Consider the following 285726-nt stretch of genomic DNA (forward strand, 5'->3'; position numbering starts at 1 on the left):
TTAATAAGATTTAATATGTGCATGGAAACTAAGGCTAAAGTACTCAAAATTACCCTGAACTTTGGGTCAAGCTACACTTAGCTCCTGAACTTTTTTTTTTTAAGAGCAGTGAATTATTATTTGATAAAATCTCCAGCCATACACGGCATCCTTCCACAAAATTATCCCATTTCTTATGACTGATTTTGAAATTCTATGAATTTGTTTACCATTTAAACCTAATTTTCCTCAGTAAGATCTATATTGACCGTGGAATGGGAGGACGAGTTTAGTCTATGACAGATAATGATAGAGCATCAATGGAAAGGTTAAATCAGGCCTTTCTAATTCATCTATACTACTCCTACATCTTTTCTTTTGATACAATGATAGGACTCAAGCCCCAAACTCTTCCCTTTTAAAATAGATTCCATTACAAGCATATGATAAATAGATGAAAATCATTGGCAACTAATATCTATGATCACTTAGTTCATACATTTGTAGCACTTGGGATTCAATTATCTAGAGAAAGACACCACAATATGCTAAATGAAATTCCAGTAAAACAACATTTTATGAAGTCAATCATCCCATTAAGGGGAACACAAAGGAGTGAACAAAGATTATTGCTTGCAAAGGAAGAACATATGCACAGCAAAAGGGATGTAGTAAAAGTTACCTAGATTGGACATCCTCCTTGCCGCGCAATCTCTTCATGATACAAGCTATGCCGGCATTGGTTCCAGTCATTACAGCAAAATTGCGTGCTTGTATTAAGGGTCCACCAGCTAAAGCCTGTACATGAAGCATATCGTTTGTTAAACATTAGCAACATCTCTTAATGGATCCAGCAGCCACAATTAATTCAGGCCATTGTGTAGGGTTCAGAATCAATCTAGTTCTGTACATTGACTCCAAACACAAATCCAATGATAAACCAATTCTGAAGGATTTTTTTTTCCTCTCCACTACATTCTCCCCTGGAATACTCAACCGCGTTTCAAGAAAAAGGCATGTGAGACATAGAACTCATCTGGATCAAGCAAAGATTCACCCTTTTTCGATATTAGGAGCAAAAACTACTTGGTAGATTATGCAAAAGGGATCCTCGTCAACCTAATATTCCAATTTCCAAGCTCATACAACATTATAACAAATAGAGGGGGGGGGGGGGGGGGGGGGCATAAAGCAAATATTATAAGCTGCTCTGCAATCATGTTGAGGAGAGCGTTCGGACAATTTAAGTCTGATACAGCTAGGAGTAAAACTCTATTTTATATAACTCATAAACTTTCATAGTAATCTCCTTGTAACTAGATGATGAAACTAGCTAGTTCTATGTTATCTGAGGAAAAAAGATTATCAGTTAGGCAAATCAAAATCTCTTTACGTTATTCATTTCGGGTAATTGATCTTCTCCAATTTCAAAGCAGAGCCATTCAAATGTAAAACAAAAATAAAAAGTTGAACCCTCTTTTTGCAGTAATACTAACAGAAAGAGATTACTTGGGCTTGCTTGAGAGAGGCCATGGCTTGAGGGTTGAGAGAGGCCTGAGGAGGGGGAGTTGGCATAGAGGAAGAGATGTCAGGGGTGAGGGTACCCATGATGGCTCCGATGGCAGCGCCCTGAACACCGCCGGTGGCAGTGACAACGGCGGCCTCGACAGGCAAAGATTGCTTGGACAACCAAGACTTGAAGCCATCCTCCAATTCCTTGAACTTAAACTGAACGAACTTCATTGGGTCTTGATTGGGAAACAGTTTGGCCACCGTCACTCCTTGTTTACCCTGCTGCTGCTCCATTTCTTTTCTTTTCCGTTTCGCTTTCCCCTGTTTGCTGCCGCCCCGCCGTTGCTGCTGCTGCTTCGAGCTACTATGTGGATAGAGATATATAGGAGAGGAGAGATCCTTCCTTTTTATTCCCTTCATTTGAATTCTATTTTGAGGGGTTTTTTTTTTCAATTTTTTTTTGTATTACCGCTTAGATATTATCGATTTCCTCTCCTTTTTCTTTTGATAGTAACTTAATAAAATAAATTAAATAATTAATTGCTTGTAATTTTTTTTCATTTTAACATACTTTTCTGTTTTAGGTATTTCTATGAAAATAAACAAATTCTTTCTATAAAAAAATCACAAGTTATATTTTAATGAGTCGAACCTAAACAAATTTTTTTCATATCAAAACACCCCAAAATGTCAAATAGGCTGCTTAAATTGTTTGAATATCCCAAATCACTCTTCAAAGGTAAGTTTGTTTGGAGAGACAGGATTGGAAGTAGAAATCATGTGTTCTCTTTGTTTAGCACCATGGATGTAGAACTAAGTCCCATTTGTAAAAGTGTTTTAAAAAAAATTATTATTTTTATTTTAAATTAATTTTTTTGGGTGTTTTCATATCATTTTAATATGCTAATATCAAAAATAATTTTTTAAAATTAAATTAAAATATTATTTTAATAAATTTTCAAATAAAAAATATTTTGAAAATCAACGGTTACAACACTCTTAAATCCTATGTAAAAAGAGAAGTGAAATATCTCTAAGTATCTTTTATCATTTTCGATTTATAATCTTTCCTGATTTGTTTTTTTTTCATTGTTTCTTAACTAAATGATTTGATTGTTGGATTAAATTCTTCAATCATGGATGCATAATTTCAATTGAGTTGATGAATAAATATTGTAACAATCTCCTCTACTCTTACCAGTTAAAATATCTTCTAATTAACATGTCTCTAATTTAACATCTCAAATTTTAAATTTTAAGATATTCATTGGGGCTAATTAAGGATGTAAGTCTCAATTCTATGCGAAAATGGATATGATCGATTTAGATAATATTTAATTATTATTTAAAATATATATATATATATAAATATTTGAGAAGGAGAATAGAAAATGGCTGGAGTTATGTTTAAAAGTGATTTACAATATAAAATGATCGATTTTATATTTTATTGGATTGCTAGTAAATAAAATATAATAAGTTACTCACCTTAATCTTTATTACCATTAACTTAATATATTTGAAATAATATGTTAGATATTTTTTATTTAATTAATATTGTGTATTGGGATTTTATGTTAACTAATTTAAAATATTAACTTCTTAACTTGTATATATATTTTAAAAAACAAATAGACAGAGACTTGTTGTGATATCAATTATTCATCTCCTCCACACGGAAGACCTAATGTTTTAGCTCCTGAAGAGCTGGCCGCACAAAAGCCTCCGTCTTTGGTAGTGTTATCCCTATCAAAACAAACATGAATGGGCATACATCTTTTTCTGGAATGTAAGTAGCTCCTTGATAAACTAGCATCATAGTTTATTTCGACTTATAAGCAGGTGTTTATTGTGGTTACTTCCTATAGTTCCTCATGCTACCATGGTCGAATAATAAGAAAGCTTGATGCTCTAGGTGTCTCGTTGAAGATTGTTCAAAGCACTTTCCATTGGAGGGGCAAATGCCTTGAAGTTGTATTTTAAAGCGAGAAATTGTCTCATTTGTTTTCATTCCTTTTAATCCCATATGATATTTGCAAATATGACCAAGTAACAAATTTGCCACGGTACATGGAAAATAACACAAAGGTTAGTGGTAATGATGTACAAAAATATATCTTTGAAGTAACTTGCAGAATAAGAATATCCTATACTCAGTTCTCTGATAAGTTTCTTGCTGAACGAGGATGTTCTATCCTTGATCAAGAGGGTAAAAATAATTATAAGAAGAGAGTTATCTTAGTGTTGGAATCCCTTTTTAGCGAGCTTTAAAAGGGTATTTATATGCTCCAGATCATGTGAATGTGTTCTTAAGCTTGCATCATATAATTTTGGAAGGAGCTTTTCGATGACCAGTGGTAATAGAAGAGAGGTAGATGGGCTATCTCATGCCTGCAAATCTATGAATTTGTAACGATTCTTCTGTTATGGTTGTAATAATGGTATAACCTAACACTAAATAAATGATTAAAATTGGGTATGGTTCATACTTTAAGTAAGGTGATTTAGTCTATCGAGGTGTCATGGACCCTGAATGAACTCTTCTTTTCAAGAGATGGATAACCTTTGTTATTTTAAAGGCGAATGGCTTCTGGGATGACCGATGGATGATGGCCTTTGAATTGATTGATTGATAGATGGTCTTTTAGGCCAACTGAAAGTTTGGTCATGATCAAACTTAGGTGTTCTCCACTCTCAAGCATAGAAGAAAGGCCAAACCCCTTTGTAATCGCTCTTTGCTTGTGTCTGGCTTATGGGTTTGATTAAAGATAGATGATATCTAAGATCAATAATTAATAGCAGGCCAAATATTTTTTTCCAACAAAAAAAAATTGAACATGTAGGCTTTTTTGACATGTTTTTTTACATAAAAAATATTAAGTGTAAATCAAAAAACTATACATGCATATATATATAATTGAAATAAAAAGGAGAAACTAAAACCTAAAATGGGATATACCCATCATATCAGTCTGGAGCAAATTCTCCATCTCAGAAAGCGAACTTTTTCAAATCTGAAAATGTTTCTCTCCCTTAGTAGTCAGTTTAGCTAAGTAATTTGCATATGAGTTATCTTCCTTTAAAGTATGTTGGACACTTGTCTCTCAAAATCTTGACAAAAAGCCTTTGATCTCTGTAATGATAGCACTAAATTTATGGAAGCCTATGGAATCCTCCTGTATGAGTCTGAGAGAGCCCATAGAATCCAAATCACAAATGACCTTAGTCAGACCCCTATCCCAAGCAAGCTACAATCCAAACTTAATAGTTAGTAGCTTAAGAAGGAGATTAGATCCCACACCAGCATAACCAAATAAACCAACTAGCCAAGAACCATTATTATTTCTAATCAGGCCACCAAAATTTATACATCCTGGGTTGCCAAAAAAGCTCTCATTAACATTAAGTTTGATGAAGCCCTTATTAGGTTGCTACCAAGATACCATCCTTGGAGCTCTAGGACCCTTGTCATTACAAAAAAAAACTTATTACAATCCACCTTAAGATCACAGATCTTCCTTATCAGTCAAACTTCTCCCAAGTAGTGATCATTATAAGCTATATTGTTGTAATGGCCCATAGCCACCAAATAATAGCTAAGAATAATGAGGATCTCCTAGTTGTGGCAAAGAAAGTGTAATAGCCCGGCCTAACACGCCATATATTATCCGCTTTGGGCATTACCGCCCTCACGGTTTTGTTCTTGGTGACATGAGCCCACTTCTAAGCCTGACGCCTCAAAACATGTACGACATATTAGTAACCAGCACTACTAATAAGGCCATGGCTCTATACACTCGCTTCTGATATGGGATATCACAGAAAGTCAACCAATGTTTTGCATCACTAACCTAAAAACCATTTACAATATTAAAACCAGGTTTAATCTAGACCCCCTAGTAACACAACAATCATAAGGGCAATGTAGTATGTCCTTCACATCATGATTGCAGCGTCAACATTCTGTAGTATTAAAAAATTTCACATGAAATCTAGAAAGATTAATAGGGAGAGAATCATGAAGAATGAGCTAAATATAAAATTTTACTTTCTCAGGGCAAGGTAGCTTCCACACCCATTGTCAACCGTGACCATTTACGAACCCCCTGAGATGTTAAAGCAACCATAAATAAGCTAATTTAAAACTATAACATCTCGTGGGACTAGTATCCCATGTTACATAGTCATCAAAATGAGAAATAATAGAGAAGAGAACAACTATAATCATAGATTTTAAAACATCAGAAATCACAGTAGCCATTCTAGAAAAATTCTAGTCACCATTTATCCACAAGTCTCTAACCTGTAAGTCCACATCAATAATATTAATAACATCCACGAGAGAGTATAAAGGCCCCTTCACCAACCAAAGGTCAAACTATAAAGACAGGTCTCATTTCCCAAGTCTAAATATGAACCCCTTATTCAATTGAAAAAAAGTTTTAACGATGGCACACCAAGTTGGTGAAGTTGACACTAGAGCCCTAGTCACACTAAACAGATCTTTATTAAAAGATATTTGTGCTTTAAGAGACCAACCTAAAACTTATTTGGACTGTTAAACATGTGTCATGCTTATTTATCCAAAAGATCTATGTTAGAGGATCTCATCTCCCTAACCCCAAACCTTTTAAGGCAAGCAATAAAGTCCCACTTTACCAGGTGAAAGCCATTATTAAGACTTTTATTCTGCCAAATGAGGCTCCTTAACAATCTGTCAACATTTGAGCAAATATATTTTGGAAGCCAGAAACATTACATGGGATAAATAAGTATAACAAACATCACTGAGTTGGCTAGAGTTAATCTCCCCACCTTGTTCACGAGCCTGCTCTTCTAAGAAGAAAAACTCTTGCTAATTTTCTCCCAAACAAAATTAAAATGGTCATTCTTAACTCTTCTTTTAATTAAAGGGAAACCTCAGTACTGACCCAAGTCACTCACAAAACAAATAATAGATAATTGATTAAATATGTTCTTCCTTGTTCTGCATATAAATTTAGAATACATAATTCTAGACTTCTCAAAGTTCACCTTTAGTCCAGATGCTTTGCAAAAATTAGATAAGATATTAGATATGAGACTAATATGAGAATTTTTTGCCTTTATGAAAAACAAATTATTGTCAGCAAAGAAAAGATACAAGATACCCAGGCCACCACAAAATAGTTGCACTGGCTTCCATGTTTTATCTGCAACTTTATGAAAAAATTAAACTGGAAAGCTTCTTCATGTATAAAACAAAGAGATAAAGAGAGAGAAGGCCTCCTTGTCACAGGTCCCTGTTAGGTATAAAAAGGAGGAATATTCATAAAACAATATGAGTTAAATAGTCTTGTTAGGGAAGCTAAAATTTTCCAAAGTAGCCTACAAGAAATCCTAACTGACTATATCATAAGCCTTCTCAAGGTCTATTTTAGTTACTAAGAACCCCTGTTTACTCTTAGACTTGTGCATATGTTACATAACTTCTTGGGCCACCATAACATTGTTTGTGGTGCATCTATTTGGGACATATTGCTTTGAAGAGGACTAATTAACTCATCTAGAAAAGGGCACAATCTATTAACCAAAGTCTTTGTAATGAATTTGTACAATGTAACTTGTAGGGCATAACTGCTTTTAAATATAAAGGTCTATCTTCCTTTAGAATCAAAATTAGAAGAGTCTCTGCCTATCTTTGGTTAAAATAGCAGTTTGTGTAGGCATTGCTAAAAAGGTTGCAAACATCATCTCTAACAATAGCTCAATATCTTTTGAAGAAGAAAGGTTGGAAGCCATCCACACCTGGCGATTTAAAAGAATTCATGGCAATTATTGTTGTAAACACCTTATCCTTCGTGACAGGTTTTAATAAGCCAGTCACACCTGTTTGAGACATCCTATGAGTGTTTTGAAGAATAAGTGATTTAGGTTTTACTTATTCATTCGAGTAAAATAGAGACTTATAGAAAATGAGGGCCTTCTCCTAAAGCACCTTATCATTAATACACCAATTATCACCAGAGATAAATAATTCATTAATGGAGTTGCGCCTCCTTCTGATCATAGTTTGAGTGTGGAAGAAACTGCTATTGCGGTTTCTGAATTTTACCCATCTCCCCCTAATTTTCTGGAACTAGAAAAGCTCTTCTAGATAAAGAATGTCATTTTATTCTTTTTTTAAGTCCCTTTTTAGAATAACTAGGGAGTGTGAAACACCCACTTCAAGTCTTTGCTAAACACCATCTAACTTAGCTTCAATACATCTTTTCTTTCTAAATTATTTACAAAATGTATTCTTGTCAAACCTAAGATCATCCTTCTAAATATATTATAAGCCCTCTCCACATTGTGATCACCATCTTTTCATACCTCAGATACAACCGTGTGGAAATCTAGATGCTTAACCTATATAGCTTTAAATATAAAAGGCCTTTTCCTAATATTCAGAGGAAGACCCCCACGCCGCAAAAGGATAGGATTATGGTTTGAGTACAGCCTACGCAAATTCTCAACAAATACTTTCTTGAAAAATAAATACCAGATAGGAGTTGCTAGCGCTCTGTCTAGTCTTTTGTCTAAGAATCTAATTTTATTTATTTAGTTATGTTAGGAGAAGAAATGTCAAACATATCCCGAATTAAAGAGGTTATAGTCAACCATCATATTAGTAAAGGTAGAGGCTCCATAAGCATTGAATAAACCTCTTATGTCCTTCAAAGGAAGAGCAATCTTGTTAAAGTCCCCACTAAGAAGCCAAACCTCTTTTAATCTTGTACTCATCAAGACTAGGTGACCCCAAAGCAAAGAATGAAAGGTAGGGATTAGAGAGGCATAAACATTAGAGAAAAACCAGGATTGATTACTAGAATGTAGTTTTAGTGTAACACATTGAGTCATTATGTCTATAATTAGCAATCCCAAAATTACCACTTAGAGATAAAAACCCATATCCCCCCTGAATGTCTCTAAGCTTTAAATATAGCTATAAGCGAATAACCAAGATGCGCCCAAGACTTGACCAATTTGGAAAATTGAGAATGGATTTCTAGGAGTATAAACAGGATTGATCAAAATTTTTGGAAAAGTTCTTTGCAATGGCGCCTACCCACAATATTGGTAGCAACCCTCACATTTTAGAATAAAATTGACATATCTTAGAAAAAAAATCATTAAAATAATTAATGATTTGAAAGGTTATTAGAGTCTCATGACTTAGGTTGAAGATTTGACAGATTAACTTGAGTTGATCCGAATAAATCTAAGTAGATCCAATATGTTATCATTTCAACATTTTAAAAAATATCGTTTTGAATTTTTTAGTCAAATTATATTTTTATCGGTCGTTCGAGTTGTCTTTGAACCTGTAAAGTTAATCATATCATATCAGATTAACCTCCATATAATTTAATTTTTTTTACTAGAAAACATGTTAACTCACTTGAATATCTTTTTTACATTCAATAAAAATTCAATCTGACTCCTAGATGATATAATACATATTTTTTTTAATATGGGGCTGGGCCTTAGTAGCAGTTGGATGGGCTGGTTAAGTAGTGTCTCAGGACTTTTAGGCCCTCTCTTGTCATTGCATTGCAAAGTGCAAACAAACCTTGGCTCACCCGCCCACGAAGACATGCTTGTGATTTCTGAGTAGCCCACGTCTTGACTCTTGAATACTGTAGCGCGCACAGTCGCAGAGAGAGGGAGGGGAGAAAGAGGGAGAGCTCCGCTTATTGGTGCCTGAACCTGGACGCCATTGAATATTTTGCTTTTTACAGCTCTGGTAAGTATTCTCTCTCCATGTCTATATGCACTGGCCAGGCATGTTCTTTTAAGATTCACGCACCAATTTCCACTTTCCGATTTTAGGGCTTGTTCTTCTTTTATCAAATGATTTAGAAATTCGAAGAAGAGAGAATTCATCCCTTAACTGCATAATAAAAGTTTCCATTTCTGCATTTCTATCAAATCTAACTAATACTAAGCAAAGAGGAATGACTTTTGTTTTACAGATTATTAATAATATTGCATGTATGTTGAAATTTGATTGCTGTTAATTCAACCAAAATGAGCAATAGCTCTCGGGAGGATTCTCCAGACTGGCTCCGTTCTTTCCAGGTCTGTTATTTCCCTTTTTTCTTTTATTTTAATGTTTCCTATCCTGGGTACTGGCTAATTAAAGCATTGCTTGGCAGGCCCCAGCTCTGACATTGTCCTCTGACTCAGCCTCATCGCCCAAGGCCAGTCCTTATAGGGATGATACGGTTCATTCTCAATCGTCAAAGGAAGGCAACGATCTTGTTGGTCCAACTACTGCTGATGCTCCATCCAATAAGATTTCCAAACCAAAAGGGGGAGCTAAGAAGAAGAAAAGAAAAGGTGAAACAAGATTTTTTTCTTTGCTATTTGTACTGGTCAAATGGTATTGGTTTGTGCTTGTATGGTAGCTACATTACCACTATTTGCAAGCCTTGTCTATGGTGGTTTTTTACCTTTTTTTTTTTGAAAAAATAAGATTCATTTAGTCTTGGTTTTCAATGCTTTGTTTTTCTGAAAATGATTCAGGGGATGGGGATGATGGACAAGATGTTAAGGATGGCACATTTGTGAATCACACAAAAGAACCTCTTGTAAGAACATTTATACCAACACTTCTTTTGTGTTCAGATGAGTTTAGTGCCAATAGTTCATGATTGATTGGTACAGTAAGGTATGAAGTATAAATCATAGTCTGTTTTGGGAGTTGATGGAGTTTGTGGGAGAATTTTGTCCAAGGCTGAATATCAAAATAGACATGTTGCTTCTGCTGGCTATACGTGGCTCCTATAGTGAAGGAATACTATTGTTTAATAGGTTATATGCTAATGAAGACTTTTGTGTATTGTCAAAAGTTGATGTTTGATAATGCTGTGGCTGATTTCAAAGAGCAAACCGAGGGAAGTTTATCTTTAATCCTCTGCTAAAAACTTCAAGTGTTTCTAAGAGTGACATCCTTCTTGGTATCATAGGTGAAGGAATCCGATTGTTGGCATGCCACCTCCCCTGCACTTAATTGTCCTCTTCTGTGCACATTCTGGTGTAGCGAACTTAGATGTTAATATCTAATTTCTAACCATTCATTGCTCTAACAAGATATTGTATACTGTCAACTAGTTTTAGATTTTCTTTCTTCAACTATTGGCGTGGAATGTTTCTTTACCAGGAAGGTCTAGCATGGTTACTGGTTTTGAATGTTTAGTTCGGAGATGTCTAGCTTGCTATTTATATGGTTGATGTTGATGACAATTACAATGATGCTAACAGGCATCAAACAATTCAGTTTGGGCATTATCATCGGACTCCGAGTCTTGTCCTGATAATAGCCCTGCAAGGGATCCCAGAAAAAATAAAATTGAAGAGAGCAGAAACAATGAGGATCTAATTCTTATGCACAGCAGAGAAGTGTCTCCTGTAAAGAAGGCCTCAAAAAGTAAATCTCCGAAGAAACTTTCAAAAGGAGAGGGTCACGCTCCAAAGAATGGGAAGAATGGAAATGATAACTTGCAAAGTAAAGGTACAAGGAGAAGATGGAAATTGTGGTGAATTTTATATCTTTCCAAATTTCACACAAAGAACTCTCTCATATTCTTAAATGTTCTTAATTGAAGTCACAGGAAACCATGGGGATGCGGAAATTACTGAGGAAGACACATCTGAGAAGCATAGAAATGCTCATGTAAGAATTATGTGCAGCAACTATTCTTTTTTCCACTTTCCCATGCTTCACCCAATTCACATAGCAAGATAAGCATGCAGGTGTCTACATCAAGGTTACCATTGGTACTCTCTGAGAAAGTCCAGCGCTCCAAGGTAGGAATCCTATTGGTCTTAAAAAAACCACTTGTTTCCTCTGCTTTAACTATAAATATCATTTAACTTTCCAACTCCATGGTGCTGTCTTGGATGCTATAAATAGACATAGTTCTCTTATATTGTTAGGTTTTCTCTCTCAATATTTTATAGAAGTTCAAATAATAATTGTACAGGGAAGAGAGAAGGCCAGTTCTGGGAAGAAGCAAACTAACCACTGCTGGCTGCTTATGTTTGTATTGCTTAGTTGTTTGGTCCCTTGATGACTTCTTTAGAGATTGTTTTCTGCACCATGTACCCCCCTGCTTGATAATGGGTTTGCTTCTGATTTGATGGTTCTTTGGCTCTTGCCACATAATATGTAAATCCATGTATATAAAGAAATGATAGATAACTTTATGCATGCATCCACATGCACATCAGTTATTAACTAAAAGCTTTATGATGCAGGCGCTTGTTGAGTGTGAAGGTGAATCCATAGATCTAAGCGGCGATATGGGGGCTGTTGGGCGGGTAGTGATTCCGGATACCCCATCTGGAAATTCTGAAATGTACCTAGACTTAAAAGGTATCTTTTGTTTTGTTATGATAATTTATGTGGTTACTACGTTCTTCATTTGGTATAATTTCAAATACTCCCCATCTAATATAGCCAGAAGAAAGCTCAACCATTTCTTGTGGCAGATAAAAATTTATGCATTAATTTTTCAGTAATGAAAGGTCCTTTTTCCTTCAGAATCATCATGGATGATTTTACAGATTTTGTGCATACAACACAATTCACAGCAATACTATAGCTAAACTTTATTAGAAATTAGCTCGAGCAATCTGTGGAAAGTGTCCCAACAAAAAGGTTGCTGTTTTACTTCCCCAACATTTTACTTTACCATGACCTAGTGCCTTATGTGTTTTTCTCTTCAATGGTGGCTCACTTTTGATATCCACCTCGAAAACCTTGCCCTTATCTGTTTTGTTATGCATGCCTCCATAGAGAGCTTGCTTCTGATTTACTTAACTTTGTTGTTTCAGGCACAATATACAGAACAACAATAGTTCCTTCCAGAACCTTTTGCGTTGTATGTCATGGATCTCTGCTTGAAATTTTTGATTCACATGTTTAACACCCCCTGTAGTTTCCCTTTCTCACCCCAACTGTCAGTCTCATGATTTCCATGGGTTCCGCTGTACATTTTTACTTTTGAAAGGCATGATAATGTTTCTCTTTTGGTTCAGGTTAGCTTTGGTCAATCAGAGGCAAAGGTGTGCCCAATTCCCTCTTCCTATTACTCATTCTATGCAGCTCAGATAATGTTTTATTATTTTTGATCTTGTGCTTGATCAGATAGAGGCTATTATGAATGACTTCATTCAGCTAAAAACGCAGTCTAATGTTTACGAAGCTGAAACTATGGTTGAAGGTTAGGGTTTTTTTCCAATGGTTTCTTTATTGTAAATACTTTATCGAGAAATATCCCTTTGAATAAAAGAACTCACCTTTGTAGTTCGCTAAAAATGACCTGTATGAGTAGGAACGCTTGAGGGTTTTTCTTTCGATTCTGAAGATGAGACTGACAAGATAACAAAGGCTACTGCACTTCAAACTGATCAGAATGAGGGTGTTGAAGAACCAGCCAACGGAAAAACTAAGAGAAAACCTGTGAAATCATCTGTATGTTTTAAATCTTCAAGTACTTCAAAGTCTTTACTCTTTCGTGAACTGCTAGAAACCATGCTTTTGCTTAGCTTTACAATATATTCCACTTATGCTTATTTATGCAAGTTTGGATGCAGGGAGTGGCTCGAAAGAAAGGTAAAACTGCAGTAGGAAAGCCGCAGCCAGTAAAGAAAGTAAGAAAGAAGACCCAAGTATCGAAGAAAGCCAAGACTAAAAAATAAGAGACTTGCTTGCAATATTTTTATCATATATGTTGCATAAACCATGAACAATGACCATATATAACCTAGCTGATTAAGGTTGGTATAGAAATCACGATTAGAGTAGGTTTTTTTAACTTGCTGGAATTTAATCAATGTAGCTTATGAATCTTATTTTGGAAGAAGGTTATTTTACATTTGTTTATGTTTTCATACCAAGACATGGTCCAATTTGCTGTTTCTACAATAGAAACACTAATAAACTAATTCAACTTCATTCTGGCAAAAGGATTCATTTCCAGGATAATTGAAATAGCACTTGGTGCTCTTCTACAATAGTCCAACTCTTCGTGCAGGATTTGTGAGGTTCTTCACCATTCCGAACGATGCAAGGTGTTCTGTGGAATTGCTTTATTCTAGCAAGGCAGATAAGATTCCATCTATGTTCATTAGGTTAAATAGAGGATGAAGAGAAAGAACAGCAATGGAAGAGGTCGGAGAAAGTTTGAGGAGGAAACCAGCTTCATTGTCTCCCCATTACCAGGCTTGGGAATCACAGAAGCTGTGTCTGCCCCATCAGGCGTCTCGATCCTGTGCCAGAGATTCATTCTTTATTTTAATACTAGTAACGCTTATCTGAAGCGAAATAGAAAAAACAGGCTTTTTTTGTGTGTTTTTTTTTAACCCAAGCAGAACAAATCAATAACGAGGGAAAGGAAGCATACCGGTTGGCAGTGGGGCAGAAAATGATGGCGTAATCAGAAGCCTTGCATGTGAAAGTGCTGGTGCCATCATCAAAAGCGTAGCTATAAGCCCTTGGACATGCTCGTTTGAAAATGGTTGAATAAAAGGATGGTCGGCATGTGGTTGGGTTGGCAAACTCCCCGCCGCAACAGTACTGGTCCAGTCCAAAGGCCTCACAAGCACTTTTACAAGCAACCACACCTCCTCCTCCACCATCATCGCCTACCACCTGAAGTTCCTTTGGGCAACCTATTTGAAATTATAGATACGAAAAGTTGAAGCGATTAGGTCATTGTCTCACCGAAGAGCCCAAAATGTAAAACGAAAATTAGTTGGAAGGTGGAAAACCTTACCCATGTTGACATCTGAAACGCAGCCGGTGACATTACATGCACCGTGGATTCCAACGGGTGCGGCAACAAGAGGCAAATTGTAGCCGTCTACGAGGCTGACGTCATAGTAATCTTTGACATTGCCTGTGCCAAGGGTTATCTCAAAGAGCGACGCTGGTGGAGTAGCACCATTGCCTACGCATTCCAGCCTTCCCCCGCAATCGCCAGTTTGACAGGAGCCATTTCCAGAGCCGTCAAATGTGCATCCTGTCCTTGCCCATATCCGACCCGACCACCCTGGGACACTTGAAATGCTCACACTTTGACCAGAATCCAAGCGGAATCCAGTACTTGCAAGTTGTGGGTTGCCTGCACCTGCTAGGGTACCGGGCCATATGGTATAGGGGCAATCGTTTGTTATTGTAAAAGTGCAGGAGTAGGAAAGAGGGATTAGGAAAGAAGTGAGAATTAGACGGAAAAGTGGTATCGTTAAGGGCATCATGAGAAGTCTGGTGGATGCTTCTTGTAGCTTTGTAAATGTAGCCTCAGGAGAGACGGATAGCAGTGGGTAGGGTAGCATTTTGCTTGCTAGGGCCAACTCCTAGATAATGTAGGGGAAGAATCTAGGTTGGAGATGACTGCGCGCTATGGAAAATCCAAACCTGAAAGGTTACGTTGCTTTGCTGAACACTGAGCCGCAATATCACTTTTCTGGGTTTAGTATTTCTTTCATCCTAATGGCCACATGTTGAAGCGATTCCTTCCTTCCTTTTGCATTTGCACAGCATTTATTACAGACAGATGATGCAAAGTCATGCTCCTGTCCCCCCTCTTTCTCCCCTCAAAGAAAGAAAAGGTTCCGAGCTGCTTCTCTCTTCAAATGAAAGAAACATTAAAAAATGAACAGGTTCAGGGGCGGAGGAGCATAGAAGACTGAGGTGGGCTGTAGCCCAGGTAGAAAAATAGATCTTAAAAAAACGTAATATCCCATCTTATAAGTATAGCCTTTTTATTTACCTTTTTCCAAATCCGTATATGTAAATATTCCCTCTGCATTATTCCATATTAGCCTTGTACCTTTTCATTGGGCTTCTTAGCCTTTGGCATCTCATTAATTTCTCTTCTTACTCATTGAATAAATCTCTAGGATTTTCTATTTTGGAGAAAAGAACCCATTTTATATATCCCAATTTATATGTATTTGATTCATAGAAAAACACTAAAAAATTTAATTTTAAAAAAATAAAATTAAAAAAATAAGTTTGGAATTGTGATTGCGGTTGTTTTTTAAAGTGTTTTTCGTGCTGAAATATATCAAAATGATGTTTTTTTATTTTTTAAAAATCATTTTTGAAATCAACGCATCAAAATGATTCAAAACATACCAAAAAATTAATTTTTAACCAAAAAATTTTGAATTTTAGGGGAACGCGGTTTGCGTTCCCAAACGCTTTCTACTCTTTAGCCCCATCTAATAGCAGCAAATAAATACTCAATCAACCATGAGGAGTGTAGCCTAATTGGTCAGGCTCTCGGTTTGCTCCCTAAAGATCACTAGTTTGAATCCCACAAACTTGAAGACCACTGGAGGTTTACATGGTCGTTAACTTTAGGACCCATAAGATTAATCGAGATACACGTGAGCTGACCCGGATATTCACGTTAATAAAAATAAATAAATAAATACTCAATCGAACTTCATGATATTTCACGCACTTACCACATTTTTTGCCACCTCCTTAACTCCCATCGGTATGGAGTATGATTTCTTAGCTTATCCTTCGATTTATATTGCGAAAATTTCCATGCATCATTAATGAAGTGATGGAAAACAAAGGGTCTAAAATCAGAATATTGAAAAACAATTTTTATTTATTTGTTCATAGCCCAGGATAAAAAAGATTTCTGACTCCGCCCTTGAACAGGTTGAAATGACATCAATATCATAAAAGTGAGGGATTTGCTTTCAAATCATCGCAATCACAGTCTACGCCCACAGGTTTTGGGGGCATGTGATTTCGTTAAGCCCATTTCATCGTGCAATCAATGCGGATTACCCTTCTCTTTTCTCCTATTCTTTCCTGTTTTATTGGATTAATCCTTTTGAAGTTTAATACTAAAACCATCTTGTTCATCACTGAAAAAGATTTTCATCCTGTGAAACATAGCACACCAGATGGTGATAAGAAAACAAAGCATCATCATCTTGTTTATACTTGATCAAGGGACGAATGTACACCAAAGATTACAACCAAGATGCCGAGAAACGTTTAAATTGTAAACGAAGAGGGAGAAGCATTATTTCTTATTTTTTATTAGAATATTACGAGGACACAAGTGCTACTGCATATATCCAAAATAAACCCCAACAAACTAAATCTACTCCCACATTAAATCCACAGGGATCAAATTTTCGCTGATTGGAGAAATGCTGGAGAACAGGGAAGTTTTAGACCAGAAAGGGGAGGCTATCAGCCAGAATTTATATCAGCGTACTTATTCAGGAGCTTCAGAACAGGTCAGATACAAAACTTAACTCCCTCTCACACCAATAGCAACCAAGATAGGCGTAGCGCTGTGTGGACTCAATTGATTCCAAAGGCTGAAGACGAGCTTTGCTTGGCCTTAACAGATTCCAGAGGTTGAAGCCAGCAATTCTAACAACTTATATGTAGCTGCTCTGCTCTTCAAGGCTTCAAGCTCACCATAAAAATAAGGAACTTCCTTTTGCCTCTGCAATTCACAATCCAATAGTAACTCCACCAAATCAGGTTCCATCTGCCACATTCATACACAAAGCAGGTATGTAAGGTAGGTAATCAACTGAAACAGACAATAAGGTAGGCTCTAAAAAAAACATCAATACGACAGCCCAACATCATTTGATAAGCAGGAAATTAGATCTTGAAATACCTGTATCATAAAGCAGAGACAATGATAAGTTAAAAAATAAACCAGCAGTCAAGATTAGTCTGGAATTCAGACCTTCAACAGGTAAATGCACTATCTTCTCAATCCATCAGCAGCAGTTCCATGCCACATCAATCACCACAGCAAGAAAGGAAAAACTCCTGTAAAAGATGACATAAACTCTTTGAACTTTACATTATCAACAAAATTCTCAAAAACAATAATTCATTAATGATAACAGAGAAGTATATTTAACGTCTCCTGGATTGTATACACTCCAATCCCTGCAAAATTAAAAGTTATTTCAGGAAACCATACATCAAATCTAATTAGGAAAGCAAGATTGAGTAAACAACAACAAATAAAAGCAAGGAATCAACGCAATATTGGTCTTCAACCTGCAATAAACCAGACAAAATAAAGCATAGCAGCAGGTAAGTTTGAGCACAGAACAATGCACAAAAGCCCTGATAAAAACTATGCTGCATAACCAGCAGCACCCAAATACAACCACCACCCAAAATCATGAAGTGCAAAAAATAGCAGATAAATCTGTTTCATAAACTTACACAAACACAGATTTATGAAGGTTAGTACACTCAACACAAACGTAATGAAGTCAGCTAGTATTAAACGTATCTCAACGAATTTGTGTTTCTAAAACTTAAAATGCACAAAATAAGCACATCCACAAAAAGCAGATCAAAACACGGTAGACACAAAATAATTGCATAAAGAAGTAAATCAAATCGCTAAAAGTTGATACTACCCTATAGATATAAAAGTCTTGCAAAAGACCTGAAAGAACCAGAAGTTAGTTTGAATTCAAAAGGAATAGGAGAGCTTGAATGAAAATGAATTAAACTCTAGCTTCATAAGTGAGTGAATGGAGCAAGTTCAAGATCTCCTATCGAAAGTCAAGCTATGCTATTGCATTACATATGAAAAATAAATATTAAGTTCCTCCATAGAGGAGGACACGTATGGTCCACCATTGTAGTACCCACATTAAGTTCAAAGACATCCGTATCCGTTCCGTGAAACATTAAAAGGAGAAACTTCAAATAAACATCACGAATAAAAAGAGAAAGGGTTATTTCAGCTATACGATAGATTATATCTAGCTCATATCCATGCCATCTCCGACTTGGCTGCAGATTGGACTGGCAGCAGAGAAAGATCTCTCGAAAGGAGAAGGATGAAACTGTGCATTGCGCCTGCGCTTGAAAGAACAGCTATCCGTGGGAGCATTACTATTGTCAGCATCGAGCTTCCTGCTAACTCCTCTGACAGCCTGGTCCTCAGCTGGGGAAAGGGGGAAAATCCGGCCGCTTGCGCGACAAAGGGAGGAATGGTTGTCATACAAAATTCTCTGGTTACAGTTCTTGTCACAGATGTGAGTGAGACCAGTAAGGCTGCAGCGGTACATGTTAGCAAAGACATGTTCATTCTGACACTTGCAGTCACATTTGTGGACAGGAATTGGGCCATCGAGGCCAAGAATAGTGGAGAGATAAACAACATTGGCAGGAGCAGACAGGATGGATTTACCAAAGACATCCATTGGCAGCTTCAAAGAAATCTGCAAAGCCACCAGAAGAATGGGGTCAAGCTCATCCGAGACGAAACTCAAGTATTGCTCGAAAGAAGAGGTTCTCCCTTTTGTTTTCTTGTCCAAATTCCCACCTTTTTATTCAGTAATGTAATGTAAAGGAAAGGAAATCTACTGTGTCTTTGATGAGACGAAAATAAGAGAAAAGGAAAGGCGATTCCGACAAGAATTCAAATTCCAACAATCATATCCATAGTTATAACAGACACTGAATATGGTGTCTGTCATGAGTCCAAGGCTATTATAATATTATATAATGAGTGATTCATGTTCCAAAGATTCTAAAAAGAAATTCTTCTAAGAAAAGAGAAAAAGAACAGATCTGAGCTCCAAAACTAAGATTAAAAAAAAGAAAGAAAAATGACGTAATAAAAAGGGGTAGTGATTGAGAATCAATATTCAGTAGAAAGAAAGGAAAGGGCAAATGACCTGACCTGACCTGATCTGAACTGATCTGGTGATGTGAAGAAGAAGTGGAGGAGGAGGAGGAGGAGCCAAAGGTAATGAGAAATGATAATGATCGACCGACCGACAGACGATGCCACTACACCTCACCTGCCAAACAAATCTAACCTGTACCCAACACACATTCTCTCTCTCACCACACAGACAGACTTAAGGAATTCTTCTCGTCTCTCCCTGTTAATAAGAAAAAATAATGAGGGTGAAGAGCACAGAAGTGGGAGACGAGGATTACTTATAGAATTTTATGCATAACAAGAGATGCTCCCCCCCTCTCTATAATTCCATTCCTGTTGAGTGTTGACTTGACCCTCCATCTCCACTCCACATGAATGCATGAATGCATGAATGCAAACAAATATAAATTTATCATTACTTTACATAACATCTAACGGAGACTTATTAGTTCATTAATTCAACCTTGACTTTTAAGATCCGGAGTTGGATTTCCTAATCCTATGCTTACAATTAATAATATACCATAAAAGCGCCGTACCAATAATTATAAATAGTTTTAAATCAGTTAATATGTTAATTAAAATTGGATTTACTCATAACATAATGGTAAATATATATCCTCATTTAATATATTAAGAAATCTCAGATATGGTGATTAAAATAATAATAGAGTGTGTAATTAAGTCAGTATAATTTTGTCTCTTAATTAATTAACTTGTCACGTGTCTATCTGCTTTACCTGTCTCTATTCCCTCACTTTATGTCTTCCTTCTGCTTCTCTTTCAAGTCTCAACATGTCGCATAGCATCTCAATTTTCCCACCTCATGTGATGTGTATTGAAAAAAGAAAAAACAAAAAACAAATAGACTATTGAAACGGGGCATAATATTGACTTTCATTTAATTTATCCGCCCTGAACACGTATTTTTATCTCCATATATACTCGTGTCCATGTACAATAAGGAAGCCCAAGCCCAGCCCATTTACCTCATCTTTTATGTCAGCTCAGCCGTGTAATTTGATCTGAAGCTCTAATCTTGACGTGATTAATAGTTAATCTGGTTGCTGCCGATGATTGATGCTTGTCATATGCAGATCAGCTTTCATTTAAAATGAACGACCTGCCCTTATATTACCTTATTTTGATGAGATTGATAGCTTTGTTAACTAATTGATAATGTATCATTACATGATCTATTGATGACAAGTCTATGGAGGTTTATTCCCATGCATTTCTGGCTGTTAATTTAGTGGTTTCATATGTCTCAAAAAATCCAATTTATATATTAGATAACCAGTAAATATCTTGGTTTTAGTAATTCAATTCATTCTTCCTTGTCAAGATAATCAATAAGTGTTGATAGATATTTATAAAAGATTTTTTTTTAATAAATTTTAGGGCTTTTTGATGTTAAGTAAATATCTTTCTGAGAAAAAATACAATAATATTTTAAAGAAACTCTAAAAATAAATAGAATAAATATTGAAAACTCTTTTTTCTAGGAACTTATAGGTCTTTATAGCCCATCCTTCTTACCCTTTAATCCATGTGAGGACTAAAATGTCTTTTTTTTTTATGATAGAATTCAAATATCTTATGTGTAAAAAAGAAAAAAAAAATCTCTAACTCATTAGAGGAGAAATATATATGATTTATCAAAGGAAAAATATCTTTGTAAGCATGCGGACTTAGAACTTGTTTAAATTTAAAAATGTTGGGTCTGACAGTTCACCAGACCCATATATATTTAGACTTAATACTTAACTAATCTTAAAAATACTAGGTCTAATAATTTACCAAACTCATATTACTTGAGCTCAGTATTTAATCTATTACCCATCCTCTGGTTGTTTTAAATAAAAATCTAAACAAAAACAAAAACAAAAGATGCTGATGCATTACGAGCTTATAAATCTTGACATTGCATATATGATAGCAGTAGTTATGTTGAAAGTGTTCAGACTTTAAAGTAGCAACTGGTTTTTGGAGTGGGTTTTTTATACATGACTTATTTAAATCTGTTTGTTTTTATTTTTCAAAAAAAATTTATAAATAATTTTATATAGAATCAGATAAAAATTGAATGTATGTTTGGTCTAAAAAGAATAAGAATTGACTTCTCCTCTCATAACCTTAGATTTTATTCTTCTTAAAATGACCCAAGATTACAAGATTCTTTCATTTTTAAATGAGCTTGCTTTATGAGTGATTTTATTTACTTAGTTTTTTTTTTTTATTTATAGTTCTTTTCTTGTAATGTATTTTTATCCCGATCCTTCTGTTTAGATGAGCAACATTGGTATTTTTCATTTAATTTTTGAAATAATTACAAAAAAAACCTCTTTTCACTTTCCTGCTATAATTTAAAAATTACATTTTATTTCTTGAACCTCGTATCAATATTAACACTTACAATTCTAAGAAACAATTCAATAAAAATATATAATTATTTATAAATTTATTAAAATATTCATTTTAATAACCAAAAAGATCTTAAAATCTTAAAATAACAAAATTATCATTCATAATTTAAGATAAATGCTGTTCAACAAGCACAAAATGAAAAACAAATTAAGATCATGATACCAAAGCACCAATAACAACCCTCAATATCACCTGTACAAATCATGATCCCTAGGACTAGTGAAAACAAATTTAAATACTTGAGATTTTAATATACGTGTAATTAAGAATTAAACTTTAATATATTTTTAAATTTGTTTTATATAAAATTATAATTGATGTTAATTTAAATAAAATTGTGTCGATCTAATATATTATTATTTTAATATTTTAAATAATAGATATTATCTTGAATTATTTTTAATTAAACTAATTTTTTTTCCTGGATGTCCAGGTTGTTTATGAAGTTATGCACGAATGTTTTTAGTAATACTTGAATATTTTTTTTTAATGTTTTTTAAAAATTAACCAGCGAATGCTTCCCACATTTATTGTAAGCCATTATCATACTTCAAAGAAGCATATTCTCTGTTTCTGGCAAACTGCATGCCTTAGCGTTTCTAGTAGAAGCCCAGATGCATCGAATTTTTTAAAAATAAGAAAAACCGCATATCATAAGAGAGCATACAAAGTGTTAATATTTGTATTGCCATTTGTAATATTCACATGTACCGACCAAACAGAGAAACGATACAACATTAACTCTCCTATGTTTCAGTATCTTCAACTATTAGTGGACAACATTTAATGGATTGAGTTTTCCTCAGCATGCAGGTGGGCCGTTCCAAGAATATAGATTACAGTGAGTGACGTCAAGGCTCTTCATTTCTTGAAATTTTGAATCTCTGTTTCCAGTTAATCCCCGTCCCTTTTATACTCTACTAGTATTCCCCCCCCCCCCCCCCCCCCCCGACTGCCTGAAGATGATGTTGGGATCTTGCTCGATAAAATCCCTCCTTCCAAAGGGCAGAACAAACATGTTTTCCATGATAGGAACATGAACTGCTGGTCATTTATATGATGCCTCTGTACCTCTGGATATAAAGATAAAATGCATTAATTCATAGTATTTGACAAGGTAGAAATATTGAATTGCATATGCACATACATACAAACGTGATATGCGCGTGCGCGAGGGTGCATAACTGCGTGTCTGCATATGCATGTAACCAATGGCATATAATAAGATAATCCACTGTTTCTGAAAAATGACATAATGGTAATTTTGACCACAAAGAGGGAACAATTGGTGAATTAAGCAGAAATGTACTCTCACCCATTTTGCACATGCAAGTGTGCCTTTTTCTTACTATTTAACTCCTATTTCAGCAAGTTTCAACTTCAGCTTCATGTTGCCAGCTTGAACTAGTATTTCTTCCTTAGATCGATCCACTCTCAAAACTGTTGCTTTCCTTCCTAGCGAAGAAACTTGCACCATATCACCAACCTCAGGAAGCTCAGTCATTGCTGCTGTGAACATACTAAATTTTAGACTTTTTGCTTAACATAAACCAAGTAAGAACAAGCTAGCACCAACAAGTAACAACTTCTGCATAAAGAAACTGTCTTCCAAACAAGTTTCAATAGAAACTTGTACTTTCATTCGAAAAATACCTGATGGTTGTTTATTGATTTCAACTACTGAAGTACTCATACTCTCTGTAGGCCGTCCATTCTTAGCCTCTGCAGTAAACCGGCTATCACTTGTCGACAGTTGTTTTTGATCTGCTGTAGGCTGAAAAGTTTGTGTTGCATGTGCACGAAGCTGCCGCACTTTCTTGTGAAGGATAGAACGAGCCATTGATGCAGCCTCAGATATTTGCCGCATCTTACGGTATCTCTGTTCAGTACCATGCTCCTTTATCTTCCTTCTGGCAAGCTTTAGTTTTTCATGAAGATTTTTTGAGAGCCTAAAAATGAAAAAAGATAGTAGATAGAGCACCCACAAGTTTACAATCGCTGCTCTTTATTGACAGTGAGAACCGAACCAAGTTTGAGCAACATAAGAAAAGGTAAACAAATTCATCTTTCTATTGAAGAAATAAAAGTGATGTAAGAGAGTAAATGGTCAGGACTTAATGATCTTTACTGTAAAACTGTATTCCTTTTAGCTAAAAGATATGCAAGGAAAAAAGAGAAATAAAAGGAATAAAACGTCAAAAGCAACTTGAAAAGAACAATATGCCTGAGGAAAAATAGCCCCTGAGCCTTTCTGAATTGGAAGGCATGCATGGTTCTTGCGTTACATCCAATAACAAGGATAGGGCATTGAGTCATTGCTCTAACTGCAAAATATATTTAGCAGGTGCAGATATGGACCAGGGATAACTTTGTTCATTTATTGTCCAAAAGATACTGATAACATATGAGGATAAATAATTATTAGTGAATCACACACACAAATGGGGCAACAACTTCCTCCATTTATGATAGAAGAATTTATCTGACATAAATTGGTCATAGAGATACCCCAGTTTAAAACAAACAAACTGTATTAGCATGTTGATGGCCAGAGTTTCAGATCTTGCCTGTTATTATTTGGATGATTTATATTCCAGATGTTACATAATGCACATCCCAATTGAAATCATGAAGAACAATTTTCTATGTAGTCTTTAAGCTATAGATTCTCACATCAGATGATGCCGTGCCTCATGCAAAAGCTCTTGACTATCTTGCTTGAACCTTTCCATATCAATTATGACCTGCAAGATATTCTAAAGATTACAGTACTTGACAGCTTGAAAATTACAATGAAGAAACAAATTTTAATCTTCCAGTAATTTGCTTGCATGTTGGAGAATGGAGATGACAAAAAGTCTCAATCGAGATATTCAGAAATACATAGTTAAAACAGTAAACTTTCCATTAAATTCGTTACTTTTTTTTTTCAAGCACGAAGCAGATAATGCATAAGTTTTTCTTTGGATTTTATCGCAGTCGAGTGAAAAAACAACGGTAATTGTTACCAAGAGCAGTTGAAAATCATACAGATGACAAGATGTTCATGATTTCAAAGTATAACCAAGAATAAACCTTGCATGGGATAAGTCCACGCTACCTCATTAATCTCTGCACTAGCAGCACCATGAAGTTCTCGGGCATTAGAAACAACTACACTGGGGAGTCCCAATTTTTCAGATATATTAATTGCATTTGAACGACCTATAGGAAAAACCGCAGCTGTTATGTTATGAAGTATAGTTACTGATACAAAGAACAATCATGACAAGCAGAAAAGAGCATCCTAACCCACTTTTAAGCACAAGGGAAGTGCATGTTCAAACCAAAAAGCTTTGGAAACCAAGCAAATTTTTAAAAGCCCCTACTTCTCAAATGTATAAATTTCTTATCAAAGCCCATAGGTCTAAAATTCACAACTACACCTCATATCAAATGAAAGCTCCATAGTCTAGCACTGAATGAAGAGAGATGTTTTTGAAATGGAGAAAGGGCGTTACCATGTGCAATTCTCCTAGTTTGAGATGAAAAGTCACTTCCCTATTTGTTAAAAACCTTTGCTTAGGAAAGTGGCAAAAAAGTTACAAAATTTTGATTTCCCTATCCGATACTTTTTTTAAATACCATGTCCTTGATATCCAAAAGCGACAGAATAAATAACAAAGGGAGAGATAAAGTTTTCAAACACTATAAATCAAATTACAAGCAATCCTCACATCCAATAAAAATTTAATTAGTTATGCACCCAAGAGGAAAACCTGGTACTCCCCAGAGAATCTTGTAAGTCGGCTTTAAGTTCACTTCATCAAACTCCATACAAGCATTTTCAAAGGCATCATTACTGGCAAAGATGAAACATTAACACATGAAACTGAGAACATGGAGCTGGCAACAGAGTGCTTGTGACAGTACACCATGCAATGCAAGAGCCAGTTAACAATGCAAGACGTGGGTTCAACTAAACATGAACCAGAATGGATATTGATTAATTATGATGAGTTTCTCATTGACAAGGAAATATGATCTGCAGATATGCAGCATTCTTCATGCAATCATCGCATCTTTACTTGATTTGCTAAATACCTGTACTTCAGGGACTTAAGTTCACCATGATGTGTTGTAGCTATTGTCAGTAAGGCACCACTATCAGCAAAAGATTCCAGCAATGACATCCCCAATGCAGCTCCTTCAAGAGGATTTGTACCTGCACCAACCTATATATGCAATAGATATGCATTATATGTTACCTGGTATAGATTTATTTGACAAGTCTCAATAACTACTAGTTAAATATCAATGAAGTAAAAACAATCATAGACTCACTTCATCTAGTAGCACCAGTGACTGACTCGTGGATTGAGATCGAATGTCCTGCATGGTGAATCTGTTAAATTCCATGGAAATTCTCTTATCTGGAAGATGGAAAATGATTTGAAAAGAAGATATTGGGCATGGTCTAAAAATATATAGCAGAGATCTCTTTAACAACTCATAATCCTTGAATTGGAAGAGCTGCTACTCTCATTGGTAAAGAGAAGATATCAAATTGAAGAGTGTTTGTTAGTAGAAACTCCAAGGTTTATCATTCAACGCACAATCTCATTAACAATATGCAATCAATTTGAAAAGCCTCTGGATGACTGATAATATGCAAGATACTGGAAATTGAATTAAGAAAGAGGTGTCTATTCAAAGTTAGAAACATTGTAAGCAATTTATAGTGCTCTAGCCTGCATATCCATGATTAAAAAAAAAATCAACAGAAACAAACAAAAAAGAAATCTGGAAAGCATATCATCCTTACACTTATCTGTTTCAAGTGGCCAGAGAAGGTAGATAGAGATTGAGACAAGGACTGTTCATCACCAATATCAGCAAAAACAGAATCAAACCAAGGAATTTCTACAGATTCAGATGACAAAACATGAAGACCTGCAGTTTCAAACAAGAAGGTTATGTAAGAGAAATAAATGGTCATGAGTAAAACATCTGATGCAATGTCAAATTCTTCCAAGACTAAGTTTTTTTTTTTATTTCAGCATGAGCCATGTGACATAGAATGCATGAAATTTCCACTCTGATTATTAGCATACATCCAGAAACTGGTATGTGGCTAAAATTTTCATCGAGTGACTCTTCTACTTCCCATATATTATGCCCGGAGGGATTACTTATGCTCTTCATCCTTATGCACGATGCATTTTGAATTGTATAAAGCGAGATCTTTAAGAACCTAAATCAAATAGTAAAATAAATAAGAAGTTTGCAGTATACAAATCACATTGGAGGAAAGGATTCAATGTCAGATGAACAGTCACATGAAAAAAGAAAAAGAGATGATGTACAGTCAACCTGATTTTGCCATCATAGCAGCCAATCCAACTGTCTTTAGGCAAATGGTTTTGCCCCCGGTATTAGGACCAGTTATAGTCAGGACTCTTGTTTTATGGGAGATAAAAAAATCAACTGGAACTGGGTGAGCTTGTTCCAATGCAGAAACCTGACAATCAATAGTAAATTTGCCTTAAAAACAGAAACTGTAATTGTTCATTAAGAAATACATATAAACACTTTTGAGTTTCATTAGAAAATGAAAGTACAGCCAACTGATGATTTTAACAATCAATCAATGAAATTATGCGGTTACATCCATTCTAAAGATCGAAGATCTAAATATGGCTCTACTTTCCACACCCATCCATTATCTCCTTCCAGTTTTCTCTTGAAACAGAAAAAATGCAAGCCTTTAGAATGATTCAAATATTAACCCTATATATATTCATGTACTTATGTGGCAGATGTCCATTCCAGGGGGAAAAAGAGAGATAGAACATTCTCAACTAAAAGAAAATGAATGTTGCTCATTAGCCCAGTATAACTTACATCAGGAGCATTACTGCCTTCCTTTTTTGCTTTCTGCACATTTTGTCTATGTTGCTGGAGCATCAAAGGATGATAGGCTTTAGGCATGTACAATAGCCACTCTCTCTCTTTGGGAAATGATGCCATCAAGGTTTCATTTTCTGATAAATAAGTTTCAGTGGAAAAAGACCCATCCAGTTCTTCTGAAAGATACAAACTGGGAGGTGCTCCTCTGAAAAAAAGACTATAAGTTGCCCGGGCATTGATCTACATGTTAAGAACCACATCAGATATAAATGTATAATAATTTACTAACAATAAGTGTTTAATTTAACATGTAAAAGGGAATTGAAATTTGAAAACCACAAATAAAATTGCAGCATCAATATATTTAAAGGCCGGGACAGCTTTCAGACTTGCATGCGCAACTATGTTCTTCTAGCACTTGTTCTCCAAAGGTAACAGAAGTTAGAATCCTTGCTTATAATCCTCATTTTATACTAACCATAAATGTGACCATAATACAATTCATAGAGAATATTCCTGCTCAATTCCTTTAGCACCTCCAAGCTCTAAGCGATATTAAAGCAATCAAATCATAGAAACTATACAACGTTGCAACTACACAAACTCAGCTTTCTGATTATTATCACCAACTCTATCTCTTACTACAAGGTTCCATAATGAATGCATCATTTGGAAGAGAGGGACAAGTAAATACGCAGGAGTGAATATACTAAAAAACATTAATGGACTGTGTGTGTGTGTGTGTGTGTGTCTGAGAGAGAGAGAGAGATAAGATAGAGAGACATATTGGTTGGGCACCCACCACGTCCAGTTGAATTACACTGTCTGATACTTTTTCAATGTCATCAAGATCCTTTTTCATCTGCATAGGTTGCAAATTAAAACATGATGATTGAAGGAATGATATGGATAATGGATAAAAATATCACCAGATAAAACACCTTTTCTGTTAACATCAAAAGCACATCTGCCTCTGCCTTTGCAACTGATGCTCTTGCTTGTTGCAGCTCATCATTTAAAGGAACTGCTGAGAGTGGCTCTATAATTCTTCCAGTTCCTGAATCACTACAGCAGTAAATTACCCTTCAGGAATAACATATAAAGAGCTAAGCTCTTGTAAATGAAATCTGATTGATACAAAGGAATATTTTGGGAACAATATTTCAGCAACAGGGTTTTGAAGCTAGCATTTACCAAATTTATTTTGCTATGTATATTTTATTGAGCAGAAGTTGTTCTATAGATTCTCTAAGAACTTAACAGATATATCACTGTAGATTAGTCATCTAAATTTTTATGCCACCAAATAACTGATCCAGAATCAACATGCAAAGTTTCCACAACCAATGGGCTCAGACTTGCATGATACAATTTTTTCAATGTAAAAAGTGAGAAAAGGAGTTCCTGATGAGTGTTTTCTGCATGATTGATGGCTTATATTAGCATTGAGAGCAGAAAGGTTAACTCTTCATAGTTGTGTTAGGTTTTATTAGATAGCATTTTGATCCACCGTGTTGTGACTAGATAACAATGCAACTTCAATCATGGTACTATCATGGTGATAAATGAGTTAAATTTTCTGTGGGGAGCAAGAATTGTTTTCTTTTGTGCGTGCAGAGTGCATGTGTGTGTGAGAAAGAGAGACAGAGAGAATACATGAATTTGTTCAGCATGAAGCAACATGTACTTTATATGTAAATTGAAAACCAAATGCCAAGAAACTAATCACACTCACCTGGACAGCAAAAGGCCATTAAAACTTGTCAGCTGACCAGTCCCTGAGTTTATACACCATCTGCCATCAATGTTACTCACTTCCTAAACAAAGAACAGTTACCACAACTAGAATAGAAAAAAAAAAAAAGACAGTCAACACAAAATTATCACTCATCTTACCAGAAAAGATGTCTCTTTCATTTCATTCCTAATCAGGCTGTCCATTAACTGAGACAGCTGAAAAAGAAAGCGATAGAAGGGTTCAAAATGAAGCACCAAGGATGAAAATCATTAAAATGAGTTTTGAATAGGAGTGTATACGAGGAAATTATATATAGCTATTACTATGACACCCCAAGATCCATCAAGAAGACCTCAAGATCCATCGAGAAGGGATACTTAACTACCCAAGTTATTTAGTAGTGCACATTTATCAGATTAAATGTAATCAACTGTTATTAAATAATAATAATAATAAAAAACTTCGGTAGCATGCAGAAGAGAGTTTGCACCATCATATAGCAAATGGCATCCAGAAATCAACTAACCAAAGGTCACCCAACCCTGTACTAGATTTTTTTTTTCCCAGGAAAAGGTTGATATGCTCAATAAAAGGAGAACATCCCTATCCTCCAGTAAATTTCACAGGCCAAACAAAGGAAGCCCATTTGAAGGCCTGACTTTTAACTTAAAAGGGAGGGTATTGTTAGTAACTAAACATAGCTTCATCCAATATTTCATGTTACATAACCACCCCATCTTCGCTTCTTACAAGAAATCCAAAAGAAATGTAACAGTAGCAGCAAAAAGTATTTAGTAAGCAAGATGGGCTTCCCTAGTTATTCTTAAATCACAGATAGGAGGCGTAACTAGAAATTTCTACTAAATGAATTCAATTATGAGAAAAGAAAGGGCAAAGGCAAAGGCATATATATATATATTTTTTTACCTTTTTCTCAAGTAGCTGAACCTGATCACGCGCTCGTTTTAAAGCAGAACTCTGAGACAAAACGGAAAGCCAAAATTAAATTCAGATATAAAACAAGAAGAGAAAGTGAAAGTAAACTATATATATAAGTAAATGAAGGAATAAACATACAGCAGAGTCTTTGACAGAGCCATCTTCATCTATAACTTGTTTTATCACCCTGACTAATGATATATTGATAACCATTTCCATTATCTACGAGAGAATAAAAAGAAAACAGAAATAATATCTCCATGCAATTAGACAATGAAAATTTAGAGCTTTTTTCGCATGAATTAATGTGTATGCTAAGTACCAACCAGTTGTGAAAGAGGCGTAAAGCGATTGTACCAATCAGCATCTTCCTTGATTGCAGCTTTGAGATTGAGCTGCAAGAAATAGGCAGACTCCAGGATAGCAGCAACAGCCATTGCTTCATTAGCATTGATGGGTAACCCCCCCCGTCTAGCATTTCGAAGACCAGATTTTACCTGTATATTTTCCAGTCAAAGAAACAAAAAAAATCAAACACTTGGTGAGCAATTCAAGATTCAAAAACACGAAAAGAAGTAGAAGAGGAGAGTAACTAAGAGAAGATTAATGGAGGAGAAGTCTAAGCGGCAAGCGCCATGGTTGTGCATTTGGACAGCGGCGTTGGTTTCTTTCAAGAGGATCAAGCTGTGATGGTAGGTGTGATTGAGGGACCATAATTGCTCCTTACAGGCTTCACGGCCTAAGGAAGTAGTGGCGAAGGACGAAACCAAGTCGCAGAGCTTATCCCATTCCAATACTCTTAGACTTGAATATCGAGCGTCATTAACAGATTTCTTCTGATTGCCGTCGTCTGGTTCTGTTAAAATTGACGGGAACGGGGAGGAGGTGGAAGAGAAGGAGCAAGAATTTTTGCGCAATCTATGACGAGGTCTACGAGTGATATTGATAGTTAGTGGGAAATCAGAAACAGCAGCAGCAGCAGCGCTATGACAAAAATATAATAATCTAGTAGGAGTGGTAAGTAATGTTATCCAATTGCTTCCAAATACCACACCAGCGGTGGCAGTGGCGGAGAGCATTCTCTTGGCGAACGCGCTACTCTGTGAGTGTCACGAGTAAGAATTCAAGATACAATTTCTTCACTCTCTGCATTGCTGCGATATTCTCCACCACTGGTCCTTCTGTGATTGACAACTTAGATGGTAGTAGTGATAGCTAGCGAACCAGAAAGAATAAAAAAATAATAATATTTTACTTATTAATATATTAAAATAATTTATTTTATTTTTAAAATTTATTTTTAATATCGATATATTAAAACAATAAAAAATAAAAAAATTTTAATTTTTTATAAAATACACCCAACAGTATCTAAAAAAAAAAAAAAAGACCGCAATTTATTTTATAAATGAGAGCGGAGGGATGGAGCAGCCAATAATTCTTCAAGGACATGGGGGCTTATCTAAATCATTTGGTTCAAAAATCAGCAGAAAAATCAAAGATGACGTTGCTTATCGATCTTTCCTATTCATACGAGGTCTAGAGTTTTCGATTTAAATTTAATAAAATAATATTTCTTTTTATTTCTTTTTTTTTTAATATCATTGTATTAAGATTATTATAAAAAACATAAAAAATATTAATTTAAATTTTTTAAAATGAAAAACAAATTAAAAAGAAGAAGGTATCAAACTTCAAATTAAAGGTTTTTCAATTATTATATATTGTTAAAAGGCACTAAACCTTCTATTCTCTCTCTCTCTCTCTCACTCTCAATTTAAGTATCCATTTAAATATAATTATTATATATTTTTCACGCACTTTTCTTCCTTAACCTTTATTTTTTAAAAAATTTATTGGAAAGCATGGTAGGCACAAAGGAATGGTTTTAGCATTTTCGAACATTGATCATATAATAACTCTTTTTTATCCCTAATTTTAAAACATTTTTTTTTTAAAAAAAAACAAGAATTCTCAAAGATATAAATTTTTTCTGTAAGATTTATCCTTTTTTAAAAAGAATTTAGCCATTTACGAAGCTTTATATTTTTAAAATCTTTACATATTTTATTTTGATTTCGAGCTTGTAGTTAAGAATCAAGAACAAAAGAGAAGAGAGGAAAAAAAAAAAAAAAGGAGGAGTGCAAGTAAAAGAAAAGGTAGAGTGCAAGAGTAGAGATGGAATTAAAGAAGAAACAAATGAAAGGCGGAAAATAGAAAGAAAAAAAATGAGAGAAGAAGAATAAGGTAGAAAACTCTTGTCCCATGTTGTCATAATCTGTCTGAAATTTAGGAAGATTTCGAAGCTCAAACCAAACAGTACTCCAAGCTGGATGTTTTCTTAAAATCTCTTATGTGCAAACCAATGGCACAGTACGCTGAAAAGCAGCAGCTTGCAATAGGTGTGTTTTCACTCCTCTTTGCATGCATTTATCATGCATGTATTTGTTGTTGATTGGTTGTGTTTGGATACACTACTTCATGATGAAGTGTATTTAATTATTATGCCCGGTTTAATTAAGACCACGTGTCGGGGCCAGAGATCGTCGACGGCTTTGTAATGAAATAATTAAACAGGTGGTCGATCCCTCACAGTGAGCGACGTGATATTTGGGATGCTTTTACTTGACTCGAACTTATCAACATGCATGCTTGTAAACAAGATTCACTAATTGGTCTTACTGTGATTTCAAACTGTATGTGTTGTGGTTTTTTGCTCTCCTTCTGTGCTGTTTCTCATTTTGATCTCGAGTTAAAACTGGGTTAATTTTTTCATAAAACTAACTCAACAGTTGAGAGATTTATAAAGATTTAGAGTTTATTTTATGATTACTAAGTTAATTTTAATGAAATACCAACAAAAAAAGAAGAAGCAGAGAATGACGATGCCATCTGGTGTGAACCTTGCAAAAATGCTAGCTCCAACTCTTCCTCTTGGCATCAAATGGGATAGCGAATAGTTCCGAAGGAGTCGCCGGCCCCGCCGGCTGACTTTTGTAGACTGCGATTTTCACGTCAGAATAGATGACATCAGTCTCGGCTCCCTCTTGGTTGCCAGTTGTTCAAAATCAAGCTTTACGAAAGGGCATTCCCCTCGTGTCGCTTTCTACGGCACCATTTTTCTCTCAGGTGTACAGGCTTTTTAATCAAAGCCAAGATATATAGTTTATATTATAAGTTAAGATAGGATATCAGCAATAACAACAACAATAATAATTAAATAAATAAATAAAAAGGGTATCGCATATTCATTTGCATATGAGGGAGTTGACTGTGGCTGCAGATTCCAAATACTAAAGAACAAAATTATCCAGCAAGATCTTGTGTCTGGATTCTTTTGGATCCTCGACAACAATTTACAGTGTGTTAGACAGCTGATTCTGGTATCCACCTTCTCTCTGTCTCCTGTACTCTCAGCCACCCACCCTACTTCTAGGTAAGAAAGAACACATCGAAGCAATCTACCATCTTAAAGTCATACTATGTTGCCTAACTATGTGGAAGTGGTGCTTCAAATCTATTTCCCTTTTATTTTTATTTTCTTATTTCAATTACACACATTAAATGTAGATATTGAATTCCTGTCAATTTCCAGGTAATTTTAATATTTGTTTTTTTTTCATTTGAATTATATCTTTTCCTAGTGATGAGTTACACTCAAATAAATTATATGTCCCAATCGATATCACCCCACGCTCCCTGGGATTAATGTAAAGAGAACCGACCTTTCGATTTTCCGATTAGATATTCTTATTAAGTCTATTCCACCAATCTGTGACATTTGTGGCCAAAATGCTAAATTCAAATGATAATACTATAATATACAATAATGTTTTTAGAAACACCCTTGAAATTATATTTTTAAAAATTTAAAAATTTTTTATTTAAAATTAATTTATTTTCAGTTTTTAGATTGCTTTAATATGATAATTATAAAAATAATTTTTTAAAAATAAAATAATTATTATTTTAATATATTTTTAAATAAAAAATATTTTTAACCATAATTATTAATACACTCTTACTCTCATGCACTCTTTAAATGTCATTCAGTGACATGAAGTAAGTACTGCACCATAAATCTAAATACATAAATAAATTCATTTTTGTAAAATAAATATATAGGATGGATGGTTGAGAATGCCAATCCTAATAGGAGGCCTGCAGATTCTGTGACGAATGTGATATCGTCATTCTCCTTGTCGCGCTAGCCGAAGAACTGGACGGCTAAAAGCCCAAGTGTCCATAAATTCAACCCATCTTCTTCATCCTCATCTACACTCCAGATCAACAACTCCAAAACCCCTCCATCTTTCCAAAACCAGGAAACAAACAATCAACACAATCCTGACCCGACATGGGTTTCGAAGGAGATGAGGAATCAGCCGCCAACCAAGTGTCAACCAAATCAAGATTCAGGTACAACTCACCATTGGTCCAGATCACCCTCATAGGACTCGTCTGCTTCTGTTGTCCTGGTATGTTCAATGCTCTCTCTGGTATGGGAGGTGGTGGCCAGGTGAATCCCACTGCCGCCAACAATGCTAACACCGCCCTTTACACCACCTTCGCCATCTTTGGCGTTCTTGGTGGTGGTATTTACAACATTCTTGGTCCTCGCTTGACCTTAGCTGCTGGCTGCAGCACTTACGTGTTGTATGCGGGCTCTTTTCTTTATTACAATCACAAACAGCATCAATCTTTTGCTATTGTTGCTGGTGCCATTCTTGGCATCGGTGCTGGTTTCTTATGGGCTGGAGAAGGGGCGATCATGACCTCTTATCCTCCCCCCCATCGTAAGGGGACTTATATTTCTCTGTTTTGGAGCATTTTCAACATGGGAGGTGTTATTGGTGGGCTGATTCCTTTCATTCTTAACTACAATCGGAGTGAGGCTGCTTCTGTTAATGATGGGACTTATATTGGATTCATGTGTTTTATGACGGCGGGGACTCTGCTTTCCTTGGCCATCTTGCCGCCGAGCAAAGTGGTTCGCGATGATGGCACACGGTGCACAAACATCAAGTACTCTAAGGTTTCTACTGAGGCTGTGGAGATTGGTAAGTTGTTCTTCAATTGGAAGATGCTTTTAATTGCTCCTGCTGCTTGGGCCAGCAACTTTTTTTACAGTTACCAGTTCAATAATGTGAATGGGGCACTCTTTAATTTGAGGACAAGGGGATTGAACAATGTGTTCTATTGGGGGGCCCAGATGGTGGGTTCTGTTGGGATTGGATACATATTGGATTTCAGCTTCCAGAGTAGGAGGAAGAGGGGATTTGTTGGGATTGGAATTGTTGCTGCGCTCGGGACTGCTATCTGGGCAGGTGGACTTGCGAAGCAGGTAGGATATAAACACAATGATCTACCACCCAAGTTGGATTTCAAGGACTCCGGTTCCGATTTCGCAGGGCCTTTCGTTTTGTATTTCAGTTACGGGCTGCTAGATGCCATGTTCCAAAGCATGGTCTACTGGGTGATTGGGGCCTTGGCTGATGACTCTGAGATTCTTAGCAGGTAATTCGTGTTATGTGGGAAATAGAAATAGGTGAAAAGTAATTGAAGGGTCTGTGTGTCTTATCGATCATATGCTAAACTATGTTATTTGCATGTAATTGCAGATATGTCGGATTTTACAAGGGAGTGCAGAGTGCAGGAGCCGCAGTTGCCTGGCAAGTGGATGCACACAAAGTTCCATTACTAAGCCAGTTGATTGTGAATTGGTCACTCACCACAGTGAGTTACCCATTGCTTGCAATCCTAGTCATGCTTGCCGTCAAGGACGATCAGAAGGGTGAAGAGCCATCAATTAACCCTGCATCTATGGATAACAATAGCAAACCAGTTTAATCCAAAATATTATGTCTTGTGCAGTGTGTCTTAGTTGCCTTTTTCTCCGATTATTAAAGTTAATTTACTGATATTTTGTTGTACTTAATAAGCGGAACAGAATTGTCTGCTGGAATTGTCTAATCAAGAATGGAAAATAATTTGCTTTCTTTGTCAGACATGAAATCTCCCCGCGCATATTTCTGACAAAAGAGAATCATGACGTCTTCAAACTTTCGTGACTTTGGCACTCACTTCTTGCTCTCACATTAATGTTTGAACATGAATAAAGTAAAGTTGTTTTCACTACATTATGGCAGAAACCTTCTTATGAATACCACGACTCCATTTTCCCTGGATGGATTTTAGTACTTGGATTTAGTGTAGAGCAAGTAGTATGTGTAGAAAACAATAGTGTCTACTAGCTGAATTTTTCATTAGTATTCTTTTCCTTGTAGGAGGAAATATATAGGCAGAGCTCTAAATAGGCAGTGTCCTGAATAGGCAGAGCTCTGAATAGGTAACAATCCTATTCCAAGAAAGTGTAGTAATTTTGTACAAGATTTGATATGACTCCTATAATTGATCAGATTCACATAATTACTGCCTATACGAGATTTGATCTGAATAGGCAGTAATCAGATTACAAAATAATATTTAATCTAGTTCCTATAATTAATCAGATTACAGAATCGCAACTAATTATGTCAACACTCCCCCTCAAGTTGGAGCATAGATATCAGTCATGCCCAACTTGGTAATTACTCTCTGAAATGCCGGCCCTGAAACGGCCTTGGTAAGAATATCAGCTAACTGATATGCTGACTGAACAAAGGGAAATTGTATGAGTTTCTGATCTAATTTTTCTTTGATGAAGTGACGATCAATTTCAACATGCTTCGTGCGGTCATGTTGAACAGGATTATGCGCAATGGAAATGGCCGCCTTATTATCACAGTGTAGAGTCATCGGGTCTGTATAGTGAATCCCTAATTCTGTCAGGACCCTCTGAATCCATAATAATTCACATACCCCATGAGCCATACCTCGAAATTCTGCCTCCGTACTCGACCGGGCCACCACTTTTTGCTTCTTACTACGCCATGTAACCAGATTTCCGTTGACAAAAGTGAAGTAGCCTGATGTAGATTTTCTGGTTGTTTGATCCCCAGCCCAATCAGCATCGGTATATCCCTCAATGCTAGAGACCCCATGTTTTGAGAATAACAAACCTTTGCCTGGAGTACCCTTTAAGTATTGTAAAATTCTATTCACTGCCTGCAAATGTTCTTCGCTGGGTGCATGCATAAATTGACTTACAACACTGACGACATAGGCGATGTCCGGTCTTGTATGAGATAAATAAATCAGTCGACCAACCAACCGTTGATAACGGCCCATGTCTGTTGGAACCTGATTGGGAAATACACCGAGCTTGTGATTGATGTCCATAGGGGTTGCTGCTGGTTTGCAAGCAAGCATGCCGGTCTCTGTCAGCAGATCAAACACATATTTGCGTTGTGACATGGAAATCCCGTGAGCTGATCTGGCGACTTCAATGCCTAAGAAGTATCTGAGTTGCCCCAGGCTCTTCATTTCGAATGCAGCAGCTAAATGTTCCTGTAACAGCTGCATCTCCTCTGGATCATCACCTGTTAACACCATGTCATCCACGTAAACAATAAGGGCTGTTACCTTCCCATTTTGGTGCTTTATAAACAGAGTATGGTCTGCATTACTCTGTTTATAATTGAATGCTGTCATTGCAGATGAGAACCGCCCAAACCAAGCTCTAGGGGACTGTTTCAACCCATACAGAGATTTCTTCAAACGACAGACTTTGCTCCTAGTTTCAGACTTGCACTGCACACCCGGTGGCAAGTCCATATACACTTCTTCTTCTAAGTCCCCATTGAGAAACGCATTTTTCACATCAAACTGTTTCAAAGGCCACTCCCGACTGGCTGCTATAGATATGAGAATACGGATTGTGTCAAGCTTGGCAACCGGTGCAAAAGTCTCAGTATAATCCACGCTGTATTTTTGTGTATATCCCTTTGCAACCAACCGGGCTTTATACCTGTCAATGCTGCCATCAGTTTTAAGTTTCACAGTGAACACCCATCGACACCCAATTGTCTTCTTTCCTTCAGGTAGGGAGACAAGTTCCCAAGTTGAGTTCTTTTGCAGAGCTTGCATTTCTTCATTTACTGCATTGGCCCAAGCTGGATCTGTCAAAGCTTCCTGCACATTACTAGGGATGGATATATTGGATAATTGATTAACAGTAAGTGCATATGATTCAGACAACCTATGGTTAGAGACATAATTGTTGATTGGATATTGGATATTGACTCTATGATCGGGTTCATACTGTTTCTTTGGGACACCCTTGTTTGATCTTTGGGAACATCTTGGGGCTGCAGTAGCAGGAGGAACATCCTGGGCATAAGAAATATCAGGAAATATATTTGACTCATCAGATATAGGTTGGAGGAGTACCTGGGATTCAGCATTCTGAGAAGATTCGTTGGTTAATGGTGTTAACAAAGGCAATTCTATATTTATTTGTGACTCCTCATCACTGCTTCTACCCTGTGACTTCTCATTAGTGCCGCTGCTCCCAAACTGTTCAATTATGTTTTCCAACTCAACAAATTCGTTCCTGTCACTCTCTTGTAGCAAATGTTCATTGCTGGATTGCTCCCCCTGGGAGGAAATGATGGAACCTTCTTTTGAATAAAATGATTCAGTCTCACGGAAGGAGACATCCAATGTGACGTGTAACTTTTGAGTGTGAGGATCATAGCATCTGTACCCTTTCTGTAAGTCTGAATATCCAACAAAAACACATCGAGTGGCACATGGATCAAGTTTAGTTCGTAACACCTTTGGAATGTGAACATAAGCAGTACACCCAAACACTCTCGGCTCAAGGTTTGGAAGGTGCGGGGTGGACAATAAGGATTGCATCCGCTGTTGAGGTGTCTGAAAATCTATCACTCGAGAAGGTGTTCGATTGATCAGATACACAGCAGACTTTGCAGCTTCTCCCCAGTAGTACCGCGGCATGTGCATGCCAAAGAGAGAGGCACGGACCACTTCTAAAATTTGCCTGTTTTTTCGTTCGGCCAACCCGTTCTGTTGTGGAGTATAAGTACATGAAGTTTGATGCCGAATTCCATAGTGATGTAGATACTTCTGAACAGAGGTATCCAGGAATTCCATAGCATTATCAGTTTGCCAACTACGAATCTGTTTCTGATACTGAGTACCCACCATACGATGAAATTCTTGAAAAGCTGTAAAAACATCACTTTTTTTGTGTAGCAAAGACATCCAAGTCATTCTAGTACATTCATCAATAAATGTGACAAAATAACGGGCTTTCGATATGGTAGAGATTTTTGCAGGACCCCATACATCAGAATGTATAACGGCAAAAGGTTCTGAACTTTTATTCAAACTCGGTAAATAAGTAATACGATGGCTTTTAGCCATTTCACAAATATTGCAATGAAACTCAGAATCATGAACTACGTTAAAAAGATGCGGTTGTAATTTTCTAAGATATCCAAAGGAAAGATGTCCCAAACGTCGGTGCCATAACCATATTGTGGCTCGATCTGTATCTGAACTTCTAGTTTGATGTGCTTGTCCGAATCTCTTTCCTCCATTTTCTGTAAGTTCTAAATAATAGAGTTTGCCACGTTTAACACCATAACCAAGAATCTTCCGGGTCAGAATGTCCTGAAACACACAGAATAACGACCAAAAGGTTACTGTACAATTAAGAGCAGAAGTAATTTGGCCAACTGACAACAAATTATGTTCAAGGGATGGGACAACTAGAACTGAGTTTAAAGTGAGATTTTGAGTTAAGATGACAGTGCCTTCCCCAACAGTTGGAGAGGTACTTCCGTTAGCTGTGGAAATAAAAGAATGTGTGGAAGAGTGGAGGGATTGTAACTGACCAGTGTCTCTAACCATGTGATCTGATGCACCTGTATCAATTATCCAATTATTATCCTTAGTAATTGCAGAGAATGTATTTGCCTTACCAGTGCTGCTAGAGTGAGCAACATTAACAGTCGGCGGAAGGTTATCAACAGCAGGCAGTTTATCAGCAGCGGTAGTTTGAGCTTCAGCTGTGGTCATCATGGCTTTTCCTGTAAATTTCTTCCTTGGTTTCTTTGAGAAATCCCACCATTCAGGATAACCAATGATCTCATAACACCTTTGTTTTGAGTGTCCCGATTCACCACAATGCCCACAGACGAGGCCTGTGTATTTTCCAGCAGATGAATTATTTCGGTTCTTCATTATTCCAGAAGCTGGTCCTTGACGGGGTTGGTTTGTAAACATGGCAGAGTGCACGGAGTGCTCACTGGTTGTTCGATAGTTCCCCATGGTTTGTCTTTGTTGAAACTCCCTCCTTATGCATGCGTATGTACTCTCCAAGTCCAGTTTTGGATCTTTGCGTAATATTTCTCCGCGGACTTGCTCAAACTCAAAATCAAGGCCACTCCGAAATATATGAACACGAAGTCTATGCATTGTTGAATGCAGCTGGACCACTCCTTCAACTGTCTCTCCTTGAGAGGCAGTTCTGTGATCAATTTCTTGAAAAAGAGCCACCAGCTCATTGTAATAAATGGACACAGGTCTACCCTCTTGTTTGATAGAGAAAGATTTCTGATTTAATTCAAACAAACGAGTTTCATCTGAGCCATCATAGAAGGTCTTCGACACAGCCTCCCATATTTCCTTGGCTGTGGATAGGCGAATAAATCGTTGCATCAGTAACGGACTCATTGAATCAATAAGCCAACTTTTCACCTTTTGACTTTCAGTGATCCATGTTGCAAACATGGGATCTTCGGGTTCGGGTTTTTTTGCTGCTCCAGTGAGATATCCGGTTTTGTTACGAGCACCAATGCGCATCTCCATTAGTTGAGACCATAATGGATAATTGTTTTCATCTAATATGATGCTGGTAGGGAATGCAGAATTGTCTTGGTGAATAATAATGGGTGATGTTTGGCTATTTTGTGGAACGGGAACAATGGGGTTGAGGTTCGTCATGTAGTATGGGATTCGTGTGGGATTCGTGTTTGATTAATTAGGCTCTGATACTATGTAGAAAACAATGGTGTCTACTAGCTGAATTTTTCATTAGTATTCTTCTCCTTGTAGGAGGAAATATATAGGCAGAGCTCTAAATAGGCAGTGTCCTGAATAGGCAGAGCTCTGAATAGGTAACAATCCTATTCTAAGAAAGTGTAGTAATTTTGTACAAGATTTGATATGACTCCTATAATTGATCAGATTCACATAATTACTGCCTATACGAGATTTGATCTGAATAGGCAGTAATCAGATTACAAAATAATATTTAATCTAGTTCCTATAATTAATCAGATTACAGAATCGCAACTAATTATGTCAACAGTATGTATAGTTGTTTCCTAAGTTATCTATAGTACTTGTAACCTTCTGCATTGTCAAGGAGATGACAATGATCAGATAGATTGAGATGTAATTCTTAGTTTCCACATGTCCTATGGCATAATGTCATTGTCCCAGAATTGGAAGATATTGTTTGTCCCGCAGCAAGTTCAACATGGTGCCACCTTGAGAAGGCCACCAGATCAGGGTTTAGCTTGATAGACTGTTCTTATCACTTGGCCAGTAAAATACACATTATCGGCTAAAAAATATAGCTGGTGCTACATATAAGGATTATGATGCAGTTAGGTATGGAGCTGCCACAACTAGATTAGAATTTACCACAAATATATTATGTGGATAGTCTAATAGATGTATTTATAGACTAGTGAGATAGACCCACGCTCGAGAGAAGGTCTGATCGCGCCAAACCAGAATGATGACTCATAAGAGCTATAATTTTTTATCCGATTGTTAGACCAGACTAAAATTTTTACATGAGATTTCAAAGGTTGTTTTCTCTATAGATATCTAAAATCTCGTCAAGGCCCTCAATTTTGACAATTTTGTTATTTTTCATGTGTTTTTTGGAATTTTTGCTTTGTTCCATACTTTATGCTTCTTTCCTTTGTATTTTTGTTTTTTATTTTCTTGTTGAGGTAGGGTTCTGATTTATTTAAAGTTTTGTAAATTTTGTAAATAGATAAATTATATTGTTATTATTTTAGAGAGAATAAACCTACAAATTTAAAGTTTATTTCTATATCAAAATTTTTATGATATTTGTTTGTTGCTATCTTTAGCCTTGACATCAATTTGATTATAAAAATGGAATGAATACTCAAAAGAAAGGAAGCTTCTATTTTCATCTTTTGCTCTATTTATTCAAAGGAGGCAAAAAAAAAAAAAAAAAAAAAAGGCTGGACGAACGAGGAAGGCTAAAATTTGTCAAATTCAGTTGTCAAAAAAAAAAAAAAAAGTGTTCCACCTTAATGTTCAAGACTAGTTGCAATATCCTGTAAGTTTATCTCAAGAAATCAAGTCAGTTTGTTCTAAATTGTCTGTTAAATATCTGCTGTTGATTGTTATATCTTTGTTGCTGTAGCCATGGGATGGTTTCTTCAATTTTCCTGTATCTTCATGATTCATATTTCAGAGATCTGGATTATTAGCTTAGCTAACACCATAGAAGCTGGAAGAAGAAGAGAAAAAAAGAGAAATACGAGGCCTCATAACTTCATAAGCATGAAAAATATCAGTGTCCTTTAAAATAAGAAAATCTAAGATGCTATTGTATAGGGCTTCTTGGCGAGACTCATCAGATTTGTAGCAACTTGCCGAAGAACGCTTACGAAAGGAACTGGTTATAATTAACCATGAGGATTGAAGACAAGGGAGGTTGCATGCAGCTAGTGATTGAGTGTCGCGACTACTAAATCTCAGCCAGAAGCATTCTGATTCAGGAAATTATATTGGACTGGGAAGGCAATCCTTGAAGTTCAAAAAAAAAAAAAAACAGTGATTTCCCTCTGACTTTCGTAACAGGACCTTACAATTTCCTATTAGATATTTTTTTCAATTCTAAAGTTAGTTTATTACTTCAATTTATGACATCTGTGCCAAAAATGCTAAATTGATATAAAAAAATCAAATGATAAGATTATATCATAAGGTAAGTATTATTTAGTGACATGAAATACCATACCATAAATCTCAATAAATAATTTGATTAAAATAGGATGGAAGGGAATGCCTATTGTAGGCCTGCAGATTCTGATATCATCAATCTCTGTCTTGCTGGTACAGGAACCGGAAAGCTAAAACCCAACCCCCTTTTCAAGTGTCCATAAATTCACCACCTGTATCTTCATCTTCATCCTCATCTCAAATCTCTCTCTTTCAAATACCAGGAAACGAACAATCAACACAATCCTGACCTGACATGGGTTTCGAAGGAGATGACACCCAAGTGTCAACCAAAGCAAGATTCAGGTACAACTCACCATTGGTCCAAGTCACACTCATAGGACTTGTCTGTTTCTGTTGTCCTGGTATGTTCAACGCCCTCGCTGGTTTGGGAGGTGGTGGCCAGGAGAATCCCACTGCTGCCAACAATGCCAACACCGCCCTTTACACCACCTTTGCCATCTTTGGCATTCTCGGTGGTGGAATTTACAACATTCTTGGTCCTCGCTTGACCTTAGCTTCTGGCTGCAGCACTTACGTGTTGTATGCAGGTTCTTTTCTTTATTATAATCACCAACAGCACCAAGCTTTTGCTATTATTTCCGGTGCCGTTCTTGGCATTGGTTCTGGCTTCTTATGGGCTGGAGAAGGGGCGATCGTGATCTCTTATCCTCCCCAACATCGGAAGGGGACTTAAATTTCTCTGTTTTGGAGCGTATTCAACATGGGAGGTGTTATTGGTGGGCTGATTCCTTTCATTCTTAACTACAATCGGAGTGAGGCTGCTTCTGTTAATGATGGGACTAACATTGGAATCATGTGTTTTATGACTGCGGGGACTCTGCTTTCCTTGTCCCTCTTGCCGCCGAGCAAAGTAGTTCGCGATGATGGCACACGCTGCACAAACATTAAGTACTCTAAAGTTTCTACTGAGGCTGTGGAGATTGGTAAGTTGTTCTTCAATTGGAAGATGCTTTTTATTGCTCCTGCTGCTTGGGCTAGCAACTTTGTACACAGTTACCAGTTCAATATGTGGATGGGGCACTCTTTAATTTGAGGACAAGGGGATTGAACAATGTGTTCTATTGGGGGGGCCAGATGGTGGGTTCTGTTGGGATTGGATACATATTGGATTTCAGCTTCCAGAGTAGGAGGAAGAGGGGCTTTGTTGGTAATGGAATTGTCGCTGCGCTTGGGACTGCTATCTGGGCAGGTGGACTTGCGAAGCAGGTAGGATATAGCCGCAATGATCTACCACCCAAGTTGGATTTCAAGGACTCAGGTTCCGATTTCGCAGGACCTTTCATTTTGTATTTCAGTTATGGGCTGCCGGATGCCATGTTCCGAAGCACGGTCTACTGGGTGATTGGGGCCTTGGCTGATGACTCTGAGGTTCTTAGCAGGTAATTCATGTTCTGCGGGAAGTAGAAATAGAAAAGTAATTGAAGGGTCTGTGTGTCATATCGATCATATGCTAAACTATGTTATTTGCCTGTGATTGAAGATATGGAGGATTTTACAAGGGAGTGCAGAGTGCAGAGTGCAGGAGCCGCAGTTGCTTGGCATGTGGATGCACGCAAAGTTCCATTACTTACCCAGTTGATTGTGAATTGGTCCTTCACAACAGTGAGTTATCCATTGCTTGCAATCCTAGCCATGCTTGTGATCAAGGACGACCACAAGGGTGAGGAGTCATCAATCAACCCTGCATCTATGGATAACAATAGCAAGCCAGTATAATCTAAGTCCATATCTGCTATTTAGATGATTCAAGGGTAATCCAAAATGTTATGTCTTTTGCAGTATGTCTTAGTTGCCCTTTTCTCCGATCATTAAAGTTAATCTACTTGTAATTGGTTGTTCTTAATACACGGAACAGAACTGTTAGCTGGAATTGCCTAATCAAGAAAGAAAGAAAGAAAGAAAAGTTTTCTTCGTCAGACATGAAATGTCCTCTTGCTTATTTCCAACAAATGAGAATCTTGACGTCCTCAAACTTTGGTGATTTGTCATATACTTGTAGCTCTGTCTGAACATGAATAAAGTATAGCTGTTTTTCACCACATCATGGCAGAAACCTCCTCATGAATACCACAAGGTCACTCTTCCCTTGATGGATTTTAGTACTTGTATATTTAGTATAGAGCAAGTAGTATGTCTTGGTAATTCCTAAGTTAATTAATTGTAATAGCTGTCACTTCCTGCATTGTCAAGAAGTTGACAATGATTAGTTAAGTCGACATACCAACATCTGCAATCGAAAACAATAAATGAAATACAACAAGTAAAAGTAACAAAGAATTGTGCCAAATAGTGTGGTGACACAAAAATTAGAATTTAAGATTTTTTTTTCAAGTTTCTAATTTCCTAAATAAATCTAAGAACTAAACCTGAATAAATAAAAAAACTCGAAAATAAAGAAAAAGCTATAAAAAATCATAAACAAACTAAGAAATCCAAAAATATAAAAAACAACAAAACTAGTTTAAAAGCATCTTCTAAGCCTAATTTGGAGGTATTACAGACCTTAACGAGTTAAAATACTATCGAACAAAATTTGTAGATCCTTCTAGTACGAGTCAATAATTAAATTAAAAATCATGAATTTTTTATAGGCTAATTATTCAGCATGACCTAAACCTCTTCTTGAGAAATTATATTGAGATGGGAAGGCAATCCTTGAAGTTTTTTTTTTTAAAAAAAACAGTGATTTCTCTCTGACTTCCGTAACAGGACCTAGCTAGGGGTAAATCTAATACTGCTGTGGAGCAGCAGTCTATTCCCTTTAGGAGAAGACTCAAGCCAGGATGGAACGGGATAGCATTGGTATGGAAACACAACAATATTTTGCAAGAGCTGGTACCAAAGAAACCTTCTCTCCAATTTTGAGCAGATGAAAATTCAGGCTTCCCAGTGTAAGAACGATTATTGCGTCAGCTTGTAACATCGTCGTTGGAAGTTATCTTAGAAAATTAACGCAAGCACTTGACCGTTGTTGCCTTTTCACTTATCAGGTGCGATTTTCCACCATAAGTTGTCAAAAATATATCTTAGCAGCAAAACGAAAACAGAATGTATCTACGAACGCAGAATAAAAGAGAGAGAGAGAGAGAGAGAGAGAGAGAGAGAGACTGCCACACAAGTTTGGCAGTACCAGATGTAAAAAACCAATAATCTCATATTAACATTTGGAATTTCTTGCACATATGATTATCTGTTTTATAAATGTCTGTCAATACAATTTATGCTCGATCAGATTAGACGGTAACTAGTGGAGCATCTTTATTTGCTTCTTTGGCAGGAGCAACATCTGATTCCTTCTTCTCAGTTTCCTTGGCCGGCTCCTCGGTGATGACAGAAGTGGCCTCAACCTTGTCCTCTGATTTAGCTACAGGGGTTTCATCTTTCTTCTCAGGCTCAGCAGCAGCAGCAGCAGCTTCTGGCTCAGCGGGTTTCTCACCCTCCGGTTTTTTCTCATAGACATCTACCAAAGGTGCTTCTGTCTTGTTCTGATCACCTACCTCCTTCTCCTACATTAATTCACACAAATTGGATTGTAAGACTCATACGTGATTAAGAGATCATTAACACACACACACACACAAAGAAAGAAAGAAAGAAGGAAAGAAAGAAAGGTAATTAACATACCTGAGCAACGGTCTCTCCCTCAGCCTGGTCAGGGTTGACAGGAGCTTCACTTGGGAGGGGCTCTGGAGGCAAATCATCAGAGCCCTTGAATTTACCCGCACAGCCTCCCATTATGTTTCTCACCTGTCGGATGAATGCGGGAGTCTGAGGAGGCAGAGAGATCAAAATGACAAATACGATCAGCTACCAATTCCCAAGAAGGCGAGTTAAGGTCGAGGTATCAACTTTGATAATGATGGGGAGCATAATATAGCTGCAGAAGCTTTCTATATTTGGGACAAATTTGTTTTTGGAAATCCTGTCCATGACCTTTTCCTATGGACAGCATGTTTGTATTTGGCGACTTTCATGTTGGAGCCAGACAGCCAGTTGCACTTAGAAACTGGTTGTTTCGTTGGCTCCTAATGTCTTTCGCTGGCTTAACTCCTGCATGTCCTAATAATGCTGACCTCTTAACTCTGAATTTTTTTTTTTTAATCATAATAAACGCCCGCCCTTGATTATATAGATCACTGGATAGGTGACCTACTATATGTTATTAATCGATCTAATTTTTTTGCAATGTAAACAAAAAAAAGTCAGGGTGATGTTTATGTTTTTAAAAAGGAAAATAAAATAAAATTTGAGACTCGAGATATTTATTCAATTGAGTTTAATAAATTTAGCTAATTTAATAATATGAATAAAAAAAATACAACAACGATAAATAAAGTAAAAAAACACTAACAACAAAAAATAGTAAAAAAAACTCAACCTGAACCATACGAGTTAGCACGCTAAATATGTGATTTGATTGTGACACCATGTTAACCCCGTAAAAAATAAATTGAATAAAACCATTAAATTCAATTACCAAACAAATCAATGTTGAAGGGCGAAACAGAAAAAAAAAAAAAAAAAAAAAAAACCTGAGTCAAACCAAGTTAACCTGCTAATCCCGTAGAAAGAAAACAAAAAAAAAATAGCACGAAGACTGATTTTTAATAAATTAAATGATGAAGGATGAAATTGAAATAAAAAAATATTTTTTAAAAAATCACATGTTGAAGGATCTTATCTGGTAATAAAGAAAAAACATTAAATGAGAATGTGGTTACCTCATTGAAAGTGAAATGAAAAAAAAATTGAAATTCAATTCCTTACAAACAAATATTGAAAAATAAAATTAAAAATATATATATAATATAAAAAATGTTGAAAAAACCCAATCCAAGTTTAGCCGGTCAACATGCAAAATTTGCGTTTTAATTGTGATACTGGGATAATTTTATTAAAAATAAATTAAATAAAAATATGAAGCTTACTCATCAAACAAGTCAATGTTGAAAGGTGAGATAAAATAAATTATTTAAAATTAAAAAAAATAATATGTCTAAATCTCTAATTAAATATAAATATTAAAGAATAAAATTAAAAAAACACAAGTTTTTTTTTTAAAAAAAAAACAAGCAAACTTGAACAAATATTCTAAACTTGACTCAATATTTCAAATCCACCACTCGTGAAATCACATGTATGGGTTCAACAAAAAAGCTTAATTCTCAACCAATTTATTATTGAAAGATGAAAAAAAAATCAATTTTAAAAATTTATCAAAGGTAAAAAAATAGCAATTAAAAGAATAAAGATTAAATCTGATAGAAAAAAAAATTAAAAAATGATGAAATAGAAACAAAATTAATTTTAAAAATTATCTTAAAAAAAATAAATAGCAATAAAAAACATGGAGAACAAATCTGACATAAAAAAATAAAAAAAATGAAATTAAAAATACCATTCAATTTGATAAATTACTTCATATAAAACAATTAGTAATAAAAAAACAAAAACTAAATTTGAAGGAGAAAATAATTGAAAGATTGTCTTGAAATCTTAAAGGGTAGCATGAAAATCAAGAAGAATAAAAATTAAAAAAGAGCGCCAAACCAGTGACTCATTGGCCATACATATTGCTGCATCATGTAGAGGTAGTTAAGATGATTCAAATGATTATTGAACTGTAACACACGTACCTATACATGCAACAAACATGTCTATTTTTTTTAATTTTTTTTATTAAATTTTATGTACAACAATTTTGCATTTTAAACTTGAGACTTGTGCTCTAAATTATATTATTTTTTTAAATATATTTTTTCACTATGTTTTTTTTTCTATGATAGAGTACCAATAATTACACGCAAAATCAGAATCAAACCCCTTTCTCTTTCCTTTTGTTTTAATTTTTCATCTTGGGAACGAAAATGCAACCGGATTTCCCATGATTTTATCTATCAGCAGCTTCCGTTCCCAAAGACGACGACGACGACGCAATCCACATTGTTAATACACATCCTCCTCCTCATCACCACCATTTCCTTCTGCTCTATCCCCACTGTCCTATCACATTCTAATCCAATTCGATTATCCACCCAACACAACATCAACAACAACAACAATGATGATGCGTGTGGAGAATGGAGCAGAACACCCCTTGTCTCCTCCTGTCCTGTTAAGTGCTTCCGGTCAGACCCGTTTTGTGGCATGGACGGTGTGACCTACTGGTGTGAATGTGATGATGAAGATGCGAAGGGACCAAGGTGGCCAAGAAGGGTTTCTGTGAGGTTGGAAATAATGGGGCTGCTGCTGCTCAGGCTCTGCTCCTTGTTCATCTAGTTTGGCTCATTGTTCTTGGTTTCTCCATCTTCTTTGGCTTCTTTTGATTCCCATTCCTCCTTTTGTGGTGGATTTTCCCGGCTATATATATATATATATATATTCCTGTGTATGCCTATAACAGTTAAGACAAACATTATTGCTTAACTCAAACTGTGTTGATTAATCAATCATGCATCTGTTTTGTAAATGTGAATATATTTTCCATACAAGCTTGTCTTTGCATGGAGGCTCAACGCCTGCTTTTGCCCACCTCCAGTACCCATAACGATCATTTTTGTTGGGGCCACTTTGTTGCGCTTACACAAGTTCGGAAAATAACACTATTTGCGGTCCAGAATCGTTCTGCATATCAAATAGTTGTTAAGGCAGTCATCCTGCACCTTTATTTAAACAAATTCGCGAAGAAAAATGATCCAGCTAGGCGGACACAGCTAAGGGAATATGTGCAAACGGTCGCCTCACCCCTGCAAAATAACCTCAATGGTTCTTCCCATATAAATTTGTTAGCAAAAGTCTCCAGTCCCCGTTGATTTGAAGTTGGAGATCCAGGACAATAGAGCAGGCAAAAGAACAAACTGAATGGTTTCGGAACCCCCCCACCCTATGGTCTAGTCTTCGAATTCTCTCTTTGAAAGGCTGAACTTAGAATCTGGCTTTTGTAATTAGTCATACAACTGGAAAAAAGAAAAAAAAAATCAAAGAAGGAAGTGGTGCGTGCATTTGGTGAATACTTTTGGCAAAATCAACTCATCATTCCTTCATATTCCACAAACTCTACTCAGCTTTCCCTTTTTTGCTGCTCTGAAGTGAAAATCCTGTTTCACCATTATCTCTGGCACTCTCATCCTTGGCTTTAGTTTCAAGGGAGGTAGCATTATCCTCTATAATTGTGGCTGGATCCACAGGTTCAACAGATGCACCTTCCACTAATGAAGAAGATTCATTAGGACCACCACTGGAAACATTACCGAGCAGGTTCTTATACATAGTGAAAGCTTGAGCCATAATATTGGCAGGATTGCCAGTAGCACTGGGAAGCAGAATTGTTGTCCCCTGAAAAAAGAAAAAAAGAAGGGACAGAAGGAAAAGAAGAACAAACATCAGAAATTGTAAACTAATTGCTTATCAAACCAGACAATCACAAGCACATTTGAATAAATCTCCTCACCTCTTTGGCAATGTTACCAAAAGCTCCCACATATTGCTCAGCAATTTTCAAACTAGCCGCCTGCAAATCATGCCACAAACGTGAGCCTTGATGCACATAAGATATGCATGTCACAGTTGATTGTCTTGTGAACGCTAAAATGCAAGAATCACAAATCACATGTGGTATAAAACACTTGCAAAATCACTAATCTAAGGGATATATCTTGTTTATGCAAGCACATCAAAATCTACATGGAGAACCTCACCTCAATTCCCCCACTCTTTTTAATATTCTCTGACACAATGGCAATTCCTTTGGCTGTTGCTTGTGCTTTAGCAATGATGGCTTCAGCCTCACCTAAAATATTATTGATAAGGATTTAAAAGGATATGAGATTGGCAGCCGATCATATGAGAACTATATAAAGATAAGCCATGATATTGCCCGATCAAGTCTGGTTGGTTATCAAATATTGTAGAGTAGCTAATGGGTCTAGAAAATGAAAAACTAGATCATCCAATGCTAAACAATCCAGGAGACTAGAAGAGCAAATTAAGAGCCAAACCTATTTTAAGTGCAACTATGTATCAGCACTGCCATGTAAAAGCTTCAACAGATATGAAAAGTCATAAAATAACAAATATGTTCTCACATCATGTGGTTTGTTTAAAAAGTAATACTTGAGATGCTACAGCCATCTCCAATGAAACCCAATCATAATCAGTGGATCATTGCACATATACACAAGGATATATGAAAGACAAGGATTGAAAGAAAAATGAGATTAGCTGCCTACAAAATAACTGTAACAAGATAAGCCATCATATCACCACATGAATTTTGTTTGGTTATCTACTAATTTAGAAAGGCTTATGGGTCTAGAAAATGAAATAGAGGAGCACCAATTGATTACTGCACAGCAGAGAGACATGAGAAAGCTAACCTTGTGCTTTGTTGATGAGAGCTTGTTTCTCTCCTGTTGAGGAAGAGAGTTTCCATGAAGAAATGATGGCAATTGGATGATAAACATTAAAGAAGTAAAACAAGTTCTATTTCAAAACAATACTCGAGAAGTTACAACCATCTCCAATGAAACTTGTAATCAACAGAATTCTTACGACACACAAGAAAACTAACCTTGTGATGCCAAGATCTGAGCACTCTTATGACCATCAGCAATATTAATATTGGCCTGTCTCTCTCCTGTTAAAAATAATCAATACAAAAGATTAGCAATGAATTGACAAATGAAGAAATATTGCAATGCCTCACGACATTGAACAAATGGTTCTAAAAAAGGTTGCCTACTTAAGCCATGCATAACAAAGATTTATAGATATGATAGGTGAATAAAAGTGTCTGCATTATGTAGCAGCAAAGATATGAGAGGCAGAAAAAATGCAATGAAAAGAAGCGGTGGAAAACGACCAAGCATGACATGATGGCATGGCAATTCTGTACAAAAGGATAAAAATGATGCATGAAGTAAATTGCAACAAAGTTCGATTAAAGTGGAGTTTAATTAAGCCGAGGTAAAACTGAGAAATTAAACTACATTTACTACCTTCAGACTCAAGAATTTGAGCTCTCTTTCTACGTTCTGCTTCTGCCTGCATCTCCATAGCTTGCTTCACCCCACGTGGAGGAGATATATCCCCTAAAGAAGAGAGGACAGTGAAGCATTAAAAGAAAATTCAACAGGAACCTAATCAACATAGAATATCAAATCAGATAAGTGCGGCTGGCTCACTTATTTCATAACGAAGACATCGGAGACCCCAGTCTGTTGCAGCCACATTGATGGCCTCCTGCAGAAATGGTGATAGTCTTGCATATTCAACAACATCCTTGTTTTCTTAAAATGCCTGATTTTCAACTAAAACTCCAAAACAACCTTAGAGTTTTAACTATGTTGATAAGACAAGAAACGGAGAAGTGTCATTACAATTTTGAAGAACCAACCAAGTCACAATTTCCTGAAGCAGCAACCGATTTTTCTCACATTTATGATTTATGTCTGGCATTTCAATATATTATTAATGAATCGAAATGTTAAAGCAACCAATCTCTTCACGGCGAAATGTACTTCACATAAAAAGCACACTCCTAAATAAATAAATAATGTGAATACACTAAGAAAGGGTGATTGAAGTAAAGAGGTATCATACCACAATCTTTTCGTTGAGAGTGTCTCTTTCTTCAAAGGTCTTGTCAAGAGTAATCTTACCAAGCTCACTACGCATAGTTGTCTGGGCAAGTTGAACGACAGCATAGATGGGATTCTCAACACCATAAGAGGCAAGCTTAGGATCCACAATCTGTTGCACAACAATTTCAGTATCAATAATAGTAAATGATTGATTAACCCAAAGGGGAAAGAGAAAAGAGAAGGGGGAAACCTTGACATAGAGGACGCCGCCGATAAGAATGCTGACATTGTCTTTGGTAATAGCAGATTGATCAGGAATCTGAATAGCCTCTTCCTTCAAAGAGTGAACATAAGCGATTCGATCGACAAGAGGAATCAAGAAATGGATTCCAGATGGCAGCGTCTTCAAGTACTTTCCAAATCTCTCTACCACAAACGCTTTCTTCTCCGGCACAATCCGTATCCCCCAATTCACAGGTGGCGTAATCTCAAAACTAATGAATTATAATAAATTAATAATAAAAAATGGAAGAAAGACAGGGAGGGAATGGAGAATGAATGTACCTGGTGAAGGGGTCGCGGCCGGTGCGGAGGAGGCGGACGGAGATGGTGGAGGAGAGAGGAGAGGAAAGGCGATTGTTTTGGGCTAAGTGAGAAGAAGGGGGTTTAAATAAGGGAGAATTGGAGGAGGGAGTGAGGAGGGTTCTTCCTCTGGAAGCGGTGGAAGCCGATAAGGAGGAGAGGTGGAGGGAGGTTCTTACGGCGTTGTTGAGTAATAAATGACTCCTCCTCCTCCTCCACATTTTTCTGTCTCTCTTTGTTGTTGCTGTTGAAAAACCCTTGGCCTACTTAATTATCGAACCCTCCCTCACTCTCACACTCTTCACTCTGATCTGCTCTGCTGACCCTTTTTCCAAGTCACTCTCTCTCTCTTTTTCCCCTCTGCACAGTCAAATAATTTATTTTCCGAAATTGTATTGACAGTGGGTGGGTTTTGTTTTAGGCCCGACGTTTTATAATGGGCCTGTCTTTTTTTTCTTTTTTTTTTCTTTTAGAGTTTTTGTTAAAGAATTGAGAAAATTGAGAGAACGGTATGATTTTTATAATTTCTTAAGTTAGAGAGCTTAGATTTATATAAAAGTGAGGTTTCACAATTAATAAATAATAAGACAATTTAATCATTTTTAATCAGAAAAACAATAGGATTAGAGGATAAAAAAGAAGGGCCCCTGTAGTTAATCTTTTTTTTTTCTTTTTAAGCCCAAGAGTTTATCTTATTAATTCTTAAATTGTTTTGGAATTAGATAGTTGGATGTTAGGTAGTAAAATACCATTTAGTAGCTAGGTTTGTATCTCTTATTGTTTCTTTAGATAGTTATCTTATGATGATTTTTGGGAAATATTTGTTTTTGGATAATATTTATAAGAAAAGGTGTTTTTTTCTTTGACTTTTGTGTAAAAAAAAGAAAGAAAGAGAAAGTGAAAATTAATGTCAAAGAATTCAAACGAAGAATATGATATTCATTAATTCGAGCATGTACCTAGTTTACAAAATTGAAATCAGCTGGTGCGCTTCTTTAACCTAACTAACACAAAATTATAGAAGAAGGTTTCTTGAACTACATGGTGTAAAATTAATTTAATTTTAGAACTTGTAGAATTAGTCGAGGTATATATAAGTTGGTTCGAAAATCCATGTTAATTAAAAAATAAAAAAGTTAAAAAACATGCAAAAAACTAAATCTCACCTTCCAAAAATAAATTAAGAACTGATGCAACCATGCCATCATATATAATCAAGGTGAATAGATATGAGCATTATTAAAAAATAATCCAAATTACTTTGATTGTTCGAACCAATTCGAACCAACTCGGGTAGTAAATTTCTTAAAGTTTAGAAGAAGAGGTAATTCAGAGAATTACCTCACATTTATTTGAGATAATTCATGTAAAATAAAAAATTTAAGTCATCCAAATTATAGTTCTAATTTATTTATAAGGTTTTAGAAATAATGAGATTGTAATTTTTATTAGTAAAAATTTTTCTTGAGCCTAGTTTTATTAATCCATATTTTTAATGAATTTCTTATAAAAAAATTAATGGGGCAATGGAAAAAATAGTATTAATTTTGGATTACCTGATTTTTTCAAAATTAATGGGGCATGTTCTAAATTACTGTACTGTAGCAATCTGGAAGCAGAAAAATTCTTAATATGAATTATTCATAAACATGCATGTTCTAAATAAGGCTTTTGAATCCTTCGCTGTTATCTCATTGCAATCCAAGTCCATGGTTATGAGTGAAATGCTCTGTTTCTGGCACCGGCCTCGTCTTCGCTTCATCGTTGCTACCCGTTTAATACTGGTAAGTGCTGTAATATGCCTCACCCTTTCTTGTAGGTGCGAGGTTGATGTTCGACAGCTGCATCATTATTTTTGTTTTCATGCATAGCGGTCTCGTTTGCAAGACTTGAAGAAAACAAGAAAGCTGACAGAGAGAGTTTGAAGAATAGCAAGGCAGTCTTATTATTCTGTGTGATTTCTACAATGCATATATATAGTTTATATAGACAAGATCTTGTCTAAATAAGTAAACTGACAGACTAGCAACTAATTTTTAGGATTTAATTACAAAAACTACAATCAAACTAAATCTCTAACATATGATTTAGAAATCAAGCTTTAATTGTTTTGAGTCCGAATCCTAACAAGACTAGCCACCAAATTACATATTTGTTTTGTTTTTTTCCAGTTGCAATTTGCGGCGGCATCCCATTTCCAGGAGCTAAGCTTTAACAAGGTTGCTTATTCACATTACTATTTTGCATGCATAAATCTATGCTAGAAATATTTGGAACTAATTACTTTGCCAACGCTTCTGTTTGCATGATAACACTGCCCAAAAGTAGGCAAGGAACGGAGCACTAGAATTGGTTGTGAAACGAGGACAGCGCCTGGTTGATCCGAGTGATGGAGAAAAGGTGGATGATTGGAGTTCTCCCATGGTTCTGAGGTCTTGAAAGAGTTCGACAGCGCCTGTTATATTCAAGAAGCTTTTGGTCTTCGTCACCAGGCATGAGGTATTTTAGTTGTATGGATTCCTAGCTAGGTTCTCAGAACTAGAGCTCTGATAGCATAAAGAAAATGATAATGCGAATGTTTTCTGTATTTTCTTTTTTCAATATTGCAAAGCTGTCCGACATATATATGCAGTTTACATACAATCTGATCCACCATTCTAGGAGCTATTGCATTAAATTGTAATGAATCGAAATGTTAAAGCAACCAATCTCTTCACGGCGAAATGTACTTCACATAAAAAGCGCACTCCTAAATAAATAAATGGTGTGGATACACTAAGAAAGGGTGATGAAGTAAAGATGTAACAACTGCTGCATGCATTGGTTCTTTTTTTTATAGACGTAACACCCAAACCTTGCATCAAAACTAACCAAAAAAAAAAAAAACACGCATATTAAGTGACTCGAAAATATTCCATGTATCGAATAAAACTAATGAAAATAAAATAAAATAAAACTCAACCATGAACGAAAACAGAAGAAGTACGAAAGAGGAATCCAGTTCTCTGAATCTGCCACTCTAGCGTTCTTCTCATGTCAACTCTGCTTGGTATCTCATAAGGTAGCGAGGATGTTTATTCGAAACTTTACTGCAATTTAGAAACATACAAATAATTTTTTTATTTAATGAAACGGAAAGAAAAGACTAATCAAAGGAAATAGCACAGAAAAAATAGCATAAACTCTTGCGCATAAAACTTTAAGATGTCAAATGCTTGTAGAACTTACTTCATGTTACTAGCTGCGTTGTTTAGTTTCTTCTTGCACCATTTCTACGAGCATTCTTCTTCGTTCTTCTTGTCTTCAGATTCCATAGATCTTCAACCACTTTCATAAACCATGCTGGTTTTCTTGTCCTAAACACAACGTATCCCACTGTGACTCCAAACACAAACCCACTTCCATACCCTATTGCCACAGCTTTCCATCCAAATCCATCTCCAAAGAATGCTGAATCATCTCCATCGTGAAAGTTTGATGGCTGCAATGGTGGTGCCTCGTCACTATTGCAATTTGGCATGGGAAATCCACATAAACGCAAGTTTCCTTCAAATGAGCTTGCATTAAACGTGTTGAACTGGTTTCCACTGGGTATGGGCCCCTCAAGCTGGTTATGTGAAAGGTTTAAGACTCCAAGAAATGTTAGATCTGCCAACTGTACTGGAATCCTTCCAGTAAGAAAATTTGAAGATAGATCTAAGGATTCCAGATAGGTCAACATTCCTATAGATGATTGAATATGACCTGTAAGGGAATTATGAGAGAGGTTAAGTTGTTGAAGTGCTTTAAGCTTTCCGATCACCTTTGAAATTTCTCCGATAAAATTGTTGTTTGACAAATCAAGTATTCTAAGAGTGCTTTGGATTTTCGCGAACTCAATATCAAACCCTTTCCATGTCACTTTTATGGAATAGGCATAGTCAGAGTAATTTCTTGCCATCATGTAAAATGAATTTTGATCAGAGTCCATCATTGCTTCAAAACTATTGAAATATCCTGTTGGCAATGGTCCACTCAAATTATTGCTGGAGATGTCGAAAATCCGTAATTTGGAGAAGGAATTATTAGCAATCGGACCATTCACAAAACCCTGGAGCTTATTGGACTTTAGGACAAGAACATGCAGCTCTGGAAGCATTTCAAGGAAATAGGGGAATGTATCCTCAATCTTATTGTTGCCAAGATCAAGAATTTCCAGCATTGTACAGTTGATGATAGACAACGGTATTTTCCCCTCCAATTCATTGCCATTTAGGTTGAGATATCCCAAGTTATTCCCTTTTGAAAATGGTGAAAAGATGGTGCCTTGAAGATTATTCATGCCAAGATTCAAAATTGAGAGAGAGTTGCTAAAGTTCCCTAAACATTGTGGTATAAAACCACTCAAGCTGTTGTTGGACAAATCAAGGAGTCGAAGGAATTTAAGCTTGCAAATAGAGGAAGAAATTTCACCTGTTAATTTATTGTTGGATGCAAGAGCAAGGGCTTCCAGGTTCTCTTGTTTGAAAATTGAACTTGGGATTGGACCATGCAAGTGGTTGTTTCTTAAATCAAACAATCTCAATGAAAGAGTACTTATTTGAGAAGGGAAAGGTCCTACAAGTTGATTACTAGATAAACCTAAATTTTCAAGGTGGGTCAGGTTACCTAAAAAATCTGGAATCCTACCTGAAAAATTATTGTTATCGAGATACAAGGATTGAAGTTGCACAAGGTTTCCAAGTGATGATGGAATCTGACCTTCTAAATTGTTACCTACAAGGTCTAAACGAGTGAGCTGTGTAAGAGAACCAATCAGGGTTAGATTTGACCTTATGATATTAGAGTTTCTAAGAACCAAAACTTGCAACGACTTTAGATTATTGAAGAAGTTATTTTCTAAATAAACTGAAATTCTCGTATGAGAAAGACCCAATAACAAGAGGGCATTACTCACATTGGATGAAGGAAAAGAGCCAGTGAGGTCGTCGTTGTATGTCAAATCAAGTGACTCAAGGTTTGGTAGGAGAAAGATGTTACCTGGGAACTTCCCTTTCAATCCACAACCCCAAAGGGCAAGAACTGACAAGGATGAGGACAGATTCGCCAAGGAATTAGGTATGACCAAAGGCATATTTACATAACCCAAATGGAGTTCTCTTAGCTTGGTTAGGTTTTGAATAACCTTGTCAAAAGAACTTGGTTCTACACTCAAATAGTCATTGAAAGAGAGATCAATTGAATCCAACTCAGTGAGTTGGCCAAGATCATCTGGAATTGAACCTGTAAGATTGCTGTATCTAAGATCTAAGTACTGGAGGTGCTTAAATTTTCTCACTGAGGATGGGAATTTTCCTTGCAATCCACATGAATAGAGTACGAGTAATGACAAAGAAGAAGACAGATTCATCAAGGAATTGGGTACAACCAATGACATGTTTACCCAACTCAAATCTAGTTCTCTAAGCTGGGTTAGATTTTGAACAAGCTTGTCAAAAGAAATTGGTTCTAGACTTAGATAGTCGTTTTCATTTCCAGAAAGAGCAAGTGAACCCAACTCAGTGAGTTGCTCAAAATCATATGGAATTGGACCTTTAAGATTGTTACCTGCAAGATCCAACAGCTGGAGGTGCTTAAATTTTCTCATTGAGGACGGGAATTTTCCTTGCAATCCACAGGAATAGAGTACGAGTGATGACAAAGAAGAAGACATATTCATCAAGGAATTGGGTCCAACCAATGACATGTTTACCCCACTCAGATCGAGTTCTCTAAGCTGGGTTAGATTTCGAACAAGCTTGTCAAAAGAAATTGGTTCTAGACTTGGGTAGTAGTTTCCAGAGAGATCAAGCGAAACCAATTTGGAGAGCTGAGAGATTTCCGATGGAACTTGACCTGCAAAGCCTGAGAAATTTAGGTTAAGATGTGTCAGGTTGGAGAACTGGCCAAATGGAGAAGAAATATGGGAGCTTTGGAAATCATTGTCAGAGAGGTCGAGCTTTTGAAGATGATGGAGGGAGAAGAGGGTGCTATTGGAATGGAGGGTGCCATAAAGCATGCTGCAAGAGAGGTCCAGTCCAGTGACTTGCCCTGTTTTCAGGTCACAAGTGACCCCATCCCACAAGCAGCAGTCTGTACCCTCTTTCCACGACTCTGTCTTGGGATGTTGGCAACGCCCTGAAGCAGAGCTACTAATGGAAAAGGACTCTTGAATTGGAGCAAAGAAAGACTTTGGTCAGGAGCACAGAAATGAGATGAAGAGGAGTAATTTGATGAAGAAATTGTTGTGTGAAAATGGAAGAGAAACAGAATGGAAGAGAGAAATTGAGAGAGGGACAGTGGTGAAAACTTTGATTATTGTTCACAAGTCTTTGTTTCTACCCATCGAGCAAATCGGATGTGTCCAATTGGAGAGAAACAATTATGGAAGGAAAAATCTTGAAACCAAATATAGAAGATAAAAAACTGATCCATTACTCATAATAAAATACGTTCTAGCAAATTCCTCAAGTGATTTTAAATCTAAGAGCAACCTATTTAATTAGAATTCATTTATATTTTTTAGTCGAGATTCCTAATAACATTTTTTTCTTGAACAAGTGATTTCTCCGCATGCAGTCCTCAAATAATTTCTAGCTTGACATACAAACAAACAAATAAATCATATAAAATTCTCAAACAATTATATATCACAGTTACTTTTTGACATTTTTTATAACAAGTTATTTATTTATTTATTTTATAAGTTGAATAGATATGAACTGCAGTTACCTCACAAAGGGTGTAAGCTAGCAAAGGAAAAAAAAAGAAGAAAAAAGAAAGAGGGAAAGTAAATACTTGAGATATATAAAATATATATGACTAAAATGACTAAAATGAGAACCCTATGTCAAACTATCGCTTTATATTATTTTAAATGACTAAAATGCCATTAAAATAATTAGCATGTTACTACGTACTCCATTTTAAATGAGTTTATGATTTGAATTGGTAGTCCTAAAAGATCTTTCTTTTTTCAGCATCATCAAGTAATTAAAACCAACCAATCTTCATTTGGTCTGTCCCTTTTACTGACCTTCAAGTCTCCGCAACTAATATATATTGTCAAACAAGTGGCGCAAAACATGGGACTAAACAAAAGTGTTGGAAACACGGCAATATTAGTTTCCACGATAATTTTTTGTAATATTGGGCTTTTGTTATAGGCTTAGAATCGTATACATTATAAGAATATGGAATGGGTTTTTTTCCTTAATGAAATACGAGAGATTTATTCAATCACTGTTATAGCCATTAAAAACATAGCTTAATAGATAGAAAGAAGAGTATAAAAAAACTCAGAAGAGTGAGAAAACTTACTAGCACAACTATATCCACAACTAATTAAGTCATCTTCTCTAAGAACTCCTTGCTTGACTAAATGATCTGCAACTTGATTCTTTTCTTATGAACATGTTCAAAACGCGTTAACATCACTTCAGCATATATACCTATGGTAGGAGGTAGTAAAGAAGAACTACTTCTCATATTTATGTTGTTAGTCCACGTGAAATTCTGACATAAATAAATAATCAAATGATACTTCAGAGAGAATTTTATTTCCTTCCACATATAAGGTGGAAGAAATCTACCGATTACCTGTTGAAATGATGATAGAGCTCATAACTAATAAAAAGGGGTATTTTCAGAACATGGAACAAAAATCTCTCCTCTCTTCCTTGATAAGCAGCCGGCCAGCCTTATGAGAGAGAAAAAAAAGGAAGCTTTGAATTTTTCTTCTTTTTTTTTCCACTTAAATGAAGTGTAGGAGGTGAGAGATTGGGTTCTTTCCTTGTTTTCTTGGAAAATCAAGTGTGTGGGATGGTGTTTAGGAGAGGGAAAGTGAGAAATAAGTAATTGAAGTAAGGTATAATGAAGGGAAAAGGAGAATTGAGGAAGAAACTTGCTAGAAAAGTGTCAAATGAGGTTCAAAACTCTTGGGTAAGATATCATACCTCTCTAATTTTTATCGATTTATGTATAGGAAGGGAAATTATGATATTCTACTCTATGGTTTCAGAAACTTTGAGAAATTGGTAACGTAATTGTAAATTGTTGATTTTATAGCCTGTTTGGGAATGTGGTTGCGATTGCTTTTCACTTAGAAAAGTATCAAAATAATATTTTTTTATTTTTTAAAAATCATTTTTGATATAAGTGCATTAAAATGATCTCAAAAATACCATCGGTAATTCCCGCTTTATTTCGTCGGTATATCCCTCAAAAAATACTATTGGTAATTCTGTCGGGAATTATTTAAAAACATGTTCATTGAAGATTGTTCATGCCTAAATGTAAAACTAATAGTGTTATTGAAGTTCTCCAAACATGGGGGAGTAGAAATACTCAAGCTATTGTTGGATAAGTCAAAGACTTGAAGGAATTTCAGCTTGCAAATAGAAAAAGAAATTTCTTTACTGTTGGATATAAAATGATTATTAACAAGCTCTCTTATTTGAAAATTGAACTTCGGATTGGATCATTCAAGTGCTTTTGTCCTTTTACTTCTTTTAGGCTCAACTTCATCATTTTTTGATTGATAATGACTATTTGAGTTAGCTTCTATCATTCTTTTAAGTGAATAATTTTCTTGTAGCTCTTCAAATGAAAACACATCTTCAAAGAATATAGTGCTCTTTGATTCTATAATAGTATTATAATGTATGTTTTCAATACTTAACTTGTGTATAAAAAACTCATATGCACTATTATTATAAGCATATCCGATAAATACACAATCCACAATTCTCTGTTCTATCTTGAACTTTTTAGGATCAAGTATTGCTGCCTTTTCAAGACACCCCCATATTTTGAAGTATTTTTAAGAAGATCTTTTACCTTTTCGCAATTCATGTAGTGTATTTTCTAGCTTTTTTATGGGTGTACTTTATTAAATATACAATTGGCAGCCAGAATGGCCTCCTTTCACAAGTTTTGAGGTACTTTTGAACTTATCAACATGATATTCATCATTTTTTTAAGTGTTTGATTTTTATGTTTTTTAATGTTATTTTATTGAGGTAAATAAAGAGTAATAATTTGGTGGATTATCTCATTTTGGAAACAAAATTCACCAAAATGTGTTCCATACTCTCATTTTTTAATGTCTTATTAAGTTGATTTTGAACTTAATTTTTGTAATTTTTAAATATTTCAAGAGTCTCATCTTTGTTTTTAAGCAAATAAGTATAAGAGTACCTTGTGCAATTCTCTATAAAGGTGATATAATACTTCTTTCCTCCTTTAGTTTACATTATTTTTAAATCATTAATGTCTGAGTGAATTAAATCTAGAGGTTCACTATTTCTTTTAATTATTTGAAAATAAGGTTTTGTGAATTTTAATTTTACAAAAATCTCACACGTATGATTTTTCTAAAAAACCATGGTAGGTATTAATTCAAGATAAACTAATTTTATATAAAATTATAATGCACATGCCCTAACTTCTCATGCCATACATCATAAGAGTACTAAACCAAGTAAAAAGAAGATGCATTATTAATATTATTCATCTCAACCTTGGTTACATTAATGATCATTAAATTTATTTTGAAAAGGCCATCACTAAGACACCCCTTTTCTACAATACATTTCATTTTTTAAGAGTTATATATATAATAATCAAGATTTTATATAAAAATTAGTGCCAAAAAGACTTGGCTAATTAACTAGAAAAAAAAAGAGTTATGTTTGTTTACAATGACAGAGAAAGAGAAAATAAAGAAATGAAAGCTCTGCAGCAAACTGAAATAACTGACTCTTAAAAATCTAGTTGTCCATTGTATGATGTCTTTTTAGGACCTTAAAATCAAGGAGGTTATGTTCTGGTTAAAAAAAAAAAAGAAGAACCTTAAAATCAAGCTGGATTTTCTATTCAACATTAACTGCTGCATGCATTGCTTCTTTTTTATAGATGTAACACCCAAACCTTGCATCAAAACTAACCATAAAAATAAAATAAAAAACACACATATTAAGTGACTCGAAAATATTCCATGTATCGAATAAAACTAATGAAAATAAAATAAAATAAAATAAAACACAACCATGAAGGAAAACAGAAGAAGTACGAAAGAGGAATCCGGTTCTCTGAATCTGCCACTCTAGCGTTCTTCTCATGTCAACTCCGCTTGGTATCTCATAAGGTAGCGAGGATGTTTATTCGAAACTTCACTGCAATTTAGAAACATACAAATAATTTTTTTATTTAATGAAACAGAAGAAAAGACTAATCAAAGGAAATAGCACAGAAAAAATAGCATAAACTCTTGCACATAAAACTTTAAGATGTCAAATGCTTGTAGAACTTACTTCATGTTACTAGCTGCGTTGTTTAGTTTCTTCTTGCACCATTTCTACGAGCATTCTTCTTCGTTCTTCTTGCCTTCAGATTCCATTGATCTTCAACCACTTTCAGAAACCATGCTGGTTTTCTTGTCCTAAACACAACGTATCCCATTGTGACTCCAAACACAAACCCACATCCATACCCTATTGCCACAGCTTTCCATCCAAATCCTTCTCCAAAGAATTTTGAATCATCTCCATCGTGAAAGTTTGACGGCTGCGATGGTGGTGCCTCGTCACTATTGCATTCTTTTGGCATTGGAAATCCACATAAACCCAAGTTTCCTTCAAATGAGCTTGCATTAAACGTGTTGAACTGCTTTCCAATGGGCATGGGCCCCTCAAGATGGTTATGTGAAAGGTTTAAGACTCCAAGAAATGTTAGATCTGCCAACTGTACTGGAATCCTTCCAGTAAGCAAATTCGAAGACAGATCTAATGATTCCAGATAGGTCAACATTCCTAATGATGATTGAATATGGCCTGTAAGGGAATTATGAGAGAGGTTGAGTTGTTGAAGTGCTTTAAGCTTTCCGATCACCTTTGAAATCTCTCCGATGAAATTGTTGTTTGAAAAATCGAGTATTCTAAGAGCGCTTTGGATTCTCGCGAACTCAATATCAAACCCTTTCCATGTCACTTTTATGGAATAGGCATAGTCAGAGTAATTTCTTGCCATCATGTAAAATGAATTTTGATCAGAGATCATCATTGCTTCAAGACTATTGAAATACCCTGTTGGCAATGATCCACTCAAATTATTGCTGGAGATATCGAAAATCCGTAATTTGGAGAAGGAATTATTAGCAATCGGACCATTCACAAAACCCTGGAGCTTATTGGACTTTAGGACAAGAACATGCAGCTCTGGAAGCATTTCAAGGAAATAGGGGAATGTATCCTCAATCTTATTGTTGCCAAGATCAAGAATTTCCAGCATTGTACAGTTGATGATAGACAATGGTATTTTCCCTTCCAATTCATTGCCATTTAGGTTGAGATATCCCAAGTTATTCCCTTTTGAAAATGGTGAAAAGATAGTGCCTTGAAGATTATTCATGCCAAGATTCAAAATTAAGAGAGAGTTGCTAAAGTTCCCTAAACATTGTGGTATAAAACCACTCAAATTGTTGTTGGACAAATCAAGGAGTCGAAGGAATTTAAGCTTGCAAATAGAAGAAGAAATTTCACCTGTTAATTTATTGTTGGATGCAAGAGCAAGGGCTTCCAGGTTCTCTTGTTTGAAAATTGAACTTGGGATTGGACCGTGCAAGTGGTTGTTTCCCAAATTAAACAATTTCAATGAACGAGTACTTATTTGAGAAGGGATAGGTCCTACAAGTTGATTGCTAGATAAACCTAAATTTTCAAGGAGGGTCAGGTTACCTAAAAAATCTGGAATCCTACCTGAAAAATTACAGTTATCGAGATATAAGGACTGAAGGTGCACAAGGTTTCTAAGTGATGGTGGAATCTGACCGCTGAAATGGTTACCTGCGAGGTCTAAACGAGTGAGCTGTGTGAGATGACCAATCAGGGTTAAATTTGACTTTATGATATTACATTCTCTGAGAACCAGAACTTCCAACAACTTTAGATTTATGAAGAAGTCATTTTCTAAAGAAACTGAAATTCTCGTATGAGTAAGACCCAATAACCGGAGGACATTACTCACATTGGATGAAGGAAAAGAGCCAGTGAGTTCGTCGTTGTATGTCAAATCAAGTGATTTAAGGTTTGGTAGGAGAAAGATGTTACCTGGGAACTTCCCTTTCAATCCACAACCCCAAAGGGCAAGAACTGACAAGGATGAGGACAGATTCGCCAAGGAATTAGGTATGACCAAAGGCATATTTACATAACCCAAATGGAGTCCTCTTAGCTTGGTTAGGTTTTGAATAATCTTGTCAAAAGAATTTGGTTCTACACTCAAATAGTCATTGTAAGAGAGATCAATTGAAACCAACTCAGTGAGTTGCCCAAGATCATATGGAATTGAACCTGTAAAATTGTTGTATCTAAGATCCAATTGCTGGAGGTGCTTAAATTGTCTCATTGAGGATGGAAATTTTCCTTGCAATCCACAGGAGTAGAGTGCGAGTGATGACAAAGAAGAAGACACATTCATCAAGGAATTGGGTACAACCAATGACATGTTCACCCAACTCAGATAGAGTTCTCTAAGCTGGGTTAGATTTTGAACAAGCTTGTCAAAAGAAATTGGTTCTAGACTTAGATAGTCGTTTTCGTTTCCAGAGAGAGCAAGTGAAACCAACTCAGTGAGTTGCTCAAGATCATATGGAATTGGACCTGTAAGATTGTTATCTGCAAGATCCAACTGCTGGAGGTGCTTAAACTTTCTCATTGAGGATGGGAATTTTCCTTGCAATCCACAGGAACGGAGTTTGAGTGACGACAAAGAAGAAGACAGATTCATCAAGGAATTGGGTGCAACCAATGACATGTCTACTGAACTCAGATCGAGTTCTCTAAGCTGGGTTAGATTTCGAACAAGCTTGTCAAAAGAAATTGGTTCTAGACCTGCAAAGACTGAGTAATTTAGGTTAAGATGTGTCAGGTTGGAGAACTGGCCAAATCGAGAAGAAATATGGGAGCTATTGAAATGATTGTCAGAGAGGTCGAGCTTTTGAAGATGATGCAGGGAGAAGAGGGTGCTATTGGGATGGAGGGTGCCATAAAGCATGCTGCAAGAGAGGTCCAGTGCAGTGACATGCCCGGTTTTCAGGTCACAAGTGACCCCATCCCACAAGCAGCAGTCTGTACCCTCTTTCCACGACTCTGTCTTGGGATGCTGGCAATCCTCCGAAGAAGCAGAGCTATTAATGGAAAAGGACTCTTTGAATTGGAGCAAAGAAAGGCTTTGGTCAGGAGCACAGAAACGAGATGAAGAGTAATTTGATGAAGAAATTGTTGTGTGAAAATGGAAGAGAAACAGAATGGAAGAGAGAAATTGAGAGAGGGACAGTGGTGAAAACCCCATGTTGACTGGCCTTGCAGGATTCGAAAGTATATTATTTGGGGTGTTGAACGAAAGATGAGAAATAAAGATATGAATTGGTACTATTTATACACAAACCAATGAAGATTCTGATATTCAAATTCCGAAGCAAAGAAAAAAAATCAATCTTGAGCACTAACGATTTGGTCTGTTTCCTTTTTGTTTTTTTCCCCCAAAGTCTTTATTTCTTGTATATAATTTTCCAACAAACTAATAGTGCTCATAAATTCTGTAGATTTCTGCGAAGCAAGTTCTTATAATAACAATATTGCTCAATAATTCCTAAAAAAACAAAACAGCATACTAAAACTAACAAATAATGAAGATTACATAAGGGACATAATTTTTAATTAAATTCATGGGCACACGAGTCAGGACTACTCTTATTATATTTTCCTTACTTACCATGGAGAAATAAAACAAATGAAGTAATTGTAAATGTACATGTATTACTTGTGTTTGATAACATGATGTACGTATTTTTTAATTAAAAATATATTTTTTAATTTTTAACATTAACATATAATTAAAATCATCAAAAAACACCTAAGAAAACGTCAATTTAATATTTCTTCAAGTGAAAAGTAATTGCAAGAGTATTTTGAAAAACAGTTTAACCATATTAGAGAATTATATAAATCATATTTTGAGGTTTTACTTAATAGTTTAAGCTTTTGGGTGATATAACTTTTTAATATGGTATCAGAACTTTAATGATCAAGCAGTCACGAGTTCGAATCCCACCATCTTTATTCTCTCTTCTAATTAAAATTTAATTAATAGCACATGGTAATGTGAGTATATACAAGTTTCAAGTTTAAAAGTATTTCAATTGAGGGTGTGTGTTAAAGAGTAATATAATATTATATACTGAGGTCTCATGTGTTAATTAAAGAGTAATATAATATTATATATTGGGGTCTCACTTAACAGTTTAATCTTTTAAGTTAAGATAGTTCTTTGATATCGTATTAGAAAATTAACAGTCACGAGTTCGAATCTCACCAACCTTATTGTATTTGATAAAAATTAAACATAAAATAGTGTGAGTCCATGTAAGTTACTCGAGGAAGTGTGTTAGAGAATTATATAAATCATATATTGGGGTCTCACTTAACATGTTAAGTTTTTGGGTGAGATGGTTCTTTGACAAACCACGATACAAAATGCACGCGGACAATTTTTGTGCAAAATCATGAGGTGATTCTAAATTTAAGAGCAAGCTATTTAATTTAAATTTATTTTATTGTTGCTAACGAACTCTTCTTTGTTTCCTTTGCATGAGTAGCTTATAGAGCAAACGGTTTCGTATTGTATAATCTACGTTCACAAACGAATTTGGCTCCATGATTTTTGTTGAGAGTAGATAATATCCCTACATTTACAATTGCAGCAAGTTTATGTGCTAATCTTCATTTGGTGCTGAATATGGAATTGAAGGTTGAATTATTCAATAGCAAATATTTCTATACAAGTAGGTCCCAGTGTTGGAAACACGGCAATATTAATTTCCATAATTGATATTTTTTGTGGAAATTATTTCTAACTATTCATATATAGTTCATTCACAATTTTAGGTAAAAATACGTAAAGATGATATTTACATCTGCAGAAAGTGTATGTGTGCTAATAGATACAGTTTGTGCTGTAATTAGAATTTTTTTTTTTAGTTTAATATGGGTGTTCGGGTCAGTTTGTGTGTATCTCGACTAATCCCACTGGCTTTAAAGTTAACGACCATGTAAGCCTCCAGTGACCATCATATAAGCAGCAAGTAATTAAAAAAAATTTTGTAGCTCGTCTGATGGTCTGTCCTCTTCCTCCTTGACCTCCAAGTCTTCCGGAACTTGGATATATTGTCCAACAATTACGTGTGGAAAAGATGGAACTGAATGTTGAATTATTCAATTGCAAATATTTCCATAGCAGTAGGTCCCTTAATTGACTATACAATAGTGTTGGAAACACGGCAATAAAGAGAACTTACAAGGGAACAAAAAAAAAAAAACAGTCAGCGCTCAAAAGTTAAAGTAGATTCCATGGAGGACAAGATCAGTAGAAACAGTTCATTGATGGATGACATGTGTGTTGAGGCATGAAGTTTAGTCTGATCCAACATAATTTAATATATTCAGTTTAATATTTTCAATTTAGTATTTTAAGTTTGGTAGGATTCATTGAACTATATAAAAAAAACACTTGTATATAACAACAATTAAGGCAAATCATAACACAATTTCAACACTATCAAGCCTCAAGGCTTCTCTTGTTCTTCTTCCTCTCTTTGAATCTCTTCTTGTTCTTATAATGTGAATCTCAGAAGCAGGCATTCTTCCCACCTCTGGACTTTGAGCAAAAGCTCTTAAAAAAATTGGGAATTCTATATGACTTGTGCTTGATTCCCTGGGAAACATAGGTGGCCATAAACAAAGAACGGAAAGTTCAGCGGAGTCACGAAACTAAACTACCTCTTTTTAGGGGAAATCACTTACGACTTGGTCTGTCCTTTTTCTTGACCCCAAAGTCTTTGTTTCTAGTAAATAATTTCCCCGCAAATTAATGGTGCTAATAATTAATTTTATAGATATTGGAGGTGGAATTTTACATGAAAATATTTTTAGGGAAAACAAATTGTGACTGCTTTACATACTGACTTTAATTTCCAAAAATTAAGAAATCGAGGCACAACATTTTCAATAGAAAGAATTGTTTTTTAATAATTTACAAACGTAGTTAATTCACATCTTAATTAGGTATGTGGCCATGCATGATTTAAGCACCAAAACGTAGATAAAGTATACAAGAAATTATTATGTCTGTTAAATAACCATCGTTGGTCAATTTTTGTCGTTAAAACAATCTTTTGAATACCCTTTTAATGTTTTGAAGTTCGATATTGAATATATCGTCCATTTTTCTTTAGAGTAATTTTTTTTTATAATCATCAAAAGTATATTAAAAAAATCATTAAACTAATAATCCAAGTAAAATATAAAAAATAGATAAAAAAAAAACCAAACTTAAGGGAAAAAAATTTGACCTGCTGCAACAAAAAAACAAAAAACAAAATTACCTAAAATTTCTTATTACACCTCTTTAGAGTAATATTAATGAATATGAATCTCATAATCAACAAAATTTCTCTGTTGGTGTCAAATATTATTTATATTTATGTTAGGTGTATAGCATCTTAAGTGCTGTTTTCTATTTGATGGTTCTATTATCATTGTATTCTCCCTCAAAATCAATAAAACTTTGATTATTATAAAAAAAAATCATATTAAATCATTATTGTTCACAAGTACTTGTGTACCCATCGAGCAAATCGGATGTGTCCAATTGGAGAGAGAATTAAAATTATGGAAGGAAAAATCTTGAAACCAAATATAGAAGATAAAAAACTGATCCATTGCTCATAATAAAATACGTTCTAGCAAATTATTCCTCAAGGGATTTTAAATCTAAGAGCAAACTATTTAATTAGAATTCATTTATATTTTTTAGTAGAGATTCCTAATAACATTTTTTTCTTGAACAAGTGATTTATCAGCACTCCTCAAATAATTTCTAGCTTGACAGACAAACAAACAAACAAATAAATCATATAAAATTCTCAAACAATTATATATCACAGTTAATTACTTTTTGACATTTTTTATAACATTTTATTTATTTATTTATTTATTTTATAAGTTGGTGATTATTTTCTATAGAATGTTTACGCACATATTGAATAGATATGAACTGCAGTTACCTCACAAAGGGTGTAAGCTAGCAAAGGAAAAAAAAAAGAAGAGGAAAAGTAAATACTTGAGATATATAAAATATGACTAAAATGAGAAACCCTATGTCAAACTATCGCTTTATATTATTTTAAATGACTAAAATAATTAGCATTTTAAATGAGTTTATGATTTGAAGTGGTAGTCCTAAAAGATCTTTCTTTTTTCAAGTCTGTCCCTTTCATTCACCTTCAAGTCTCCGCATCTAATTAAAATATAGTGTCAAACAAGTGGCGCAAAACATGGGACTGAAGGTTTAATTATTGAAAATTTAAATATTTCCGTACAAGGAGGTCTTGACTAAACAAAAGTGTTGGAAACACGGCAATATTAGCTTCCACGATAAATTTTGTAATATTGGGCTTTTGTTACGGAGTAATTGGCTATCGAGATTGCTATATCAGTTACCATTTAAAATATTTTTTATTTAAAAATATATTAAAATAATATTTTTTATTTTTTAATAATTATTTTTAATATCAGTATATCAAAATAATCAAAAAAATATTAAAAAAATAAATTTTAGCAAATTTTATTTTTGAAATTTGAGAGAATGCTGTTTCAATCATGTTCCCAAATAAAGCGTGTTTGGAAATGTGGTTGCAGTTATTTTTCAAAGTACTTTTTACTCGAAAATGTATCAAAATAATATTTTTTTTATTTTTAAAAATTATTTTTGATATTAGCACATCAAAATAATCTAAAAACATTAAAAAAATTAATTTGAAAATAAAAATAAATAAAAATAATTTTGTTTTTTCAAAAACTTTTAATTTTAAAACGCAAAAATAAACAGGATACATAGTAAGAATATGCAATGAGTTTTTTTTCTTAATGAAATACGAGAGATTTATTCAATCACTGTTATAGCTTAATAGATAGAAAGAAGAGTATAGAAAAACTCAGAAGAGTGAGAAAACTTAGTACCACAACTAAATCCACAACTAAGTCATCTTCTCTAAGAACTCCTTGCTTGACTAAATGATCTGCAACAATATTATTTCTTGTATATAATTTTTCAAAAAAAATAAAATCAACACACAAGATTCTCAAAAGGATGAATTTTCTTTAGTAATTTACACGTATAGTTAATTCACAGCTTAGGCATATGGCAAGATTCTTCGATTAAATAATATTTTTATTCAGTCCCAATTTAAATTTAGGGTTTAAACAATATCTCAATTAAATAATATTTTATTTCATTAATAAATAATTTTCATCATACCAACGGAATTAATTTATAGATGTTTAATTGTATTGTAATTTTTCGACTTCAAAGATTTTGAGAATACTCCAATTGCATAACTTGGAAATTCTAGGGTTCTATCGTGGAAATGGAGGATTACAAAAAGGGTTTTAGGGATGAGCTTTCTGCACCAAAGGTTGCATCTTCCAGCTATAAAGATGGATTTCCAAGGTTTGATAACAGCCATTTAAATAGCTTTTAGACCGACAATTACAAGAAAGGAAAAATTAGAATTTCAAAACTGGTGGGATAAGTAATATAAAATCTAAAATTAAGTTAAAAATTCAAAATTCTACGCCTGATTTGAAGTCCTTACCGAAGTAGTGGGCGAAGCCAGCTGATTCCCTTGTAGAATTGGACAGGTAGTATCTCCTAAATAAATTTGAGTGTGATTTAGCTGTTATATAAAAAGTTACTGTTTTTTTATCAACGTGGGTATTCAGACCAGCTTGCACATACCTCGACTAATCTCACGAATCTTGAAGTTAACGACCATATAAGCCTCCAGTAACCCTGAGATTTGTGGAACTCGAACTGATGACATCTAGAGAACAAACTTAGATCTTGTCATGACCTATTTCATTGGTGGCTCGCCCCATGCAATTAATATTCATGTGGATTACCCAAAGTAGCATTTGAATTCTGTAAATTAACTTCCTTTTTGTTCAATTTCATGTCTTTAAAATTTTATTATTGACATAAGCCTAATTAAGTAGACAACATTGTAGTTTCGATATGCCATAATTTTTATCTGAATGTCCGATTGAGGCTTGTGAGAACAATGTAAAAAAAAAAGAAAAAAAAAAGAAGGGAATTTAAACTAGTTTGAAGAGTTTGATTTATGTAATTCATAATCAAAATCTGGAATTAGCTAGATTTGAAGCAAATCGTGCTACGTACAATGGCTAATTTTATCCTGAAAATTCCCATTTTGATCTGTGAGGCTAAGGCAAATGGAATAGTTGCTAATAAACATTTCATCTAACATAAACACATAATTAAAGCAAAACATTCATGAATCTTTGGCAGAATGTTGATAGTTACTGGCCTTAGAGAGCATATTGTTAGAACCACTTAGGTGGAGATTAGTGGTTCGGTCTTTGCCATTAAAGTTACAGAAAAACCATGCTTAGAGGTTAATTCAAGTAGGGTTGATAAAAAGAAGGTCGTGGAAAATTGGGCTGGGAAGTTGAATCCTTCCAACTTTGATACTTTAGAATCCTCCCAACATGATTCTCTCAAATCATCATATGCTGCTGCTGAGCAATTTTGTTCTGAGGAGCAGTGGAAGCTAGAATAGATGGAGCAAGAATTGATGACACGAATGAGACTGCTGAATGTAGCCATGGTATGGATAGGGAATTCTCCTTTTGTGGTCCTGGGTGAAGATGTAATGCCTGAAAGAATTAACAAGAAGGGTACTTTGAATGGTGATTCTGATGTTGATTTGCTTTCACCAGAGAGAGGTTCTTTGAGGAAATCTGTTACTAAATGCAACATTACACTAACAAGCCTCCCTGCTACCATAGCTGCTATAAAAAGCAATGGAGTCCAAATTGCTAAAATGCAAGAATCACAAATCACATGTGGTATAAAACACTTGCAAAATCACTAATCTAAGGGATATATCTTGTTTACGCAACCACATCAAAATCTACATGGAGAACCTCACCTCAATCCCCCCACTCTTTTTAATATTCTCTGACACAATGGCAATTCCTTTGGCTGTTGCTTGTGCTTTAGCAATGATGGCTTCAGCCTCACCTAAAATATTATCGATAAGGATTTAAAATGATATGAGATTGGCAGCCGATCATATGAGAACTATATAAAGATAAGCCATGATATTGCCGGATCAAGTCTGGTTGGTTATCAAATATTGTAGAGTAGCTAATGGGTCTAGAAAATGAAAAACTAGAGCATCCAATGCTAAACAATCCAGGAGACTAGAAGAGCAAATTAAGAGCCAAACCTATTTTAAGTGCAACTAGGTATCAGCACTACCATTTAAAAGCTTCAACAGATATGAAAAGTCATAAAATAACAAATATGTTCTCACATCATTTGGTTTGTTTAAAAAGTAATACTTGAGATGCTACAGCCATCTCCAATGAAACCCAATCATAATCAGTGGATCATTGCACATATACACAAGGATATACGAAAGACAAGGATCGAAAGAAAAATGAGATTAGCTGCCTACAAAATAACTGTAACAAGATAAGCCATCATATCACCTCATGAATTTTGTTTGGTTATCTACTAATTTAGAACGGCTTATGGGTCTAGAAAATGAAATAGAGGAGCACCAATTGATTACTGCACAGCAGAGAGACATGAGAAAGCTAACCTTGTGCTTTGTTGATGAGAGCTTGTTTCTCTCCTGTTGAGGAAGAGAGTTTCCATATAGAAATGATGGCAATTGGATGATAAACATTAAAGAAGTAAAACAAGTTCTATTTCAAAACAATACTCGAGAAGTTACAACCATCTCCAATGAAACTTGTAATCAACAGAATTCTTACGACACACAAGAAAACTAACCTTGTGATGCCAAGATCTGAGCACTCTTATGACCATCAGCAATATTAATATTGGCCTGTCTCTCTCCTGTTAAAAATAATCAATACAAAAGATTAGCAATGAATTGACAAATGAAGAAATATTGCAATGCCTCACGACATTGAACAAATGGCTCTAAAAAAGGTTGCCTGCAATTATTAAGCCATGCATAACAAAGATTTATAGATATGATAGGTGAATAAAAGTGTCTGCATTATGTAGCAGCAAAGATATGAGAGGCAGAAAAAATGCGATGAAAAGAAGCGGTGGAAAACGACCAAGCATGACAAGATGGCATGGCAATTCTGTACAAAAGGATAAAAATGATGCATGAACTCAATTGCAACAAAGCTTGATTAAAGTGGAGTTTAATTCTCGGTTAAATCCCTCTGTGGGCTTTTAAATCCCAGTCCTCCATTGAACACTGTCTTCTCCTTTAAGGGGATTTGGAGAGGTCTCGTCCCCCCTAAAGTAGAGGTATTTTGCTGGATGGCTATCATCAACAAAATCAACACCCGTAGCATGTTAGTTAAAAGAGACATCTTGGATACCTCAGCTGCAAACTGTCCTATCTGTCTAGTTGAGGAAGAAATGGTTGACCACCTTTTTATTCATTGCTACAAGCATTGGCTCATTTGGTCCAAACTCATCAACTGGTGGGGCTTAGCTTGGTGTTGTCCAAGGAATTTGACAAATCTCTTCTCTCAGTGGGACTCTTTGGTTTATGGCAAATTTCAGAAAAAAGCATGGGTGATGTTGTTCTTTTCTGTGACATGGTCTATGTGGCTTCTCCGTAATGATGTGATATTTAAGCAGAAGATCCCAAACTATGATACTCTATTCTTCCTTATTGTTTATGGTTAAAGGCTATAGAACCAGATTTTCCCTACTCCTCTTCAGATTTGCTAAGATCTGCCGAAGGGCTGATTCGATGGACTAATTGTCAAACTTTGAGGACTGGTGTTATGTGGTCTCCCCCTATGACTAATAGATTCAAATGGAATGTTGACGGATCCTCTATCGGAAAACCTGGCCCCTCCGGAATAGGTGGTGTTTTGCGGAATCACGATGGAATACTTTTAGGTATTTTTTCTTTGTCGGTTGGGATCTTGGACTCTAATGTAGCTGAGCTGCGAGCAGTAGTCAAAGCTATCGAATTATCAGCCTCTAATTGCTTCCTACATCATAAACATATTATTATTGAATCTGATTCTGCCAATGTCATTAGCTGGATGAATAATCCTCATAATAGGCCTTGGATTCATCATAAACTCTTCTCTTCAACTCAGAGGCTAGCTTCATGTTTTGATTCAATCAGCTATACTCATTCTTACCGGGAAAGTAATCAAATGGCAGATCACCTCGCTAAACAAGGAGTGCACAGAATATCTGATTTTGTTGCTTGGCTATGACCCCCTAGATAATCTGTCGGCACTATGTTTAGCCTCTACAGCTTGTGGTATTTTGGGGCAATGTTTTGGTTACTATGTAGGGAACAGATAGTGGAAAGTTTATGTTTCTATATTTAGCTAGTTAGTTCAGCGAATTTCTGTTCTGTATAATGTGATTGCATAACACAATTATGCCTTATTTAATCCTATCAGCTTCTTTCAAAAAAAAAGTGGAGTTTAATTAAGCCAAGGTAAAACTGAGAAATTAAACTACATTTACTACCTTCAGACTCAAGAATTTGAGCTCTCTTTCTACGTTCTGCTTCTGCCTGCATCTCCATAGCTTGCTTCACCCCACGTGGAGGAGATATATCCCCTAAAGAAGAGAGGACAGTGAAGCATTAAAAGAAAATTCAACAGGAACCTAATCAACATAGAATATCAAATAAGATAAGTGCGGCTGGCTCACTTATTTCATAACGAAGACATCGGAGACCCCAGTCTGTTGCAGCCACATTGATGGCCTCCTGCAGAAATGGTGATGGTCTTGCATATTCAACAACATCCTTGTTTTCTTAAAATGCCTGATTTTCAACTAAAACTCCAAAACAACCTTAGAGTTTTAACTATGTTGATAAGACAAGAAACGGAGAAGTGTCATTACAATTTTGAAGAACCAACCAAGTCACAATTTCCTGAAGCAGCAACCGATTTTTCTCACATTTATGATTTATGTCTGGCATTTCAATATATTATTAATGAATCGAAATGTTAAAGCAACCAATCTCTTCACGGCGAAATGTACTTCACATAAAAAGCACACTCCTAAATAAATAAATAATGTGAATACACTAAGAAAGGGTGATTGAAGTAAAGAGGTATCATACCACAATCTTTTCATAGAGGACGCCGTCGATAAGAATGCTGACATTGTCTTTGGTAATAGCAGATTGATCAGGAATCTGAATAGCCTCTTCCTTCAAAGAGTGAACATAAGCGATTCGATCGACAAGAGGAATCAAGAAATGGATTCCAGATGGCAGCGTCTTCAAGTACTTTCCAAATCTCTCTACCACAAACGCTTTCTTCTCCAGCACAATCCGTACCCCCCAATTCACAGGTGGCGTAATCTCATAACTAATGAATTATAATAAATTAATAATAAAAAAACGGAAGAAAGACAGAGGGAGGGAATGGAGAATGAATGTACCTGGTGAAGGGGTCGCGGCCGGTGCGGAGGAGGCGGACGGAGATGGTGGAGGAGAGAGGAGAGGAAAGGCGGTTGTTTGGGGCTAAGTGAAGAGAAGGGGGTTTAAATAAGGGAGAATTGGAGGAGGGAGTGAGGAGGGTTCTGCCTCTGGAAGCGGTGGAAGCCGATAAGGAGGAGAGGTGGTGGGAGGTTCTTACGGCGTTGCTGAGTAATAAATGACTCCTCCTCCTCCACATTTTCCTGTCTCTCTTTGTTGTTGCTGTTGAAAAACCCTTGGCCTCCTTAATTATCGAACCCTCTATCACTCTCACACTCTTCACTCTGATCTGCTCTGCTGACCCTTTCCCCAAGTCATCATCTTAATTTTTATTTTTTTTAGTTTAATAATTTTTTTGAAATAATTTATAAAATTATATATTTTTTTATTTAACTTTTAAATTTGTAAAATTTATTCCTCATTATTTTAATAAACTTGAAAAAAATAAAGTATTAATAAGTTATTTTCCACATCATTTTCCATAACATAACCAAACATTAGAAACTACCACTTACCCATATATTACGTCCGGGAATATGTCCATACTATGTGTGTGTCTATATATATAACGAAAGGTATAGGGCTCTACCTATCCTTATTATTGGTAAAGGTTTGTATTCATGGGGAAAAGTGGTTGTCTCTTACATGAACTTTGGTGCTCCCTTCAAAAGACTGAAGAATTTGAAAGTAGAATGCAAATGTGATTCATATGTATGCTACCGGCGCATATCTCAACCTTCTTACGTGATGCTGAAACTATTGATGCTGAATACATAAAAATGGGAGAACGAATCGATCAAGGAATCGTAGGTAATTAGATTTTCATATTTTATTTCTATTTGTAGTCTGAATCTTAATTGATTTTCGTTGATTGTTAATATTCTCAATCAATTTCATTGCTTAATCTCGATTACCGTATTCATGCTTATCCAATAACAATCGAAACCGGTAAACGTCCATGCATGTTCTAAATTACTGTAGCAACTGGAAGCAGAAAAATTCTTAATATGAATTATTCATAAACATGCATGTTCTAAATAAGGTTTCTGAATCCTACGCTGTTATCTCATTGCAATCCAAGTCCATGGTTATGAGTGAAATGCTCTGTTTCTGGCACCGGCCTCGTCTTCGATTCATCGTTGCTACCCGTTTAATACTGTAAGTGCTGTAATATGCCTCACCATTTCTTGTAGGTGCGAGCTTGATGTTTGACAGCTGCATCATTACGAGGAATGAGTCGGTCTCGTTTGCAAGACTGGCCACCAAATTGCATATAAGATGAAAAGTTAGCTAATCTTGTGTGTAGGGGTTTTCCAGTTCCGGTTGGAATTGATTATTGCCATGGTTGTATATATTTGATTTTTTTTTTCCAGTTGCAATTTGCGGCGGCATCCCATTTCCAGGAGCTAAGCTTTAACAAGGTTGCTTATTCACATTACTATTTTGCATGCATAAATCTATGCTAGAAATATTTGGAACTAATTACTTTGCCAACGCTTCTGTTTGCATGATAACACTGCCCAAAAGTAGGCAAGGAACAGAGCATTAGAATTGGTTGTCAAACGAGGACAGCGCCTGGTTGATCCGAGTGATGGAGAAAAAGTGGATGATTGGAGTTCTCCCATGGTTCTGAGGTCTTGAAAGAGTTCGACAGCGCCTGTTTTGTTCAAGAAGCTTTTGGTCTTCGTCACCAGGCATGAGGTATTTTAGTTGTATGGATTCCTAGCTAGGTTCTCAGAACTAGAGCTCTGATACCATAAAGAAAATGATAATGCGAATGTTTTCTGTATTTTCTTTTTTCAATATTGCAAAGCTGTCCGACATATATATGCAGTTTACATACAATCTGATCCACCATTCTATCTGATCCACCATTCTAGGAGCTATTCTAGGATTAACTTTGATAAATTGTTAAAGCAACCAATCTCTTCACGGCGAAATGTACTTCACATAAAAAGCGCACTCCTAAATAAATAAATAGTGTGAATACACTAAGAAGGGTGATTGAAGTAAAGATGTAACAACTGCTGCATGCATTGGTTCTTTTTTTATAGATGTAACACCCAAACCTTGCATCAAAACTAACAAAAAAAAAAACAAAAACACGCAAATTAAGTGACTCGAAAATATTCCATGTATCGAATAAAACTAATAAAAAAAATAAAATTAAAACACAACCATGAAGGAAACAGAAGCAGTACGAAAGAGGAATCCAATTCTCTGAATCTGCCACTCTAGCGTTCTTCTCATGTCAACCTCCACTTGGTATCTCATAAGGTAGCGACAATGTTTATTCCAAACTTCACTGCAATAGAGAAACATACAAATAATTTTTTTTATTTAATGAATCCGAAAGCGAAAGAAAAGACTAATCAAAGGAAATAGCACAGAAAAAATAGCATAAACTCTTGCACGTAAAACCTTAAGATGTCAAATGCTTGCAGAACTTACCTCATGTTACTAGCTCCGTTGTTTAGTTTCTTCTTGCACCATTCCTACGAGCATTCTTCTTCGTTCTTCTTGCCTTCAGATTCCATTGATCTTCAACCACTTTCAGAAACCATGCTGGTTTTCTTGTTCTGAACACAACGTATCCCATTGTGACTCCAAACACAAACCCACTTCCATACCCTATTGCCACAGCTTTCCATCCAAATCCTTCTCCAAAGAATTTTGAATCATCTCCATCGTGAAAGTTTGATGGCTGCAATGGTGGTGCCTCGTCATTATTGCATTCTTTTGGCATGGGGAATCCACATAAGTCCAAGTTTCCTTCAAATGAGCTTGCATTGAACGTGTTGAACTGCTTTCCCCCGGGTACGGGCCCCTCAAGCCGGTTATGTGAAAGGTCTAAGACTGCAAGAAATGTTAGATCTGCCAACTGTACTGGAATCCTTCCGGTAAGCAAATTCGAAGACAAATCTAATGATTCCAGATTGGTAAACATTCCTAATGATGATTGAATATGGCCTGTAAGGGAATTATGAGAGAGGTTGAGTTGTCGAACTGCTTTAAGCTTTCCGATCTCCTTTGGAATCTCTCCGGTGAAACTGTTGTTTGACAAATCAAGTATTCTAAGAGTGCTTTGGATTTTCTCGAACTCAATCTCAACCCCTTTCCATGTCACTTTTATGGAATAGGCCATCATGTAAAATGGATTTTGATCATAGGCCATCATTGCTTCAAAACTATTGAAATACCCTATTGGTAAAGGTCCACTCAAATTATTGTTGGAGATGTCAAAGACCCGCAATTTGGAGAATGAATTTTTAGTAGTCGGACCATTCACAAAACCGTGGAGTTTATTGGACTTTAGGGCAAGGATATACAGCTCTGGAAGCGTTTCTAGAAAATAGGGAAATGTGTCCTCAATCTTATTGTCACCAAGATCAAGAACTTGTAGCATCATGCAGTTGATAATAGACGATGGTATTTTCCCTTCCAATTCATTGCCATTTAGGTTGAGATATCCCAAATTATTCCCTTTTGAAAATGGTGAAAAGATAGTGCCTTGAAAATTATTCTTGCCAAGATTCAAAACTGAGAGAGAGTTGCTAAAGTTCCCTAAACATTGTGGTATAAAACCACTCAAGCTGTTGTTAGACAAATCAAGGAGTCGAAGGACTTTAAGCTTGCAAATAGAGGAAGAAATTTCACCTGTTAATTTATTGTTGGATGCAAGAGAAAGGACGTCCAGGTTCTCTTGTTTGAAAATTGAACTTGGGATTGGACCATGCAAGTTGTTTTTGCTCAAATCAAACGATCTCAATGAAAGAGTACTTATTTGAGAAGGGATAGGTCCTGAGAGTTGATTATTGGATAAACCTAAATTTTCAAGGAGGGTAAGGTTACCTAAAAACTCTGGAATCCTACCTGAAAAATTATTGTTACCGAGATATAAGGATTGAAGTTGCACAAGGTTTTTAAATGATGATGGAATCTGACCACTTAAATTGTTACCTATAAGGTTTAAACTAGTGAGCTCTGTGAGATGACCAATCAGGGTCAGATTTGACCTTATGATATTACATTGTCTGAGAGCCAGAACTTCCAACAACTTTAGATTTGTGAAGAAGTCATTTTCTAAATAAACTGAAATTGCAGTATGAGAAAGACTCAATGACCTTATGATATTACTCGCATTGAATGAAGGAAAAGAGCCAGTGAGGTCGTCGTTGTCTGTCAAATCAAGTACTTGAAGGTTTGGTAGGAGAAAGATGTTACCTGGGAACTTCCCTTTCAATCCACAACCCCAAGGGCCAAGATCTGACAAGGATGAGGACAGATTCGCCAAGGAATTAGGTGTGACCAAAGACATATTTACAAGACCCAAACGGAGATTTCTTAGCTTGGTTAGGTTTTGAATAATATTGTCAAAAGAACTTGGTTCTACACTCAAATAGCCATTGTAAGAGAGATAAATTGAAACCAACTCAGTGAGTTGCCCAAGATCATCTGGAATTGAACCTGAAAAATTGTTGTATCTAAGATCCAACTGCTGGAGGTGCTTAAATTTTCTCATTGAGAATGGGAATTCTCCTTGCAATCTACACGAATTGAGTATGAGTGATGACAAAGAAGAAGACAGATTCATCAAGGAATTGGGTACAACCAATGACATGTCTACTGAACTCAGATCGAGTTCTCTAAGCTGGGTTAGATTTCGAACAAGCTTGTCAAAAGAAATTGGTTCTAGACTTAGATAGTGGTTTCTAGAGAGATCAAGTGTAACCAATTTGGAGAGATGAGAGCTTTCCGACGGAACTTGACCCGCAAAGCCTGAGAAATTTAGGTTAAGATGTGTCAAATTGGAAAACTGGCCAAATCGAGAAGAAATATTGGAGAAGTTGAAATCATTGTCAGAGAGGTCGAGCTTTTGAAGATGATGCAGGGAGAAGAGGGTGCTATTGGAATGGAGGGTGCCATAAAGCATGCTGCAAGCAAGGTCCAGTGCAGTGACTTGCCCGGTTTTCATGTCACAAGTGACCCCATCCCACGAGCAGCAGTCTGTACCCTCTCTCCACGACTCTGTCTTGGGATGCTGGCAACGCTCTGAAGCAGAGCTAGTAATGGAAAAGGACTCTTTGAATTGGAGCAAAGAAAGGCTTTGGTCAGGAGCACAGAAATGAGATGAAGAGGAGTAGTTTGATGAAGAAATTGTTGTGTGAAAATGGAAGAGAAACAGAATGGAAGAGAGAAATTGAGAGAGGGACAGTACTGGTGAAAACCCCATGTTGGCTGGCCTTACAGGATTCGAAAGTATATTTGGAATGTTGAGCGAAAGATGAGAAGTAAAGATTCGCATTGGTACTATTTATACACAAACAAATCAACAGTTTATTAACTGACGACGTGGCCTGTCCCCTGGGAAACAAAGTGGCCGTAAACAAAGAAAGGAAAGTTCAGCGTAGTCACGAACTAAAGTCTTTTTTATGGGGAATCACTTAGGACTTGGTCTGTCCTTTTTCTTGACCCCAAAGTCTTTGTTTCTACTAAATAATTTCCCCGCAAAGTAATGGTGCTAATAATTAATTTTATAGATATCGGAGGTGGAATTTTACATGAAAATATTTTTAGGGAAAAAGAAATACGAGTGCTTTACATACTGACTTTAATTTCCAAAAATTAAGAAATCGAGGCACAACATTTTCAATAGAAAGAATTGTTTTTTAATAATTTACAAACGTAGTTAATTCACATCTTAATTAGGTATGTGGCCATGCATGATTTAAGCACCAAAACGTAGATAAAGTATACAAGAAATTACCTTTTAATGTTTTGAACTTAAACTGTGAGATTATTGAATAGATCATCCATTTCTCTTTAGAGTAATATTAATGACTAAAATGCCATTAAAATAATTAGATTGTGATAGATCATCCATTTCTCTTTAGATCATTCTTTTTTCAAGTCTGTCCGTTTCATTGACCTTTAAGTCTCCGCAACTAATATATATATATATATATATTGTCAAACAAGTGGCGCAAAACATGGGACTGAAGGTTTAATTATTGAAAGTTTAAATATTTCCATACAAGTGTGGGAAACACGGCAATATTAGTTTCCAGGATAATTTTTCTAATATTCGGCTTTTGTTACGTAGAAATGAAATCTTTGAGATTGTGATAGGTTTAAAGTGTTTTTTATTTTTTAAAAATTATTTTTATGATCAGTATATCAAAACGATATAAAAATATAAAAAAATAATTTATAACGAATTTTGTTTTTGAAATTTGAGGGAATGCGGTTTCAAATTTTCCCCTCGGCAACAATGTTATGTGAGTCTTCCTTTGTACAGTGTTGAATACTGCATTGCAAATATTTCCACACATTTAAAGACGAGGGATCAAAGTCATTAGCTGGGTGTTTTTAAATATATATATAAGAAGACTAAACAAGAGTAGTGAGTGTTGGAAACACGGTAATTATATTATTAATGAACTCTTACTTGTTGCTTTTGCATGAGTTGCCTTTAGAGCAATCCTTTTCATATTACATTCCCGTACAAGACTGTTGGACACTCCGCAATATTATTCTCCACAATTGACTGCACAAGAGTGTTGGACACACCGCAATATTATTCTAGCTATTCTTCTACCTATTCATAGTTCAGTTACAATTTTACCCTAGTTGATAAAGATAAAAGTTGTAGATTCCTTTCCATGTTGTTTGATGAATTAACTTAGTTGACTTGAGTTTTTTTTTTTTTTAATTGATTTTTATTTAGTTTCACTATTTAATATTTTTAATATTTGGTTGATTATATATTAAGCTTTGTTATTTGTTTCAGTTTGTTTTCTATGAAATTATCATAACCTCATGATCTGGGTTATGAGTTTTGCAAGTTAACCCAAGTAGATTTAGATCATTCTATTGTGATCTTTTTTAAAATTGAATTTTTCCTAATTTCGTCATTCAAAAATGAGTTTATTGAAAATTGAGCTTTATGATTTGTTTTATTTGGAGTTATCATGGTCTTTTGATCTATGTCGCGAATTTGAAAGGTTAACTTAGGTTGACCTGGGTCAATCCAATATGTTGTCATCTCAATATTTTTTCAAAAAAAAATTTCTTCTTGATTTTTTTTTAAAATATATTTTTATCAGTTGTCTAGATTGTTTACAGACTCGTCGAGAGTCGATTAAGTCATATCGGCTCAACTCCTATTTTTTTACGTCTTTAAAATTTGAATTACATAATTTTAAGTTAATTTATCTTTAAATTTGAATGATAATTTTATTTGTTGAATATATATATATATATATATATATATTCAGTAATCATTTTCAGTTTAATATTTTAAATTTAGTATGTTCCATTTAGTATTCTAAGTTTAGAAGGATTCATTGTACTATATAAAAAACACTTATTAAAAAAAATATAAGAGCTTAGTTTTTTATTGTATACCAAGATATATGTTACTGTGGATTATTTTAGTGAAATGATAATTTTGTTATTCTATATAAAAATCATTAAGCCTTTCATAAGGATAGAATTGTCTTTTATGGTCAAAAAATCATTTTCAAATTAGATGGCATCAAAAATGTCTTTTCATATGTTTCAGCGCAATAAAATTACTTCATCTTTCTTAAAAAAAATTATTTTTAAACCTGGGTCTAGAGGCTTTATCGTATTTTTCTTAAAAAAAAAAAGTAAAATAACTCATTTAACCTTGAAAGCAAAGATTTTATAACTTATGACCATTTGCATCATTTTACATTGGAGTTTTTTTTTTTTTTTTGTAATATTCAAGTTTGTTAAGGGCTCTTTGGTAATTGATTTAATATAAATGTTATTAAAAAAAAACTTGCTAGTGTAAGCAATGCATATGTTACCATGTAGGTTGTCTTTGCATCCTTTGGAAGATGCTTGAGAAGCCATATGATGGTCAAACTACGACATCCCTTTTGTTTGCGGAATGTGCTTCAAATGGCGCTTTGGTTTGGCGCGGCCAACTTTTTCTTTTTTTCCCTTTTTCCCTCTCTCTCTCTCTCTTGGTTTATGTGCTGACCCTCTAAAATTTGAAAGCAACCTTTCATTTATTCTTCCTTTAGAGTTAATTTTTATTCTTTTGATTACTATTTGTTTCATTTGAAATAATTTATGAAATTTAATTTTTTTTTGCAATATCATCTCCCTTCAATTTTTTATCTCTTATATTTGGTCCTTATTCTCTTAATTGATATTTGTTTTATTTGAGATGATTTTTAGAAGTTTTTTTATGAGTTCATCATCCTTTAGTTTTTTTTCCCACCAATTTGATCCTTATTCTTTTAATTATTATTTTTTTTCCTTCATAATTTTTTTGAATTGATATTTTTTTTCTGATTTTATACTTCAACATTGAATTTGTAAAAAAAAACAAGCTTCTTAATTAAGTCTGGATCTAGGATTTCACTTATTGTGAATTTAAGAGATTAACCTAGTTTAGGAAATTCACTCAGGTTTGCTTCTTTTTTTTTTTTCCTTAAGTCTTTCTATTTGTTGATCTCTGTTAAATTTAGCTTTTTTATATATAGAAATCTTGTTTTTGAACTAAATTAAATATAAACATGAGATGTTCATCTCATGATCTTTTGTTTAGTTTTCCTTTTGGGTCATTGCTCTGATAATGTGTACGGTCTGTTTTGGTGTTGTCATGGAGCATTTCATAATGACATTAGAATCATCTTGATAAGGTCTTTCTGGTGGTTGAGCGGTGTCCATGATGGAACTTCTGTAGGTCTCTAATGGGCTTTTCTTTCTTCTCCTCTCGAATATCATAGTGACAACTTATTTTTTTATGGTTAATTACTTTTTTTTTTCACAGTATTTACGATGTCTTTTTAAATCATATTATTAAATTGATTGGGCTTATTAAACTCAGTTGAGTCAATAATCTGGATTTTATATTTTTCTTGCTTCTTTAAAAACATCAGCATCGCCTTTACATTTTGTTTTTTACATTGAGAAAAAATTAACCCAGCTCATGGCATAACATGAATCACCTATCTAGTATATAACAACAATTGAGGCAAATCATAATACCATTTCAACACTATCAAGCCTCAAGGCTTCTATTATTATTCTTTCTTTTTTTGAATCTCTTCCTTTTCTTATAATGTGAATCTTGGAAGCATGTATTCTCCCCACCTTTGGACTTTGAGAAAAAGCTCTTAAAAAATTAGAAATTGTATTTGACTTGTGCTTGATCCCTTGAGAAACATCAATGGCCATAAACAAAGAAAGGAAAGTTCAATAGAGTCAATTCCTGAATGTCTTACACGCAACAGAAATAATAAAACAAAATTATTTAAGAATCCCTAGAATCATATTAGATAGATCTAGAATTGTTTGAAGATTTTATCACCTGAAGGTTTGATATTTTTTTTCTTTAAATAATTCTTTAAAAGCTGGGTTATCGTAAATTATAAGTCATCCAATTGTCCGACCTTCAACGGTAATTCACACGAATCACCAGCAAGAAATCTCTTAAATCTCTATTTAGGGAGAGAGATTACTATGCTTAAAATACCAGCTCTATATTTTGTGACTTACATAGTTTTTTTATCCAACAGACAGAACGATCTGAAAACATAAAAAAATAATTTTAAAGAAAAAAAAGAATTTGTTTTTAAATATTTAAGAGACACAATTTCAACCGCATTCCCAAACATTATCTTAGTTGTATACATGACGTTAAGAGAATGACAAAATATATTTGAATTTTTATTTGTGACCCTAAATGAATATTTGGAAGTTCATTCATAAAAATATATACAACTTATGGTTTTGATTCAAAAGAGAAAGTTGCATTGTAATACATGGAAGGTAGAACTTGCTTCAAAATACTTATCACCATGATTTATGTAATTTGAACTCTTTTGTTTTTGGTATAAGTGATATTGTATCGATGAGAAAAAAATTTAAGGATATATCAATATTGAATTGGTATATATATTAAGTGATTGTTTTTTTCCGTCGTTGTGTTTGCTGATGAAGCAAACCATGAAAAATCAGTGTTTGGTAATAAGTGAAACTTGATTTACTATTCATGGACCCCACTATTAATTGCGTTTAAAACGCAGGGTTGTTAGAAGCAGCTTAATGCTGCTTTCCTCTTCTTCATGTGGAATGGAACAGTGGAGTCACTCTCCACTGTTTCGGCCGGACCGGGTTGGGTCTGGTCTGGTCCAGAGCTAAATGCATTGAACCGGGTCCAATCTAGTAAAAAAATAAATTTTATTTTTTATTTTTGTAATTGTGTTTTATTCAAAAAACTAGTGTTTATCGGTCCGGTCCAGATCTAAATGCATTGAACCGGGTCCAACCCAGTAAAATAAAAAAAATAAATTTTATTTTTTATTTTTATTTGTGTTTTATTCAAAAACTTAGTGTTTAAAAAAATTAAATTAAATTTTTTATTTTTAATTGTGTTTTATTTGAAAAACTAGTGTTTAACATTATAAAGTATCACTACATAAATTAGACGGAGATCGCTTGATGACGTAGTATTTGCAGAATTTGATCGCAATCTCAATTTTGTTCCTCATTATATTTTACCTGATATTGTTGCGCGCTTAAAAAACTAAGAAAACTGTAGTTATTGTCGGATGTATTTCATACGTGATGGAATTGTAGATAGTTTAATGGAATAATAAAAATTATTTTATATAAAGTATTATTTATTTCAAGATGTAATAGCAGTAGTTACATCTACAATATTTAAATTAAAAACCATTAATATTAATATGTATTTTTTAAAATTATTTTATAACTTCAATTTGAAAAGAATTCTTAACCAAACACATTAAACTACTTTTTGTTCAACTTCAATTTCAACTACAGTTTTAACCAAACATATATAAATACCAAATCAATCTCAACTAAAAATACTTTTTATAAAACAACTTTTTTCAAACCACAACCACAAAAGCTATCACAATACCAAACTTTCCACCGGGTTACACTCACACACCTTTAGATGGGAAAGAAGTATTCAGAAAAAATACGTTTCACAAAGTAAAAATATATGGAGTCTCTAGTACAGCAAGAAAACCTCTGATTTCTTCATGTGCACAGATCAAGGACTTCGATAGACTAGACAAAGAGTTAACAATTTCTTTTCTATGGTATGGTATTTGTATTTTCTGACAATTGAAATCTAATTGCTATGGCTATAAATATATGTTCGTAAACTTCACGATAGTATTGCTAACAGGGAGCTGTTTTGTCCACATATGAACTCTTTACTGAACCTCCACTTGACATTTCCATAACCGGGATAATGGACATCTCTTTCACCAAGAAGTTTTCCACCGCTCTGGAAGGCAATGCAAGTCACGACCTAAACTGGGTCAGATGGGGCTCATGTTGTAAGAAATCCAATTTTTACTTGTTTGAACATAGGCAGAAGTTTCACAGAAGTAGGCTCGTGCAAAACTTCGCTAGAGAGAATTCCCAACCAAGGAAGTTAACATGGCAGCAAGCAAAGAACCATACATAGCATGACGAGAAAATACAACAGGAAGCAAGACTTCATCGAATTGATTTCCATTACATAACTGAAAATCCACAGGAAAGAGAAAATAGTTAAGACTCGTCCGCATGGAAAGAAGACTTTATCGAATTGATTTCCATCTTATAAATTGCAAGATTTGTCTTCTCATTCCAGTAAAAGTTGGGACATAGCACACTGAACCTAATCTTCCAAAATCTAATAACCAGTACAATCATGTCTTGACATCGCGTTAGTGTGCGTTCACCAGGTCTCGAACCCTATATCATGCTCTCTTAGATGCCTTAGCATTGTATATACAGCATTACCAAAAACGTGGGTTTTGTAATCTATTTTATAGGAAGATCTTATTTTCTAGGCCTGGTTACTCTGCCAATGATGGTTCTCTAGCTGGTTCTATTAGTTAACAGATTGCAGAGGATAAGTGAAAAAGAAATTGAAACAAGCTGCATAAGTTCATACCAGTTTCTTCATTCCTGAAACCATAGAAATCATGATCCACATTTTCCAGCTGCTCAATAGCTTCCGAGACAGTCAAAGGTGGCATGTCAAAAAACTTTGTGCGAACAACCTGGCAATCGGTTTAGAATTTAGAGAGAGAGTCTATGGCAGACAAGAATGATATATGGAGGTTCGCAGTGAAATGAACTAACAAAGTTACACATTGAAGGGATGTTACTTATATAATTTCAGCTGTTGGTATCAGTGCATTGTGTAACAGTCTGCTACCAACAATATCGAAAACAATTGAGGGAAGATAACAGTGAAATTTCAAAGTTTAAGGAAGAGTCTTATCCTGGTTGGAAGACTAACTCTAAGAGCAGAACATGTAAGGGACAAACTCCACTCAACAAGATCTCTAGATAAGGAGAAAAAAAACTTTTATAGATAATTTCCCCGCAAAGTAATGGTGCTAATAATTAATTTTATAGATATCGGAGGTGGAATTTTACATGAAAATATTTTTAGGGAAAAAGAAATACGAGTGCTTTACATACTGACTTTAATTTCCAAAAATTAAGAAATCGAGGCACAACATTTTCAATAGAAAGAATTGTTTTTTAATAATTTACAAACGTAGTTAATTCACATCTTAATTAGGTATGTGGCCATGCATGATTTAAGCACCAAAACGTAGATAAAGTACTTGTGTAGCCTCAAAATCAAGAAAACTTTGATTATTATTATTACTATAAAAAGCAATGGAGTCCAAATTGCTAAAATGCAAGAATCACAAATCACAAAGTGGTATAAAACACTTGCAAAATCACTAATCTAAGGGATATATCTTGTTTACGCAACCACATCAAAATCTACATGGAGAACCTCACCTCAATCCCCCCACTCTTTTTAATATTCTCTGACACAATGGCAATTCCTTTGGCTGTTGCTTGTGCTTTAGCAATGATGGCTTCAGCCTCACCTAAAATATTATCGATAAGGATTTAAAATGATATGAGATTGGCAGCCGATCATATGAGAACTATATAAAGATAAGCCATGATATTGCCGGATCAAGTCTGGTTGGTTATCAAATATTGTAGAGTAGCTAATGGGTCTAGAAAATGAAAAACTAGAGCATCCCATGCTAAACAATCCAGGAGACTAGAAGAGCAAATTAAGAGCCAAACCTATTTTAAGTGCAACTAGGTATCAGCACTACCATTTAAAAGCTTCAACAGATATGAAAAGTCATAAAATAACAAATATGTTCTTACATCATTTGGTTTGTTTAAAAAGTAATACTTGAGATGCTACAGCCATCTCCAATGAAACCCAATCATAATCAGTGGATCATTGCACATATACACAAGGATATACGAAAGACAAGGATTGAAAGAAAAATGAGATTAGCTGCCTACAAAATAACTGTAACAAGATAAGCCATCATATCACCTCATGAATTTTGTTTGGTTATCTACTAATTTAGAACGGCTTATGGGTCTAGAAAATGAAATAGAGGAGCACCAATTGATTACTGCACAGCAGAGCAGAGAGACATGAGAAAGCTAACCTTGTGCTTTGTTGATGAGAGCTTGTTTCTCTCCTGTTGAGGAAGAGAGTTTCCATGAAGAAATGATGGCAATTGGATGATAAACATTAAAGAAGTAAAACAAGTTCTATTTCAAAACAATACTCGAGAAGTTACAACCATCTCCAATGAAACTTGTAATCAACAGAATTCTTACGACACACAAGAAAACTAACCTTGTGATGCCAAGATCTGAGCACTCTTATGACCATCAGCAATATTAATATTGGCCTGTCTCTCTCCTGTTAAAAATAATCAATACAAAAGATTAGCAATGAATTGACAAATGAAGAAATATTGCAATGCCTCACGACATTGAACAAATGGTTCTAAAAAAGGTTGCCTACAGTTATTAAGCCATGCATAACAAAGATTTATAGATATGATAGGTGAATAAAAGTGTCTGCATTATGTAGCAGCAAAGATACGAGAGGCAGAAAAAATGCGATGAAAAGAAGCGGTGGAAAACGACCAAGCATGACAAGATGGCATGGCAATTCTGTACAAAAGGATAAAAATGATGCATGAAGTAAATTGCAACAAAGTTCGATTAAAGTGGAGTTTAATTAAGCCGAGGTAAAACTGAGAAATTAAACTACATTTACTACCTTCAGACTCAAGAATTTGAGCTCTCTTTCTACGTTCTGCTTCTGCCTGCATCTCCATAGCTTGCTTCACCCCACGTGGAGGAGATATATCCCCTAAAGAAGAGAGGACAGTGAAGCATTAAAAGAAAATTCAACAGGAACCTAATCAACATAGAATATCAAATAAGATAAGTGCGGCTGGCTCACTTATTTCATAACGAAGACATCGGAGACCCCAGTCTGTTGCAGCCACATTGATGGCCTCCTGCAGAAATGGTGATGGTCTTGCATATTCAACAACATCCTTGTTTTCTTAAAATGCCTGATTTTCAACTAAAACTCCAAAACAACCTTAGAGTTTTAACTATGTTGATAAGACAAGAAACGGAGAAGTGTCATTACAATTTTGAAGAACCAACCAAGTCACAATTTCCTGAAGCAGCAACCGATTTTGCTCACATTTATGATTTATGTCTGGCATTTCAATATATTATTAATGAATCGAAATGTTAAAGCAACCAATCTCTTCACGGCGAAATGTACTTCACATAAAAAGCACACTCCTAAATAAATAAATAATGTGAATACACTAAGAAAGGGTGATTGAAGTAAAGAGGTATCATACCACAATCTTTTCATAGAGGACGCCGTCGATAAGAATGCTGACATTGTCTTTGGTAATAGCAGATTGATCAGGAATCTGATTAGCCTCTTCCTTCAAAGAGTGAACATAAGCGATTCGATCGACAAGAGGAATCAAGAAATGGATTCCAGATGGCAGCGTCTTCAAGTACTTTCCAAATCTCTCTACCACTGTTAAGGTTTCTTAACAAGTGAAGAAGAAAGAGATGAAGAACAGAGAATTTGTGAGAAAGAATTCGAGAGAGAAGAGTTGAGACTGAATTTTCTGTATTCTATATTCTTCGTATTCAACTGATACCCTTGATCATGGTTTTATAGTAACTGAAGATAACGACTAACTGACTACTCTAACTAACTATAACAGCTGTAACAATATGCTAACTAACTATGGCTAACAACTAACAGAATTAACCACCCCTTGTTGCGTGTTGCAGACGTTACCAATCCTGCACCACCTTTAGCTTCTTCTTTCCATATACTGCACACCCATTCCTAGTGACTAGGTACGTAACAACCACAAACGCTTTCTTCTCCGGCACAATCCGTACCCCCCAATTCACAGGTGGCGTAATCTCATAACTAATGAATTATAATAAATTCATAATAAAAAACGGAAGAAAGACAGAGGGAGGGAATGGAGAATGAATGTACCTGGTGAAGGGGTCGCGGCCGGTGCGGAGGAGGCGGACGGAGATGGTGGAGGAGAGAGGAGAGGAAAGGCGGTTGTTTGGGGCTAAGTGAAGAGAAGGGGATTTAAATAAGGGAGAATTGGAGGAGGGAGTGAGGAGGGTTCTGCCTCTGGAAGCGGTGGAAGCCGATAAGGAGGAGAGGTGGTGGGAGGTTCTTACGGCGTTGCTGAGTAATAAATGACTCCTCCTCCTCCACATTTTTCTGTCTCTCTTTGTTGTTGCTGTTGAAAAACCCTTGGCCTCCTTAGTTATCGAACCCTCTATCACTCTCACACTCTTCACTCTGATCTGCTCTGCTGACCCTTTCCCCAAGTCACCCTCTCTTTTTTTCTCTCCTTTTTATAGTTAAATAATTTATTTAAAGTAATTTATAAAATTATATATATATTTTTAATTTTTTTATTTAAATTTTAAATTTGTAAAATTTATTTCTTATTATTTTAATAAACTTAAAAAAAAATATTAATAAGTTATTTTATATCTTATTTTCCATAACATAATCAAATATTAGAAAGTGTTTTCTAATTTATTTTCTATTACATTACCACATATTGAAAAATAATTTACTTTTCTGAAATTAATTTTTTTAAAATTTACTTTTCAAAAAAAAACTTTCCAGCAAGTAAGTAAATGACATCTTAATATTCTCTGAAAATGAAAAACAATGAGAGAACGGTATGATTTTTATAATATCTTATTTTAATTTCTTAAGTTAGAGAGCTTAGATTTATATAAAAGTGAGGTTTCACAATTAATAAATAATAAGACAATTTAATCATTTTTAATCAGAAAAACAATAGGATTAGAGGATAAAAAAGAAGGGCCCCTGTAGTTAATCTTTTTTTTTCTTTTTAAGGCCCAAGAGTTTATCTTATTAATTCTTAAATTGTTTTGGAATTAGATAGTTGGATATTAGCTAGTAAAATACCATTTAGTGGCTAGGTTTGTATCTCTTATTGTTTCTTTAGATAGTTATCTTATGATGATTTTTGGGAAATTGTTTTTGGATAATATTTACAAGAAAAGGTGTTTTTTTCTTTGACTTTTGTGTAAAAAAAAGAAGAAAGAGAAAGTGAAAATTAATGTCAAAGAATTCAAACGAAGAATATGATATTCATAATTCGAGCATGTACTAGTTTACAAAATTGAAATCAGCGCTTCTTTAACCTAACTGACACAAAATGACAGAAGAAGGTTTCTTGAACTACATGCTGTAAAATTAATTAATTTTAAGTTTCGTGAAATTAGTTAAGGTATACGCAAGCTAACTCGGATATCTACATTAATAAAAAAAATTAAAAAATATACGAAAAACTAAATCTCACACGTTAATAAAAAAAAAAGGTTAAAAGACATGCAAAAAAACTAAATCTCACCTTCCAAATAAAAAAAGAATCGATGCAACCATGCCACCACATATGATCGGTGTGAATAGATATGAGCATTATTAAAAAATAATCCAAATTACTTTGATTGTTTGAACCAATTCGGGTAGTAAATTTCTTAAAGTTTCGGAGAATAGGTAATTTAGAGAATTACCTCACATTTATTTAAGATAATTCATGTAAAATGAAAAAACTTAAGTCATCCAAATTACAGTTCTAGTTTATTTATAAAGTTTTAGAAATAATGAGATTGTTATTTTTCTTAGTAAAAAATTTCTTGAGCCTAGTTTTATTAATCCATATTTTTAATGAATTTCTTATCAAAAATTAATGGGGCAATGGAAAAAACAGTATCAATTTTGGATTACCTGATTTTTCAAAATAGGGTTTATGCATACTGCTATAAATTGATAATTAATAATATTTGCATCTCAGAAACATTTGATCGTAAATCCTCTATTACTTTTGTGTTGCATTACTGCTTGGACACGAAGGTATAGAGCTAAGCAAGTTAGTTGGTAATTTAACTGATAATAATTAAGTATTAAAGAGTTAATCAAGGGAAGAGAACATTTCTAGTTTGAATCTTATCACTTGTATTTCCCAACCTACGTGTAAATATACGATTGACTAAAAACCTTGAGTTGATAAATTTTTTACCGTGATTTAGCTCTCGAAAATGGTCACTCACCTGTAAGCTATGTCAGGAGTGAGTCGTTGCTATGGATATAAGAAGAAAAAAAAAACGAAGGTATGGAGCTCCACCTATCCTTATTAGTGGTAAAGGTTTGTATTCATGTGGAAAAGTGGTGCTCCCTTCAAAAGACTGAAGAATTTGAAAGTAGAATGCAAATGTGATTCATATGTGCTACCGGCGAATATCTCAACCTTCTTACGTGATGCTGAAACTATTGATGCTGAATACATAAAAATGGGAGAACGAATCGACAGAGGGAGTAATATGCCTCACCATTTCTTGTAGGTGCGAGGTTGATGTTCGACAGCTGCATCATTACGAGGGATGAGTCGGTCTCGTTTGCAAGACTTAAAGAAAACAAGAAAGCTGACAGAGGGAGTTTGAAGAACAGCAAGGCAGTCTTATTATTCTGTGTGATTTCTATGGTACATATACATGGTTTATATAAAAAAGATCTTGTCTAAATAAATAAACTGACAGACTAGCAACTAATTTTTAGGATTTAATTACAAAAACTACAATCAAACTAAATCTCTAAGATATGATTTACAAATCAAGCTTTAATTGTTTTGATTCCGAATCCTAACAAGACTAGCCACCAAATTACATACTTGATTTTTTTTTTCCAGTTGCAATTTGCGGCGGCATCCCATTTCCAGGAGCTAAGCTTTAACAAGGTTGCTTATTCACATTACTATTTTGCATGCATAAATCTATGCTAGAAATATTTGGAACTAATTACTTTGCCAACGCTTCTGTTTGCATGATAACACTGCCCAAAAGTAGGCAAGGAACAGAGCACTAGAATTGGTTGTGAAACGAGGACAGCGCCTGGTTGATCCGAGTGATGGAGAAAAAGTGGATGATTGGAGTTCTCCCATGGTTCTGAGGTCTTGAAAGAGTTCGACAGCGCCTGTTTTGTTCAAGAAGCTTTCGGTCTTCGTCACCAGGCATGAGGTATTTTAGTTGTATGGATTCCTAGGTTCTCAGAACTAGAGCTCTGATAACATAAAGAAAATGATAATGCGAATGTTTTCTGTATTTTCTTTTTTCACTATTGCAAAGCTGGTTTAAAATACAATCTGATCCACCATTCTAGGAGCTATTCTAGGATTAACTTTGATAAATTATTTAATCCCATTAATTAAAGTATATCACCTAATTATTTGGGATTTTTTCCTTCAATACCTTTTCATTCATCAAAATTCCGTGTTATTTATTTGTTCTTATCTTTAGCTTCCACCCGCATCAAATATTCTAAACCTGACACTTTAGTGTTGCTCCAATGTTAACTCCACTTGGTATCTCGTGAGGTACAACCTCTATTGAATTTGTACTGCAATAAGAAAACACACAATAATAGTCATGAGTACTTTGATTTACTGAATGTAATTTTTTTGAGTTTCTTCTGGCACCTTGTCTGCGAGAATTGTTTTCTGTTCTTCTTCCCTTCACATTCCATTGACCTTCAACCATCCTCATAAACCATGCAAGTACTTGTCTCTTTGTAGATAAGCCATTGTGACTCCAAATACAAACCCACATCCATAGCCCATTGCCACAACTTTCCATCCAAATCCATCTCCAAACAATGTTGAGCGATCTCCTTCATTAAAGTTTGATGGCAACAATATTGATGGTGCCTCGCCACTATTGCATCCTTTTGGCAGTGGAAATCCACATAAACCCAAGTTTCCTTCAAATGTGCTTTGATCAAATGTGTTGAGTTACTTTCACTAGGTATGTGTCCCTCGAGCTGGTTATGTAAAAGATTTCGTACTTATCAAGAAATGATTAGCCATCAAGTTTTAGCCAACTGCATAGGAATCCTTCTGGTAAGCAAATTGAAAGATAGATCTAATTATTCTAGTTTGGTCAAAACTCCTAATGATGCTTGGATACGACCTGTAAGGGAATTGTAAGAGAGGTTAAGTTATTGAAATGTTTTAAGCTTTCCGATTAATTTTGGAATCTCTCCGATAAAATTATTATTTGACAAGACAAGTACTATTCCAAGAATACTTTGGATTTTCATAAACTCAACTTCCAACTCTTTCCATGTTGTTTTTAAGGTATAGGCATATCTTGAGAAAACTCTTGCCATCATATAAATAATATTTTAAAGAGACCAACGTTGCTTCAAGACTATTAAACACCTTATTTGCAATGGTCCACTAAAATTATTGTTGAAGATGTAAAAAATATATTATTTAAAGGAGTTATAAGTGATTGGACCTTCAAAAAACCCTAGAGTCTATTTAATTTTAGAACAAAAACCTGCAATTTTGAAAGTGTTTCTAGGAAATAGGGGAATGTATACTTAATCTTATCATTGCTGAGATCAAGAACTTCCACTATTATGCGGTTGATTCCAATATTTTCCCAGGTTGGAATATCCCATTCCTCTTTAAAAATGTTAAAGAGATAGTTCATTGAAGATTGTTCATGCCTGAATGTAAAACTAATAGTGTTATTGAAGTTCTCCAAACATGGGGGAATAGAACTACTCAAGCTATTGTTGGATAAGTCAAGCTTGCAAATAGAAAAAGAAATTTATTTACTGTTGGATGTAAAATGATGATTAACAAGCTCTCTTATTTGAAAATTGGACTTGGGATTGGACCATTCAAGTGGTTATTGCTGAAATTTCAAATATTTTAGTTGTTTTTTCCTTTTACTCCTTCTAGACTCAACTTCATCATTTTTCGATTGATGATAACTATTTAAGCTAGCTTCTATTATTTTTTTAAGTGAATAATTTTCTTATAGCTCTTCAAATGAAAACACATCTTCAAAAAATATAGCGCTATTTGATTCTATAATAGTATTAGAATGTATATTCTCAATACTTAAGTTGTGTATAAAAAACTAATATGCATTATTATTGTAAGTATACCCGATAAATACACAATTCACAATTCTATTTCGTATCTTGAACATTTTAGGATCAAGTATTGCTATCTTTTCAAGACACCCTCACATTTTGAGGTATTTTTAAGATCTTTTACCTTTCTATAATTCATATAGTGTCTTTTCTAGTTTTTTATGGGTGTACTTTATTAAAAATACAATTGGCAGTTATAATTGCCTCCTTTCACAAGTTTTGAGGCACTCTTGAACTTATCAACATGATATTCATTAGTTTTTGAAGTGTTTGGTTTTTATGTTTTTTAATGTCATTTTATTGAGGTAAATAAGGAGTACTAATTTGGTGAATTATCTCATTTTGGAAACAAAATTCACCAAAATATATTTCATACTCTCCGTATCTATAACTTCGTATTATTTTTTTTTATTAAGTTGATTTTGAACTTAAATTTTGTAATTTTTTAATATTTTAAGAGTCTCATAAGTATAAAAGTACCTTGTGCAATTCTCTATAAAGGTGATATAATACTTCTTTTCTCCTTTGGTTTACATTATTTTTAAATCATTAATGTCTGAGTGAATTAAATCTAGAGATTCACTACTTCTTTTAATAATTTGAAAAGAAGATTTTGTGAATTTTAATTTTACACAAACTTTACACGTATGATTTTTCTAAAAAACCATGGTAGGTATTAATTCAAGATGAACCAATTTTGTATAAAATTATAATTCATATGCCCCAACCTCTCATGCCATTCATCATAAGACTAATCCAAGTAAGAAGAAGATGCATTATTAATATTATTCATCTCAACCTTGCTTACAATGGTCATTAAATTTATTTTGAAAACGCCATCACTAAGACACCCATTTCCTACAATACATTTCATTTTTTAAGAGTATACTCTCAAATACAATCTTTCATATATATATATATATCAAGATTTTATATAAAAATTAGTGCCAAAAAGACTTGGCTAACTAGAAAAAAAAGTTCTGTTCGTTTACAATGACAGAGAAAAAGAAAATAAAGAAATGAAAGCTCTGCAGCAAACTGAAATAACTGACTCTTAAAAATCTAGTTGTCCATTGTATGATGTCTTTTTCGGACCTGCTTTCTATATGGAATTCTCCCAGCTTTAAGTAGGTTATGTACTGGTTAAAAAAAAAAAAAAACCTTAAAATCAAGCTGGATTTTCTATTAAACATTAACTGCTGCATGCATTGCTTCTTTTTTATAGATGTAACACCCAAACCTTGCATCAAAACTAACCAAAAAAAAAAACACGCATATTAAGTGACTCGAAAACATTCCATGTATCGAATAAAACTAATGAAAGAAAATAAAATAAAACACAACCATGAAGGAAAACAGAAGAAGTACGAAGAAGTTCTCTGAATCTGCCACTCTAGCGTTCTTCTCATGTCAACTCCGCTTGGTATCTCATAAGGTAGCGAGGATGTTTATTCGAAACTTCACTGCAATTTAGAAGCATACAAATAATTTTTTTATTTAATGAAACAGAAAGAAAAGACTAATCAAAGGAAATAGCACAGAAAAAATAGCGTAAACTCTTGCACATAAAACTTTAAGATGTCAAATGCTTGCAGAACTTACTTCATGTTACTAGCTGCGCTGTTTAGTTTCTTCTTGCACCATTTCTACGAGCATTCTTCTTCGTTCTTCTTGCCTTCAGATTCCATTGATCTTCAACCACTTTCAGAAACCATACCGGTTTTCTTGTCCTAAACACAACGTATCCCATTGTGACTCCAAACACAAACCCACTTCCATACCCTATTGCCACAGCTTTCCATCCAAATCCATCTCCAAAGAATGCTGAATCATCTCCATCGTGAAAGTTCGATGGCTGCAATGGTGGTGCATCGTCACTATTGCATTCTTTTGGCATGGGCAATCCACATAAACCCAAGTTTCCTTCAAATGAGCTTGCATTAAACGTGCTGAACTGGTTTCTACTGGGTATGGGCCCCTCAAGCTGGTTATGTGAAAGGTTTAAGACTCCAAGAAATGTTAGATCTGCCAACTGTACTGGAATCCTTCCAGTAAGAAAATTTGAAGATAGATCTAAGGATTCCAGATCGGTCAACATTCCTATAGATGATTGAATATGACCTGTAAGGGAATTATGAGAGAGGTTGAGTTGTTGAATTGCTTTAAGCTTTCCGATCACCTTTGATATCTCTCCGATGAAATTGTTGTTTGACAAATCAAGTATTCTAAGAGCACTTTGGATTTTCGTGAACTCAATATCAAACCCTTTCCATGTCACTTTTATGGAATAAGCATAGTCAGAGTAATTTCTTGCCATCATGTAAAATGAATTTTGATCAGAGGCCATCATTGCTTTAAAACTATTGAAATACCCTGTTGGCAATGATCCACTCAAATTATTGCTGGAGATGTCGAAAATCCGTAATTTAGAGAAGGAATTATTAGCAATCGGACCATTCACAAAACCCTGAAGCTTATTGGACTTTAGGACAAGAACATGCAGCTCTGGAAGCATTTCAAGGAAATAAGGGAATGTATCCTCGATCTTATTGTCGCCAAGATCAAGAATTTCCAGCATTGCACAGTTGATGATAGACAATGGTATTTTCCCTTCCAATTCATTGCCATTTAGGTTGAGATATCCCAAGTTATTCCCTTTTGGAAATGGTGAAAAGATGGTGCCTTGAAGATTATTCATGCCAAGATTCAAAATTGAGAGAGAGTTGCTAAAGTTCCCTAAACATTGTGGTACAAAACCACTCAAGCTGTTGTTGGACAAATCAAGGAGTCGAAGGAACTTAAGGTTGCAAATAGAGGAAGAAATTTCACCTGTTAATTTATTGTTGGATGCAAGAGCAAGGGCTTCCAGGTTCCCTTGTTTGAAAATTGAACTTGGGATTGGACCATGCAAGTGGTTGTTTCTTAAATCAAACAATCTCAATGAAAGAGTACCTATTTGAGAAGGGATATGTCCTACGAGTTGATTACTAGATAAACCTAAATTTTCAAGGACAGTCAGGTTACCTAAAAAATCTGGAATCCACCCAGAAAAATTATTGTTATCGAGATACAAGGATTGAAGTTGAACAAGGTTTCTAAGTGATGATGGAATCTGACCATTCAAATTATTACCTACAAGGTCCAAACGAGTGAGCCGTGTGAGATAGCCAATCAGGGTTAGATTTGACCTTATGATATTAGAGTTTTTAAGAACCAAAACTTCCAACAACTTTAGATTATTGAAGAAGTCGTTTTCTAAAGAAACTGAAATTCTCGTATGAGTAAGACCCAATAACAGGAGGATATTACTCACATTGGATGAAGGAAAAGAGCCAGTGAGGTCGTCGTTGTATGTCAAATCAAGTGATTCAAGGTTTGGTAGGAGAAAGATGTTACCTGGAAACTTCCCTTTCAATCCACCACCCCAAAGGGCAAGAGCTGACAAGGATGAGGATAGATTCGCAAAGGAATTAGGTGTGACCAAAGGCATATTTACATAACCCAAACGGAGACCTCTTAGCTTGGTTAGGTTTTGAATAATCTTGTCAAAAGAACTTGGTTCTACACTCAAATAGTCATTGAAAGAGAGATCAATTGAAACCAACTCAGTGAGTTGTCCAAGATCATCTGGAATTGAACCTGTAAGATTGCTGTATCTAAGATCCAAGTATTGGAGGTGCTTAAATTTTCTCACTGAGGATGGGAATTTTCCTTGTAATCCACATGAATAGAGTGTGAGTGATGACAAAGAAGAAGACAGATTCATCAAGGAATTGGGTACAACCAATGGCATGTTCACCCACCACAGATAGAGTTCTCTAAGCTGGGTTAGATTTCGAACAAGCTTGTCAAAAGAAATTGGTTCTAGACTTAGATAGTCGTTTTCGTTTCCAGAGAGAGCAAGTGAAACCAACTCAGTGAGTTGCTCAAGATCATATGGAATTGGACCTGTAAGATTGTTAGCTGCAAGATCCAACTGCTGGAGGTGCTTAAATTTTCTCATTGAGGATGGGAATTCTCCTTGCAATCCACATGAACGGAGTATGAGTGATGACAAAGAAGAAGACAGATTCATCAAGGAATTGGGTGTAACCAATGACATGTCTACTGAACTCAGATCGAGTTCTCTAAGCTGGGTTAGATTTCGAACAAGCTTGTCAAAAGAAATTGGTTCTAGACTTAGATAGTCTCCAGAGAGATCAAGTGAAACCAATTTGGAGAGATGAGAGATTTCCCATGGAACTTGACCTGCAAAGACTGAGTAATTTAGGTTAAGATATGTCAGATTGGAGAACTGGCCAAATGAAGAAGAAATATGGGAGCTTTGGAAATCATTGTCAGAGAGGTCGAGCTTTTGAAGATGATGCAGGGAGAAGAGGGTGCTATTGGAATGGAGGGTGCCATAAAGCATGCTGCAAGCAAGGTCCAGTGCAGTGACTTGCCCGGTTTCCAGTTCACAAGTGACCCCATCCCACGAGCAGCAGTCTGTACCCTCTCTCCACGACTCTGTCTTGGGATGCTGGCAACGCCCTGAAGCAGAGCTACTAATGGAAAAGGATTCTTTGAATTGGAGCAAAGAAAGGCTTTGGTCAGGAGCACAGAAATGAGATGAAGAGGAGTAATTTGATGAAGAAATTGTTGTGTGAAAATGGAAGAGAAACAGAAAGGAAGAGAGAAATTGAGAGAGGGACAGTGGTGAAAACCCCATGTTGGCTGGCCTTACAGGATTCTAAAGTATATTTCGAGTGTTCAACGAAAGATGAGAAATAAAGATTTGCATTGGTACTATTTATACACAAACCAATCAACATTTTGCTATTCAAATTCCGTACCAAAGAAAAAATCAATCTTGAGCACTGACGATTTGGTCTGTTTCCCCCTTTGTTGTTTTACCCCAAAGTCTTTATTTCTTGTATATAATTTTCCAACAAATTAATAGTGCTCATAAATTCTGTAGATGTTATTGAAAGTGGGATTTCTGCGAAGCTTTCTTCGTCCACTGAATTTTTTTTTATAAAAAAAACAACACACAAGATTCTCAAAAGGATGAATTTTTTTTAATAATTTACCCGTGTAGTTAATTCACAGTTTAGGCATACGTCTATGTTATATTCATGGGCACACGAGTCAGCACTATTCTTATTATATTTTCCATACTTACCATGGAGAAATAAAAAAAATCAAGAAAGAAATGTACATGCATTACGGGTGTTTGATAACATGATAGATAGTACTTTTTAAAAATATTTTTTAATTAAAAATATATTAAAAATATATTTTTTTATAATTTTTAATTTTTGACATTAACATATATTTAAAATCATCAAAAAACACCTAAGAAAATATCAATTTAATATTTTTTCAATTTGAAAGTAATTGTAAAAACACTTTGAAAAATATTTAACAATGTTAGAAAATTATATAAATCATATATTGAGGTCTCACTTAATAACTTATGTTTTTGGGTGAGATAGCTCTTTAATATGATATCAGAATTTTAAAGATTAAATGATCACGAATTCGAATCTCACTACCCTTATTCTCTCTTCTAATTAAAATTTAATTAATAAAACAAGGTAATGCCGACTTGTGCAAATTTCAAGATCAAATAGCTTTCACTTGAGGGGGTGTGTTAGAGAGTAATATAATATCATATATTGGGATCTCACTTAACAGTTTAAACCTATGAGTTGAGATGATTTTTTGATATGGCATTAGAGCCTTAGCAGTCACGAGTGTGAATCTCACAACTTTAATTGTATTTGATAAAAATTAAGCACAAGATAGTGTGAGTTCGTGCAAGTTACTTAAGAGGGTGTGTTAGAGAATTATATAAATCATATATTGGAGTCTCACTTAATAATTTAAACTTTTGATTGAGATGATTCTTTACAAACCACCATACAAAACACACACCAACAATCTTTATGCAAAATCATGAGGTGATTTCTAAGTTTAAGAGCAAGCTATTTAATTTATTTATTTTATTGCTGCTAGCGAACTCTTCTTTGTTTCTTTTGCATGAGTTGGTTTCTTATTGTATAATCTACGTTCACAAATGAAGTGGCTCCATATTTTTGTTGAGTGTTGAACGAAAGATGAGAACTAAAGATATGAATTGGTACTATTTATAGACAAACCAATCAAGATTTTTCTATTCAAATTCCGTAGCAAAGAAAAAAAATTCAAGATTTGGTCTGTTTCCTTTTTGTTTTTTACCCCAAAGTCTTCATTTCTTGTATATAATTTTCCAACAAATTAATAGTGCTCATAAATTCTGTAGATATTATTGAAAGTGGGATTTCTGCGAAGAAAGTCTTCTTCACCTCCTTATGTCAACTCCAATTCAATCTGCAGTTCTACACCAAGAATATTAAGTAACCAATAAATTAATATAGTCAACAAGTTCTTATAATAACAATATTACTCAATAATTCCTAAAAAAACAAAACAACATACTAAAACTAACAAATAATGAAGATTACATAAGGGACATAATTTTTAATTAAATTCATGGGCACACGAGTCAGGACTACTCTTATTATATTTTCCTTACTTACCATGGAGAAATAAAACAAATGAAGTAATTATAAATGTACATGTATTACGTGTGTTTGATAACATGATGCATCGTATTTTTAAAACTACATCAAAAATATATTTTTTTATTTTTAATATTAACATATAATTAAAATCATCAAAAAACACCAAAGAAAACATCAATTTAATATTTCTTCAAGTGAAAAGTAATTGCAAGAGCACTTTGAAAAACAGTTTAACCATATTAGAGAATTATATAAATCATATTTTAGGGTCTCACTTAATAGTTTAAGCTTTTGGGTGATATAACTTTTTAATATGGTATCACAACTTTAATAATTAAGCGGTCACGAATTTGAATCCCACCATCTTTATTCTCTCTTCTAATTAAAATTTAATTAATAGCACAGGGTAATGTGAGTATATACAAGTTTCAAGTTTAAAAGACTTTTAATTGAGGGAGTGTGTTAAAGAGTAATATAATATTATATATTAGGGTCTCACTTAACAGTTTAATCTTTTGAGTTAAGATGGTTCTTTGATATCGTATTAGAAAATTAACAGTCACGAGTTCGAATCTCACCAACCTCATTGTATTTGATAAAAATTAAGTATAAGATAGTATGAGTCCATGTCAATTAACTAATGAAGTGTTGGTCTAGTGCTTAAGACACCACTATATCCCTGCAATGGTGAGAACACAAGTTCGATCTCCAGGAAACACGCTTGTTTGGAGGGGCAGCCACGAGCCCCGAACGGAACTAGTCTAACCTTTTTGCATGAGTTGCCTATAGAGCAAACGGTTTCTTATTGTATAATAAACGTTCACAAATGAAGTGGCTCCATGATTTTTGTTGAGAGTAGATAATATCCCTACATTTACATTTGCAGCAAGTTTATGTGCTAATCTTCAGTTGGTGCTGAATATGGAATTGAAGGTTGAATTATTCAGTTGCAAATATTTCTATACAAGTAGGTCCCTTAGTTGACTAAACAATAGTGTTGGAAACACGGCAATATTAATTTCCATAATTGACATTTTTTGTGGAAATTATTTCTGACTATTCATATATAGTTCATTCACAATTTTAGGTAAAGATACGTAAAGATGATATCCCTTCATATTTACATCTGCAGAAAGTGTATGCGCTAATAGATACATTTTGTGCTCTAATTAGAAATTGTTTTGTAGCTCGTCATCTGGTCTTCCTCCTTGACCTCCAAGTCTTCGGAACTTGGATATATTGTCCAACAATTACGTGTGGAAATGATGGAATTGAATGTTGAATTATTCAATTGCAAATATTTCCATACCAGTAGGTCCCTTAATATTTCCGTATCTCCTTGACTATACAATAGCGTTGGAAACACGATAATATTAATTTCCGAAATTGACATTTTTTATGCAAATTTCTGAATATTCACAGTTCATTTACAATTTTAGGTAAAATACATCCAGGCCTCGAAATTAAGTATCATTTAAGTATTTAGTAGTCTTGAGCTAAGCTTGTAGTACTCGAACTAGTAATTTATAAAAAGTAAATTTAAAATCTGACCAATTAAACTACACCTTTAAGGTTGACATCCCTACATTTACATTTGCAGGAAGTGTATAATTAATAGATACAGTTTGTGATCTCATAGCAACTTCTTTTTGGAGCTCGTCTGATGGTAATTGTTCTTGGGGACATCTACCGCTCTATGCCTAGGTGGCTTCTAATTTTAATACTAATTAAATCTTCTGCAAAATGCTGTGAAATTATTATTGTGATTATTAACAAGAACAAGGAACTGCTTACTTGAAGGGTTAAACAATTATACGTTTTTGATCGGAAAAAATAAGCATTTATAGTTTAAAAAATAACATTTCCAGGCTGGGAATTCAGGCAAACACAGATACTACACATCAAGAACATTGCAAAAATGATTCATTGACAAATAAGACTTCCCAGTAAAAAGAAGTTCATAATTGGAGCACAAGATCAGAAGAAAAGGTTCATTGATGAATGACATGTGTGTTGAAGCATGAAGTTTAGTCTGATCCAACATAATTTAATATAGGCCCAAGACCTGTGTATTATACTATTGTAATCATATATATTCAGTTTAATTTTTTCAGTTTAGTATTTTAAGTTTAGTAGGATTCATTGAACTATATAAAAATACACTTGTATATAACAACAATTAAGGCAAATCAAAACACAATTTCAGCACTATCAAGCTTCTCTTGTTCTTCTTCCACTCTTTGAATCTCTTCTTGTTCTTATAATGTGAATCTCAGAAGCAGGCATTCTTCCCACCTCTGGACTTTGATTATTATAAAAAGAAAATCATATTAAATCATTATTGTTCACAAGTACCCATCGAGCAAATCGGATGTGTCCAATTGGAGTGAAAAAATTATGGAAGGAAAAATCTTGAAACCAAATATAGAAGATAAAAAACTGATCCATTACTCATAATAAAATAAGTTCTAGCAAATTCCTCAAGTGATTTTAAATCTAATTAAGAGCAAACTATTTAATTAGAATTCATTTGTATTTTTTAGTAGAGATTCCTATTAACATTTTTTCTTGAACAAGTGATTTCTCCGCACTCCTCCAATAATTTCTAGCTTGACAGACAAACAAACAAACAAATAAATCATATAAAATTCTCAAACAATTATATATCACAGTTAATTACTTTTTGACATTTTTTATAACATTTTATTTATTTATTTATTTATTTTATAAGTTGGTGATTATTTTCTATAGAATGTTTACGCACATATTGAATAGATATGAACTGCAGTTACCTCACAAAGGGTGTAAGCTAGCAAAGGAAAAAAAAAAAAGAGAGGAAAAGTAAATACTTGAGATATATAAAATATGACTCAAATGACTAAAATGAGAAACCCTATGTCAAACTATCGCTTTATATTATTTTAAATGACTAAAATAATTAGCATTTTAAATGAGTTTATGATTTGAAGTGGTAGTCCTAAAAGATCTTTCTTTTTTCAAGTCTGTCCCTTTCATTCACCTTCAAGTCTCCGCATCTAATTAAAATATAGTGTCAAACAAGTGGCGCAAAACATGGGACTGAAGGTTTAATTATTGAAAATTTAAATATTTCCGTACAAGGAGGTCTTGACTAAACAAAAGTGTTGGAAACACGGCAATATTAGCTTCCACGATAAATTTTGTAATATTGGGCTTTTGTTACGGAGTAATTGGCTATCGAGATTGCTATATCAGTTACCATTTAAAATATTTTTTATTTAAAAATATATTAAAATAATATTTTTTATTTTTTAATAATTATTTTTAATATCAGTATATCAAAATAATCAAAAAAATATTAAAAAAATAAATTTTAGCAAATTTTGTTTTTGAAATTTGAGAGAATGCTGTTTCAATCATGTTCCCAAATAAAGCGTGTTTGGAAATGTGGTTGCAGTTACTTTTCAAAGTACTTTTTACTCGAAAATGTATCAAAATAATATTTTTTTTATTTTTAAAAATTATTTTTGATATTAGCACATCAAAATAATCTAAAAACATTAAAAAAATTAATTTGAAAATAAAAATAAATAAAAATAATTTTGTTTTTTCAAAAACTTTTAATTTTAAAACGCAAAAATAAACAGGATACATAGTAAGAATATGCAATGAGTTTTTTTTCTTAATGAAATACGAGAGATTTATTCAATCACTGTTATAGCTTAATAGATAGAAAGAAGAGTATAGAAAAACTCAGAAGAGTGAGAAAACTTAGTACCACAACTAAATCCACAACTAAGTCATCTTCTCTAAGAACTCCTTGCTTGACTAAATGATCTGCAACAATATTATTTCTTGTATATAATTTTTCAAAAAAAATAAAATCAACACACAAGATTCTCAAAAGGATGAATTTTCTTTAGTAATTTACACGTATAGTTAATTCACAGCTTAGGCATATGGCAAGATTCTTCGATTAAATAATATTTTTATTCAGTCCCAATTTAAATTTAGGGTTTAAACAATATCTCAATTAAATAATATTTTATTTCATTAATAAATAATTTTCATCATACCAAGGGAATTAATTTATAGATGTTTAATTGTATTGTAATTTTTCGACTTCAAAGATTTTGAGAATACTCCAATTGCATAACTTGGAAATTCTAGGGTTCTATCGTGGAAATGGAGGATTACAAAAAAGGTTTTAGGGATGAGCTTTTTGCACCAAAGGTTGCACCTTCCAGCTATAAAGATGGATTTCCAAGGTTTGATAACAGCCATTTAAATAGCTTTTAGACCGACAATTACAAGAAAGGAAAAATTAGAATTTCAAAACTGGTGGGATAAGTAATATAAAATCTAAAATTAAGTTAAAAATTCAAAATTCTACGCCTGATTTGAAGTCCTTACCGAAGTAGTGGGCGAAGCCAGCTGATTCCCTTGTAGAATTGGACAGGTAGTATCTCCTAAATAAATTTGAGTGTGATTTAGCTGTTATATAAAAAGTTACTGTTTTTTTATCAACGTGGATATTCAGACCAGCTTGCACATACCTCGACTAATCTCACGAATCTTGAAGTTAACGACCATATAAGCCTCCAGTAACCCTGAGATTTGTGGAACTCGAACTGATGACATCTAGAGAACAAACTTAGATCTTGTCATGACCTATTTCATTGGTGGCTCACCCCATGCAATTAATATTCATGTGGATTACCCAAAGTAGCATTTGAATTCTGTAAATTAACTTCCTTTTTGTTCAATTTCATATGTCTTTAAAATTTTATTATTGACATAAGCCTAATTAAGTAGACAACATTGTAGTTTCGATATGCCATAATTTTTATCTGAATGTCCGATTGAGGCTTGTGAGAACAATGTAAAAAAAAAGAAAAAAAAAAGAAGGGAATTTAAACTAGTTTGAAGAGTTTGATTTATGTAATTGATAATCAAAATCTGGAATTAGCTAGATTTGAAGCAAATTGTGCTACGTACAATGGCTAATTTTATCCTGAAAATTCCCATTTTGATCTGTGAGGCTAAGGCAAATGGAATAGTTGCTAATAAACATTTCATCTAACATAAACACATAATTAAAGCAAAACATTCATGAATCTTTGGCAGAATGTTGATAGTTACTGGCCTTAGAGAGCATATTGTTAGAACCACTTAGGTGGAGATTAGTGGTTCGGTCTTTGCCATTAAAGTTACAGAAAAACCATGCTTAGAGGTTAATTCAAGTAGGGTTGATAAAAAGAAGGTCGTGGAAAATTGGGCTGGGAAGTTGAATCCTTCCAACTTTGATACTTTAGAATCCTCCCAACATGATTCTCTCAAATCATCATATGCTGCTGCTGAGCAATTTTGTTCTGAGGAGCCAATGGAAGCTAGAATAGATGGAGCAAGAATTGATGACACGAATGAGACTGCTGAATGTAGCCATGGTATGGATAGGGAATTCTCCTTTTGTGGTCCTGGGTGAAGATGTACTGCCTGAAAGAATTAACAAGAAGGGTACTTTGAATGGTGATTCTGATGTTGATTTGCTTTCACCAGAGAGAGGTTCTTTGAGGAAATCTGTTACTAAATGCAACATTACACTAACAAGCCTCCCTGCTACCATAGCTGCTATAAAAAGCAATGGAGTCCAAATTGCTAAAATGCAAGAATCACAAATCACATGTGGTATAAAACACTTGCAAAATCACTAATCTAAGGGATATATCTTGTTTACGCAACCACATCAAAATCTACATGGAGAACCTCACCTCAATCCCCCCACTCTTTTTAATATTCTCTGACACAATGGCAATTCCTTTGGCTGTTGCTTGTGCTTTAGCAATGATGGCTTCAGCCTCACCTAAAATATTATCGATAAGGATTTAAAATGATATGAGATTGGCAGCCGATCATATGAGAACTATATAAAGATAAGCCATGATATTGCCGGATCAAGTCTGGTTGGTTATCAAATATTGTAGAGTAGCTAATGGGTCTAGAAAATGAAAAACTAGAGCATCCAATGCTAAACAATCCAGGAGACTAGAAGAGCAAATTAAGAGCCAAACCTATTTTAAGTGCAACTAGGTATCAGCACTACCATTTAAAAGCTTCAACAGATATGAAAAGTCATAAAACAACAAATATGTTCTCACATCATTTGGTTTGTTTAAAAAGTAATACTTGAGATGCTACAGCCATCTCCAATGAAACCCAATCATAATCAGTGGATCATTGCACATATACACAAGGATATACGAAAGACAAGGATTGAAAGAAAAATGAGATTAGCTGCCTACAAAATAACTGTAACAAGATAAGCCATCATATCACCTCATGAATTTTGTTTGGTTATCTACTAATTTAGAACGGCTTATGGGTCTAGAAAATGAAATAGAGGAGCACCAATTGATTACTGCACAGCAGAGAGACATGAGAAAGCTAACCTTGTGCTTTGTTGATGAGAGCTTGTTTCTCTCCTGTTGAGGAAGAGAGTTTCCATATAGAAATGATGGCAATTGGATGATAAACATTAAAGAAGTAAAACAAGTTCTATTTCAAAACAATACTCGAGAAGTTACAACCATCTCCAATGAAACTTGTAATCAACAGAATTCTTACGACACACAAGAAAACTAACCTTGTGATGCCAAGATCTGAGCACTCTTATGACCATCAGCAATATTAATATTGGCCTGTCTCTCTCCTGTTAAAAATAATCAATACAAAAGATTAGCAATGAATTGACAAATGAAGAAATATTGCAATGCCTCACGACATTGAACAAATGGCTCTAAAAAAGGTTGCCTGCAGTTATTAAGCCATGCATAACAAAGATTTATAGATATGATAGGTGAATAAAAGTGTCTGCATTATGTAGCAGCAAAGATATGAGAGGCAGAAAAAATGCGATGAAAAGAAGCGGTGGAAAACGACCAAGCATGACAAGATGGCATGGCAATTCTGTACAAAAGGATAAAAATGATGCATGAACTCAATTGCAACAAAGCTTGATTAAAGTGGAGTTTAATTAAGCCGAGGTAAAACTGAGAAATTAAACTACATTTACTACCTTCAGACTCAAGAATTTGAGCTCTCTTTCTACGTTCTGCTTCTGCCTGCATCTCCATAGCTTGCTTCACCCCACGTGGAGGAGATATATCCCCTAAAGAAGAGAGGACAGTGAAGCATTAAAAGAAAATTCAACAGGAACCTAATCAACATAGAATATCAAATAAGATAAGTGCGGCTGGCTCACTTATTTCATAACGAAGACATCGGAGACCCCAGTCTGTTGCAGCCACATTGATGGCCTCCTGCAGAAATGGTGATAGTCTTGCATATTCAACAACATCCTTGTTTTCTTAAAATGCCTGATTTTCAACTAAAACTCCAAAACAACCTTAGAGTTTTAACTATGTTGATAAGACAAGAAACGGAGAAGTGTCATTACAATTTTGAAGAACCAACCAAGTCACAATTTCCTGAAGCAGCAACCGATTTTGCTCGCATTTATGATTTATGTCTGGCATTTCAATATATTATTAATGAATCGAAATGTTAAAGCAACCAATCTCTTCACGGCGAAATGTACTTCACATAAAAAGCACACTCCTAAATAAATAAATAATGTGAATACACTAAGAAAGGGTGATTGAAGTAAAGAGGTATCATACCACAATCTTTTCGTTTAGAGTGTCTCTTTCTTCAAAGGTCTTGTCAAGAGTAATCTTACCAAGCTCACTACGCATAGTTGTCTGGGCAAGTTGAACGACAGCATAGATGGGATTCTCAACACCATAAGAGGCAAGCTTAGGATCCACAATCTGTTGCACAACAATTTCAGTATCAATAATAGTAAATGATTGATTAACCCAAAGGGGAAAGAGAAAAGAGAAGGGGGAAACCTTGACATAGAGGACGCCGCCGATAAGAATGCTGACATTGTCTTTGGTAATAGCAGATTGATCAGGAATCTGAATAGCCTCTTCCTTCAAAGAGTGAACATAAGCGATTCGATCGACAAGAGGAATCAAGAAATGGATTCCAGATGGCAGCGTCTTCAAGTACTTTCCAAATCTCTCTACCACAAACGCTTTCTTCTCCAGCACAATCCGTATCCCCCAATTCACAGGTGGCGTAATCTCATAACTAATGAATTATAATAAATTAATAATAAAAAAACGGAAGAAAGACAGAGGGAGGGAATGGAGAATGAATGTACCTGGTGAAGGGGTCGCGGCCGGTGAGGAGGCGGACGGAGATGGTGGAGGAGAGAGGAGAGGAAAGGCGGTTGTTTGGGGCTAAGTGAAGAGAAGGGGGTTTAAATAAGGGAGAATTGGAGGAGGGAGTGAGGAGGGTTCTGCCTCTGGAAGCGGTGGAAGCCGATAAGGAGGAGAGGTGGTGGGAGGTTCTTACGGCGTTGCTGAGTAATAAATGACTCCTCCTCCTCCACATTTTCCTGTCTCTCTTTGTTGTTGCTGTTGAAAAACCCTTGGCCTCCTTAATTATCGAACCCTCTATCACTCTCACACTCTTCACTCTGATCTGCTCTGCTGACCCTTTCCCCAAGTCATCATCTTTATTTTTATTTTTATTTTTATTTAGTTTAATAATTTTTTTTGAAATAATTTATAAAATTATATTTTTTTTTATTTAACTTTTAAATTTGTAAAATTTATTCCACATTATTTTAATAAACTTGAAAAAAATAAAGTATTAATAAGTTATTTTCCACCTTATTTTTCATAACATAACCAAACATTAGAAAGTGACCACTTATCCATATATTACATCCAGGAATATGTCCATACTATGTGTGTGTCTATATATATAACGAAAGGTATAGGGCTCTACCTATCCTTATTATTGGTAAAGGTTTGTATTCATGGGGAAAAGTGGTTATCTCTTACATGAACTTTGGTGCTCCCTTCAAAAGACTGAAGAATTTGAAAGTAGAATGCAAATGTGATTCATATGTATGCTACCGGCGCATATCTCAACCTTCTTACGTGATGCTGAAACTATTGATGCTGAAAACATAAAAATGGGAGAACGAATCGAACAAGGAATCGTAGGTAATTAGATTTTCATATTTTATTTCTATTTGTAGTCTGAATCTTAATTGATTTTCGTTGATTGTTAATATTCTCAATCAATTTCATTGCTTAATCTCGATTACCGTATTCATGCTTATCCAATAACAATCGAAACCGGTAAACGTCCATGCATGTTCTAAATTACTGTAGCAACTGGAAGCAGAAAAATTCTTAATATGAATTATTCATAAACATGCATGTTCTAAATAAGGCTTCTGAATCCTACGCTGTTATCTCATTGCAATCCAAGTCCATGGTTATGAGTGAAATGCTCTGTTTCTGGCACCGGCCTCGTCTTCGCTTCATCGTTGCTACCCGTTTAATACTGTAAGTGCTGTAATATGCCTCACCATTTCTTGTAGGTGCGAGCTTGATGTTTGACAACTGCATCATTACGAGGAATGAGTCGGTCTCGTTTGCAAGACTGGCCACCAAATTGCATATAAGATGAAAAGTTAGCTAATCTTGTGTGTAGGGGTTTTCCAGTTCCGGTTGGAATTGATTATTGCCATGGTTGTATATATTTGATTTTTTTTTTCCAGTTGCAATTTGCGGCGGCATCCCATTTCCAGGAGCTAAGCTTTAACAAGGTTGCTTATTCACATTACTATTTTGCATGCATAAATCTATGATAGAAATATTTGGAACTAATTACTTTGCCAACGCTTCTGTTTGCATGATAACACTGCCCAAAAGGAGGCAAGGAACAGCGCATTAGAATTGGTTGTCAAACGAGGACAGCGCCTGGTTGATCCGAGTGATGGAGAAAAAGTGGATGATTGGAGTTCTCCCATGGTTCTGAGGTCTTGAAAGAGTTCGACAGCGCCTGTTTTGTTCAAGAAGCTTTTGGTCTTCGTCACCAGGCATGAGGTATTTTAGTTGTATGGATTCCTAGGTTCTCAGAACTAGAGCTCTGATATCATAAAGAAAATGATAATGCGAATGTTTTCTGTATTTTCTTTTTTCAATATTGCAAAGCTGTACGATATATATATGCAGTTTACATACAATCTGATCCACCATTCTAGGAGCTATTCTAGGATTAACTTTGATAAATTGTTAATGAATCGAAATGTTAAAGCAACCAATCTCTTCACGGCGAAATGTACTTCAAATAAAAAGCGCACTCCTAAATAAATAAATGGTGTGAATACACTAAGAAAGGGTGATTGAAGTAAAGATGTAACAACTGCTGCATGCATTGGTTCTTTTTTATAGATGTAACACCCAAATATTCCATGCATCAAAACTAACCAAAAAAAAAAAAACACGCAAATTAAGTGACTCGAAAATATTCCATGTATCGAATAAAACTCATAAAAAAAATAAAATTAAAACACAACCATGAAGGAAAACAGAAGCAGTACGAAAGAGGAATCCAATTCTCTGAATCTGCCACTCTAGCGTTCTTCTCATGTCAACCTCCACTTGGTATCTCATAAGGTAGCGAGAATGTTTATTCCAAACTTCACTGCAATAGAAAAACATGCAAATAATTTTTTTTATTTAATGAATCCGAAAGCGAAAGAAAAGACTAATCAAAGGAAATAGCACAGAAAAAATAGCATAAACTCTTGCACGTAAAACCTTAAGACGTCAAATGCTTGCAGAACTTACCTCATTTTACTAGCTCCGTTGTTTAGTTTCTTCTTGCACCATTCCTACGAGCATTCTTCTTCGTTCTTCTTGCCTTCAGATTCCATTGATCTTCAACCACTTTCAGAAACCATGCTGGTTTTCTTGTTCTGAACACAACGTATCCCATTGTGACTCCAAACACAAACCCACTTCCATACCCTATTGCCACAGCTTTCCATCCAAATCCTTCTCCAAAGAATTTTGAATCATCTCCATCGTGAAAGTTTGATGGCTGCAATGGTGGTGCCTCGTCATTATTGCATTCTTTTGGCATGGGGAATCCACATAAGTCCAAGTTTCCTTCAAATGAGCTTGCATTAAACGTGTTGAACTGCTTTCCAGTGGGTATGGCCCCCTTAAGCCGGTTATGTGAAAGGTCTAAGACTGCAAGAAATGTTAGATCTGCCAACTGTACTGGAATCCTTCCGGTAAGCAAATTCGAAGACAAATCTAATGATTCCAGATAGGTCAACATTCCAAATGATGATTGAATATGGCCTGTAAGGGAATTATGAGAGAGGTTGAGTTGTTGAACTGCTTTAAGCTTTCCGATCTCCTTTGGAATCTCTCCGGTGAAACTGTTGTTTGACAAATCAAGTATTCTAAGAGTGCTTTGGATTTTCTCGAACTCAATCTCAACCCCTTTCCATGTCACTTTTATGGAATAGGCCATCATGTAAAATGGATTTTGATCATAGGCCATCATTGCTTCAAAACTATTGAAATATCCTATTGGTAAAGGTCCACTCAAATTATTGTTGGAGATGTCAAAGACCCGCAATTTGGAGAATGAATTTTTAGTAGTCGGACTACTCACAAAACCATGGAGTTTATTGGACTTTAGGGCAAGGATATAGAGCTCTGGAAGCGTTTCTAGAAAATAGGGAAATGTGTCCTCAATTTTATTGTCACCAAGATCAAGAACTTGTAGCATTATGCAGTTGATGATAGACGATGGTATTTTCCCTTCCAATTCATTGCCATTTAGGTTGAGATATTTCAAGTTATTCCCTTTTGAAAATGGTGAAAAGATAGTGCCTTGAAGATTATTCATGCCAAGATTCAAAACTGAGAGAGAGTTGCTAAAGTTCCCTAAACATTGTGGTATAAAACCACTCAAGCTGTTGTTGGACAAATCAAGGAGTTGAAGGACTTTAAGCTTGCAAATAGAGGAAGAAATTTCACCTGTTAATTTACTGTTGGATGCAAGAGAAAGGGCTTCCAGGTTCTCTTGTTTGAAAATTGAACTTGGGATTGGACCATGCAAGTTGTTTTTGCTCATATCAAACAATCTCAATGAAAGAGTACTTATTTGAGAAGGGATAGGTCCTGAGAGTTGATTATTGGATAAACCTAAATTTTCAAGGAGGGTAAGGTTACCTAAAAACTCTGGAATCCTACCTGAAAAATTATTGTTATCAAGATACAAGGATTGAAGTTGCACAAGATTTGTAAGTGATGATGGAACCTGACCGCTCAAATTGCTACCTGCGAGATCTAAACGAGTGAGATGTGTGAGATCACCAATAAGGGACAGATTTGACCTTGTGATATTAGAGTTTCTAAGAACCAAAACTTCCAACAACTTTAGATTATTGAAGAAGTCATTTTCTAAAGAAACTGAAATTCTCGTACGAGTAAGACCCAATAACCAGAGGACATTACTCACATTGGATGAAGGAAAAGAGCCAGTGAGGTCGTCGTTGTATGTCAAATCAAGCTCTTCAAGGTTTGGTAGGAGAAAGATGTTATCTGGGAACTTCCCATGCAATCCACAACCCCAAAGGGAAAGAGCTGACAAGGATGATGACAGATTCGCCAAGGAATTAGGTATGACCAAAGGCATATTTACATAACCCAAACGGAGTCCTCTTAGCTTGGTTAGGTTTTGAATAGTCTTGTCAAAAGAACTTGGTTCTACACTCAAATAGTCATTGAAAGAGAGATCAATTGAAACCAACTCAGTGAGTTGCCCAAGATCATCTGGAATTGAACCTGTAAGATTGTTTTTTCTAAGATCCAACTGCTGGAGGTGCTTAAATTTTCTCATTGAGGATGGGAATTTTCCTTGCAGTCCACAGGAATAGAGTATGAGTGATGACAAAGAAGAAGACAGATTCATCAAGGAATTGGGTGCAACCAATGATATGTTCACCCAACTCAGATCGAGTTCTCTAAGCTGGGTTAGGTTTTGAACAAGCTTGTCAAAAGAAATTGGTTCTAGACTTAGATGGTCGTTTTCGTTTCCAGAGAGAGCAAGTGAAACCAACTCAGTGAGTTGCCCAAGATCATATGGAAGTGGACCTGTAAGATTGTTTTCTGCAAGTTCCAACTGCTGGAGGTGCTTAAATTTTCTCATTGAGAATGGGAATTTTCCTTGCAATCTACACGAATTGAGTATGAGTGATGACAAAGAAGAAGACAGATTCATCAAGGAATTGGGTACAACCAATGACATGTTTACCCGACTCAGATCGAGTTCTCTAAGCTGGGTTAGATTTCGAACAAGCTTGTCCAAAGAAATTGGTTCTAGACTTAGATAGTCATTTCTGTCTCCAGAGAGATCAAGTGAAACCAATTTGGAGAGCCGAGAGATTTCCGACGGAACTTGACCTGCAAAGACTGAGTAGTTTAGGTTAAGATGTGTCAGGTTGGAGAACTGGCCAAATCGAGAAGAAATACGGGAGCTATTGAAATGATTGTCAGAGAGGTCGAGCTTTTGAAGATGATGCAGGGAGAAGAGGGTGCTATTGGGATGGAGGGTGCCATAAAGCATGCTGCAAGCAAGGTCCAGTGCAGTGACTTGCCCGGTTTTCATGTCACAAGTGACCCCATCCCACAAACAGCAGTCTGTACCCTCTTTCCACGACTCTGTCTTGGGATGCTGGCAACGCCCTGAAGCAGAGCTACTAATGGAAAAGGACTCTTTGAATTGGAGCAAAGAAAGACTTTGGTCAGGAGCACAGAAATGAGATGAAGAGGAGTAATTTGATGAAGAAATTGTTGCGTGAAAATGGAAGAGAAACAGAATGGAAGAGAGAAATTGAGAGAGGGACAGTGGTGAAAACCCCATGGTGGCTGGCCTTACAGGATTCGAAAGTATATTTGGAGTGTGAACGAAAGATGAGAAATAAAGATTTGCATTGGTACTATTTATACACAAACCAATCAAGATTTTGCTATTCAAATTCCGTACCAAAGAAAAAATCAATCTTGAGCACTAACGATTTGGTCTGTTTCCTTTTTTGTTGTTTGACCCCGAAGTCGTTATTTCTTGTATATAATTTTCCAACAAATTAATAGTGCTCATAAATTTTTCTGCGAAGCTTTCTTTGTCCACTGAATTTTTTTTTTAAAAAAAAAAACAACAGATTCTCAAAAGGATGAATTTTTTTTAATAATTTACCCGTGTATGCGTCCATGTTATATTCATGGGCACACGAGTGAGCACTGTTCTTATTATATTTTCCATACTTACCATGGAGAAATAAAAAAAATCAAGTAAGAAATGTACATGCATTACGGGTGTTTCATAACATGATACATAGTACTTTTTAAAAATATTTTTTTAATTAAAAATACATTAAAAATATTTTTTTTTTAATTTTTAACATTAACATATATTTAAAATCATCAAAAAACATCTAAGAAAACATCAATTTAATATTTCTTCAAGTGAAAAGTAATTGCAAAAACACTTTGAAAAATATTTAACAATGTTAGAAAATTATATAAATCATATATTGAGGTTTCACTTAATAACTTATGTTTTTGGATGAGATAGCTCTTTAATATGATATCAGAGCCTTAAAGATTAAATGATCACGAATTCGAATTTCATTATCCTTATTCTCTCTTCTAATTAAAATTTAATTAATAGCACAAGACAATGCCGACCTGTGCAAATTTCAAAACCAAATAGCTTTCACTTGAGGGGGTGTGTTCGAGAGTAATATAATATCATATATTGGGGTCTCACTTAACAGTTTAAACTTTTGTGTTGAGATGATTTTTTAATATGATATTAGAGCCTTAGCAGTCACGAGTACGAATCTCACAACTTTAATTGTATTTGATAAAAATTAAACACAAGATAGTATGAGTCCGTGCAAATTACTTGAAAGGGTGTATTAGAGAATTATATAAATCATATATTAAAATCTCACTTAACAATTTAAACTTTTGAGTGAGATAATTCTTTACAAACCACAATATACAAAACACACACCAACAATCTTTGTGCAAAATCATGAGGTGATTTATAAGTTTAAGAGCAAGCTATTTAATTTATTTATTTTATTGCTGCTAGCGAACTCGATCTTCTTTGTTTCTTTTGCATGAGTTGCCTATAGAGCAAACGGTTTCTTATTGTATAATCTACGTTCACAAATGAAGTGGCTCCATGATTTTTGTTGAGAGTAGATAATATCCCTACTTTTACATTTGCAGCAAGTTTACGTGCTAATCTTCATTTGGTGCTGAATATGGAATTGAAGGTTGAATTATTCAATTGCAAATATTTCTATACAAGTAGGTCCCTCAGTTGGCTAAACAATAGTGTTGGAAACACGGCAATATTAATTTCCATAATTGACATTTTTTGTGGAAATCATTTCGGACTATTCATATATAGTTCATTAACAATTTTAGGTAAAGATACGTAAAGATGATATCCCTTCGTATTTACATCTGCAGAAAGTGTATGTGCTAATTAGAAATTGTTTTGTAGCTCGTCATCTGGTCTTCCTCCTTGACCTCCAAGTCTTCGGAACTGAATGTTGAATTATTTAATTGCAAATATTTCCATACCAGAAGGTCCGTCCCTTAATTGACTATACAATAGATTTGGAAACACGGCAATATTAATTTCCAAAATTGACATTTTTTATGCAAATTTCTGAATATTCACAGTCCATTTACAATTTTAGGTAAAGATACAAAAAGATGGTATCCCTATATTATTTTTTTAATAATGTCTGGATTTTATAGATATTGGAGTTGAAATTTTAAATGAAAATATTTCTAAGAGAAAAAAATTGTGACTGCTTAATATGAATGTTCAGAGAAGTTTTTCTAAAGTGTATTTAGGAATGAAATTTATGTGAAGCTTGCTTTACATACTGAATTTAATTTCCCAAAAAAAACCACAAAATTTTTCAATAATTTACAAACGTAGTTAATTCGCATCTTAATTAGGTATGTGGCCATGCATGATTTAAGCACCACAACGTAGATAAAGTATACAAAAAATTATTATGTCGTTAAAACAATCTTTTGAATACCCTTTTAATGTTTTGAAGTTCGATATTGAATATATCATCCATTTTTCTTTAGAGTAATATTTTATATATATATAATCATCAAAATATATTGAAAAGACCATTAAACTAATAACCAAAATAAAATATAAGGACAAGATAAAAACAAAAAAACAAAAAACAAACTTAAGGGGAAAAAAATTGATCTGTTACAATAAAAACAATAAAAAAAAATTACCTAAAATTTCTTATTACACCTCTTTAGAGTAATATTAATGTATATATATAAATCTGATCATAATCTACTAAAGTTCTGTTGGTGTCAAATTAATATTATTTATATTTATGTTAGCATATATTATAGCATCTTAAGTGCTGTTTTCTATTTGAAGGTTCTATTATCATTGTATTCTACTTCAAAATCAATAAAACTCTGATTATTATATATATAAAAAATCATACTATTAAATCATTATTGTTCACAAGTACTTGTGCGCCCATCGAGCAAATCGGATGTGTCCAAATCGGAGAGAATTAAAATTATGGAAGGAAAAATCTTGAAAACCAAATATAGAAGATAAAAAACTGATCCATTACTCATAATAAAATACGTCCTAGCAAATCCCTCAAGTGATTTTAAATCTAATTAAGAGCAAACTATTTAATTAGAATTCATTTGTATTTTTTAGTAGAGATTCCTATTAACATTTTTTCTTGAACAAGTGATTTCTCCGCACTCCTCCAATAATTTCTAGCTTGACAGACAAACAAACAAACAAATAAATCATATAAAATTCTCAAACAATTATATATCACAGTTAATTACTTTTTGACATTTTTTATAACATTTTATTTATTTATTTTATAAGTTGGTGATTATTTTCTATAGAATGTTTACGCACATATTGAATAGATATGAACTGCAGTTACCTCACAAAGGGTGTAAGCTAGCAAAGGAAAAAAAAAAAAAAGAGGAAAAGTAAATACTTGAGATATATAAAATATGACTCAAATGACTAAAATGAGAAACCCTATGTCAAACTATCGCTTTATATATATTATTTTAAATGACTAAAATGCCATTAAAATAATTAGCATTTTAAATGAGTTTATGATTTGAAGTGGTAGTCCTAAAAGATCTCTTTTTTCAAGTCTGTCCCTTTCATTCAACCTTCAAGTCTCCGCAACTAATATATATATATATTGTCAAACAAGTGGCGCAAAACGACTGAAGGTCTAATTATTGAAAGTTTAAATATTTCCATACAAGTGTTGGAAACACGGCAATATTAGTCGACTAAACAACAGTGTTGGAAACACGGCAATATTAGTTTCCACGATAATTTTTTTGTAATATTGGGCTTTTGTTATAGAGTAATTGACTGTTTGAAATTATAATAGTTTGAAATGTTTTTTTTTGTTTAAAAATATATTAAAAAAATATTTTTTTATTTTTAAAAAATTATGTTTAAGATCAGCACATCAAAACGATTTAAAAACATAAAAAAAAATTTAGTAATTTTTTTTTGAAATTTGGGGGAATGCGGTTTCAATAGCGTTCCCAAACGATGCGTGTTTGTGAGCGTAGTTGTGGTTGTTTTTCAAAGTGCTTTTCACTTGGAAATGTATCAAAATAATATTTTTTTTTTATTTTTTAAAAATTATTTTTGATATTAGTACATCAAAATGATCTACAAACATAAAAAAAAATTTAGAAACAAAAAAAATAAAAAAAATATTTTTTTTTTAAAAACACTTTTAAAACGCAAAAACAAACATGGCCTCAAAATCATATACATAATAAGAATATGCAAAGAGTTTTTTTTCTGATTACAAAAACGAGAGATTTATTCAATCACTATTATGGCCATTAAAAACATAGCTTAATAGATAGAAAGAAGAGTACAGAAAAACTCAGAAGAGTGAGAAAACTTACTACCACAACTAAATCCACAACTAATTAAGTCATCTTTTCTTAGAACTCCTTGCTTGACAAAATGATCTGCAACTTGATTCTTTTCTTATGAACATGTTCAAAACTTTCAGAATGAAGCCTATTGCATGCATTTGAAATATCATTGAATTTAGTTTGCAGGTGCCAAGATTGTATAGCATTTGTTCCTTTAATATAGGTACTGGCATTATAAGAATTTGACTCTACAACCAATTGATTTGTAGAAGCATGGCGGCAATCAATACTAAAAAGCAGCCTTTTGAATTACCAAAACTTGAGCTTCATTAGATTTCATATTACTCGTGGAACAAGAAAAAAAAAACAAAGAAATGTCCTTTCACAATCTCTAAGAACACCATCAATTCTTGATGGTCTTGGTTTGCAACTTGAAGACGCGTTAACATTCCACTTCAGCATACCTATGGTAGGAGGTAGCAAAGAAGAACCACTTCTCATATTTATGTTGTTAGTCCACGTGAAATTCTGACATAAATAAATAATCAAATGATAATTCAGATAGGAAATTTCATTTCCTTCCACATATAAGCTAAGCTGGAAGAAATCTACCGATTGCCTGTTGAAATGATGATAGAGCTCATAACCAACAAATAGGGGTATTTTCAGAACTTGGAACAAAAATCTCTCCTCTCTTCCTTGATAAGCAGCCGGCCAGCCCAATGAGAAAAAAAAAGGAAGCTCTGAATTTTTCTTTTTTTTCCCCACTTAAATGAAGAGTAGGAAGTGAGAGATTGGGTTCTTTCTTTGTTTTCTTGGAAAATCAAGTGCGTGGGATAGTGTTTAGGAGAGGGAAAGTGAGAAATAAGTAATTGAAGTAAGGTATAATGAAGGGAAAAGGAGAATTGAGGAAGAAACTTGCTAGAAAAGTGTCAAATGAGGTTCAAAACTCTTGGGTAAGATATCATACCTCTCTAATTTTTATCAATTTATGTATAGGAAAGGAAATTATGATTTTCTACTCTATGGGTTCAGAAACTTTGAGAAATTGGTAACGTAATTGTAAATTGTTGATTTAGGGTAGGAGGTGAGCTTAACTACTAGGAATGTTGTAACTCATTTGTAGGTTATTTCCTTTAAAATTTACTGTTTTAAAATAAAAAATAAAAAACATAATAATAATAGCAAGGAGACTAGGATTTTGGCAAAAGCAAGCTGGGAGGATTTCAGATATTGAGTAAGATTAAACTACAACTTTAAATGAATTGGGAGCCCAATTGTACCCTAAAACTAAAAAGACAACGCAGATTGAAGCTCAAATTAAATGATTATTGAACAAATTTGTATAAAGATTAAGTCTAAAGATATAATTAGATTTTAATAGGTCAATTTCATTTAATTATGGACCAAATTAAAAGTTTAATTATATTTAAGAATTAATTTGGGTCCAATTAAATGATTTAATTAAGTGTAAGGATTTAACTATACTTTAAATTAGTCAAATTAATTTTTTAGGGGATTAATTGGTGAAAACTTAAGTTTGAAAGCCCAGTTTGAGTTTAACTGAGAAGATTGAAATTTTATAGGATCAAATTTAATTTTTAAAGTTAATTGGTTCAAATCAAAGGTAAAATTACAAGAAATTTGAAAGTTTGAGGTCAATTAAAGGTCAAATTAAAGAAATTTGCAGCTAATAATTTTTTTAAAAAAAGCATCGAACTCTAGGAACTCAATTGATTGAAATCAAAAATGAAATTAAAAAATTTAAAAGTTTTGTTGTTATTTATTTTTGAAGGTCCCATAAAAAAAAATGAAAAAAGAAAATACAAAAAAAAAGTTTCCAAAACCCTTTAAAAAAATTACGCTTTTCTATAAAGAGAGAGAGAGACAAAGCTAAATGCAATTTTGATGGCACTATTTACCATCACCGTGCGTTGCAGTCAGGGAAATAAGGTTTTCTTCCCTTCCTTTGCAGTGTCTTTATCTCTTCTTTTCATTTGTCTAAAAACAACTACACAACCCATATCCTCTCATGACCTATCATTGAGATGAAAAAACAGAGGGGAGAAGCCCTGCAGGTAGCTGCACAATGACCGCTAGCCACTTTACCCCTTTGACATGATTGGACACGGGTAGAGTAGCTCTTTCTTTTTTTCCCCTATATATACCCCCTGACCGGGAGGTGGGTGGGGGGAGGAGAAGAAGATGAAAAAATAAAGGAAAAACAAAACAATAAAAAAAGAACGAAAAAAAGAGAAAAACAGAAAGGGTAGAGAGACTGGTTAAAGATTATTACATACCTGATAATCAACCATGCACAATCTCTCAAACTATATCGTGCAATTATTGAGCTATGCATAGACATCTTAATTTAATTAAATCGAAGTCCACGGTAATAAAGTAGTTATGCTTGTCTCTCATGGAATTAAATCGCTTGTGCATTGGTTCTCACTCTGTTCCTGGTTTATTAAATCTCTTGGCATGACCTCTTTCATTGGTGGCTCGCCCCATGCGATTAATATTCATGTGGATTACCCAAAGTAGCTTTTGAATTCTGTAAATTACCTTCCTTTTTGTTCAATGTCCCATGTCTTTAAAATTTTGTGATTGACGTAAGCCTAATTAAGTAGACAACATTGTAGTTTCGATATGCCATAATTTTTATCTGTATATCCGATTGAGGCTTGTGAGAACAATGTAAAAAAACAAAACAATCAAGATTATGCTATTCAAATGATGGTGGGCTTATCTCTAATGCCTATATGGATGAGTGGAGGAATGCATATTGGGCTAGAGGAAAACACACTCTCAATAGTTCCAGTTAGCACACATGAGCCTCTGTTAACTACTTACTATAAGGCTTCGGACCAACAACTGATCTCATTCATGCTTAAATGGCCCAGTGAAATATAATAAAAACAAGATTTTTGAGGTCTTCATCACACCTATAGCAGAACCAGAGGAGATAGCAGAACCAGAGGAGATAGCAGAACCAGAGAAGGAAAAGAAGAGAAGTTCGAACAAAAGAAAGAAGAAACTTCCCTTAAAATGAGCTACTCGTAAGGGGAGAACATCAAGAAGTAGAAAAGAGAAGTCTGCTAACCTGGAAATCACTGAAATGTCTATCTCAGATGGTGAAATCAGAAACAGAAACAAGGTTATATGCTCTGGCATGGACATTAATGTAATGGAGAAGGGGATCATTTCCCCTCCGCAACTGGAGCAACAACCACCTGTTGATAGTAGAATGGAAGCTAAAGCTTGCTGGGAAGTTGGAAAGGCCATTCTTTAGCTAGATGATGATAGTGATCAGATTGTGGACACCTTGAAGGTTTTCATAGATAAAGAGCGGGAGGATTGGAAAGGAAGGTTAGAGTAACAGTAATGCTCCACGAAGATATTCTAGATCTTGGTATGTTGTTCCCTCAGTTGGTCTTTCTGGGGCCTGCTTTCTACATGGAATTCTCCCAGCTTTAATGTCACTAATACAATGGTAGGATATTGCATATAGAAAGAGTCTTTACATAGTACAATACTGATTGAGTGCTATTTATGGATTATTCCTCAAAGAAAGAATTGTGGAGTTATCTGGTGAATTTCAAATGTAACATTTCTAAGCCATGGTGCCTTGTTGGGGATTTTAATGAGACTATCTCTTCTTCAGATCGTAAATATTACTTGTTCTATGAAAGCATTTCAATAATGTTACATGGATATTCTTTCTACTAACTACTATCTTCTGTTAAATTATCTATATCTGATAACTCTGTCATATCCCCTGTTCACGAAACATTGCACACCAAGCAACTAAGTGTTTCCTTCAGATGTTTGGTTCTATGGTATTCTGGGTTTCTTCTGCAACATGTTATTGATACTATGGTGTTCTGAGTTGCTTGCTTTTGAGAAGAATTAATTTTTTATTTATACTGATTTCGTAAGAACAGTTGTGTTGAGAATAAAGCACCGATGCTTCGTGATATTGTAATTACAGTTCCTTTGTGAGTTAAGTTACAAACACATTGATGTATTTATTTCTCACTTTGAATATCTTTTCAAAGTATGTGCAGGTAGGTTGTGTACTGGTTAAACAAAAAAAAAAAAAACTTAAAAATCAAGCAGGATTTTCTAGTCAACAGTAACGGCTGCGTGCATTGGCTCTTTTTTTTTTTTTTTTTATAGAAGTAACACCCAAATCAAAACAAAAAAGACATGCCCAAAAAAATAACAAAAAAAACACATATATTAAGAGGCTGTTTGTTTATGTGGTTGCAGCTGTGTTTTAATTAAAATGCAGTTTGCTGATTTTCTAGTCAACAGTAACTGCTGCGTGCATTGGCTCTTTCTGAAATGCAGGTAATGAAAAGCAAGGAATTCCTGCTTTTCATGCACTGTGTATGCTAATTATACTATTCACTTAACAGTGTAATTAGCATGAATAGTGTATATTGTTCATGTGAACAGTGCAATAGATTTGCACTGTTTATTTAAAAAACAATGAACATTACAATTCACTTGCACTGTTCATGAGTGAATTGCATTGTTCACGTGAACATTTTTTTTCCAGTGTGTTAATATTTTTAACATTTTTTTAAAAAAAAAACTAGTTTATAGTGAATTAAATTCACTCGCACTGTGATGTGAACAATATTTTTTTTCCTGAAAAACTAGTATAGAGTGAATTAAATTCACTCGCACTGTAATATCAATTTTATACCTGATAATATTTTATCTAATTTTATTACACGCTGAAACAATTATGAAAACTGTAGTTCTTATCGGAAATGGAATTATAAATTGTTTAAAGGAATAATAAAAAATATTTTATATAAAGTATTATTTATTTCATGATATAATAGGAGTAATTAATTCTACAATATTTAAATTTAAAACCATCAATATTAATATATATTTTTTAAAATTATTTTATAACTTCAATTTTAAAAGCATTTTTAACCAAACACATTAAACTACTTTTTCTTCAACCTCAATTTCAACCACAGTTTTAATCAAATATCTATTTTTTCAAACCAACCTCAACTAAAAGTATTTTTTATAAAACAACTTTTTTCAAATTACAACCACAGCACTACCCCAACACCAAAAACATAAGTGACTCGAAAAAATATTTCTTGTATCGAATAAAGCTAATGAAAAAAATAAAAATAAAACACAACCATGAAGGAAAAGAGAAGCAGTACGAAAGAGGAATCCAGTTCTCTAAATCTGCGACTCTGGCGTTGTTCTCATGTCAACTCCACTTGGAATCGAATTCACGAGCATGAGTAAAAATACTCGAATCCATGAGTAATAGAGTAATGTTTCTGAAAAAAATTCTTATTTAAAATCAAAAAGTGACTACAATGAGGGGGCTGCTTGTATTTATAAGCTGCCACCCTAATTCTAATAAGAGAATCACTTACGGAAATAAATAGCAAAATAAAAAAAACAGGAAAATTCCTACTAGAAACAGTAAATTAAAGTCTTAAACTTAAACAACAGTAAATAGGAAAAATAGCAATCCCAATTTAGGAGCCTATGTTAACTAAGGAAAGAGTGGCTGGTAATTGTTTTATGGCAGTAGTTTTAGTTTAGGATTCCTTCCGCAAGCTGTCCTGCATCAATAAGGTAGCGAGAATGTTTATTCGAAAATTCACTGCAATTTAGAAACACACAACTATATCCATGAGTACTAATAATTTTTTTTATTTAATGAAACAGAAAGAAAAGACTAATCAAATGAAATACCGCAGAAAAAATAGCATAAACTCTTGCACATAAAACCGTAAGATGTCAAATGCTTGCAGAACTTACTTCATGTTACTAGCTGCGTTGTTTAGTTTCTTCTTGCACCATTTCTACGAGCATTCTTCTTCGTTCTTCTTGCCTTCAGATTCCAATGATCTTCAACCACTTTCAGAAACCATGCTGGTTTTCTTGTCCTAAACACAACGTATCCCATTGTGACTCCAAACACAAACCCACATCCATACCCTATGGCCACAGCTTTCCATCCAAATCCTTCTCCAAAGAATTTTGAATCATCTCCATCGTGAAAGTTTGATGGCTGCGATGGTGGTGCCTCGTCACTATTGCATTCTTTTGGCATTGGAAATCCACATAAACCCAAGTTTCCTTCAAATGAGCTTGCATTAAACGTGTTGAAGTGCTTTCCACTGGGTATGGGCCCCTCAAGCTGGTTATGTGAAAGGTTTAAGACTCCAAGAAATGTTAGATCTGCCAACTGTACTGGAATCCTTCCAGTAAACAAATTTGAAGACAGATCTAATGATTCCAGATAGGTCAACATTCCAATAGATGATTGAATATGACCTGTAAGGGAATTATGAGAGAAGTTAAGTTGTTGGACTGCTTTAAGTTTTCCGATCAACTCTGGAATCTCTCCGGTGAATTTGTTATTTGACAAATCAAGTATTCTACGAGTGCTTTGGATTTTCGTGAACTCAGTTTCAAACCCTTCCCATGTCACTGCCATCATGTAATATATATTAGGATTATAGGTCATTTTTGCTTCGAGATTATTGAAATACCCTATTGGCAAAGGTCCACTCAAACTATTGTTGGAGATGTCCAAAATCCGCAATTTGGAGAATGAATTATTAGTAGTCGAACTATTCACAAAACCTTGGAGTTTGTTGGACTTTAGTACAAGAACATAAAGCTCTGGAAGTGTTTCTAGAAAATAGGGAAATGTGTCCTCAATCTTATTGTTGCCAAGATCAAGAGCTTCCAGCATTGTGCAGTTGATGATAGACGATGGTATTTTCCCTTCCAATTCATTGCCATTTAGGTTGAGATATCCCAAGTTATTCCCCTTTGAAAATGGTGAAAAAATAGTGCCTTGAAGATTATTCATGCCAAGATTCAAAATTGAGAGAGAGTTGCTAAAGTTCCCTAAACATTGTGGTATAAAACCACTCAAGCTGTTGTTGGACAAATCAAGGAGTCGAAGGAATTTAAGCTTGCAAATAGAAGAAGAAATTTCACCTGTTAATTTACTGTTGGATGCAAGAACAAGGGCTTCCAAGTTCTCTTGTTTGAAAATTGAACTTGGGATTGGACCATGCAAGTTGTTTTTGCTCAAATCAAAGAATCTCAATGAAAGGGTATTTATTTGAGAAGAAATAGGTCCTGAGAGTTGATTATTAGATAAACCTAAATTTTCAAGGAGGGTTAGGTTACCTAAAAAATCTGGAATCTGACCCAAAAAATTATTGGAATCGAGATACAAAATACGAAGTTGCACAAGGTTTTCAACTGATGATGGAATCTGACCGCCAAAATTATTATCTGCGAGATCTAAACGGGTGAGTTGAGTGAGATGACCAATCAGGGTTAGATTTGATCTTATGATATTAGAGCTTCTAAGAGACAGAACTTCCAACAACTTTAGATTAGTGAAGAAGTCATTTTCTAAATAAACTGAAATTCTCGTATGAGAAAGACCCAATAACCAGAGGGCATTACTCACATTGGACGAAGGAAAAGAGCCAGTGAGGTCGCCGTTGAATGTCAAATCAAGTGATTCAAGGTTTGGTAGTAGAAAGATGTTACCTGGGAACTTCCCTTTCAATCCACAACCCCAAAGGGCAAGAGCTGACAAGGATGAGGACAGATTCGCCAAGGAATTAGGTGTGACCAAAGGCATATTTACATAACCCAAACGGAGACCTCTTAGCTTGGTTAGGTTTTGAATAGTCTTGTCAAAAGAACTTGGTTCTACACTCAAATAATCATTGAAAGAGAGATCAATTGAAACCAACTCAGTGAGTTGGTCAAAATCATCTGGAATTGAACCTGTAAGATTGTTTTTTCTAAGATCCAACAGCTGGAGGTGCTTAAATTTTCTCATTGAGGATGGGAATTTTCCTTGCAGTCCACAGGAAAAGAGTTTGAGTGATGACAAAGAAGAAGACAGATTCATCAAGGAATTGGGTGCAACCAATGACATGTTCACCCAACTCAGATAGAGTTCTCTAAGGTGGGTTAGGTTTTGAACAAGCTTGTCAAAAGAAATTGGTTCTAGACTTAGATAGTCGTTTTCGTTTCCAGAGAGAGCAAGTGAAACCAACTCAGTGAGTTGCTCAAAATCATATGGAATTGGACCTGTAAGATTGTTATCTGCAAGATCCAACTGCTGGAGGTGCTTAAATTTTCTTATTGAGGATGGGAATTTTCCTTGCAGTCCACAGGAAAAGAGTTTGAGTGATGACAAAGAAGAAGACAGATTCATCAAGGAATTGGGTACAACTAATGACATGTTTACCCGACTCAGATCGAGTTCTCTAAGCTGGGTTAGATTTCGAACAAACTTGTCAAAAGAAATTGGTTCCAGACTTAGATAGTCGTTTTCATCTCCAGAGAGATCAAGTGAAACCAATTTGGAGAGATGAGAGATTTCCGACGGAACTTGACCTGCAAAGACTGAGTAATTTAGGTTAAGATATGTCAGATTGGAGAACTGGCCAAATTGAGAAGAAATATGGGAGCTTTGGAAATCATTGTCAGAGAGGTCGAGCTTTTGAAGATGATGCAGGGAGAAGAGGGTGCTATTGGAATGGAGGGTGCCATAAAGCATGCTGCAAGCAAGGTCCAGTGCAGTGACTTGCCCGGTTTTCATGTCACAAGTGACCCCATCCCACAAGCAGCAGTCTGTACCCTCTTTCCACGACTCTGTCTTGGGATGCTGGCAACGCCCTGAAGCAGAGCTATTAATGGAAAAGGACTCTTTGAATTGGAGCAAAGAAAGGCTTTGGTCAGGAGCACAGAAATGAGATGAAGAGGAGTAATTTGATGAAGAAATTGTTGTGTGAAAATGGAAGAGAAACAGAATGGAAGAGAGAAATTGAGAGAGGGACAGTGGTGAAAACCCCATGTTGGCTGGCCTTGCAGGATTCGAAAGTATATTTGGAGTGTTGAACGAAAGATGAGAAATAAAGATTTGCATTGGTACTATTTATACACAAACCAATCAAGATTTAAGTACCCAACGTAGATGAAAGTATACGAGAATTGTTGCATATGTTACGTCTATGTTAAATAATCATCATTTATCAATTTGTGCCTAATTTGTTGAAAAATAATTTGAATACCATTTTAAGTAATCTAAAAACTATGTTTAAATTGTGAAAACACGTTGCCTAAGCAAGAGTGAGTGTTGGGAACGCGTTGCTTTTGCCTGAGTTGCTTTTAGAGCAAACCGCTTCATGTTATATTTCCATACATGTAGGTCCCTTATACAATAGTGTTTGAATGATTTCTTGGCAATCCCCTTCTCCTTTGCAACAAGGTTTTTCTTTTTTGTTTCGTGAGTCTTCCTTTGGAAACCATACGGTACGGTAAGAGTTGACTCTTAACAGTGTTAAATATTGCATTGCAAATATTTCCATGCAAGTAGGTCCCTTAATTTGTTGATGACTGACGGTATGTGTGACACATTTAAAGACCAAGTCAAAGTCATTATTGATCTTTCTCACTGCTGGGAGAAACATCCTTAGCTGGGTGCTGACCAAATTTTAAATACAAGAAGACTAAACAAGAGTACTGAGTGTTGGAAACACGGTAATTATATTAATGAATTCTTATTTGTTGCTTTTGCATGAGTTGCTTTTAGAGCAAACCGTTTCATATTATATATTTCCATACCAGGAGGTCCCTTAACTGACTACACACAAGAGTGTTGGAGGCACCGCAATATTAATCTTCATAATTGACACTTGTGCAAATTTCTAGCTATTCATAGTTCATTTTAAATTTTAGGTACAGACAATGGTTGTAAATTCCATTCAATTGTGACTGATATATCTTATTCTAGTTTAAAAAATAAAACTAACTAGAACAAAATTTATCTCACTTAGAATTTCAGCTCATTCCAAAAACTCCATCTAAATTTTATGAGCATATTCACCTTGACTAATAAAACACGTTTTGGAGCCATACGTGACTGTCAAGAACAAATCAGTGAGTTTCATGGGCCAAAACGAATAATATCTTACTAGTGGGGTGTGGTGTTACTGGAAAGTTCAGCATAGTCAGGAACTTGTTAGATTTCTGAATGTCATACACATAGCGAAAATAATAAAACAAAATTATTTAGGAGTCCCTAGAATCATGTTAGACATATCTAAAGTTGTTTAGGAATTTATTACCTAAAGATATAATCTTCTTCTGCTTTGAATAATTATTTAAAGGGTAGGTTGTCATAATTACAAGTTATCCAATTGTCTGACCTCCAACAGTAATCCACACGAACCACCAGTGAGGAATCTCCTAAAAACCTATTTAAGAGAGATGAATTGTTATGTCTAGAGTACTAGCTCTCTATTTTGTGACTGTAGTTTTTTTATCTAACAAACAACAACTCCAAAATAAGAGGCATAAGCTGAGGTATAAGAGATACCTATAATTAATATGCATGAGAATTTCTTATGGAGAGATCACTTATGTTTATGGAAAGGCTCACGCGATAGTTGTGTAAGTGATTCTTAAAATTGAGATCATTAAGTCATCTTATATAAATAATGTTATACTTTGATCCTGTTACATGTTATCCTAATCAAGGTAACAAAAGAGCAGACATTAGGTATATCATGAACTATATGAAAGTACTTGAGTGATCAAGAGAATATTCATCACCTTAGATGAATTAAGAAAAATATTTCATCTATTCTCAAATAGTATTGATTGATAATTATTTTGGCCAATGTGGAATTAGATTTAAAAAGAGTTTCATATCTTATTCAAACGATCAATGACTATTATATAGAGAATAAACATGATTTAATTTGCAGATATACTATATGCTTTAATGTTAAATTAGAACATTATTGATATTTATTATGCTGAGAAACTAGTCACTAAAAGGTTAAGTTAAACCACTAATGACTTATAATATTTAGAGGATCATGACACGTTGTTAGACGATGCACCTAATCTTTAAATATAAATTAATCAATTGTTGAATTAATAATAAATTAAATTATTTAATCTATTTAATTCTATTTAATTAGAATTAGAATTTATATTTAGGCCTACATATTAGAAACCTAATGAGTTACACACATTAAGAATCATTAATAAAAAATTAAACTATGATGATTTAATTAAGTATGACTTGATTAAAATATATTTTAGAAATTAAGAACTAGATTATAATTAATACAAAGATTATATTTCTAGACTTATAAAATCAAGTAAGAACTTAATTGAGTTACTTTCTATGTTATCTTTAAATAATATATGGATATTATTTAAGGAACAAATAAATATTTTATTATTTATAGGATTTTTAAAGATTTTCTATAAATATAAAGCTAAGCCTATTATTTTGTAAGTGAAAAAAAAGTATGGTTTTTTGTTAGATAGAAAAACTACGTGAACACAATATTAAAGCTAGCACTCTAAGCTTACACAATTCATCTCTCTTAAATAGGGAATTATGAGATTTCTCACGAGTGGTTCGTGTGAATTACCATTGAAGACTGGACAATTAGATAACTTGTAGTTTGCGATATTCCAGCCTTTAAAAAAATATTCAACGTCGAAAAAGATCATATCTTCAGGAATAAATCCCTAAACAATTCTATATCTATATATTTGTTTCATAGTTTCCATGAAATAATTTTGTTTCATAGTTTCCATGAAATAATTTTGTTTCATAGTTTCCATTGCGTGGATGATATTCAAAGATCCAACAAATAGAACATTGACCATGAACATTTAGTAATAATACTTTGATACAATAAAAATATCATAATTATAACAACTTTATAATTTCTTATGCAAATCAATTTTTTTCTATAGACTTTATCTTTACTCTAGATTCATTAACCAAATATAAAATGATAATTAAAGATAAAGATAAAGATAAAGAAAGCTTCTATTACTAATAAATATATTTTATATAAATAAAATTAGCACTATATATAATCAATTGATTAGCTACAGATGATATTCACTAACATAAAAGTTGCAATAAGCACATCAACATTATATATCTAGCTATTTGAGAACACGTCAAAGCAAATAAAATGGTTGTTGAACACATCAACACTGGATTGATGATTGTTAATTCATTGATAAAAAGTTTACCATCTGTAGCTTATAAAAGACATGCTGAGCATACGAACTCTATACTGAACGGTATGGTATTTGTATTTTCTGACAATTGAAATCTAATTGCTATGGCTAGAAATATATGCTCGTAAACTTCATGATAGCATTGCTAACAGGGAGGGGAGCTGTTTTATCCACATATGAACTCTGTGCTGAACCTCCACTTGACATTTCCATAACCAGGATAATGGACATCTCTTTCACCAAGAAGCTTTCCACCGCTCTGGAAGGCGAATGCAAGTCACGACCTAAACAGGGTCAGATGGGGCACATGTTGTCAGAAATCGAATTTTAACTTGTTCGAACATAAGCAGAAGTAGGCTCGCGCAAAACTTCGCCAGAGAGAATTCACAGCTAAGGAAAACCAACATGGCAGCAAGCAAAGAACCATACATAGCACGAAGAGAAAATACAACAGGAAAGAAGACTTTATCGTATTGATTTCCATACATAACAAAGAAGTGAAAATCCACAGGAAAGAGAAAATAGTCAAGGCTCGTCCGCATGGAAAGAAGACTTTATCGAATTGATTTCCATCTTATAAATTGCAAGATTTGTCTTCTCATTCCAGTAAAAGTTGGGACACGGCACACTGAACCTAATCTTCCAAAATCTAATAAGCAGTACAATCATGTCATGACATCTCGTTAGTGTGCGTTCACCAGGTCTCGAACCCTATATCATGCTCTCTTAGATGCCTTAGCATTGTATATACAGCATTACCAAAAACGTGGGTTTTGTAATCTATTTTTTAGGAAGATCTTATTTTCTAGGCCTGGTTACTCTGCCAATGATGATTCTCTAGCTGGTTCTACCACCAAAGGCTCTAATCTCTCAGCTTCGTCATTTCCTTTAGGTATGATGAGACCATATCCACCAGCTTTTCTTTTGTAAACAATATTTATCTCACCTGGAATCAAGCACACAGCAACTCAGTACCTATATAAGTTAACAGATTGCAGAGGATAAGTGAAAAACAAATTGAAACAAGCTGCATAAGTTCATACCAGTTTCTTCATTCCTGAAACCATAGAAATCATGATCGACATTTTCCAGCTGCTCAATAGCTTCCGAGACAGTCAAAGGTGGCATGTCAAAAAACTTTGTGCGAACAACCTGGCAATCGGTTTAGAATTTAGAGAGAGAATCTATGGCAGACAAGAATGATATATGCAGGTTCGCAGTGAAATGAACTAACAAAGTTACAAATTGAAGGAATGTTATTTATATAGTTTCAACTGTTGGTATCAGTGCATTGTGTAACAGTCTGTTACCAACAATATCGAAAACAATTGAGGGAAGATAACTGTGAAACTTCAAAGTTTAAGGAAGAGTCTTATCCTGGTTGGAAGACTAACTCTAAGAGCAGAACATATAAGGGACAACTCCACTCAAAAAGATCTCTAGATAAGGAGATAAAGAACTTGAAGTTCAATTTCCTTGGCGGCAGGGGGGAAGGAAATTTGAATTTCTTTTCCCATTTCTTTAGCTTGTTCTGTTCCAGTTTCTTAATATAAATAACAGCCACTGTTGGCTGCAGTAGGGGCATCTGAGAGTGAATTCTGTTATGTCTTTTGTTTAGAAATTTAGGAGGTTGGCTACCTTGAATAATTCAGAACTAGGAACAAGGCTTGGCTTTGTTATTTTATTTCATTGTATAAGTTCCAGCAGTGAGTTGTTCAATTTTCCAGCAGCTAGGCTTGTTACACAATGGCACCAAGCTGCAAGGAAGGATTTTCAGTGCCAAGCCATAATTTGAAAAGATTGAGACTCAAATCCTTTATGAGCACAAAATTTGTGTGAAACAATTTCCTTTCACAGAGTCTATAAATGATTAGCTAAGAGAATCAACATGGCATTAGCCATGGCACAAGGTATGATCCTAAATTTCTGCAAATTAGACATGCCACACTGGTCACTAGATGGTGGAATAGGAAAAGCTCTTTATGGTGTATAGATTATTCTATGACCATATTGAATGAACTCATGAACAGATGAGACCTAAATTTGGTGATGCAAAACAATGCATAGCAACCAAATAGAAGCAAAAACAATAATGACAACATAAACAACGAGATTATTTTGATTAAACAGTAATTTAAGAGAGACAAACCTCTTCGATGGAGTCCTCAACTTCTTGCTGTGAAACTTCATCCGCATCACCCTCCACCACTTGTGGCACTGGTTCTCTAACCTTCAGCCTATTAAACCCTTTCATGTGTCTACCATGATCAGACTCCTTCTCCTTAATCTTCCTCAACTTTCTTTGGATAATTGACGACACCAGATCAATACTTGCATAGATTGTCTCAGCATCTTCCTCTGCTCTCACCACTCCATGCCTATTTGTAAACAAAGTCACCTACAAGGAAAACCAGTCCATGAAGAAAAGAAAAGAAACCAATTTAAAGCAAACCCAAGAGCATGAAAGCTAACTTTCAATTAAAAATGTAAATGGTACCTCGCATCTTCTAATTCTCGGACCTTTCCCCAACTCTCCACCTCTAACAGACAATCTTACATCAACTTCCCTAACAAGATGACTATGTTTTTGAACTGCCTTTCCTACTTTGTCTTCCACATGTCTCTTAACTGTATCAGTTAACTGTACCAAACCAAACATTTTGTTACATTTACAATTTGGACAGTAAATAACAAAAAAAAAAAAAATCAAAACTTGAATCATTTTAAAGAATTCAAAGACATAAAGAATTAGAAATGTAAATTTAGAAGTTAGAATCTTTAGAGAGTTTAAAAGCAAAACCTCCAAGTTTTTGCCTTGAATGATTAATTTGACAGAGTGAAGTGGACCATCCCATGACATCTTAACTGAGCAACCACCATGGGTTAAAGGAGTCCTTGCTGTCCTTCCCAACTCAATAAAGCTCATATTTTTGCCTAAAAAACTGGACTTGAGAGATGATTTTGGGATCTGGGTCTTGGTAGAAATGACTGAAGAAGAAGCTAGTGAAGTCTTAGGTGGTGTTGGTGATAATGAGACAAATGGGTTGTTAAAGCTTGTCTGCAAAGTACCTTCTACAAGAGAAGCCATTGACAATTTTTCTTTGAGGTCTGTTTGGATTGCTGAAAAACGTAGGAAAACGTGAGGTTTTTGGAAAGATCTCTCTCTGGCAAGAGAAATGGATAAGGACACGTCAGCTGATTGATGTTCAATGCTGGGTTTTGTTTGGTCCCCACAAGATGTGGACTGAATCTTTAGGCTCATGAGCCCAGAAAGTTTCAATCTTCATGTCTTTAGTGGATATTATGACATGGGCTTATGGGCTCAATGTGTTGGTGCCCATATCTCATTTCCTTATGCTTGAACACCTGACCAAGTGTGATCTTGCTCTGGCCTCCAATTTCTTCTGCCCAGAATCTGTGACAAAAATCAAAAAAAGAAAAAAAGAAAAGATAAGGAAATATGTTGAAAGCTTTGTTGGTTTTAAGCCAATCAAATTCTTTTGTGTGATTAAAAAGTTATGGTGTTAATTGATTCAACCATCAAATTGAATCAAATGTTTAGGTTAGTCTCTATTCATAAACAAAATCTTAGTCAGTCTAGACTTTTATTTTTCTCATTTTTTCAACAATCACGGAAAATTTCAAAGCAATTTGTATTTCAATCGATTTTTTATTTCTTGTAAGAAGAATAAATTCTCTAATATGTTAGTTTAAGATTCAAACTTAGAATGATAATAGATGAGGAAAATTAGAATTTTGGATAGTGTTTAAAAACAGGAGGGATAAAAATATATTTAGTTGGAGGAATAAAAACCGTCATAAAATAAATTTTTTTATAATAATTTTAAAATAAATTCTTATAATTTCAAAATAAAAAATCTAGACACGTGTCATTTTTGTCTCAAGTATATCTGTTTTTTTTTTAATCTCAAAATAATAATTAAATGTTAACTTTATAAATAATCTTAAAAGTATGTTTTATATTGCTAAATTACACACACACACACACACACACACACACACACACACACACACACATATATATATATATATATATATATATATATATATATATATATATATATAATTTTTTTTAGATGATAGCCTTAAAATCCAAATTTAAAAATCTAGAAAAAAGATCCTTGAACACTAAACATTTCCATTAAAGAAAGGCTAAACCCTTATAATATCAAAGTATTATTATGAGGTGTTACCCTTCGCTAAACATGTGTACGAGCTGTTACCCTTCGCTTCCATGTTGTGCTGCCTTGCCATTAAAGTTGTGGATTCAACTTTGAAGAGTTTATGAAAGGAAAATACGAGAAAGGAAAAGGATAAAGGAGGCACGAAGGGTCCGTATCATAAGAGCCATATGGCATTGCTTTTGCATTTTTGTGAGGACAGCTTATCCCACTAGCTACAATCTAAAGCTTGTAAGCAAACCATGCAACACATCATCATCTTCAACAATGGCCACACACGTACAAGCTAGAGGGTGATTGATAATTAAAGTAGACACGAGGATTCTAATGACTTGATTAGTTTAATTTATCATGTAAAATAGATGAATGCAATCCCAATTGTCCAATGAAAAGCAAACACAACAGGAGGTGAAATCGAACCCCACATGTTGTCCAAGAGGAGGGATAGTGGGTACATTGGTTTAGATGCCATTTCCTTCAATAATCAAGCGAGTAGAAGCAAGATCTCATGACCAAAGAGAGTGAAGCTACCATAGCCCAATTAAAAAAGAAGCATGTCATCTCTGGTTGACAAAAGCCGCCACCACAAATCATAACCATCCTTTAATGCCCTTCCATGTGGAAAAATCCTAACCATGAGATGGCAATTGTCTCCTTCGAAGCACTTACAAAAATATCTCAACACCCCAGATGAAAAAGTATCCTCCACTCGCAAAATATCAAAAGAAATATCTGAGAGGGGAGAAGCAGCTGGTTTAAGGGGAAGTGGAAGAAACTTGTTCGCCTTTTGTTGTTGACCCTTAAATATGCACCACCAAACTAAAGAGACCAAAGCTTCCCAGTGAGCCATCCATTCACTTCTGATCCTTAAACACTATTACACCACAAGTTGGTACATGGACTCTGTACGCAGATGGGGTGGCTGATGTGTCCAGATATGGACCCATACACTAGTGGCATCTAGATATTTTGGATATTTTTAGGGATGCCAAATTGTGGACTGTAGGATCAGATGGGGTAGGCAATGGAATCTATATCACAACCATTGGATCTTGGGACGATATTAGAGGTGGTGGGTTATTTCAGATATTTTTAGAATTTTTAGGAGAGAGTTAGATTTTTCTGTGTTTTATGCTGCACTTGCCAACAACAAGACCAAGAAAAGCACCTCCCAAAAAAAAGTGCTAAAAAATACTGAGACTTTAGAGGCAGGGAGAGATTGTAACGTAATGGGGGAGGTAGTGATTAGTAGTGGTGAAGAATTGGAGGTGAGATCAAAGAGTGAAAGAGAGGAGGAAAAACAGAGGAAACAGAGTAAAGAAGAAACAGGGGAGGTGAAAAAAAAGAAGAAAAAGAAGAAAGAAGGTGAAGGTTTGAATGACGGGTTAGTGAGATGGGACGGGTTTCTACCAAGAATGGTGTTAAGGGTGTTGTTAGTTGAAGCTGATGATTCAACTAGACAGATAATTGCTGCTCTTCTTAGGAAATGTAGTTATAGAGGTAAGTTGCTTGATCTTGTTTCTCAAACTGGTTCAATTGTTGTGTTTTTATTAATTTTGTGATTATTCTTGTGAACTGGGTTCTTGTTGGTTTTTCTTTTTGTGTTCTTTTTTCTTAAGCATGGTTGCTTGTGATGTGTGTTTATGTTTTGTTTGATGGAGAAATGAGGAGTCTTGTTTTGTAACATTATGGTTTTGGGACTCAAGTTGCAGGTTTTTTTCTTTTAAGTATGCATGTATGTTGGTCTAAACTTGGCCTCTGAAGATAAGGACTGTTATGTGCAGCTTGTGATTTGAGGTTAAGTTCTTGTTAAGCTAGTTATTTATTGACATGATTTCTAGTTGTTTTGAGACCAGGAAAAGATCTTCTTTGTATTATAACGAGGAATATGTTTTCCTTCTTTCTTTTAATTCTGCTATCTTGCTCTTCTGGTTTTGATGGATAAGTTGGAACGATAGCCATATAGGGAAGAAGGAAACAAAAATTTCAAATTTTACAGAAACTGGAAAGGTACAAGTGATTTGAATCAGTTCTGATGCATCTAACAAAAGAAAGCTCTACAAGGCCAACAGACATCCACTTAAAGCAAGTCTAATCTTAATTTGTAGGGATATTGGATGTTTGTTGGGCATGAAAAAATAACTAATCCAAGTTTGGAAAATATGAATGCACCTAAATTGCCTAAGAACCAGGACTATGGAGCAGAAAACAGGATTGAATGGTGGACTTTGGCCTTAAAAACAACTTTGGATAAAGCTTTTCATATATATCTTGCAATACTCATTATTTTAAGTAGTTCAAGATTCATGGTCATTTGAATTAGGCATTGTGCTGAAAAAGAAAAATAATTATCTTTTAGACCTTATTAAGCTTCTATCGATGAAAAGCAAGTCTTCTTCTTTCCCAGCATGGCTAATAACATGCTGCCATACCTGGTGACATCCATATGGGGAAAATGTATACTACCAGGACATGAACTCCTTATATCCACTTAGATTGAAGTAGCCTTTCATCGCCCTACTAGAAGTCACTGTCAAAGAGCTCGCCCTACCTTTGGTAGGCCTAAGATAGAAATTTGGCTCTTGGTGTCAGGGATCCTGTGCTTGCAGGCTTTAGGAAATTTGACTATTGGTGTGAGAGTTCCTGTCCTTTGACTTATTTTATTTCTACCACTTGATGTCGCAATATATTCAGTACTAAAGTATATGCCAGATGCTAAATATTTCATAACGTTTTGTAAGCACTGAGATGATTTTCTTCTTCTTTTTTGTTTTCTGTTGAGCAGTTGTTAGTGTTCCTGATGGCTTAAAGGCATGGGAGATACTGAAAGGAAGGCCACATGGCATAGACCTCATATTGACTGAAGTGGATTTGCCTTCGATATCTGGATATCCTCTTCTTACTATTATAATGGAGCATGAGATTTGCAAAAACATTCCAGTCATAAGTATGATAGGAAGAATGAATTTCTAGATGAATAGAAATGATTTAATTATCCCCCATGATAAGGGAACTTACATCTGCTTTTGGGTGATTTTGCAGTGATGTCCTCTCAGGATTCAATTAGTACAGTTTATAAATGCATGTTGAGAGGTGCTGCTGACTATCTTGTCAAGCCTTTAAGGAAAAATGAACTGAGAAACTTGTGGCAACATGTATGGAGAAGACAATCTGTATGTCTTCTTTGCACTTAATCGTTTATATCATTTTCTCTTCTTTTCATGTTAATTTAAGGTTATTAACCTCTCATTCTAGATGAGCCCTAACCAGTTCCCATTTTCTCAGTCCCTTGCTGGAGGAAATGGCCCCCAAGATGAAAGCGTTGGACAGGACAAGATTGAAGCCACTTCAGAAAATAGTCCTGCCAGCAATCATGCAAGTGGAGAAATGGCTTCTATTCAGAGGAGTAAAGGGCAAACAGAGAAAGGGAGTGATGCTCAGGTTAGTACTCTTTCATAAATGAGAGAGCATATGCTTTTCTTGGTGCATGGCTTGGCATGAGACCTCTCTAAAAAGATGAAGTTTGTTCTTTCATGTGCTTCTGTAATAAAAGCATAACTACCATTCTGCCAATTCACATTTCTTTTATTAGTAGCCTCATGTGAAGATTTCTTATTAAATGGAAATAAAGGTGCCTCAGATGTTTTTGAGGTGAATTTTGTAGTGTTTAGTCGAAAAAGCTGGAAACATTTCAAGCCAAATACAATTTACTCAGATTAGGTCATGGTGCTTGAAAGTTGAAACATTATTTGGACAACATGGGCCCATTCTTCTGCTATAGCCTCAACTGAAACCCTTTGTCAGGTTTAATTTAAATGAGAACACCATCTTTTAAATCTTTAGTCATTGTTTCAATTCATCCTCTTAGTCAGTCATGAACTGATTTCAATTGCTTATTCTAGACTTATTCAGATTCCATATGAGTCTCATCTTACGAATTGATTCACTGTCCATCTAGAATGCTGAATCCCTTAGGTGAATGTGACTCATGGGATAATTGAATAGTTCTAGAATCTCGATTATATATATCATCTGGGACATACATATCATCATTTACGAGTCCACTTATGATTAAAAGAAATTTCCTTCCTGTTTTGGTTGGCTACATGAGGTTTCATTTAGAGAGTGGATGTTTGTTTTCTCTTGCAGAGCTCTTGTACAAAGCCAGACTTGGAAGCTGAGAGCAGCCACATGGAAAATATGCAGGAATTTTTGCAGCCTGTACGGAGCATATTTTCGTTGACTGACATGAATATGCAGAAGCGTGAAATGCATGTGAATCTGGGTCAGAAATTGCTTTTGCATGATAGAGAAGCTGAAGGTAAAAGTACTGAACAATTTCATCTAGCATTATCATATTTGTTAAATTCTTTGAGGATAACTAACATTTTGTGTATGTTTCACTTGAATTAGGTTCAGCTGCAGCTGCCCGTGAGGATGCTAATATAATGGATGTGGACAAGGAAATTTCTCCAGGAAATGGAAGAACGGGTGCTTATGTTGCCATTGAGAGTTGTGACAACGATGTTGCCCTTGCCAACTCTCACAGAGAAGCCTTTGATTTCATGGGAGCATCTACTAATCGCAGTTCTTCTTTCAATAACGTCAAAATCAACTTTGATTCTTCTCCACATTTGGATCTTTCCTTGAGAAGATCTCATCCAAGTGGGTTTGAGATTCGAGATACGGAAGAAAGACGGGCTCTCTGGCATTCTAATGCCTCAGCCTTTACACAGTGAGTTCCTATTTCTGTTCACTATATCGTTGATACAATTTATGTTTTGGTTGTCACTAAACTAGCAGGAGATAAACAGATATAGCCTGTAGCATCTGTTTTCTAATACATTCAATGATGTTCCTGCAGGTACATTAACAGGCCTCTACAGCTTCCACATTCAGCACTGGAAAGTACTGGGAATCAGAAGGAATTAGGAACCAATTATGACAGAAAAATATCCAGTACTGGCTATAACTCTGATGCCCTGAGTCTAGCACCAAGCACTCAAAAAAGTGAGATCTCTCTGGCAGCTGGTCAAACCAAGGAATCTGAAATTGCAACTTCATCTCCTGGACAAAGAGTGTTTCCTATCCAAATTCCAGCGAAAGAAACAAGACTCAATAATCTATGCAACAGTTATGGCTCCGTGTTTCCCCCAATATTTTGCAAACAATCAGGTTTATCACCAATGATGAGTCCAAGTTCAGCTTGCCAGCAAGAGCCCACCTATAAGGTGAACCAATTTCAACATTCCAATCATGGGAGCACCTCCGAACAGAATCGACTTGGTCAACATACAAATGATTCCACCAATGGTTCACTACAAAAGCAAGAAGACAGATTGGATTCCTTGGAAGATAGAGGACTTATTTCTCCTGCCACTGATCAGAGTGCAAGTAGTAGTTTCTGTAATGGTGCTGCAAGTCACTTTAACAGCATGGGCTATGGAAGCACTTCTGGAAGCAATGGCAATGTTGATCAAGTTGCTATTGTCAGGGATGCTTCTGAGAGCAAGAATGAGGAAGGTGCTTTCACACATTCATACTCTCACAGATCTATTCAAAGAGAAGCAGCTCTAACTAAGTTTCGCTTGAAGCGAAAAGAGAGATGCTATGAGAAGAAGGTATGTTGTCACCTTCATCTGTCATCTTCACCACTGTTGCAGCAACATAGTAATACGATTAGCATTGATTATTGTCTGGTTACAGTGACAAAGTGAGAAACACTTAACAACACCACAATTAGAATAGTAAATATGTGGTTCATTTTAAAAAAAATAGAATTTATGTGCAGGTTCGGTATGAGAGCAGAAAAAAACTTGCTGAGCAGCGTCCTAGAGTGAAAGGACAATTTGTTCGCCAAGTGCACATTGATCCCTCACCTGCGGAAACTGATCAGTAGAGTGGAAATTCAAGTGATAACTTAGAGGGCACTGATTGTATCTTCGTTTTGCTCCTTGAAGTCTAGAGGGAACAATATGTTAGTCTGAAGTTGTTCCTGGCATCACGTCCATGCTTGAGCCGATTTGTAGATATAACTGCGTAGTTTTCTATTTCACAGGTTTTTCTTCCGTACATTCCATGAGGAACATCCTCTCTTAATTTTTGACGTTTAGGTTCTTTTACGTCAAAAACATGTAGGTATTTAGTACATGAACTAGGAAAACTTGTCGTCTTCATGTCTTGAAATACAGCAAGATCCAACCAGCTCGTCTATGCCTGGTTTTCAAGCTTGGCTTCGTTTATGTTTCTGTGGCCATTTTTCTGACTAATTGTTATATATCTTTCAGACCATTGAACTACAGGTGTTGTAATTTGTTGATTATGCAAGTGATAGTTTTGTAAAAGTGCCTTCTCAACTACATAGATATTTTGAACAGGTTTTTATGCCTAATGGAACTGAACAGCATGATCTGTTTTTGTTTGTATATAATCTGAAATGAGTTATTAAGATGGTGGGTTATTTTAGTCTGTGACTGACTTACAACTCCCGGAGCAAAATTGAGTGGAGATTGAAGGAAAGGTTTCTCTTTTCAGCAGCTCTGATTAAAGAATCCTGTTGTTCTCAATAGCTCCGCCCTTGTATTATAGTTCATGATGCAGTCTTTTTGTTTAGCTGACTGACTGCTTCTAACATTAAGGTAATGTCCGGCATAAAGCTTTGAATCTTTTAAGAAAGCTGGGTGCTGGTTAAACATTGTGCTTTCTCATTGTTGTGGAAGGGTTTATGTCTCAATCATTTGTTTTCTCGAGTGACTTTCCTTTTCCTGCCAGTACTGAAAAAACATACAAGTAGGTCAAGTTCGGGTCTAAATTTGTACCAAAAACATGGGTTGCATGGATTATGTTGTTGCTTCCTGTAACTAGGACAGCTGGCAAGCTTGGTAGTCATCACACCAGTGCAATGATCACAAGTACTGATGCGTTTTCCTGTGGGCTCAAATATGTTTTACATCTTACACAAGGCTCCTTTTTCCTGAAGTGTTTGGTATGGTGAAAGTGAAGTTTCAAAAGAGAGGAGTTGCATCAGGAGCCACTCAGGTTGCTTGCTTTTTTCTTCCTACTTTTTTTTTAATTTTTGGTGTACCAAATGGCCCTGCCAATGCACTTTGAAGGATGATGATGGCTGACTGATAGGACGTATTTCAATGGGATGATGAAGTAGTGGTATATACCAAATGTAGAAAAATACATGGGCTTTAAAACAATCCAGTTCACGGGGCACTGCCATGATATCAGAACTTCATTTAGCTTTTTCTGATTGATGGTTTTCAAAATATTGTTACCCCACCCTGGAAAAGAATGCAAGGCAGGCAGGATTGGAGCGTAACACTCCCATTCTGAAGCATTTAAGAGATAGTGAGGAGGCTTCCTCGAAACTATATTTTGTTCCATCATTAGTTAAAAACTTCTTTTTTTAAAAAAAAATAAATCTGGGTTATAAAAAACTACAATATAACTATAATATATAATTTTTTCTAATCCACACTTGCAACAAAAATTACACCTAACACGTAGTGGCAATACTGTGGAGAATCCTAAACAGTGAGCTAGTACGAGGGCCACTTTCACCAGCCTCATCTGCACATCCTTTAATTATCTCTAAAATATCAAAGAAATATAAAGCCAAACTTCTTTTTTTATCTATCCTGTTATAAATAATGAATAATGGGTCCAAAACGGGTCCTATAACAAAGAAAATAAGCAAATTTTATCCAGCAAAGAAGAACAGATGAGAAATCACTAAGATCCTGGGGTCATCTAGCTTTCTTTTTTGATTGGAAGACACGAAAACTGCAAACAGAAGCCTTTCAAAAGTGAACCTAAAAGGCTAAAACCATTCTTTCCCTTGATTTCAATCCTCTAATGCCTTGTGGGTTCTGCAAGTAGGGTTATGGTTTCTAACACGAAATATTCTTTTGAGGATCCTAATTAGGAGGTCCCATGGCTTCATCATACAAGGCTTACCTGATCATGGCATGGTAGAGTACTCGAACGGCTGAGATTTCATCAAACATCACACTAACCATAGTTTCTTAACTAACATCCTACTATACCAACCCTTTTCTTAAGCAAAAAGTAATGGCAGCCGCTACTCAAAAGCTAGTTTAGAGATTCTCCATGTTTTCTCTTTGAACTCTTTCCTGTGCACAGCTCAATAAAACAAAAGACACCCACAACTTGAAAACTCTTTTGTGATTAGTTAAACAGGAATATTAATCACCATCAACTTATTGTCCTTGAATCTAAATTTCATTTTCAACATAATTAGTTAGTTTTTAGCCCTTTACTAGAACGTACACAAGTTGAGCAAGTAAAGAGAGAGAGTTACGGAGAAGCCACTAGGCCAATGCATTATTACTCACACACTTATCTCCACTACTCCACAAGAAAGGCTACTGGCTACTACACTATAGTCTTGCTCTTTTAAAAGCCTTACTTTCCTTACAATTATCATTATAGTGTTTCCAACGTATCCTATCTTGTCAATCATCATGTTAGCTATATGATCCTTCCCTTGTAAAAGCATGCATATAATATAAACCAGAAAAGTAAAGCCTGTTGATAATTACAATGTTGATAGAGGTTCCAAATCTCAGATACCGGGACCCCTATCAGATGTTCAATGCTCCTAGCTATATATTTCTGTGATTGTTGCCCACAAATAACACAGGAACTGAAAATAATAGCTCTTGTGATAGGAATTGTAGGAGAAGTGTAGATTTTTTTAAAGGTGACAAAGACCTAGAAAAAGACCACCTTCACATAGCTCTAGTAATGCTACGACATTGAGTTGTGCTGGACATTGTAAAATGAATCAACTCTTGGTGGAACCTGATTAAACAAAGACAGTATGAACAATATTATCTTATGGGGTCGACACATAAATTAATACCGTAGAAGCAACCACCTCTTACCCTAACAAATATGAGATTGCAATCACTTTTTGAATTTCCAAGTTCATATTGGAAAATACTATTGACTTCCAAGGCAATGAAAAACAACAAGTCAGAAAGCTTTTTCTAAAAAGGATAGCGTTGCCCCACCATGTACACTATAAGATCCGTTACATTCAGGGAAAGCAGGTGCACTAGTTGAATTGAATAATCCAACGGTGGAGATGAATGCATTACATATTAATTTTATAACCATAGATTTAAGGGTGAATTCGAGAAGTTTACAAGGAAACATCTCTTAACAACTCCTTTATATATGAACCAGTCAAAAGCATGGCAGAGCAAAATAATTGCGCTGCTTTGTGTAATTTCCAGTGCTCCCTTTTATTAACCCCCATCATTTCTGCCTTCCTTAGCCTTGTAAACTTAGCCTTGTAAACCTCCTCTGCTCATCATCCTCTCCCCTTCCCTCCCCCTCGCCTTTGCCTCCCTACTGCAAATGTCTCTAGTCTCCATAGAATCTCCAAAACACTGTGCCAAGCAAGGACTAAACGTCAACAAGCTATCCAAGAAGCTTTTCTTTGCCTCTTCGGCATTCTTCACCACACTTCTCTCACTAATATTGATCATCTGGCTTATCCTGCGCCCTGCCAAACCTGAGTTCTCTCTCAAAGAGGCTGATATCTACCAACTCAGCCTCTCAGCTCCTAACCTTCTTAACTCCTCTATCCAACTTACCCTACTTTCCAAGAACCCGAATCAAAAAGTCGGCGTTTACTACGACGAATTACAAGTTTATGCTGCCTACAGGGGTCAGCAGATAACTGTTGACTCCCCCCTTCCTCCATTCTACCAAGGACATCAGGATAGCAATCTATTAACAGCATCTTTAGTTGGAACTGGATTGCCTGTGGCTCCATCCTTCAATTACGAAGTGGGGCGTGATCAGACTGCTGGAAAACTAGTTCTAAATCTAAGGGTTAATGGAAGGATCAGGTGGAAGGTAGGGACTTGGGTTTCAGGCAGATACCGAATCAATGTTAATTGCCTTGCAGTTATGGCTCTTGGACCTACTCTTCCAACAGGACCTTTGAGTTCAAAGCAAGGGACTGCATGCTCCACCACTGTCTGAATAAGATCCGCCAAGCAACAAACTAAGCTACTAGTGAGTTACTTAGTACTACTTGCTAAGATATTTAATCTTGTGGTCTACATGTTTTTGCTTCTCCGAAGTGTTGTAAATTAATTATAGTACAAGCTAAGACTACAGTTAATTAAGATGAGAGTATTAATGAAACCTTGTGGATTTTGCACTTTTATCTTTTATCATGGCAACTTCGATTTTGCTTAGCATGTGATAGTTGGAGATTGAAAAGGCAGGATTCCAGAGATCCTTGAGGTGGGTTTTTTTAGGTTGAAGATGATGTTGAGGGGTTCTTACCAACCCAGCGGCAATAACGGAAGCGGCAGAAATCAATGGATTCATTATAAGTTCCTCGCACCAAAAGTTGGTATTGGGCACGCTTTATTTGTTTGAGTGTTTCAACTTTGCTTCTCTGAATGTTCTCTGAGCAGAAAGAAATGGAGTGAGACTGATAGAGATGAGAATCTGAGGAGAAAAGGAGATGAAGGCAGGAAATTTACTTGCTGCCTTTGCCATGAATGAAATTTCCACGTCAATCCTTCAGCTTTAGTGCTCACAGGATAACATTAGTGCTCCTGGGTCCCTATGACCATAAGATTTCTGGAATCTTTTCTCTCAAATTTACTTTCTTCTGTCTGCCTTTCAAACCATACTACTCACGTAACACAACTGAATCTGTATGCTAATGAATATACCAAGGAATTTTTTTACCAAGGAACATACTAATTCCAGGTCATGGAATTTTCTGTCTCCAAAAGCCCTAAAAATATTATATTGATCATACACATCTACTGCTGCAAGTGAAGAATAAAATTCCAGATTCCAGATTTTTACCCTTCTTATCCGACCTCTCCTGTCTCCAAAAATAAGGCTAATTGATTAAAAAAATACCATGAACTTTCGGGTCAACACAGAAAGTTAATTTCTAACCTATTTTTATTCTGATTCTGGTCGTGTATTTATTTATCAATATATAATATTGTTTTCTCATCCGAATTGTTGTATGTTTATTAAATTTGGCCACATATTAGTCAATTAAAACATGGCATGTGTTCTAAGACACTCCCCAAACATGCGATCACAAGAACATGTGTCATGTTTTGAACTTAATAGTGGACGCTTTTTTGGATTGAAGGACTACAGTAATTTTGGAATCCAAATCATATTTCCTTTTCATCAAAGGTTGATGAGCATATTTTTTAAGCAATTAGCCCAAAAATAATTCAAACTATCGAAGTAAAATAGTAAACCAAAGCTAAAATGTGTTCACACCAGAGGCCAAACTACTGCATGTAAAGACAGGAATATACTCATATAAATTCTTAACTCAAGGAAGGACAAGGGCATAAAGAAAGAACATACATGTGCCACCACCTTTTATATTGCACATCTTTTGCCTTTTGGTACCTTTTACTGGCAATGTCTATTCTTCACAGCTATATGAGAGCTCGCTATCAAACAGTCAAAGCCATTTTGTGACTAACAATTGATGTTGTGGTGAAAAAAAAAAGTAATACATTCCATTACTATTTCTCTTACCTAAGAAAGAGAAACGTCTATTGCCACAATTTTCAAAAGTGATAAGCCTTTTCAATATGATTTCAAAAGCTAGCTGCTTTCAACCTCGTATACCTTGAGAACTTGCTGATGAAGAACAGCATTTTAACAGGGTTAAATGCAGCACAAGCTCAACTAAGATGTAGAGTGTTTCACGTGAAGCAAGTATTTTTATTATATTGAGTTGATAAGCTTTTCAGCTCAAAAATAGGCATCTATTCCCAATCAAAGCACAAAATTGCCACTGTTATTTGCTAATGGAATGTAAGAAAAATAAGCATGCCACAGAATGGGACTTTGTTTTGATTTTTACGTTTGTTTCATCTAAACAAAATATTTAATTCTGATGGTAAAATCCAATCACATCATTCTTTGATTCAATCCATGTATCTTCTCTTCTTTTTATTTATTTATTTATAATAGTCGAGGTGTTTTATTTCAAAGACAGGTCTACCATTGAGACAATGGTATCCCAGTTAGAAAAAAGTTATTAAAAGTACAAGTGAAAGCATTGATTTGCAAAGATAAAGGAGGAATGCAAAATATATACACAAAAAAGATTTGAATTGTAAAAATTATGGATCATCACTTATTTGTCCACTCTTTGGGCTTCTAAATAGATCATTCTCAGTATATGAGAAATTTGCATCCATAGCTTTCAACCCGAGAGACAAACGATGAAGAATAAACTCAAACATTGTATTCCGAACTGACATGATATTTTCAAAAATCAGTTTATTTCTTGCACTCCAAGTGTTCCACAAAACCCCATAAGACAATATTGCAAGTGTTTTTCGCTTGAATCAACCTTTTACTAGAACACTCTATTGCAAAACAACTTGATCAATAGACTCTGGCATGCACTAGCTAATACCCAACCCAATTCATAAAACGTTTGCAAAGGTGCCAAGATGCATAACAATAAAGAAAAAGTTGATTCACATTCTCTATGCCAGTGTTGTAAATAGGGCAAGTTGCTTGACTGAGATTAAGCAATCGCCTCCATACGAGAAAATCCCTTGTACATGTTCAATGTAGGAGTAAAAGCCACAAGAACATTTCAATCTTAGAGGGAGCAAATTCATTCCATATCAGTTTAGTGAAATTGAATGTATATGAATACTCTGCTTTGTATATGAATACTCTGAATAATCTAAGAACATTTCAATCTTAAAGGGAGCAAGACTTGAGAGTCTATTGTCTAGTGCATTCAGCTGCCTATTGCCTTAAATCCTCTTTGTGTGCACTCAAGTTGGCCCTATCTAATAGGACAACAAGCTGTTGAAGTTGTGTCTAATCTGAAGATCTTAACCTCTGATTCCATCTAAAGTCTTAGTGCTATGAATCTTCCCTAAAGTCCCCCATTTCCACTAGTGTCGCTGTTTTGGATTTTTATACTTTATAAAGCCGTAGGAAACAAGATTGAAAAGTCCCTACCTGTAGCCATTTATCTGTCTAGAATTTTATGATTTTCCCATTACCCACCTTGAATTAGCACTCATTATTCAAGATAGTTGAAGTTGCCAAATCAAAGTTAATAATGGAGTAAATGCCTTTCCATGGCTGTGATAATGTAGCACTTAAAACTGGAAGGCCATTGACATAAGAAGGCTTATACTTGTGTTTGATAATGTCCTACCACCCTCCAGAATTGGAGTCTCCTAGCTACCATAGCCACTTAAATAACTACTTTTTTTTTTCTTTGTAAAGAACCCACACCTAGACCTCCTCTTGCCTTATCTCTCGCAACCACTTTCCAAGATACCTTACAAATCTTTCTTGTATCGGAGACACCAGCTTATAGAATTAACCTTCGATGGATAGAAGATATAATTTGAGCAACACCTTTTAGCATTAGAAAAATAGACATATAGTATATGGGGAGTGTACATATGACTGTTTCTAGAAGACAAACCCTACCAGTCATGCTTAACAGTCTTCTTTTCCATAATCTAAGTCGTGTTCTGATTTTATTGATGACTGGCTTCCAAGTTGAAAGTTTTGTAAGATTAGCATCCAGAAAAAGTCTTAAATAAGTGATAGGCAATTTATCTGGAAGGAATTTAGTGTGATAGAGCCTTAGATTATGTTTAGTTAGTGTCTTAAGACATAAATGATAGATATGAAAGTGATAAAAACATATTTGAGCACTAGAGAGATGAAGATAGAACACAAAATAAATTTATTAACAATTTTAAAGTGATTTTTAGTTTTTTCAAAATAAAAAATGTATGGAAACATTTTTTTTTTTTTTTTTAGTTTTTGTCTCTTGTGTATTGAAGTGGTAACTACACCTTAACTTAAAGCCTAATCAAACCATCTTGTTCATATTGCACTTGTCCAAAATACAAGAGAAGAGCATTCAAGTTTGAGTTAATTTTACACCTAAATTATTTTATTTTCACAATCAAATTAATATCTCAAATAACTCTTTTATTAGTATCAACGACACTCGACACATCTTAGTATAAAATCCTGTTTATTAATTTTTATATTTTAAAAATATTTTTGAAAAACAACCACAATCAGATCCTAGTCTTAATGGTCACCATCTTTGTCACCTTCACATCACAACAGGTCCATATCACACTAGAATGACACCAAAACGAACATATATATTCCTTATTCCTTGAAAATCCTCATAAACTCATCTACATATTTACAAATCCAGGACCGAAAGCCACTCTTCTTTATAGGCAAATCCCCAACTTTGTTTCTAATTTTCAAGCAGCAGAAGTAACAACACCACCACTAAACAAATAAATAATCTCCACCAACATCAGGAATGTGGGGTAGAGTTATCCATGTGGTAAGGGAGATAGAGGTGATGAAACAGAGTGAAGTGAAGAGTGAGCGAGAGGAGATGAGGCACATAAAAGGTATCTTGAGGCGAAAAGTTTTCACAGATATACAAGTAGGAATTCTTTCCAAACACATCCACTTTCTTATTTGCACTAAATTGATTCGATTCAACTGGATTCCATTTCCCTTTGGCTTTCAAAAAAGTTAGGAAACTACAAAAGGGTTGTTCCTTTACCTAAAATGGCAAGTCAAAATCACCAGCGGTCTCCATAATTTACATTAAAGGATATTTTTTTGGAACATGGCAAGGTTTTGATCATATGATTCATTAGTTGAATCAATAATTAGAGGATCACATCCAAATAAGGCCATTATAAACTTACTTCCTCTAGGTCATTAAACTGTCATGCTTAGAGACAATCTAACTAGCAATAAATTAGATTATGTAAATCAAATCAATCATATTTTAAGAAAAACAATAATTATATGATTCATGTAAACCAAAATAATTATCATATTATAACAAAATTAAATTGCAACATCAAATGACGACCTAAAGGCCTTAAAAAAGAAAGAAACAAAAAGAGGACCGGCCCAGCAACCATGTGAAAATATGAATACCTAAGGTGTGTTACAGCGCTCTCTCATCTTCCTGAAAGCTACATACATATCTGTGTATATATGTATAGCTACTCCCAAGCAGCAAAAATTAGTAACATGGATACCAAAGTCCTTTCCTCTAGCATCCAGTATACGAACTTATCGGCAAGCTATGTTAGGCCAGAATCTGAACATCCCCAATTGCGAGAAGTTTACCGTGCAAAAATGTTCCTGTCATAGATTTAGGTTGTCAAGATAGGAACCAAAATGTCCAACAAGTTGGCGATGCCTGCAAGAAGCACGGTTTATTCCAGGTTAGACCCTTTTGCTTGTAATGAGAAATTGATAGAAGAGCTCAAGGCTGAAATGCTTCCAAAGACACTCCATGATTGATCATCTGCCATTCATAAACCAAAAGATTCACAATATATACAAACCACCTATTTAAATTATCTAGCTATCTATACTCTATCTAATCATCCTGCCAAAATAATCAAGTAATGAAAGGATTGATAAGCCCTGACGAGACAAGTTTCAAAATATTCTACTACTATTAAAATATAAAAGAAAAGAATAGAAAAAACAAGGAAGATATAGAAGATAGGCTAACCTGGAAAAAGCCATAGTTCTTGCAGGCATCGCCAACTTGTTCGGCAATTTGATCCCTTTCCTGACAACCTGAATCTATGACGGGAACATTTTCGCACGTTGAAACTTCCCACAACCGGAGACGTTCAGATTCCGGCCTTACATTGCTTGCCGGCAAGTTTGTATACGGGATTTCAGAAGAAAGGACTTTTGTATCGATATTCCTAATTAAAAGAAGTAACAAAAGATGAAAAAAAGACAGAAAATTATTATAAATTAAAGAGTGGGTACTAAGATGGGCACCCTTCAATTTTTGCTGCCTGGCATGTGTGTGGCTTCCAGGAAGATGAGAGAGCTCCGCAACACCCCTAATGTATTTATACTTGCACGTGAAATCTAGGGAGGCCCTTATAAGTCGTCATTTGATGCTTTAATCTAACTTTATTATAATATGATGATTAGTTTGGTACAAATAAATCATGTAATTATTATTTTTTAAAAAAATATGATTGATTTGATTTGCATAATCAATTCTATTTTATTTTTTTATCGGGAAATTAATTAATTGGAGGGAGTTGGAATCCCTCGTTGATAGCTATTTGCTGTGCAGGCGGCTTTAAGTTAAATACCACAAAGAAGAACTTTTTACACTGGAATATTAACACGTGATATGGGATAGGTTGGGTTAAATTTTTCTTAACCGTAAAAAATTTTTTAGATATCGCTATTTTTTTTATGAAAAAAATTTAAATGATGTAAAGGTTGATTTGATATAACTCAAATGATTTTACGGGTTTAAAAATAATTTATACAAACCCGTAAAAATATAATTTGACTAAAAGAATTTTAAGATAATATTTTTTTTAATATTAAGATAACAATATATTGAATTGACTTGGGTCAATTCGAGTTAACATGTCAAATTTGCGACCTGAATTTTGAAACTATGATAACCCCATATAAAGTAAATCAAAATAAATTATGAAGTTCAATTCTCAATCAACTCAATATTAAATAATGAAATGAAAAAAAAAATTAATTAAAAAAGAACCTAAAAAAGTGACCTGAGTTAACTGTCAAAACCGTAACTCGGATCATGAAAGTGATGTAACCCTATGGAAGACAAATAAAAAAAAATTATGAATTTCAATCCACAATAAGTTCATTGTTGAAGGATGTTATTAAAAAAATAAATCAATTATAAAATAACATAAAAAACAACCTGAGTTAATTTATCAAACCCATGACCTTAGTCATTAGTCCAAGATAACCTCATAGAAAAAAAATTAAAAAATAACTTCATTTAACTCGGGTTAACCTATCAATTTTACACTTTGTTCATGAGATTGAGATAACTCCATAGAGAGCATATTTAAAACAAATTATGAAGCTCAATTTCTAATCATCCTTATCGAACCCAATGTTGAACGATAAAATTTATAATTAAAAAATGACAAAAAATAAAGTCAACTCGGGTTAACCCATTAAGCACTATTATCGAGTCATAAGGTTGTGATAACTTAATAAAAAGCAAACTGAAACAAATCATGAAGTCTAATTCTCAATCAAACACGATATTAAATGATGAAATTGAGAAAAAAATCAATTAAAAATAATAATAACTAAGTCAATCAAGTTAACTTGTCAAACTCGGGATCCGGATCATGAGACTTGGCCAACCCAATAAAAAACAAATCCAATATTGAAGGACTTGTGACCTGAGCCATGAGACCGAGATAACCGTTTAGAAAAAAAAAACAAAAACACAACTCAATTTAACCAAGGTTAAAATGCTAAAACTTGTAACCTTAATCATGAGACCAAGATATCCCTATAGAAAAGAAATAAAAAAAATAGTATGAAGCTCAATTCCTAACCGTCCCAGTGTTGAATGATGAAATTGAAAAAAAAATAATTAAACAAAATGACAGAAAAAAACAACTTGAGTTAACTAGTAAAACATTATTCCTGTGTCATAAGACTTAAATAACATAATAGAAAGTAAAAAAAAAACAAATCATGAAATCTAATTCTCAATCAATCCAATATTAAATGATGAAATTGAAAAAAAAAGTTAATTAAGAAAAATAAAATTGAATCAATTGAGTTAACTTATCAAACAAAATTAACTTGCCAAATTGGCGATCCATGTTATGAGAGTATGATAACTCAATAAAAACCAAATTTAATATTAAAAAAAAACATTGGTTAAAAAATCAAAGAAAAAAAAAACAAAACATTATTCAAATAAATAATGATTTGTGAGGAGGGGTACAATAAAACCCCTTCCTGTTTTAGTTTATAGTTAATATATTGTTAATTAAATTAAATTACTTAATATATTTAAAAGAGTTAGGGTGTCAAGTTATTTGGTTCAATGTTCATATAATCAGTAAAGTAAGTTATTATTATTTTTTCTAACTTTTTTTTCCTTTCAATCAAACCCTTTTAAAGCCAAATTATAAGAAATTAGGCTTGAAATTATGGTACAAATAAAAAATATAAAGATAGGGGATTAAAATGTAAAATATAGAGAAAATACATGGTTCATCTCACATTGATGAAAACTTTTATTTTAGTCTAAAAGTTTTTATTTTATTTATTTTTCAGTCACTAAATTAGAGATAAGAGAGAAAAACTTACTTGAAAATGACGAAGAGAGAAAAAGTGATCAGTTGAAATTAATTACGACTATGAAAAAAATTGATCTTGTTGTCAAATGATTTTATTAAACAAAAGGAGTTTTATCGTGGTGTTCTTTAGCCTTCTTCTTACCTGAAATTATAGATATGGTCTTGGGAAGTTTTATCAATTCAGGGTGATTTTTTTTCAACTCACTTTTAGGTTATTTAATATTGTAAATGAGTTTATTTAGGTCTTTCAAAGTAATTTTTAAGTGTTTTTTAGTATAAACAACTAAAAATAAATTTTTGGATCCAAAATTTATCTTCCTCAATTTTCCAAACACATTTGCGGTGGCTTTATTATAGAAAATAAATAAACAAGTCATATATTGTCTAATTTTTTTCTAAGAAAAAAGTAAATGACAAGTCATCTTCCTTTTATTAAAAAAAAAAGAACCTACCCCTTTTTTAGTTTTTATATAATTTATAACATCTATAAGTATTTTTTTCTTCAATCATATACAAAATATTAACTTGTTTGAATGTTTCATTTTAAATTTGCTTTTAAAACCATAATAAATTTTTATTTAGAAAACAATACTCAAAATTTACAAAACATCTCAATACTAAGTTTAGCCTAAGTGTTATGAGTGTCCTTTTTTTTTTTTTTGTATTATGAAACAAAAGATAATTTCAAAATGCAAAGCTAAGATGAGAGTTTTAATCACAATATCAAAAAAATTCTTCATAATCTAAACATTATTTTTTAATGTTTAAAAAAGTTGTTTGGTATTAATTCCTTTCTTTATTGTTGTTGATCATAGTGTTTTGAGATTCTACATGATTTGGTTTTTGTTTCATCTAGTGTTAGGTGGATTGTCGAGCATGTAACGTTTGTCTAGTCTATGCATCTATCTGCCAGTTTAATGAAAATCTAGACATGGTTTTGGCTGTGAAGAACATCAATCTGATGTTGACTGGTGCGATATTAACTGCAAAAATTATGAAAAGCGAGACAAAAGCAACCTAGCTAGTAAAGTGTGGTGGGGATGGAGATCTGAAAGTGGCTCTCTGGCCCAAAGCAGACGTTGCTCTTTTATTTTTGGATGGTTCCCCGAGATTGAGGAATCCAGAATTATGCTCGTTAAGTGCTGGATTTTGAGATCCGCCATCACTTTCTACAGTTTTTCTTACCAGAATCCCACGTGTGGTTAATAAGAACAAGATATAAATTGTCCATTGCAGTTATTGTACAGTCCAGAAACATCAAACTTTGTTTTTCTAAGCTAGCCCGTACTTGTCAAGAGGATAGCAATGGAGTCTAAGATAGTACCTCCAGCTGTGAACCTTCTCCTTCTTCACATTTAGACTTGTAGAAAGTCTCATTGTCTTTGATGGATTATCACATTACAGAATCAGCTTCTCCTAACAATTTCTCCTCTGCTTCCAAATACACTCCATGAATGATCACCTGCCATTCATAAACAAAAAGATTCATTGTACACATTGAAAATATATTAAAATATATATTTTTTTTATTTTTGACATTGAAAACCAAATTCATCAAAAAATTCTTAAAAAAACCATTATTGTTTTTAGAGAGGCTCATTCTAGCACCCTCCCACCAATACACAAATACCACTTAACTATAGCCAACCCAAACTACTCATCCTTATTCTTTCTTTCTTCTCACAATGGACTAAACTCTATTAAACAACCCAAAGAAATAAAAAGAACTATAAAAATAAAAGAGGAGGAGGTTAGGGTTTCATTGATACTGCATAATCACAATAATCTAAATGAATAAGTTTAATCTAAATACAAAGAGATTATATATATACTAATCTGAAAAGAAAATAAAAATATTATTTCACCCTTAATAAATAAAACAAAATAACCATATATTTCTTAATATCTCCCCTCAAATTTACGATGCGACAACTATAAGCATTAATAGTTTGCCAACAAGAAAACGCAAACAGGGAATAAAATGCGACTTGGTAAATAAATCTGCAATCTACAAAGAAAAAGAAAAAGAAAAAGAAAAGCAAAGTAATGGTGTCATGCTTGAGACGATGACGAGTAAGATGACAATCGATCTCAATGTGCTTAGTTCGTTCATGAAAAACCAAGTTGTGAGCAATCTGAATAGAACTCTGGTTGTCACAATACATAGGAGTGGGATGAGAAAGGAAAACTCACATATCTGCAAGTAACCAACATAACCAAACAATCTCTTTGGTAGTAGATATCATAGCATGATATTTTGCTTCGGTTGAAGATTGAGAAACAATTGATTATTTCTTGTTATTCCAAGAAATAAGAGAATCACCTAAAAAAATACAGAAACCAGTAACAGACTTGCGATCTGTGGGATCACTATCATTATCAGCATTAGAGTATGCACGCATCTCTAAGAAAGAGGTGGATGAAAGTAAAAAACTCTAAAAGATTGTACCCCGAAAATATCGCAAAATACAAAGAACAACTGCTCAATAAATGGTAGTAGGAGAAACAACAAAATGACTAACAACATCAATAATATATTCAATATCTGGACGAGTAATAGTGAGATATATCAAGCTCTCAACAATAGTATAATATAAAGTAGGATCTGACAAAAATAAACCATAAAAAAAAATACTTTGTGTTAACCTCAATGAGAGTATCTACAGTTTTATTATCAGTAAGTCTAACCCACTCAAGAATATCTGCAACATATTTCGACTAAGAAATGAGATAATCTCTAGGTGAGTAGATTACCTTAATATCCAAGAAATATCGTAGTGAACCTGAGATGATAAACTATCAGAATCCTTAGAAAAAAAGATTCATATTAATAAGATCAGATCTAGTCAAGCTATTAGTAGTGGATGAAATAGAAAATAAAGGTATATGCTTGAGAAAGACAACATGACGAGACACATAAAGTTTTTGAGTTATTAAATCAAAATAACAATACCTCTTTTTACCTTCACCATAACCAAGAAAGACACAAATAGTAGATCGAGAGGGAAATTTATAGTGTTCTATATGAGGACGAAGAACAAAACAAAGTACAACAAAAAACTCTAAAGAATAAATAATCAAGAGCATACCCATACAATTTTTCAAAATGAGAAAAACCTGAAATATGAGAAGATAAAATTGTATTAATCAGACCTACAGTAGAAAGAACAACTTCTCCCCAAAACACACTAGGAACAAAAGTAGACAACAAGAAAGAATGAGTAGTTTCAACAATGTGCCTATGTTTTCTTTCAACAACGTCATTTTGCTCAAGAGTATCTATGTATGAAGTTTGGTGAATGGTTTCATCTAAGGTAAGCAACTCACAAAATCTATTAGAAATGTATTCCCCACCCAAATCACACCTAAAATATTTAATATAGCATAATGTTGAGTTTTGACAAGAGCTCGAAAGGCTGTAATATCTCAAAGAATTTAGAATAATGTTTCATTAAATAAACCAACAATAATGAGTATGATCATCAATAAACAAAAACATAATATCGAGACCCTCCTTTTATGGAAATAGAAGAAAGTCCTTATACATTAGAATGAATCAAATCAAATGAAAAAGAAAAAACAGAAATACTTTGATTAAAAAGTAAAGCGGAAAATTTTGTCAGTTTACATCCACTACAATTAGAAATATCACAAGTTTGTAAATTTCATAAAGCTCCTATGGATACCAACAATCTCAAATGAGAAGACGAAACATGACCTAGACGAGAATGTCATAAATAAAAACTACAAAAAAAAGAGACTCAAATGAAAAAAAGACAAATCAACACCAGTAGTAGCAGCAGCAATAGTAACTGACACTTTTAACTCATCTAAAATAAATAGTCTCTTCTACCTATGAGCTGTCTTGATCAACTTCTAAGACTACTGATCTTGTACACAACAACAAAAAAAGAAAAAATGACTAAATAATCACTAAAATTGCATAATTGATCAACATAAACAAGATTTAATGTGAGTTTCAGAATAAGATAAACATTAAAGAAAGACAAGTGATGTGTGATAATAGAATCAACACCTGCTAAAGGTATGCGAGTGTCATCAGCAGTCATGACAGGAATAGAAGGTGAAGGGGACATAGAAGCAAAAGATGAAAAATCTAGAGATATATGATGTGAAGCACCAAAATCTAAAATCTATTCAGAAAGTGACATACTTAAAGAACTATGAGGCAACTAATATACAGAAAAAAAAAAAAGCAGATATAGGTTGTGGCTGTAAGGAGAGAAACTTCTAAAATTGCTCAACCAAAATGCTAGGATCGGTGAAAAGACCCGATGAAATTGTTGCTGCTATAAGCATTAGATTGTAACTGATAGCCAGGCTTCCAAGCTTAATTCTGATGTCTTAACTTGAGATACTAAGTCTTTTAATGACATTTCTGCTTACAGAAACAGCACTCGTCGAAGGCAACCCTTATGTAAGGCTTATTTTTATTATTAGAGAATGACTTAGAAAATACTGTTAGCACATAAGGATTAGAAATAAAAAGAATTCTCTTTTCAGAATAAGACTAAAGACATATTTCTTCATCCAATAACTCACTAACGACTAAGTCAATAGAAGGTAGTGGAGAATGATACAAAATTGAACCTCTAAGTCCTTCAAAATCATTGCGAATCACTGTTAAAAAATGTATCAATCGTTGTTGCTCTTTAAGAGCAATATGGGCACCACATGCCTTTAATTCTGCCGATTCTATAATAGCCAATTGATCTCAAAGATCTATCATAGTAGAATAAAACTCATGTATACTCATATTTTCCTGGTGAAGAGCTCGTATATCATTCTCTAATTGATATTGCTTTGCAAAATTTGATTGCGTGATAACCTTTGCATATGATCTCAAATCTCCTTTGCTGTCTCATACTTCGCCAACTATATACCTATGGAATGCTCAACATAATTGTTAATCCAAATAATAATCTTTGCATTTCCATACATATATCAAAGTAGCATAACCTTCATTAGTATTCTTAGGTATCACGGAAGTTCCACTAACATATCCCCTCATCATTTTACTCTTAAAAAAATTTATCATCACATAACTCCAATACGAATAACTCTTTCCATCCAACCTCACACTCACAGACTGAAGCGAATCATCTCTTTCAGTAGCCATAATCAACAAACAAAAAAAACTAGAACGCAAAAGAAAAGAAAATGAAATACTAGACTGTAGAAACTAAACAAATATCTTCTCGAAGTTGGATATGTGAAAGCTGTGTTTGAGATTAACCTTTATTTTATGAAACCATGCTCTGATATCATGTTAAACAATCCAAAGAAATAAAAAGAAATATAAAAATAAGAGAAGAAGATGCTAGAGTTTCATTAATATTGTGTGATCATAATAATCTAAATAAATAAGTTTAATCTAAATATAAAAAGATTATATATAAATTAAAATAAAAAAATAATTTAAGCTGATGAGATCATATTGTTTCTTTGGTGGCTTCTTGATGTTAATCTCTTCATGCCTTTTGAGTGTGAATCGACCCTTCTAGGGCCCACCACAAGTGAAGTGGCGAACCAGGAGCCCAGGAGGGTCTTCTATTTATTTATGCGTTTCAAAAATGTTTTTTAAATAAATTAAAAATTTTTTATTTTTTTATTTACTTCAAATTAATATGTTTTTAGTGTTTTCAAATTATTTTGATATGCTGATGACAAAAATAATTTTTAAAAAATAAAAAAATATTATTTTAATATATTTTAATACAAAAAATTATTTAAAAAATAACCGCAACCACACTCCAAACAAATTAGACCCTTAAGGCTGTTACATCCTAAAAGATGCTTCTATGTCTAAGATACCAAGTTGAGCAATGACCTTCAAATTTAGGAGGCCCGTACTCTTTCAAACCAGAAGGCCCAAAACTGAGCCGCCGCCACCGCATAACCACATCATCCAACTAACCTGTTAGGTGGGAAGCCATGTGGTCCCTTTTCTATGTAGTTAACTTACTCGATCTGAAAGAAGACTAGCTGTTGAATTTTCAACCTCACCTCCACCTTCCTCGAAAATTCTCAAATCTCCATTCTCAACACCAAAAGAACTCCAATACCATCATTTAACCTCATCGCCGAAACACCCTAACAAAACACAAAAGATCCAATCCTTTGCCTAAAAGATGGAGAATTCAACCCAAGAATCCCACCTAAGATCAGAAAACACTGTAACATATGAATCCCCATACCCTCTCTATGCCATGGCAATCTCTTCAACCGCATCTCGTGCGAACCAATACCAGCGGATTGCCTTAGGTAGCTTCATTGAAGACTACAACAACCGTATAGACATCGTCTCTTTTGACCCTGAAACCCTCTCTATCAAAACCCACCAAAATCTCTCTGTTGAGCACCCTTATCCACCCACAAAGCTCATGTTTAGCCCTTCATCTCTTCACAAGTCCAATGACCTCTTAGCCTCTTCTGGTGACTATCTTCGATTGTGGGAAGTTAGAGACTCTGCTTCTGTTGAGCCTCTTTTGGTGCTTAACAATAGTAAGACGAGTGAGTTTTGTGCCCCTTTAACTTCTTTTGACTGGAATGATATTGAACCTAAGAGAATTGGTACTTGTAGTATTGATACAACTTGTACTATTTGGGATATTGAAAAGGGTGTTGTTGAAACACAACTTATAGCTCATGATAAAGAGGTTCATGATATTGCTTGGGGAGAAGCAAGGGTTTTTGCTTCAGTTTCTGCTGATGGGTCAGTTAGGATTTTTGATTTAAGAGATAAGGAACATTCTACTATTATATATGAGAGTCCTAGACCTGATACACCGTTGTTGAGATTGGCTTGGAACAAACAGGATTTGAGGTATATGGCTACAATATTGATGGATAGTAATAAAGTTGTGATCTTGGATATTAGGTCTCCAACAATCCCTGTTGCTGAGTTGGAGAGGCATATGGCGAGTGTGAATGCTATTGCTTGGGCTCCGCAGAGTTGTAGGCATATTTGTTCTGCTGGTGATGATTCACAGGCACTTATTTGGGAGTTACCTACTGTGGCTGGGCCTAATGGGATTGATCCAATGTCAATGTGCTCTGCTACTTCTGAAATTAACCAGCTTCGATGGTCTGCTGCACTGCCTGATTGGATTGCTATCGCGTTTTCAAACAAAATGCAGCTTTTAAAAGTTTGAGGTGAATTGATATTCATTTTTTGGTGTATTACATTTGATGTTAATTGTTAGTGTGTTATCTTTGATGTTAAATTTTAGTGGTGGAAACTTGAGAGTGTTTCTAGTTAGGTGTTTGCTTCCTTTGGTTGAATTCAGATTGATTCATCTTGTCTTATATGTCCTTTTATCCCGTTTTAGAGCTACTGACTTTTGCTTGGACGCGTTTTATCTAGTTGTATTGCTAATTAATTCTGCTTAGCTGTGACTAAATATACCAAAATAACTTGTTACTATTCTCAATGCCAACAAAAGTTTGTCTTCATGTTGATTTTATTTTAATTGACAAACGATGCTGTGGAACTATTAAGATAACAATTGAATTGCTCCTTACAAAACTACTTTGCGGCCTTCTTTTATGCCTGTGTAGCATTTTAGTTGTTGTCTGCTGTTCTACGGATCGACAGAATTGTTCTTTACCTTGTGCAATACAATTACTTGAATCCATGCCGTTCAAAGTTTGATTGGCAAATAAATGTTGAGAATTTTGCATCTTTGGGTTCTTTGTCCCCCTTGCTCCTCTTGGATTCGAGGTTGCTTTTAGGCTCTTAGTTTTCAGCTCACTTTTACATCCTCCAGGACTTCCTTTTCTAAATGTTTGGTTGCTTGTCCGTGTTGCCTATGTTCTACAGCCTGGCCCGCAATTTTCCTTGGACATTGTTGTTGAATGGCTTGGTTATGATCCAGTCTTTGGTTGGTAGTATTTATGGCCATGATGAATGCACCTTTTAAATCCACCCTCAACAATAGTTGCCTCCTTTGAGTCCGTTTCTTCTTTTATTTTGCAAGACAGACAGATTGCTAGTGATGAAGGAGGGAGCTAGCAAGGGTCCTGGATAGTTCAAATCAGATTTCAATATATTTTCTAATATGTAATGTATCCATCCAATCTGACTTTAGTTTCTTTGTGGATCATTATGGAGAGTTTTGAACATCGATGACTCTTGTCTTCAATCTGGTCAAGTTCATGGACTCATCTCCCTTATTATGCTGATGCAGTTGTGTTCCGGGTTTTGTGACTTGTAACCTTTACTTAGGCACCTGGTTTTTGGCACTGTGTTTATACTTCTTCATTGTATAAAAACTGTTACATCTCATGGAAAATTCTGCTTTGCATTTACCTACCTTTTATCATAGAAAGTAGAGCTGAAACGTTTTATCATGGCTTCTTTGCTCCCTTTATGTTAAAAGATCATGGCATACCATGTTTGGAATGCACTGCGAAGTTGTCTTACGTTCGAAACTCGTAATAGCTTTCGATATTAACCCTGAGGGCTCGATTTAAGTTTGATTTGTTGAAAACTTTCATGGCAGTGATCATTCATTGGTGCACCTGTTAGAAAATTTGTTTATAAACATGGTCAATGAGCACACAAATAAATAAATTAAAAGTGGGTTTACTCACTTTCGGAATTATTAGAAATTATTTTTCAACAGAAATACCTTAATATGAAATACTAATATTAAATTATGAATAAATAAAAAATTAGTTTTAAAAAAATCTTAGCTGACATCTTTTGTGAAAACTTGAAATCTTTTATCTTATATTTAAAAAAATAAAATTTTCTTGTAATTTATATAATGAAAAATTAAAAAGTTAAAAAAAGAGCCAAGCCTGCTTGTGCACTACACATATTTGTATTTAGTTCTCTTTTGTTCCACCTCATTTAACTATGATTTCATAGTTGGAAGAAAAGGGATCGAACACCCTTAAATTTCAAAAGAGAGACCTGGCACCCTTGGAGATTTCATTTTGAAATGAAAGGGATATAACATCCTTAAGTTTAACGGAGGGATCTAACACCTTAAAAATCACGTAGTTTGGAAGGAAAGAGATCTGACACCTTTAAATTCCAAAAGAGGGATCCAACACCCTCGAAAATCACATAATGGTCTCATTATAATGGGTGACCAGTTCAATTTAGTCTTATTATCATGGATGACCTGCCTAAGTTGGTCTCATTCTCATGGGTGACCAACCCAAAGTGTGAAAAATACAAAACAAACAGTCTCATTGTAATAGGTGACCTACCCAAGATGTGAGAAATTTGAAAATAGTCTCATTGTAATGGGTGACATGCCCAAGATATGAAAAATACAAAATAAAAGATCTCATTATAATGAGTGACTTACCCAAGAATATAAGAACTATGAAAATAGTCTCATTGTAATAGACCACCTACTCGAGATATGAAATATACAAAATAAATGGTCTTGTTATAATGGATGGCCTACCCAAGATGTAGAAATAACTTACCTGGTTACAACATCTAACCTGAGATGTGCAATTGTAGGGTTTAAATTTGACTTGGATTCATCGAAGCCTTATTGGACTCTATCAATGATTTTTTTTCCCCATAAATTTTCTACAAAAACATTATGCAATTTTTTTGGGTTAGAATGATATGCATGAATCCTTACCTGGATTGAAATATAGGTCCCCCCCGCTCTTTTTCTTCGCCATCTCTCTTGCTTGTTTTGCACTTGACTCTTCAGCTCACTTAAGTTTTGCCCATGTGATTAATATGTATGAGTGCTCTTTATAATGTAATGTGGACCTCATACCATAAATACTGCTCTCTTGTTTGTGCTATGTAAAGCTTTTGCTTAGTTGACCATTCATTGAAGAGTGGCAAACTGTCTCTTAGATGTGATGTTGCCCATTAGTTGGACAATGTCCCCCAGGTGTGGAATTTGTGCTCCATCGTGCACTTGTTATTTGCTTTAATTAGAGAATCGATGCTCTATTTTTTCTTTGTTTGAAAGAGTTCAACAAGTCCTCTACTGTCAAAGACTGTTCAAATTGCCCCTAAATTATTTGGCTGTGTGAGTAATTTCAACGTTCATTAAAAAGGCATTCATCTTTGGTAGGTATCATAACTATTTTTCAAAAGAGAAGTTGTTTTTCATCCATGAAGATGCCCCCTAGTTAGACCATGTTTTTAAAGTGTGGTGTTACTCTCAACGGCTAACGGAGTTCACCAGATAAATCATTATCATGGACTGTTTTGAGCCACATCGCTACCAACTGATTTCATAGCACATATTCTTTGCATAGAATTGCCCATTGGCTATTTTGGTCATAAATAGCATTGCCCCCTAGTTGAGGTGACTCTTATCCATCATCATTTTGCAACCTTGTAGATAGCCATACCGTTTGTTTGTTTGATGAACCATATGAGCTTCTCATGCATCAATATCATCTTTGCCAAAGAATTTTGCAGACTCAATCAAGGACCATTTTTTATAAATCATTTTTCTTGTCTTGAGAATAGACCATAAAATTTAAAAATTGTATTCTTTCAAATCTAATTGTTAAAAAAAAATCATTGAGATGTAAATTTGAAAAAAACAAATTGGTCGAGAACCCAAAATATATCATTGAATGATAGGATACACTTTGAATGTTGGGCCAAATGTTAATTGGGCTTAAGAAAAAGCATTATCTGGATCTTGCAAAATTTGGCAAGAAAAGGTTTCAATGGAAATTTTTGACTTTCACAAGGAAAACATCTTGCTTATGTTGCGTTAAACATGTTCATTTATTGATAAAGACTAAATGATTGCTACAACGAGACTTGGTTGGACCACATAACTAAGATTTCCTACCTGAGAGCGATTTTCTAATTCATCTTTTGTCATTGTTCTATAACCCATGGTAGGACATTTAATTTTTTCAACAATCCTCGCAATATCATAGAATTGTGGATGCCCATAATATGAGGATTTAAAGGTGTTGGCGAACAACATCACCATTTTTGTTTCTATTAGCGGAGGTTGGACATGTGTTACCTTATCTCGCCATATTTGCGCATATGTCCACACAGACTCTTGGTTTCCCTTTTCCATGGCCATTAGGATGGTTTTGTCAGGAGCAGTTTCAAAATTGAATTTATACTGCTTTAAGAAGGTGTCTATCGGATCCTTCCATTTATTAATCTTGGAACTATTCAATTTTATTTACTAGCTCAGGGCAAACCTTGTGAGATTATCCTGAAAAAAAAAATTAGCATTTTTTCATTGTGGATAACTTCAACCATCTTATTGCAATATGATTTAAGATGGGTGTTTGGGCATCCTAGCCCGGTATACTTGACGAAGTCCAGCACTCTGAACTCCTTCGATACCATAATGTTTGGAACCAAATAAACTTCAGTTATTTGTACAGGGTCAGTTAGATTTCAATTGCTCTCAATCTCTCTTTTACAGCAGGCCACTTATCATAGTCTATGAGACCAACAAATCTATCATCAAAGGGTCCTTCAACGGTTAAATCCACAGTGATCAGAGTTTGAGCTAGCTGGACAGGGGTAATGGGGATAAAATGTTGCTCTATTGTTGAATTTGCCCCCAAGTTCTAAGATGTATGAGGGATATAAGTTGATGGTGTTTCCACAGGAGGTTGTGCAGACGTTCCTTTTCCAATATTGGAACTCAACGTTTGTTCTAGCCACTTCACCTTTGATGCTCTCAATTTCCTTTTTATAATGAGCCTACTTCTAAGCCTTTTCTTCATTTATCATCATTTACTTAGTCAAATGTAGTGGACCTTCTATAGGGGACCTACATTTCAACCTGTGAACATGCATGCTAAATGTATGAGCATGTATTCATATGATAAACTCGCCCTTCAAAGGGTGACATATAGTCATAACTCTTGCATGATGAACATAAATTTTGATTCTTGCCCAAACTCTACAACAAAAATTTCCTGAGTAACGGCCATTGTGTCACCCGTAAGTCCTAAATGCTACATAAAGGGTTTGCCTTGATGCAAAACATGTGTAAGGAGCATATACCCAAAGGTAGGTTCTAATTCTTTTTATGTGAGACAAAGGCTAGGTTCATTAGTTGGTCTCTAAAAAGATCTCTTGCTCTCCTAGTGATCACCCTCGTAAAGGTAATATTGGGGCTTAAAAGGTAACGGGATGGAACGTGTACCAATCATTACCAATTTAAGCACCCAACAAAGAGTTAGGGTTTACACAAATTTAAACATTGACTAAAAGTCATAAGGTAAGTTGTTAGTCCCCCACCTAATCTGAAGTTTCACAATGTGTGCCCTTATAACAAAAACAAAATGTATGATAAAGCTCTTAAGCCATTCATAACTGAAAAATAAATAAACATCAATCTTTACATAGCATAAACAAACAAAACAAAACCTAGTCTAAAGGTCCCTAGCGAAGTCGTCATCCTGTCATACCCTCATCATCGAGGGCATGACGTCATAATGACCTTTCCCAGACAGGGGTCTTGAAGGTCTTTTCAGTTGGTTGGGGAGTCACCACCTAGTATTACGGCTACTAGGAACCCTAACTCGTTTTTTTTTTCCAGAGATTCTAGGCAAGGGACTAGTTCCATAAAAAAAAAGTATTAGCACCCCTAGTACGCCTTACCTAAAGTAAACTGCATTGTTTTTTTTATTGTTTGCTATAGTCTAATGATGTCTATTTCTATTAGCCTAATATGATGGTTTTAATACGATGAACAAACTCTTGTTTTCTATGTAAAAAACATGGTCTAGGAAGGTGAAATATCATCAATTATCATTGAAGCTTCTTACTACCACATCATTCCAAATAATATTTAAGATAAAATTTCTTATGAATTGTATCCTTATATTAGAAGTGAATGAGTTGTATTATTCACAATAATATTTTGGATATTAACCTCATATAGGTTTTTTATCCTTATATTAAAGTAAGTGATAAAAATATTATCTCTAATAACATTTTGGATATTAACCCCTTTTATATTTTTATCCTTATATTAAAAGTGAATAATATTTTCTTGCCAAATATAATTTTTTAATATTTATTAAATATAGGCCAACATCCTTTGAAATTTTACAAACTTGTTATAAAATCCATGCAATAAGTTTTTTTAAAAGCATGCAAAAATATTTTAAATTTTCTTTGAAAAACGATGCTCAAGTAACTTTAGCATTTTATGGCCATATGCAAGAAAAAATAAAATATTTTTTATTATTTATCTTCTATTTTTTTAGGCTTTGTTTGTAAAAATTCATTTTTTCTTGTAATAAAATTATCAAAAATAAGTCTAGTTAGTGTTTGTCAAACACACCCTTAAACCAAAAGTTCCTTTAACAACAACATGGCAAACCAAATAGGGTATTAAAATCCTTTGACCTCGATTTTTTGTTATCGGGTCGATCTGAAATTTTGGTTCAACCATAAACCAACCCAAAAATTATGGTTTGACCCGAAAACATCCCAAAAAAAAAAACCAAAGTAAAAAAAAAAACAGATTAAACATAAAAAAAATAAAAACTCAAAAATTCTTGAACAAAATGGATCAAACACTACAAAAAAATGAAGAACACCAAACATGAACCTAACAACGTGGGTTCCAAAACAAACCAAATTTGATAAAAAAAAAAAAAAGAAGAAGAAGAAGAAGAAGGCACATACATGTAAATCACACAAAGATCAATAATCTAACATCCATTCTTTTCAATTTTCACTTAAACATCATGATTGTGTCAAAATGAGTTTCGGTTCTAAACCAAAACCCTGGAATTAAAAGCTACTAAAATCATGTTATTGATGCAAATAAATACTAAATTATTGGTTAATAGTGCATAAGGAAGGGTTCTAGGTAAATAAATGAGACAAAACAAGTCAAAATTATGTAGCTAAGGCGTTCTCGGTAAGAATACGAAGAACAAATAAAGAACATTCAACGTGAACCCAACAACGTGGCTCTCAAACCAAACCACATATGGACAAACCAAAGACACATATATGTTGGAAATTATGCAATGATCAATAATTTAGCATTCATTCACTTCGATTATCAATGAATTATCATGATTTTGCTAAAATGAGTTTCGATTCAAAACTAAAACTTTATGATTAAACATCTTTTAAACTCGTTATTGATGTGAATAAACACTAAATTACTGGTTAATCATGTATAAGAAAGGTGTATGTGCAAAAACCATGAACCAAAATTGGTCTAAATTTAGGGGTAAAGAAAATGTTATTTCCAAGAACACGAAGAATATTGCCTAAAACCCAGAAAAATACCTAGAAATGCCCAGAAATGGCAACCCCTGCCAAGCCCAAAATTGGCAGCCACTACCAAGCCTAGAAATAGGCATTTTTGGCCTCTAAAACATGCATTTTTATCCCAACAAGTCATAATATCATACACAAACATGTTTGAATCTAAAAAACTAACAAAAAACATCAAAATCAAGTAAAAGGTACCAAATAAAAAAAAACATAAACTTAAAACAGACTATATGTTCATATAACATAGATTCAAAATTGGTTTTCTGAACCCATTTTGTGCATGAACAGACTTAGTAAACTCAGGGTAAAACATCATTTCTTTAACATGCATAGCTTAAGTTAAACAAAAACTAAGACAACATTATATATCATAAACAAACTTAAACAACAACTTTAATGTATCAAGAACATAAAATAAACATAAAAATCAACATCATTAAATATATATATAAAAAAAAAGCAGCAACAAAAAATCAAATACAACATTACTTGTTGAGCATTCAAACTTCTTTTCCATGCTTATAGACATAAATATAAAATAAAAGTAAATAAAAAAAACATTAAAAGCATGCCACAAAGGACCTACTTTTAAATCCAAAAAGTACATGTAAAATAGATACTCTCTCTTTGATTTCTCTTGGAAATTTTTGCCTGTCATAAACTTGTAAAGCTAAGAAATCTTTTGTTTAGACTCTTGGACCTCTACACTTGTGTTTCTTATTGATATTTTTCTTATCCTTTCTTTTCCTTTTCTCCTCCTCATCCCCCTTCTTTTTTTTCCTTTTTTACTTGGGGGTATTTATAGGGTTTTGCTAGGGTTTTGAGAGGTTTTGAATCCATTTCCGATCTCTTGATCTTGAGGGAGGTGTTGTAAACCCTTGATAAAGACCCATTGAGAAGGCTTTGTGTGTGAACTCATGAAAAATAGGTCGGTTTTTTTCTTGAGAGTTGCACTGTCGGGGCTGACTTAGTTGCCCACTTTCGAGGCATTGTCAGAGCAATTCTAACGTCATCGTTGCCAAAGACCACCTAAAGTTGGTGGAGGGGATGCATACCTTTTAATTTAGCCCCTGATTTGGTCAGTTTCAGCCCCTATATTCACACGTCTTTTCCAACTTGGTCATTGGTTTTGGATTTCTTCAAAAAAGTCTCAAATGGCCCATCAAACTTCAATATTTATGCAATAAAAGCCTTGATTTGACTAAATTAACTCCTAAAAATTGCAATTTGATCCTCAAACTTCAATTTCTTCTAGTTAAAGCCTAAATTGACTTTAAAAATCAATTTTTCTTATAATTAAGCCCGTAATAAATTCAAATAGACCTTGAAAAATTATAATTAGGTCCTTAAATATCCAATTTTAAATTTTCCTCCTCAAATTAGATTTTCTTTGCCAATAAGGCCTTCATTAGTCGAAAATACACTATCAAATTTTTCAATCTTGTATATTTGATCTTCCTCAATCAGTCTTTGACTATTTCCTAGGAGTTCTGGTATACTTTGTTCCCTGATTTATATTTTTTTATTTTCTTCCAATATTTTTTTTTTTTTGTATTTTATCTTTTTTTTTTGTTTATGTGGGACCCTAAAATGGATAATAACAATTTTTTTCATTTTTTATTTCATTTTTGTTTAAATAAATCTTGAAAATCATAAAAAAAATATATATATAATGCAAAAATATAAAAAATTCAAAAATAATTTATTATCATATGAAAAAAAAAATGAGTTTAGGATTTTTTGGGGCTGAATTGAAGTTTGAATTGAAGAGAAAATTAAGAAAATAACTTAATTTGATTTAATTTGACTAAGAACCAAAGAAATTCAAAATTCAAGAATGATTTTGAAATAAATAACTAAGTTAAAAATCAATGAAAAGCCTAATTGAAAAAAAAAGTTAAAATCAAGAGTTAGATTAGTCAAAATTATACATTTAATAACTAATGAATTTACAACAAGGGATTATATATGAAGTTCTAAATTTATCCAATTAAAGATTTCATTGAAAAAAAAGAGAGATTTAAGGTTTAAATAATAGAGAATTCAAGATTTAAAGCCCTAATTGTATTAAATTGAAAAAAAATTAAAAATCAAGGACTATAATGAAAAGAGGGAAATATTTCAAGGACCACTTAACTATTTATATAATTTCATTTCAATCCTAGTTGTTTCTTTACAATCATTTTAGTCCAATTAAATACCAATCTAGTCCAATTCTTTCCAATTAATTCAATTCATTCCAATTTAATCTACTGATTTTGTCCAAATTAATTGAATTTAGTTCAGAATCCATTCAAATCAAGGAATCGATTTCGTATCTTTCAGTTACAATCCCAGCTCTCAAATCGAGATCAACCCATCTTCAACTTTGATTGATAAACGTGGGATTTTATTCTTCAGCTATAATCATGGGATTGCATCTTAATGCCTGAATCAGCTCCTCAATCCCAGAATTCCAGCCAGTCTTCAATCAAATCTCCAAGAATCATTCAAATTCCAACCAAACATTTTCTCTTCACAAAGGGAACGCATAACAAAGAACACAAGGGGTATTCATCAGCCTATAAAGAGCATTGAACAAAAAAATCCATAAACACCTGCAACCTTTTTCCAACCTATTAAAGCGTTAAAATTATTTTTTAAAATATTTTTTTATGTAAAAATATATTAAAATAATATTTTTATATTTTTTTAAAATAATTTTTAAAAATTATACATCAAAATAATTCAAAAAATACTAAAAAAAAATTAATTTTTACCCAAAATTTTTTTTAAGGTAACACGCATTCCCAAACGTTCTTGAAATTGGGAAATTTCCCAGATTTCTATCAATCTTTTTCATCTCTCAGACAAGGAAAACACAAAAAAAGGAAAAGACAGCCTTTAATTCCAGGGAGTCTCCACCAAAACAAACCAACCATCATCCATAACCAGTAGCCTTCACCACCCTTGACCATCACCATACTCAACCTTCAAAGAACCAGAGAGCCTCTCAACCGATGCCACCACCATCTCAGGCTCCAACCGAGACAAGCCTTCACTCCCTCATGGATTGACCCAATAACCATCACCACTCTCAACCTCACCCATTTCTCGTCCACTGCCCATGACAGCGCCCCCAGTAGCTCCACCACAGCTCTGCCTCAACCACCGAGTTCTACTTCCACACCCCATAGCATCACCAACCCACGAAAAAAGACTCATAAAGCCTTGAACCTAGCAGTCTCCTTAGGTTAGCTGAACCAAAAACCAGACATCTTTCCCCTCCTCTGGTCAAAGTCCCATAATCCCATTAAAACAACCACCCACAAGATCAAAACCTCATCACAGACCCATATTCCCTCTTTCACGCCAGTATCCTTGACCCATCTCCTGTCCCCCTCATCAAACCATCTCTCACAACCGCAACAATCAAGACACCCAAAAAAAAAACTCAAAACCACTTCCTTCCTCTTCTGTCACCCCTCCGGACCACAGCATCGCCCGACCAGCACAAAACCAACCACTACAGCAGTTGACCGAGCCAGCAACGTCCAGCCACCACACACAGTCGGCATCTCCTCCAGTTAGCCACCTAAGTTCCTGTACTTGTGTTAATAAACCTGAGAGCAAAAGACGAAGAAGCAGAAGAGAAGATGATGATGTCTTATACTGCCAAATTTAATTCTTTCCTTTACAGGTTCATTTTAATTAACGAATGGGGAAGACACGCACACACCATTTCCAGGACAATCAATTGAGTAGCGCGTGATTTGCACGCGCGCCACGTGCTCCTATGTTATTTCCCAGCAAATTTTGGTGTTTATTTTCACCCTCGAAGATAAATTTCGAGCCCTGAATAAATACTTTCATTATTTGTGTGTTTAAATTTAATGTATATTACTTTTTTTATATATTATAAAAATTAAATTTTTTTTTATAGTGATATTCTCATATAACAAAAATAAAAAATAAAACAAAAAAATATGATATTCAAAAACCAATAAAAATAAATGGATAAAAGCCCAAACCTCGTTAAGACTCATATAGCTAATAGTTAGGTCCAAAGCTCAACTCACATCATCAATATAAGTTTAAAGTTTAATTTTTATTATTTATATAAGTCCAATCTTAACAATTTTGATGTGATGTCTCTTTTTAGAGGTAAGGTTTTTTTTTTTTTAAATGTCTCCTTTTTAAAAAGGATTGATATCAAGATTTTAAAATCAAATATGAGTTATGCCTACTTTTAGCAATTTCAACGAAAATTTCTTTTGAGGACTTGACGTCAGCATCCTCGAGAGTCTTCTATTTTTAAGGACTGACGTCAAATTTTTCACATAATATTTAAAAAATAGAAATAAAAAATATTAGATTAATTAATAGCAATAATAAAGAATTAGGAGAAAACACATAATAAAAGTAACATTTCATTAAAAAGGATGTTGTAAGGATGACGCTTCCTTAAATATAACTAACTCTTTACCTAAATCTTTAGAACCAGTTCACATTTTACGATTTCTAGTTTTCTTTAATTACTAGGTGGCGACTCCTAATTATCCACGATACACATTTTTTGCCCCCACCGTGACATTCACCAAGATGCAACACCATTGTCACTCCATTGTGAACATCACCCATCACAAAATAAAAATAAAAATTGTTGAGATGGTTCAAGCCTGGCTGCGAAACTCTGGATGACAACATAACTAGAGCAACATCCTGGAAAAAAAATTGAATAAAACAAAATTAAGTGAGCATTCGTCTATATTTAATAAATCAATTCTATTTAATTCAAGAATAAAAATAATTTTAAAAAATAAACTTAACAATGAATAATAAATAAAAAGACCTGATGTAACCCAATGAAATAAAAAAAAATGATAAAACCAAGGTCATAGAAAGCATGAAAAAAAATCAAGCTCAATCTCCAATTAAATAAATATTGAATGATGAAATTCAAAAAACATTAGTTTAAAAAAATGATAAAAAAAAAACTAAAGCAATCCTAAGCAAATTTCATGAAAGTTAGGTTAATTTCTAAAGTTTGCAACCCGTGAAATCTTAACACGAGCTTAACCAAACTTAAATCCAAACCAATTAAATGTTGAAGAATTAAATCGAGTAAAAAAATACCGCTTTTGAAAATTTTGCAAAGAAAAAAAAACAATAAAAAACAAGAATAAAATCTAATAGGAAAAAAATTACGGAGGATGGAATCGAAAAAAAATGCAACTCTAAAAATGATTTTAGACTATAAGAAATAGCAATAAAAAAATATGAATCAAATTTGACAAAGAAAAAAAATTAAATGAGGATAAAATCGAAAGAAAAATCTAATTCAATGAATTATTTTTTAAAAATTACAACAAAAAAAACAAGGACTAAATATAAAAGAAATAGAAGTTTAGAGGATGACTTGGAAAATCGGGTGGTAGAATGCAAACATTGAGGAAGAAAGAAGAAAAAAAGAAATGGGTTTCGGTGACAAATCGAACCCCTAATCAGTGCACGCGCCACATATCCAGGAAGGAGACACTAAGAAGAAGTTGAAGCCACCTCGAAAATGACCTTCTTAGCCATTGGAATCAGCTCCACGCGTCGTCCGAAGACAACGGAGCGGCTAACCCGTGCGCAATAGGAGTCGACCTCTTTTTTTAATTCCTTTTTAATTATTCAAATACTCAAATGAACTTACCCCAACCAATTAATTAAAAAAAAAGCAATAAAATGACACAAATACCCTTTAGCCTAAGAGTTAAATTATTTGACACCAAGGGTGCCAAGACCTTTTTATTGTGCAATAATATTGAAAATAACAAAAAAACCTTTTATTTTTCTGTTAGTTTTTTTTTATTATTTTAAGGGTAAAAAAGTTATTTTATTGTGTAATTTTAGTTGAAAATACAAAACTAATTCTGAGTAGAAGTTTAAAAATTAATTTTTTTTAAGAGTGGTAATGTAAATTCACTATATAATCTAGACGCAAAATACTCATCTAGCCAATCAATTTTAGAACACAAAAATTATCCAAGACAGAATTTTTTATCCTTAAACCTAGAACAAAGAGCTTTTATTTTTTTGAAGGCCAAGAAGGAAAATTCATTTTTTTGAATTGATTTTTTTGTCAAGGAGGTTTCTTTTTGTTTATGGTAGAGAGTAATATGAAGGGAGAAGAGGATGACTTCGAAGTCACTATTACGTCCCCTTTAGATATCAGCTTCTATCGTTGTTGTGGAAGATGGCCATGTCAACTCTCTTATGGCGTAATGGCTATCTAATTTCATCAAGTGCCCGCAATGATCATGACTTTTAAGTGTAGTCTTTTATTTATTTTAAATACTTTTCTAAACCACAGCCACCACTAAAAAGTATCACATCTTCAAGTTGTCTAAGATTGCTTGGAAGTGATTATTTTTTTAAAGTATTTTTTTTATATAAATATATTAAAATAATATTTTTTATATATATTTGAAAAATTGTTTTTGACATTATTACATGTGAAAATATTAAAAAAATTAATTTAAAATAAAAAAGACAAATTTTTTTAAAATCTTCTTAAAAACACTTTCAAAATAAAAAAGAAACAGGGTTTACAAATTACTCAAGTTGAGGACTGTGGGCAAGTAGAGGAAAGGGACATTAGTGATGTAATGTATGTATTTATCACAATAAGAAACATGGCATGGCCATGGGGTTAGTGCAAGAGTCACACAGAGCAGTGTATCGCACTTTATTCAAGGCAGATACTGAGGACTTTCCATATCAGATATTTTTGAAAGTTTTCAAACACAAGTGGGGCCGGCAAACCCTTTTCGTCATGTAGATGACATCATCCGCTTGCCTCCGTGATGATGCCATAAATCTTTCATCTAAGGGTGTGTCACTTGCTTGACATTAATTAAGCAAACCCCCCCTTCCCCAATGGGGAGTGTTTTTTTTTAGAAGAAAAGTAAAGTAATACAGTGAAAAATAATACTAATTTGGGATTTAGAATAATTTTATGAGTTCCAGATGCTACATAGGACACATGTGTCACAAATACCATATATAACATGTGAGTTGCGTACTACTAGATTTAACAATTTTTTTTTTTATGAAAATTTTTGTTGATATTTAAATTAGCAGTTCATTGATATGTATATTATTGACAAGCTCACGAAAAGAAACAGTCAGTCAGAAATATTCTCGTCAGTAATTTATGGACTGTTGGTGAGTCTGTTGGTAATAAATATATCGATGGATTTGCAGATGGATAAAGCACGCTAAAAAATAATTTACCCGCTTTATTCTATCGGTATATCCATCGGTAAATTAACATATCACTTAAAGGAAAACAATATGTAATGCCATTAGTGCTTTTATTTTTCCGTTGATATATCTATTAGTAAATATAACATATCACCGACAAAATACCATCTGTAATTCAATAAGTGAGTTAATAATAGCAGTGAAATTTACAGTAATTCTTTTCCAACTCTCTCTGGAATATACCGAAGGAATTGTTCAGTCGGTAACCCCGTCAATAATATTTTTTTTAAAATATATTGAATAGAAGTGGAAAAAAAATTAAAAAAATATAAAATAATATAAAAATCAAATATTTATTACAAATTTAAACATTTATACGTTCAAATACAATAAATCTAAGATAGAGTCGGCGCTAGAGGAGGAAGAATAGGAGGTTGGTCATCGCCGGGTCGTGAGGCCAATTAGAGGGTGCACATGTACCCCTCATCTGTTATCTCATCTCCATTATCAATTGGCGGAGTTCTTCATAATCAATAATGATTCGTTCACATTTATCATTAAGATGAGTCATCTGAGCCTGTACTCGTTGGTCTAACATCGTCGTGAACTCTGAAGTTTGAGTGCTCGGAATCGATTGCAAGCATCCAATAGTCGAAGCACTACGGGCTGTTCGCAAGTTCTCGGTCGTAATGTTAGAGAGTCTGTACATCCAATTTGTATCTGGTCCATCAGACGAGTCTGCTTTCAACCACAAATCTAGATCGAGATCCGGACGGGTCGAAAGATCGTCCATGTATCTTTCCTTCAACTAATTGTTATGTGCATCCTAGAAAGAAAAAATAAATTCATCAGATTCAAGGAAATAATAACTTAAGAAAAAAATGATTGAAAACCAACATATCACAAAGTGCTGAACTCGACTATCCACGAATTGCTGGAACCATTTTTGATGGTCATCACTCGCACATGCGTTTCAACAAAAAGCTCTATCGGGCTTGGCTCGCGTCCAAGAATTGCAGTCTGCAAGAAAAAATATAATATATTTATTAAAAACAACTAATAAAAAATGGATGTATTAAAAAAAAAACCTACCATCCTATCAGTTTATGATATTATAAGAGATAAATTGTTTGAAAATAACGACATGTTAAGTAGTATACTTACTGAATAAAAGGTTTCATTTTATCACAGTTAAATAACATATAATTATGTGTTTATATGAATTCTATTTCTGACAAATATCTTCCCCTCACAATATTTTTTGGTACAAATCGTCTAGAATGAGAGAATATTGACAAGTTCCCATATAAAAACACTTCCCCACCATTGTCATGCCTTGAAACATGGTTAATTCTTATTCTCAATTGAGACTCGAAATAATACGAGATAAATGTTTAGATCTCTCCAACAATATAGGCCTTGTATATTAAAGCCTTAACATGCACCTTGTTTTTTACTTTTCTCTTAAAGTTGAATAAGTACCTACATGAAATTAAATGAATATTTTGAAATATGCAAAGAAAGACAATAAAAATTTAATTACGATGCATGTGTAATCCTTAACCTTTCGAATGTATACATCCATCTATATTGGACTTGACCTCCAACTTTTACCTCAAACAATAAATGTATAGGTAAATGCTTCATTGAGTCGAAAACCAATGAAGAGAATATCATTTCAAAGTTTGCATATTGTCTGGACGATATTCGTTTCAAGCCTCTTCATATGTTGTGTCTACAACTTGTTGAGCATATATCTCTAAAGAAGCAACTGATCTATGCGAGTACATCTTATATCCCTTTTAGCAATAAATCCTGGTAAGCTAATGGAATGAGTGTTTGCATAAACGCATGGCAGTCATAGCTTTTCATTCCATACAATCTGCAATCCTCCAAATTCACCAACCTTGATATGTTTGAGGTATGTCTATCAGAAAATCGCAGACTTTTAAGCCATTGGTAGACAAGTAACTATGCATTCTTGTCTAAGGCCAAACTAGTTTTGGGCTTTACGACCCGTGACCCAACATAAACTAACTCTATATTTTTATGATGACAAAAAAACTATATCCATTCTAGCTTTGATGTTGTCCTTTGTCTTCCCATTCTTGTCCATAATTGTGTTGAAAATATTATCAAACTTGTTTTTTTTTTTTTTTATGTGCATGACATCAAGGTTATGGTGGAGGAGATTGGTCTTCCAATAAGAAAGCTTCCAAAAAATATTTCGCTTTACCCAATTGCGAGTCAATCCAAAATCAGGAAAATTTTGCTTACAAGATTGAAAATAAAACACGATGTCAACATACTCTCCACCATAGTTTTAAAACCCGACCCGGTCATTGACCCGGTCGACCCTCCGGGTCACGGGTCAGATGGGTTGACCCGGGTCAACTCGGGTCAACCCAAAAAAACCTATAAAAAACAATATGGGGTAACTCTGTCATGTTTTAACATTTTCTTCACATTTCTTCTTGTCTCTACTTTCCATCTGGGGTTTTCTTTTTCTGCATTGCAAGAAAACCATAGTAATGGCACTTATTCTGGCCAAATCAACTCAAACTCCGTTCTTGTAGCCCTTCTCGACTCCCATTATACAGAACTAGCTGAACTCGTTGAAAAAGCACTTCTCTTACAAACCCTTGAAGATGTTGTTGGTAAACACAATATCACCATCTTTGCTCCTAAGAACGAAGCTCTTGAACGCGATCTTGATCCTGAATTCAAGAGGTTCTTGCTTGAACCTGGCAATCTCAAGTCTCTCCAGACTCTTTTACTTTACCACATTGTACCCAACAGAATCAATCCAAGCCATAACTCTTCTCTTCAACATCACCGCACTTTGTGCCGTGATAGAGTCAAACTCAGCAGTCAGGAATCCGGCGAGAAGTTAATAGATTCGGCGAAAATCATTCAGGTGAATGCAGTGGAGAGGCCAGATGGAGTGATTCATGGGATAGAAAGGTTGCTAATCCCACGATCTGTTCAGCAGGATTTCAACAATTGCAGGAGTTTGCAATCAATCTCAGCTGTGAAACCAGAAGGAGCACCAGAGGTTGATCCAAGAACACACAGGATGAAGAAACCAGCACCACCAGCAAAACCCGGTTCAGCCCCGGTGCTACCAATCTATGATGCAATGGCGCCCGGCCCATCTCTTGCCCCAGCTCCAGCTCCTGGTCCAGGTGGACCTCATCACCATTTCAATGGAGAAAAACAAGTTAAAGATTTCATTGAAACCCTTCTTTTATATGGAGGATACAATGAAATGGCTGATATTCTTGTGAATCTAACATCATTAGCAACTGAAATGGAAAGATTGGTCTCTGAAGGGTATGTGCTAACAGTTTTAGCCCCAAATGATGAAGCAATGGCTAAGCTTACAACGGACCAGTTGAGTGAACCGGGAGCACCAGAGCAGATAATCTACGGGCTGAACATTGAGGCATCAAAAAAACCCAAACAAAATTAACCCAGGTCTCAGACGGGTTTGGCCGGGCCGGGCGGGTCCCGGGTCGACCGGGTCTGGCCGGGCCAATTCCCAGCCTGTTTTTTGCTTAGACCCGGCCCGGCCACAGGCCCGGGTCGACCCGCCGGGCCGGGCCGGGTCTTAAAACACTGCTCTCCACTAAAGAAGTTTCTATTCTTTCTAAACTTGTGATCCGTTGGTAAGAACTACTGGTTGCAGTAAAAAAAAAGATGCTTTACAACCATTTGTTAATATGAATACCTTGTTATTTTCCATACAATATAGGCATGCTAGTTTTCTATACGTGCTCCAACCAGAAACCATTTCATAAGCTGGAAAAGCATTGATAGTCCACGTCAAAGCTACCTTCATCAGAAAATGTTGTTTCTTCGATATATCAGAAGTCAAAGCCCCAAATGACTACAACTATTTCAACTCATCAATAAACAATCGAAGACAAACATCTGTAATCTGATATGGACTATTAGAACTAGGTATAATTGTAGATAAAAACATGAACTCTGGTCTTATACACATTCCCGGTGGTAAGTTGTAAACCGTGAGTATCACCTACCAATAACAATAAAGAGCAACAAATGACCCGAATGGATTGAATTTTTTTGTACATAACCCAAGATGCACGTTCCTTATCTCTACTGAAAATTAAGGATACACATTGTTAAAATATTTCCAGACTTCACCATGGGAAGGGGTGCACCATCATCCCATCCACCATATCATGTGATAGTTGCAGTCTAGGTGGGATTGAGAAGTATCTAAGTTTTTTGTATGTGACAAGAGTCCTTCCCTTGCTAGTCATGATTTTATAATGAGAATGCCTACATGTTCTGCACTTGATCAACTCTGCATTTTCAATGTAGTATAACATGCATAAGTTTAGAAACATGTTAATTTTCTGGTATCCTATACTAAGGGGTTTCATCATGGACTTAGTGACATAGAAGTTATTTTTTAGTATGTTCCCTTCAGGTAAAATGCTTATCGCTCATTTGAAAATTCTATTATAACTGGCCTCACTCAACCCATGATTTGACTTGATGATGAAAACTTATGCAATGATCGATAATTAACTGTGATTTGTGTAACCATCCCATAATGGTTCATTAGAATCTTTCAAAAGATCAAAAAACCTGGTCGTTTCTACATTGGGTTCTTCATCTACAATTGAACATTGATCGACATGACCCTAATTCATTCTCATCGCATCCATAATCATATTATTATAAGAATTACTATTGTCATCTATAACTCCATGTTCGTTGCTTGACAAAATGTCTGATAGTTTAGGAATATTATGCTTCCATAGTGGTATCATGTCAAACCGATAATGGTATCACTTATAATGGAGGAAGCCATGAATTATTAATTACTACATTATACATGTCCTTTAAAAAATTATCTAGAATATTATATGATTGACTTGACTGGAATATATTTGAAATGAAAGTTGAAATTACTTTGAGGATGTTGCAAATCACGGTTAGTCTTCGTTATGTCGGTGTACCAATCTATAATAACGGGAGTGTGAACTCAATATTTGGGTTTGCAATGATTAATGAGATTAATATGTTGGAGGTCTACTTGAATAGTAGATCTAGACGAGAAAACTCTTCTAGTATGGAGTTGATTTAAGTTCCAAGTAACTCTTAGAGAATCACACAGGCATCACGAATAGTTGGTCCATCTAAGTTAGATGATAATGCAAATAGACAAATATTAGTACAAGAAATTGTTAATATAGAACCTCAATTGGCTATGACATTTATTCTATATTGCTATGGAGAATCCAAACCAAGTGACGAAGAAGATGACTCTCACATTGATAGAGTCGAGGTTAAAGAGGAAGATGGAGAAGATAAGGATGATAGGGATGCTGAGTAAGTTGAACTTGTTAATCAATATATGACATCTTCTACTTTTAAATTTGAGGTTGTGAGTGCGGATAACTATTATAGATGCAATGATTGAGCTAATAGTTGTAGGCATTCAAGCTTATCATTTGATGAATTATAGGTTGAAAAAAAATTCAGAGACAAGTCTGAATGTGTTAATGCAGTACATCAATGGCATATAATTGAAGATATTGTGTGCTATTTATGTGAATTGTGTTTTTATGCTGGAAACTTGATTATTTGAATTGTATGAAATGTTGTTTTTTTAGTTAGGGAGTTAATGGAAAAAGAGACTGTCCCACGATGAGTCTGTTAAAGGAGTCGCAGATAGAATCCATAATAATCGAGTTGCAGATGGTATCTACGACTTGAGTGTTGCAAATACCAATTGTAACTCAATCAATTATGTTAAATTCCTAAATATTTTTTTTTGCCTATGTTATTTTACTAAAATGAATTTTTAACTGTACCAAGCTTAATTGAGTTGTTGCTCCAAAAAACAATACAAGACAGCTAAGCTTTACATGTGATTCCATGAGAAATAAAGAAAGACTTGATTGAGTTTTTTCTGTAAATGAATAGGGTATTTACTTATGAAAATATCTTGTATAATTTATTCAGTTTAATAGATCAATGGGTTCATAAGAAAATTCCTGTACATACATTCAAACTCAATATAATAATACAGAAAAAAAATCTTTATATATATATATATATATATATCACTCAAATCCTCACCATTAACTTAAGGAATATTACGAAATTCTTTTTAAAAATAAAAAAAAAACTGATAAATTTCAAGTTCATTTGACTTCTGAGCTTTTATTTTTACTTAAAAATATATTAAAATAATATTTATTAAAAATTTTATTTTTACATAAACACAACAAAATTATAAAAAATATTTTAAAAAATGATTACAGGCCGCTTGAACCTGGAAAGCAGAGTCTCCTTTGGGGCACTTGTATAAAATGATTTGCAATATAAAATCTACTCTCTCAATCCCAAAAATACTGTTTGGCTCATGAGTACTATTATCATCCCTATTTGGAGCATATTTAAGAATATTTTATGTTTGAATTCGAATATCAAATCATAATACAGAAAAAGAAACTTATTTATTGTTTAAAATTCTCTCACTGAAATACATGATTAATTATGAACAATTGATTTTTTTTCCCACTGAAATACATGATTAAAATTCTACTATTGATGTAGTAGACTTGGCCGTCAGTCATGGGTCTGAGTGAAAAGTGGATGGAGTTATGCCAAGTCTTTGAGAAGTAGAAAGACTATCCATCAATGAAGAGGACCCATGCATCAGTGGCACCAAAACTATATAGCTGGCATATATCAACGACATGGAATCAAATTCAATGCACCATCCACCAGCTCCACGGTGAGCCACACCCATTCTTTACGAGCCCACATGCCACCGTCATAGCTACAACCCCACGTTTGGTTAGGTCAAGTCTTCGCACCAAGACAAATTACAAATGACACTACAGTGCCCATTAGTCGTCTCTCTTTCTGTTCGTAGTGGTTGTGGTTTTGGCAGGTGACCATTTCTCTCTCTCTCTCTCTCTCTCTCTCTCTCTTGTTTTGTTTTGTTTTTTATCATCATATGTGAGATAAATACTGTAATGTCATCTTCTCCTTAAATTTCCACACAAAAGAACGAAAATTGTGTTGTCATAGATAGATATCGAAACTAGTGGTTAAAACTTAGGAAGATGCAATCAATGGGAACGGGCTGGCAGCGGCCACTGCTAGTTGTTCCAAGTGAAACCCTTTTGCATCCAATTAAGCATTAAATATTTATCTTCCTTTGTTCCAAAAATTAAATATTACACACAAATAATCACAAGGCATATTGGATTGATAAAAAAATGATATGGGAACAAGATTTTCATACAAACACAGGTCGCAATTATTTTTTCCATGAAATTATTTTTTCCATGAAATTTCATTCATTTAAAATCTATAAATCCACATTCTACCGCTTAAAGATGAACATATCAATTTGTATGGAAATTAGTAGTTTGTAATTATTTTATGAATCAATTGAAATGGTCAAATCACTGTAGAATCTCCGCATGACACTTTGAAATGGAATATTTATGGATCTTGTTTGAAACAAATATAGAAAGATGAGGTATTAGAGGAGTTCTAAGACTTCATGCAGGTTATCTTTTATGCATCTCCTTTACTACCATGGGTATAAGGCAGTTCAATATGATGGAAATTTTTCCAATCAAGAGAGCTTTCAAGATTAGCAAAGCTTCCTTATGCGCAGCAGGTTGATTGAATTTTCGAGCCACAATAAAAAAATCAAGCCATTGAGGTTGAAGAATGAATTTGATTCTATATCATCTTTAGTCAAGGCCCTAAAATTAATAAGCTTCACTCATGATGGAAGGTAAGGAGATAGCTGATTAGTTGGCAAAGCAAAGTCTAGATAATGATGAGGAAAATTTTGGCATGGATGTGAGCTCTCTTCTTCTTCTTCTTCTTCTTCTTCTTCTTCTTTCCTTTAGCTTTGTTGTTTAGTTGTGATGTGTACTGTTTTAGCTACAATCTTGTTGGCTTTATTTCTTATCAATCTCCTTTGAATCTCATCAAACAAGTGGGGAGTCTGTGAAGCCCAATAAAAAAAAGGCTCTACTTATAAGCCAAATATCTACATTCCATAATAATCATAAATTAAGTCCATTCAGCAAAAATATAGAAGGAAATGGCATAACCCCAAATCTACGGGAAACAACAACATATCACATGGGAAAGATATTGTATGAGAGGTTTTGTCTTGAAAGCTACTTGGCATCCAAAATCCCATTAATGTACTTGATACTTCCACAGGATTAGACCTACGTTGTCCTATCGGGGAAGGCATATATCATCATTCTTTTCAGGAAGAGAGACGTATATTTGGGCTGTTTTTAAGGAGGGGTGGTGGCTTCCATTAATCACCTGGGTTGCCCCTTTGAATATTCCAAAGGTTAATTATTGAGCTTGACTATGAATAGTTTCTCCAAATAGGTGAATGAATCTTGTCCATTCTTGGTTTGAGGATAAACGAAATTAGTGAATGGTTATCGAGTTATAGCAAATGCCATCGTACACATTGGTTGATTTTTCTACCCTTGGTTGTAGGAGAGCAATGTTTTGTTTAAAGGGATGAGTGGAAAGAAGAGTTGATTGGCTTATAGAGTCAGATTCTCATAATGTTATAGTTTGGATGCAGAAGGATACTATTGAAGATTTTATAGTATTTTTAACTCAATATTTATTATGATAATTAAAATTGTGTTGGGATAATATATTTGAAAAAGAAACCGATATAAAAGAGATATAAATATATTTAGTAAGAGGAAAAAAACAAAAAAATTGTTTTTAAAATTATTTTAAAGTTAATTCTCATCATTTCAAAATAAAATTTTAAATATTTTTATTTATTATAAATAAAGTTAAATGGCGTGGGGATTTCAATCTAGTTCCAGACACAGGTTACTGTAGATATGGTATGTAATTAAGAGGACTATGAGGAGCGTTTTAGTATTTTCACATTATCTTTTCTTTTTTAGATACGAAAAGCTGTTAGCACATATTTTAAGAGCCTTGGGTCTGACAACTATATTTGGTAACAAACTCAGCCACGCGCTGATAACCATGTTTGGTGTCAGACCTAGGTGCGGGTCTGACATGATTGCTACAACCAGACACGGGTCTGCCATGACCATCAAACTCAAGGCTCTAGGGTTTGACATGGTAGCTAGATCTAAGTCTGTTAGGTCTTGGGTCTGGCATGACCGTCATACTAAAAGCTATTGGGCATGACATGGCTACCAGACTCAATTTGCTTGGGTCTAGTATGACCGTCAGATCTAAGAGATTTAAAATATTTTTTATACTCTTAATAGTTTTTTGACATTTTAAAAAAGTAATATTGATAGTTATGGAGCGTGGGCAATACACTAATTTTAAATTTTATCTAACCACGGTGTAAATCTTTGTATTAAGTCAGTTTTAGACATGTATTTAGTTACAGTAGCTAATCAAGTTGCTGATAGTTTGGTACTAAAGGCAAATCTAGTTAGGGAGCATGATTGAATTGCCTGATTATAATTTGATTTTCTTTTTGTTAGCAACTAGCTTTCTAGATCTTTTATTTAAATAATATCTGGACTATTCATTAAAAAAAAATTGCATGAACTGAAAGAAGAAATATATTTATTAAAATTATATTTATAAAAAAATATAAAACTTAAACTTTTTAAATGGAGTTATGAGATATAATTTATATTAATTTTAAAATACTTTTTAATGTAAAAGTTTTTTGAATTTAAAATTTATATAAACTCAAACTATCTTATATTATTAATTAATTTTAATTACAAGAGAATGAAAAAAATGATGTTTAAACGGTAACCGTTTAATTAACAAGATTCTAATATAATTTTAAAAAAATTATCTTAATATAAAAATTTAAAATTTTTAAATAAAATCAATATATATAATTTTTATTATTTTTTAACTATAATAACATAATTCAACTTTAAGATATTTTTTTAAGAAATATTTTAGTGGCAATTTAAGAAAGTCCAACTACGACTACTTTCTACAAGACTATATATATTGATATTTACGGTTGTTAATTATTACCATTACATTTGTTTATTAGCATAATTTGTCTCAATCTTTAATTGTGTCTTTACCTATTTAGATAACAACATTTCAACACATACGTACCCACCATTTATATTTTCAATCGTTGGTACTTTTAAATTTTGTTAAAGTCTTCTTTAAAAAAAAAAAAAAAAAAAAAAAAAAAAAAACAGAGAGTAAAAGTCAACACTTCTTTCTTTCTAGAATGGCTTGTACACCTAGCAACTGCACTTCTTTCTTTAATATTTTGTATTTTCTTATAATTTATTCAGGTGATACTTTAAAAAATTTTATTCAATGATAATAAATATTCTTAGATAAATTTACACTTATTAAACTCATTATTTGAAAGTTTTAAGTGGACACCTCTTTAAATTAGTCTAATATATTAAACAAATATTTTTTTAAAATTTTATAAAATCTAAACTCAAGAAGTTTTTTAGAAATATATTTTCTCAACTATTATACAAACTCCTTAAAACTATATTGTATTATTTATTTATGTTCAAATCAACTCATTGCGATCAATATTTTGTGAAAATCAATAATTCCTGGAATTACTGAGACAATCTTTTGAATCTTTTGATAGCAATGCCGTCATTATAGCACTCATCATGTAGTGAAATACGCAAAATAATTGACGATAAATGAAAAAAATTATACATGTATAAAATGTACATATCGTTATAAATATTTTTATAAATATAGAAAATATTTTTATATTAAATATCTTATAACTTAGATATTTATGAAATATTTATTTAAGATATTTATATTAAATATCTAAAATATTTTTTAAGATATTTATCTTAATAAACTCTATATAAACAAAAACTTTATAAACAAAAACTTTATCTCTCTAGATAAGAAACTAAGAGGCTAGAGCTCATTTCTCTAAAGAACACAAGTCTAATACACTTAAATAAGGATTAAGGAACATGTAAGTTTAAAGAACATTTATTCTCTTTGACACTTGTACAAACACTATATTGGCTTCAGTATCATAGTGTTTTTTTTGCAAGTATCCTCGAGCCCACCAAGTCCTTCTAGTCTAGTTTTATTAGTCCATGAAAAGAGCGTCCAATCTTTCTACTGGGGTTTTTTTTCATCATCATCAATTGATGTCAATAGTAAAAAAACAAACAAAAATCTAGTTCATTTTTGTTTCTAGAAAGCTCTTTACATGGCTAACAAAACCTCAATGTAGTGATAGCTATGTATATGGATATGCCAACGACATGTTAGTAGCTAAGCCAATGTTTATGCCTCGGCTACGCCCCACATGGCTCTGCCAACCACTATACTCAACAACACCCACGACTATGCTCTACGATTATGCACCAAGGCTGCGCCAACAAACTACTTTTATGGTATCTTGTACACATAAAAAATGTCGTTGGGATTTTGAGAGCTTTGATGATACACAAAAGGTAACATTACCTACTTTAAGTATTTCCTCCGCTTGCTAAGTCAAGTCTTCCAAACATATCTTTTTGCAAAACTTGGGGGCTCTGATGATACATGAAAAAAATACACAAGTATTTTATACAATGTACACTTTTTATAAATATTCTAGATATTTATATTAAATATGTTAGATATGTTTTAAGATATTTACCTTAAAAAAATCTAAACAAACAGAGTTTCATCTTCTTAGACAAGAGGTCAGAGCTCATCTTTCGAAGAGAACACAAGTCTAATACAAGACTTAAAGAATATTTATTTTCTTAATCACCTGGACATATACCATACTGACTTCAACATCGGAGTGTTTTTTTAAGATGTTGTCGAGCCCATCAAATTCTCCAGATATGATTTTATAGCATATAAAAAGCATCATTAATCTTTCTACTGGATTTTTTTACATCCTCATTAGTTGAAATGTACTTGTGCAATTTACTATAATGCTATTTCCTTGGGGATATAGCTAAAATCCTGGAAAAAAAATGGTGTTAAAAGTAAGTGGAGCAAGAGAAATGATATCGAGTGGTGGTACTTAATTTCTCCCGACTCCAATTATTATTAGTCTTTGTTTTTAATTACACTCACACACACAAACACTATTTGTTATCATCTGCATTTTATACCACAAGTAAAAATTCAAGCTGATTTCAAATATAATAAAAGAATATACTGATGTTATGGAGACATTTTAAAATATCAGGATTTTTTTTAATTGAGAAATATGAAGATATTATTTACACTTAATAAAATAAATTAGAAAAATATATGAGTTTACTGTGAAAGAATTGTTAATACTAATGAAATACTTAAATGAAAAGCTAATTTTTTTTCTAAAAGCAAAATATAGTTGAGTATACAAATGTTTAACCCTAAATTTTCATTTTTATTAATGTATTTTTAATTCTTTTTATCTTAGAGATTATTTTTTTTCTTATCAAGAATGACTTATGTTTATTTAAGAATGACTAATTTTTTTTTTTTATAAATATATCATGCTAATAAATTATATTTATATCAAATATAAAAGGGGAAAACCTTAAAAGATAAATTTAAATAATATCTTTGAAACATTAAAAAAAATTCAAAAACAATTATACTCCATACGAAAAGAAGTGGAGTGCAATGCATCTCCTTCACTGTTCATATGAATAGTGAATTAGTGTTTTTTTATATATTTTTTTATTTGTTTTCATTTTTTTTCAATGTTGTCCTAAGATGTTTCTTAGCAGTCGCCTATGTCATCTTTAAACTAGCCAAGTCAACTAAGTCACATTAAGCTAACTCCAGCACGATTTAACTTTAAATCTATGTTAGGTAAGGAATTGGGTCAAAGAGTTTGTTTCCATTAATTTTCTTTTTTTTTCTCAATTTTGTACTTGAAATTTTTATACTGGTCGGGTCAGGAGGTTTCAAGGTTGACCTATTAGGTTGAGTTTAATAATAATATCAAATAATTCTCTGGACATTTTTTCTTATGTTCAAAAAAGATTTTGATTTGACTCGTAGCGTATAACAAACCTATAAACTATTAACTACTATTTATAAAGGTGAACTGAAAAATTAAAAATGAGAGAGAAAGGGTATTATTTGACATTTAAATAAAAATTAATGCAAATTAAAAAAAATACATAAAAAATATAGAAGCTACGCTGCGAGTCAACAAAAAAAACTAAGGTAATTTTTTTAATATGACATTTTTTTTAATATTGAAACGATATATTGAATCGACGTAGGCTTCACAATCAAACCCGCGATATGGGACATGGATTCCATTGATTTTAATAACTTTTTTAAACAATTTTTTACTTAATGATATGATAAAACAATAGACTTTTAGGAAATTGAGCATCAAACTTGTGTTGGGATGTTTGCTTGACATTGGGATAATCTCATATAAAGTAAATGAAAACCAACTATAAAGGTCAATTCTCAATCAATCCAAGTTAATCTGTCAAACTCAAGATTTGAGTCATGAACTTAACTAATTTAATAGCTTTGTCTTTTTTCAAACTATTTTTTACTTAATTATATGATGATAAAAAATAAACATTTGTAAAATTAAGCAGTAATCACCTATTATGACATTTACCTGATATTATGATAACCTCATAGAAAAAAATCCAAAATAAATTATGAAGATCAATTTAAAATCTACCAAATGTTAAAAAAGCCAAAAAAATCAAAATAAAAAAAGAGAGATATTTCATTTTTCATATGTACACAAAAACACCATTAGCAAAGTCCACTTCTTTTACCTTTTTAAGTAATATAAAACTCCATGCAAGTAATATATATAATCCAAAATACATTTCCTTTTTATAGATGGATCTGTGGAGTTGTTTTGTATAGTTATAAAAAAATGATAAAAACATTTTTCAGTCATTGTTTATGATTTATTATATAGTAGAATAAGTCTCCAATTAATTTTTATGTTTATTTTTTTGTTGTGTCAATTTAAAATTCAATTAAATGTTCAACCACCAAATTAGTCCTTTTGTCGAATTTCTTTCTCTAAACCACCAGACTTATGTACGTTAACCGTAATTATCTTATCGAAAACCAAGGTGATGTGCAATTCACATGCCAAAGTCTACAATTTGAATGAAAAAGAGTTTGATAGAAGGAATAATTTGAGAATTTTATTTTTTTGAAGTTTACATTGATACAATTGATGATGTAGAAATTAATTAGAGACTTGTTTTTCATATTAGAATATGATGCTGAAATGAAAATTTAGATTATGTTTGAATGAGGATTTGAAATTTATTCAATGTACGTGTTGGTACAAGTGAGACCGCGGGTATCATTCAACAGTAGGAGACGGCTAATAAAGCGCAGGTTTCAGGTTGGTGTTGGACACCATAATATTTTTAATTATTTATTTAAGGTTAAGCATATTATTGAAATTTTGTTTAATTTAAAATTCATGTCATCAAATAACATGTCGAGCTAGTTATCTCAGTTAAGGGACTAAGGCCAGGTTTGGGGTTGTCGAGCTAGTTATCCCAGTTTAAGGACTAGCGCTTAATTTGGGCATGTCAAGCTAGTTATTCTGGTTCAAAGACTAGCATTCGATTTGGACATGTCGAGCTAGTTATTCCAGTTTAGAGACTAGTGCTCAGATTGGGGCAATGCAGATAACTACCCTAGATAAAGCTCTATGCTTTGTTTTGATCCGAGATATAAGCTTATTACAATAATAAATAGGTGTCCGAGAGAGGACTAAAATTATTAGTAACCTAAAGATGTGAAGTCTATCAAGGGTTAATTTAATTAAGTTAAATTTTTTTTACTTAATGCATATTTTTATCTTATGTTATATTTTAGTGTGATTAATTTTATATTAAACACATTTTAGGTGCCTCGCAGCAGCACATTAGTCTATAGTTGTTTTAGGAATTTACTTTTGTATTAAATTTTGCAATGTAACAAATTGTTGAGTCTTTCTATATGTAAACATGTCATAAGACGTTATATTTTGGGTTTATTTTATAACGTTAGAAATTATTATGAATGATGTAATGTTAATTAGTTTGAAACTTGGATGATTTAAATTATGTTTTGCCATAAGTTTGCTTTAAATCCTTAGATAGAATATGCCATGAACTATGCTTAAATTATATATAACAACAATAAGTAATAATATTGATAATAGTAATAATATTAAGAATAGTAATATCCCTTGAAACTTGGACACTAGATTGGTGAAGGTGCTATGTGATTGGAAATGTTGAAATCTTTAATTGTAGGTTGTGAAAATTGGTTGAGTCGATAATTTGGTAATGATATAATTAGGGGAAACTTTGCTTCTTCGTTTTTATTCTTGTCCTTTTAACGATAATATCTTAGGTATACATGAAATATCGTATAATTAAATTTGTAGGTGTTACAGTTGGTATCAGAGCCTTGATATGGATTCAAGATTTGAAAATAAAATTTGACAATTGTTAAATTGATCAAGGATGGTTCGCACGAGAAAAGGTGTAGCGAATGACCCCTCTCAAACATGTGGACAAATTACAGATACCAATTTTGATGATAGACAAAGGGAAAACTCTTTAGAGGATTCAACCTCTCATGTATCATTGGTATCGTGTGAGTCTAGACGGAAGGGGGGGTGGTTGTCAAGATTCTGAAGTAGTTCTAATTCAAGACAGGTCGGTGTATCACAATCTGTTAGATATTGTTATCAGGGACAAAGTGATATATCCTCATCACCGACAATAACACCTACAGGAGCCCTTACCCCTCCTACTAATATATATAGCTCAGATTATGAGAGTAGTGCTTGAGGAAATGCCTAATGCACCAGCCCCAGTAGCTTCAGTAGCTCCATTAATACAAGTAACACTTATAGTTATAAGACCAGTTGATAGTGTAGTTTTATTGGTACAAATGGTAAAGGGGTATGAGGGAGCTTAGGTGTGAACTCTTTTTGAGGGATTTAGATGTCGAAGTAGCGGGTAGATGGCTTCGTCAAGTTAAGGATACATTGCATCAAATCCAGTTAGTAGAGGATCTGTGAGTGAGCTGTGTTACTTATCTGTTATGAGACAAAGCACAATCATTGTGGTATACCATACAATTGAGGAGGCCCACAAGGTCATAGACATGGTCTGACTTTAAAGGGCAATTCAAAAATCAATTCTATTCATTATACCACTAAAAAGTGAAGGAACAAGAGTTCCTAGCTTTAGAATAGGGGATATGTCAGTTCAAGACTACAAGAGGAGGTTTCATGACCTCTCTATATTTGCTTCACACTATTGTCTTATCGAGTGCCTTATGATTGATAGGTTACGAGATGGGGTGCAGTAGGAGTAGACACAAATTTTGATTACTTATAAGTTTAAGATAGCCAGAGAGTTGATTGGGGCGATAAAGGCTTGTATAAAGAAGAGCCAATAAAGCCATTTAGTATTGGGTAAGCGCATGGATATTGGTATTTCTTCTTATAGACCACCACTTTTGAAAAAGAGAAAAAAAAAAGGCAATTTAACCAATTCATAAATAGCAAAGTAGTAGTAGCCACATGAAGTACCCAGAGCACAACTATTGGATCGGTTGGAGGGCATTCAAATTAGTAGGGTGTTCCTACAAGAGGGACTACAAAGCAAAAAACTATCACTTACCCCCCATTGTGATCAGTGTGGGAAGAAACACCTAGGAGACTATTTTGTTACACCTAGAAGATGTTATGTTTGTAGAGGTGAGCACAAATGGAAAAAATTATTCATATTTAGGTTAGGGGTGATTTTATTATAGAGGGCAAGGTTACTTTTGAAGGAATTGCCCTAGAAGGACTGAGTTTACATAGGGATAGGGATAACATGTCCAGAGGCAACAACAATCTGTCATTATAGATCGACCAGCGAGACAAACACACTCTAGAGTCAGTGGTACCAATGAAAGACCTTGAGCTTTAAGTGACAGGACTCAGGGCAGAGTGTTCCATATGACACAAGAGGATGCTAGAGTTGCCCCTAGTGTCGTGGCAAGTACATTACAATTGAATTCCCTGCCTGTTTATGTTTTATTTGATCCTGGGGCTACACATTTTTTTATGGAAAATTAAATTATAAGAAAACTGAGGGAAAATCCATATAGGGTAGAAAAAAGGGTTTTATATAAGTACTTCTTTAGGTGAAAATACAGACATTGATCATTTATATATGAGAATTAAAGTTGATGTTAAGGGGTGAGATGAGTGTGGACCTAATACCTTTAGAGTTGTATGACATTGATGTCATCTTAGGTATGGATTGTCTAGGCACGTATAGAGCACAACTAGATTTGCAAAAATGGTGAATCTATATGGACAAAATGGTAAGAGGGTGATTTTTAAAAGTGAAAGAAATGTCATACCAAATTGTATGATCTCGATTATGACTGTTTGAAAACTTATGAGAAATGGATGTATGACATATCTTGCCAATGTAATAGACTCAGAGAAGGATAATGTTGAACTATCAAATGTTCCTATAAGAAAGGAGTTTTCGGGGGTGTTTCTAGAGGAGCTACTGGGATTGTCTCTAAAAAGAGAAGTAGAAGTCTTCAAAGCATAATTGGCATATCAATTGGATCATATAGAGTTAGCTGAATTGAAGATTCAACTATAGGAATTGTTAGATAAATGGTTAATATGCCTAAGTTGTTCACCTTGGGTAGCCCTAGTATTGCTTGTAAAAAAGATGGATGACACCTTTAAACTTTGTATTAATTATAGGCAGCTAAATAGGGTGATAATGAAGAAAAAGTATCTATAAAAGATAGATGACATGCTTGATTAATTGAAAGGTGCTAAAGTATTTTTGAAGATAGATCTAAGGTTAGGATATTACCAGTTAAGGATTAAGGAGCAAGATATTCAGAAGACTGCATTCAGAACTCACTATGGACATTATGAATTTCTGGCAATGCCATTTGGATTGATGAATGCTCTGGAAATGTTCACGGATTTGATGAACCGGATTTTTCAGCCATACTTAGATAAGTTTGTAGTGGTGTTCATTGATGATATCTTGCTATATTCGAGTTCCCACTTAGAATATGAACAACATTTGAGGCATGTATTACAGACTTTAAGAGATCACTAGTTGTACGCTAAGTTTAGCAAGTGTGAATTTTGGCTAAACAAGGTGGTCTTTTTGGGACATGTTATTTCAGGGGAAGGCATATTTATGGATTCGAAGAAAGTGGAAGCTATTTTGAATTGGGAGAGTCCTACAAATGTAACAAAAATTCATAGCTTTCTCAAGTTTACAAGGTATTATAGGAGATTTATTTAAGGGTTTTCTACAATAGCAACTCCTCTTATTTGATTGACACATACGGAGGAAAGCTTCTGGGAACTAAAAAGGAGACTAACCATTGCTCTAGTATTAACACTTCCCTCGAGATCTGATGAGTATGTGATTTATAGTGACGCATCAAAGAAGAGATTGAGATGTGTCTTAATGAAGTATGAGAAAGTTATAACTTATGTAACAAGGTAATTGAAGCCCCTACAAAGTAAATTATCCAGTTCATGACCTAGAACTAGCTGTTATGGTGTTTATATTGCGGGTATGAAGACATTGGTTATATAGGTCTAGGGTACATATCTACATCGATCATAAAAGTTTAAAATATTTGATGACTTAGAATGAGTTGAATATGAGGTATATGAGATGGCTAGAATTGATTAAAGATTATTATTGTATTATAAATTATCATCTAGGAAGCGAGAATATAGTTACAAATGTTCTTAATTGAAAGGGGAAGGTTATGATGGAAGACTCAGGGAAATGGAATAAAGGAAACGTGATGAAGTTGAAGAAAATTGATGTTGAATTAGGAATTTCTCCCACAAAATCCTTATTGGCACAACTTAGAGTATGATTTGTGTTTAAAGACAAAGTACTATAGGCCTAGTAAAGGGGTGTTGAAATGGAAATGGTGAAGAATAAGATGAAGTTTGGAGTCGAAACTCCATTTTAAATTCTAGAGGATTGAGTGATTATAATGGAAAGGTGTATGTATCTACTAGATGATAAGATACTAAAGAATAAAGTATTAAAAAACCCCATGAATTCAGGTTTGTTGTGCACCCTAGGAGTACTAAAATGTATAAAGTGGATCTATCAGGTGAGTATGGTGTTAGTGCTACATTCAATGTTTCTGATCTTTCTTCATTTGATGTAGGTGATGATTCGAGGTTGAATCCTTTTGAGGAGTGAGGGGATGATGCGATCCAACCATCAAAGGATCCATTGGAGGTTCCAGTTGGTCCAGTTACTAGGCTTAGGGCTAAGAAGTTCAAAAAAGCTTTCAATGGACTTCTTCAAGATACATGGGCTAAGGTGGACTTCAAGAGGATTTGTAATAATAAAGAGCAAGCCTTGATTAATCTGATTCATGTTCAAGAGGGGCTTGTTGGTGGAACCAAGACCATTACACAAGGATTGGGAGAAGAAGACTAGATTCGGACAGTTTGACCTTTTATTACTCTTTTAGTCATAACTAGAGTTACAGATCGAATTTTGATGTGATTCTAGTTGGGCTGGAAACTAGACTTCCATACCTTTCCAACGGTATATGGTATGCCTTCTAATTAATTAAAAAGAGAGAGAACCATCCGTTTTAAGTTAGGTCTTGCTGCTGCCAGACAAAATGCGGAATCAACGAACTTGTCTTATTTAATTAGTTGGGCAATCAAACTTTAATTATTTTGAGAGGAGAAAATTTGTTTGGGTTTTAGACTTGTTTATTTTGTTTATTTTAATTAGTTTGGGCTATTTTTAGCTTGGGTTGATTATTATTTAAATTGGGTTTATGTGAGACCCATTAGGGAAACTAGGGTTTTGGCTTGGAGTATAAATACTCTTTAGGAATAATTTTAGGGCAGACTTTTGATAATATTTTCAGCATTGTAGCCGACTTTTGGTTGCTCAATCTTGGTTCTTGATTGAACTTTCAACTCTTCAAAGAATTGACCATTCTTTGTTGTGAATTTATACTTCTTTTGCTCGTCTCCAGGTATAGGCGTTGTGATCGAGTTGGTTTATAGTCTTGTTGCCTTGGAGCAAGTCTTTCATTGTGATAAGCTCATTCAAATCTCAACAAACTTGGGTTAGATTGATCTTGGGGTCGCAAATACCATTAAATTCTGCTAGGGTTCGCATCACGCCCACAGAGCTAAGGAAAGTTAAAAGCAAGGAAGTGGTAGATCTTGACAAAAAACTTGAGGTTAACAAACCTATGACCGAAGAAGAGTCGAAAGAATTCTTAAAATGTTTAAAGCATAGTGAATACTACATAGTAGATCGACTAAAGAAAACCCTGGCCATGATCTCCTTTATGTCCTTGATACTCAGCTCCAAGCCTCGCAAAAATGCTTTGCAAAAGATGTTGAATGAGGCTTAAGTGCCACAAGACATTGAGCAGAAAACCATGAAACATCTGGTAGAGAGAATCCACGCAACCAATTACCTGTATTTCACAGCAACTAGACACAACAAGCTCGTGTACATCACCATTAGATGCAGAGATTGCCTAATAGAAAAGGTGTTCATTAACAATGGATTAGCTCTTAATGTGCTGCCAAAACATATGTTGAAAGAGATGTATGTAGATGAATCACACATGATGGCAAGAGCATATGATGGCTCACCTAGACAGATAATTGGGGCTCTGAAAGTGAAACTATATGTAGAGCCACAAATGTTCTTGGTGACAATACAAGTTATGGATATTCACCCTTCCTGTAACATATTGTTGGGAAGTCCTTAGATTCATACAGCTAGGGTAGTAATTTCATCATTGCTCCAATGCTTGAAGTACATCATGAACAGGATGTTGATGATTGTCAAGGCCAAGAAATAGAGTATATGGTAAGGAACATGGTCGTACCATTCATTGAGGTAGAAGATTGCAAAGACGGGAACGTCCATGTTTTAAAAATTATAAACACTGATTGGGTTCCCGAGAACACGGTGTTGAGAAGGCCAAATAACTCAGAAACAACAAGAATGGTAGTTAAATGCTTCTTGGGATGTGGGATTCCATTTTAATAAAACGCTAATATCGGAATGCCAAGAAAGGTCAATTTGATAAAGATAAAGTGTGTTGATCAAATATTCGAGCTTGGGTATAAGCTCAAAAAGGAAGACTATTGATGGGCTGCTGGTAAGATGAGAAAGAAAATGATGGCCAGGATTAAAGGAAGAGAGCCTGAAGAAGAAGATTTGGCCATCCCACCAATCAAGTTTTCATTTGCAAAGGTTGCAAATGTGATGCAACCTAACAAATAAATAGAAAGCCTCGGTAAAAAAACTCACTACAATAAACATAAATACCTTGGAGAAAGATAAGGTCAAAAGAGATGACAAAAGGATAGAGCTTGGAAAGAAAAATGAAGTATTGCAGCAGCTAATCATCCATACTCTAGAAGAAGTCTCTGCCAAGACCTTAGTGCGAAAGTTGACTAAAGGTAAGAAGTTTCAAAACTGGGTGACCTAGAAAGCTCCAGTAGTGTTTAAAATGTAAACCAATATTGCTTGTCTTAACATTCTTTTATCAATACTTTGGTTTTCCTTTTCTTTCTAGTTGACAATCGAGGCTCAAGATTTCAACTAGGCCTTTGTTGTTTTTTGTTGAGCCCACCTTTTTAATATATATAAATGATGAGATCATGCATTTTTCAAAATTATCTCTTTATATTACTTATGCATTTACACAGAATACTTTTTGCTTTAAGAATCCTAAAAGTGGATCTTCCACAACATCACATACACTTAGCACCAAGAATGAATGGTCAAATTATAACAACTATGTGGTAGCTATGGAAGAAAAAGAATGGGATGAAAACAATATCAGGAATTCATAAATTTAATAGAATAGCATAAACAGACCTAGAAACCCACTATAGAAGAACTTGAATCCATAAACGTAAATGATGATCAGTTTAAGAAACATCTGAAAATAAAAGCCTTGATTACTCCTGAACAAAGAGCGGAAATGATTACCCTGCTATAAGAATATACAAATATTTTTGCTTAGTCTAATAAGGATATGCCTGGTTTGGATACAAATATCGTAGTACACAAGATACTGCTTGTAGAAGGTTACAAATCAGTCAAACAGAAGTTAAGAAGAATCCATCCAAATATCCTAATCAAATCTAAGATAAAAATTAAGAAGCAATGGAATGCTGGCTTTTTAGTAGTTAAATATCCATAATAGGTATCTAACATAGTTGTCGTACTAAAAACAAAAAGGGGGAAATCGAAGTTTGTGTGGATTTCAGGGATTTGAACAAGTCCCAAAGATGACTTTTCTTTGCCACAAATAGATATTTTAGTCGATAACCCTGAGTGCAGTTCCATGTATTCCTTCATGGATGGCTTCTCAAGACATAACCATATAAAAATAAGTCCAGAAGATAAAGAGAAAACAACATTTGTCATACCCTAGGGAACATTTTACTGCAAAGTTATGCCATTCGAGTTGAAGAATGTAGGGGCCACCTATTAGAAGGCCATGGTGACTCTATTTTATGATATGATGCACAATGAAATTAAGGTGTATGTGGATGATGTGATTGTCAAGTCCAAGAAAAAAGACAATCATATCCAAGTTTTAAGAAAGTTATTTGAGAGATTGAGAAAGTACAAACTAAGGCTCAACCCTATAAAATGTTTATTTGGAGTTAAGTTTAGTAAGCTACTAGGATTTATTGTGAGTGACAAAGGGATAAAGATGGATCTTGATAAGGTGAAAGCCATCCAATATATGTCATCTTCTAAGACAGAAAAAGAGGTGAGGGGATTCTTAGGGAGGTTAAACTATATTACCTAATTCATATCCCAGCTAACAACAATATATGAACCTATCTTCCAGCTACTGACGAAAAAGAATCCCAGAACTTGGAATTAGGAGTGTGTAGAAGCCTTTAATAAAATTAAGCAATACTTACATAGTTTACCTATGTTTGTTCCTATTGTATCAAAAGGCCTTTGATACTATATCTAACAGTGAATGAAGCAGTTATATGATATTTACTAGGTCAGCATGATGAAACTTGAAGGAAAGAAAAAAGCATTTATTACCTAAGTAAGAAGTTTACAGAATGCGAATCTAAATATATAATGATAGAAAAGCTATGATGTGTGCTAGTGTACGCGACAAAAAGATTACAGTATTAGATGTTGTATCATACTACGTGGTTAATTTTAAAGGTGGATCCCTTAATGTATATCTATGACAAGCCCTATTTATGAAGTTGAATTGTAAGATGGCAAGTTCTGTTAGCAAAATACGACATAGTATATATGAAGAGAAAAGTTGTGAAAGGAAACGCAATTGTTGACCTTCTGGCTAACAATGCCGTTGAAGATTATGAGCTATTAGATTTTGATTTTCCCAATGAAAATGTATTGTTAATAAAGGATGAAGAAAAAAAGACAGATTGGTGAACCATGTATTTTGACGAGGCAGTAAATGTATATGGTAATAGGGCTGGTGCATAAATAATCTCTCTAGATAAAAAGCAGTACCTAGTTTTAGTTAAGCTACAATTTAAATGCTCCAACAACACAGCTAAATATGAGGCATGCATCCTCGGTTTAGAAGTTGTATTAGAGTTGAAGATCAGAAACATAGATGTGTATGGTTACTCAATGCTGATTATCTATTAAGTGAAAGAAAAGCTGGTTGTGTGAAGCCTACTAAGAATATCTATCAAGAATATATATCCAAACTAGTAGAAAGAAAAGTTGAAAGCCTACCAAGAATATCTATCCAAACTAGTAGAAGAGTTTGAAGAGATAGAGTTCACCCATCTAAAAAGAGAAGGGAACCATTTTGTTGATGCCTTGGCCACGTTGGTTGTCAAGGCTATAATTGACTTCAGGCATAAGGTATAGTCGGTACACATTGATATCAGAAATTTCCTAGCTCATTATGTTCAGTTGAAAGAGAGATAGATGGAAACTCATGGTACTATGATATCAAGAATTTTATGCAAACCCAAGAATATCTCGTGGGAGCCTCTAAGACAAATATGAAAACTTTGAGAAGATTGGCTATGGATTTCTACTTAGACGGGGAAGTCTTGTATAAACGATCATTTGACAAAACCTTGCTAAGATATTTGAATGGGGTTGATGCTAGAAATGTATTACGAGAAGTCCATGAAAGGATTTGCTCAACTCACACTAGTAGGCATATGATAGCAAGGAAAATACAAAGGGCTGGTTATTTTTGGATGACATTAGAGAAAGACTGCATCGACTATGTCAGGAAATGTCATAAGTGTCAAGTGTATAGTGATAAGATCAATGCACCTTCAGCTCCTCTGTTTAATCAAGCATCTACATGGTCATTTACAATGTGAGGAATTGATGTAATTGGGCCTATTAGCCTGAAAGCCAGCAATAGGCATAGATTCATCCTCGTGGCTATCAACTACTTCACAAAATAGGTAGAAGCCAAATCATATACTCATGTAACATAAAAGGTGGTGAAAAGGTTGATAGAAAAGGACTTGATCTACCAATATGGTATACCAAAAAAGATAGTGATCGATAATAGACAGAACATTGACGGCAAAATGATAGTGGAGCTTTGTACCAAATAGAAAATCAAGCATTCTAATTCAAAAGGAAAAGATTTTTACTCTCACTACCATTTACTAGACAAAAAGAAAATACTTCATCGTCAAATCTAGGGGTCTTACCCACACTGCAACCTTGTATCATTAAGATCAAAGTTTGGATGTCATTGTTGCACTGCAACCTTGAAGTTTGGATGGCATTTTTCTTCATTCTTGCCTTTCTTCATTGAGATAATGGTTCCCCCTCGATTAGAAAATTAGTAAATACAAACAAAAACATTGATGAAAGCTTTCTATCGGTAGATTGTGGTGAATTTTTCTGACTGAATATGCCCTCGCAGTATACATCGGTAAACACCGATGGAAATATTCTTTCGGTATATACCGAGAGAATAACAATGGGAAAAGAAGGAATGAAGAAAATGCCAAAAATACAATGACATGTCATTTTTACAGATAGAGTTACCAATGGATTTAATCCATCAATTAAATTTATCGGTAAATCTGTCTGTAATATTTAATTTATAACCTCCTTTATTTCTTCATCTTCCTTCATTTTTCTCTTTAACAAACAGCACACCCCTTGCCCCCCCCCCCATAATTTTATCATAAATCAACCTTCTTCTACAAATCTGGCCACCCCAACACTCAGTTTGTCAACATCCCTGTTCTGATTCAAATTTTATTAAGGATCCCCCACTTCAAGTAAGCAAAACTACATATTTTCATTTGAACTCAATTTTAAAATGTTAATTTTTATTGTATATTTTTGTAGTATATATATTTTGTTTAGGAGTTTACTTGTTTTATAACTTTTTCCCATATAATTTTTTTGTCTAAATGTATGATTTAGAAATGTTAGGGTTTGTGTGAAATTTTATAAAATTGTATTTGTTTATAAATTGATGAAATTTATTTTGAATTTTTTTATTTAGGTTTTTTGTGATGAAATAAATAATGGCTTATTTAATGGGTCTATTTTATATTTTGTCAATTTTATTGTTTAGTTGAAATTTTTGATAAATGTATAGAAATTTGAATTTATAGATAATTGATAATGAATTAGTTGTATTATTAAAATAGTTTAAATAAATTTGAGTTAAACCAATGTTTGCAAATTTATATAGTCTACATGATTAATTAATAAATGTTGTCATCAATATTCTATATTGATTTGATATAAGTAATGGATGATCGTTCATAGATGTATCGAGATTCACCCGAAAGGTTGTGTAGGATGGATTATTGTAATGAGATTCATGATTTTATTAATTATACACTATCTAATCCGAGAATATTAGTGGAGACAGTATTATATGTCTATAAAAAGTGTAACAATAAAAATTTTCTTGATCCAAATATTGTAATGATGCATCTTCTACCACAAAGGTTTATGGAGAGATACTTGTGTTGGTTTGCACACGGAGAACCATATGTTCCTTATAAGACCATAGTATAAATGATGATCGTGTTAATTTCTAATTCTAGTAGAGTGCATGAAGTTGTAGATGACAACAATAATCCTTATAGAAATATGGTTATGGATCCAATATGAATGAATCAGAGTTATGTCAGTCAATGTTCAATCATAGATGAAGAACCGAATGCAAACGCGGTTAGGTTTTTTTTTATCTTTTGAAAGACTCTAATGAACCATTATGGAATGAGAGCACAAATCATAGTAAATTATTGGTCGTTGCATAAGTGTTCACCATCAAGTCAGATCATGAGTTGAGTGAGGTTGGTTACGATAAAATTGTTGAATGGACGAGAAGTATTATATCTAAAGGGAATAGGTTGAAAGAGAAATTTTATGCCGCTAAATCTATAATGAAACCCCTCGGCCTAAGATATCATAAAATTTACATGTGTACGAACTTCTGCATGTTGTACTACCTTGAAAATGCAGAGTTAACCGAGTGCAAAACATGTAGGCATGCTCATTATAAACCTAGAACTGGCAGGGGAAGGACTCATGTCACATTTAGAAAACTTAGATACTTCTCAATCACACCTAAACTGTAAATGTTATTCATGTCACCAAAGAGTGTTGAGCATATGGCATTATTCATATGATGCAATGGATGGAGTGATGGTGCACCTTTCCAATGGTAAAGTCTAGAAACATTTTAATAGGGTGCATCCTCAGTTTTTAGTGGAATCAAGGAATGTGCATCTTGGGTTATGTACAAGCGAATTCAATCCATTCAGGTTATTTGTCACTCCTTATTCTTATTGGACGGTGATACTCACGGTTTACAACTTGCCATCAGAGATGTTTATGAGGCTGGAGTTCATGTTTTTATCTATGGTCACACCTAGTCGTAATACTCTAGGTTGGAATATAGATGTTTGTCTTCATTCGTTGATTGATGAGTTTAAGTAGTTGTGGCATTCGGGGCTTTGACATATGATGTATCGAGAAAACATAATTTTCAAATGAAAGAAGCTTTGATATGGACTATCAATAATTTTCCTGTGTATGAAATGGTTTCTGGTTGGAGCACGCATAGAAAACTAACATGGTCATACTTTAAGGAAAATAACAAGGCCTTCACATTAACAAATGGCAATAAAACGTCTTTTTTTTTATTGCCAACAGATCACAAGTAAAGAAAGAATAAAAATGATTTATTTATTGGCAGACTTGAAAGGGATATTGCACCGCCATTACCATCGGGTGCGGAGATCTAGAACTGACATATTCATGGCTCCATTACCACGCACACTAACAACTACATTATGTTCGTTTCGCATGCAAAGCGGGCGGTAAGATTGTTTTTTAATTACGTGCATTTTTTATTTTCTTTTTTTATATATAAATATATTTAACTAACAATAATTTTCTCTTACATGCTACGGTTCTTAGACGCGAGCCAAGCATGATGGAGCTTTTTGTGGAAACACATATGCTAAGTGATGACCGCCAAAAAGGGGTGCAACGACTCATAGATAGCCAAGCTCAGCACTTTATGGTTTGTTGGTTTTCAACTTTTTTTTTTAAGTTATTATTTTTTTGAATTTACTGACTTTTTTTTCATGATACATATAACACCCAGTTGAAGGAGAGATACGAGAACGATCCTTTGACCCATCCAAATCTTAATCTAGATTTGTGGTTAGAGGCAGGATCATATGGTGGAACCGATAGAAATCACATGTACGGTCTCTCTAACCATTAGATGCTTGCAATCAGTTCTGAGCAGTTAAACTCTAAAGTTTGAGGTCATTTTAGACCAATGAGTTCAAGCTCGAACAGCCCATCTTGCTTCTAATTAGGAACAACTTAGTATTGAGATGGCCAAACTCCACCTATTGGTAATGGAGATAAGATCATAAATGGTTAGTACATGTGCTTCCCTTTATATGGCCCACAGTCCCCTCGCCCCCTCCTCCTCCTCCTCCTTCAGTGCCTCTATTCTAGATTAATTATATTTGAACTTATAAATATTTAAATTTGTAATAAATATTTTATTTTTATATTAATTTATTTTATTTTAATTATTTTCCACTTCTGTTTAATAGATTTTTTTTTAAAAAAATACATTTTTAAATTAGTACTAACAGGGTTACCAACGAACTAAGTTCGTCGGTATATTCCAGAGAGTTTGAAAAAAATTATTGCAAATGTCATTGCCACTATTTACTCACCGACATAATTACAAACAATCTGTTTGACAGTTACATGTCAAATTCACTTAGAGGAATACCGACGGACAAAAAAAATCGTTAATGGAATTACATATAGTTTTTATGTCAGTGATATGTTATATTCATTGATGAAAATACTGACGAAATAAAGCAGGTAAATTTTTCTTTTGCGTGCTTTTGCTGTCAATAAATTCATCGGTAAAATTATTATCACAAATCACTTATAAGAGTTTTTCCAACAAAATATAGTTATCTGTGAGCCTGTCGGTAAAAGTTTTTTCAACAAAATATAGCTATCCGTGATGAGCCTGTCGGTAAAAGTTTTTCAACAAAATATAGCTATCCGTGATGAGCCTGTCGGTAAAAGTTTTTCCAATAAAATATAGATATCCGTGAATTTGTTGGTAAAATTCATGTTGACACACGGAATATAAATACTAACAAAAAATTTCATTAGTAAATCTAAATATTAAATATTATAGTAGTGGGCACATCCAAGGACCCCGAATAATGCATATTCCCGATCATCCGATTGGAAAACTTGACCAAGAAGAAGTCGTTCCCCAAATCTACTAGCCCTCATGAATCGCCCTGGATTCTCCAGTGTTTGTAATCTTTTCATCAGATATGTATAGCCAGTCTTCCCTCCCCATGACTTTAATTATTAAAGGTTGTCTCCAAGGCTCCCTGAGCGGTTTCTTTTCTTCAGCAGACAACTTAATCAAAGGACACTCCTCATCTCTCATATCTGATGAAAAGATATGATATGATCCTTATTGGTCAACTTTAATATAGTCATGCTTCGTATGATCCTTATTGGACTCGTGATCGATATAAGAAGCACCCATAAGAGAATCCTTATAACTGATCCCTCCAGAACCTGCTTGAGTACCAATCGACGGGCTTGAACCATTGCCCACATCAGCTTCTTGATTACCTGAGTTGACTTTAATTTTCTTGTTTGAACTTGACAACATATCTGCCTCCTCCGTGGAGATGCCCGTTTGTTCTCTAGAGAGCATATTGCAGGGAAACACTCTTTCCGAAATTCAGCACTAAACGAGTATTCTGGATTCCTCAATCTCGGGGAACCATCCAGAAATAAAAGAGCAACGTCTGCTTTGGGCCAGAGAACCACTTTCAGATTTCCATCTCCACCACACTTTACTAGCTAGGTTGCTTTTGTCTCGCTTTTCATAATTTTTGCAGTTAATATCGCACCAGCCTCCGCTTGCGGACAGTGATATTGAACTGTACTGAGTCAATCGACCAATTCTAATTAAGCACTGAAACATCATTTCAACCATTAAAAACATCAGATTAATATTTTTCACATGGTTGAAACCACATAGCCAAAACCATGTCTAACAAAAAACCAGTAATTTGAAGTCCGAATAAACTTACATCCTCTAGATTTTCATTAAACTGGCAGATAGATGCATAGACTAGACAAACGTTACATACTCGACAATCCACCTAACACTAGATGAAACAAAAACCAAATCATGTAGAATCTCCAAACACTATGAATCAAAAACAATAAAGAAAGGAATTAATACTTAATTAATTTCATTTAATTAACAATGAACTGTGACTATATATGCAGGTAAAAAAGTTTTTTTGCTGGCATTTAACTTTAACACGCCTGCACAACAAATCGATAGCAACGAGGGATTCCAATTCCCTCCAATTAAATAACTTCCCAATAGAAAAAATTTAAAAATAGGATTGATTATGTAAATCAAATCAATCATATTTTAAAAATAATCATCATATTATAATAAAGTTAAATTAACAAATGACGACTTAAAGGCAAAAAAAAAAAAAAGAAAGAAAAGGTCGACCGGCTAAGCTTCCATGTGCAACTATAAATACACGAGGTGTGTTGCAGAGCTCTCTCATCTTCCTGGAAGCTGCACACATAGCTATAGTTATTGCTACTCCCAAGCAGCAAAAGTTTGCATCTTGGTGCCCTCTCCTAAATTTATAATACTTTGCTGCCTTTTTCATCTTTTGTTACTGCTTTTATTTAGTAGCATGGATACGAAAGTCCTTTCCTCTGGCATCCAGTATACAAACTTGCCGGCAAGCTATGTTAGGCCGGAATCTGAACGTCCCCGGCTATGGGAAGTTTCAACGTGCGAAAATGTTCCGGTCATAGATTTAGGTTGTCAGGAGAGGGACCAAATTGTCCAACAAGTTGGCGATGCCTGCAAGAACTATGGCTTTTTTCAGGTTAGCCTACTTTCTATATCTTTTTTCCCCCTTCTTTTGTTTTATATTTTAATAGTAGTGGAATATTTTAAAAATAGTCATATCAATCCTTCTATTACTTGATTATTTTAGCATGATGATTAGATGGAGTATAGATCATAGCTAAATAATTTGAATAGTGAATCTTTTGGTTTATGAATGGCAGGTGATCAATCATGGAGTGTCTTTGGAAGCAGTGGAGAAAATGTTAGGAGTAGCCCATGATTTCTTCAGCTTGCCAGTTGAGGAGAAGCTGAAGCTGTATTCTGATGATCCATCGAAGACAATGAGACTTTCTACAAGTTTTAATGTGAACAAGGAGAAGGTTCACAACTGGAGGGACTATCTTAGACTCCATTGCTATCCTCTTGACAAGTATGCGCCTGAGTGGCCTTCTAAACCTCCTCCGTTCAAGTGAGTTCTATCTCTCTCTCTCTCTCTCTCCCCTCCTCCTCCTCCTCCTCCTCCCTCTCCCGCTAAAAACACAGTCATGCAGAATAGGGCACACCACAAACATAGGGAGAGCTACGTTTCAGATACCTTGGGTGCATGCACTAGTGGTGCATAGAATCTGCCACATCCCTTTCTGTCATAACTTGCCTTTTTTCTTTTGTTTTCCATAGTTAGCATTTATTTGCGAAAATGCACCTAGAAAAAATCTTCCTTGCACATGAAATATTAAAATAGATAACAACATTTCACTTGTTTATATGAAATATTAAAACGACATTTCAAATATATTTTTTATTCGGAGTTCATGATTGTATAATTAAAATATTACTGTAAATTTCAAGTATTTTAAAAAAGATTTTTAATAGAACTTCTCATCTTGAAATGGAAAAAATTAATTAAAAACATGCGTGAAGGTTTGGGTTTGGGTTCGGGATAGAGTTTTTCTTACCAAAATTCCACGTGTGATTGAAAGTAAAGAAGACATAAACCATATCCAATAAACTCGTCCTAGGTTTTAGTTGCAGTACATGAATATAATTGCATAGCAATTATTGTACTGTCCGAGAACTCTAACCTAAGCTCCGTTGTATATTTAAATTTGATTAATCCCTTATTAAAGATATCTTTTGAGTTAGCGCTCATCACTCCACTTTATATAACTTTCTAAAAGCCGATAAAAATCCAATCAAAAAGGTTAAGCATCATACTATGTTGTTAGATTAAATTTTATTATTTTTTAAAATAGTAGTTTTGATCCAATTTATTCACTCACGGACACCAAGAAAAGTCTCCTCTCCCACTCTAAAAGTCATATCTACTAATTTAATTTTTTTTTTCTGGTCCTCGATGAGCAAAAAAGTATTTTGCGGTCCTTAGAAGGGAGGAGGTGGGCATGTGAGCACATGCGGCACGAAAAAGGAGGGTTCATATAGCCCCACTGTTTTTTCAGTCTCTTGCTAACGAGGCCTTTTGCATTAATTATTGAAGGGTAAATTCTTACACATAAATTGATCAAAACAGTTATTTCCCTCCCCTTCCATTAATTATATAGAGCAATTAGAGAAGGGTTTGTTAGACTAATTAATCAAGAATTATTACACAGTTAAGGACCTAATTGCCACGACACGAAGTCCATGGACTCCGATCCCTAAATTTCCAAGGATTCTTTTTTTCTAAATTTGAATTTGAAAGATTTTCATGGGAATCTCACATCTTTCACTATTTGAACATCTCTGGTCACGTTTGTTGTTTCCATGGCTTTAAAAAAATGAATTTTTATTAAAATTAATTCTTAAAAAATATTTTAAATCGTTTTAACATACTAGTGTTAATAATAAATTTTAAAAATTAAATAAAATATTATTTTAATATATTTTTAAATAAAAAATACTTTAGAAAATAAACAGCATATTTTTTTTTATTATTTATCAAAGTTTTGAATCTAGAATCTGAATGATTCGAAACACCCTTGCACGTTGTCAATCAATCAAAGTATCCTCTCTCTTTTTTTGTAGATTTTATGTGATATTTCTTTTTATTATAAAATGAGGGAGGACACTTGGGGATTAGAGAATGGCAATATTCCTCAAAAGGGACTCCACAAAAATAAAAAGAGTAATCAATTATAAAGGCAAATTGGTAAAAACGTTTAGGCAAAGTTCATGCATTAAAGAGTCCTTTTTAGGCTGTAGGGTCCATGAGATAGAAAATCCACTATAACGACAAAAAAAAGTGCATTATTGATAAGAAATATAATCAAAGGAATCACTCACGTTTTAAAACAGATATTAAGTAAAATCTAAAAGTTGAGGTACGTGGAAAATATTGTTTTTTATAATAATTTATTTTTATTTTTCTTTTATATAGTTATTACGGTATAAAAAAATATCTTAGTTTCGAATTGGTATCATAAAAATATCTCACCATTGTAGTATGATTTATTTTAAAAAAAATTAGTTAAATAAAAAATAATTTAAAAAACTAGATTATTAAACTTTGTGGAGTCAATAACCTGATTTACGAGTTTGGTGAAGCAATTCTTATTACCCCAGTTTACATGTTTAATAATGGTTTTTCCTATTTTTTTAATTATATAATTGTTTATTTTTGTCTTTATCATATAGTTAAAACAAATAATTTCAGGAAAAAAAATATTAGTAAATTTTAGAAAGTCTATAGGCCTATTGATGAATTTAGTGAGTTTAACTTTTATTTTTTAAAATTTTTTTTTTCAATTTTATCCTTTGATATTGGGCTAATTAAAAATTTAGTTTCATAATTTATTTTGTTTTGTTTTATATGAAATTATTATAGTCTTAAAAAAATCTCAGTATTAGTTTAACGCTCTATTTCACAATCGTCTATTTTTATTATTATATAGTTAAATAAAAAATTATTTAGAAACAAGTTATTAATCTCAATAGAGTCTATTTTTCAAGTTGCGGATATGATATATTGACCCAGGTTATCCAATTCACGGATTTAGAAAATTTACCCATCAAAATCAAACTGCTTCATTAAATATAATAGTACTACTAAAAAAATCTTCATACTTTTAATATTTTTTAATTTAAAAAAAAAAGTAATGAAGCATGACCAAAGAACTATATATATATATATATATATATATATATATATATATATATATATATATATATATAAACTCAGCCCATCGTTTACTTCGATGGTGGAGGAGAAAAGTCGACTGTGCCATGGAGTCCACAGGCATTAATTAGGAGATGGGGTTAAACTCTGTAGCTGTCATAAATAAGGAGGGTAATAAATTCATGGAAAGTGATTTGCCTCAACGCCATCATCTGCACTCGTTTGTTTTTTTAGTTTCATCCTCTCCTTTGATTACAAGTATTATTCTTTTATAGAGCACTAGTAACATTAATTACAATATATCAAGAAATTAATGGAATAAATTATTAAATAAAACCCCTTATTTATAATAGTTGATTAATGGAAAGTTTTCATGAAATATTAATTTCTGGTTCTAGCTCAATGGTCATTTTCACTTTTCCCGCAGGGAGTCATGAAAATTGTTGATCTAATTAATCTTAAGACGGCTGGTCGATTCTTAATCCTATATCCTTCTTTATTTCTGGTTCTATAGGATTTGATTGCATAACTCTAGATTTTTTCAATATAAAAATCAAAATATACCATGTAGAGAATATATATATATATATATATATATATATAGAAAGAACAATGCTAAAATCACTTATAGCAACATATACCAACCAGTTTGCATGCATCATGAAATTTTTATGTAAATTTGAGTGCTGATATCTGCGAGTGTGCTATCAATATTTTATTTTTAATATGAATATCACTTCTACCTCTACTTCAATCTATGAGTAGTAGGAACACACTTATATATATTCTTATGAGGTAGGGTTGGATGACGACTACACAATAAAAATACCATTTTATTTTAGTCATTTATGGTTAATTAATTTTCTGTTATAAATTCCCATGATAAGATATAAAAACTTATGTTTAATTTATTATTTATATTACTTTTTAATATATTTTTCAAGTAAAAGTTTTTTTATTGCATATACAAACATTATCTTATATTATTAATTAATTTTAATTAAAAAATATAATAAAAATGGTAAAATTCAACTTTATAATTGTTTGATTATTAAATTTAATATTATATTATATTATATTATATTAAAAACTATTTCAACTCAAAATTCTAAAGTGTTTACCGAGTATTCAACTTTATAATTGTTTTATTATTAAATTTAATTTTATATTATATTATATTTAAAAAAGAGGTTTCAATACATGACATATGCTATTCCCTTAAAAGATGTAGTATAATTATCAAATATTTTTAGTGTGTGTTTGTGATTGTGATATAAGATACTTTTTAAAATGAATTTTGCTCAAAAATATATTAAATTAAAAAAAAATACTTTTTATATTCAGATATTAAAATCATTAGAAAATACTAAAAAATATTAATTTAATATTTTTTAAATTAAATATATTTTAAAAAAGCATCCAAAATAATAATATTAATTATTATTATTATTATTATTATTACATATGCCGGCATTCCTCCAAAATTATTAAACTACTTGTCTGTCTTTAAAGCAACTTGGTGCCAGAATCTTGGCAGCGTGGGTCCAAGACTTTAAAAATTTAAGTAATCAACGTAAAATACAAAAATGGAGACTTAAATTATTAGGTTTTGGGCAATTATTTTATAATCCAACGGCTATGACGCTCTATTGATGCACTGGATGAGATCACATCCATTGACATTTTTGATTTCTTGCATATTAATAAAAGCTTTTCTTAACGAGGTGGAAAATGATGTCATGAACTGAAATCGTGTTGACGTAAGAGAACTGAAATATGCCTTAGTCCTGCATATTCCATCTACCTGTTTATGACTTTATCCTCCATGTTTTGAAAACTTGTGAACAAGTTCCTTGATTTTTCTTGATCATTATTCTTTCTTTGTTAATTTTTGGTTCGCGGGTTGGAGATATCTTTGGATTATCTTCCTCATCAATCGAGAATTTTTTTTCTCGAGATGATCTTGGTGTTTCCTGCATGAATTTTACGCATTAAAGAGAATAAATTCTTTTGGTTGATGTCCTCATCTTCGAAACTCAAAAAATGAAGAAACAAACCTTTTTAATCATCAATATTGTTTTATTAAAATGTTTAAGTTACAAGTTTGAAGAAACGAAGGACTAAGATATAATAAGCTCAAGATCGAGGACTTGAGAATAATTCATTTAAATATTATGATGATGGTCAGTCGACGAAACAATTAAATAAGGTAGGGTAGTCTGCAAAAGTCCCTAGTTATTAGCCAACCCTCTTCCAGAAAGATGATGTACTGTTATGCGACCGATCTACTTAATTTGTCAAAATAAATTAGGTCTCTCTTCCACTCTATGCTGGGGTACCACCGGCAGAGTGATGCTGATCATTCATCGATGCCCTAAGATCATGGTTATCTTATCCCCTGGTTGTTTTTTTCAATGTTTTGGACAATTCAACAAGAAACAAAATGAATTCATCTATGGAGATCAGTGCATGTTGCATGCTTTCTTGATTATAAAATTCTGGGAACAATTACACAATAAATATCTTTCTCTGTCATAACAAGGTTGATGACATGGATAATAGTGATTTGAAGTTGATTTATATACAATGTAGACTTTTTAATTAATAGTATCTATATTTTAATTTTCAAGCTTCTATGATGTATTTGGTTGGTGTCCTCAAATAAAAGAGTTATAAATATATTTAGATGGAGGAACCAAGATAGTGATCACAATATCAAATAAATTTATTTATGAAATAGTTTTGAAATGAATTTTTATTTTTGAAAAATAAAAAATAGAGAAAAATATATTTCTTCTGTTTTCATTGTTTTTATTTCTCTTATATGTCTTGAAAAAGTAACTAAATGTTATCTTAAATGATGTCCAAAACTCATTGTATCTTTCTTCGACCCGAACAAGCTACGACTTCAAGGTAACGAGATTACAATGTCGTTCACAATCTAGTAGGATTGATGTCTTTTAGATAGGGCTAATGACGTGGAAAGAGTAAAGAAAAGACTTCTGTCTTCATCTGCTATATAATCAATGGTTTTTTTTCTTTCTTTCTTTTTTGGGAAAAATATATTATTTATAGGCAGGGTGGATGGTTTTAAACGCAAACTCTGCTTCATAATTTTCTTATCAAGACATGATCGTAATTCAAACATGCTGACTATTATTGTAGAAACATGTCGGGGGTACTTGACATTGTTGCTTCTTGATGTATATCTGATTTTGGGGATAAAAAGTCTTGCTTACATCAAGAATTTTGGGGAAAATTTTCAACTGAAGTTTTTCCTGTAGTCTCATCGTATCACTAGTAGGCAATATCAAAGAGATGGATGAACTTTTATGCCAAATGGGGCAATTATATCCTCAACTTTCATTGGTACATTCTTGAGTTTAATTAATTTGCAAATCAAAATTTAAAATCATTGATCCACTCTCATTGTTCCAAAAAACTTAGAGACCGAAGTTAATAAGTTATGGACCTTATGGTCTATCAATCTCTACATAGGGCGGAGTTGCATAGAGTAGAAGGGGGTCAATTGCCTTCCTCAATTTTTCAAAATATTTATTCTCCGTATGTTCATGATCTAAGATCTTCTTGGATATGTGACTCTCGACTCACTTGTTTATCATAATAGTACCAACTTAGTATTAATGTGCTGTAGAATAATGATCTAATCATGTGAAATGTGCTGTATGAATAGGGACATTGTAAGTAGTTATTGTATACAAGTTCGAGAACTTGGGTTTCGAATACAAGAACTGATATCGGAGAGCTTAGGCCTCGAGAAGGATCATGTAAAGAATGTCTTGGGTGAACAAGGGCAACATATGGCTGTAAACTTTTATCCTCCATGTCCAGAGCCAGAGTTGACTTTCGGATTGCCAGGACATACCGACCCCAATGCCCTCACTATTTTACTTCAAGACCAATCAGTAGCAGGCCTTCAAGTCTTCAAAGACGGGAAATGGGTAGCTGTTAATCCTCATCCAGATGCATTTGTCATTAACATCGGTGATCAATTACAGGTAAACACTCATTTCTTCTTTTATTTGAGGGATCCTCGAACCTGAGACCTCTTGTGGGAATGGGAATGGGAATGGGAAAGGGAACACGAGTACTGCCCTTGAGCTGCAAGGCTCATTGGCGACAAGCATTCTCTTGTCCATGTATATTGTGGGCAACATTCTGATGCTATAATGTTGATTGGTGGTATAACAAATGCAATTAATGGGAGATCCAAGAGTGATCGCAGGCACTAAGCAATGGGCTTCTTATGAGTTTTAGTGATTGCAGGCACTAAGCAATGGGAGATACAAGAGTGTGTGGCACCGAGCTATCACGAATACTGACAAGGCAAGGATGTCAGTTGCTTCCTTCCTCTGTCCATACGATAACGCATTGATCACCCCGCCTAAAGCTCTCACTGATGATGGAACTGGAGCCGTATACAGGGATTTCACATATGCTGAATATTACAAGAAGTTTTGGAGCAGGGACTTGGATCAAGAACACTGTTTGGAACTTTTCAAGAACAAATGAATAGTACACATTTTACTAGTTAGTGATAATAATCACCTTATTATTGTTGCAATTTCCTAATAAATTCAGGTCGTGGAGTTGGGGGCCAGAATTGTTTTTCTGTTTTTTTTTTGTTTTCTGAAATCCTGCAAGGACGCATCGCCGACATCAACCTTAAATTCTTGTTCATTTTGTGAAATAATGGCAGTTGCAGACTCGTTTCTAGCATATAAAAGTGTATCGTTACAGGCATCAGGCTACATCTGCGAACGGGGAAGGTTTTATGTCACTGTTCGATTGTTGGTCCATGCCACCTCTTGTTGATTTTGAATTTCCATTCATGTCCTAATAGATGTTCATAAGTAACAGTTGTTGTAATCAAACAGTATCTTTTGCAATTTATTTTATGCTGGCATTATTATCAGAGACCTAAACCATGGAGTTCCCTTGTTTTTTTCTTTTTCTTTGCGAGGGTGCCAAAGACTTCCCATCATGGTCTACAATGTTGAATCTCCCTACTCCACAACAGTTCTTATAACATTACTATAAATCTTAAAGGTGCGGTCATTTCACTCAGCACACACCACACTATTCATCTTCTTGACTTTTACTGTTGATAGACTGCTCAAAATTTTGTGTTTTTTTAATATGGTACTCAAATTTTTTTTTTTTGTGACTACATTTTTTTTTGGTCAAATTCAAAGACAACTAAATCAAATTTGTTGACCAAAGATAAAATTAAAAGACAAGGAACTAGAGTAGAAAAGGTGTCACAAAGGAATAATGTTTCAAAATGCTTACTTCAATCCTCAAACTTTATGACCTATATAAATTTGATCCCTTAATATGTTTTCAATTTAATTTTGGTACAAATTTTTATTTTTGTTATTTTTTAGTTTTTAATTTAAGAGAGGGGAGATAGGTCGCTAGAATTTAGTGATAGAAAGAAAAAATCAACGTTTCCACCGATTACAGCCACCATAATGGTTGATCTTTGTATCAAAGGGTTACATTTGTTAAAGAAAGTTTTATTTAGGTATTTTTTTAACCTTGAAATGACCTAAAAATAAGATTTAAACTTGGAAAGGTTTTTGGTTTCGGGTTGATTCCGGGTTTTTGGGTTTTTTTTTTGTTTTTTAAGGCCATTTATAGGTTTGTAAAGGTGTTTAACTTATTTTCTAGGTATTTCGGGTCAAAATGAGTCAGGAAATAGGTTTTTTGGTGAAAAACAAATACCTTATTTTTTTCGTCCAATGAATCTGGAGAATTCTAGGCGACTCGTCGCATGTAATATTTTTTTTTCAAAAAATAATGGGTTGTACGACACGTCATTTGTCTCAGTTATATTTTTTTAAAAAAAATAGTACCTACACGCGAGCCCTTCCTCCTTGAATGGGTTGTACGTCGGCTTGGCTTGTCAGGCCTAGCGGCGTCTAACCCCTTTATTTTTTTTGTAAATTTTCCTTTTAGATAGCAAATCATGTTTTTTTATATGTTTTTTTAATTTTAGTTATATTCCAATTAATACCCTTCTCTTTGATTTTTTGTTTTTTGTGTTTGGGTTTTTTTCTTAAATAGCAGTTGTTTTTTTTAATTATTTTCCATGTATTTTGTTTTTAGAGAGGTTATTATAATTCATTTATAATTTTTTATATGTGATATATAATTAAAATTTATTTTTAAAAATAAAAAAATTATTTATTTTTGGATATTATTTTTGTAAGTACAACCGTGACAGATATGAAGCATTCATATATTCTTGCAAGAAACGAGATAAATTTTATTTTTAATTTTAATTTTTCCATAATATGCAGTTATTGAGTCAATTTAGAGCATAGCAAGGCAATCAAAGCATTTTAATTTTTTTAATTTATTGATTTGATATTATATCATGTACCATTTCTGTAACAAAGAAATCAAAACATCAAAAGGCATTGTTTGGAAACCCAGAATCAACCTTTGCCACATGCCTTGGACCTTCATGAGGAATTCCATGGCATGTGATGCATTGAATGCACAGCACGTTAATTATTCGGAAACCTTGAAGGCCTTCTGGGTCCTCTCTTCCCCACCGATGCAAATCAACAACATTACAATATCAGCATGCATGACTCTCCTGGTGGCAAGGCTTGTATCACCTTCCCGTTTGCCGGAAGCGAATCATAGCAATTCCGCAAGAGTTTTAAGCAGCGTTCATGCTCCCTCCCTCCAACTGCAGGCATGCACACACACAATGACATGAGGCAAATCAAAGTTAATTCCCTTAATTGACTATTCTGCATATTCCCTTAGAGACGATCATATTGACTACAGCTCCAGTCCCTCCACCAAGATCCACGGATGATGTGATCAGGCCTTCAAAGCCTCTGTGAGTCTAAAGAATCTTCTGCATGCAGGTAATGGTAGAGTGGTCTGACATTCCCTCATTGAAAACCTTGATGAGTATTGGATCCATGCCAAAGTATTCAAATACAGCCATTCCATGGGCCTTGTTGAATGGAATGCCTCCTTCAAGAATTGCATCTTGAGAAGGGAAGGTTGAGAAGGTACCTAGATAGAGTTGATACAAAAATGGCTTAGGAGGGTTACATTAGTTGCAGCGTCTTATTCATGAATTTTTTATTTTTTATTTTTGCATTATGCTTTCATTCACTTTTGATCTACCATTTCTTTTCAAATTTACAGCTGGCTTGACATATCAGATAAAATCAAAATTTTGAAAAATTTAAAAAATCAAATAAATAAATAAAAATAGAAAAAAGAAAAAAAATCAAACTGGGTTGTTTTTTATCAGCCCAACTATTAGGCACTCAATTAATTGACAAACTTTAATAGGCTAAGCCCAGAGATTAAGCCCAAACAGATGGTCAGATTTGTGTATAAACAAGTCAGAATTACAGGCTATTCGGTATACGGTAGTTTCTGCTTTGTGTTTAATTTCAAAGAAAAAAATTATTTAGTTAGATAAATAGTTTTTGCACTCAATCTCATAATTGTGATTCCAATCTTAATTTTATAGAAGATAATAAATAAATTTTTTTAATTTATAAAAAAAATCTATTTTATTTTGTATACAAAAATCTATTTTAAAACAGTTTTAACCAAATATATATAATTTTAAATTTATATTTTTAAAAACAATAATAAAAAAATAATTTTTAAATCACAACCTTAAAAATCACTACAATATCAAAAAACACACTTAATCTAATTCCCACCTACTAATAATAGATATTTAAATTCCAAACAAGCCATGGTAGACTAGTGAAAAAAAAAATTACATCTCTTTTTTAACTTTCTAGTTTTCTAGTTTGAACTTTACGGTTTTTGTTTTTACATGAAAATGTTATTATTATTAAATGTTTTTGATGAGTTAACTCAGTTTTTAATTCAAGTTAAGATTTAAATTAAATTAAATGATAATTAACCTAATATATTCAACCACCTAAAAACAATATTTTTTAAATATTTTAAGATCGGGTTAAGTTTAATACCTTCAATAATAGCAAATAGAAAAATGTTATGTTGATGGCGTACATAAACTGGTCTAGAACTACTTATATGATGAAGATCCAAGAAGAACAATCACTTAATGCTTAGAAATACTCATAATCTTGCAAGATACATACATCATGAATTGCTTTCTTTTCCGTTACAGAAGTCTTTACTGTTTGAAGCGCAAGGCCAATAAGAAATCTTTTCACATGTATTAAGAATTTTGAGGAAGGCGGTGAAGTTATTTGAGAAAATCAGGCATACAAAACGCAACCTTAACCTTATATGTTTCATAAGAGATAGCTACTCCTCGTATAAAAAAGCAATCACAACATCAAAAGCAGAGACAGCAGCAACGTTGTATGGAAAACCCCAAGTCACTTGGAGCTTGGACTTGAGCCTTAGTTCTTGCGGAATTCAATGACATGTGTGTTGAATGCACAGCACATTACTTCAAAACCTTGAAAGCCAGCTCCCTTTGCTAAGCCCTCAAATTCCTTTTCGGTCCTCTCTTTCCCACCGGGGTTGTGCGCCAGCATGATAACATCAATGTGCACGACTCCCTTGGTGGCAAGGCTTGTGTCAGGAGCCACGGGAAGAATGCACTCAACAAGTATCACCTTGCCGTTTTCCGGCAAGGCGTCATAGCAATTCTTCAAGAATTTTAAGCAGTGTGCGTCGCTCCAATCATGGCATATCCACTGTAAGAGCATAATTAACACCACATCAGTAACAAAATCAAAGTGAATTAAATTAAGATGACAAATCCAGTGGATACAGAATCTCTTGGTTGTTTATTCAAAGAGTAGGTCCTAGTAAAAAGCTAACGAATGAAAGGGAGTAGGTGGCATAGTGGTTCCAATGGATGGAAAAAACTCACCTTCATGAAAACGGCATCTGCTTTGGGCACACTAACAAACATGTCCCCACCAACATGCTCCACACCTGCAATCATTATCCATCTCCATCAAATTCAGTCCAAAATCATAATTAAGCAGTTCTGGACAAGCAATGGAGCATTACTGCATCCACCGAGATCATCTAAATGCTGGCAATAGACATAAGACAAAGTGGGTACCGGGATAAGATGGGGCATCCTCAATGACGTGGGGCAGATCAAAGTTAATGCCCTTAATTGAAGGGTATTTAGAGACGATGGTGTTAACGACAGCTCCAGTCCCACCACCAACATCCACCAAGGATGTGAGGCCTTCAAAGCCTTTGTAGGTCTCAAGAAGCTTCTTCATGGTAATGGTAGAGTGGTCAGACATTCCCTTATTGAACACCTTGTTGAATCTTGGATCCGTGCCATGATATTCAAATGCAGTCATCCCATAGGCCTTGTTAAATGGAATTCCTCCATCAAGAATTGCATCTTTCAAATAATACCTGCAACAATTAACAGAATCATGATGACATTATGCTTTCAAAAATGCACCAAATGCAAAAAACAATGAATTAATAATTATCTTTTAACAATGTGATTGGTTAGTGTTTCACGACAAAAAGGATAAATACAAAAAAAATGTAACATATTTAATTAAAGAGATAAATATAAATAAAATAAATGTTTTTGAATAGTTTTGGAGTGGATTTATATACTTTTATATCTGTTGTTTTTGTCTTTTATATCTAGAGACCGAATTTAAATATTATTTAAATGTTTTTTTTATCCGATTTAATAAAATTAAAACATCATCAAATTAATGAATTTTTAAATTTGAGTAAAGAAAAAGCAATGCAAGGATATTTTTACTGCCTTCACTTTAATTAATGCCAAACACTATATGGGCAATAGCAATTAGAAGAGGTGGATTTATACTAGTTAATTAATTCTTGGCAATTAGCCTATCCAATCCTAATGACTCAAATTTGATAGCGATCTTAATGAGAGAGAGAGAGAAGTGGTGCTTTTGTCGAAGGTTCATATTTGATATCTGAAGCATCGATCGACAGCAATAATTGACCATATTAATTTGACTTTATTTTAGATAACAATTAATATCACCATTGGAAAATACAATTTCTTTTAGCTGAAAAGGAAATTTCTAACCTAGAGATCAAGATTTTTTTTTTATTCATTCGAATGAATGAGATTCTTACATCTTATTTTTTTATATATTTTTATTTTCGACTCTTTAATCAAACAATATGTTTTTTTTTTCGGAAATTAACCATAAGTAACTTTAAATATATATTTTCTTCATGAAATTAAGGGGAAAAAAAAGAAGCGATTGCTTTCTTGCTAACATGTATAAAAATATTCTAATCATTTCTCTCTTAAAACTAGAAATTTAGTGAATGCCCATTTGGACTGGTCGATAAATTTGCAGGCAGGTAATACTTTATGGCAGGCAAAGTGGTGGCTTGCAATTGTCAAATTGGTGGGACCCTAATTCACCCATCTCTAATGGTCTCTAGTGAGAGAGAAGTCTGTGGTGCCGACTCAATTTGGTCACTTTGGATCGCTTTTCTATAGCATAAAAAGATTGAGAAATCAGAGCAAATGTGCACCAGCATAAATCTCAGTGGAGAGTTTGTAAGCCACTTTATAATCAAATTCAATATATAATTCAGGATTTCTTAGATTGGTGAAGACAGGATACTAACCAGCTTTCCATGAGGACCTTGTCCTGGTTCATGAGACAGAGAGGGCTGACAGAGACACCATCCTCGTTCTTGGTCAAGAATTTGCAAACAGGAGCAAGGCCATACAGTCTCTCAACTTTCCCATCAGGAAGATCTTTCAGAGAGCAAGTAAGAATGGAGTAGCTAGCCAGGAGGCGCAAGATACGGTCTAACATGACAGGCGCATCAGGGTTTTTGGTAGGGAGGTGAGAAGCTATCTCAGATGTGGACAAGAAAGCACCAGGGCCAGCTTTAGCCATGATTTCAAGAAGGTCGAGTTCAATGGCTGTTTTGAGGATCATTGGTAGAACTGAAGCACTGGCTAGTTGCATGGCAAAGAGGTGTGCCTCTTCATCTGATACCTGAGTTGGAGTCATCTGAGTTTCACCTGTCGAACCCATCTTGATCAAGATTGAATTCTTTAAGGAAACAAAAGGTTGAAGAAGGTGAAAAGAAAAGAAGTGAAGAGGATATGAGAATACTGAAAAAGAGGTTGCAAAGTGGTGCTATATATGGTGAAGTGCTCAACCACCTTGTGGTTGGTCCCTACTCTCTACTTGATGCCCAAATGTCTTCTTCCTAGAACTGACTCCCTACCTTTTCTTCTATATATTTTTCCTCGTCTTATTTGCCAAACTTTTTTTTTTTTAACCTGTTTCAGGGGAGACTATTGGAACATGATGTGTTATGTCAAGCAGGTAGGTTTATAAAACTTCTTTATCATAGGTTATAATTTTTAAAAATAAAAATATCAGGTATATAGATTGTTTTAATATGTTTTTTTATATAAAAAAAATTAAAGTATAAAGCATCTAATTAAATAAATCAATAATCATTTATATAAATAAAAAAAATTCATTAACAATAACTAAAAAAAAAACTGAAAAAATTAAAAGATAAATACATATTAAGATATTCAATCACATAATGATACATACACCCGATTGTATTTATTGAACATATTTAAAATTAATAAAAGATAAATTCACATCCTAAAAAACTAATGATTTAAAAGTTAATATAAATGAAACTCACTGAATAAACACACGCTATAGAAAATCTTTGTATGTGTTATATACATACAAATATTTATTTTTGTATAGTATTTCTAATATGTTGACCTAACATGATATATTTTTTTTAATCAATTTCATATATATCTGGTTCTATTATCATTTGATTGAATAAATATTTGATTTGTATTTATATTTTTTTTGTACAAGTATGCATAAAAAAAAACTTATATATATAATTTTTTTATATAAATAAATATCCAACCCACTATATAGCACAAATTGCTAATTTTATCTATAATCCACACTTCTAAGTTATTAGGTCATATTAGTATACCTTTAACCATAAAAAAAAAATCTTGAAGTTGGTAAAAATTTTGTTGATCGAGAAAAAGAAGAAGCACAACAACAAAAACAATAATAATAATAATAATAATAATCTTTTGTTTAATATGAGGGTTTTGCTTAATATGAGGGTTGTTTGGACTTAAAAATCGTATCAATGAATCCATATTTTGGATGGGACATTCCAACAGAACCACCTGCTGAAAATTGAACATTGACGTAGAGACTTGGGTACTTAGTAATAGATCATGTAACGTAATAATTTATTATATTTCTATATTTAATTATGTAATTGTCAAAATAATTATATAATTGATGATTACAATCAGAATGATTTATTACATTAAAAAGCATTACATAAAAAAAAAAGCATGTAGGGACCTTAATTATAATAAAAAGAATCACAATAAAAAAATAAACTATAATTTTTGTAAAGTATAAGAACTAAAAAGAAAATTCAAACAAGGACTAATTTGCAAATAAAAATAAATATAAGAACTGAAATTATTTTTGAAAATTGAAGGGTTATTAAACATGATTGTGTTAGGAGTTTGGTAAATTAATGACATGGGTGGATTATGTTTTTTTTTAAAAAAAAAATCCAAACAACATTGTTTTGGAATTATGTTTTTTTTTAAAAAAAATTAAATTAAATTTTGATAAAATCATTATTGACTCTTGAATTGACTAGATCAACCTTTATCTATATATTTTTTTTAAAATTTATTATAAGACATCAATCAGATTTTAAATTAAATTATAAATAAATTGAGTTTAATAAAAATATCAATCACTCCTCCCATGTAAATGGAACCGGTGGGGGGTTTGGCAGTTTGATATATTCGTTAAGAATGAAATATTTTCATAATTAAACCTTTTTTTTGTTTTTAATTTGGACATTTAACATGACTGTGCACCACCGACCATTCTCTTCTGCTGCTTCGTTTTTTGACCATCCATGCACCGTCCTTCTCATCTTCCGCGGTGCCTTTTTTTTTTTTTTTTTTTTTGATTTACGTGGGGTGTCCGGGCCAGCTTACGCGCACCACGACTATTCCCCACGGCCCACTGGACATCCTGCAAGTCCAGGAGCAGGTAAGGCACCGCGGGGGTGACAGGCGTGCACATAGAGGGTCGAACCCGGGACGGGGGCGGAACAAGTCACACGGTTGACCACAGCAGCTAGACCCTCAAGTGCTCTTCGAGCCTTTTTAATTAGGTGTTTCCTTGATCGAATATGAACAATTGTTCCCCTCCAATACATTAATTAAATCTAGATTCTACTTTACTTTCAATTATCTAACTTTAGTTCTGATAAGATTTTGTTTTTTGCATCTTAATTTTATACCTGGTCAGGATTTTGAAACTTCAGACTTCATTAATTATGATTTTGCAATTCTTCATTTCATTTTATTTCGTGATTCCTATTGAGATTTTATTGTTGTTTTACTTTGCTGTAGGCTGGATTAGAAATTTAAACTCTTCATTTTGATATATCAATGCTGATCTGTATAGAAATCATGAATATATTTCATCTTGTTCCGTTTAAGTTTGAATGTCGTGTGGTTTTTGTATTATTTTCTTCATTAGTAGGGTTTTATGTTTCTTTATTTTTCTTCATTGTAATTAGGCTGATGCCTAGATTACAACCTATGTAGTTAAAGCTCTACCTACACTAATCAGGTTTTGTCTTTTTATTCTGTATATACTCTTGATTTCATCAAAAAAAAGAAAAGAAAAAGAAAATTAGGCTATGTTTGTTTCCCGGAATTCACTTTCCAAACTTTCCTGTGTTTATTTGCCTTTAGAAAAGTTGGTCAACGGAAAACACTTTCCAGTCAAAGAAAAATTTGGCTTGGTTTATAGGAAAGTGTTTTCCTGGAAAATTTGGGCAGAAAACACTTTCCGGAAGTTGTGAAAAATTTAAAAATATCATATTATTTGCTGATTATATCAAATTTGGTTTTCAAACTTTTGATTGCTATAAATATTTTGTTTTGAATATTTATTTTTTAATTTCATCTCTTAAAATTTAATTTTTATATTAACTTTGGTCCTCATTTTTATAATTGTTATTTGCTTTTCCCTTATCATTTTTTTATTGAAATTTTTTATCTATCAAATTTGGTCATCATTCTTTTGATTGTTACTTATTTTATTTGAAATAATTTATGAAATGTTAATTATTATTATTTTAATTTCTTCATCTTTCATTTATTTTTATTTTTTAGATTTGATCTCTATTATTTTGATTATTATTTATTTTATTTGAGATAATTTATGAAATTATTATTTTTTTTAATTTCATTCTCATTCAACTTTTTAATTTGTAAGATTTGTTCCTCATTATTTTAATAAATTTGAGAAAAATAAAACATTAATAATTTATTTTCCAGCTCATTTTCCATGACATAATCAAACACTGGAAAGTGTTTTTCAATTTATTTTCCATTACACTACCAAACATCAGAAAATAATTTACTTTTTTGAAATTCATTTTAAAAAACAAAAACTACTTTCCAGCAGATAAACGAGATTTGATTACATTTCAATTTTGAATGTTCCTAAGGCAAGGTTTGCTATTTGAACAAGTCGTAATACGGAAACTGAGACATTTATTCTGTATATATTCTTGATTTCATCAAAAAAAAGAAAAAAAGAAAGAAAATTGATTACATTTCAACTTTGAATGTTCCTAAGGCAAGATTTTTACTATTTGAACAAGTCGTAATACGGAAACTGAGACATTTATTGTCTTGATTTTCATGTCAACAGAAATCAGAAATCAAATTTGTTTGGTAGGTGGGCTCCAACCAATATGATGGCAGCTAGGGTTCCTTAGAGTTTTAGAAACCAATTATAACAACACATCAGAATTCGATGATCTTAATGTAGGATCGGATCCCTCTCCTTCAATGGCCATATGTATTATTATTGTTTTTTATTGTAATTGTTTTTCAATGTTTAGCACATTAATTACCCAATTAAGAAATGATTGATCGAAAGTTAACATCTCACCTACTCCTCGGAGACAAAACGTTGCAGCCATTGGAGACTATAAAAGTGATGCATTGTGCATGTGACTTTGACACTTGTTCTTTTCCGGAAGGAAGCTATCACTGATAGCCTAATAAATAATATTTCCATCGCAAGAAAATTTCATTGCCTTCACCAACCTCCCCACCTACTATATTTCGTTTTCTTCTTAGCTTCATTCCGAGTGAGTGTGCCCTACTCTTAAAATTATTATTTTTTTAAATTATGAATATATCAAAATTATTAAAAAAATAAAAAATTATTAATTTAATATATATTTTTAATAAATGTTTCTTGAAAAACAAGTTATAGCAAAACAAACACTCACTAAATCTATAATTTTCTAGCCTATTGTCTTGAAGTAAACAAAATTAACAAAAAGTCTTCCATCATTTATTTCTTTTTAATAACTAAAAGAAATCTCACATTGAGACAAACCTTAATTTCTGAGGTTCGACATCAATTAATCTCATTGGGGTTATTTGACTTCCAAAATGTAAGAAAAAGTATAACAGAACGTGGCACCAAATGAATAAATTTCTTCGGCTCAATATTTTCAAATGAATAAAAATCTTTGGTTGGGATAGTATTTGATATGGTCAAAGTATATGCTTTAATATTTTTTTTTTAAATTATGTCCTTATCTTCTAAGGATTTCCATGTAGTCTACGGAAGCTTATTTCACAAGGTTTTTAAATAATTTTCAAGAAAGTGATTGCTATCAATCTAAACCCTTTTGATTGCGACAAACTAACTAATTTTTTTATTTTCTTGTTTGTATCAAATTTATGTCGTGTTTGAGCGATTGCTTTTCAAAATGTTTTTAATTTAGAAATGCATAAAAATAATTTTTTTATATTTTTTAAAAATTATTTTTGATATCAGCACATCAAAATAATATGAAAATACAAAAAACTAATTTAAAGTAAAAATAAATTTAAATTTTTTAAAAATACTTATAAAACACAAAAACAAACGAGATCTTTAAATTGAAAACAAATGGGAGATATTATCTTTCAGTAGCAACTACATTAGAAAAATCTCACTATTCCATCATGTAAATATTCTACTTCAATCTCACACACACACACACACACACATATATATATATATATATATATATATATATATATATATATATATATATATATATATATTACAAAATCATTCAAATCACACCAACCCATTGTATACTATTCTAAGGTTAAAATGAAATAGCTGACTGTGTAGAAGGACACGACTTTGAAGGAGTCCAAGGGCCATATTGTGTGTTTACTTTTCTTCTTCTTGTTTTTTTTTACCTAAACATGGTAGGATTTTAATTTAAGTTGATGGAAAGAGCTCCATTTTTCACGAAAACAATCATGCACGAGTTGATCAACTCTGCCACTCATCCAGAAAGGTGGAGAGCAGCATCGAGGGGCACTTGAAATCAGCAGCGAATAGCGAGTGTTGCTTACTCAATATTCAACTCATCTAATTATTGCCAATGATATTTAAGCTCAGTTCCTAAACGAAATAGGGAGGTGTGTGATGTTTTTTTTTTTAAAAAAAAAAATTGTTTTTTATTTAAAAATTATATTAAAATAGTTTTTATTTTTATTTTTCACATTAACATATTAAAATTATTAAAAAACATTTTAAAAAATATTAATTTAATATTTTATTTTAAAAAAATCAAAAAAACGAAAGTTACTCATACAAAGAAACCATTTGTTTTTGCAGTGCAAAAATATTTTTTAAAAATTAAATTTTTTAATATTTTTAAATTGTTTTAATATAATAATAATAAAAATAAATTTTATAATTTAAACCAATTTAGATATCGGACGGACTCACGAGACTGTACAGGTTTTAAAAGCTTATGGCGATTGTGGGCATTAAAAAGGGATGGGGTAATGTCACAAAAACAAAGATAAGTTCTATTGAGAATTACGAGTTCATCTATGACCCAATTGTGAGGCAGGGTTTTGTCTTTGATTGTGTTTCGGACTAACATTTGTAAGAGAGCAGGCCTTAAATTTCAACAACAAATATTTCCTCAGCCCAACAAAAACTCTTATGGCTCACTGCCTTCTGGCCCTTTTGCTGCGGGCAATGTATGCTTTCCTGGCAAAGCAACGGTCTGCTTTGGTATTCAAGTTTTCGAAATTCGAGTCTCCTCTGTATTCTACTTGCTCCGTGTTATCATTACTAGTGTTGTCCGGGAAGGCAAAGACACAGTCATGGAGGTTAAAGAAGAAGAAGGGACTATCAAAACAGCAGTGATTGAGGTAGAATCTTCACCATCTCCTGATGGGACTCCGATCAGACCCATATTTTGTTTGAATAAAACAAACGTGGAAAACCTTAGAAAGTTAGAGGAAACTGAGGATTGCTTCATCCTTGATTTTGACCCTTCTGAAATTGACACTTCTATTCGTCGTTTCTCCACTCTCTCCGTCTACTCCTTCAGTGATGATGATGGTGATGGTGGTGACCTCTCTGTTGTTGCTGAAAAAGGCCAGGTCCTTGTTTTTTCTTTTTTTGGCTAGAATACAGGATTTTGCTTCTTTTTTATTCTTGATGGGTTAAAAGGTTTTGATCTTTGTTGGATCTTGTTGCTGTATAGGTGGCTTGTAGGGATTATCCACACTCAAGGCATCTTTGTATCAAATTCCCATTTGATAAAACCCCACATGAGAGCTACTGTGAACTGGTAACTGTGTTTGTGGTTGGATTCTTATGGTGTGGCAAGGATTGGATTTTTAGATGGTGTTGGCTTTTAATTTCGTTGATTCTTTTTTGTTTTGATGCAGTGTTATTGCTATGTTTGTGATTGTGCCGCTCCATGTAAGGACTGGAAGGATTCTGAATCAGCTCATTGCAATGCTTCAGAGAAAATTGGTGATTGGAAGGAACAAAGGTGGCTGAAGAGAAAGGAAGAGATCAAACTTCCAAATTCATAGCTTTCTGTTGTTTGCTTCTGGTATTTGACACTTTCCATGGAAAAAACTGATCCTTTTGATGTCAATTAGCCAAATTCATGCTTAGAATTTGATGTCTTGCTGCTAGGGGCTTGTTGTGTCAATATATTGAACGTGATGGTTTAGAGAAGCATCTGTGAGATGCTATTGTCTGTTATATTTTAATACTGGTTTGAAATGGAGATGGTTCAGCATAGTGCTTTGGCTACAGACCAGTAGCCATGGGCCATAGCCATTAACTATTCTAAATCTACTCTGCAGTTCTTCATATTTCTCTGAATTGCCTGAACCCTCGCTCGTGTTTCAAGAGAGTGCATCATAATTACTTAATTGAACCTTTTATCCCTCATGACAATGAACACTCAAATTATGGAACTTTGTTCGAAATGGGAATTGTCACAGCTTCAAACATATTGTTTTGAGCTCCTTTTGCATAAATTGAAGAAATTTTTTAGTGATCAGCCATGTTTCTTTCTTGCTCTTCTTGATTCTTGAATGAACTTATTGGCAAGTTTGTATAATATAGTAGCTTCATTTTGTATAATATAGTAGCTTCATTTTGTATAATATAGTAGCTTCATTCTCAAGGGATATCTTCATTTTGCATATTTTAAGGTAACATCGAGAAACTTTCACAGGTAAACTTAAGAGATTGAATAAACCCAGGTAAACTTAGACACCTGCATCACGACTCTTTTACTGCTGAAACCTTTGATGTATCATGTTTCCGTGCAAAGTAGGAGGGAATTAGGCTTTTTAGTTTTATTAGTGGTTAATTGCAATAATTAGCTGTCCAGCATGTATGTTGTGGAATGTGACCATGGAGATACTCGAATGGTGATAGATTGAGCAGCCTAATGCCTTTCCTTCAAACCTTCGACTTTATGGCATTGTTGGTTAGCGCTTAGAAGTGATGTTTTGATATTAATGGAACGATTAACAAGTGCTGAATTGCAAAACTGAAATGGCTTAAATCTGTGTTTTGCGTTGTTGAAATGGGATTGTAATTTTTTGAGCAATTGGTCTCTGGGAACAAAAGACAGTCAACAAACTTTGACTAGTGAAATTTATTCATCTTGTAAGCTACATTTCATTGATTTGGTTTCCTTTTTTGTTAATCATTGATGGCCATAATTTGGAAAACTGGTATCTGTCTATACCTGCGTCTAGGGGGTAATTGTTTTCCTTCAACACTTTGCACTTCAATCTGTTGTTGCATCTGCATCTTTTCGTGCATGGTTCATTGCATCTGCAATCTGAATACAATAATAATACATCTGCAATCTGATTACAGTAATTCATCTCAAAATTCTGTCATACAAGATAGCTTCTGTCAATTTGGTATCCGAAGCCTGTCTTTTTCAATCTTTCTCGGTGATTCTTACCTTGGATGCTTAGACTATATGACGTTAGGTTCTACATGGTTTGGGTTTAAGGTTATTGTAGTTTATGTTGTGACTGAACTAGACTCTTCTCTCATGGAAAGTGAGACAACTGCACCACCGGAAGATATCATATGCTCTAGAATTTCACTGGTCATGGCATTGGTGAATGGATTTGTGTGTTTCTAATGTTCCTCGAGCTAGAGATCTTTTGAAAGAAAGGAGATATTAGTAGGAGTCGATCCACAACTTACTGGCTGCATAGTTGGAACCCATGTTCATGACTTCCCTTTGCTGTCCTTCTTGAAGTGAAAACCAATTCATGACAAATTTCATGAATTCCCTTTGTTCTAAAAGTTATGATAGAGAGAGACCACCATACATAATTATTGTATACGAAGTTAACTAACTGAAACGAGGAGGTTTTTGAGCCACCAAAATGTTGGAAAGTTGTTGTTGAAGTCTTGAAGTGGTATGAACCTGCTGATCTTGTCTAACGTAAACCACTTGCCATTGATAGTGTCGGGCGGACTCGCAACTGATCTTGGCCGTCAGCCACGATGTAATTTCTTTAAAAAGCTATGATAAAGCATTATAAAAATATCATTAATTTCACTTGAAAAAAAAAAAGTTTACCCTTTAATAGTTGTGTTAATGAATTAAGATGCCCGTAAATCAAGCAAGATAGTTTGTTGGGTAAGCTATAGATAGGGATTGCAAATGGATGTTCATGTATCCAAAATATATTTAAACTTGGAATCAAAATAATTATTTAAACTCAACTTAAACTCTACTGAAAATTAATTTTTGATACTCGAATTTGATTCCACTAGATTTTAGGTGCTCTCAAGTATCTATATCTCTATCTTGATCTAAAACCTGAACTCGAATGCTATAATTTATAATTATTAATTACATAATTAGCTTGGTATTTATGTGATTTTTTTAAATTTTAAATTTATTTATTTATTTTGAATTGGATTCGAGTTAAATTTCTAACTAAGATCAATATTTACATCCAACTCAAAACTTGACTTTTTACCATTGAGTTAATCTCAATCAAATCTAAAGATTTCCTACCCAATTGGGTTTGTTTAGTTTAATATCCATCATATTTGAGTGAAATTACCGTCCATTACTATAGGCAAAGAAAAACACAAAATTACTGTATAGTTTTTTTTCCTTCAATAAAAGACAAAAAAAATATTATTTTCTCAAAACTAATAAAGGCTTCTTGTGGAGATTAAAATTAAGAAATGGGCTAAAGAGGAGGTCCATTTTGTTTAGCCCACAAAATGAGAGAGGCAGCAACTGAAAAAGAGAACTCCTATCCCTACCCTCCTCACTCCTCACTCCCTCTCATTATCCCAAAAAACGAGTAAGGCATATACAGCAGCCAAAACCATGTCACCCGGTCCCGTCGTTGAGGCTGAACCCGCCGCCGCCGCCGCCACTGCTGAGGAGGTCACCTCCACTGTGGAAGATACACAGCAGAAGAAGCCTCCTCAGGTCTTCTTTTTGTTTATGTCTTTATTCTTTGTAGTTTCTTGTTATTATTGTAAGTTTATACTGTGTGTCGATTCAAAAGCAGGACGTGGATGAACCTGTGGTGGAGGACGTGAAAGAAGATGAGAAGGAAGAGGACGATGATGATGATGATGAGGACGATGATGATGAAGATGATGACAAGGATGATGATACCCCAGGTACTCCCATTTATCTCTTCTCTTCTTGGCTTCTTCTTCTTCTCTTTTTGTTATCAGCTTATTTGATATGTGTGTTTTGTTTTGCGAGCAATTATTACTTATTTGTGAATATGGGTTTTCTTTATCTTGACCTTTTGTTATCTGTCTTAAAGTTGCTTTATTGGGTTTAGTTTCTCTTGTGTTTGTTTTCACTGCAAATGTTGTGTCTTTGATTGAGTTCTGTTGTTCTGTGAATCTTTGTTCGAGAAAAAAAATGAAATTTTGTTTCTATTTGGTTTGCGAAGTAATGTTGCATATGAATGGTTTAGTGTCTCTAGTGTTTATTTGTTTCAATTCTCGCTTGAACTGAGCTTCCATGTTTTCTTTTGTAGCAAGGTGTCACATTTTGAACTGCCCATGTGGTGGATTAGATAGAGGATTGGACTGAATTCGTATGGGAGGAAATTGAATATTGATATATGAGAGAAGAGATCTCTCTGGCCTGATACGTAACAGTAATTTTTTTTCCAGTTATTGTACTTTTCCTGGGATAACAGTCCTTGAAGTCTCTATCATTTCATGTTTTAGTTTCTTTTACTAGCTGTACTTCTTCGCATGCACTGTGGTGATGAATGCTTTCAGTTCGTCTGTTTTCTTTTATCTAGTATGCATTGCAGCACAGTTTTGGCTGCAATTATGTGATGGTTTTAAGATTTTTTTGTTAAGAATGTTTCCAGATACATTTTGGTTTAGGTGAATGTTGGTCTTGTTTGAAAAAGACATCATTGCTCTTTAAAGTTAATGATAGGACTGTTGTGCGGTGCAGGTGCTAATGGGAGTTCCAAGCAGAGCAGAAGTGAAAAGAAGAGTCGCAAGGCAATGTTGAAGCTTGGCATGAAACCTGTTACTGGTGTTAGCAGGGTCACCATCAAGAGAACCAAAAATGTATTCTTTTGCTGTATTTTTTTGTGTTCTTTTACGTTATCTGCCTACATGATACTGGGACTCTAAAACAATTTTTCTGACTGGCCTTTCAGATACTGTTTTTTATCTCAAAGCCTGATGTCTTCAAGAGCCCAAATTCTGAGACCTATATCATATTTGGAGAGGCAAAGATAGAGGATTTGAGCTCTCAGCTGCAGACACAGGCTGCTCAGCAGTTTAGGGTGCCAGACATGTCATCTATGTTACCAAAACCAGATGCTTCTACTGCAGCTGCTGCTGCACCAGCAGATGAAGAAGAGGAAGAAGTCGATGAGACAGGGGTTGAGCCTAGGGACATTGATCTTGTTATGACACAGGCTGGAGTTTCTAGGAGCAAGGCTGTCAAGGCTCTCCAGACGAATAATGGGGACATTGTCAGTGCTATCATGGAGCTTACTACTTAGGATGGCTCCCTGGTTACTCTCTTATTTTATGCTGACAAGTTCTCGGAACAATTTAATCATGGTAGTCAAATTGGCTTGCCATCTATGAGGTCGCTAATTATCCATTGTTTGTGTCAAATCTGAGATTTTTACCTATTGCGGTTTTTCTTTAGTAGCAGGCTCTTATTGTGCTCTTTGGCATGCAAAGTGCTATGATCAGCAATTACTAGCTTAGAAAATCATCTGTCAAAACGTTGACCTTATTTTCAATCTACTTCCAATTCTATGCATAGCGTCGATTATAGACATCCAATCACGACACTGGGCCTCAGCAGGTGGAGGCACCATCAATGATACAAAGATAAAAGCTCTGCTTCCACTTGTCTTCTCACAAGAGTAAAAGTAGTCAGCTTCGAGCTACAGAAGGCTTCTTGCTCTGAACACCCAGATTATTAAAAAAAAAAAATTGTTCCACGCTCTAGCCATCGATCACCCCTTTATTGCAGAAAGAAAGTTGGATGGCATTAAAAGTTAGGCCAGATATCTTTATGAATGTTTCCGAGGCTAGAGAAATTCTGCCATCTCTTCTTCCTGCAGGAACATCGTAGCAAGGCGGTAGAGCCTAACCAAATCGTGCCTGCTTGCTACGCGGTAATACTATCCCTTGCAACCAATGCGAGCATCTCAATATTAGATTAATTATCGCATGCATTTATGCATGCTGTCGTGAGAAAACAAGTGGAGGTCTGTTCCATGAAAAATTGGGATTTTTGCATTATAATATTACAAGTTAATGCAGGCAGGAACCGGTTTTAAAGAAATTAATGTGAGTTGATATGATCGAGTCTGTTTGTTTACGTGGTTGCTTCTGTGTTTGAAGCAACCACAGCTAAACAATTGTTTGATAAACACAAAAACACAATTTTTTTCTGATATTGCATATTACGTTTAAAATGCAGGAAAAATCAAAGCAGCTTTCGGTTGCTTTTCTTCTCTGCACTGTTCATTAAAATGAATAGTGTGTTTTTTTCCCGAAAAAAAACCAAAACAGTGCGTTTTTTTCCAAAGAAAAACCAGTGCTGTGAATTGATTTCACTTGCACTGTTCACGTGAACAATAACTTTTTTTTTTGAAAAACTAGTTTAGAGTGAATTAAATTTACTCGTACTGTAATCTCAATTTTATTCCTGATAATATTTTACCTAATTTTATTGCACGCTCAAAAAATCATGGAAACTGTAGTTCTCGTCGGATGAATTTTGTACGTAATGGAATTGTAGATAGTTTAATGAAAAAATAAAAAATATTATATATAGTAGTAGTTAAATCTACAATATTTAAATTTAAAACCATTAATAAATATATATATATATATATATATATATATATATATATATATATATATATATTATAACCTCAATTTAAAAAGCATTTTTAACCAAATACATTAAACTATTTTTTGTTCAACCTCAATTTTAACCACAGTTTTAACCAAACATATATAAATATCAAACCAACCTCAACTAAAAGTACTTTTTTATAAAAACAACTTTTTTCAAACCACAATCACAGAAGCCACCACAATATCAAACATATTCACAAGAAAATTCAGTAAATTTAAATTATATATTTTTTTAAAATTAATTAAATTGAATCCATTAAAATAGAATTTATGAATAATAATTACCAAAAATGAATACAATTATAAGAACGAAACAAATATAGAAAAAGCACAATGTGAAGACTCCATATGGTAAGAAGATCGAATCAGTTGAAATAGATTTTTTTATATGTTAATTGATAATTTCTAAATATATAATTTTGATTGACATCATTTCTTAATTATTTTTTCCGTATCACAACTCTTTAATTTCAAAGAAATTAAGTTTTATAAATTCTTTTTGACCACAAGAATTAAGGGTACTTACATAGGACAAGAATCCCATGATGAATGAATTATGATGTAATTTTTGCACTTCAATTATTTTTTATTTATCGTTTCATTTTTATGTATTTTAGGAAGTTCATTTCATAAATAATTATATATATAAAGAATAATAAAAGAATTGATATCTAAAAAACAAATTCATCGCATTTTATTTAGGAAACCTCTGACAACAATCCCTTATTGACCCAACTTATTGAAAATCACATAGTAAATAAGATAAATCTTCAAATGACAAAGTATAGTATATGCAATAACGGCCTTTTGACTTCGAATCTTCGAGCTTCAAGTAAGTTGACAACAGTTCAGCTAGCTCCTAACTTCAGCTGTTGATTACCCTACAATTTGCCCGAATCTCTCCTTTGTTTCCTGTCAGAACTTCAATCTGGCCCATTTTCACCATTGCTGCAGCAAATTTTTTCTTCCAACCTGAAGGACTCCTTGCATTCGATTTCACTTCACTTGCTGTTGCTGGGTTGGTCAAGAGAATTTGATCTGAACTGAACAAGCCTCGGTTTGCCAGTATATCCTTGTAGTAATTTACATCACTGATGGTTGGAGTACGAGTGTCCATTGGCACCTCCAAGTTAGGATCTGTACTATCTTGCGGGCAACTCTTCCTCAGACTGGCTGCATATTGGGAATCTAAACTTGGGTCTTGGCTATTTGTGCCACTGAAGTTGTATAATCTATAAGTGAAGGACCTGCAATGTGAATTACCGATGGTGTGTGCTCCTGTTTCGTCACATGGATATATAGTGTTAATTAGCACGGATTTCTTGTGATTAATAATTAAATTGAAGTGATATAGTTGTCTTAATTAAGGATGAATCAAAGTGTTAGTAAGAGAAGTTGAGGTTAATTAGCTGCTAGCTATATACCAGAGAGTGTAACCATTTCTTCTTGAGTTAAACCCTTGTCTGAAAATCTCTGAGTGAGTTGATCGACATTAAAGGTTGGGGGAGGTAAGTTGGAGTAAGTCTCCGAGGCTAGTGAAACTATGCCATCTCTTCTTCCTGCTTGAACATCATAGTCAAACCCTCCAGTCTGCGCAAAGAAATAAAAAGGGTTGGAGTATGTTTACGCACAAATTTAATAATTTCCTAAGGAATCCGTAAAGGGAAATGGCTGAGCTCAAGGTTTTTTTACTTACTAAATCAAAGCTATCCCTCGCTGCAAATGCGAGTATATCAGCACACGAAACGACTCCTTGACACTCGGCTTCTAGTCTAGCCTTTGCGTCGTCAATGACTTCAAAGCCACGCAGACTAGGGTAGTTTGCAGTAGAGTGCTTTTCTGCTTTGTTTGACGAGGTGGAGTCAAGAAGCACAGATCCTTCGCAACCCTAAATAAAATAATAATAAAAATCATAGGCCTAATCAAGTTAATAAATAACTTTCGAACAAGCACAAGCACAAGCACAAGCACATACCCTAACAAAACAATCATGAAAGTGCAGTCTCACAAGACCAGCAGCCACCCCTCTATCCAGCCTGAGAGCATCTCTAACAGCACCTCTCACAATGGACTCAGCCCTCCCGCATGAATTTCTATAGAACCCTACTTGAAGATGAGATTGCACACTTTGACAAAACAGGACTGCCACCCAAAAAGTTACACACAGTTGAGTTAGCTTCTTGGAACTCACCATTATGCCCACAATTTTGTAATAGCTACTTGTATCCTTAATTCCCCACTCACTTGAAAGCTTGCATAATCGTATGCTATTTATAGTCAAAGAAAGGTAACTTTATTCCACATTATTCATCCACGTTGATTCTTATTTTAAGCAGTTTTTGGTGCAAGTTGAGAAGCCACCGGGCAGGTAAAGTGCTTGCGCGTTCATGGCCAGCTTCGAGGTAGCAAAAATATGATTGTACTGCAATCAGACCATGTAAAAAGAATTGCGAGGTGATTAAAAAAAGAAGAAAAGAAACCTGATGTTTTTGACTAATTGAGAGTGCGACAAATTTAGCTACAGAGGGAGAACATTCTGCGTGGCTAAAGATATTGGAAGCTTCTAGATAAATATAATTGTGTTTGAATTTTCAAAATCTTGCCAAGTAATTTAGTATGTTTTAAATTAGTGTTTAAGGAATGAACTGTTAGGATTTGCTATCATTAAAATATTTTAATTGCCAATGTTAACGAGTTATGCTTTCTCATTTTAAGAACTTCAATAAGAAATCTACTAAATATATTACAGCTGGTCTATACATATATAGTTTCACAAAATCATAAAACAAACATGTTCCGGTTTGTTTATTTATTTATTTATTTGTTATTGCATCTTATATTTGTTTGCATGGAATATCGCATTACTGATAAACTCAAATTCGTGCAAATTAGATAATATTATGATTGACATGCAAGATTATTAAAGAGTAATGTAAAATTAATTATTATATTTTTTTTATTGTTTAGATTTTTGAATGAATTTTTTTTATATGATATGAAAGTTCTAACAGATAAAATGAAACTTGTTGTTTTTATTTTTTAAAATTAAATAAAAGATAATTATTTATGCCAGTTTGAAAATCAAATGAATTTAACTTGAAAATTATATTAAGAATATTATAAAACTATTTATTATAGTTAATAAATTTATCAAGTATTTGATTTGATAGGCTTTTTTATGGATATGGATAAACTATTCCTGAACCATATCGGCAGCTGACCATATTGACGTTACAGCACTAAACAACGGTAGTAGCCATAGAGCCCTCGCCGGTGGAATTTCCTTCTTCAAAAGTACAAAGACATTATAAAGTACAGAAAGTACCAAACAATATTCATATAAATATGAAAAGACCAGCAATACTTTAGTCCATAGACATTATCAGAAAATACCACCTGAATTAGTCCCACAGTTTGTCAAAACCATGTGCTAGTGATTTCATTAAGCATTTACTATTGTTTGGAAGTGTGACTTGATTTAGTATTCTTTTTAATATTTATTTAATTAGAAATTAAATTCCGTTATTTTTTATTTGTTTTTTTATAAAATATTACTGATTTTAAAAATAATATAAGTTATTTCGAGTTTTTTTATTCATTATTCTTTTTAAATTTTACTTTTTAAAAAATATAATATTTTTAATTTAATTAATTAATTAAATATAAATATAAGATATCAACTTCACAATATGACTAAATATAAACTAAATAGATTTTATAATTGACCCGTTGACCTCCAGTTTTTTTTTTTTTTTCATTGCTTGAAACTCTTTTTTTTTGGACGAAAAAAAAAATTTAGAGCAGCAGACAACGTAACGCGGGCTAAAGACATGAACCCTGTTCGAGATTCTTGTATTGTAGTTGATATTCGTGCTTTTATTACATTATGCTGCAACTTGATGTGAAATTATTAACTATATATATATATATATATTTGCAATAGAAGAAGAAGTGTTTCATTTGCTTACTATAAGTATACATGCATGTATGTGATTAAAAAAAAACAAATTATATTTTGTGCGACAAGGTCATCTTTCCTTTTCAGTACCTCAAATAAAGCTGCAGTCTTTAGTATTAATAATAATAATAATAATATTGTTGAAAGTGGAGCAGCATCCAGAAAAGTGCCAAAAATATGATTAATTCCAAACAATGCATCACAGCTAAGAATATTCTAAACCAAAAACAACTTTAATTAGAAAGCAACAAGTACTCAACGCCAAGAAAAATAGGTTATTTTTCCTCCACATGTCATCATTCTATTATAAAGAGAGATGGAAATGGAAAATTACACTAGGATTCAAAAGATATAATCTTATTCTTTGGACTTAAGTCTAAGAATAACAAATATAATAAATATTTATAGGAATCATAACTAATTAAGTTTTTTTTATTACTATAATTTAAAGGAAAGGGTCGAAATTACATCTAAAAATAGAAGAGGAGTGTCATTTGACCCTACAATTTGCACGAATCTCTCCCGTTAATACATCAAGTTGGCTCTCATCTTCAGAATAGCATCAACAAATTTCCTCTTCCAAAGCATAGGGTTTCTCACATTAACATTCACTTGATTTTCTGTTGCTGCATCTGTCAAGAGAGTTTAGTCTGATATGAACAAGCTTCAATTTGCTAAGACATCAAGATAAAAGAGAGTTTTTCGTGCTTTATCAAGCGGGAAAATAGATTCAGTGAGCGGGTGTTACCGGTCATATTGAAGCCAACAACAAATGTTGAAGGACAACAATAGATTCCTACTCCAACACAAATTGTAAGTCCTCAGATCAGATTACAGAGTTTAACCTTAGCACAACTTGCACAACTTGCAGAGTTTTAGTTTAAATCCAACACAAGTTACAGAGCTTCCTTCCTACTGCAATGTTACGATTGCTCTGCATATAATTAATAGTTTAGTAGTTAATAGACATAGACTTTGATATGACTATCACTTCCTCTATTATAACAGAAATCAAATGTATATATATATATACCTCTGCTGCTATAACAGAATCAATATGAAATAAGATTTTTCTTTCTCTTTGTTTCTTCATGGTATCAGAGCAGGTCCTTAATATCATATTAATTGTTTAAAATCCTATGGAAGACCCATTCAAGATGGATAATGCTGATGGCACCAATAGATCTTGCAATATGTTGAAGGAGAGCCAAATCCTAATCAATGTTTAGGCTTAGTATTGTGAATTGAATTTAATTATCTCCTGGTCAAGAGCTGTGACAATTGCTCTTGGTGGCAGATCCAAACTTGGCTATGTCAATGGCCATATTAGACCTCCCGATTCTCCTTCACAAGCTTATGAAGCTTGGTAATGCAATGACCAACTTGTTATATCTTGGTTACTTAACTCTATGGAAAATCATATTGCTGAAATATTCGGCTACTCAGAATCATCTTTTGAACTATGGGAAGTAGTGAAAGAGATTTATGGAAACCAGAACAATGCAACTCGTATTTTCCAAATCAACAAAAATCTTGCTAATCTGCAGCAAGATGGCAAGACCTATGTCCAATTACTCGGGACCTTGAAAAGTATGTGGAGTGAACTTGCACTATATCATCCCCACACAGTTGATGCTACAGAATTAAGGAAACATAGAGAGGAGGACAAGATCTTCCAGCTTTTAGCTAGCCTTAGTTCAAACTATGAAGATCTCTGCAACAAGATACTCATGAATCCTGATCTTCCATCCCTTACTAGTGTGTGCACTACCATTCAACGAGAAGAAGCTCACAAAAAGGTTATGAATTCTGCTCTAAAATCTCTCTATCAAAATCCCGTGCTTATGCTGTCAACAGATCAATGAACAATGACAGACCTTACAAGGGCAAACAACCTAATTTAAAGTGTCATCATTGTCATAATATTGGCCATTCTATTAGGAGGTGTTGGATTCTTCATCTAGAGCTGAAGCTGAATTTTGAAAAGGAGAAGAGATCTCAAAGGGCTACGAGCATAAGGGTCACGTTGTTGTTGCTGCTCATTTCACCGGTTCTCCTTCTAGTAATGTCGAGAGTTTTTCTACCAACTCATCTGCCCTTCTCAATGACTTTGCTGCCTATCTTAAGGAAAATGGTGATACTGCCATGACAACATCTGCCTCTGATTCTATGGCACTTCTTGCTAAATTTGTGGGCTTCTTTGCAAACTCTGCTCACCTCTCGCAAGAAAACACAGAAGGTATTTTCACTGCGTTTAAAATTGCCTTGGTAGCTGGTACTGTGCATGATTTTTGGGTCATTTATTCAGATGTCATTAATCATATAACTAATAAATTGACCAACTTATGTAATTTTAAAGGATTTTCTTCTCCAACTCATGTGTCTATTGCTAATGGAAAAAATGTCTCTGTCAAAGACCAAGGAAAGATTAAATTATTGTCCAATAGTATAGAATCCTCAGTCCTATATATATGTTCCTTTCTTTTCATTTTAATTACTTTTCATTGATAAAATCACTCTAACACTAAATTATCGTGTTATATTTGACTCTCAACAAGTTCTTTTTCAGGACATCGCCACTAAGAAAATGATTGGTAAATATTTTTTTTTAAAAGGCTTTATTATTTTTAAAGTCATCCTCATAACAAGTATCGTCAAATTTTTGTTTTTTTTTTTGTTTAATTAAGAGCAATTTTAATTTTAGCCTCTCTAATAAATAATCTTAACTTCATTCCTGTCGCAATTCTAAATAATAGTAGTAACAATAATAATAAAAATTTCGAACAAGCTCAAGCACAGGCACGTACCCTGACAAAACAATCATGAAAGTGCAGTCTCACGAGACCAGCAGCCACCCCTCTATCCTGTCTGAGAGCATCTCTAACATCATCTCTCACAGTTGACTCAGCCCTCCTGCATGAATTTCTATAAAATCCTACTTGAAGCTGAGAATGGACACTTGGACAAAACAGGACTGCCACCCAAAAAGTTATACATAGTTGAGCTAGCTTCCTGGAACTCATCATTATGCCCACGGTTCTGTACTAGCTATATCCTTAATTCCCTGTCTACTTGAAAGCTTGCATAATCATATGCCTATTTATAGTTGAAGAAAGGAAACATTATTCCACATTCATACGCGTTGATTATTATTTGAAGCCATTTTTGGTGCAAGTTGAGAAGCAACTCGGCTGGAGAGTGCTTGTACGTACATGGCCAGCTTCCAGGTAGCGATATCTTTCTTCCAAAATTAGAAGAAAGGACAACTGAAGTCATTTAAATCATAATTGGAAAGTTCTTTTGTGGAGTACCATAATATTATATATAATTGTGTTTGACTTTTCAAAATCTTGCTTAATAAGTAATTTAGTCCAATTACAGGCACTATTGTAACTTGTAAGGTGTTTTTAATCCATTCTCTGTAATAAATAGTGTGGAGACAACTTGTGCAAAGCTTTATAAGCCTAATTAACCAAGTTCTTAAGCAATGAACTGTTAAGATGTTCTATAATTAAAATATTTTATTGCCAATGTTAGTGTTAATTCCAGAGCAAAGTATTGTTCGATCTTATAGTTTGTTTTCTTTTAAATATATCATATCTATATAAAATTAAAATCCATAAAAAATCATAGAACATACATGTGCCAGTTTATTTGATAACTTATTATTAATGTTCCGAATTAATTTGTGTATATCTTAAATTATGGTATTGATTTTTATCTCTTACAAATTAAAAAATGTAATTAATATATATTAAATATATAATTTAGGATGATTATTGCAATTTATATTTGTTTTCATGGAATGGCATGAAGGATAAATTCAATTCCCGCCGAAGATTGGATAATGTCATGTTTGGCATGTTGAATTATTAAAGAATAATATAAAATCAGCAATTATACTTTATCAATTTAAATTTTAAAATCTTAAATTGAAATTAATTTTTAATATGATATTAAATTTTTAATAACAAAATAATTAGATATTTGAATTTTACTATTCTTATTTTGTCTAATAAGATTAAGTATCAAATAACAAGTGTCCAATTCAAATGAAAGACTTATGTATTAAAAACTAATATAAGATTATTTATTGGAATTCACTTAAGTCTTTGATTTGGTATTTTTTTTATAAGGATAAAATATTCTTAAATTATATCTAAAAGTTCATATAGCTGACAATTTTGATAATTCAGCAATAATCAACGGTACGAGCCCTCATTGATAGAGTTTCCCTCTTCAATTTAGAATGAAAAGTAGAAAGATATTATAAAAGGACAATAAATACCAAAGTTTCAAATAAATATTATAAGAGATTGCTGGATTCAATTTTCCAGCAATAATTTAGACCAGCGACATAATAATAAAAAAAAGGACCCCCTGAATAGACCCACAGTTTGTCAAAACTATGGACTATAATTTGATTAATTTGATTGAGGTTGGAAGCATTTATTAAAGACATAATCCCTGTTCGAGATCTTGGACTATGATTGATCTTTGTGCTTTTATTGCATTATGCTGCACCTTGATGTGAAATTAAAAAAAAAAAACTAATTTGAACACCTAAAATTGAACAAGGATACATTTATAAATATTTGATTTTATGAAATATATGATTGGATATAATTTTTTTAAAAAATATTCTTACAAAATAATAAAAGTCATCTGATTCTTCACTTAAATTTGATTAGTGATGACTTGATTTATTTGTGAAATCAAGCTAAGATTTACACTTAACAAGAACGCGAATTTGAAAGTGTATTACGAAGCAAGATTCGATGATTTGTGTTTTGTAAGAACGTGAATTTGAGCATGTATTACGAAGCAAGATTTGGTGATTTAATGCTTTAAAAAATATCTTTTCTTTGTTTTCTAAATGTTATTGAAGAACTCTCATAGAGCATTTAGGCTTGATCCAACAGAAATGTTCTTTATAGACTCTAAGCGTACATGAAGGGAGCTTGAGAACTTTTAATAGAGTTTTCTTGTATGAAAAAACATGTATTGAAAAAAATATGTTGTTGAATAACTCTTATGGGATATTTAGACTTGATTCAACATAGCTTCATTTTTTGCAGACTTTAAGCGTAGATGAAGGAGTCTTGAGAACTTTTGAAAGAGCTTCCTTACTTAAAAATCTTGTGTTGGAGAAAATTTTGTATATTCAAGAATCTCTCTCCCTTGTCTAGAATGAGACTCTCTATTTATAGATGTTTGTAGGGGTTTCATGTTATTTTTCAATGCCACGTGGAATTATTTTATTGATTAATCTTTATTTATGAGATCTTGTATTTATGACAATATATCTTAAATATCTTATTTCATGTGACATTCTTTCATTGACAAAGAAATATATGAAGACCCATTTATTTTTCATGTCATTTATTTTAATTTTTTATGTAAAAAATAAAATAAAAATAACACGTGGCAAAATTTGATATGTAGAGATATTTTTGTTTCTACAAATGCCCTCTCGAGACAAGTTCATTTACATTTAAAAATAAGTAGACGTGTCTTGAAAATATAATTGAGAGGGTTTTATACTTTGAATATGTTTTCTTAACTAAAATTTGATTTGATCATATTAAATTTTTATAATAAATAAATATATTTTGTTGTGAAAATAAAATTAAAATTGAAAATTTAAAAATCAATTTTGATTGATATTTATCAAATTAAATAATAGAATTAAAGTCCAGTACCATATTTGATGTAATTGCAGATTTTAAAGATCAAATAAATTATCTTTATTTATGAATAGTAGCCAACAACTTTAACCGGCCATGTAACTTCTTTTTTATGGTTGAAAGTGAATATTGTTGGATCATCTTTTGAAGATCTCGTCATCTTAAGTTCAATGGCGCAATCTGTTCGTAATCCTAACTACTAGTTGATGAGTTATGGTCGATGAAAAATTTTGTTCTCTCTTTCTTTCTCTTTTGTCTTGGTTCGCTTGCCTCCATTTACAATTCCTTTCTTTCCTCCTTTGCTGCAAGAGAGGGACAGAGAGAGAGAGAGAAAGCCTTTCTTGCACTAGTGTAAAGGAATATAGCAAACTGACTTGGCATTCCTTGTGTAAATTAGAAACTTTTTTTTCTTTGCATGACTTAGAACTTACACAGATTAGGAGTTTTTTTCTCTTTTTCCTTGGCTTGCATGCCTCCATTTGCTAATTTCTTTCTTTTTCTAATGAATTCGCGAGAGTGAATTAATTGCTGAGATAAAGCAAAAGAATTTCCAGTAGTGGTAGCCGACTTGTTCAATTAAACTAGGAAAAATTGTTGTTTTCATTCTGTCAAAATTTCACAGGCTTTGCTATAAACGCAAGGGACATAGGCAAATTGTTTTGTCAACAATGTACACCCCAGCCAATAATTGTCTCCAGGTATATATGCCCAATCTCATGGCCTTTTTTTTCTTTTGTTCTTTACATTACTCTGTTTAATTGCTTGATCAGGAGCACTGGCACCAGGACGTGACAGCAAAGGGGTCTCCAGGGTAGTGAGATGAGGCTTTTGACCTTGAAATCGTTCTATGGACGAGCGTAAAGCATTCTCCCAGATGCTTTTACCACCGTCAGATCCTCCAAATGCTGATATGCTTCGTCCGCATCTGTTCCTTGAATCAAAGCACCATAAACAAAGATCTGGGCATGCAATTGTACTTGTTACAAATCTGTGAAGGGCGAGCCACATGTTGGTGATATCCGTTTCTCAACAGCCGCTGACACGGCATGATAGAATTGACTTCTTCAGGTGTGACTGTTCCAGCAACAGCAAACAAACTCTCATGTCCCTGTCTCTGATCCATCACAGTATGGCCAAGAGCATCACTCTCCGTAATAAATTCCAAATTATCAAAAGATGACACATTATCAATCCTGGCTGCCAGATGTTCGCTATCTTTTAAAGGTCATCCTTGTAGCGATTTAATTCACCCTTCGTGACTCCAAATTCTTTAAGCCTTCGAACCTCTTGAACATAAACTTTAATTGTTTTTTGCCGATTCTTGGGTTCTGCAGTTACTGTCAGAATTGTGACAGCGCATCCTTCCCTTCCAGAATCACCATGATCCGATTCAACTACAGTGAGTGGTGGATTTGAACTCTTGTATCTTGTATTAATCCGGAAGTGCAGTGCAGATAGAAAAACTCTCTTCATCAAAACATTACGCAAGTCACTATATGTTTGGACCTTGCTCATCAGAATCTTGCAGAACATATTAATTGAGAAATTTTGGAGAAACTCGTGCTGAAATATCTGTGGTGGCTTCAAATTTGCATTGCTTCCAGGGAGAGACCAATAATGCTCCACAGAGGGACGAACCGCATGCCTTTCCTTTTTAATGATCTTAGATTGGTCTAGAGAACTAGATGACTTTTCACGAGATGTTTGAGATGTTGCTATAACAGAGGCATCATGATGGCCTGTGGATTGTGTAAGGAAGATGGTTATGTTGGCTTTCGGATGTTGCTATAACAGAGGCTGGATATGGTGGTTGGTGGCTTAAGGTGATTTAAGGTTTATAGAGGCCGGTAGCCTTTCACAGTTAGAATTGTTTAAAAAGATGGAGAGACATGGTGTTTTTTCCAAGGTGATCGATCCAAACCCAAATCAAATAAAGACCGATGTTGAAGACGATGGCAGAGATCGTCAAAGAAAATGGGAAAATTCTGTCAAATAACATTTCACTACAATCATATTTAGTTTAACAATTATGTCTTTTACAGTTTAACTGAAAATTCTAGCTTTTATTTTATAATAATATTCAGAAACATAACTATCGATAGTTATTTTTCATAACTATCAAATAACTTGGACGCCTCTGCGCTGTTGTGTTGTAAACACGCTCCAATATTTTTTTTTAATAAAAAAATAACTATTCAATATAAAAGAATCAAAATATCCTTTATAAGTCTAGAATTCATAAATTAAAAAAAAATTATGAAAGGATTAAAATACCCGTTATTTTTTTTTGTTTGTTTCTAAGAACAAGGATATCTTTTAATTGTATTCTAAGAAATAAGAAGATAAAAAAAATTCTTGGTCAATAATTCTAAATTCTTTTGATTTTAAAGGTAAATAAGTGATTTTACTATTTAAAAAATTAAAAAAAATACCCTCTAAACAAATTTTAATGACTAATTAGCCATTTGAAAATATCAATTTGCACCCAATACAAATGCTTCCATTAATACAAAGGCTTCCATTTATTCACCGAAGGACAAAATATATTTTGTTATATATATATATATAACTTGGACTAGCAAAAGAAATACGAAGTTTGGTCTTTTATTTAGTGGCCAACAAATAAAATAAACTTGTGTGAGAAATAGGAAGTTTACATAAATTCCAGCAATACTAACTTGGTCAAACTGCAACGGTTGATGCGGAATTTTTATTTTTATTTAAATGATGGTAAATTCAAGGGCATCATACCCTGAATTAGTCCCTTTGTTGTTGAAGTTATTGAGGGATTTGTCCAGTGGATTTACAAATTCAAAAGATGAAACTGAAACCCCTTCCATCTGCCCTCACTTCTGGAGCTTAAATATCAGCTGGATCTGTCAGCAACCCGACAAAGGAATCAAAACATAGATATTCAAGTTGATGGGAGTATGAAAAGAAATATTTACAAAATCCAAACCAGTCCATAAACATTTCATATGATCAGAGAGCCATCGAACTCTCATCAGAGCAAGCCAATGTAAATGTCAAGTCACAACAATATACATGTTATTGGAAAACAGAAAACGTAGTATTATTAACAGACGAGGAAAATATTGAGCATCCAGCTTGAGGATTAATAACCCTGCCCTGCAAGCTCTTCCTTCAAGACATGTTCCCAATCTGAGGAACAGCTATCATACCAGCCAGCATGGGATTGGTCTCCGAACCTATCGGTGAGGCGAGATTGAGTCTCAACATCATCATTTATGAATAAACGAAACTCCTTCACAGTAGGTTTGTCTTCAGTAGAGTCAGCTCGAAAATTTGGGATGAGAGGTTCCATATTTACATCCAAAGTTCTATCTTTCGTTCCATCTTTATTCATTCGAGCAAGCCTTATCAGATCCATGTACCCATTATCAATACTCACTCGCTGGTGCTCTTCCATATCCAAGGAACTTGAATTGCCATCCCTGTGTTTCAAAATAACAGATGCTTCAACATCTTCTGCCTGGCTTGATGCACTTGACATGGAAGAATCCTGGGTGGTTACATCTGCCTTTATGCTATCTTTTGTATCATCTGTCAATTTGCTGACCTTGTTCAGATCAGAGGAAACCTTGGAACTTGACAATTTCTCTACAGCTGATATAGTCACAGAATTAGAGTTGTCATCCCGGCCATTTAAAATACAAAATCTGGTCATAACATCATCTGCATGGCTGCTCCTTCCTGACATAGGGGAATCCTGGATGGTATAGGACATGATGCTATCTTTTGTATCATGTGCCAACTTGTCAACCTGGTTCTGATCAGGAGAAACCATAGAACTTGCCAATATCCCCCCAGTTGCTGTATTCACAGAACTAGAGTTTTCAACCCGGCATTTTAAGATATGAAATCTGTCCATAACATTATCTGCATGACTGCTTGCTCCCCTTATAGAATCCTGGAAAGATATATGGGACTTAGAGCTATCTTTTGTGTCATGTGCAAATTTGTCAACCTTGTTCAGATCAGGAGAAACCTTAGGACTTGACAAATCCATGGCTGAAGTATTCAGAGAATTAGAGTCATCAACCCGGCTTTTTATGATATGAAATCTGGCCATGACATCATCTGAATGGCTGTTTCTGCTCAAGATAGATGAATCTGGAACATTGTGAACAGGGCTACCCTCATCTTCAGCAGGCAATATGTCAGATGAAACCTTAGGCCCCAAAAGATTCTCCATGATCATAGAATTTTCAGGTACAACTGGGGCTGCAGAAGAAAATTCTAAGAAGAAAACGCACAAGATTTTAGTGAACACATGCCTTTTGATTGCATAAATGAACGTGATGATAAGAAATAGGTAATGGGTTTACCATTTACTTTTTGGGAGCTGCCTTTCTCTATCTCTATCTTCAATCGATTAAAGCGATCCATACAATTCACCACACATAGTGAAGCTTCTGCTTCAAGCCATAGATTCTTATACAGAAGAATTTGAGACTCTGATTCTTCTTTGATCGGAAAATTCTGGGCAAGAACCTTCTTTATAGCCTGTAAATCACGTTTCAGTACCAAAGAAATTTAGTATTCTTTTTTTCTTCTCTTTTCCATCCTTACACAGCAAGAATCATTTTGAGATTGGACTTTCTATAAAACACATGCGATAGCAACAAAAGAATACCTGGGTCACGTTATCGTCTTTGACTGTATCTGTAGCACCCCTCATAGAAACGAAATTTGACAGTTTCTCCTTTCTCTCATCAGACACAATTTTACACTCTTTCTCGTCCTCAAAATGCTGGAACTCAAGTTGGCCCTGAAAAAATAACAATATCAACAGTAGATACTGATGGGCAATTTATATCCATGTCCTGAAATTACATTATTCAGTGTGGTGATAAGACATTGAGACATGCATGCTCAAGACAGATTGATGAGGGGCCAGGGAATAAGATTATCATATAGATAATGCCTAAAGGTTTAGTATTTTTAAATGGACATCACAGATTCAACACCAGAAAGGGAAAGGTGTGGGATTGGATCATGGACTGATCTTACCACAACTAAAATTTGCTGAACCATACATTACAAACCAATGAGAGATCAATGTCTGTGTGTGATGGGAACTGGGTTTTACAAGTTTCACCATTCCACCAAGCAGTGCCTTTGATTCGTACCTTTTACGAATCCATAGCTTCTTCCAGGCTATATAAAATTTAAGGTATTATATGAAGTTAAACAGGATGATGGAATACCTTGTAAAGCTCAGATAACTTTCCAGGAGATTGAGAAGTGGCTCGCCGAGGAATCAATGATTCTTGTGTTGAATTCTTCCTTTCTGAATTCTTGGATATAAAAATATCAAGATTGTTGATCACATCGTTAAGAACATCAAAATCTTCATCCTTCAATTCACAAGTGTCATTTGAAGAATAAAATAGAAGCAATTCTGAGAGGTTGTGCATTGTATCAACAAGTGTTCGAGCATGCATCTTTGACGATGATTCCCCAACCTGTGATTGAGTGTGCTGAGCAGGAGCATGTTCTGAGGAAGGTGGTGAACATAAGACATGTTCTATAGCATGATATGGCACATGAGATGAACAATCATCAGGGTTGTCGTTGATTTTCCTTCTAACACCTGCAACATCAGAATTTTTCTTAGATGGCCATTCACCTTCTTCAAGACTTTTCTGCTTAGTGTGGACAGGTTTAAAATCAGGCAGTATACTTTCTTTCCTAGGTTCATCAATGACATCAGAAATTTGAGCTTCATTGCAATAGCTTGATTTCCTTTGGCAGGGTCCATATTTCACAGCATCATCAATTCCTTCTCTAAACAACACATTAGCAACTAAAGGCCTCTTAAAAGAAGAGGCTGGACGATGCTCCAGACTCTCATTATTGAAGGTCATGGAGATATTACTTTGTTTCTCAGGGCAGTCTTTTACAGCATCATTAGTAGTGGAAGGGGAAATCTGAGGGCCTTGCAGATTCAAGCCATTGCATGCCTCTACCTTATTCTGTGGATTCACAACCTCAGAACCTTTGAATGCAGATGGAAGAGAAACTGGAGCCCCTTTCCAGCATGGCGAGTCCACAGCAGGGAAGTAATGATCTAAACTCTCAGAAGTAATTTCTACAGAACCAGCAGCCTCATGACCATCCATAGCCAAATTGAAGAAATCTAGATTTTTGCAAGGAACTCTATTTTCCATTTTTTCTCTGAAAAGTTTATCCAAGAAATCAATAGAAATATTTTTGTTGCTAAGCAACTCTTCATGGTTTTTGGAGGGAACTTCTGCAAAGGAATCATCATTTTGTTTCAGATGAAAATTAACTTGGCTGGAATCATAGCAAACTTTGCCTTTGGAGCTAATAAATGGATTAGGCTCTTGCGCAAAAGAGGTGTTATTGCCAGCAAAATCCTTCTCATCACCATCAGTACCAGCATTTATATTTTTAAATGAATATCTATCTTGTCCCGGGGGTCTAATGACAACAGCAGGTGAAGGCTTCATCATTGGCATCCTATCATTTGAACTAGCATCACGCTTCCTTGAGGACTTTCCATATGAAGTGACATGCCGCATTTGATTGTTCGGAGAATTGACTACATTTGAGGATGACACTTGAGGATAGGCTTGTGGTGCTGTTGGAGGGAATATCAATGATGGTGGTGTTGTAGGCATGGACTTGGGTTTTTCAACAAGGAAGGCTTTATAATCCAGTTGTCCTGTGCTTGCAGACCCGGTGTGCATTTGCCTTCCAACCATGTCAATTCCAAGGGAAGTTTCTTCACATTTGCTCACATCTTTGAATGCAGAAAACCCTGCAAGTAGTAGCAATTAAGGAAATGTTAGATTATGGGTAACTCTCCAGGCTAAAAGTGCTTTATCTTACCATTTATTTTCCACTGGGTGCATACTTCAAAAACAGAACTACTATGCAATTAATGCCAAAAAAAAAATCAATTTAGTTATGATTATTTATAATTGATAATGATTCAGTAGATGGTAAAGAAGAGCTTCCTTAAAGACTTAAAATGACTTAAGGGTAAAAGTAACACCAATGATACAGATCATGGCAGAGTAAAAGGGATATATTCTGAATCCTATATGTAATACATTAAAAATAATGACAGTGTTATTTACATCCCCTCAGTATCAATAAGGAATGGATAAGTTACAAAGAGGCTTAGCTTTAGAAACCTATAGTTTGCCCAGCAGTCTTCAGAAAACATAGTTAGAATAATAGATACACGGAAGAGAGATAAAAATACAATTACTCCACAATTACAAAGAAAACAAGACAAAATGCATATCCCCTCCATTGGATATGAGAGAAAATCACCCTTTCATATTATGTTCATCCTTCTTATACTTTGTCAATGGGCATGGAGAAATTAACCAAATGACATGAAACAGAACAATTACAGACCAATATAGAGTGTTTGATACACCAGACTCTGGATAGAGACTTCAAAATAACACTCATTCTAAGGTGGAGATGCAACTAAGAAACTATCAGTATCCAAGGTCTTTGGCATGAAGAATCGTGAGCACAGTAATTTGTAAAGACAACAAATTACTAATGAGGTATGAATCGACAAGAACAAAATGCAAGGCTCAAAGTAGCATAAAAAGTAATTTTACTTAATTTTATACTCACTGATACTATAAATTGATTCTCAGTAATAACAAAACAGAATAATGAGACAAGGATACCTTGATTAATAAAATTCTCCTTCTCACAAAAACCTCCATCAAGTTGCAATTTTTTGCTCTGATTCCAATCAGTAACTCCCTCCCATAAGCCACTCCACTGAGTCGCATGCTCCAAACCCAATGAGCTTTGAGTATAATCATCGTGAGATGATCCATTAGACGTTCCAACATAAGAATTAGACAGCAATTCATAACCAGATTGGTGGGGGATTTTCAAGTGACCATCACTACCAATTGCAGGCGAGACATACGAGGACGGATAATACGGTACAGCTTCAACAAGGCTAGGGTTACTCTGACCATACAAAACAGCATCAGTCGATGCCAAAACAAGAGGGTGGTTCTTAGACGTCACCTGGGGAGTAGGAGATGAGTATCCAAACACATTTGGGGACGGTATGGAATTAAATTCCAGGTTGGGAAGGGGAAAAAGATCGGGTCTTGAATTGGGAATGTGAGAGTTAGAGGTAGCCCAATTGTGTAAAGAGGGATTCAAACTAACAGGATAAGTGGGCTCAGTTAAATCCAAAAGGGGTTTTGCTACAGACCTATCAACAGTGAAAGGCGGGGCTAAAGGTGATAAATTTGAAGAGGAAAATGATGATCCACCTCCATTATTGTAACCATAAGGAACCCCAGAACCCATCATCTCATCAACTCTATATCTTTATGTTGTGGTAACAAATAACTGTATAAAATGATTAAAAACCACATAAATTCATCTCAATAAGAATCCTTAGAGTGATAATCAAGACTAATAATCAAAAGAAATAGCTATGATTATCAAAAACAAGAATTATGCACAAAAACAGTCAATATATGATAAAAATGATGAGAATCAACAGATGGAAAACTGATGAAGATTAAAAAAACAAACAAACAAACAAAGAAAAAAGATGTTACCAGAGAAGCAGACTGCTGCCAAGAGAGTCAGGGAAAGAGATATGGCACGTGTGGTCTCTCTCTTTTTCTCTCTCTCTCTCTCGAGTCTTGAAGATGAAGGTTTCCACGGGAACATGTGTTGGTTTACCTGTGCTCTGTTTGGATTAATAAATTAGTGTTAACTACAAAGCAGTCCACAAAATATGAAAAATACACAAATTCAGTACCTAAATTATAACTTCTTGTAATTGTATCACTAACATTAGCCTAACAATCAAGCTCCCAAGTTATATTCTATTGACCCATCCAACTACAGCGGGATTGGTAGTTGGGAATGACTCTTTTATCGATCATACTTAAAGATTTCTAGTATTTGGTGATGTAGTGTTAAGTATTTTTCAATTGGAATATTTTAAAAAAAAATTAAAAAAATGATATTCATGCATTAAAATTATTAAAAATATATTTAAATTTAAATTTTTTGATAAAAAAATAACTTAAAAATTACTTTAAAAAATAAAAATTATCACAATACCAAACAAGACTACATTGCAGGTTATATCTCTGTTTTTTTTAATAACTATTAATAACCATGAAACGCTTAAATACAATGACTTTGTAAAAAAAATATTGGAATAATAAAAAGATAGATTCCTATTATTCCACCGTAGAAAAAGGAAGAATCCATCTTTTTCTTCTTTGGGGTATGGACCGCATAATTATGTTTTTGAGTTGCAAAATCTAAATCATTATCATTGTTTGCAATCCAAAATCATGAGCTTTTAAATTTTTTGTTTATCAAATGAAAAGGGTTTCATGTTTCAACTTGATAATCAAAGAATAGATGATTTACCAAAAATCTAGTTTAAAAATAAATTTTTTGGTTGGATAATTGATTAATCAATTAATCCTAACAATTTCATTTATTTTTTTTACCAAGGTAGTTGACAGCTTGTACTTTGTATTTTGTAAGTCCAGGTGACTTATGGTTAATACCTGTAAAAGATTTTTTTTTGTGAACAACTCTTAGATGTTTAAGTAAGCATTTAAAAAAATACAATAATATTCTGGAAAGAGATGTTCTCAAATATGTATGCAATATAAAATGAAAATTATGAATATTTATTTTGAAAAATTCATGGTATATTTATAGTCTATGAATTTTATTCTTTTGTGGAGAAGAGGAGCTAAAGTGTAATTTTATCTTTATAATATTTTGAGTTGTATTCCACTTATTTTATTCAGCAAAAAGATAGAGACATAATAGACCATGAGAGACTTTAATTCACCTAATATTATTAGTGGAGTGTCTACTTATTTAATTAAGCTTATTTGTTGAAAAATAAATCATTTAAGATTTTATGTAAAAATCTAAGGAATTGATGACATTAGATTCATGTATTATGTTTAAAGGTGTTATGAATCTAGTCATACCTGGGGTGCGATGACAAAAAATCATTGGAAAATCCTTGAGTTTGACACCCTCGTATAACACGCGTTAGGCCAAGTTATTGGGTCTAACAACACCTGACCCAAATAATGTATGAGTCTGGCATGCACCAAACTCAGGTTGTGCCTCAGCCTAATGTACTGCAAAGCCCACGCGTTGGGCTTGCAACATCTGCCAGATTCACGCTCTAGGTCTGGCACAAGTTGTCATACCTAATAATCACTTGGGTCTAGACAACGCTAAACCTAACAACTTTTAGATTTGGGTTTAACTAGACCTAATAAGCACTTGGATTTGTCTAGTGTTAAACTCAGCGCACCTTCATGGGGATGCTTAATAATAACACATGCCAGCCTAACATGCTCAAGAATACGGGAAAACACGCTATGTAGCATGGTTGGCTCTACCATGAGGAATCCAAAAACACCTTAAATGACATTTTTTGGCAACCATGAGGTGCCACACAAATGTGACGGGAATTTAAGTTTAAGATTAATTAAGTAATTATACTGTGAAAAAATTGAAAAATCCCATTACACCCTAAGCATCGGGCATTTCTTTTCTTTTTATTCAAGAGCAAAGTAGTATTTTGAAGTCCAAAAAATTCATAAAAAACGGTTACACCCTCCAATAATTATACATTGACATTTATGTCCTATAAAATGATAATTTACACCTATTTTTTTTAAGGCAATCAAAAGGAGTGTTTTTTTCAATGGCAAAATGGGAAAAAAATGTGGATCGACACATTATTTCTCCCACGCCGTTTAGAGTAGAGGTAAGTTACACCTGTTTTTCTTTTTCAAGGCAACCAATAAAAATGCTTTTTCTAAAGACAAAATAGAAAAAACTATTTCTCCCACGCGGTTTATAGGTTACTAGCTTTGATATCCGCGCGATGCCGTGAGTTATTTTTTTTATATAAAAAATATTAAAAAAAAATAAAAATTTAAAAATTTTGGGTTTTTCTGCAAAGTTATACCCAAGAATCTTGGGTTTGGCTGCAACGCCTGACCTAAGAGTAATATTTATAATATTAATAATAAAATTAAACTTGCATGACCCAAGTTTAAGTGAGTCTGGCTGTAATACCGGACCCAAGAATACTGGATGTGAGTCTGGCTATAAGGTCGTGTCATAAAAGTGTGATAATTAAATAGATTAATTAAAAAAACAAAGAAAAAAAATCAACAGGAAAGAAAAAACTAATGAAGAAAAAGAAAAAAAAAACATTGAATTAATTGGGTCAACCTTTTAAACCAGGTTATCCCGTAAAACATGGGATTTGCGTCATGAAAGTTTGATAACTAAATAGAAAAAGAAATGACGGGTTTACCTAGAATTAACCGGGTTAACCCATCAAACCAAGTTAACCCGTCAAGCCCAGGATACGTGTCATGAAAGTATGAAAGTTTGATAATTAAATAGAAAGAAAATTAACTTTAACAAACTAAACTAAATGAAAAAAATAACTCGTCAAATCAGGTTAACCCATCAAACCCGAGATTCGTATCATGAAAATCTGATAACTAAATAAAAAAAATTTAACAATAACAAACTAAATCAAACAAAAAAAATTCATTAAAAAAAATAAAAACAAAAAACAAAAGAAAAAAACAGTTATATAATATAATACAATATAATAATAATTATAATGAAAAAACGTGGGAAAAATTTAAAAAAATGAAAAAAAAAAATGGGGAAAGCTAAAGCTAAAGCTAAATTCTCAACTAACTTAATATTGAAAAAATAAATTTAACAAAGATAATTTTAAAGAAAAAACATGTGGGAGAAACACTGTACCCAAACAAAAACCATGTAAGGAAAACACTGTAGTAATCCATAGTATTTTTTTTTTTTAAAAAAAGCTACAAAGCTAATCTCTCAACAAGCTCAATATATAAAAAAAACCGACAAAGACTATTTAAAAAAAAAACAAGAAGTCAATTTTGGGTAAAAGAAATGAAAAAAAAATGTACAAAAAAGGAAACAAAAGCGAAAAAAAAATACGTGGGGAAAGCTACAGTGTTTTAAAGAAAAAGATAAAAAAACTAAATTTTCAACCAGCTCAATAGTAAAAAAATAAAATCAACAAAAATAATTCTGAAAAAAACAAAACAAAAAAAAGAAAATATGTAAAAAATGACAATTTTGAAAAAAAAATAAAAAAAAACATACGGGGAAAGCTAAAACTAGATTATCAGCCAGCTCATTATTGAAAAAATAAATTCGATAAAGATAATTTTTTTAAAAAATATATGGAGAAACACTGCAGCAAAACAAAAACTATGTAGGGGAAACACTGTAGCAATCCATATTATTTTTTTTTTAAAAAAACTATAAAGCTAAATTCTCAACCAACTTAATATAAAAAAAATAAAATCTACAAAGACCATTTTGAAAAAAAAAAATAAAGAAATCATAAAAAAAAAACAATGTATGAGAATATTATATCAATCCACAATGTTTTAAAGAAAAAAACTACATAGTTAAATTTTCAACCAGCTCAATATTTAAAAAAATTAGTAAAGATAATTTTGAAAAAAAAAATTAAAAAAAAAAGAAACAAAAAAAAGAAAAAGAAATCAATTTTGGGTAAAAAAACAAGCAAAAAAAACATGTAAAAAAAAAACAAAAGTAAAAAAAAAAAAAAAAACCCTACTACAATAAATATCTCACATGTTTTAGAGTTCTTTAAGTAATAATATATCCACTTGGATATATAAGAGTTGTAATAACCCTTTCCATGGACCCTTTTTAGGCCTGAAATTGGGCTACAATTCTCCTTTTTCTAGGTGATCTTGTCCTAGTTAAATAAGACTTCGATCTTGTTGCTGTTGTGTTTGAAAAAAAATAAAAAATAAAAAAAACAAGAAGAAAGTAAAAAGGTATCGTTAAATCTCTGTGTATATGATTTTAGAATGCAGTACGATCACCCTCCATTGTTTGAATTTTTATATTCAAATCTTTGAACAAATAATTAGAAAAAAAATATTAATTTTTTTAAATACATTAGACCAATAAGAAAAAAATATATATTAAAATTGATTGAAAAAAGAATTTTATCTTGATTGATATTAATTTAAACCGGTTTAAGATACCCTTGTCTTCAAATAAAAAAAAAGATATTTATTTATATATATATATGCGTGTATATATTTTTGGTTTTACATATAAAAATATCATTGGATATTGAGCTGAGCTTCTCTATATATAAAAACTAAATCCATCTTTTTCATTGGATGAATTGGAGAATAATCTTTATTATATCTATATGCATAATGAGTTAGTTTATTTCTGAATTTCTTCATTTATTAATTGATAAATGCACAACTCAGCTCTTCGTTTTCTTTCTCTTCTATTTGTTGATGCACTGCTGCAGCTATACTCACTGTTACTTGCTTTACTCATCTAACAGCAAGAACCCCACAAAGAAAACACAAACACACACACATAAATCAATGTGCTACTTGTCCATTCTCATCCACTGTAGGCACGCAATAATTTTTTCAAAAATAAATAAATTACATTACAATCTTCTGGGCCACAAATAAATGTATTATCCCTAGTAAAATAAACTACAAAAATTCACAAAATTTTGAAGCCTTATAAGTAACAAAAACGACATGAAAGAGGAAAAGGAAAGATAATCTCATGTGTCAATTAATTTAATTCAAAAAATAAATAAATGAAGAAGAAGAAGAAAAAAAAGAGATAGAGAGAGATATAGATAGATAGGTAGGTAGGCATCAATCAGAAATAAACAATGAAAGAATATGAGCCTTGATCATGAGTGGCAGAAGAAGAAGAAGGCAAACGAAAATTCCTGAGACCTTGAAAAACATTCATGCTGTGTCTTGGTGGCAAAAACCTCTCTGTAATTCTTGCCAGAGCCACCGCATATTCTTCCAACAGCTCCGCCATGCTTGCCACTGCTATCATCCTCAGTTCTTGACGACCACCCCTCTTGGCAGCTCTCTCTTTCTGAGCACTATGTATGTGATAGTTAATTCTTGCCAAAGTAGGTAGCTATTGGTTTTGGTGTTGCTAAATTTTGCTGTTTTTGTAAGCAAAAATATATGTGTGGGTGAAGGTAGAGCTTCTAAGCTTTTAGCTAGTTGAGTTGATGAGGTTGTGTTTGAAGGAAGGCAAAATGAAGCCAAATTTATAAACCAAAGGCAGTGGAATATTGTTTTGACTCCAGTCTCTCTCTCTCTCTCTCATCTTCATGTCAACTATTGCATGTGAAAAATAAATTTCATGTGGGCAGACCAAAATCCCTTTGCTATTCCATTAACTATAAAAAGTATTACATGAGGTTTCGAAACATATATAATTTAATATATTACAGTCGGCACCAACAAAGCCTTACACTTGTCCTCTTCTTACGCGTTGAATCTTGTTATTTTTCTCTTCTGAATGATTACGTTTAGAAACCAGGTAAAGTCACACGTTTAATTTCTTCCTAAATCAAGCAAAAAAAAAAAAAAAAAACCAAGAAGAAGAAGAGTTTTGTTTTTCATTGTCATCTTGCAATGATTATAGATAAGATGTTTTAATAAGTTAAATAGTTCAATTGATCATCATTTGTCATTCTCAATTTCGTCATTTTTGCTCTAAAACGATTGCTTTCTTAATCAAATCTTATAATCTTTACTACAGCTCTTCTATTAAAAGACTAAAAGAATACATTATAAAAAAAAACATGAAATTGATGAAGAAATTAACTAAGTTATCAACAAATTTGAAAATATTATGAATCATTATTTATTTTCGTTCAATTATATAGATTAAGTTATAATTAACTCGTATATTTTTGTTGTGCAAGCTATAATAACTTCTTTTAATTTTTTTTCCAATCAAGTGGTATTTTGGAGATAATTTTCATGCATTCAGGCTAACTTCAGCATAATTCTTGAAGGTTTCCACACGTGGATGGATGGTAAGCATGGTTTATTCTCCATCATATATATTATTCTCTATATATCATGGTAAGCATGGTTTATTAACGAATTAAATATATGTCAATTGATATTAATATGTTTTTTGTCAAAAAAAATCTTAAATTTGATCAATCTTTTCTTTATAACACAAATATTAAAATAAAAATCCCTCATGAAAGCACCGATTTATGCAATCTTCTCGTTTAAGAACTTCATCTAGAAAGTTTTCCAATTCTTCTCTGCAGCTGTCATGATACAAGCCATCATATTAGATTTAAGATAAGATGGTATAGATGAGGGAGGAGAGATTTGTGTAATCGCATTCTTAACGTACCCTTTTCAAATGATACGCCTGATCAAAACAATGGAGCAACGTGGGTGGACCAGCAATGGCTTCCATGGCTGAATTTTGTGTGGCTGGTTAGGCACAATATAGGACCCAGTTCTTGCCAAAAACTCTCAACTCTTTTGGGTCAGAGGATAACAAATGGCATGTAATCTAATTAATTAATTAGAAACTTAGATTTTCAAATTTTGAAAAGTAGGATGATTATCAACTAACTATTTATTTTTATGGTCAAAAATCTTTTGCTACATATATTATTTTATGCATTAAAGAGGCTTTAACTTGAGCTATGAACTTAGGCTTAATTTGAACTCCCCAATAAAGATTTCTCTATTATCAGTACCTTTCTCCTTGGCCTTTTCATGGGAAGTGTATTGGAACGCAAATTGTAAGTCTTAGTCCAAATTCAAAGAACACATTGGCGGACATGACAAGTTCCAAGTTTCTACCAAACAAGGAGATGAAAAACGAGTCACCATCTTCAATTTCTTGCAAGAAACAAATTAAGCAAAGGGAGCCGAAATTCTTGAACAAGGCTAGCTAGCGTATTTAATATACAAACAATAAGAGAATAGCCAGCCAGCTAGCTAGGTTGTTATTACACTCATAAATTATTCTAGCTACAAGCCTACGACAACCCAAATGCATGCTCTAGTTTCTTTAGAAGGAGAACGTCCTCGTGAAAACCTTTTTCCATACTTTCCAACTCAAGGAGCGAGTTAGAGAACGAGCCTTCATTAGGGTCAAAGAAGGAATAGTTTTGGAGTCTTTTGGTGGTGGTGGTGATGATGGTGGTTGTGATTCTTCATCTTCTTCCATTTGAACGTTGTCTTGGGGATTCCAAAAGCGAGCTTCCTTTCTTTTGCTCTTTACGGTAGCTAAGACATCGTATTTGTTGCATATCCCCCACACTGTCACCTTTTGTTGATAATAATCTACATTTACAGAGTAAATTCCTGCCATTTCCATACAAAGCTAACATAAACTTACAAAATTATTCTCATAATCACCTTGAAATTGAAATGGCCAATGGGTTTAATTTTATCAAGCACATTCATGATTTGCTTATATATCTAAATGGTAAGAGCACAAGGAATTCTTTTTTTTTCTTTCTTCCATTTCCATGAATCTTGCTCAGTCTAAGAAAAAATTAAAAGGGGTTTAATAAAAAAAAATAAAAAAATTAAAGGAATAAAAAAGAGATAAGTTGAAGCCCACGAGCAATAATGAAAGTGAATTCTTTTGTGGCTCTGATAACTAGAGGTCCATAATCAAGCAACCTTCTCTATATCTCAAAATTGAGCCTACAGCCAAGGCCCATCCCATACATACCATTTTGCACACTGGACACACACTATCAGTTACATTATTTTTTCTTTTGATGAATTATAGTGAAATTATTATATTGTCTTTGCTAATCAATGAAAATATTGTAATTACATCATTCTTAAAAAAAAAAAAAAAAAACAAGGGATTGAGCATCAACTTGGTACTAAATAATAGATGTATATATGTCCTAGCAAGCTAAAATTAATCAAATTAAGCAAATAGTACTGTGGGGTATGATAAGTTTATGTGTTACCTTTGAGATGAGATAAGGTCTTCTTCACTTTCTTCTCACATCCATGGGAATAAAGAGGGACGATCATCTCCACGTACTGTGCCTCAACATTCTCGCAATTGGAAGCCAGAACAATCTGCATGTTAATTGCCATTTGAAGAATAACCTCAAGAAATCAATGAACATCCAAAAACTAAATTGATCTGTTCAACCTTTTACTTCTGAGCTAGAAGGTAGCAGTTGGTTTAAACAAATGTACATATATAGCTAGGATTTTGGATGAAGAAGGAAGGCCTAGGATAATATTAATTCCTTGGATTCCCTGGAAAAAGAAAGAAAGTGGCCTCTATCTTTTTTACCTTTTCTTTCTCCCTTTCCTTGCCATATTTTTGTTGAAGTCGATGTCTATATATGTTAAGGTACTGTTCATGGCGGCCTGATCAGCTTAATTAGCTTGGAGGGTCTATCGTTATGTTCAAAAGATGCATGCTTTGATTAGGGGAGAATTCTTGATCTGGAGGCTGTGACATGGATAAGTGTCAAGATTTGTCAGCAGTTATGTTTGTTAAATCAAAAGTGTATTGCTGTATCTTTTTTTTTTTTCATGGAAGATGATGCAGGCATGGGACTGTCCCCCAGTTTTGGCTCCCATGTGGGTTGCTTTCCTTAATAAAGAAGAATTGGCTTTGAGATCAACAAAGATTTAATTGAGATCACCATGATTTTGTAATTCTTAATTTAATCAGGCACACGGTTTGTAATTTTGCTAAAAGTAAGCACTCAGAGCATCATCATACTATAGATTGGTCTAACTTTAATTCAGTGTTTTCTTCCTGTTCAATTTCAGTTGGCATTAGAACATGGATTGCCTGATCCTCTCTAGAACAGATGTCAAAAAGTAAATAAAAAATCTCCCAAGGTTATAAAAGGTACAAATTCCAAACCATGCAATCACTTATATGCAAAGAATACCACACTGGTAATATCTGGAAAAGACAACAATAATAGCTTTCCAAAGATAGCATCAATGATGCAATCAAGATAGGATAGAGAGTAATTGAAATTAATTCTGAAAAATTGAGTGGTTTTCTTATAAAGTAATATAAATATAGATTGTAACTAAGGAATTTTAATGTGATAGTTTGTGTTCTAAATCATTTATAAATTCTAGGTTTTCAAATTTTAATATGAAATTAGTTAAAGTGCTGACCAGAATACTCATTTTAATAAAAAAAAAAAGAAGATAGAGTAGAAAGTAATTGAAATTAATTTTAAAAAATTGAGTGGCTTTTTATAAAGTAATATAAATATAGATTGTAACTAAGGAATTTTAATGTGATAGTTTGTGTTCTCAATCATATATAAATCCTAGGGTTTCAAGTTTTAATAAGTTAAGCCTATGGTTTGAATTGGATTAAGTTTAATATTTCTAGCAATAAGTATTCAAAAAAGTCTAATTGATAACATGTTTTTTTTTCTAAATGGGAGATGTACAAAACATGCATGCTAATAGTAAAAAAAGTTGTTCTACTGTTTTTTAGAGCTAGCAAAAGATTTCGTGCATACCATTTTCTTATCCACAACCTTTATATACCTTTTTTTTTAAAAAAATAACACATGCAGCATACTTGCTTGTAACCTATCTGATGACATTATAGTTTAAGTGTTAGTTTTCTTAAGAATTCTTGACTTTATAACTCTCTTGTAATTTAATTAAAAAAAAAATCATGATGACTTAATAAGTTTATGATTTTATAATTAAACAAGCTTGTCTTTAAACTGATAAGCTAATAACTTTCAATGTTGAGTGAGAGTTTAAATTTAAATTATATCAAATCATTAAGCCATATTGGCAAACATGCATCCACTTTATAAAGAAACAAGCTTGTCTTAAAAAATTTAAATTACTTAAAGATAAGACTTGCATGTTGGATAATTGATTAATGTTTTATTTTTTATAATTAAATCTATTTTTTTTAGCCAAGATAGCTGAAGGCAGGTGCTTGATATCTGTAAAAGAATTTCTTTAGTGAACTTGGAGACTCTTCAATAATTAAGTCAATGATTTTTGGAAAGAAAATATAATAATATTATAAAGAGATATTCTAAAAATAAATACACAGTAGAGAATGAAGATTCCAAACCTTTTTTGATTAAATGATTCATGGTCTATTTATAGTTTATGAGTCTTTTTATGAAGAGGAAGGGTTAAAACGTAATATTACTCTGATAATTTTAATGATGAAAAATATTTTTAACATATATATTAATGTTGATAAAAATATGATTGGTCATTTGAGGATTTTTACACATTATCTCTTATATAATATTAATATCAATAAAAATATGATTGGTCTTTAAAGAATTTTTATACACATGCAAAAAGAATATAATCTAAAATATATTTATTTACATAAAATTGATCTCTTTTTCTAAACTGAACTCAAAGTAGTTGAGTTTTTTTTTTAGCTGAGTACAAGGTAGATTAAGGGAACGTTTGGGAACGCGGCTGCGGCTGCGGCTGCGTTCCCAAAAAATTTGAATTTTTTTTTTTTACTAAAATTAAATATGGTTTGTATGTTTTGGATCGTTTTGATGTGCTGATGTCAAAAATGATTTTTAAAAAATGAAAAAACATCATTGACATGCATTTTGGCACAAAAAGTTATTTGAAAAGCACATGTAACCACACTGCCAAATACGCTCTAATTCCTTTTCTTGAACCAGTTTTAAAAAAATTGAATTTTTGAGGTTTTTAGTTTATTAAATACGGGTTTATAAAAAAAAAAAAAACCTTCTTGTATAAAAACAAAAAAGATATGTTAACAGGAAGTGTGATGGCATCACCACCGCCATTCAATGTCAGGTTAGTTTGTAGCCCATTAATGTTAATTCTCTTGGCTTATTCACGATGACTCAGATACAGAATCGATCGTGTGGTTGACCCATCATGTGAAAAACCCTACCTCTGCTAAAGAATCTCTAACTTAAATCAATTTTTTATGGTATTGATCTTTTAACATGTGATATCCACAAACGTATATAGTTTGGCAGCCTTCTACCATCTCTTGGTGTGACCTTCCTTTTTGTGAATAGGAAGTTAAATGTCTTTCTTGATGAAGAACGGCATCAAAACCTTACGAAGATGGCTGCTCTTTTGGATAAACAGTAAAAGTGAAAAGGTAAATTGATTTCTGTTCTAGCTAAAGTCACTCATGCTAGTTATAAAATTTCATAAACAGTAGTAGCAATAAATTTTATATATCAAATAGTTACATAGATTATTAAATTTAATAATTACTGTATTTGAATTTTATACAACTTTAATATTATGATGAATAATTGGTGATTTTTTTTATTAGTCTGGGTGTCTGAACCAGTTTACGCGTATCTTTACTAATTCCATGAGTCTTGAAGTTAATGACTAGTGATTTTTAGAAAGCAAATTCAGAATCTGATCAATTAAACTACACCCTTTGTAATTGAATAATTAGTGATTTTAGTAACATGTATTGTGTAGAAAGGGGTCCGGATTATATTTATTGATTATAAATTATTTATTTCCAAATTACTTAATTAATATTCGAATGATCCCTCAAGCAGTTTTTTTGTGTTTAATTTTGTGAACTCATAACGATTGGTAAATCTAAAATGTTCTATATTTAGGGGATAATTAAAGACTTCTAAGGATTAAAAATCAGATCATCTATAATTAATCTTATCTTCAAATTCTTACAGTAAATAGAGTTAGCAATATTAATGAATGAACTTAATATCGTTTGCTAAGAGAGATTTGACCATTTAATAAGAGAATTACGACTTGAAAGAATATTGCTTAAAAGAATTACTTGGTAGAAATATGTTGTAGTTGCCAACTGAGTTTTGAAAGAGAAAAGAAGAACTTAAACATTCTCGATCGTTAATTAAGCTCGTCAGAGCCATAAAAGAGTTTGATTATCAATATTATTAGAAGATCATGAAATGCAACATGCATTGGGATTCTCATCACTGAATAACTGAGGAGGTGGTATTCTCTCTATCACATACAGTGGATGGTAATAATGCATCATTCTCTTCATGTTTTCCTCATCAACGTTGATGATGTCTATATTTTCTACTCCTTCCTTCTTCCCTTCATCTTCTTTCTTCTCATTTTTTTCAGGGTTTTCACCACCACCACCACCTTCTTCTGCTGGTTTTTCCTCTTCTTTCTTCTCTTCAGCTGGTTTTGCTTCTTCTGCTGGTTTCTCTTCTTCTTTTTTCTCCTCTTCCTTTGCTGGTTCAGGCTCAGGCTCAGGTTGTGGCACTATCCTGGCCTGCTTTTTGGTGCGTATATAAACATATTCCACTAGTTTGTTTGCCTCCATTGTCCCAGTCACTGTGACTTTGCTGCTGCTAAAATCTGTCACTGCAGTTTGCACTCCTGTAATCAATAGAAATCAAACACTTGTAATTAAGGAAAATCATCAGGGCAACAGAGTCCATTAATCATGTCTATATCAAACCCAGACCGAATTCATTCGAAGTGCGATCCTGTGTGGACCTTGACCATGCCAAATTTCATAAAAATTAGCATGTGAATCATGTTCACGCTGACTCTACCCTCAAATTATGTGCAGCCATGTTCTTAATTTCTGAAAAAAGAAAGTAAACAGAGATCTTGAGCCTAGCTAGGTAGTTTTTTTACATGTGTATCAAATGAAAGAGAACAAATTAATTAATTTAATTACCTCTCATTTTGAGAATCTTTTTCTTAAGTTGCTCTGCACATGCTTCACAGTGCATGTTGATATGAAGCTCCACAGTTGTTAATCCACTTACCTGAAATTATCAGCATAATTTTTAACACTACAGCAATGTCTAATTAGTATTTAATCACTCAACTATCTTATTATTATTGGAGTTTAAAATTAAAATTAGATGCCGCCAATACCTGTGAAGTAACAACTTGGGGCATTGGTTCACCCTCATTTTCAGGCAATGGAGACAAAACTTTAGCTCTTCTTTTGGTTTTCTTCATGATTTTATTACACACAGCTTGAGGTTCCACTATTCCCTTTATAGTCACTTGGTTTTGTGCCATATCCATCGCAACCCCCTCCACACCTGCAGTTAATGAAAATGTGTTTGAATTCATTAATTAATTTCTAGTTTCTTAACTTAATTTTCTATTTTTTGTTCCTTTACTAGTTAACGTGTGAGAGAGAGATATAGAGACCTCTAATCTTCATGATGGACCTCTCAATCTTCTTGGCACATCCCACACAATGCAAGTCCACAAACAAGACAAATGGAGATGGTGGCTTTGGTTCTTCCTTCTCTTCTTCCTCTGCTGGTTTCTCTTCTTTCTTCTCCTCTGCGTTTTCTTTCTTCTTCTCCTCTGGCTTAGCCTCTGCCTTGGCTTGTTCCTATCAATAATTAATCAAACATCATCACATTGAACAAAATGCAAGCCCAAAAGTTTGCCAAAACCCAAGATAACAAAAACCATGCAAGCAAAACCATTCAATGATTACTTACCTGCTTAGCTTCTTCACCCATTTTCACTAATAAGAAGCAAGCTTATTGACCTTGCTGAAAATGAAGTGATGAGCTAATTAATATAAGTAGTAAACTAGAAAATGGGAGGGAGAGACATGCAGTGGGAGGCCTAGATAATAAAGACTAGCAATCACAGTTTATTTACGTACGTATAGGAGTGAGTGAGGATATTAATGGACGGTGGGGGTTTAATAACACAAAGTATAGAAATGTGATTCCAAGGCACATGGAATGCCACTACTACATGCACAAAGAAACTAAAGCTTGATTATAATATGGTTTCTTTCTGAATTCTTTTCAACCTCCAACGTAATCATGAGGAAGAGGAAGGGGGGAAGCAGTGAAGTAGGCAAATTTATGGAGAAATTAAGGGGAGATGAAGTGGTTAGGCCGGGGGGAGAGAGAGAGAGAGAGAGAGAGAGAGAGAGGTGGAAAAGAGAGCAAAGCAAGACATTGAAAAGGATGACACATACTTCCAACACCACCGACTGATGTGATAAGTCATCTCTGTAGCTTTCTTGACAAAGTGATGATGTGTCAATTGTATGTGCAATGTAGTGAGAACAACCTGGATTCCTGGTTTCTCTGTGTCTAGCTCATTTTGGATCTCGTGTAGAAACTTATCTCCAATTTGATTTAATTTCTAGTTAGATTTACAATTAATCATGCAAGCGATTAGTGGTAATTAATGGATTAGTTTGTCTCTTCTCAAACTAACATGTGAATAGTTATGAACATTTTCTTTCAGTCAAATTGTTTATTGCATAGCGAGAATCAATTCATGAATCTAGGTAAAATTGTACTCCATGAGATAAGACATGATAAAAATGTTCAGAAAGGATAAAGATCGATGAAAGATAAAAATTAGAAATCTTTTTATTATGTTTTTATGTGGTTGTGTTTAATTAGTATTTTAGGATAGAAAAAATAAATATAAAAAAAATAAAAACATATTTAATTAAAAAAATAAGGATATAAAATAAATTTATTTTAAAAATAATTCTAGAATGATTTCTTGTCCTTTAATACAAATGAAATCACTTTTAATACTAAATAAATCATTCAAATTCAATTAAGTTAAAATTATATGATATTAACCTTGAAGGGTATAGCTCAATTGGTCAAGTTCTTTGTTTGCTTCCTAGAGATTACTAGTTCGAGTCTCACAAACCTCAGAGCCACTGGAGACTTACATAGTCGTTAACTTCAGGATCCGTGAGATTAGTCAAGGTGCGCGTAAACTGGTCCGGACATCCACGTTAATAAAAAAAATATATAAAATTAATTTCAGCAATGAAATTCATAGCTATCATATAATAGGTAATTAATTATATTAGTAGCTAGATGATGCTTCTGGACAATGTCTAACAATTTTATGAATTTATATGATAAAAGACTTTTTTTTGTTAATCAAACAAGTTAATACGATCGCGAGTACTCTATTAATTCATCAGTACGTATACCTTGCGCCTAAACAATATTGGATAGCGTATAATTGACAATCCTATAGCACATAATTTCTTCATAAAGTGTCCTTGTACAACAATCAGAAAGAACTTTCTATGCACATTAGGGTTTAAGCAAGGTGGGTTTTTCCCCATTCTCATATAAAGTGGAGATGGATGAAACGTGGGGATGCGGAAATGTGATCAGTTCTGCGTGCAAATTAAGACGTTAATTAACAAATATAAAGGAAATTCACTAAAGTTGATATATCACATGGACATGGTCTGCTTGCCGCCCCTAACACTGCTAACCCTTTTCTCCTTTTCCCTATTTCTTTCTTTTTTTGCATGTTGTTTTAAGCCCTAAAAAGAAAAGCTTTTATGGTTTTTACCAATGTCATTTTCCTCATCTCTAACACCAGATTGATGCGGCAATGGTTTCCACAAATATGAACTTTAATCTCCTTGCCGGAGTGGGATTGATTTGGCATCTTTTACCTTTCCATCAAAACCAGAGCCAACCAGCCTTTTGGTTCAACAAAAAGAAAAGATGGAAATTTTGCACCAATGCAGAAAGAAGTGGCCCAACTTGCTTTGGGTAATACGTGTACATGACTCGGCATCCAAATTCAAGTCCCTACATTGAAATGTTTAAGAAATTCAGTCTAAAATCTCACAGACAAACGAATTTCACCGACCAACAAATTATCAATATTCTGGTGCAAAGTTTGAGAGTCCAGCCAAAAAGAAGCATGCCCATGGAGAATTTAGTTTGACTAAAATTGATTGCTCTAATGTTTTTAATTAGTAAAGGTAGAGATTATGTGCATGGCTGACAATTATTTGTTGTTCAAATAGATAAGGTGATTAAGAGGCTGTGATTTGATTAATTTACACTACTTTAAGAACAAAGAAAGTGATTAAGCATGAGAAGATCGTAATCATTCAGAACTTTATCATGGGATGGCTGATTAATTAAGAAATCCTAATTTAGGAATCATATGCTCAATTACTCATTACCTTTGTTGCAAGTACCTAATTTCACAAGATTGTGTTATTCATGATTGCATTTACTTTGCTATCATCTTCACGTAAATGCACTTGTTGAGACACGGTATGTGTGAGTTGCAGAATATATCTCATATTTGTAGTGTTTGTAATTGCGGCCGAATTATAATTTAAAAAAAAAACTGAAATTTTTTGAAATTTTTTAACTTTATATTTTTTTTTGTGTTTTTTTATCGTTTTAATATGCTGATATTAAAAATAATTTTTTTAAAATAAATAATTTTAAATTTCAAATCAAAAAGTTATTTGAAAAACAATCTTTACCACATTTTCAAATAAGCACTAGGAATAAGAAATATTAAGTGACATGGCTTATATATAAAAATAGATCATAATTTAAAAGTCTAAATCCTGAATTGAATATTGTGTTTGTCAATGTATTTAAATTTTTATCTATAGAGAGAGATATACAAGAGGTTAATTCTATTTATTAGATGAAGATCTCTATAAACCTGGTATATATATTATTTGTTGGAATCTTCCAAAACTAAGGCATGTGGCATTGTTTGTCATTAGTATAATATTCATGGATTAGTACTACGATCATTAATTAATCTCACTATTAACATATTGATATTATAAAGAAACAAAATTAAGTGATGAGAACATGATGATAACCCCACTTTACAAACATGATTCGTCATTCTTCTTTCTTTTAATATGGCTACAAAATCGTCCTTTGAGAATCATGTGACTTTTACTAGTGAAACATTCACTTGATGCCAAGAACAAAAAGCTGAAGAAATTATTGAGATTGAGAGAGCATCAATGCATGGTTGTTTATAGCAGACTTTAATTAAAACTAATTGGTTAATTAATTAAAACATTCACCTGTACTGGGGAATGACACAGTGGTAATGACAGGGTTAGGGTGACTTGCGCTAGAGATTAGGTTGGCGCCCACATTAAGGAATGGCGTTGGTTGTATCATTTTGAGAATCCAGGCGAGCATGCATGATTACGAGCGGTGTATTTTTCTTTTTCTTCCCGTTTTTTCTCCGACGGGGCCACCCTCGGTTAGACTATCATCGGCCTTTCTTTCGCCCTCGTACTTTTGGTTAGGCTAGCTAGGGATTTGTTGGGCCAATAAGAAGAGGTTCAGCTGGATAAATACAAGGCGTGGTTGGCTTGTATGGGGTTCGGTTGGACCTTCTTGCCCATCTTGAAATTCTCTAGATTAAAAAGAAGTCTACTAACCCTCTCAATTGGTTCTTTAATATATTTTGGCTTAATGAATTAGAAAGAAAGGTCGAGCCAGCGCAACTTAGGCACCTTGTGGTTGAAGTTTTTTTTTTTTTTTTTTTTCCCGGTGAGTCGTTGTGACGATCATTGTAGCAATTCTAACCTTCATGAATTTTTTTTTCATGTTGATGTTCATTCATTAGGACCCTCAAGGAACCTAAACTAGATCTAACCTTCATGTTGATGTTCATTTATTAGTGCTAACTGCTAAATTAGGTGTAGTGACCTTGCCTGCTTTCCTCTATGCTCCATTGGGATGTCTTCACAAGCCTCTCACTTTAACGATACATTTCATTTTGCAGAAAGGCATCCTGAACTCAAATTGTGCAGCAAACATGGCCTCTTCCGTGACAAGGTTATAGGCTTATAGCAGATCATACTAGATAAACCCTGTGCCATATACCCAGCCCTCTCGCCAGCATAACATTCATTGAATACCCTGCCCACCGTCGGAGCCTTCTATGGATGTGAATCTTCACTGATACCATAGAGTCCCAAGCACGTGTCACTTCAAGAATTTGTCCAATGCTAGTTATTAAAAATAGGCATCCCATCCAACCTAAAATGGAGTAGCTTTTACAGCAGTCCATTGCCACTTCTACTCTTTTTATCTCCAAGCAGCCCAAAGAGTCCTCGAACCCATAAAGAAACTTGTTTTGCAAGTCTTGTAGCTGCCCAAACTCAGCTTCTATCATCTTTTCAGCCCTCTACAGCCATGGAATACCATTCACAATGACCTCATCAAATGCATGTATGATCATAAATAATAGCTGTCCGGATGCAAAGAATGCAAGCAAAATACAAGGCACGTTTGTGAAGTTGATTGGATCTGCAGAAATCTTTTGTTATATTATATACCATGAAATCTTCATTAGTGTTTGGAATAATTAATATTGCTCAATCTTTCAGGAAAAGAGTGCAAGCAAATGTAGCTCTGGGAAGGACATCCCTTGGTAAAATAGGTCGAGGGGCAACCGAAGTTCGCATAGGATTTTGGCAACATAATCATTTACCTGGACAGGCAGCTTGAAGCAGCTTTTGGCACTTCTGCAGAACAAAATAGCTGCACCCGTATCCAGGTTGCTCACCAGAATCTTCTTCAGAAAGAGGTGATTGCATTAACCAGAACTGGAAGGTGATCTAGAATCAAGAGTTTCATTACTTCTTCTTTTTTTCCCCTGATTTTTACATATCCTGCCACTACATATAGAGACTTTATAGCATGGACCACTATTAACTTATTCATGATCTTCCATGCTCTTATGATGTCTTATTCTCTACTGTGCTGCAGATTGTTGATGCTCATTCAGATAAATCTCTGCCAGGGCAGTGTGCAATGCTGCCCCAATTGAAAGAACGTCCTCATCAAGAAAGAAGTAAGGTGAGTGTAGGGAGTGAATTGCACCCACGTTTTCATTTCTAATTCCAATATCGAGCATGACTCCAGGAATCACTTCTTGATAGAAGGAAAAGTCCTCAGCTGCCATCACCTTCTGACCCATCTTGAAATTCTCTGGATTAAAAAGAAGTCTACTAACCCTCTCAACATGCAAATTCAATTTTTCATCATTCACGGTAGCAGGATATAGGGGAACATCTTCCTTTTCGTACATGTCTACGTGCGCATGACATCTGTGGACAGCTGCCTGGCCTTCAACAACCTACAAGCAGTTGTAATTATATGAGCATGATTTACTTTTCATTAGCTACTTCACAGATTCTATCATTCAGTCGGTGGTTAGTAACCTAGGTTATGAATAATCAAATTCAAGATGGTGGAGCCCAACACAGAGAATGAAAACTTGTGCGGATAATTAAAAAATCCTACTACCTCTAAAGACTATCATTTAGGACAGCAAGGCATGAACTTAGGAGTTTGGAGCACCTTTATTGAAAGTATTTAACTGGGTTGAGAAAGAAGAATATGCAATTCTGTTTTATACATATTTTTATAGCAAGATAAACATATGCCACCATGCACTTTGTATGATTCGTTCCGTCAAATTCAAAGTGAAGAGGTTAATTAATGCCCCTTACCTCTTTCAACCTCCGCTGGAGTTGATGTAAGCTCTCAGTCGTAAGACTCCTCAGGGTGCCCCCAAATTCAAAATATGGTGGAATTACATTCAAAGTAGTCCCTCCTCTGACATACGTAATAGATAGAACCTTCAGCCAAAAACAAAGCACCAGTTGTAAGACACAATAAATGTTTCACTTCTCTTTCATAATGTCGAAAATTATATATATATCCAATGGTTCTGAAGTCTTCAGATTGTTTTAAATAAGTTAGACGGACCAAAAAGGATAAAGAGGAGGGGGAGAATAAAATTTATGAATATTTCAATGGGAGCTAATCGGAGGAATCCTCTGTTCTTTTATCGGTTCATCTAGGTTCCTGCAAAGTCAGCAAGTACCTTGGTCGAAGTGATTATCAACGTATGGAAAAAAAGAAAGCTACTAGAGCAGATGCATAACAAGGGCATACCTGACTCTGGAGGGGATCCAGTTCTCTAGAGATGAGCTGTTGCAATGCCAAAATTGCAAATGACGCAGCAAGTAGTGGATCCACAGCATTATGGGGTACTGCAGCATGCCCACCTCTGCCTTCTATTTTTACTTGAAAGCGGGATGCTGCAGCAAAGACTGGCCCTGACAAGGATGCTATGGTTCCAGTGGGTATCTTGTAATTAACGTGCATCCCAAATATGGCTTCAGCATCACCAAGGGCACCATCTTTTATCATATGTGATGCACCAGCACCTCCCTCCTCAGCAGGTTGGAAAAGAAGTCTCACCGTTCCCTTTATAACCAACCAAAGTATCATCATTAAATCTTTAAATTTACAAGATGAACAAAAGAAAGAAAGAAACACAGAGCGTACATGGGCATACAAACTGAACCATCAAAAAAATAAAAAGCAAAACTCTAAAGGCATCCATTGCAACCACTGAATGATTGGACAAGCAACTAATCTTTCTACAATTACTTCTTAGTCTGATGCCAGTCAAAATAATTATCCACTTCTAACATCATTAACATAAGAAGACAATTTCCGTCCATGCTAGAAACAAATTACAATCTTAACATACAAAATCAGACATGATCAGGAAGTCGTCTTCATCACCATTAGAAGGATTAAAAACACACACAGCCCTCTAAAAACCCCAACTTCACAAAGAAACAAAAGACTACCTAACCTACCTTAAGCAGATGTTTCCTTTCATTAAGCAACTTAGCAGCACCAAGGAGCATAGTGGTATGAGCATCATGACCACATCCATGCATTTTTCCATCAACTTTACTCTTATGCTCCCACTCCACAAGCTCCTACAAACCATAAACAAAACACAATCAAAACCAACAAAACAGAAAGTTCCAATCTTTAAACCAAAAAAAAAGGACTACGAAGCACATCACTTGCAGGGGAAGTGCATCCATGTCAGCACGAAGAGCAACAACAGGAGGTGAACCAGAGCCAATTTGAGCAACAATCCCAGTTTTGGCAAGTGGGTATGTGTAAGAAATAGCAAGTTTATCAAGTTCACTTCTAATAAGAGCACTGGTATTGTGTTCCTCAAATCTGAGTTCTGGATTCTCATGAATTTGCCTTCTAATGGTTATTAACCAGTCCTTGTCTCGTTGGGATGAGCTTAGAAGATGTTCTCTATAGGTTTGCCGATCGAAAGTGGACTGAGATGAATCAAAACATACAAGTACTGAAAGAAGGACTTGGAATAGTATCAAATACAAAAAAGTTCCCATCTTTATTGCTAGTTCTACTGTAATTCAATTCTCAAAGTGATAAAAACAAGTTTCGCAACGTACAGGATTAATGACTACAACAAGAAGATTCAAGTGAGGGAGTTGTCGGCAAATGACTAAGAAGATTGAAAATGACAACCTTTGTAGATCATTAGTCTTTCATTAGTATGTTTCGGTATCTGGAATTTGTTTTCTGCAAAGGGAACAACACGGGGTGGTGGCGCAGTTGGCTAGCGCGTAGGTCTCATAGCTAAAGAGTGATCCTGAGGTCGAGAGTTCGAGCCTCTCTCACCCCATTATATATTTTTGTTCCGAAATTCTAGTCCTCACCTGACAATGTTGCCCCTCTTCTTAGCACCGCATTACAAGTAATTTGCTTTCCGTAAATAACTAATGACATTTCCTGTGTTCTCTTTAGGGTTACCCTATGTCCTCTCACATACCAACAGACAAATAGAAAGTCATGTCTCCCTAAGCTTAGTGGACTGTCTTCGACTCCAGACCTGCAAGTCTTGGACTTTGGCTTGTTTGGGAATGCCGAGGCACCAAGAAAGTAAAGCAGAAAGTAGGGTGGAGGTGATTTGCACAACGAATGATCATGCAAAACATCAACTGCTGGAGTTGGCAATTGGTAGAATTTGATCAAGAGAAACAAACTATCCATACAATAATTCCATAAATATTCAAGCACCAAAAGATTTTTATACAGAAATATGCCAACATAGGCATGAAATTAAGCCTCTATAAACAAGACATACAAAAAAGCTTGAACTGGTAAAATGTCGAATATAAACAGATAGGACTCAATAGTAAGTTAACAGACTACTTGAGATAATATACATCAATAGTGGCCTACAAAATCTATCCCATAAGCTTAATTAGTAAACCCACCCCGAAAAAAAGAAAAAACTAAACCGGGAAAACTGAACAGAGAAAAGGTCCCTAAGCGGTATCGAGAAAAAAGTATCTACATCTGCTCACTGAGACTGCAAACAAAACTGCTAAAACAGCTACCCTAAACATGGTAATCGACCAGATGGAATCACAAGCAGAAGAAGCCTTCGAGAACATAAATGAAACCTTGCTGAGCATAGAACGATTATTCTTCACGGCTGTTCCATTGTTAGGTATCAGTTCTTCAGAAAATTTAATGGTTTCACTAACTTTGACAAGGGTAGGTTTCAGCTGTTCATCCATGGCATTAGTATAACTGTCTTCATCCATGGCATTGGTTTCACTAACTTTGATCTCCTGCACGTGGTAATTCAACTATACTCAAATACATATTTAGGTAAACATTAGGCTTTTTACTCAGCATCATTGTACAGACTTCTCACCTTTGTCACAATACACTCGTATTCAAGTTCTCCTTCTCCAGAGTTAAAATCTTCTGACTTTGTGCTGAACTGAATTGGTTGGACTTGGAGCTTACACTGCAGACGCAATCTTCTTGGTGCATCACCTTGTGTATTGAAATTCCTGCCAAATTGTCGATTTCGTGGATTGTGAACCCTGGTCCTTATTCCATTCCAATTAGTGTCACTACCACCAACTTCATTCGTACTGTTGCTTGGTTTGTTGAGAGTATTGAGCTGGTCTGTGGCAGAAATTGATGCTACACTTTGCAGGGCGTAAGATCCATTTTGTAATGAACCCAGATAGATCGGCTGCTGATGCACATTACTATCATAAAGCAGAGTTGAAGAAGGCTTCTCGTCAATGTTCCCCTCAGGAAAGACAGCACCCTGAAACCCTTGTTCAATCTGTAATGAGATGGAAGTGCATGGTTAAATTTCTAAAGGGCATAAATTTATTTGTAAAACAAGATAATGAAATTTAAACGAGTCCCAGAATGTGCAAGACAATGTGATATGCAGAAGTAGTGTGGCAGTTTCCACTCACCCTAATTGGTTCCATGTCAACATCCGAGCCACTGTAAGATACATTGTCCTCAACAACACGGAGCAAGCTGCCCCTAAAAAGGCTCTCACTTGGAAATGATGAATTGTTCTGAAAGCTAGGCACCTCATAAAAGAGTTCATCTGGCTGCTTAAGTATGGAATCAATGAATTCAGAGGTATAGTCATCTGTTTCATTTCCAACATTATGAGATTGCAGCCCTCTGTTACTGCTGCTCAAATCGTTGTTGCCATGATTAAACATGGAGGAAGATCCCACTGCTTCTTGGACCTGCTCATGGACTGGTGGAAAAAGTTCGTAATCTAGAGCCTGTGGTGGGGAGTCAAATAACCAATTCAAGGCTTCTTCCAGCTGTAGCTCCTCCTACAAAATGCATTAAAAAAAGAAGCAAAAATAATTAATTACTTGCAGATTGCATTTCTCTTACACTGAAAAGGTCATGCTGTACACGTTAATAATTGTCTTCCATCTCACCTCAGAAGCGGGTAAATCAGCAGTTTGATCTCCTCCTTCAGAAACACCAACGCTGCAGCTTGGAAATTCAACTGGCGCTACAACCTCAGAGGTTGTTGTATTTGCCGGAGATGCTTCAGTCAGTGGTTGATCAGATTGTGTAACTTCTGGAGACGATTGAGCTGTGGTCGGAGACGAAACAGTAGCTTCAGCTTCATCACAGTTCGGACTCTCAATGCTCTCATCTTGTTTCTTAAACAAACGACAAAGAACAAAGGCACTCTGCATTGCATAACATTGTCCAAAGTTATCAAAATCGAACTAATAGCTATATAGATACCAAGCAAGCACAGAGGGTTTAAAACATCTTATGTAATGAGCATCATTTGCAAACAGACCAAAAATAAAGTGCCATTGCCATTTATTTCTAAATTTTTAAGCACCCAATGGCGTCAATCAATCATGGATGCAGCGGTTTATGCAGCAAAAGAAATCAATCAATCAAACAAACAAACAACAAAGCACCCTAATGCACCCTACATTGCATGAAACTATCCAAAACAACTGTCCCAATAGAAATGGAGCAACCATAATAACTAAAAAAGAAAACAACACTATAAAAAACGACCATTATTTTCCAAATTGACAAAGCACACAAGCTGTCGAACCTACAAACATACAAGCAACAAATGAGACAATTCAATCAATGGAAAACATCAAAGCTCTAAACTTCACAACAAAAACATAAAACCAGTAACCAAAAACTGATTTTACCTGGCCAGGCTTAGTTCCATCAAGCTCCTCTTCAGTAGCACGATACTCATGCACAACCCAATTAGTCCTCTTCCCCTTAGGAGCACGTCCAGTATAAAATACTAGAGTCTTCTTCATTCCAATCAATCTATTTCCAGACTTTATCTTCCTATCCTTGCCAGTTGCCTTCCAATACCCAGCATTTGTTGCTCTATTCTGCCTCGATCCATTTGGATACTTCCTGTCTAATGGACAGAAAAAAAACCACTCTGGATCCTTGTTCTCTATTATCGACAAGCCTACAACAACAACGGAACAAAACAAACAATTTTTCAAGATTTAATTCAAAAGACACAAAAAGGAAGGATTTTTCACCCTTTGTAGTTTTTATGTATGCATTTATGTACCTGGTAAGTCCCAAGGTTCCCATTTGCAGACATCGATTTCACGAATAACTCTAACTTTATCATCTTTTCCATTGATTTTGTGTCTTAAGTAGTAATTAACTAGTTCTTCATCTGATGGTCTGAATCTAAAGCCTAAGGGCAGTGAATTCAAGTTCAAAGAGAAAACAGCCATGGTTTTCAAAGAAAAAAAAACCCTTCACCCAATTTACAAAGAGAAGACGAATAGAGGATAAAAGATTCAGTCTTGAAGATATTTTAAGGGCTCCATTAATGACATTTGAAGGAAACTACAGAGAAAGTGAAGGCCTCTTGGAACCCAACCCGACGCGTTTAAATAAATAATAAAAATAAAACACGACACCCTCGGATATTCCGCGTATGGGATTTTTCTTAATTGTTTACCCATGGTCGTGTCCTTATTTACCATGAATACCAGAGGATGGGGATGTGGAAGGGGTAGGATAGGGAAAGGGAATGTGAGTTGGAGGGTGGTAATTCAGATAAAGGGGGGCCTTACGCTGTCTGGCGAATGCTATATTGACACGTGTGATGTTGTAATACGGTGGGGTCTACGCGTCTGACGTGTGTAAATATGGAAAGAGAGATGGTTTGAAAGGAGATGATAGAAAAGGAGGAAGAGAAGGTGCCATGAAACATCATCCCTAACCTCCTCCCACAGGGCTACGCGGGCTTCTTTTTTTATTTATTTTTTTAATGTTTTTCAAGTCAATTTGAGAGAATATTAAAAAAATAGTGAATTCATTAGGATTTGATTCAATTGGTAAAAGGAAAGCTTTTTCAACCCCTAGTTTTTTTTAAAAAATACAAACGTTTTATTTCTCTTTTTTTTTTTCTTTTTTAATTAAATCGACAAACATCAAGATGTTATAGACAGCAGAGCAATCATGCTCCACCAACACATGAATGAAATGTCCTTGGAAGGAATCCTAGGATTTTCCTTTTCCTTTTCCTTTTCCTTTTTCTTTTTCTTTTTCGTGTGTATATATTTAATTATTTTCCTATTTTTTTTAGGGTTTAGTTTGTAGTTTTAACTGTACCAAAAGAGCAGACAACGTGGGGGAGGTGAAGTGGGTTTCTCAAAAGAGGATAGTGATGGATGTTTGACCATTCATGCATGATGATGAGTAAACTCAGTTATCAAATATATTGCCTTTAGACTTTGTTTTAACAATTAATCTTCATCTACCCTATGGCTATAGTCATTTCCCAACACTTTCTTTATATTATTTATGTATTTATTTGGGCTGTATTTCTAGTTTTGTACACTGGTTTTAAAATCTAATATTGGGTCAATTCAATACAAGATTCGCCTCACATATGCTAAGGGAATCAACTTATTTTACTTTAAAAAATATATTGAAAAAATATTATTTTAATTTTTTAAAAAATAAAAGAATAAATGAGCTAAAATCAAGTCAAACCTGAATTAATCAGGTCAAATAAATTTACTTGAATTTTTAACTTCTATAAATTGAGATTTTTTTTTTTTTCATCTCAAATATCATACTGCTCCTAAATTAACTCATAAAACTAGATAGAGTTTTATAAATATGGTTTAATTTGATTTTGGTTTTATACTCTTCAAAATTATTTAGGTTAGGTAATACTAGTATTTTAATTAACGAGAACCATATCCTTTTATCTAAATGAGGCACAACTTTCATTCTACATGACAATTATTTGCAAAAACTATACCGTTTTAGTACTTGTAATAATAATAAAAAAAAATATTAATATTTGCACAAAGACAAACGAAACCTTATACAATTATTGATGTCTGAACTGAAAAATCTATTAAAAAAAGTTTGAAAATTTTCCAATAATTTAAAAATCAAATCCATTTATATTCGTAACAAAGTGTTAATCCTCGCTTTTTTGTCAAGCTACCATAGCGAGGAAAGTAAATCTTCTAATTTATATATCTCAACTCTCAAGATTACTACTAATTGAGTTTTCCTGTCTAGGATTTCATTTTCCTAGTCTCTCTCCACCCCATCCTCCATTCCAGTGAGCTTGGACCCCAAGAAATTTGTGCAGTGTGTGAAAGCTTGGACATCATTGAATTGAAGTGTCTGTTTGGAGCTATGATTCAAATTTTTTTAATGAAAAAACTTTTTTTTGAAGAAAAACAGAGACAAACATACAAGAATCTTGATAATATAATACAAACTTTATAGTGAGATATTGTTGGTGATTGAACCTTAAAGAGACTAGGATGCTTTAGAAAAAGACACAGCATTTGGGATGGATAGGTACTCTTTCTGGGACCTCTCTAGCCCGCAGCTGCTTTTGCTTTATAAAATCTAAAAGCCTCAAATCAAAGTAAAACTAATCCATCACTCCAAACATCATTGAAGAAGATACAAATGCCAAGTCTCTCAACATTTCCAAATATAAAATTTCCATCCAAGACAAGAGTGAAATGCCTATTCTCTTTGTTGCAAATTGTATATATGTACGTGTGTGTATTGGCACTCAATTTGTTGCTATATATGCTTGCTGGAATATTATATAATACGATGCTTTTATTTTTTAATTTTTTTCGTATTTGAAAGCGATGATCTCTCGGATTAATTAGGGCTTTGCACATCCTTGATTATTCCTTGATAAAAAAGTTGTTGATGAGGTAGTGGAGTTCTGAAAGCATACCTTTCCCTGTTCTCTTTTTAACCTTTGCATGCATGCCCCTACATGGATATACCTTTTTTATTTTTCATAATTAAAACAGAAGAAGAAGAAGAAGAAAAGGAAAAAGTAGGACGTGACCCGCTTGGAACCCTAAAATAATAATTCTGTTCACCATGACTTCTTAATTTTTGGTGCTGGAAATTGTGCCAAAAGTTGGGGATAGTTTTATACTTCTCATCCTCCCTTTGAGGCAGGAGCGATACTTGGATAATTCGGGGGTCGCTCCTTTTCAGTTTTTTTTTTTCACAAGTCCTCCTGCATGATATGTCATTCAAGCCTGAAATCTTTACATCTTATCTTTTGTTTTTGTACGGAACTTTCAAAAGGCAATTAAATTATGTGATTCATGAGGCGGCCACAAGAGTCAAAAAGTTTGATCCTAGCTTTATAGAAAATAGTAATCAATGTCGTAGTCTCAATCCTCTTTGGAAAAAAACGTTAGGTTGTGAGGCTCTATAATCTTGTTGGCCATGTGAGGTAGATGGGTTCTATTTTTGAAACTTTGTGATTCCTCCAAAATTCACTTTTGTTGGGGTTTTTTTTTTTAAATTAAAAAAAATACATATGTAAATTACATTTTAGGGTTAAGACTTTTTTTAAAAATACCTATATTCTCTACAGTTTTGTGGCTAGCTAGAAAAAATTGAGAAATATGAGTTTTGGGTATTTTAGAATATTTTATGTGGCACTTTGTAATTTTGAGTGAGCCTAAATTTCCAAACAATGTAAATTTCCTGTGCACTATTATGCTTATTATCTTTCATATATATATATATATATATATATATATCAAATTGTATCGAAGCTTGCTTGGATATTAGTTGATTTTTATAATGGCAACAAAAATACAACAGCTATGAAGTTTGATGTAAAAAATTTTAATGGTAACAACGACTTCAATCTATGAAATATTAAGATGTGTTCCTTGTTAGTTCAACAAGGTTTATTTAAGGGAATGAATGATGAGGAGAAAGATGATATTATGGAATTGACATATAGTGCTATTCAATTTTGTTTGTCTAATGAGATTTTAAGAGAAATTACCGGTGAAACTATAGTTATTAGATTATAAATAAAATAGGAAACTTTTTACATGATCAAATCACTAACAAACCAATTGTATTTAAAGCATGAATTGTATACTATCAAGATAAAATAAGGTATACCCATTAAAGATCATTTTGAGAAATTCAATTGAGAACCTTGCTAATATGTTGACAACCGATCTTGCAATCAATTTCAAATATTGCTAAAAATTGATTGGTTTGTGTAGTGCTTAAAAGATGCTTGGTGGAGATGATTAAAGAGGAGTTCAAGTTTTGTATGTCGGCTCAATTTAAACAAAGGTGAATATTTATTGGGATTGTCTTAAATTATGGGCTCAAATAAAAAAAATACTCATATACTTAATCCATATATAAAAGCCTAAAATTATTATATTTTAGAGTTAAGATTTATTTGCAAGTGTCTACATTCTCTACACTTAAACGACTAAAAAGTAGTGAGAAAATATGAGTTTTGGGTTACTTTGATTTTTTGGGTGAGAAAATAATTTTATATGATATTTTGTAATTTTTTACTTTCTTATTGTAAATTTCTCTTATCATCTTGCTTGTGGAATAGGTTTAAATTGCTAAATCACATAATTTTTTTGTGTGCTTATGCGTTTATGTTTGATCTCTAATTGCCAATTAATTTAAGATTTTAGGGTTGTTTTCACAGTAATTTTTATGCTTGGCTACAATTAAATGAACTGCTTATTGAATGTTAAAGTTATTAAACCCGGTCTTAGTCTTAGACTTGATCATGAATTTCACTAATTAACTTGAATTATCGTGTTAATGAAGACAATATCATTTATTTTTTTTAAAAAAAATATTAAAATAGATTTTAATCTGACGAGTAAAGTCAATCCACCCAAGTTTCCCTCCATGCCGGCTTTAATAAATGAAGCTAAGGTAAGTGTAACTTGTTTGTTTGGGAAGATCAAGAGTGACAACCCATCGTTTAACACAGTAAAGGGTCACGTGCGATTGTCCCATCTGTACCCTACGTGGCCACATATACTAGTGGGTTCCATTGGTGCGTGTAGGCAAGTATGGTCCATGGGGGTGCAGTCGCGACGGACACAGCTATACTTGACACCCGCCATGCATTAACGTGACATCCCAAGCTTTTTCTATAGCTCCATTGAATCTCTCTGGATAATCTAGAGATACTCTGCTTCTAAATAACAGATCGACAAGATCAGGGAATCTAGTGTTTCTTGTACTGATCGCTCTCTCAACCTTAAAAACCAGCAGATGATCAGAGTTCCAACGTTCGACTCTCTGCCTTTAGGACAAGTCAAACCTAGCCCATGAATCCAAATTGAGGCTTCACCTACATGAAAATGTTTGAAGGCAACTTTTTTTCAACCATGATTGCCTGAGAGATGCATTATAAAGGAAAACAGATAAAAATATGGATTAGATTCTGAGGTTTTTTTCTCTACAATTTGATGAATTACTATCACCACTTGTATTTATAACAGCATATTACAGAGTCAGGCAGGGCAAAACTCTATTATAAGAAGATTCTTTTATGCCTACATCCTAAATACGGCCAAAATGCTTGAAGCACTCTGCTGTTGCCCTCACCAAAAGCTACAAAAGGTGATGCCTGCCTACTTCTAGTCTTCTATCCACAAGAGTAAATTTCCACCGATGCTCTCTTTCGTTTATTCACTTCTTCTTCACCTTGTTCCTATTTCATTGTCAAGGAGCAAACAGATGAAGCAGAACCTGGAATCCAACAAGGAGACTGGCACAGCTAGTCCAGTCCATCGGTTCCCAACAGGAGTCCTTGAATATTCAAAAGCAAGTCCATTGGAGAGTTTGCTGCAACATGTCACCCTCTCAACTTTGACATTCTAAAGGCTACTCTATTACATTTGGAGAAAAAAACTGAAAGAGAATTCAAAGCCTCTCACTGGATAATTCTTGTGCCTGTTTTAGCAACCCTCTCGTGACAACCTGTTTGCGGCCCCTCATGCTGTGCTCGTTCATTCTGTTCTAAAGTCTTGTGCCTAGTTTGCTTTCAAGGACTGGTCATGATATCAATTGTGAGCATGGCATTCTTATTGGTGAGAACACCACCGTTAGTCGGGCATGATCTGAAAGAGAGTAGTTCTCAGGCCACATTCCTTTCTCTACTTCAGGAGGGAAGAGAACAGCATTCTCCACACTGAAACCAATTGTTTGCTCTTCTCTACCCTTAAGATTATCGTCTTGGATTTCATCATCTTTCTCCTCTGACCATGTAGGATTCCAAATTCGCTGCTGTAATTCCAAAATCCCACAATGTGAACATCATAGTTTAGAACACTTTTTAACAGGTATTAACATGTCGAATTGCTTTCTTTTCTGAAACCAATATGATAAAACAGATATGACAGCAAGCCATGTAGCAGATATACACATTTTGACGTAAAGATCAGCAAATACATGGAAGCCTTTCATCAGGTTAAAAACATAAACAAATGTTGGCAAAAGTACAACTGATTTGTGGATTGCAGAAAGTATTTTAATTTGAGCTCAAGCAACCTGGATTGCCAATCCTGGTGCTACCACAGCTTGCTAAAAAGGCAGTTGCTTTGTGAAAAATTGGTGTGGTAATCAGAGTATCCTGATGCTCTCGTAAATTACAGCTAATGCGACATTCACTTTTTAGTTGGTTACCTGAAATTCTTTATAATCAAGAACACCATTCCCATCAATGTCTGCCTGCACCCACAAATCCTTTGTTTCTTCGTCGCTAAGTCCATAACAGTGGCCGGTTAAGTTAAGCTGCAATATTTAGAACATTGTTATGTATGAGTTGTCAAGGAAATGAATAAAAACATCTTACTAAGCAACCGCATTGATAGGAGATAATATAGGTTCCACTTATCTTACCTGTTGAAGAGCTTCACAGAAGCCTGAGTAGGTAATGCAGTCACTATCACTATCAGCCTTTAGAAAGGCAAAGGCATCTTCTTCTGTCAGGGAAGCTCTCCGTAGCAGATACTGAAATGGAAAATTCTATTTCAGAAATAGAAACTCAAGAATTGTTCTCCCAAGGCTGATAAAATTCTATTTTTAAATTCCATGTCCCTGACATTACAAAACCAACGCAAAACACAAAAAAAATGTACGGGTTCACTCCAAAACAACCAGCTTAGCAACAGTTTCTATGGGACATTAAGAAGTAACTGGAAGTTGCAGAAGAGATGAGAAATTACAAATGCCTTAGTTGACAGAAAGTTGGCGTCCTTCTTGCTGCGAAGTTGCACAGATTTTAGGTCATTCTGGGATGTCTCTTCAAAGAAGAAACATTAACTAGATGACATCCACAAGATAAGCTGGCTTGCTAATTTTTTATTTACACTGTCCAGCCTTATGCTGATATTATTAAGTGACCATCAATTGAGTTGGAGGAGGTGTAGATAACAAAGAAATGTACAAATGAAGCCCAACAATAAACAGAGTGAGATCGTTGAAGTGTTAAGAACATGCAAACAGAGAATTCCAGGTTAATGTTTAAGAATAAAAATCTGACCTTGAACATGCCAAATACTGCTTCACTCCAACTTGTTTTTAGTAGCTTGCGGTATCTATTGGGATTAAGAAGCCATATAAAATCCACGCCACAAATATTTCCACGATG

General features: G+C 34.0%; 26 protein-coding genes, 2 long non-coding RNA genes, 1 other non-coding gene and 1 pseudogene across 69 annotated transcripts in view; 12 read left to right on the forward strand and 18 right to left on the reverse strand.

Annotated features, from left to right (window-relative positions):
* The window catches only part of LOC7493475 (chloroplastic import inner membrane translocase subunit HP30-2), a 3006-nt gene extending 1081 nt beyond the window's left edge, over positions 1-1925 (reverse strand). The window contains exons 1-2 of one of the 2 annotated variants that reach the window (XM_002317816.4): positions 1489-1925; positions 662-777 (exon numbers count right to left, since the gene is read on the reverse strand). In XM_002317816.4, the coding sequence (XP_002317852.2) occupies positions 662-777; positions 1489-1911 (539 nt within the window). In that variant the 5' untranslated portion in view covers positions 1912-1925. The remainder of the gene's footprint in view (positions 1-661; positions 778-1488) is intronic. The other variant, XM_024582927.2, reaches the window with a different exon arrangement.
* A 7162-nt stretch (positions 1926-9087) lies between these two features.
* On the forward strand, positions 9088-13419 carry LOC7486704 (DNA-binding protein BIN4). Of its 3 annotated transcripts, none has more exons than XM_024582475.2 (13): positions 9092-9259; positions 9489-9594; positions 9672-9855; positions 10042-10106; positions 10780-11029; positions 11124-11191; positions 11272-11325; positions 11776-11893; positions 12355-12401; positions 12559-12585; positions 12668-12743; positions 12855-12994; positions 13117-13419. In XM_024582475.2, exons 2-13 carry the CDS (start codon positions 9544-9546, stop codon positions 13219-13221), a joined length of 1185 nt encoding a protein of 394 aa, XP_024438243.2. In that variant the 5' UTR covers positions 9092-9259; positions 9489-9543; the 3' UTR covers positions 13222-13419. The 3 variants fall into 3 exon arrangements, with proteins under 3 accessions (XP_024438245.2, XP_024438243.2, XP_024438244.2); XM_024582476.2 differs by having other exon boundaries at positions 11130-11191; XM_024582477.2 differs by lacking the exon at positions 13117-13419 and having other exon boundaries at positions 9088-9259; positions 12828-12968.
* LOC7486703 (pathogenesis-related thaumatin-like protein 3.5) lies at positions 13348-15170 on the reverse strand. Of its 2 annotated transcripts, none has more exons than XM_024582479.2 (3): positions 14298-15170; positions 13926-14193; positions 13348-13616 (listed from the first exon to the last, which is right to left on the reverse strand). In XM_024582479.2, the coding sequence occupies exons 1-3, from the start codon at positions 14854-14856 to the stop codon at positions 13493-13495; spliced, it is 951 nt and encodes a 316-aa protein (XP_024438247.2). In that variant the 5' UTR covers positions 14857-15170; the 3' UTR covers positions 13348-13492. The 2 variants fall into 2 exon arrangements, with proteins under 2 accessions (XP_024438247.2, XP_024438246.2); XM_024582478.2 differs by having other exon boundaries at positions 13348-13791.
* Positions 15171-16521: 1351 nt separating this feature from the next.
* Positions 16522-19602, reverse strand: LOC7486702 (uncharacterized). 5 transcript variants are annotated; one of them, XR_008056956.1, is made up of 3 exons: positions 19233-19602; positions 17262-18768; positions 16522-17054 (listed from the first exon to the last, which is right to left on the reverse strand). XR_008056956.1 is itself a non-coding variant. In XM_052445943.1 (3 exons), exon 2 carries the CDS (start codon positions 18748-18750, stop codon positions 18307-18309), a length of 444 nt encoding a protein of 147 aa, XP_052301903.1. In that variant the 5' UTR covers positions 18751-18768; positions 19233-19598; the 3' UTR covers positions 16522-17054; positions 17190-18306. The 5 variants fall into 5 exon arrangements, 4 of the variants coding, with proteins under 4 accessions (XP_052301903.1, XP_052301901.1, XP_024438249.2 ...); XM_052445943.1 differs by having other exon boundaries at positions 17190-18768; positions 19233-19598; XM_052445941.1 differs by having other exon boundaries at positions 17190-18768; positions 19228-19598.
* A 2696-nt stretch (positions 19603-22298) lies between these two features.
* On the reverse strand, positions 22299-31437 carry LOC7493474 (uncharacterized). 7 transcript variants are annotated; one of them, XR_002977176.2, is made up of 20 exons: positions 30804-31437; positions 30537-30707; positions 30349-30432; positions 30199-30249; positions 29430-29486; positions 29269-29351; positions 28475-28598; positions 28336-28395; positions 27528-27773; positions 26997-27144; positions 26449-26576; positions 25968-26015; positions 25728-25858; positions 25403-25485; positions 24745-24848; positions 24318-24388; positions 23298-23593; positions 22960-23153; positions 22796-22836; positions 22299-22717 (listed from the first exon to the last, which is right to left on the reverse strand). XR_002977176.2 is itself a non-coding variant. In XM_024582917.2 (20 exons), coding segments are annotated over exons 1-19 (2532 nt in total). In that variant the 5' UTR covers positions 31290-31437; the 3' UTR covers positions 22299-22717; positions 22796-22835. The 7 variants fall into 7 exon arrangements, 5 of the variants coding, with proteins under 5 accessions (XP_024438685.2, XP_024438684.2, XP_024438687.2 ...); XR_002977175.2 differs by having other exon boundaries at positions 22792-22836; XM_024582917.2 differs by having other exon boundaries at positions 22994-23153.
* Positions 31438-34361: 2924 nt separating this feature from the next.
* Positions 34362-36216, forward strand: LOC7493473 (UNC93-like protein 1). The gene is made up of 2 exons (XM_024581946.2): positions 34362-35727; positions 35832-36216. Exons 1-2 carry the CDS (start codon positions 34568-34570, stop codon positions 36058-36060), a joined length of 1389 nt encoding a protein of 462 aa, XP_024437714.1. The 5' UTR covers positions 34362-34567; the 3' UTR covers positions 36061-36216.
* Positions 36217-43138: 6922 nt separating this feature from the next.
* LOC112323485 (UNC93-like protein 1) lies at positions 43139-45059 on the forward strand (annotated as a pseudogene).
* Positions 45060-46333: 1274 nt separating this feature from the next.
* LOC112323491 (flocculation protein FLO11) lies at positions 46334-47053 on the reverse strand. Its single transcript, XM_024581845.2, has 2 exons — positions 46822-47053; positions 46334-46703 (listed from the first exon to the last, which is right to left on the reverse strand). Exons 1-2 carry the CDS (start codon positions 46930-46932, stop codon positions 46431-46433), a joined length of 384 nt encoding a protein of 127 aa, XP_024437613.1. The 5' UTR covers positions 46933-47053; the 3' UTR covers positions 46334-46430.
* A 2749-nt stretch (positions 47054-49802) lies between these two features.
* Positions 49803-112486, reverse strand: LOC7486699 (uncharacterized). Of its 16 annotated transcripts, none has more exons than XM_052445947.1 (10): positions 112139-112486; positions 111822-112065; positions 111591-111740; positions 111173-111230; positions 110987-111079; positions 110555-110620; positions 74125-74157; positions 50895-50986; positions 50648-50707; positions 49803-50532 (listed from the first exon to the last, which is right to left on the reverse strand). In XM_052445947.1, the coding sequence occupies exons 1-10, from the start codon at positions 112369-112371 to the stop codon at positions 50254-50256; spliced, it is 1308 nt and encodes a 435-aa protein (XP_052301907.1). In that variant the 5' UTR covers positions 112372-112486; the 3' UTR covers positions 49803-50253. The 16 variants fall into 16 exon arrangements, with proteins under 16 accessions (XP_052301907.1, XP_052301912.1, XP_052301908.1 ...); XM_052445952.1 differs by lacking the exon at positions 50895-50986 and adding an exon at positions 73447-73538; XM_052445948.1 differs by lacking the exon at positions 74125-74157 and adding an exon at positions 90486-90518.
* Positions 56056-65050, reverse strand: LOC112323628 (receptor-like protein 9DC3). The gene is made up of 3 exons (XM_052445961.1): positions 63960-65050; positions 56589-56856; positions 56056-56449 (listed from the first exon to the last, which is right to left on the reverse strand). The coding sequence occupies exons 1-2, from the start codon at positions 64785-64787 to the stop codon at positions 56611-56613; spliced, it is 1074 nt and encodes a 357-aa protein (XP_052301921.1). The 5' UTR covers positions 64788-65050; the 3' UTR covers positions 56056-56449; positions 56589-56610.
* LOC127904089 (uncharacterized) lies at positions 58953-130566 on the forward strand. 2 transcript variants are annotated; one of them, XR_008056958.1, is made up of 3 exons: positions 58953-59331; positions 66366-66443; positions 117439-117750. It is a non-coding gene; the product is annotated as an uncharacterized LOC127904089 (long non-coding RNA). The 2 variants fall into 2 exon arrangements; XR_008056957.1 differs by lacking the exon at positions 117439-117750 and adding an exon at positions 130426-130566 and having other exon boundaries at positions 58968-59331.
* LOC112323579 (receptor-like protein 9DC3) lies at positions 114194-130782 on the reverse strand. Its single transcript, XM_024582248.2, has 3 exons — positions 129942-130782; positions 114630-116645; positions 114194-114483 (listed from the first exon to the last, which is right to left on the reverse strand). Exons 1-2 carry the CDS (start codon positions 130780-130782, stop codon positions 114652-114654), a joined length of 2835 nt encoding a protein of 944 aa, XP_024438016.2. The 3' UTR covers positions 114194-114483; positions 114630-114651.
* A 3577-nt stretch (positions 130783-134359) lies between these two features.
* On the reverse strand, positions 134360-137084 carry LOC7493471 (ribosome-binding factor PSRP1, chloroplastic). Its single transcript, XM_002317803.4, has 5 exons — positions 136714-137084; positions 136411-136554; positions 136063-136311; positions 134957-135065; positions 134360-134859 (listed from the first exon to the last, which is right to left on the reverse strand). Exons 1-5 carry the CDS (start codon positions 136999-137001, stop codon positions 134729-134731), a joined length of 921 nt encoding a protein of 306 aa, XP_002317839.1. The 5' UTR covers positions 137002-137084; the 3' UTR covers positions 134360-134728.
* A 1779-nt stretch (positions 137085-138863) lies between these two features.
* On the forward strand, positions 138864-144459 carry LOC7485182 (two-component response regulator-like APRR5). Of its 2 annotated transcripts, none has more exons than XM_024582038.2 (8): positions 138864-139615; positions 140901-141062; positions 141158-141288; positions 141401-141556; positions 142265-142436; positions 142535-142850; positions 142980-143736; positions 143907-144459. In XM_024582038.2, the coding sequence occupies exons 1-8, from the start codon at positions 139345-139347 to the stop codon at positions 144012-144014; spliced, it is 2073 nt and encodes a 690-aa protein (XP_024437806.1). In that variant the 5' UTR covers positions 138864-139344; the 3' UTR covers positions 144015-144459. The 2 variants fall into 2 exon arrangements, with proteins under 2 accessions (XP_024437806.1, XP_024437805.1); XM_024582037.2 differs by having other exon boundaries at positions 138869-139615; positions 142529-142850.
* A 2873-nt stretch (positions 144460-147332) lies between these two features.
* LOC7493469 (NDR1/HIN1-like protein 26) lies at positions 147333-148328 on the forward strand. The gene has a single exon (XM_002318465.4). The coding sequence runs from the start codon at positions 147509-147511 to the stop codon at positions 148139-148141; it is 633 nt and encodes a 210-aa protein (XP_002318501.1). The 5' UTR covers positions 147333-147508; the 3' UTR covers positions 148142-148328.
* Positions 148329-152976: 4648 nt separating this feature from the next.
* Positions 152977-154042, reverse strand: LOC112323490 (uncharacterized). Its single transcript, XR_002976917.2, has 2 exons — positions 153723-154042; positions 152977-153509 (listed from the first exon to the last, which is right to left on the reverse strand). It is a non-coding gene; the product is annotated as an uncharacterized LOC112323490 (long non-coding RNA).
* Positions 154043-162308: 8266 nt separating this feature from the next.
* On the forward strand, positions 162309-164664 carry LOC7493468 (protein TRANSPARENT TESTA GLABRA 1). Of its 4 annotated transcripts, none has more exons than XM_024582755.2 (2): positions 162309-163509; positions 164177-164664. In XM_024582755.2, the coding sequence occupies exon 1, from the start codon at positions 162486-162488 to the stop codon at positions 163506-163508; it is 1023 nt and encodes a 340-aa protein (XP_024438523.2). In that variant the 5' UTR covers positions 162309-162485; the 3' UTR covers position 163509; positions 164177-164664. The 4 variants fall into 4 exon arrangements, with proteins under 4 accessions (XP_024438523.2, XP_002318500.3, XP_024438522.2 ...); XM_002318464.4 differs by having other exon boundaries at positions 164334-164664; XM_024582754.2 differs by having other exon boundaries at positions 164338-164664.
* Positions 164665-177243: 12579 nt separating this feature from the next.
* On the forward strand, positions 177244-181286 carry LOC18109926 (fasciclin-like arabinogalactan protein 17). The gene is made up of 2 exons (XM_006388161.2): positions 177244-177259; positions 180136-181286. Exons 1-2 carry the CDS (start codon positions 177244-177246, stop codon positions 181284-181286), a joined length of 1167 nt encoding a protein of 388 aa, XP_006388223.2.
* Positions 181287-207957: 26671 nt separating this feature from the next.
* On the forward strand, positions 207958-216325 carry LOC7496461 (protein DOWNY MILDEW RESISTANCE 6). Of its 3 annotated transcripts, none has more exons than XM_024581753.2 (5): positions 207958-208304; positions 208489-208736; positions 215074-215398; positions 215667-215930; positions 216045-216325. In XM_024581753.2, the coding sequence occupies exons 1-4, from the start codon at positions 208107-208109 to the stop codon at positions 215910-215912; spliced, it is 1017 nt and encodes a 338-aa protein (XP_024437521.2). In that variant the 5' UTR covers positions 207958-208106; the 3' UTR covers positions 215913-215930; positions 216045-216325. The 3 variants fall into 3 exon arrangements, with proteins under 3 accessions (XP_024437521.2, XP_024437522.2, XP_002318498.4); XM_024581754.2 differs by having other exon boundaries at positions 216100-216325; XM_002318462.4 differs by having other exon boundaries at positions 215667-216325.
* Positions 216326-219469: 3144 nt separating this feature from the next.
* On the reverse strand, positions 219470-222751 carry LOC7493466 (caffeic acid 3-O-methyltransferase 1). The gene is made up of 4 exons (XM_002317802.4): positions 221997-222751; positions 220465-220775; positions 220267-220331; positions 219470-220087 (listed from the first exon to the last, which is right to left on the reverse strand). The coding sequence occupies exons 1-4, from the start codon at positions 222413-222415 to the stop codon at positions 219788-219790; spliced, it is 1095 nt and encodes a 364-aa protein (XP_002317838.1). The 5' UTR covers positions 222416-222751; the 3' UTR covers positions 219470-219787.
* A 5195-nt stretch (positions 222752-227946) lies between these two features.
* LOC7493465 (RPM1 interacting protein 13) lies at positions 227947-229644 on the forward strand. Its single transcript, XM_002318461.3, has 3 exons — positions 227947-228915; positions 229020-229106; positions 229207-229644. Exons 1-3 carry the CDS (start codon positions 228634-228636, stop codon positions 229354-229356), a joined length of 519 nt encoding a protein of 172 aa, XP_002318497.1. The 5' UTR covers positions 227947-228633; the 3' UTR covers positions 229357-229644.
* A 2433-nt stretch (positions 229645-232077) lies between these two features.
* LOC7496460 (nascent polypeptide-associated complex subunit alpha-like protein 2) lies at positions 232078-234098 on the forward strand. Of its 2 annotated transcripts, none has more exons than XM_024582016.2 (4): positions 232078-232265; positions 232345-232462; positions 233268-233386; positions 233479-234098. In XM_024582016.2, exons 1-4 carry the CDS (start codon positions 232161-232163, stop codon positions 233827-233829), a joined length of 693 nt encoding a protein of 230 aa, XP_024437784.1. In that variant the 5' UTR covers positions 232078-232160; the 3' UTR covers positions 233830-234098. The 2 variants fall into 2 exon arrangements, with proteins under 2 accessions (XP_024437784.1, XP_002318496.2); XM_002318460.4 differs by having other exon boundaries at positions 232080-232265; positions 232348-232462.
* A 1784-nt stretch (positions 234099-235882) lies between these two features.
* LOC7496459 (peroxidase 5) lies at positions 235883-237466 on the reverse strand. The gene is made up of 4 exons (XM_052445964.1): positions 237186-237466; positions 236907-237098; positions 236635-236800; positions 235883-236488 (listed from the first exon to the last, which is right to left on the reverse strand). The coding sequence occupies exons 1-4, from the start codon at positions 237402-237404 to the stop codon at positions 236076-236078; spliced, it is 990 nt and encodes a 329-aa protein (XP_052301924.1). The 5' UTR covers positions 237405-237466; the 3' UTR covers positions 235883-236075.
* Positions 237467-247798: 10332 nt separating this feature from the next.
* On the reverse strand, positions 247799-253616 carry LOC7496457 (uncharacterized). 3 transcript variants are annotated; one of them, XM_024581877.2, is made up of 7 exons: positions 253462-253616; positions 252559-253246; positions 250563-251663; positions 250087-250472; positions 249513-249647; positions 249205-249382; positions 247799-249115 (listed from the first exon to the last, which is right to left on the reverse strand). In XM_024581877.2, the coding sequence occupies exons 2-7, from the start codon at positions 253205-253207 to the stop codon at positions 247971-247973; spliced, it is 3594 nt and encodes a 1197-aa protein (XP_024437645.2). In that variant the 5' UTR covers positions 253208-253246; positions 253462-253616; the 3' UTR covers positions 247799-247970. The 3 variants fall into 3 exon arrangements, with proteins under 3 accessions (XP_024437645.2, XP_024437644.2, XP_002317835.3); XM_024581876.2 differs by having other exon boundaries at positions 247799-249100; positions 250087-251663; XM_002317799.4 differs by having other exon boundaries at positions 250087-251663.
* Positions 253617-260150: 6534 nt separating this feature from the next.
* Positions 260151-262288, reverse strand: LOC7496456 (protein SODIUM POTASSIUM ROOT DEFECTIVE 2). The gene is made up of 2 exons (XM_002317798.4): positions 261762-262288; positions 260151-261135 (listed from the first exon to the last, which is right to left on the reverse strand). The coding sequence occupies exons 1-2, from the start codon at positions 261892-261894 to the stop codon at positions 260840-260842; spliced, it is 429 nt and encodes a 142-aa protein (XP_002317834.4). The 5' UTR covers positions 261895-262288; the 3' UTR covers positions 260151-260839.
* Positions 262289-265663: 3375 nt separating this feature from the next.
* Positions 265664-267859, reverse strand: LOC7496455 (heavy metal-associated isoprenylated plant protein 9). 2 transcript variants are annotated; one of them, XM_024581842.2, is made up of 6 exons: positions 267431-267859; positions 267261-267314; positions 266959-267148; positions 266674-266846; positions 266471-266561; positions 265664-266163 (listed from the first exon to the last, which is right to left on the reverse strand). In XM_024581842.2, exons 2-6 carry the CDS (start codon positions 267279-267281, stop codon positions 265715-265717), a joined length of 924 nt encoding a protein of 307 aa, XP_024437610.2. In that variant the 5' UTR covers positions 267282-267314; positions 267431-267859; the 3' UTR covers positions 265664-265714. The 2 variants fall into 2 exon arrangements, with proteins under 2 accessions (XP_024437610.2, XP_052301925.1); XM_052445965.1 differs by having other exon boundaries at positions 267261-267859.
* Positions 267860-271866: 4007 nt separating this feature from the next.
* Positions 271867-275311, reverse strand: LOC7496454 (IAA-amino acid hydrolase ILR1-like 3). The gene is made up of 5 exons (XM_002317796.4): positions 274454-275311; positions 274238-274363; positions 273522-273836; positions 273074-273202; positions 271867-272697 (listed from the first exon to the last, which is right to left on the reverse strand). The coding sequence occupies exons 1-5, from the start codon at positions 274796-274798 to the stop codon at positions 272314-272316; spliced, it is 1299 nt and encodes a 432-aa protein (XP_002317832.1). The 5' UTR covers positions 274799-275311; the 3' UTR covers positions 271867-272313.
* TRNAM-CAU (transfer RNA methionine (anticodon CAU)) lies at positions 275010-275094 on the forward strand. Its single transcript is given in 2 exon segments — positions 275010-275047; positions 275059-275094. It is a non-coding gene; the product is annotated as a tRNA-Met (tRNA).
* A 144-nt stretch (positions 275312-275455) lies between the features above and the next one.
* On the reverse strand, positions 275456-278653 carry LOC7496453 (NAC domain-containing protein 91). Its single transcript, XM_002317795.4, has 6 exons — positions 278332-278653; positions 277946-278223; positions 277193-277453; positions 276701-277081; positions 276136-276561; positions 275456-276049 (listed from the first exon to the last, which is right to left on the reverse strand). Exons 1-6 carry the CDS (start codon positions 278501-278503, stop codon positions 275741-275743), a joined length of 1827 nt encoding a protein of 608 aa, XP_002317831.3. The 5' UTR covers positions 278504-278653; the 3' UTR covers positions 275456-275740.
* A 4826-nt stretch (positions 278654-283479) lies between these two features.
* The window catches only part of LOC7496452 (uncharacterized calcium-binding protein At1g02270), a 4336-nt gene continuing 2089 nt past the window's right edge, over positions 283480-285726 (reverse strand). The window contains exons 6-9 of the mRNA XM_002317794.4: positions 285619-285726; positions 284976-285086; positions 284760-284867; positions 283480-284360 (exon numbers count right to left, since the gene is read on the reverse strand). The exon at positions 285619-285726 is cut by the window's right edge and continues 18 nt beyond it. Coding sequence (XP_002317830.1) covers positions 284130-284360; positions 284760-284867; positions 284976-285086; positions 285619-285726 — 558 coding nt within the window. The 3' untranslated portion in view covers positions 283480-284129. The remainder of the gene's footprint in view (positions 284361-284759; positions 284868-284975; positions 285087-285618) is intronic.

Source organism: Populus trichocarpa, chromosome 12 (genome assembly GCF_000002775.5).
Source record: "Populus trichocarpa isolate Nisqually-1 chromosome 12, P.trichocarpa_v4.1, whole genome shotgun sequence".
Lineage (NCBI taxonomy): Eukaryota > Viridiplantae > Streptophyta > Magnoliopsida > Malpighiales > Salicaceae > Populus > Populus trichocarpa.

Excerpts from the sequence above, each read along its gene's own strand:
- LOC7486704 (XM_024582475.2), top strand. The coding sequence starts at position 9,544 with ATGAGCAATAGCTCTCGGGAGGATTCTCCAGACTGGCTCCGTTCTTTC. Across the intron at positions 11,192-11,271 it reads AGAAGCATAGAAATGCTCAT|GTGTCTACATCAAGGTTACC; the intron begins GTAAGAATTATG and ends ATAAGCATGCAG. Across the intron at positions 11,894-12,354 it reads AATGTACCTAGACTTAAAAG|GCACAATATACAGAACAACA; the intron begins GTATCTTTTGTT and ends TTGTTGTTTCAG.
- LOC7486703 (XM_024582478.2), bottom strand. The coding sequence starts at position 14,856 with ATGCTACCCTACCCACTGCTATCCGTCTCTCCTGAGGCTACATTTACA. Across the intron at positions 14,194-14,297 it reads CGTTTCAGATGTCAACATGG|GTTGCCCAAAGGAACTTCAG; the intron begins GTAAGGTTTTCC and ends AATTTCAAATAG. Across the intron at positions 13,792-13,925 it reads TTCTGCCCCACTGCCAACCG|GATCGAGACGCCTGATGGGG; the intron begins GTATGCTTCCTT and ends TCTCTGGCACAG.
- LOC7486702 (XM_052445943.1), bottom strand. The coding sequence starts at position 18,750 with ATGGATGTCTTTGGTAAATCCATCCTGTCTGCTCCTGCCAATGTTGTT.
- LOC7493474 (XM_024582915.2), bottom strand. The coding sequence starts at position 31,289 with ATGCTCTCCGCCACTGCCACCGCTGGTGTGGTATTTGGAAGCAATTGG. Across the intron at positions 24,849-25,402 it reads GATTCTCTGGGGAGTACCAG|GTCGTTCAAATGCAATTAAT; the intron begins GTTTTCCTCTTG and ends TTTTTCCTATAG. Across the intron at positions 24,389-24,744 it reads CTAGTGCAGAGATTAATGAG|GTCATAATTGATATGGAAAG; the intron begins GTAGCGTGGACT and ends AATATCTTGCAG.
- LOC7493473 (XM_024581946.2), top strand. The coding sequence starts at position 34,568 with ATGGGTTTCGAAGGAGATGAGGAATCAGCCGCCAACCAAGTGTCAACC. Across the intron at positions 35,728-35,831 it reads GACTCTGAGATTCTTAGCAG|ATATGTCGGATTTTACAAGG; the intron begins GTAATTCGTGTT and ends ATGTAATTGCAG.
- LOC112323491 (XM_024581845.2), bottom strand. The coding sequence starts at position 46,932 with ATGGGAGGCTGTGCGGGTAAATTCAAGGGCTCTGATGATTTGCCTCCA. Across the intron at positions 46,704-46,821 it reads AGGGAGAGACCGTTGCTCAG|GAGAAGGAGGTAGGTGATCA; the intron begins GTATGTTAATTA and ends GAATTAATGTAG.
- LOC112323628 (XM_052445961.1), bottom strand. The coding sequence starts at position 64,787 with ATGAATAATCTTCAAGGCACTATCTTTTCACCATTTTCAAAAGGGAAT. Across the intron at positions 56,857-63,959 it reads AAGAATGCAATAGTGACGAG|GCACCACCATTGCAGCCATC; the intron begins GCACCACCATCG and ends AATAGTGACGAG.
- LOC7486699 (XM_052445945.1), bottom strand. The coding sequence starts at position 112,371 with ATGTGGAGGAGGAGGAGTCATTTATTACTCAGCAACGCCGTAAGAACC. Across the intron at positions 112,066-112,138 it reads GGCCGCGACCCCTTCACCAG|TTATGAGATTACGCCACCTG; the intron begins GTACATTCATTC and ends ATAATTCATTAG. Across the intron at positions 111,741-111,821 it reads GCGGCGTCCTCTATGTCAAG|ATTGTGGATCCTAAGCTTGC; the intron begins GTTTCCCCCTTC and ends GTTGTGCAACAG.
- LOC112323579 (XM_024582248.2), bottom strand. The coding sequence starts at position 130,782 with ATGCAAATCTTTATTTCTCATCTTTCGTTCAACACTCCAAATATACTT. Across the intron at positions 116,646-129,941 it reads TGCAGATAACAATCTTACAG|GTTCAATTCCAGATGATCTT; the intron begins GTCCAATTCCAT and ends ACAATCTTACAG.
- LOC7493471 (XM_002317803.4), bottom strand. The coding sequence starts at position 137,001 with ATGGCTTCTCTTGTAGAAGGTACTTTGCAGACAAGCTTTAACAACCCA. Across the intron at positions 136,555-136,713 it reads TTCAAGGCAAAAACTTGGAG|TTAACTGATACAGTTAAGAG; the intron begins GTTTTGCTTTTA and ends GGTTTGGTACAG. Across the intron at positions 134,860-134,956 it reads TTTCAGGAATGAAGAAACTG|GTGAGATAAATATTGTTTAC; the intron begins GTATGAACTTAT and ends GCTTGATTCCAG.
- LOC7485182 (XM_024582037.2), top strand. The coding sequence starts at position 139,345 with ATGGGGGAGGTAGTGATTAGTAGTGGTGAAGAATTGGAGGTGAGATCA. Across the intron at positions 141,063-141,157 it reads CAAAAACATTCCAGTCATAA|TGATGTCCTCTCAGGATTCA; the intron begins GTATGATAGGAA and ends GTGATTTTGCAG. Across the intron at positions 143,737-143,906 it reads AGAGATGCTATGAGAAGAAG|GTTCGGTATGAGAGCAGAAA; the intron begins GTATGTTGTCAC and ends ATTTATGTGCAG.
- LOC7493469 (XM_002318465.4), top strand. The coding sequence starts at position 147,509 with ATGTCTCTAGTCTCCATAGAATCTCCAAAACACTGTGCCAAGCAAGGA.
- LOC7493468 (XM_024582755.2), top strand. The coding sequence starts at position 162,486 with ATGGAGAATTCAACCCAAGAATCCCACCTAAGATCAGAAAACACTGTA.
- LOC7496461 (XM_002318462.4), top strand. The coding sequence starts at position 208,107 with ATGGATACGAAAGTCCTTTCCTCTGGCATCCAGTATACAAACTTGCCG. Across the intron at positions 208,305-208,488 it reads AGAACTATGGCTTTTTTCAG|GTGATCAATCATGGAGTGTC; the intron begins GTTAGCCTACTT and ends TATGAATGGCAG. Across the intron at positions 215,399-215,666 it reads ACATCGGTGATCAATTACAG|GCACTAAGCAATGGGAGATA; the intron begins GTAAACACTCAT and ends TAGTGATTGCAG.
- LOC7493466 (XM_002317802.4), bottom strand. The coding sequence starts at position 222,415 with ATGGGTTCGACAGGTGAAACTCAGATGACTCCAACTCAGGTATCAGAT. Across the intron at positions 220,776-221,996 it reads AAGGTCCTCATGGAAAGCTG|GTATTATTTGAAAGATGCAA; the intron begins GTTAGTATCCTG and ends TAATTGTTGCAG. Across the intron at positions 220,332-220,464 it reads GGATGCCCCATCTTATCCCG|GTGTGGAGCATGTTGGTGGG; the intron begins GTACCCACTTTG and ends TAATGATTGCAG.
- LOC7493465 (XM_002318461.3), top strand. The coding sequence starts at position 228,634 with ATGGAGGTTAAAGAAGAAGAAGGGACTATCAAAACAGCAGTGATTGAG. Across the intron at positions 228,916-229,019 it reads TTGTTGCTGAAAAAGGCCAG|GTGGCTTGTAGGGATTATCC; the intron begins GTCCTTGTTTTT and ends GTTGCTGTATAG. Across the intron at positions 229,107-229,206 it reads ATGAGAGCTACTGTGAACTG|TGTTATTGCTATGTTTGTGA; the intron begins GTAACTGTGTTT and ends GTTTTGATGCAG.
- LOC7496460 (XM_024582016.2), top strand. The coding sequence starts at position 232,161 with ATGTCACCCGGTCCCGTCGTTGAGGCTGAACCCGCCGCCGCCGCCGCC. Across the intron at positions 232,266-232,344 it reads AGCAGAAGAAGCCTCCTCAG|CAGGACGTGGATGAACCTGT; the intron begins GTCTTCTTTTTG and ends TCGATTCAAAAG. Across the intron at positions 233,387-233,478 it reads CCATCAAGAGAACCAAAAAT|ATACTGTTTTTTATCTCAAA; the intron begins GTATTCTTTTGC and ends CTGGCCTTTCAG.
- LOC7496459 (XM_052445964.1), bottom strand. The coding sequence starts at position 237,404 with ATGGTGAGTTCCAAGAAGCTAACTCAACTGTGTGTAACTTTTTGGGTG. Across the intron at positions 236,801-236,906 it reads CGAGGGATAGCTTTGATTTA|ACTGGAGGGTTTGACTATGA; the intron begins GTAAGTAAAAAA and ends TTCTTTGCGCAG. Across the intron at positions 236,489-236,634 it reads AGAAATGGTTACACTCTCTG|GAGCACACACCATCGGTAAT; the intron begins GTATATAGCTAG and ends GTGACGAAACAG.
- LOC7496457 (XM_002317799.4), bottom strand. The coding sequence starts at position 253,207 with ATGATGGGTTCTGGGGTTCCTTATGGTTACAATAATGGAGGTGGATCA. Across the intron at positions 249,648-250,086 it reads AGTTATCTGAGCTTTACAAG|GGCCAACTTGAGTTCCAGCA; the intron begins GTATTCCATCAT and ends TTATTTTTTCAG. Across the intron at positions 249,116-249,204 it reads CAGCTCCCAAAAAGTAAATG|AATTTTCTTCTGCAGCCCCA; the intron begins GTAAACCCATTA and ends TTTTCTTCTTAG.
- LOC7496456 (XM_002317798.4), bottom strand. The coding sequence starts at position 261,894 with ATGGCAATTAACATGCAGATTGTTCTGGCTTCCAATTGCGAGAATGTT. Across the intron at positions 261,136-261,761 it reads GACCTTATCTCATCTCAAAG|GAATTTACTCTGTAAATGTA; the intron begins GTAACACATAAA and ends TGGAAATGGCAG.
- LOC7496455 (XM_024581842.2), bottom strand. The coding sequence starts at position 267,281 with ATGGGTGAAGAAGCTAAGCAG. Across the intron at positions 266,847-266,958 it reads GTCCATCATGAAGATTAGAG|GTGTGGAGGGGGTTGCGATG; the intron begins GTCTCTATATCT and ends CATTAACTGCAG. Across the intron at positions 266,164-266,470 it reads AAAGATTCTCAAAATGAGAG|GAGTGCAAACTGCAGTGACA; the intron begins GTAATTAAATTA and ends TATTGATTACAG.
- LOC7496454 (XM_002317796.4), bottom strand. The coding sequence starts at position 274,798 with ATGGGAACTTTTTTGTATTTGATACTATTCCAAGTCCTTCTTTCAGTA. Across the intron at positions 274,364-274,453 it reads TGGATGCACTTCCCCTGCAA|GAGCTTGTGGAGTGGGAGCA; the intron begins GTGATGTGCTTC and ends TATGGTTTGTAG. Across the intron at positions 273,203-273,521 it reads TGGATCCCCTCCAGAGTCAG|GTTCTATCTATTACGTATGT; the intron begins GTATGCCCTTGT and ends TTTTGGCTGAAG.
- LOC7496453 (XM_002317795.4), bottom strand. The coding sequence starts at position 278,503 with ATGGCTGTTTTCTCTTTGAACTTGAATTCACTGCCCTTAGGCTTTAGA. Across the intron at positions 277,082-277,192 it reads CTGATTTACCCGCTTCTGAG|GAGGAGCTACAGCTGGAAGA; the intron begins GTGAGATGGAAG and ends TGCATTTTGTAG. Across the intron at positions 276,050-276,135 it reads ACGAGTGTATTGTGACAAAG|GAGATCAAAGTTAGTGAAAC; the intron begins GTGAGAAGTCTG and ends TACCACGTGCAG.